A 281,718-nucleotide genomic window follows, 5' to 3' on the forward strand; every position below is an offset into this window, starting at 1 on the left:
CGTCTGCAGATAGATCGCAGGCAGAAAGAGTTAGCCCGGAAAGCTGTTGCTCAGCCTCATCTGCCCATGGCACTGCTCGCACAGAGGCACAGAGACTGGGGCTGCTTGCTTTTCTTGCCACCTCAAAATTCAAACGTATATTAGGTGGACCGTGCCGTGCGGCTCTGGCAGCCCTGCTCCGAAAATTAGAACGTCTGCAGATAGCTCGCAGCCAGAAAGAGCTAGCCTGGAAAGCTGTTGCTCAGCCTCATCTGCCCATGGCACTTCTCGCACAGAGGCACAGAGACTGGGGCTGCTTGCTTGTCTTGCCCCCTCAAACTTGAAACGTACCTCAGATGGTTCGTGACGTGCGCCTCTGGCAGCCCTGCTCTGAAAATGCGAACGTCTGCAGATAGCTCGCAGCCAGAAAGAGCTAGCCTGGAAAGCTGTTGCTCAGCCTCATCTGCACATGGCACTGCTCGCACAGAGGCACAGAGACTGGGGCTGCTTACTTGTCTTGCCATCTCAAAATTCAAACGTAAATTGGGATTCCGTGGAGGGTGCCTCTGGCAGCCCTGCTCTGAAAATGCGAACGTCTGCAGATAGCTCGCAAGCAGAAAGAGCTAGCCTGGAAAGCTGTTGCTCAGCCTCATCTGCCCATGGCACTGCTCGCACAGAGGCACAGAGACTGGGGCTGCTTGCTTGTCTTGCCACCTCAAACTTCAAACGTATCTTTAAGTGTTCGTGCAGGGAGCTTCCGGAAGCCCTGCTCCGTAAATGCGAACATCTGCAGATAGCTCGCAGCCAGAAGAGGCTAGCCTGGAAAGCTGTTGCTCAGCCTCATCTGCCCAAGGCACTGCTCGCACAGAGGCACAGAGACTGGGGCTGCTTGCTTGTCTTGCCACCTCAAACTTCAAATGTATCTTATGGGGTCCGTGTAGAGGGGTCTCCGGCAGCTCTCCTCTGGAAATACGAATGTCTGCATATAGATCGCAGGCAGAAAAAGCTAGCCTGGAAAGCTGTTGGTCAGCCTCATCTGCCCACGGCACTGCTCGCACAGAGGCACAGAGACTGGGGCTGCTTGCTTGTCTTGCCACCTCAAACTTCAAACTTAAGTTTGGGATTCCGTGGAGGGTGCCTCTGGCAGCCCTGCTCTGAAAATGCGAACGTCTGCAGATAGCTCGCAGCCAGAAAGAGCTAGCCTGGAAAACTGTTGCTCAGCCTCATCTGCCCATGGCACTGCTCACACAGAGGCACAGAGACTGGGGCTGCTTGCTTGTCTTGCCACCTCAAACTTCAAACTTAAGTTTGGTATTCCGTGTAGGGTGCCTCTGGCAGCCCTGCTCCGAAAACACGAACGTCTGCAGATAGATCGCAGGCAGAAAGAGCTAGCCTGGAAAGCTGTTGCTCAGCCTCATCTGCCCATGGCACTGCTCACACAGAGGCACAGAGACAGGGGCTGCTTGCTTGTCCTGCCCCCTGAAACTTCAAAGGTATTTTTTTCGTCCGTGCCGGGCACATTCAGCAGTCCTGATCCGAAAATGCGAACGTCTGCAGATAGCTCGCAGCCAGAAAGAGCTAGCCTGGAAAGCTGTTGCTCAGCCTCATCTGCCCATGGCACTGCTCGCACAGAGGCACAGAGACTGGGGCAGCTTGCTTGTCTTGCCCCCTTCAACATCAAACGTATATTTGGGTGTCCATGCAAGGGCCTACGCAGCCCTGCTCCGTAAATGCGAACGTCTGCAGATAGCTCGCAGCCAGAAAGAGCTATCCTGGAAAGCTGTTGCTCAGCCTCATCTGCCCATGGCACTGCTCACACAGAGGCAGAGAGACTGGGGCTGCTTGCTTGTCTTGCCATCTCAAAATTCAAACGTAAATTGGGATTCCGTGAAGGGTGCCTCTGGCAGCCCTGCTCTGAAAGTGAGAACATCTGCAGATAGCTCGCAGCCAGAAAGAGCTAGCCTGGAAAGCTGTTGCTCAGCCTCATCTGCCCATGGCACTGCTCGCACAGAGGCACAGAGACTGGGGCTGCTTGCTTGTCTTGCCACCTCAAACTTCAAACGTAGCATTAGGGTTCCGTTCCTGGCGCCTCTGGCAGCCCTTGTCCCATAATGCAAACGTCTGCAGATATCTCGCAGCCACAGAGAGCTAGCCCAGAAAGCTGTTTCTCGAACTCATCTTACCAATTGCACTGCTCGCACAGAGGCCCAGAGACTGGGGCTGCTTGCTTGTCTTGCCACCTCAAACTTCAAACGTAGCATTAGGGTTCCGTTCCTGGCGCCTCTGGCAGCCCTTGTCCCATAATGCAAACGTCTGCAGATATCTCGCAGCCACAGAGAGCTAGCCCAGAAAGCTGTTTCTCGAACTCATCTTACCAATTGCACTGCTCGCACAGAGGCCCAGAGACTGGGGCTGCTTGCTTGTCTTGCCCCCTCAAACTTCAAACGTAAATGAGGTGGTCGATGCCGGGCGCCTCCGGCAGCCGTGCTCTGAAAATGCTAACGTTTGCAGATAGCTCACAGCCAGAATGAGCTAGCCTGGAAAGCTGTTGCTCAGCCTCATCTGCTCATGGCACTGCTCGCACAGACGCACAGAGTCTCGGGCTGCTTGCTTGTCTTGCCATCTCAAACTTCAAACGTAAGTTTGGGATTCAGTGGAGGGTGCTTCCGGCAGCCCTGCTCCGAAAATGCGAACGTCTGCAGATAGCTCGCAGGCAGAAAGAGCTAGCCTGGAAAGCTCTTGCTCAGCCTCATCTGCCCATGGCACTGCTCGCACAGAGGCACAGAGACTGGGGCTGCTTGCTTGTCTTGCCCCCTCAAATTTCAAAAGTGTCTTTAAGGGTCCGTGCCGGGCACATTCAGCACTCCTGCTCCGAACATGCGAACGTCTGCAGATAGCTCGCAGCCAGAAAGAGCTAGCCTGGAAAGCTGTTGCTCAGCCTCCTCTGCCCATGGCACTGCTCGCACAGAGGCACAGAGACTGGGGCTGCTTGCTTGTCTTCCCTCTCAAAATTCAAACGTAAATTGCGATTCCGTGGAGGGTGCCTCTGGCAGCCCTGCTCTGAAAATGCGAACGTCTGCAGATAGCTCGCAAGCAGAAAGAGCTAGCATGGAAAGCTGTTGCTCAGCCTCATCTGCCCATGGCACTGCTCGCACCAAGGCAAAGAGACTGGGGCTGCTTGCTTGTCTTGCCACCTCAAACTTCAAACGTATCTTTAAGTGTCCGTGCAGTGAGCTTCCGGAAGCCCTGCTGCGTTAATGCGAACATCTGCAGATACCTCTCAGCCAGAAGAGGCTAGCCTGGAAAGCTGTTGCTCAGCCTCATCTGCCCATGGCACTGCTCGCACAGAGGCACAGAGACTGGGGCTGCTTGCTTGTCTTGCCACCTCAAACTTCAAATGTAACTTTTGGGGTCCGTGCAGAGGGGCTTCCGGCTGCTCTGCTCTGGAAGTGCGAATGTCTGCATATAGATCGCAGGCAGAAAGAGCTAGCCTGGAAAGCTGTTGCTCAGCCTCATCTGCCCATGGCACTGCTTGCACAGAGGCACAGAGACTGGGGCTGCTTGCTTGTCTTGCCACCTCAAACTTCAAACTTAAGTTTGGGATTCCGTGGAGGGTGCCTCCGGCAGCACTGCTCCGAAAATGCGAACGTCTGCAGATAGCTCGCAGCCAGAAAGAGCTAGCCTGGAAAACTGTTGCTCAGCCTCATCTGCCCACGGCACTGCTCGCACAGAGGCACAGAGACTGGGGCTGCTTGCTTGTCTTGCCACCTCAAACTTCAAACTTATGTTTGGTATTCCGTGGAGGGTGCCTCCGGCTGCCCTGCTCCGAAAATACGAACGTCTGCAGATAGGTCCCAGGCAGAAAGAGCTAGCTAGGAAAGCTGTTGCTCAGCCTCATCTGCCCATGGCACTGCTCGCACAGAGGCACAGAGACTGGGGCTGCTTGCTTGTCTTGCCACCTCAAACTTCAAACGTAGCTTGGGTGGTCCGTGCATGGGGCTTCTAGCACCCCTGCTCTGAAAATGCGAACGTCTGCAGATAGCTCGCAGCCAGAAAGAGCTAGCCTGGAAAGCTGTTGCTCAGCCTCATCTGCACATGGCACTGCTCGCACAGAGGCACAGAGACTGGGGCTGCTTGCTTGTCTTGCCACCTTCAACTTCTAACGTATCTTTCGGTGTCCATGCAGGGGCTTACGCAGCCCTGCTCCGTAAATGCGAACGTCTGCAGATAGCTCGCAGCCAGAAAGAGCTAGCCTGGAAAGCTGTTGCTCAGCCTCATCTGCCCATGGCACTGCTTGCACAGAGGCACAGAGACTGGGGCTGCTTGCTTGTCTTGCCACCTCAAACTTCAAACTTAAGTTTGGGATTCCGTGGAGGGTGCCTCCGGCAGCCCTGCTGCGAAAATGCGAACGTCTGCAAATAGCTCGCAGCCAGAAAGAGCTAGCCTGGAAAACTGTTGCTCAGCCTCATCTGCCCATGGCACTGCTCGCACAGAGGCACAGAGACTGGGGCTGCTTGCTTTTCCTGCCCCCTCAAACTTCAAACGTATTTTTAGGGGTCCGTGCCGGGCACATTCAGCAGTCCTGCTCCGAAAATGCGAACCTCTGCAGATAGCTCGCAGCCAGAAAGAGCTAGCCTGGAAAGCTGTTTCTCCGCCTCATCTCTTCATGGCACTGCTCGCATAGAGGCACAGAGACTGGGGCTGCTTGCTTGTCTTGAAACCTCAAACTTCAAAGGTATCTTTGGGTGTGCATGCGGGGGCCTAAGCAGCCCTGCTCTGAAAATGCGAACGTCTGCAGATTGCTCGCAGCCAGAAAGAGCTAGCCTGGAAAGCTGTTGCTCAGCCTCATCTGCCCATGGCACTGCTCGCACAGAGGCACAGAGACTGGTGACTGCTTGCTTGTCTTGCCACCTCGAACTTCAAAACTGTATGTGGAGGTCCGTGCCGGGCGACTCTCTCAGCCCTGCTCCGAAAATGCGAAAGTCTGCAGATAGCTCGCAGCCAGAAAGAGCTAGCCTGGAAAGCTGTTGCTCAGCCTCATCTGCCCATGGCACTGCTCACACAGAGGCACAGAGACTGGGGCTGCTTGCTTGTCTTGCCACCTCAAACTTCAAACTTAAGTTTGGTATTCCGTGGAGGGTGCCTACGGCAGCCCTGCTCCGAAAATGCAAACGTCTGCAGATAGATCGCAGGCAGAAAGAGCTAGCCCGGAAAGCTGTTGCTCAGCCTCATCTGCCCATGGCACTGCTCGCACAGAGGCACAGAGACTGGGGCTGCTTGCTTGTCTTGTCCCCTCAAACTTCAAACGTATTTTTAGGGGTCCGTGCCGGGCACATTCAGCAGTCCTGCTCTGAAAATGCGAACCTCTGCAGATAGCTCGCAGCCAGACAGAGCTAGCCTGGAAAGCTGTTTCTCAGCCTCATCTGCGAATATCACTGCTCGCACAGAGGCACAGAGACTGGGGCTGCTTGCTTGTCTTGCCACCTCAAACTTGAAACGTACCTCAGATGGTTCATGACGTGCGCCTCTGGCAGCCCTGCTCCGAAAATGCGAACGTCTGCAGATAGCTCGCAGCCAGAAAGAGCTAGCATGGAAAGCTGTTGCTCAGCCTCATCTGCCCATGGCACTGCTCGCACAGAGGCACAGAGACTGGGGCTGCTTGCTTGTCTTGCCCACTCAAACATCAAAGGTATCTTTGGGTGTCCATGCAGGGGCCTACGCAGCCCTGCTCTGAAAATGCGAACGTCTGCAGATAGCTCGCAGCCAGAAAGAGCTAGCCTGGAAAGCTGTTGCTCAGCCTCATCTGGCCATGGCACTGCTCGCACAGAGGCACAGGGACTGGGGCTGCTTGCTTGTACTGCCACCTTAAACTTCAAAAGTATCTTAGGTGGACCGTGCTGGAAGATTCCGGCAGCCCTGCTCCGAAAATGCGAACGTCTGCAGATAGCTCGCAGGCACAAAGAGCTAGCCTGGGAAGCTCTTGCTCAGCCTCATCTGCCCATGGCACTGCTCGCACAGAGGCACAGAGACTGGGGCTGCTTGCTTGTCTTGCCCCCGCAAACTTCAAACGTATCTTTGGGTGTCCATGCAGGGGCCTACGCAGCCCTGCTCAGAAAATGCGAATGTCTGCAGATAGCTCGCAGCCAGAAAGAGCTATCCTGGAAAGCTGTTGCTCAGCCTCATCTGCCCATGGCACTGCTTGCATAGAGGCACAGAGACTGGTGACTGCTTGCTTGTCTTGCCACCTCAAACTTCAAAAATTCTATGTGCAGGTCCGTGCCTTGCGACTCTGGCAGCCCTGCTCCGAAAATGAGAACGTCTGCAGATAGCTCGCAGCCAGAAATAGCTAGCCTGGAAAGCTGTTGGAAAGCCTCATCTGCCCATGGCACTGCTCGCACAGAGGCACAGAGACTGGGGCTGCTTGCTTGTCTTGCCACCTCAAACTTGAAACGTACCTCAGATGGTTCGTGACGTGCACCTCTGGCAGCCCTGCTCTGAAAATGAGAACGTCTGCAGATAGCTCGCAGGCAGAAAGAGCTAGCCTGGAAAGCTGTTGCTCAGCCTCATCTGCCCATGGCACTGCTCGCACAGAGGCACAGAGACTGGGGCTGCTCGCTTGTCTTGCCCCCGCAAACTTCAAACGTATCTTTGGGTGTCCATGCAGGGGCCTACGCAGCCCTGCTCAGAAAATGTGAATGTCTGCAGATAGCTCGCAGCTATAAAGAGCTAGCCTGGAAAGCTGTTGCTCAGCCTCATCTGCCCATGGCACTGCTTGCACAGAGGCACAGAGACTGGTGACTGCTTCCTTGTCTTGTCACCTCAAACTTCAAAACTGTATGTGGAGGTCCGTGCCCGGCGACTCTGGCAGCCCTGCTCTGAAAATGTGAACGTCTGCAGATAGCTCGCAGCCAGAAATAGCTAGCCTGGAAAGCTGTTGCTCAGCCTCATCTGCCCATGGCACTGCTCGCACAGAGGCACAGAGACTGGGGCTGCTTGCTTGTCTTGCCCCCTCACACTTCAAACGTACCTCAGATGGTTGGTGACGTGCGCCTCTGGCAGACCTGCTCTGAAACTGCGAACGTCTGCAGATAGATCGCAGCCAGAAAGAGCTAGCCTGGAAAGCTGTTGCTCAGCCTCATCTGCCCATGGCACTGCTCGCACAGAGGCACAGAGACTGGGGCTGCTTGCTTGTCTTGCCCCCGCAAACTTCAAACGTATCTTTGGGTGTTCATGCAGGGGCCTACGCAGCCCTGCTCAGAAAATGCGAATGTCTGCAGATAGCTCGCAGCCAGAAAGAGCTAGCCTGGAAAGCTTTTGCTCAGCCTCATCTGCCCATGGCACTGCTTGCACAGAGGCACAGAGACTGGTGACTGCTTGCTTGTCTTGCCACCTCAAACTTCAAAAATCTATGTGGAGGTCCGTGCCTTGCGACTCTGGCAGCCCTGCTCCGAAAATGCAAACGTCTGCAGATAGCTCGCAGCCAGAAAGAGCTAGCCTGGAAAGCTGTTGGAAAGCCTCATCTGCCCATGGCACTGCTCGCACAGAGGCACAGAGACTGGGGCTGCTCGCTTGTCTTGCCCCCTCAAACTTCAAACGTATCTTTGGGTGTCCATGCAGGGGCCTACGCAGCCCTGCTCAGAAAATGTGAATGTCTGCAGATAGCTCGCAGCTAGAAAGAGCTAGCCTGGAAAGCTGTTGCTCAGCCTCATCTGCCCATGGCACTGCTTGCACAGAGGCACAGAGACTGGTGACTGCTTGCTTGTCTTGCCACCTCGAACTTCAAAACTGTATGTGGAGGTCCGTGCCTGGCGACTCTGGCAGCCCTGCTCCGAAAATGCGAACGTCTGCAGATAGCTCGCAGCCAGAAAGAGCTAGCCTGGAAAGCTTTTGCTCAGCCTCATCTGCCCATGGCACTGCTCGCACAGAGGCACAGAGACTGGGGCTGCTTGCTGGTACTGCCACCTTAAACTTCAAAAGTATCTTAGGTGGACCGTGCCGTAAGCTTCCAGGAGCACTACTCCGAAAATGCGAACGTCTGCAGATAGCTCGCAGCCAGAAACAGCTAGCCTGGAAAGCTGTTGCTCAGCCTCATCTGCCCATGGCACTGCTCGCACAGAGGCACAGAGACTGGGGATGCTTGTATGTCTCGCGACCTCAAACTTCAAACTTAAGTTTGGGATTCCGTGGAGGGTGCCTCCGGCAGCCCTGCTCCGAAAATGCAAACGTCTGTAGATAGCTCGCAGCCAGAAAGATCTAGCCTGGAAAGCTGTTTCTCAGCCTCATCTGCCCATGGCACTGCTCGCACAGAGGCACAGAGACTGGGGCTGCTTGCTTGTCTTGAAACCTCAAACTTCAAACGTATCTTTGGGTGTCCATGCGGGGGACTACACAGCCCTGCTCTGAAAATCCGAACGTCTGCAGATAGCTCGCAGCCAGAAAGAGCTAGCCTGGAAAGCTTTTGCTCAGCCTCATCTGCCCATGGCACTGCTCGCACAGAGGCACAGAGACTGGGGCTGCTTGCTGGTACTGCCACCTCAAACTTCAAAAGTATCTTAGGTGGACCGTGCCGTAAGCTTCCAGGAGCACTACTCCGAAAATGCGAACGTCTGCAGATAGCTCGCAGCCAGAAAGAGCTAGCCTGGAAAGCTGTTGCTCAGCCTCATCTGCCCATGGCACTGCTCGCACAGAGGCACAGAGACTGCGGCTGCTTGCTTGTCTTGCCACCTCAAACTTCAAACGTACCTCAGATGGTTCGTGACGGGCGCCTCTGCCAGCCCTGCTCCGAAAATGCGAATGTCTGCAGATAGCTCGCAGCCAGAAGGGGCTAGCCTGGAAAGCTGTTGGTCAGCCTCATCTGCCCATGGCACTGCTTCCACAGAGGCACAGAGACTGGGGCTGCTTGCTTGTTTTGCCCCCTCAAACTCCAAACGAATCTTTGGGTGTCCATGTGGGGGCCTACACAGCCCTGCTCCGTAAATGCGAACGTCTGCAGATACCAGGCAGCCAGAAAGAGCTAGCCTGGAAAGCTGTTGCTCAGCCTCATCTGTCCATGGCACTGCTGGCACAGAGGTACAGAGACTGGGGCTGCTTGCTTGTCTTGCCTCCTCACACTTCAAACGTAGTTTTCGGGTGTCCACGCAGGGGCCTACGCAGTTCTGCTCTGAAAATGCGAACGCCTGCAGATAGCTCGCAGCCAGAAAGAGCTAGCCTGGAAAGCTGTTGCTCAGCCTCATCTGCCCATGGCACTGCTCGCACAGAGGCACAGAGACTGGTGACTGCTTGCTTGTCTTGCCACCTCAAACTTCAAAACTGTATGTGGAGGTCCGTGCCCGGCGTCTCTGGCACCCCTGCTCTGAAAATGCGAACGTCTGCAGATAGCTCGCAGGCAGAAAGAGCTAGCCTGGAAAGCTTTTGCTCAGCCTCATCTGCCCATGGCACTGCTCGCACAGAGGCACAGAGACTGGGGCTGCTTGCTGGTACTGCCACCTCAAACTTCAAAACTATCTTAGGTGGACCGTGCCGTAAGCTTCCAGGAGCACTACTCCGAAAATGCGAACGTCTGCAGATAGCTCGCAGGCAGAAACAGCTAGCCTGGAAAGCTGTTGCTCAGCCTCATCTGCCCATGGCACTGCTCGCACAGAGGCACAGAGTCTGCGGCTGCTTGCTTGTCTTGCCACCTCAAACTTCAAACGTACCTCAGATGGTTCGTGACGGGCGCCTCTGCCAGCCCTGCTCCGAAAATGCGAATGTCTGCAGATAGCTCGCAGCCAGAAGGGGCTAGCCTGGAAAGCTGTTGGTCAGCCTCATCTGCCCATGGCACTGCTCGCACAGAGGCACAGAGACTGGGGCTGCTTGCTTGTTTTGCCCCCTCAAACTCCAAACGAATCTTTGGGTGTCCATGCGGGGGCCTACACAGCCCTGCTCCGTAAAAGCGAACGTCTGCAGATACCAGGCAGCCAGAAAGAGCTAGCCTGGAAAGCTGTTGCTCAGCCTCATCTGTCCATGGCACTGCTGGCACAGAGGTACAGAGACTGGGGCTGCTTGCTTGTCTTGCCTCCTCACACTTCAAACGTAGTTTTCGGGTGTCCATGCAGGGGCCTACGCAGTTCTGCTCTGAAAATGCGAACGCCTGCAGATAGCTCGCAGCCAGAAAGAGCTAGCCTGGAAAGCTGTTGCTCAGCCTCATCTGCCCATGGCACTGCTCGCACAGAGGCACAGAGACTGGTGACTGCTTGCTTGTCTTGCCACCTCAAACTTCAAAACTGTATGTGGAGGTCCGTGCCCGGCGTCTCTGGCACCCCTGCTCTGAAAATGCGAACGTCTGCAGATAGCTCGCAGGCAGAAAGAGCTAGCCTGGAAAGCTTTTGCTCAGCCTCATCTGCCCATGGCACTGCTCGCACAGAGGCACAGAGACTGGGGCTGCTTGCTGGTACTGCCACCTCAAACTTCAAAAGTATCTTAGGTGGACCGTGCCGTAAGCTTCCAGGAGCACTACTCCGAAAATGCGAACGTCTGCAGATAGCTCGCAGGCAGAAACAGCTAGCCTGGAAAGCTGTTGCTCAGCCTCATCTGCCCATGGCACTGCTCGCACAGAGGCACAGAGACTGGGGCTGCTTGTATGTCTCGCGACCTCAAACTTCAAACTTAAGTTTGGGATTCCGTGGAGGGTGCCTCCGGCAGCCCTGCTCCGAAAATGCAAACGTCTGTAGATAGCTCGCAGCCAGAAAGATCTAGCCTGGAAAGCTGTTGCTCAGCCTCATCTGCCCATGGCACTGCTCGCACAGAGGCACAGAGACTGGGGCTGCTTGCTTGTCTTGAAACCTCAAACTTCAAACGTATCTTTGGGTGTCCATGCGGGGGACTACACAGCCCTGCTCTGAAAATGCGAACGTCTGCAGATAGCTTGCAGCCAGAAAGAGCTAGCCTGGAAAGCTGTTCTCTGTCTCATCTGCCCATGGCACTGCTCGCACAGAGGCACAGAGACTGGGGCTGCTTGCTTGTACTGCCACCTCGAACTTCAAAACTGTATGTGGAGGTCCGTGCCGGGCGACTCTGTCAGCCCTGCTCTGAAAATGCGATCGTCTGCAGATAGCTCGCAGCCAGAAAGAGCTAGCCTGGAAAGCTGTTGCTCAGCCTCATCTGCCCATGGCACTGCTCGCACAGAGGCACACAGACTGCGGCTGCTTGCTTGTCTTGCCCCCCCAAATTTCAAAAGTGTCTTTAGGAGTCCGTGCCGGGCACATTCAGCACTCCTGCTCCGAACATGCAAACGTCTGCAGATAGCTGGCAGCCAGATAGAGCTAGCCTGGAAAGCTGTTGCTCAGCCTCATCTGCCATGGCAGTGCTCGCACAGAGGCACAGAGACTGGGGCTACTTGCTTGTCTTGCCACCTCGAACTTCAAAACTGTATGTGGAGGTCCGTGACGTGCGCCTCTGGCAGCGCTTCTCTGAAAATGCGAACGTCTGCAGATAGCTCGCAGCCAGAAAGAGCTAGCCTGGAAAGCTGTTGCTCAGCCTCATCTGCCCATGGCACTGCTTGCACAGACGCACAGAGACTGGTGACTGCTTGCTTGTCTTGCCCCCGCAAACTTCAAACGTATCTTTGGGTGTCCATGCAGGGGCCTACGCAGCCCTGCTCAGAAAATGCAAATGTATGCAGATAGCTCGCAGCCAGAAAGAGCTAGCCTGGAAAGCTGTTGCTCAGCCTCATCTGCCCATGGCACTGCTTGCACAGAGGCACAGAGACTGGTGACTGCTTGCTTGTCTTGACACCTCGAACTTCAAAACTGTATGTGGAGGTCTGTGCCGGGCGACTCTGGCAGCCCTGCTCTGAAAATGCGAAAGTCTGCAGATAGCTCGCAGCCAGAAAAAGCTAGCCTGGAAAGCTGTTGCTCAGCCTCATCTGCCCATGGCACTGCTCGCACAGAGGCACAGAGACTGGGGCTGCTTGCTTGTCTTGCCAACTCAAACTTCAAACGTATCTTTGGGTGTCCATGCGGGGGCCTACACAGTCCTGCTCCGAACATGCGAACGTCTGCAGATAGCTCGCAGCCAGAAAGAGCGAGCTTGGAAAGCTGTTGCTCAGCCTCATCTGCCCATGGCACTGCTCGCACAGAGGCACAGAGACTGGGGCTGCTTGCTTGTCTTGCCACCTCAAAATTCAAAGGAATCTTAGGTGGACCGTGCAGGGAGCTTCCAGCAGCCCTGCTTCGAATATGCGAATGTCTGCAGATAGCTCGCAGCCAGAAAGAGCTAGCCTGGAAAGCTGTTGCTCAGCCTCATCTGCCCATGGCACTGCTCGCACAGAGGCACAGAGACTGGGGCTGCTTGCTTGTCTTGCCACCTCAAACTTCAAACGTAGCTTGGGTGGTCCGTGCATGGGGCCTCTAGCACCCCTGCTCTGAAAATGCGAACGTCTGCAGATAGCTCGCAGGCAGAAAGAGCTAGCCTGGAAAGCTGTTGCTCAGCCTCATCTGCCCATGGCACTGCTCGCACAGAGGCACAGAGACTGGTTACTGCTTGCTTGTCTTGCCCCTCAAACTTCAAAACTGTATCTGGTGGTCCGTGCCGAGCGACTCTGGCAGCCCTGCTCTGAAAATTTGAATGTCTGCAGATAGCTCGCAGCCAGAAATAGCTAGCCTGGAAAGCTGTTGCTCAGCCTCATCTGCCCATGGCACTGCTCGCACAGAGGCACAGAGACTGGGGATGCTTGCTTGTCTTGCCAACTCAAACTTCAAACGTATCTTTGGGTGTCCATGTGGGGGCCTACACAGTCCTGCTCCTAACATGCGAACGTCTGCAGATAGCTCGCAGCCAGAAAGAGCGAGCTTGGAAAGCTGTTGCTCAGCCTCATCTGCCCATGGCACTGCTCGCACAGAGGCACAGAGACTGGGGCTGCTTGCTTGTCTTGCCACCTCAAAATTCAAAGGAATCTTAGGTGGACCGTGCAGGGAGCTTCCGGCAGCCCTGCTCCGAATATGCGAATGTCTGCAGATAGCTCGTAGCCAGAAAGAGCTAGCCTGGAAAGCTGTTGCTCAGCCTCATCTGCCCATGGCACTGCTCGCACAGAGGCACAGAGACTGGGGCTGCTTGCTTGTCTTGCCACCTCAAACTTCAAACGTAGCTTGGGTGGTCCGTGCATGGGGCCTCTAGCACCCCTGCTCTGAAAATGCGAACGTCTGCAGATAGCTCGCAGGCAGAAAGAGCTAGCCTGGAAAGCTGTTGCTCAGACTCATCTGCCCATGGCACTGCTCGCACAGAGGCACAGAGACTGGTTACTGCTTGCTTGTCTTGCCCCTCAAACTTCAAAACTGTATCTGGTGGTCCGTGCCGAGCGACTCTGGCAGCCCTGCTCTGAAAATTTGAATGTCTGCAGATAGCTCGCAGCCAGAAATAGCTAGCCTGGAAAGCTGTTGCTCAGCCTCATATGCCCATGGCACTGCTCGCACAGAGGCACAGAGACTGGGGCTGCTTGCTTTTCTTGCCTTCTCAAAATTCAAACGTATATTAGGTGGACCGTGCCGTGCGCCTCTGGCAGCCCTGCTCCGAAAATGCGAACGTCTGCAGATAGATCGCAGGCAGAAAGAGCTAGCCCGGAAAACTGTTACTCAGCCTCATCTGCCCATGGCACTGCTCACACAGAGGCACAGAGACTGGGGCTGCTTGCTTGTACTGCCCCCTCAAACTTCAAACGTATTTTTAGGGGTCCGTGCCGGGCACATTCAGCAGTCCTGCTCCGAAAATGCGAACGTCTGCAGATAGCTCGCAGCCAGAAAGAGCTAGCCCGGAAAACTGTTGCTCAGCCTCATCTGCCCATGGCACTGCTCACACAGAGGCACAGAGACTGGGGCTGCTTGCTTTTCTTGCCCCCTCAAAATTCAAACGTATATTAGGTGGACCGTGCCGTGCGCCTCTGGCAGCCCTGCTCCGAAAATGCGAACATCTGCAGATAGCTCGCAGACAGAAACAGCTAGCCTGGAAAGCTGTTGCTCAGCCTCATCTGCGAATATCACTGCTCGCACAGAGGCACAGAGACTGGGGCTGCTTGCTTTTCTTGCCACCTCAAACTTCAAACGTACCTCAGATGGTTCGTGACGTGCGCCTCTGGCAGCCCTGCTCTGAAAATGCGAACGTCTGCAGATAGCTCGCAGGCAGAAAGAGCTAGCCTGGAAAGCTGTTGCTCAACCTCATCTGCCCATGGCACTGCTCGCACAGAGGCACAGAGACTGGTGACTGCTTGCTTGTCTTGCCCCCGCAAACTTCAAACGTATATTTGGGTGTCCATGCAGGGGCCTACGCAGCCCTGCTCAGAAAATGCGAATGTCTGCAGATAGCTCGCAGCCAGAAAGAGCTAGCCTGGAAAGCTGTTGCTCAGCCGCATCTGCCCATGGCACTGCTTGCACAGAGGCACAGAGACTGGTGACTGCTTGCTTGTCTTGCCACCTCGAACTTCAAAACTGTATGTGGAGGTCCGTGCCGGGCGACTCTGTCAGCCCTGCTCTGAAAATGCGAACGTCTGCACATAGCTCGCAGCCAGAAAGAGCTAGCCTGGAAAGCTGTTGCTCAGCCTCATCTGCCCATGGCACTGCTCGCACAGAGGCACAGAGACTGGTTACTGCTTGCTTGTCTTGCCCCTCAAACTTCAAAAATGTATCTTGTGGTCCGTGTCGGGCGACTCTGGCAGCCCTGCTCTGAAAATGCGAATGTCTGCAGATAGCTCGCAGCCAGAAAGAGCTAGCCTGGAAAGCTGTTGCTCAGCCTCATCTGCCCATGGCACTGCTCGCACAGAGGCACAGAGACTGGGGCTCCTTGCTTGTCTTGCCACCTCAAACTTGAAACGTACCTCAGATTGTTCGTGACGTGCGCCTCTGGCAGCCCTGCTCTGAAAATGCGAACGTCTGCAGATAGCTCGCAGCCAGAAAGAGCTAGCCTGGAAAGCTGTTGCTCAGCCTCATCTGCCCATGGCACTGCTTGCACAGAGGCACAGAGACTGGTGACTGCTTGCTTGTCTTGCCCCCGCAAACTTCAAACGTATCTTTGGGTGTCCATGCAGGGGCCTACGCAGCCCTGCTCAGAAAATGCAAATGTCTGCAGATAGCTCGCAGCCAGAAAGAGCTAGCCTGGAAAGCTGTTGCTCAGCCTCAGCTGCCCATGGCACTGCTTGCACAGAGGCACAGAGACTGGTGACTGCTTGCTTGTCTTGCCACCTCGAACTTCAAAACTGTATGTGGAGGTCTGTGCCGGGCGACTCTGGCAGCCCTGCTCTGAAAATGCGAAAGTCTGCAGATAGCTCGCAGCCAGAAAGAGCTAGCCTGGAAAGCTGTTGCTCAGCCTCATCTGCCCATGGCACTGCTCGCACAGAGGCACAGAGACTGGGGCTGCTTGCTTGTCTTGCCACCTCAAACTTCAAACGTATCTTTGGGTGTCCATGCGGGGGCCTACACAGTCCTGCTCCGAATATGCGAATGTCTGCAGATAGCTCGCAGCCAGAAAGAGCTAGCCTGGAAAGCTGTTGCTCAGCCGCATCTGCCCATGGCACTGCTTGCACAGAGGCACAGAGACTGGTGACTGCTTGCTTGTCTTGCCACCTCGAACTTCAAAACTGTATGTGGAGGTCCGTGCCGGGCGACTCTGTCAGCCCTGCTCTGAAAATGCGAACGTCTGCAGATAGCTCGCAGCCAGAAAGAGCTAGCCTGGAAAGCTGTTGCTCAGCCTCATCTGCCCATGGCACTGCTCGCACAGAGGCACAGAGACTGGTTACTGCTTGCTTGTCTTGCCCCTCAAACTTCAAAAATGTATCTTGTGGTCCGTGTCGGGCGACTCTGGCAGCCCTGCTCTGAAAATGCGAATGTCTGCAGATAGCTCGCAGCCAGAAAGAGCTAGCCTGGAAAGCTGTTGCTCAGCCTCATCTGCCCATGGCACTGCTCGCACAGAGGCACAGAGACTGGGGCTCCTTGCTTGTCTTGCCACCTCAAACTTGAAACGTACCTCAGATTGTTCGTGACGTGCGCCTCTGGCAGCCCTGCTCTGAAAATGCGAACGTCTGCAGATAGCTCGCAGCCAGAAAGAGCTAGCCTGGAAAGCTGTTGCTCAGCCTCATCTGCCCATGGCACTGCTTGCACAGAGGCACAGAGACTGGTGACTGCTTGCTTGTCTTGCCCCCGCAAACTTCAAACGTATCTTTGGGTGTCCATGCAGGGGCCTACGCAGCCCTGCTCAGAAAATGCAAATGTCTGCAGATAGCTCGCAGCCAGAAAGAGCTAGCCTGGAAAGCTGTTGCTCAGCCTCAGCTGCCCATGGCACTGCTTGCACAGAGGCACAGAGACTGGTGACTGCTTGCTTGTCTTGCCACCTCGAACTTCAAAACTGTATGTGGAGGTCTGTGCCGGGCGACTCTGGCAGCCCTGCTCTGAAAATGCGAAAGTCTGCAGATAGCTCGCAGCCAGAAAGAGCTAGCCTGGAAAGCTGTTGCTCAGCCTCATCTGCCCATGGCACTGCTCGCACAGAGGCACAGAGACTGGGGCTGCTTGCTTGTCTTGCCACCTCAAACTTCAAACGTATCTTTGGGTGTCCATGCGGGGGCCTACACAGTCCTGCTCCGAACATGCGAACGTCTGCAGATAGCTCGCAGCCAGAAAGAGCGAGCTTGGAAAGCTGTTGCTCAGCCTCATCTGCCCATGGCACTGCTCGCACAGAGGCACAGAGACTGGGGCTACTTGCTTGTCTTGCCACCTCAAAATTCAAAGGAAACTTAGGTGGACCGTGCAGGGAGCTTCCGGCAGCCCTGCTCCGAATATGCGAATGTCTGCAGATAGCTCGCAGCCAGAAAGAGCTAGCCTGGAAAGCTGTTGCTCAGCCTCATCTGCCCATGGCACTGCTCGCACAGAGGCACAGAGACTGGGGCTGCTTGCTTGTCTTGCCACCTCAAACTTCAAACGTAGCTTGGGTGGTCCGTGCATGGGGCCTCTAGCACCCCTGCTCTGAAAATGCGAACGTCTGCAGATAGCTCGCAGGCAGAAAGAGCTAGCCTGGAAAGCTGTTGCTCAGACTCATCTGCCCATGGCACTGCTCGCACAGAGGCACAGAGACTGGTTACTGCTTGCTTGTCTTGCCCCTCAAACTTCAAAACTGTATCTGGTGGTATGTGCCGAGCGACTCTGGCAGCCCTGCTCTGAAAATTTGAATGTCTGCAGATAGCTCGCAGCCAGAAATAGCTAGCCTGGAAAGCTGTTGCTCAGCCTCATATGCCCATGGCACTGCTCGCACAGAGGCACAGAGACTGGGGCTGCTTGCTTTTCTTGCCTTCTCAAAATTCAAACGTATATTAGGTGGACCGTGCCGTGCGCCTCTGGCAGCCCTGCTCCGAAAATGCGAACGTCTGCAGATAGATCGCAGGCAGAAAGAGCTAGCCTGGAAAACTGTTACTCAGCCTCATCTGCCCTGGCACTTCTCACACAGAGGCACAGAGACTGGGGCTGCTTGCTTGTACTGCCCCCTCAAACTTCAAACGTATTTTTAGGGGTCCGTGCCGGGCACATTCAGCAGGCCTGCTCCGAAAATGCGAACGTCTGCAGATAGCTCGCAGCCAGAAAAAGCTAGCCCGGAAAACTGTTGCTCAGCCTCATCTGCCCATGGCACTGGTCACACAGAGGCACAGAGACTGGGGCTGCTTGCTTTTCTTGCCCCCTCAAAATTCAAACGTATATTAGGTGGACCGTGCCTTGCGCCTCTGGCAGGCCTGCTCCGAAAATGCGAACATCTGCAGATAGCTCGCAGCCAGAAAGAGCTAGCCTGGAAAGCTGTTGCTCAGCCTCATCTGCCCATGGCACTGCTCGCACAGAGGCACAGAGACTGGGGCTCCTTGCTTGTCTTGCCACCTCAAACTTGAAACGTACCTCAGATGGTTCGTGACGTGCGCCTCTGGCAGCCCTGCTCTGAAAATGCAAACGTCTGCAGATAGCTCGCAGCCAGAAAGAGCTAGCCTGGAAAGCTGTTGCTCAGCCTCATCTGCCCATGGCACTGCTTGCACAGAGGCACAGAGACTGGTGACTGCTTGCTTGTCTTGCCCCCGCAAACTTCAAACGTATCTTTGGGTGTCCATGCAGGGGCCTACGCAGCCCTGCTCAGAAAATGCAAATGTCTGCAGATAGCTCGCAGCCAGAAAGAGCTAGCCTGGAAAGCTGTTGCTCAGCCTCATCTGCCCATGGCACTGCTCGCACAGAGGCACAGAGACTGGGGCTGCTTGCTTGTCTTGCCAACTCAAACTTCAAACGTATCTTTGGGTGTCCATGCGGGGGCCTACACAGTCCTGCTCCGAACATGCGAACGTCTGCAGATAGCTCGCAGCCAGAAAGAGCGAGCTTGGAAAGCTGTTGCTCAGCCTCATCTGCCCATGGCACTGCTCGCACAGAGGCACAGAGACTGGGGCTGCTTGCTTGTCTTGCCACCTCAAAATTCAAAGGAAACTTAGGTGGACCGTGCAGGGAGCTTCCGGCAGCCCTGCTCCGAATATGCGAATGTCTGCAGATAGCTCGCAGCCAGAAAGAGCTAGCCTGGAAAGCTGTTGCTCAGCCTCATCTGCCCATGGCACTGCTCGCAGAGAGGCACAGAGACTGGGGCTGCTTGGTTGTCTTGCCACCTCAAACTTCAAACGTAGCTTGGGTGGTCCGTGCATGGGGCCTCTAGCACCCCTGCTCTGAAAATGCGAACGTCTGCAGATAGCTCGCAGGCAGAAAGAGCTAGCCTGGAAAGCTGTTGCTCAGCCTCATCTGCCCATGGCACTGCTCGCACAGAGGCACAGAGACTGGTTACTGCTTGCTTGTCTTGCCCCTCAAACTTCAAAACTCTATCTGGTGGTCCGTGCCGAGCGACTCTGGCAGCCGTGCTCTGAAAATTTAAATGTCTGCAGATAGCTCGCAGCCAGAAATAGCTAGCCTGGAAAGCTGTTGCTCAGCCTCATATGCCCATGGCACTGCTCGCACAGAGGCACAGAGACTGGGGCTGCTTGCTTTTCTTGCCTTCTCAAAATTCAAAAGTATATTAGGTGGACCGTGCCGTGCGCCTCTGGCAGCCCTGCTCCGAAAATGCGAACGTCTGCAGATAGATCGCAGGCAGAAAGAGCTAGCCCGGAAAACTGTTACTCAGCCTCATCTGCCCATGGCACTGCTCACACAGAGGCACAGAGACTGGGGCTGCTTGCTTGTACTGCCCCCTCAAACTTCAAATGTATTTTTAGGGGTCCGTGCCGGGCGCATTCAGCAGTCCTGCTCCGAAAATGCGAACGTCTGCAGATAGCTCGCAGCCAGAAAGAGCTAGCCCGGAAAACAGTTGCTCAGCCTCATCTGCCCATGGCACTGCTCACACAGAGGCACAGAGACTGGGGCTGCTCGCTTGTCTTGCCCCCTCAAAATTCAAACGTATATTAGGTGGACCGTGCCGTGCGCCTCTGGCAGCCCTGCTCCGAAAATGCGAACATCTGCAGATAGCTCGCAGCCAGAAAGAGCTAGCCTGGAAAGCTGTTGCTCAGCCTCATCTGCGAATATCACTGCTCGCACAGAGGCACAGAGACTGGGGCTGCTTGCTTGTCTTGCCACCTCAAACTTCAAACGTACCTCAGATGGTTCGTGACGTGCGCCTCTGGCAGCCCTGCTCTGAAAATGCGAACGTCTGCAGATAGCTCGCAGCCAGAAAGAGCTAGCCTGGAAAGTTGTTGCTCAGACTCATCTGCCCATGGCACTGCTCGCACAGAGGCACAGAGACTGGGGCTGCTTGCTTGTCTTGCCACCTCAAAATTCAAAGGAAACTTAGGTGGACCGTGCAGGGAGCTTCCGGCAGCCCTGCTCCGAATATGCGAATGTCTGCAGATAGCTCGCAGCCAGAAAGAGCTAGCCTGGAAAGCTGTTGCTCAGCCTCATCTGCCCATGGCACTGCTCGCACAGAGGCACAGAGACTGGGGCTGCTTGCTTGTCTTGCCACCTCAAACTTCAAACGTAGCTTGGGTGGTCCGTGCATGGGGCCTCTAGCACCCCTGCTCTGAAAATGCGAACGTCTGCAGATAGCTCGCAGGCAGAAAGAGCTAGCCTGGAAAGCTGTTGCTCAGCCTCATCTGCCCATGGCACTGCTCGCACAGAGGCACAGAGACTGGTTACTGCTTGCTTGTCTTGCCCCTCAAACTTCAAAACTCTATCTGGTGGTCCGTGCCGAGCGACTCTGGCAGCCCTGCTCTGAAAATTTGAATGTCTGCAGATAGCTCGCAGCCAGAAATAGCTAGCCTGGAAAGCTGTTGCTCAGCCTCATCTGCCCATGGCACTGCTTGCACAGAGGCACAGAGACTGGTGACTGCTTGCTTGTCTTGCCACCTCGAACTTCAAAACTGTATGTGGAGGTCTGTGCCGGGCGACTCTGGCAGCCCTGCTCTGAAAATGCGAAAGTCTGCAGATAGCTCGCAGCCAGAAAGAGCTAGCCTGGAAAGCTGTTGCTCAGCCTCATCTGCCCATGGCACTGCTCGCACAGAGGCACAGAGACTGGGGCTGCTTGCTTTTCTTGCCTTCTCAAAATTCAAACGTATCTTTGGGTGTCCATGCGGGGGCCTACACAGTCCTGCTCCGAACATGCGAACGTCTGCAGATAGCTCGCAGCCAGAAAGAGCGAGCTTGGAAAGCTGTTGCTCAGCCTCATCTGCCCATGGCACTACTCGCACAGAGGCACAGAGACTGGGGCTGCTTGCTTGTCTTGCCACCTCAAACTTCAAACGTAGCTTGGGTGGTCCGTGCATGGGGCCTCTAGCACCCCTGCTCTGAAAATGTGAACGTCTGCAGATAGCTTGCAGCCAGAAAGAGCTAGCCTGGAAAGCTATTGCTCAGCCTCATCTGCCCATGGCACTGCTCGCACAGAGGCACAGAGACTGGTGACTGCTTGCTTGTCTTGCCCCTCAAACTTCAAAACTGTATCTGGTGGTCCGTGCCGAGCGACTCTGGCAGCCCTGCTCTGAAAATTTGAATGTCTGCAGATAGCTCGCAGCCTGAAATAGCTAGCCTGGAAAGCTGTTGCTCAGCCTCATATGCCCATGGCACTGCTCGCACAGAGGCACAGAGACTGGGGCTGCTTGCTTTTCTTGCCTTCTCAAAATTCAAACGTATATTAGGTGGACCGTGCCGTGCGCCTCTGGCAGCCCTGCTCCGAAAATGCGAACGTCTGCAGATAGATCGCAGGCAGAAAGAGCTAGCCTGGAAAACTGTTACTCAGCCTCATCTGCCCATGGCACTGCTCGCACAGAGGCACAGAGACTGGGGCTGCTTGCTTGTACTGCCCCCTCAAACTTCAAACGTATTTTTAGGGGTCCGTGCCGGGCACATTCAGCAGCCCTGCTCCGAAAATGCGAACATCTGCAGATAGCTCGCAGACAGAAACAGCTAGCCTGGAAAGCTGTTGCTCAGCCTCATCTGCCCATGGCACTGCTCGCACAGAGGCACAGAGACTGGGGCTGCTTGCTTGTCTTGCCACCTCAAACTTCAAACGTACCTCAGATGGTTCGTGACGTGCGCATCTGGCAGCCCTGCTCTGAAAATGCGAACGTCTGCAGATAGCTCGCAGCCAGAAAGAGCTAGCCTGGAAAGCTGTTGCTCAGCCGCATCTGCCCATGGCACTGCTTGCACAGAGGCACAGAGACTGGTGACTGCTTGCTTGTCTTGCCACCTCAAACTTCAAAACTGTATGTGGAGGTCCGTGTCGGGCGACTCTGTCAGCCCTGCTCTGAAAATGCGAACGTCTGCAGATAGCTCGCAGCCAGAAAGAGCTAGCCTGGAAAGCTGTTGCTCAGCCTCATCTGCCCATGGCACTGCTCGCACAGAGGCACAGAGACTGGTTACTGCTTGCTTGTCTTGCCCCTCAAACTTCAAAACTGTATCTGGTGGTCCGTGTCGGGCGACTCTGGCAGCCCTGCTCTGAAAATGCGAACGTCTGCAGATAGCTCTCAGCCAGAAAGAGCTAGCCTGGAAAGCTGTTGCTCAGCCTCAGCTGCATATGGCACTGCTTGCACAGAGGCACAGAGACTGGTGACTGCTTGCTTGTCTTGCCCCCGCAAACTTCAAACGTATCTTTGGGTGTCCATGCAGGGGCCTACGCAGCCCTGCTCAGAAAATGCAAATGTATGCAGATAGCTCGCAGCCAGAAAGAGCTAGCCTGGAAAGCTGTTGCTCAGCCTCAGCTGCCCATGGCACTGCTCACACAGAGGCACAGAGACTGGTGACTGCTTGCTTGTCTTGCCACCTCGAACTTCAAAACTGTATGTGGAGCTCTGTGCCGGGCGACTCTGGCAGCCCTGCTCTGAAAATGCGAAAGTCTGCACATAGCTGGCAGCCAGAAAGAGCTAGCCTGGAAAGCTGTTGCTCAGCCTCATCTGCCCATGGCACTGCTCGCACAGAGGCACAGAGACTGGGGCTGCTTGCTTGTCTTGCCCCCTCAAACTTCAAACGTATCTTTGGGTGTTCATGCGGGGGCCTACACAGTCCTGCTCCGAACATGCGAACGTCTGCAGATAGCTCGCAGCCAGAAAGAGCGAGCTTGGAAAGCTGTTGCTCAGCCTCATCTGCCCATGGCACTGCTCGCACAGAGGCACAGAGACTGGGGCTGCTTGCTTGTCTTGCCACCTCAAAATTCAAAGGAAACTTAGGTGGACCGTGCAGGGAGCTTCCGGCAGCCCTGCTCCGATTATGCGAATGTCTGCAGATAGCTCGCAGCCAGAAAGAGCTAGCCTGGAAAGCTGTTGCTCAGCCTCATCTGCCCATGGCACTGCTCGCACAGAGGCACAGAGACTGGGGCTGCTTGCTTGTCTTGCCACCTCAAACTTCAAACGTAGCTTGGGTGGTCCGTGCATGGGGCCTCTAGCACCCCTGCTCTGAAAATGCGAACGTCTGCAGATAGCTCGCAGGCAGAAAGAGCTAGCCTGGAAAGCTGTTGCTCAGCCTCATCTGCCCATGGCACTGCTCGCACAGAGGCACAGAGACTGGTTACTGCTTGCTTGTCTTGCCCCTCAAACTTCAAAACTGTATCTGGTGGTCCGTGCCGAGCGACTCTGGCAGCCCTGCTCTGAAAATTTAAATGTCTGCAGATAGCTCGCAGCCAGAAATAGCTAGCCTGGAAAGCTGTTGCTCAGCCTCATATGCCCATGGCACTGCTCGCACAGAGGCACAGAGACTGGGGCTGCTTGCTTTTCTTGCCTTCTCAAAATTCAAACGTATATTAGGTGGACCGTGCCGTGCGCCTCTGGCAGCCCTGCTCCGAAAATGCGAACGTCTGCAGATAGATCGCAGGCAGAAAGAGCTAGCCCGGAAAACTGTTACTCAGCCTCATCTGCCCATGGCACTGCTCACACAGAGGCACAGAGACTGGGGCTGCTTGCTTGTACTGCCCCCTCAAACTTCAAATGTATTTTTAGGGGTCCGTGCCGGGCGCATTCAGCAGTCCTGCTCCGAAAATGGGAACGTCTGCAGATAGCTCGCAGCCAGAAAGAGCTAGCCCGGAAAACAGTTGCTCAGCCTCATCTGCCCATGGCACTGCTCACACAGAGGCACAGAGACTGGGGCTGCTCGCTTATCTTGCCCCCTCAAAATTCAAACGTATATTAGGTGGACCGTGCCGTGCGCCTCTGGCAGCCCTGCTCCGAAAATGCGAACATCTGCAGACAGCTCGCAGCCAGAAAGAGCTAGCCTGGAAAGCTGTTGCTCAGCCTCATCTGCGAATATCACTGCTCGCACAGAGGCACAGAGACTGGGGCTGCTTGCTTGTCTTGCCACCTCAAACTTCAAACGTACCTCAGATGGTTCGTGACGGGCGCCTCTGCCAGCCCTGCTCTGAAAATGCGAACGTCTGCAGATAGCTCGCAGGCAGAAAGAGCTAGCCTGGAAAGTTGTTGCTCAGACTCATCTGCCCATGGCACTGCTTGCACAGAGGCACAGAGACTGGGGCTGCTTGCTTGTCTTGCCCCCGCAAACTTCAAACGTATCTTTGGGTGTCCATGCAGGGGCCTACGCAGCCCTGCTCAGAAAATGCAAATGTCTGCAGATAGCTCGCAGCCAGAAAGAGCTAGCCTGGAAAGCTGTTGCTCAGCCGCATCTGCCCATGGCACTGCTTGCACAGAGGCACAGAGACTGGTGACTGCTTGCTTGTCTTGCCACCTCGAACTTCAAAACTGTATGTGGAGGTCCGTGCCGGGCGACTCTGTCAGCCCTGCTCTGAAAATGCGAACGTCTGCAGATAGCTCGCAGCCAGAAAGAGCTAGCCTGGAAAGCTGTTGCTCAGCCTCATCTGCCCATGGCACTGCTCGCACAGAGGCACAGAGACTGGGGCTGCTTGCTTGTCTTGCCACCTCAAACTTGAAACGTACCTCAGATGGTTCGTGACGTGCGCCTCTGGCAGCCCTGCTCTGAAAATGCGAACGTCTGCAGATAGCTCGCAGCCAGAAAGAGCTAGCCTGGAAAGCTGTTGCTCAGCCTCATCTGCCCATGGCACTGCTTGCACAGAGGCACAGAGACTGGGGCTGCTTGCTTGTCTTGCCCCCGCAAACTTCAAACGTATCTTTGGGTGTCCATGCAGGGGCCTACGCAGCCCTGCTCAGAAAATGCAAATGTCTGCAGATAGCTCGCAGCCAGAAAGAGCTAGCCTGGAAAGCTGTTGCTCAGCCTCATCTGCCCATGGCACTGCTCGCACAGAGGCACAGAGACTGGGGCTGCTTGCTTGTCTTGCCACCTCAAACTTCAAACGTAGCTTGGGTGGTCCGTGCATGGGGCCTCTAGCACCCCTGCTCTGAAAATGCAAACGTCTGCAGATAGCTCGCAGGCAGATAAAGCTAGCCTGGAAAGCTGTTGCTCAGCCTCATCTGCCCATGGCACTGCTCGCACAGAGGCACAGAGACTGGTTACTGCTTGCTTGTCTTGCCCCTCAAACTTCAAAACTGTATCTGGTGGTCCGTGCTGGGCGACTCTGGCAGCCCTGCTCTGAAAATTTGAATGTCTGCAGATAGCTCGCAGCCAGAAATAGCTAGCCTGAAAAGCTGCTGCTCAGCCTCATATGTCCATGGCACTGCTCGCACAGAGGCACAGAGACTGGGGCTGCTTGCTTTTCTTGCCCCCTCAAAATTCAAACGTATATTAGGTGGACCGTGCCGTGCGCCTCTGGCAGCCCTACTCCAAAATTGCGAACGTCTGCAGATAGATCGCAGGCAGAAAGAGCTAGCCCGGAAAACTGTTATTCAGCCTCATCTGCCCATGGCACTGCTCACACAGAGGCACAGAGACTGGGGCTGATTGCTTGTACTGCCCCCTCAAACTTCAAATGTATTTTTAGGGGTCCGTGCCGGGCACATTCAGCAGTCCTGCTCCGAAAATGCGAACGTCTGCAGATAGCCCGCAGCCAGAAACAGCTAGCCCGGAAAACTGTTGCTCAGCCTCATCTGCCCATGGCACTGCTCACACAGAGGCACAGAGACTGGGGCTGCTTGCTTGTCTTGCCACCTCAAACTTCAAACGTACCTCAGATGATTCGTGACGTGCGCCTCTGGCAGCCCTGCTCTGAAAATGCGGACGTCTGCAGATAGCTCGCAGCCAGAAAGAGCTAGCCTGGAAAGCTGTTGCTCAGACTCATCTGCCCATGGCACTGCTCGCACAGAGGCACAGAGACTGGGGCTGCTTGCTTGTCTTGCCCCCGCAAACTTCAAACGTATATTTGGGTGTCCATGCAGGGGCCTACGCAGCCCTGCTCAGAAAATGCGAATGTCTGCAGATAGCTCGCAGCCAGAAAGAGCTAGCCTGGAAAGCTGTTGCTCAACCGCATCTGCCCATGGCACTGCTTGCACAGAGGCACAGAGACTGGTGACTACTTGCTTGTCTTGCCACCTCGAACTTCAAAACAGTATGTGGAGGTCCGTGCCGGGCGCCTCTGGCAGCCCTGCTCTGAAAATGCGAACGTCTGCAGATAGCTCGCAGCCAGAAAGAGCTAGCCTGGAAAGCTGTTGCTCAGCCTCATCTGCGAATATCACTGCTCGCACAGAGGCACAGAGACTGAGGCTGCTTGCTTGTCTTGCCACCTCAAACTTCAAACGTACCTCAGATGATTTGTGACGTGCGCCTCTGGCAGCCCTGCTCTGAAAATGCGGACGTCTGCAGATAGCTCGCAGCCAGAAAGAGCTAGCCTGGAAAGCTGTTGCTCAGACTCATCTGCCCACGGCACTGCTCGCACAGAGGCACAGAGACTGGGGCTGCTTGCTTGTCTTGCCCCCGCAAACTTCAAACGTATCTTTGGGTGTCCATGCAGGGGCCTACGCAGCCCTGCTCAGAAAATGCAAATGTCTGCAGATAGCTCGCAGCCAGAAAGAGCTAGCCTGGAAAGCTGTTGCTCAACCGCATCTGCCCATGGCACTGCTTGCACAGAGGCACAGAGACTGGTGACTACTTGCTTGTCTTGCCACCTCGAACTTCAAAACAGTATGTGGAGGTCCGTGCCGGGCGACTCTGTCAGCCCTGCTCTGAAAATGCGAACGTCTGCAGATAGCTCGCAGCCAGAAAGAGCTAGCCTGGAAAGCTGTTGCTCAGCCTCATCTGCCCATGGCACTGCTCGCACAGAGGCACAGAGACTGGGGCTGCTTGCTTGTCTTGCCACCTCAAACTTGAAACGTACCTCAGATGGTTCGTGACGTGCGCCTCTGGCAGCCCTGCTCTGAAAATGCGAACGTCTGCAGATAGCTCGCAGCCAGAAAGAGCTAGCCTGGAAAGCTGTTGCTCAGCCTCATCTGCCCATGGCACTGCTTGCACAGAGGCACAGAGACTGGTGACTACTTGCTTGTCTTGCCACCTCAAACTTTAAAAGTATCATAGGTGGACCGTGCCGTAAGATTCCGGCAGTACTGCTCCGAAAATGCGAACGTCTGCAGATAGCTGGCAGCCAGAAAGAGCTAACCTGGAAAGCTCTTGCTCAGCCTCATCTGCCCATGGCACTGCTCGCACAGAGGCACAGAGACTGGGGCTGCTTGCTTGTCTTGCCCCCTCACACTTCAAACGTAGTTTTGGGTGTCCATGCAGGGGCCTACACAGCCCTGCTCTGAAAATGCGAACGTCTGTAGATAGCTCGCAGCCAGAAAGAGCTAGCCTGGAAAGCTGTTGCTCAGCCTCATCTGCCCACAGCACTGCTCGCACAGAGGCACAGAGACTGGGGCTGCTTGCTTGTCTTGCCACCTTAAACTTCAAACGTAGCTTAGGTGGTCCGTGCATGGGGACTCTGGAACTCCTGCTCCGAAAATGCGAACGTCTGCAGATAGCTGGCAGCCAGAAAGAGCTAGCCTGGAAAGCTGTTGCTCAGCCTCATCTGCCCATGGCACTGCTCGCACAGAGGCACAGAGACTGGGGCTGCTTGCTTGTCTTGCCACCTCAAACTTCAAAAGTATCTTAGGTGGACCGTCGCGGAAGCTTCCGGCAGCCCTGCTCCGAAAATGCGAACGTCTGCAGATAGCTCGCAGGCAGAAAGAGCTAGCCTGGAAAGCTGTTGCTCAGCCTCATCTGCCCATGGCACTGCTCGCACAGAGGCACAGAGACTGGTTACTGCTTGCTTGTCTTGCCCCTCAAACTTCAAAACTGTATCTGGTGGTCCGTGCCGGGCGACTCTGGCAGCCCTGCTCTGAAAATTTCAATGTCTGCAGATAGCTCGCAGCCAGAAATAGCTAGCCTGGAAAGCTGTTGGTCAGCCTCATATGCCCATGGCACTGCTCGCACAGAGGCACAGAGACTGGGGCTGCTTGCTTTTCTTGCCCCCTCAAAATTCAAACGTGTATTAGGTGGACCGTGCCGTGCGCCTCTGGCAGCCCTACTCCGAAAATGCGAACGTCTGCAGATACATCGGAGGCAGAAAAAGCTAGCCCGGAAAACTGTTGCTCAGCCTCATCTGCCCATGGCACTGCTCACACAGAGGCACAGAGACTGGGGCTGCTTGCTTGTACTGCAACCTCAAACTTCAAAAGTATTTTTAGGGGTCCGTGCCGAGCACATTCAGCAGTCCTGCTCCGAAAATGCGAACGTCTGCAGATAGCTGGCAGCCAGAAAGAGCTAGCCCGGAAAACTGTTGCTCAGCCTCATCTGCGAATATCACTGCTCACACAGAGGCACAGAGACTGGGGCTGCTCGCTTTTCTTGCCCCCTCAAAATTCAAAAGTATATTAGGTGGACCGTGCCGTGCGCCTCTGGCAGCCCTGCTCCGAAAATGCGAACATCTGCAGATAGCTCGCAGCCAGAAACAGCTAGCCTGGAAAGCTGTTGCTCAGCCTCATCTGCGAATATCACTGCTCGCACAGAGGCACAGAGACTGGGGCTGCTTGCTTGTCTTGCCACCTCAAACTTCAAACGTACCTCAGATGGTTCGTGACGTGCACCTCTGGCAGCCCTGCTCTGAAAATGCGAACGTCTGCAGATAGCTCGCAGCCAGAAAGAGCTAGCCTGGAAAGCTGTTGCTCAGCCTCATCTGCCCATGGCACTGCTCACACAGAGGCACAGAGACTTGTTACTGCTTGCTTGTCTTGCCCCTCAAACTTCAAAACTGTATCTGGTGGTCCGTGTCGGGCAACTCTGGCAGCCCTGCTCTGAAAATGCGAACGTCTGCAGATAGCTCGCAGCCAGAAAGAGCTAGCCTGGAAAGCTGTTGCTCAGCCTCATCTGCCCATGGCACTGCTCGCACAGAGGCACAGAGACTGGGGCTCCTTGCTTGTCTTGCCACCTCAAACTTGAAACGTACCTCAGATGGTTCGTGACGTGCGCCTCTGGCAGCCCTGCTCTGAAAATGCGAACGTCTGCAGATAGCTGGCAGCCAGAAAGAGCTAGCCTGGAAAGCTGTTGCTCAGCCTCATCTGCCCATGGCACTGCTTGCACAGAGGCACAGAGACTGGTGACTGCTTGCTTGTCTTGCCCCCGCAAACTTCAAACGTATCTTTGGGTGTCCATGCAGGGGCCTACGCAGCCCTGCTCAGAAAATGCAAATGTCTGCAGATAGCTCGCAGCCAGAAAGAGCTAGCCTGGAAAGCTGTTGCTCAGCCTCAGCTGCCCATGGCACTGCTTGCACAGAGGCACAGAGACTGGTGACTGCTTGCTTGTCTTGCCACCTCGAACTTCAAAACTGTATGTGGAGGTCTGTGCCGGGCGACTCTGGCAGCCCTGCTCTGAAAATGCGAAAGTCTGCAGATAGCTCGCAGCCAGAAAGAGCTAGCCTGGAAAGCTGTTGCTCAGCCTCATCTGCCCATGGCACTGCTCGCACAGAGGCACAGAGACTGGGGCTGCTTGCTTGTCTTGCCACCTCAAACTTCAAACGTATCTTTGGGTGTCCATGCGGGGGCCTACACAGTCCTGCTCCGAATATGCGAATGTCTGCAGATAGCTCGCAGCCAGAAAGAGCGAGCTTGGAAAGCTGTTGCTCAGCCTCATCTGCCCATGGCACTGCTCGCACAGAGGCACAGAGACTGGGGCTGCTTGCTTGTCTTGCCACCTCAAAATTCAAAGGAAACTTAGGTGGACCGTGCAGGGAGCTTCCGGCAGCCCTGCTCCGAATATGCGAATGTCTGCAGATAGCTCGCAGCCAGAAAGAGCTAGCCTGGAAAGCTGTTGCTCAGCCTCATCTGCCCATGGCACTGCTCGCACAGAGGCACAGAGACTGGGGCTGCTTGCTTGTCTTGCCACCTCAAACTTCAAAAGTATCTTAGGTGGATCGTGGCGGAAGCTTCCGGCAGCTCTGCTCCGAAAATGCGAACGTCTGCAGATAGCTCGCAGGCAGAAAGAGCTAGCCTGGAAAGCTGTTGCTCAGCCTCATCTGCCCATGGCACTGCTCGCACAGAGGCACAGAGACTGGTGACTGCTTGCTTGTCTTGCCCCTCAAACTTCAAAACTGTATCTGGTGGTCCGTGCCGGGCGACTCTGGCAGCCCTGCTCTGAAAATTTAAATGTCTGCAGATAGCTCGCAGCCAGAAATAGCTAGCCTGGAAAGCTGTTGGTCAGCCTCATATGCCCATGGCACTGCTCGCACAGAGGCACAGAGACTGTTGCTGCTTGCTTTTCTTGCCCCCGCAAACTTCAAACGTATCTTTGGGTGTCCATGCAGGGGCCTACGCAGCCCTGCTCAGAAAATGCAAATGTATGCAGATAGCTCGCAGCCAGAAAGAGCTAGCCTGGAAAGCTGTTGCTCAGCCTCATCTGCCCATGGCACTGCTTGCACAGAGGCACAGATACTGGGGCTGCTTGCTTGTCTTGCCAACTCAAACTTGAAACGTATCTTTGGGTGTCCATGCGGGGGCCTACACAGTCCTGCTCCGAACATGCGAACGTCTGCAGATAGCTCGCAGCCAGAAAGAGCGAGCTTGGAAAGCTGTTGCTCAGCCTCATCTGCCCATGGCACTGCTCGCACAGAGGCACAGAGACTGGGGCTGCTTGCTTGTCTTGCCCCCGCAAACTTCAAACGTATCTTTGGGTGTCCATGCATGGGCCTACGCAGCCCTGCTCAGAAAATGCAAATGTCTGCAGATAGCTCGCAGCCAGAAAGAGCTAGCCTGGAAAGCTGTTGCTCAGCCTCAGCTGCCCATGGCACTGCTTGCACAGAGGCACAGAGACTGGTGACTGCTTGCTTGTCTTGCCACCTCGAACTTCAAAACTGTATGTGGAGGTCCGTGTGGGCGACTCTGGCAGCCCTGCTCTGAAAATGCGAACGTCTGCAGATAGCTCGCAGCCAGAAAGAGCTAGCCTGGAAAGCTGTTGCTCAGCCTCATCTGCCCATGGCACTGCTCGCACAGAGGCACAGAGACTTGTTACTGCTTGCTTGTCTTGCCCCTCAAACTTCAAAACTGTATCTGGTGGTCCGTGTCGGGCAACTCTGGCAGCCCTGCTCTGAAAATGCGAACGTCTGCAGATAGCTCGCAGCCAGAAAGAGCTAGCCTGGAAAGCTGTTGCTCAGCCTCATCTGCCCATGGCACTGCTCGCACAGAGGCACAGAGACTGGGGCTCCTTGCTTGTCTTGCCACCTCAAACTTGAAACGTACCTCAGATGGTTCGTGACGTGCGCCTCTGGCAGCCCTGCTCTGAAAATGCGAACGTCTGCAGATAGCTGGCAGCCAGAAAGAGCTAGCCTGGAAAGCTGTTGCTCAGCCTCATCTGCCCATGGCACTGCTTGCACAGAGGCACAGAGACTGGTGACTGCTTGCTTGTCTTGCCCCCGCAAACTTCAAACGTATCTTTGGGTGTCCATGCAGGGGCCTACGCAGCCCTGCTCAGAAAATGCAAATGTCTGCAGATAGCTCGCAGCCAGAAAGAGCTAGCCTGGAAAGCTGTTGCTCAGCCTCATCTGCCCATGGCACTGCTTGCACAGAGGCACAGAGACTGGTGACTGCTTGCTTGTCTTGCCACCTCGAACTTCAAAACTGTATGTGGAGGTCTGTGCCGGGCGACTCTGGCAGCCCTGCTCTGAAAATGCGAAAGTCTGCAGATAGCTCGCAGCCAGAAAGAGCTAGCCTGGAAAGCTGTTGCTCAGCCTCATCTGCCCATGGCACTGCTCGCACAGAGGCACAGAGACTGGGGCTGCTTGCTTGTCTTGCCACCTCAAACTTCAAACGTATCTTTGGGTGTCCATGCGGGGGCCTACACAGTCCTGCTCCGAATATGCGAATGTCTGCAGATAGCTCGCAGCCAGAAAGAGCGAGCTTGGAAAGCTGTTGCTCAGCCTCATCTGCCCATGGCACTGCTCGCACAGAGGCACAGAGACTGGGGCTGCTTGCTTGTCTTGCCACCTCAAAATTCAAAGGAAACTTAGGTGGACCGTGCAGGGAGCTTCCGGCAGCCCTGCTCCGAATATGCGAATGTCTGCAGATAGCTCGCAGCCAGAAAGAGCTAGCCTGGAAAGCTGTTGCTCAGCCTCATCTGCCCATGGCACTGCTCGCACAGAGGCACAGAGACTGGGGCTGCTTGCTTGTCTTGCCACCTCAAACTTCAAAAGTATCTTAGGTGGATCGTGGCGGAAGCTTCCGGCAGCTCTGCTCCGAAAATGCGAACGTCTGCAGATAGCTCGCAGGCAGAAAGAGCTAGCCTGGAAAGCTGTTGCTCAGCCTCATCTGCCCATGGCACTGCTCGCACAGAGGCACAGACACTGGGGCTGCTTGCTTGTCTTGCCACCTCAAACTTCAAAAGTATCTTAGGTGGATCGTGGCGGAAGCTTCCGGCAGCTCTGCTCCGAAAATGCGAACGTCTGCAGATAGCTCGCAGGCAGAAAGAGCTAGCCTGGAAAGCTGTTGCTCAGCCTCATCTGCCCATGGCACTGCTCGCACAGAGGCACAGAGACTGGTTACTGCTTGCTTGTCTTGCCCCTCAAACTTCAAAACTGTATCTGGTGGTCCGTGCCGGGCGACTCTGGCAGCCCTGCTCTGAAAATTTCAATGTCTGCAGATAGCTCGCAGCCAGAAATAGCTAGCCTGGAAAGCTCTTGGTCAGCCTCATATGCCCATGGCACTGCTCGCACAGAGGCACAGAGACTGGTGCTGCTTGCTTTTCTTGCCCCCGCAAACTTCAAACGTATCTTTGGGTGTCCATGCAGGGGCCTACGCAGCCCTGCTCAGAAAATGCAAATGTATGCAGATAGCTCGCAGCCAGAAAGAGCTAGCCTGGAAAGCTGTTGCTCAGCCTCATCTGCCCATGGCACTGCTTGCACAGAGGCACAGATACTGGGGCTGCTTGCTTGTCTTGCCAACTCAAACTTCAAACGTATCTTTGGGTGTCCATGCGGGGGCCTACACAGTCCTGCTCCGAACATGCGAACGTCTGCAGATAGCTCGCAGCCAGAAAGAGCGAGCTTGGAAAGCTGTTGCTCAGCCTCATCTGCCCATGGCACTGCTCGCACAGAGGCACAGAGACTGGGGCTGCTTGCATGTCTTGCCACCTCAAAATTCAAAGGAATCTTAGGTGGACCGTGCAGGGAAATTCCGGCAGCCCTGCTCTGAAAATGCGAAAGTCTGCAGATAGCTCGCAGCCAGAAAGAGCTAGCCTGGAAAGCTGTTGCTCAGCCTCATCTGCCCATGGCACTGCTCGCACAGAGACACAGAGACTGGGGTTGCTTGCTTGTCTTGCCAACTCAAACTTCAAACGTATCTTTGAGTGTCCATGCGGGGGCCTACACAGTCGTGCTCCGAACATGCGAACGTCTGCAGATAGCTCGCAGCCACAAAGAGCGAGCTTGGAAAGCTGTTGCTCAGCCTCATCTGCCCATGGCACTGCTCGCACAGAGGCACAGAGACTGGGGCTGCTTGCTTGTACTGCCCCCTCAAACTTCAAACGTATTTTTAGGGGTCCGTGCCGGGCACATTCAGCAGTCCTGCTCCGAAAATGCGAACGTCTGCAGATAGCTCGCAGCCAGAAAGAGCAAGCCCGGAAAACTGTTGCTCAGCCTCCTCTGCCCATGGCACTGCTCACACAGAGGCACAGAGACTGGGGCTGCTTGCTTTTCTTGCCCCCTCAAAATTCAAACGTATATTAGGTAGACCGTGCCGTGCGCCTCTGGCAGCCCTGCTCCGAAAATGCGAACATCTGCAGATAGCTCGCAGCCAGAAACAGCTAGCCTGGAAAGCTGTTGCTCATCCTCATCTGCGAATATCACTGCTCGCACAGAGGCACAGAGACTGGGGCTGCTTGCTTGTCTTGCCACCTCAAACTTCAAACGTACCTCAGATGGTTCGTGACGTGCACCTCTGGCAGCCCTGCTCTGAAAATGCGAACGTCTGCAGATAGCTCGCAGCCAGAAAGAGCTAGCCTGGAAAGCTGTTGCTCAGCCTCATCTGCCCATGGCACTGCTCGCACAGAGGCACAGAGACTGGGGCTGCTTGCTTGTCTTGCCCCCGCAAACTTCAAACGTATCTTTGGGTGTCCATGCAGGGGCCTACGCAGCCCTGCTCAGAAAATGCGAATGTCTGCAGATAGCTCGCAGCCAGAAAGAGCTAGCCTGGAAAGCTGTTGCTCAGCCTCATCTGCCCATGGCACTGCTCACACAGAGGCACAGAGACTGGTGACTGCTTGCTTGTCTTGCCACCTCGAACTTCAAAACTGTATGTGGAGGTCCGTGCCGGGCGACTCTGTCAGCCCTGCTCTGAAAATGCGAACGTCTGCAGATAGCTCGCAGCCAGAAAGAGCTAGCCTGGAAAGCTGTTGCTCAGCCTCATCTGCCCATGGCACTGCTCGCACAGAGGCACAGAGACTGGTTACTGCTTGCTTGTCTTGCCCCTCAAACTTCAAAACTGTATCTGGTGGTCCGTGCCGTGCGCCTCTGGCAGCCCTGCTCTGAAAAAGCGAACATCTGCAGATAGCTCGCAGCCAGAAAGAGCTAGCCTGGAAAGCTGTTGCTCACCCTCATCTGCGAATATCACTGCTCGCACAGAGGCACAGAGACTGGGGCTGCTTGCTTGTACTGCAACCTCAAACTTCAAAAGAATTTTTAGGGGTCCGTGCCGAGCACATTCAGCAGTCCTGCTCCGAAAATGCGAACGTCTGCAGATAGCTCGCAGCCAGAAAGAGCTAGCCCGGAAAACTGTTGCTCAGCCTCATCTGCCCATGGCACTGCTCGCACAGAGGCACAGAGACTGGGGCTCCTTGCTTGTCTTGCCACCTCAAACTTGAAACGTACCTCAGATGGTTCGTGACGTGCGCCTCTGGCAGCCCTGCTCTGAAAATGCGAACGTCTGCAGATAGCTCGCAGCCAGAAAGAGCTAGCCTGGAAAGCTGTTGCTCAGCCTCATCTGCCCATGGCACTGCTTGCACAGAGGCACAGAGACTGGTGACTGCTTGCTTGTCTTGCCCCCGCAAACTTCAAAAGTATCTTTGGGTGTCCATGCAGGGGCCTACGCAGCCCTGCTCAGAAAATGCAAATGTCTGCAGATAGCTCGCAGCCAGAAAGAGCTAGCCTGGAAAGCTGTTGCTCAGCCTCATCTGCCCATGGCACTGCTTGCACAGAGGCACAGAGACTGGTGACTGCTTGCTTGTCTTGACACCTCGAACTTCAAAACTGTATGTGGAGGTCTGTGCCGCGCGACTCTGGCAGCCCTGCTCCGAAAATGCGAACATCTGCAGATAGCTCGCAGCCAGAAACAGCTAGCCTGGAAAGCTGTTGCTCTGCCTCATCTGCAAATATCACTGCTCGCACAGAGGCACAGAGACTGGGGCTGCTTGCTTGTCTTGCCACCTCAAACTTCAAACGTACCTCAGATGGTTCGTGACGTGCGCCTCTGGCAGCCCTGCTCTGAAAATGCGAACGTCTGCAGATAGCTCGCAGCCAGAAAGAGCTAGCCTGGAAAGCTGTTGCTCAGCCTCATCTGCCCATGGCACTGCTCGCACAGAGGCACAGAGACTGGGGCTGCTTGCTTGTCTTGCCCCCGCAAACTTCAAACGTATCTTTGGGTGTCCATGCAGGGGCCTACGCAGCCCTGCTCAGAAAATGCAAATGTCTGCAGATAGCTCGCAGCCAGAAAGAGCTAGCCTGGAAAGCTGTTGCTCAGCCTCATCTGCCCATGGCACTGCTTGCACAGAGGCACAGAGACTGGTGACTACTTGCTTCTCTTGCCACCTCAAACTTCAAAAGTATCTTAGGTGGACCGTGCCGTAAGATTCCGGCAGCACTGCTCCGAAAATGCGAACGTCTGCAGATAGCTCGCAGCCAGAAAGAGCTAGCCTGGAAAGCTCTTGCTCAGCCTCATCTGCCCATGGCACTGCTCGCACAGAGGCACAGAGACTGGGGCTGCTTGCTTGTCTTGCCCCCTCACACTTCAAACGTAGTTTTGAGTGTCCATGCAGGGGCCTACACAGCCCTGCTCTGAAAATGCGAACGTCTGTAGATAGCTCGCAGCCAGAAAGAGCTAGCCTGGAAAGCTGTTGCTCAGCCTCATCTGCCCACGGCACTGATCGCACAGAGGCACAGAGACTGGGGCTGCTTGCTTGTCTTGCCACCTTAAACTTCAAACGTAGCTTAGGTGGTCCGTGCATGGGGACTCTGGCACCCCTGCTCTGAAAATGCGAACATCTGCAGATAGCTCGCAGCCAGAAACAGCTAGCCTGGAAAGCTGTTGCTCAGACTCATCTGCCCATGGCACTGCTCGCACAGAGGCACAGAGACTGGGGCTGCTTGCTTGTCTTGCCACCTCAAAATTCAAACGTAAATTGGGATTTCGTGGAGGGTGCCTCCGGCAGCCCTGCTCCGAAAATGCGAACGTCTGCAGATAGCTCGCAGCCAGAAAGAGCTAGCCTGGAAAGCTGTTGCTCAGCCTCATCTGCCCATGGCACTGCTTGCACAGAGGCACAGAGACTGGGGCTTCTTGCTTGTCTTGCCACCTCAAACTTGAAACGTACCTCAGATGGTTCGTGACGTGCGCCTCTGGCAGCCCTGCTCTGAAAATGCGAACGTCTGCAGATAGCTGGCAGCCAGAACGAGCTAGCCTGGAAAGCTGTTGCTCAGCCTCATCTGCCCATGGCACTGCTTGCACAGAGGCACAGAGACTGGTGACTGCTTGCTTGTCTTGCCCCCGCAAACTTCAAACGTATCTTTGGGTGTCCATGCAGGGGCCTACGCAGCCCTGCTCAGAAAATGCAAATGTCTGCAGATAGCTCGCAGCCAGAAAGAGCTAGCCTGGAAAGCTGTTGCTCAGCCTCATCTGCCCATGGCACTGCTTGCACAGAGGCACAGAGACTGGTGACTGCTTGCTTGTCTTGCCCCTCAAACTTCAAAACTGTATCTGGTGGTTCGTGCTGGGCGACTCTGGCAGCCCTGCTCTGAAAATTTCAATGTCTGCAGATAGCTCGCAGCCAGAAATAGCTAGCCTGGAAAGCTGTTGCTCAGCCTCATCTGCCCATGGCACTGCTCGCACAGAGGCACAGAGACTGGGGCTGCTTGCTTTTCTTGCCCCCTCAAAATTCAAACGTATATTAGGTGGACCGTGCCGTGCGCTTCTGGCAGCCCTGCTCCGAAAATGCGAACGTCTGCAGATAGATCGGAGGCAGAAAGAGCTAGCCTGGAAAACTGTTGCTCAGCCTCATCTGCCCATGGCACTGCTCACACAGAGGCACAGAGACTGGGGCTGCTTGCTTGTACTGCAACCTCAAACTTCAAAAGAATTTTTAGGGGTCCGTGCCGAGCACATTCAGCAGTCCTGCTCCGAAAATGCGAACGTCTGCAGATAGCTCGCAGCCAGAAAGAGCTAGCCCGGAAAACTGTTGCTCAGCCTCATCTGCCCATGGCACTGCTCACACAGAGGCACAGAGACTGGGGCTGCTTGCTTGTCTTGCCCCCTCAAAATTCAAACGTATATTAGGTGTACCGTGCCGTGCGCCTCTGGCAGCCCTGCTCCGAAAATGCGAACATCTGCAGATAGCTCGCAGCCAGAAACAGCTAGCCTGGAAAGCTGTTGCTCAGCCTCATCTGCGAATATCATGCTCGCACAGAGGCACAGAGACTGGGGCTGCTTGCTTGTCTTGCCCCCGCAAACTTCAAACGTATCTTTGGGTGTCCATGCAGGGGCCTACGCAGCCCTGCTCAGAAAATGCGAATGTCTGCAGATAGCTCGCAGCCAGAAAGAGCTAGCCTGGAAAGCTGTTGCTCAGCCTCATCTGCCCATGGCACTGCTCGCACAGAGGCACAGAGACTGGTTACTGCTTGCTTGTCTTGCCACCTCGAACTTCAAAACTGTATGTGGAGGTCCGTGTCGGGCGACTCTGGCAGCCCTGCTCTGAAAATGCGAACGTCTGCAGATAGCTCGCAGCCAGAAAGAGCTAGCCTGGAAAGCTGTTTTCAGCCTCATCTGCCCATGGCACTGCTTGCACAGAGGCACAGAGACTGGGGCTCCTTGCTTGTCTTGCCACCTCAAACTTGAAACGTACCTCAGATGGTTCGTGACGTGCGCCTCTGGCAGCCCTGCTCTGAAAATGCGAACGTCTGCAGATAGCTCGCAGCCAGAAAGAGCTAGCCTGGAAAGCTGTTGCTCAGCCTCATCTGCCCATGGCACTGCTTCCACAGAGGCACAGAGACTGGGGCTGCTTGCTTGTCTTGCCCCCGCAAACTTCGAACGTATCTTTGGGTGTCCATGCAGGGGCCTACGCAGCCCTGCTCAGAAAATGCAAATGTCTGCAGATAGCTCGCAGCCAGAAAGAGGTAGCCTGGAAAGCTGTTGCTCAGCCTCATCTGCCCATGGCACTGCTTGCACAGAGGCACAGAGACTGGTGACTACTTGCTTGTCTTGCCACCTCAAACTTCAAACGTAGCTTTGGGGGTACCTGCCGGGCGCCTCCAGCAGCCCTATTCCGAAAATGTGAACGTCTGCAGATAGCTCGCAGCCAGAAAGAGCTAGCCTGGAAAGCTCTTGCTCAGCCTCATCTGCCCATGGCACTGCTCGCACAGAGGCACAGAGACTGTGACTGCTTGCTTGTCTTGCCACCTCAAACTTCAAAAGTATCTTAGGTGGACCGTGGCGGAAGCTTCCGGCAGCCCTGCTCCGAAAATGCGAACGTCTGCAGATAGATCGCAGCCAGAAAGAGCTAGCCTGGAAAGCTGTTGCTCAGCCTCATCTGCCCATGGCACTGCTCGCACAGAGGCACAGAGACTGGTGACTGCTTGCTTCTCTTGCCCCTCAAACTTCAAAACTGTATCTGGTGGTCCGTGCCGGGCGACTCTGGCAGCCCTGCTCTGAAAATTTCAATGTCTGCAGATAGCTCGCAGCCAGAAAGAGCTAGCCTGGAAAGCTGTTGGTCAGCCTCATATGCCCATGGCACTGCTCGCACAGAGGCACAGAGACTGGGGCTGCTTGCTTTTCTTGCCCTCTCAAAATTCAAACGTATATTAGGTGGACCGTGCCGTGCGCCTCTGGCAGCCCTACTCCGAAAATGCGAACGTCTGCAGATAGATCGGAGGCAGAAAGAGCTAGCCCGGAAAACTGTTACTCAGCCTCATCTGCCCATGGCACTGCTCACACAGAGGCACAGAGACTGGGGCTGCTTCCTTGTACTGCAACCTCAAACTTCAAAAGTATTTTTAGGGGTCCCTGCCGGGCACATTCAGCAGTCCTGCTCTGAAAATGCGAACGTCTGCAGATAGCTCACAGCCAGAAAGAGCTAGCCCGGAAAAGTGTTGCTCAGCCTCATCTGCCCATGGCACTGCTCACACAGAGGCACAGAGACTGGGGCTGCTTGCTTTTCTTCCCCCCTCAAAATTCAAACGTATATTAGGTGGACCGTGCCGTGCGCCTCTGGCAGCCCTGCTCCGAAAATGCGAACATCTGCAGATAGCTCGCAGCCAGAAACAGCTAGCCTGGAAAGCTGTTGCTCTGCCTCATCTGCAAATATCACTGCTCGCACAGAGGCACAGAGACTGGGGCTGCTTGCTTGTCTTGCCACCTCAAACTTCAAACGTACCTCAGATGGTTCGTGACGTGCGCCTCTGGCAGCCCTGCTCTGAAAATGCGAACGTCTGCAGATAGCTCGCAGCCAGAAAGAGCTAGCCTGGAAAGCTGTTGCTCAGCCTCATCTGCCCATGGCACTGCTCGCACAGAGGCACAGAGACTGGGGCTGCTTGCTTGTCTTGCCCCCGCAAACTTCAAACGTATCTTTGGGTGTCCATGCAGGGGCCTACGCAGCCCTGCTCAGAAAATGCAAATGTCTGCAGATAGCTCGCAGCCAGAAAGAGCTAGCCTGGAAAGCTGTTGCTCAGCCTCATCTGCCCATGGCACTGCTTGCACAGAGGCACAGAGACTGGTGACTACTTGCTTCTCTTGCCACCTCAAACTTCAAAAGTATCTTAGGTGGACCGTGCCGTAAGATTCCGGCAGCACTGCTCCGAAAATGCGAACGTCTGCAGATAGCTCGCAGCCAGAAAGAGCTAGCCTGGAAAGCTCTTGCTCAGCCTCATCTGCCCATGGCACTGCTCGCACAGAGGCACAGAGACTGGGGCTGCTTGCTTGTCTTGCCCCCTCACACTTCAAACGTAGTTTTGAGTGTCCATGCAGGGGCCTACACAGCCCTGCTCTGAAAATGCGAACGTCTGTAGATAGCTCGCAGCCAGAAAGAGCTAGCCTGGAAAGCTGTTGCTCAGCCTCATCTGCCCACGGCACTGATCGCACAGAGGCACAGAGACTGGGGCTGCTTGCTTGTCTTGCCACCTTAAACTTCAAACGTACCTTAGGTGGTCCGTGCATGGGGACTCTGGCACCCCTGCTCTGAAAATGCGAACATCTGCAGATAGCTCGCAGCCAGAAACAGCTAGCCTGGAAAGCTGTTGCTCAGACTCATCTGCCCATGGCACTGCTCGCACAGAGGCACAGAGACTGGGGCTGCTTGCTTGTCTTGCCACCTCAAAATTCAAACGTAAATTGGGATTTCGTGGAGGGTGCCTCCGGCAGCCCTGCTCCGAAAATGCGAACGTCTGCAGATAGCTCGCAGCCAGAAAGAGCTAGCCTGGAAAGCTGTTGCTCAGCCTCATCTGCCCATGGCACTGCTTGCACAGAGGCACAGAGACTGGGGCTTCTTGCTTGTCTTGCCACCTCAAACTTGAAACGTACCTCAGATGGTTCCTGACGTGCGCCTCTGGCAGCCCTGCTCTGAAAATGCGAACGTCTGCAGATAGCTGGCAGCCAGAAAGAGCTAGCCTGGAAAGCTGTTGCTCAGCCTCATCTGCCCATGGCACTGCTTGCACAGAGGCACAGAGACTGGTGACTGCTTGCTTGTCTTGCCCCCGCAAACTTCAAACGTATCTTTGGGTGTCCATGCAGGGGCCTACGCAGCCCTGCTCAGAAAATGCAAATGTCTGCAGATAGCTCGCAGCCAGAAAGAGCTAGCCTGGAAAGCTGTTGCTCAGCCTCATCTGCCCATGGCACTGCTTGCACAGAGGCACAGAGACTGGTGACTGCTTGCTTGTCTTGACACCTCGAACTTCAAAACTGTATGTGGAGGTCTGTGCCGCGCGACTCTGGCAGCCCTGCTCTGAAAATGCGAAAGTCTGCAGATAGCTCGCAGCCAGAAAGAGCTAGCCTGGAAAGCTGTTGCTCAGCCTCATCTGCCCATGGCACTGCTCGCACAGAGGCACAGAGACTGGGGCTGCTTGCTTGTCTTGCCACCTCAAACTTGAAACGTACCTCAGATGGTTCGTGACGTGCGCCTCTGGCAGCCCTGCTCTGAAAATGCGAACGTCTGCAGATAGCTCGCAGCCAGAAAGAGCTAGCCTGGAAAGCTGTTGCTCAGCCTCATCTGCCCATGGCACTGCTTCCACAGAGGCACAGAGACTGGGGCTGCTTGCTTGTCTTGCCCCCGCAAACTTCAAACGTATCTTTGGGTGTCCATGCAGGGGCCTACGCAGCCCTGCTCAGAAAATGCAAATGTCTGCAGATAGCTCGCAGCCAGAAAGAGGTAGCCTGGAAAGCTGTTGCTCAGCCTCACCTGCCCATGGCACTGCTTGCACAGAGGCACAGAGACTGGTGACTACTTGCTTGTCTTGCCACCTCAAACTTCAAACGTAGCTTTGGGGGTACCTGCCGGGCGCCTCCAGCAGCCCTATTCCGAAAATGCGAACGTCTGCAGATAGCTCGCAGCCAGAAAGAGCTAGCCTGGAAAGCTCTTGCTCAGCCTCATCTGCCCATGGCACTGCTCGCACAGAGGCACAGAGACTGTGACTGCTTGCTTGTCTTGCCACCTCAAACTTCAAAAGTATCTTAGGTGGACCGTGGCGGAAGCTTCCGGCAGCCCTGCTCCGAAAATGCGAACGTCTGCAGATAGCTCGCAGGCAGAAAGAGCTAGCCTGGAAAGCTGTTGCTCAGCCTCATCTGCCCATGGCACTGCTCGCACAGAGGCACAGAGACTGGTGACTGCGTGCTTCTCTTGCCCCTCAAACTTCAAAACTGTATCTGGTGGTCCGTGCCGGGCGACTCTGGCAGCCCTGCTCTGAAAATTTCAATGTCTGCAGATAGCTCGCAGCCAGAAAGAGCTAGCCTGGAAAGCTGTTGGTCAGCCTCATATGCCCATGGCACTGCTCGCACAGAGGCACAGAGACTGGGGCTGCTTGCTTTTCTTGCCCTCTCAAAATTCAAACGTATATTAAGTGGACCGTGCCGTGCGCCTCTGGCAGCCCTACTCCGAAAATGCGAACGTCTGCAGATAGATCGGAGGCAGAAAGAGCTAGCCCGGAAAACTGTTACTCAGCCTCATCTGCCCATGGCACTGCTCACACAGAGGCACAGAGACTGGGGCTGCTTGCTTGTACTGCAACCTCAAACTTCAAAAGTATTTTTAGGGGTCCCTGCCAGGCACATTCAGCAGTCCTGCTCCGAAAATGCGAACGTCTGCAGATAGCTCGCAGCCAGAAAGAGCTAGCCCGGAAAACTGTTGCTCAGCCTCATCTGCCCATGGCACTGCTCACACAGAGGCACAGAGACTGGGGCTGCTTGCTTTTCTTGCCCCCTCAAAATTCAAACGTATATTAGGTGGACCGTGCCGTGCGCCTCTGGCAGCCCTGCTCCGAAAATGCGAACATCTGCAGATAGCTCGCAGCCAGAAACAGCTAGCCTGGAAAGCTGTTGCTCTGCCTCATCTGCAAATATCACTGCTCGCACAGAGGCACAGAGACTGGGGCTGCTTGCTTGTCTTGCCACCTCAAACTTCAAACGTACCTCAGATGGTTCGTGACGTGCGCCTCTGGCAGCCCTGCTCTGAAAATGCGAACGTCTGCAGATAGCTCGCAGCCAGAAAGAGCTAGCCTGGAAAGCTGTTGCTCAGCCTCATCTGCCCATGGCACTGCTCGCACAGAGGCACAGAGACTGGGGCTGCTTGCTTGTCTTGCCCCCGCAAACTTTAAACGTATCTTTGGGTGTCCATGCAGGGGCCTACGCAGCCCTGCTCAGAAAATGCAAATGTCTGCAGATAGCTCGCAGCCAGAAAGAGCTAGCCTGGAAAGCTGTTGCTCAGCCTCATCTGCCCATGGCACTGCTTGCACAGAGGCACAGAGACTGGTGACTACTTGCTTCTCTTGCCACCTCAAACTTCAAAAGTATCTTAGGTGGACCGTGCCGTAAGATTCCGGCAGCACTGCTCCGAAAATGCGAACGTCTGCAGATAGCTGGCAGCCAGAAAGAGCTAGCCTGGAAAGCTCTTGCTCAGCCTCATCTGCCCATCGCACTGCTCGCACAGAGGCACAGAGACTGGGGCTGCTTGCTTGTCTTGCCCCCGCAAACTTCAAACGTAGTTTTGAGTGTCCATGCAGGGGCCTACACAGCCCTGCTCTGAAAATGCGAACGTCTGTAGATAGCTCGCAGCCAGAAAGAGCTAGCCTGGAAAGCTGTTGCTCAGCCTCATCTGCCCACGGCACTGATCGCACAGAGGCACAGAGACTGGGGCTGCTTGCTTGTCTTGCCACCTTAAACTTCAAACGTAGCTTAGGTGGTCCGTGCATGGGGACTCTGGCACCCCTGCTCTGAAAATGCGAACATCTGCAGATAGCTCGCAGCCAGAAACAGCTAGCCTGGAAAGCTGTTGCTCAGACTCATCTGCCCATGGCACTGCTCGCACAGAGGCACAGAGACTGGGGCTGCTTGCTTGTCTTGCCACCTCAAAATTCAAACGTAAATTGGGATTTCGTGGAGGGTGCCTCCGGCAGCCCTGCTCCGAAAATGCGAACGTCTGCAGATAGCTCGCAGCCAGAAAGAGCTAGCCTGGAAAGCTGTTGCTCAGCCTCATCTGCCCATGGCACTGCTCGCACAGAGGCACAGAGACTGTGGCTGCTTGCTTGTCTTGCCACCTCAAACTTCAAAAGTATCTTAGGTGGATCGTGGCGGAAGCTTCCGGCAGCCCTGCTCCGAAAATGCGAACGTCTGCAGATAGCTCGCAGGCAGAAAGAGCTAGCCTGGAAAGCTGTTGCTCAGCCTCATCTGCCCATGGCACTGCTCGCACAGAGGCACAGAGACTGGTTACTGCTTGCTTGTCTTGCCCCTCAAACTTCAAAACTGTATATGGTGGTCCGTGCCGGGCGACTCTGGCAGCCCTGCTCTGAAAATTTCAATGTCTGCAGATAGCTCGCAGCCAGAAATAGCTAGCCTGGAAAGCTGTTGGTCAGCCTCATATGCCCATGGCACTGCTCGCACAGAGGCACAGAGACTGGGGCTGCTAGCTTTTCTTGCCCCCTCAAAATTCAAACGTATATTAGGTGGACCGTGCCGTGCGCCTCTGGCAGCCCTGCTCCGAAAATGCGAACGTCTGCAGATAGATCGGAGGCAGAAAGAGCTAGCCCGGAAAACTGTTGCTCAGCCTCATCTGCCCATGGCACTGCTCACACAGAGGCACAGAGACTGGGGCTGCTTGCTTGTACTGCAACCTCAAACTTCAAAAGTATTTTTAGGGGTCCGTGCCGGGCACATTCAGCAGTCCTGCTCCGAAAATGCGAACGTCTGCAGATAGCTCGCAGCCAGAAAGAGCTAGCCCGGAAAACTGTTGCTCAGCCTCATCTGCCCATGGCACTGCTCACACAGAGGCACAGAGACTGGGGCTGCTTGCTTTTCTTGCCCCCTCAAAATTCAAACGTATATTAGGTGGACCGTGCCGTGCGCCTCTGGCAGCCCTGCTCCGAAAATGCGAACATCTGCAGATAGCTCGCAGCCAGAAACAGCTAGCCTGGAAAGCTGTTGCTCAGCCTCATCTGCGAATATCACTGCTCGCACAGAGGCACAGAGACTGGGGCTGCTTGCTTGTCTTGCCACCTCGAACTTCAAACGTATCTTTGGGTGTCCATGCAGGGGCCTACGCAGCCCTGCTCAGAAAATGCGAATGTCTGCAGATAGCTCGCAGCCAGAAAGAGGTAGCCTGGAAAGCTGTTGCTCAGCCTCATCTGCCCATGGCACTGCTCGCACAGAGGCACAGAGACTGGTGACTGCTTGCTTGTCTTGCCACCTCGAACTTCAAAACTGTATGTGGAGGTCCGTGTCGGGCGACTCTGGCAGCCCTGCTCTGAAAATGCGAACGTCTGCAGATAGCTCACAGCCAGAAAGAGCTAGCCTGGAAAGCTGTTGCTCAGCCTCATCTGCCCATGGCACTGCTCGCACAGAGGCACAGAGACTGGGGCTCCTTGCTTGTCTTGCCACCTCAAACGTGAAATGTACCTCAGATGGTTCGTGACGTGCGCCTCTGGCAGCCCTGCTCTGAAAATGCGAACGTCTGCAGATAGCTCGCAGCCAGAAAGAGCTAGCCTGGAAAGCTGTTGCTCAGCCTCATCTGCCCATGGCACTGCTTGCACAGAGGCACAGAGACTGGTGACTGCTTGCTTGTCTTGCCCCCGCAAACTTCAAACGTATCTTTGGGTGTCCATGCAGGGGCCTACGCAGCCCTGCTCAGAAAATGCAAATGTCTGCAGATAGCTCGCAGCCAGAAAGAGCTAGCCTGGAAAGCTGTTGCTCAGCCTCATCTGCCCATGGCACTGCTCGCACAGAGGCACAGAGACTGGTTACTGCTTGCTTGTCTTGCCCCTCAAACTTCAAAACTGTATCTGGTGGTCCGTGCTGGGCGACTCTGGCAGCCCTGCTGTGAAAATTTGAATGTCTGCAGATAGCTCGCAGCCAGAAATAGCTAGCCTGGAAAGCTGTTGCTCAGCCTCATATGCCCATGGCACTGCTCGCACAGAGGCACAGAGACTGGGGCTGCTTGCTTTTCTTGCCTTCTCAAAATTCAAATGTATATTAGGTGGACCGTGCAGTGCGCCTCTGGCAGCCCTGCTCCGAAAATGCGAAAGTCTGCAGATAGTTCGCAGGCAGAAAGAGCTAGCCGGGAAAACTGTTACTCAGCCTCATCTGCCCATGGCACTGCTCGCACAGAGGCACAGAGACTGGGGCTGCTTGCTTGTCTTGCCACCTCAAACTTCAAACGTACCTCAGATGGTTCGTGACGTGCGCCTCTGGCAGCCCTGCTCTGAAAATGCGAACGTCTGCAGATAGCTCGCAGCCAGAAAGAGCTAGCCTGGAAAGCTGTTGCTCAGCCTCATCTGCCCATGGCACTGCTCGCACAGAGGCACAGAGACTGGGGCTGCTTGCTTGTCTTGCCCCCGCAAACTTCAAACGTATCTTTGGGTGTCCATGCAGGGGCCTACGCAGCCCTGCTCAGAAAATGCAAATGTCTGCAGATAGCTCGCAGCCAGAAAGAGCTAGCCTGGAAAGCTGTTGCTCAGCCTCATCTGCCCATGGCACTGCTTGCACAGAGGCACAGAGACTGGTGACTACTTGCTTCTCTTGCCACCTCAAACTTCAAAAGTATCTTAGGTGGACCGTGCCGTAAGATTCCGGCAGCACTGCTCCGAAAATGCGAACGTCTGCAGATAGCTGGCAGCCAGAAAGAGCTAGCCTGGAAAGCTCTTGCTCAGCCTCATCTGCCCATCGCACTGCTCGCACAGAGGCACAGAGACTGGGGCTGCTTGCTTGTCTTGCCCCCGCAAACTTCAAACGTAGTTTTGAGTGTCCATGCAGGGGCCTACACAGCCCTGCTCTGAAAATGCGAACGTCTGTAGATAGCTCGCAGCCAGAAAGAGCTAGCCTGGAAAGCTGTTGCTCAGCCTCATCTGCCCACGGCACTGATCGCACAGAGGCACAGAGACTGGGGCTGCTTGCTTGTCTTGCCACCTTAAACTTCAAACGTAGCTTAGGTGGTCCGTGCATGGGGACTCTGGCACCCCTGCTCTGAAAATGCGAACATCTGCAGATAGCTCGCAGCCAGAAACAGCTAGCCTGGAAAGCTGTTGCTCAGACTCATCTGCCCATGGCACTGCTCGCACAGAGGCACAGAGACTGGGGCTGCTTGCTTGTCTTGCCACCTCAAAATTCAAACGTAAATTGGGATTTCGTGGAGGGTGCCTCCGGCAGCCCTGCTCCGAAAATGCGAACGTCTGCAGATAGCTCGCAGCCAGAAAGAGCTAGCCTGGAAAGCTGTTGCTCAGCCTCATCTGCCCATGGCACTGCTCGCACAGAGGCACAGAGACTGTGGCTGCTTGCTTGTCTTGCCACCTCAAACTTCAAAAGTATCTTAGGTGGACCGTGGCGGAAGCTTCCGGCAGCCCTGCTCCGAAAATGCGAACGTCTGCAGATAGCTCGCAGGCAGAAAGAGCTAGCCTGGAAAGCTGTTGCTCAGCCTCATCTGCCCATGGCACTGCTCGCACAGAGGCACAGAGACTGGTTACTGCTTGCTTGTCTTGCCCCTCAAACTTCAAAACTGTATCTGGTGGTCCGTGCCGGGCGACTCTGGCAGCCCTGCTCTGAAAATTTCAATGTCTGCAGATAGCTCGCAGCCAGAAATAGCTAGCCTGGAAAGCTGTTGGTCAGCCTCATATGCCCATGGCACTGCTCGCACAGAGGCACAGAGACTGGGGCTGCTAGCTTTTCTTGCCCCCTCAAAATTCAAACGTATATTAGGTGGACCGTGCCGTGCGCCTCTGGCAGCCCTGCTCCGAAAATGCGAACGTCTGCAGATAGATCGGAGGCAGAAAGAGCTAGCCCGGAAAACTGTTGCTCAGCCTCATCTGCCCATGGCACTGCTCACACAGAGGCACAGAGACTGGGGCTGCTTGCTTGTACTGCAACCTCAAACTTCAAAAGTATTTTTAGGGGTCCGTGCCGGGCACATTCAGCAGTCCTGCTCCGAAAATGCGAACGTCTGCAGATAGCTCGCAGCCAGAAAGAGCTAGCCCGGAAAACTGTTGCTCAGCCTCATCTGCCCATGGCACTGCTCACACAGAGGCACAGAGACTGGGGCTGCTTGCTTTTCTTGCCCCCTCAAAATTCAAACGTATATTAGGTGGACCGTGCCGTGCGCCTCTGGCAGCCCTGCTCCGAAAATGCGAACATCTGCAGATAGCTCGCAGCCAGAAACAGCTAGCCTGGAAAGCTGTTGCTCAGCCTCATCTGCGAATATCACTGCTCGCACAGAGGCACAGAGACTGGGGCTGCTTGCTTGTCTTGCCCCCGCAAACTTCAAACGTATCTTTGGGTGTCCATGCAGGGGCCTACGCAGCCCTGCTCAGAAAATGCGAATGTCTGCAGATAGCTCGCAGCCAGAAAGAGCTAGCCTGGAAAGCTGTTGCTCAGCCTCATCTGCCCATGGCACTGCTCGCACAGAGGCACAGAGACTGGTGACTGCTTGCTTGTCTTGCCACCTCGAACTTCAAAACTGTATGTGGAGGTCCGTGTCGGGCGACTCTGGCAGCCCTGCTCTGAAAATGCGAACGTCTGCAGATAGCTCACAGCCAGAAAGAGCTAGCCTGGAAAGCTGTTGCTCAGCCTCATCTGCCCATGGCACTGCTCGCACAGAGGCACAGAGACTGGGGCTCCTTGCTTGTCTTGCCACCTCAAACGTGAAATGTACCTCAGATGGTTCGTGACGTGCGCCTCTGGCAGCCCTGCTCTGAAAATGCGAACGTCTGCAGATAGCTCGCAGCCAGAAAGAGCTAGCCTGGAAAGCTGTTGCTCAGCCTCATCTGCCCATGGCACTGCTTGCACAGAGGCACAGAGACTGGTGACTGCTTGCTTGTCTTGCCCCCGCAAACTTCAAACGTATCTTTGGGTGTCCATGCAGGGGCCTACGCAGCCCTGCTCAGAAAATGCAAATGTCTGCAGATAGCTCGCAGCCAGAAAGAGCTAGCCTGGAAAGCTGTTGCTCAGCCTCATCTGCCCATGGCACTGCTCGCACAGAGGCACAGAGACTGGTTACTGCTTGCTTGTCTTGCCCCTCAAACTTCAAAACTGTATCTGGTGGTCCGTGCTGGGCGACTCTAGCAGCCCTGCTGTGAAAATTTGAATGTCTGCAGATAGCTCGCAGCCAGAAATAGCTAGCCTGGAAAGCTGTTGCTCAGCCTCATATGCCCATGGCACTGCTCGCACAGAGGCACAGAGACTGGGGCTGCTTGCTTTTCTTGCCTTCTCAAAATTCAAATGTATATTAGGTGGACCGTGCAGTGCGCCTCTGGCAGCCCTGCTCCGAAAATGCGAACGTCTGCAGATAGTTCGCAGGCAGAAAGAGCTAGCCGGGAAAACTGTTACTCAGCCTCATCTGCCCATGGCACTGCTCGCACAGAGGCACAGAGACTGGGGCTGCTTGCTTGTACTGCCCTCTCAAACTTCAAACGTATTTTTAGGGGTCCGTGCCGGGCACATTCAGCAGTCCTGCTCCGAAAATGCGAACGTCTGCAGATAGCTCGCAGCCAGAAACAGCTAGCCCGGAAAACTGTTGCTCAGCCTCATCTGCCCATGGCACTGCTCACACAGAGGCACAGAGACTGGGGCTGCTTGCTTTTCTTGCCCCCTCAAAATTCAAACGTATATTAGGTGGACCGTGCCGTGCGCCTCTGGCAGCCCTGCTCCGAAAATGCGAACATCTGCAGATAGCTCGCAGCCAGAAACAGCTAGCCTGGAAAGCTGTTGCTCAGCCTCATCTGCGAATATCACTGCTCGCACAGAGGCACAGAGACTGGGGCTGCTTGCTTGTCTTGCCCCCTCACACTTCAAACGTAGTTTTGGGTGTCCATGCAGGGGCCTACGCAGCCCTGCTCAGAAAATGCGAATGTCTGCAGATAGCTCGCAGCCAGAAAGAGCTAGCCTGGAAAGCTGTTGCTCAGCCTCATCTGCCCATGGCACTGCTTGCACAGAGGCACAGAGACTGGTGACTGCTTGCTTGTCTTGCCACCTCGAACTTCAAAACTGTATGTGGAGGTCCGTGTCGGGCGACTCTGGCAGCCCTGCTCTGAAAATGCGAACGTCTGCAGATAGCTCGCAGCCAGAAAGAGCTAGCCTGGAAAGCTGTTGCTCAGCCTCATCTGCCCATGGCACTGCTTGCACAGAGGCACAGAGACTGGGGCTCCTTGCTTGTCTTGCCACCTCAAACTTGAAAGGTACCTCAGATGGTTCGTGACGTGCGCCTCTGGCAGCCCTGCTCTGAAAATGCGAACGTCTGCAGATAGCTCGCAGCCAGAAAGAGCTAGCCTGGAAAGCTGTTGCTCAGCCTCATCTGCCCATGGCACTGCTTGCACAGAGGCACAGAGACTGGTGACTGCTTGCTTGTCTTGCCCCCGCAAACTTCAAACGTATCTTTGGGTGTCCATGCAGGGGCCTACGCAGCCCTGCTCAGAAAATGCAAATGTCTGCAGATAGCTCGCAGCCAGAAAGAGCTAGCCTGGAAAGCTGTTGCTCAGCCTCATCTGCCCACGGCACTGATCGCACAGAGGCACAGAGACTGGGGCTGCTTGCTTGTCTTGCCACCTTAAACTTCAAACGTAGCTTAGGTGGTCCGTGCATGGGGACTCTGGCACCCCTGCTCTGAAAATGAGAACATCTGCAGATAGCTCGCAGCCAGAAACAGCTAGCCTGGAAAGCTGTTGCTCAGAATCATCTGCCCATGGCACTGCTCGCACAGAGGCACAGAGACTGGGGCTGCTTGCTTGTCTTGCCACCTCAAAATTCAAACGTAAATTGGGATTTCGTGGAGGGTGCCTCCGGCAGCCCTGCTCCGAAAATGCGAACGTCTGCAGATAGCTCGCAGCCAGAAAGAGCTAGCCTGGAAAGCTGTTGCTCAGCCTCATCTGCCCATGGCACTGCTCGCACAGAGGCACAGAGACTGTGGCTGCTTGCTTGTCTTGCCACCTCAAACTTCAAAAGTATCTTAGGTGGATCGTGGCGGAAGCTTCCGGCAGCCCTGCTCTGAAAATGCGAACGTCTGCAGATAGCTCGCAGGCAGAAAGAGCTAGCCTGGAAAGCTGTTGCTCAGCCTCATCTGCCCATGGCACTGCTCGCACAGAGGCACAGAGACTGGGGCTGCTTGCTTTTCTTGCCCCCTCAAAATTCAAACGTATATTAGGTGGACCGTGCCGTGCGCCTCTGGCAGCCCTGCTCCGAAAATGCGAACGTCTGCAGATAGATCGGAGGCAGAAAGAGCTAGCCCGGAAAACTGTTGCTCAGCCTCATCTGCCCATGGCACTGCTCACACAGAGGCACAGAGACTGGGGCTGCTTGCTTGTACTGCAACCTCAAACTTCAAAAGTATTTTTAGGGGTCCGTGCCGGGCACATTCAGCAGTCCTGCTCCGAAAATGCGAACGCCTGCAGATAGCTCGCAGCCAGAAAGAGCTAGCCCGGAAAACTGTTGCTCAGCCTCATCTGCCCATGGCACTGCTCACACAGAGGCACAGAGACTGGGGCTGCTTGCTTTTCTTGCCCCCTCAAAATTCAAACGTATATTAGGTGGACCGTGCCGTGCGCCTCTGGCAGCCCTGCTCCGAAAATGCGAACATCTGCAGATAGCTCGCAGCCAGAAACAGCTAGCCTGGAAAGCTGTTGCTCAGCCTCATCTGCGAATATCACTGCTCGCACAGAGGCACAGAGACTGGGGCTGCTTGCTTGTCTTGCCCCCGCAAACTTCAAACGTATCTTTGGGTGTCCATGCAGGGGCCTACGCAGCCCTGCTCAGAAAATGCGAATGTCTGCAGATAGCTCGCAGCCAGAAAGAGCTAGCCTGGAAAGCTGTTGCTCAGCCTCATCTGCCCATGGCACTGCTCGCACAGAGGCACAGAGACTGGTGACTGCTTGCTTGTCTTGCCACCTCGAACTTCAAAACTGTATGTGGAGGTCCGTGTCGGGCGACTCTGGCAGCCCTGCTCTGAAAATGCGAACGTCTGCAGATAGCTCGCAGCCAGAAAGAGCTAGCCTGGAAAGCTGTTGCTCAGCCTCATCTGCCCATGGCACTGCTCGCACAGAGTCACAGAGACTGGGGCTCCTTGCTTGTCTTGCCACCTCAAACGTGAAATGTACCTCAGATGGTTCGTGACGTGCGCCTCTGGCAGCCCTGCTCTGAAAATGCGAACGTCTGCAGATAGCTCGCAGCCAGAAAGAGCTAGCCTGGAAAGCTGTTGCTCAGCCTCATCTGCCCATGGCACTGCTTGCACAGAGGCACAGAGACTGGTGACTGCTTGCTTGTCTTGCCCCCGCAAACTTCAAACGTATCTTTGGGTGTCCATGCAGGGGCCTACACAGCCCTGCTCAGAAAATGCAAATGTCTGCAGATAGCTCGCAGCCAGAAAGAGCTAGCCTGGAAAGCTGTTGCTCAGCCTCATCTGCCCATGGCACTGCTCGCACAGAGGCACAGAGACTGGTTACTGCTTGCTTGTCTTGCCCCTCAAACTTCAAAACTGTATCTGGTGGTCCGTGCTGGGCGACTCTGGCAGCCCTGCTGTGAAAATTTGAATGTCTGCAGATAGCTCGCAGCCAGAAATAGCTAGCCTGGAAAGCTGTTGCTCAGCCTCATATGCCCATGGCACTGCTCGCACAGAGGCACAGAGACTGGGGCTGCTTGCTTTTCTTGCCTTCTCAAAATTCAAATGTATATTAGGTGGACCGTGCAGTGCGCCTCTGGCAGCCCTGCTCCGAAAATGCGAAAGTCTGCAGATAGTTCGCAGGCAGAAAGAGCTAGCCGGCAAAACTGTTACTCAGCCTCATCTGCCCATGGCACTGCTCACACAGAGGCACAGAGACTGGGGCTGCTTGCTTGTACTGCCCTCTCAAACTTCAAACGTATTTTTAGGGGTCCGTGCCGGGCACATTCAGCAGTCCTGCTCCGAAAATGCGAACGTCTGCAGATAGCTCGCAGCCAGAAACAGCTAGCCCGGAAAACTGTTGCTCAGCCTCATCTGCCCATGGCACTGCTCACACAGAGGCACAGAGACTGGGGCTGCTTGCTTTTCTTGCCCCCTCAAAATTCAAACGTATATTAGGTGGACCGTGCCGTGCGCCTCTGGCAGCCCTGCTCTGAAAATGCGAACGTCTGCAGATAGCTCGCAGCCAGAAAGAGCTAGCCTGGAAAGCTGTTGCTCAGCCTCATCTGCGAATATCACTGCTCGCACAGAGGCACAGAGACTGGGCTGCTTGCTTGTCTTGCCCCCTCACACTTCAAACGTAGTTTTGGGTGTCCATGCAGGGGCCTACGCAGCCCTGCTCAGAAAATGCGAATGTCTGCAGATAGCTCGCAGCCAGAAAGAGCTAGCCTGGAAAGCTGTTGCTCAGCCTCATCTGCCCATGGCACTGCTTGCACAGAGGCACAGAGACTGGTGACTGCTTGCTTGTCTTGCCACCTCGAACTTCAAAACTGTATGTGGAGGTCCGTGTCGGGCGACTCTGGCAGCCCTGCTCTGAAAATGCGAACGTCTGCAGATAGCTCGCAGCCAGAAAGAGCTAGCCTGGAAAGCTGTTGCTCAGCCTCATCTGCCCATGGCACTGCTCGCACAGAGGCACAGAGACTGGGGCTCCTTGCTTGTCTTGCCACCTCAAACTTCAAAACTGTATCTGGTGGTCCGTGCTGGGCGACTCTGGCAGCCCTGCTGTGAAAATTTGAATGTCTGCAGATAGCTCGCAGCCAGAAATAGCTAGCCTGGAAAGCTGTTGCTCAGCCTCATATGCCCATGGCACTGCTCACACAGAGGCACAGAGACTGGGGCTGCTTGCTTGTCTTGCCACCTCAAAATTCAAAGGAAACTTAGGTGGACCGTGCAGGGAGCTTCCGGCAGCCCTGCTCCGAATATGCGAATGTCTGCAGATAGCTCGCAGCCAGAAAGAGCTAGCCTGGAAAGCTGTTGCTCAGCCTCATCTGCCCATGGCACTGCTCACACAGAGGCACAGAGACTGGGGCTGCTTGCTTGTCTTGCCACCTCAAACTTCAAACGTAGCTTGGGTGATCCGTGCATGGGGCCTCTAGCACCCCTGCTCTGAAAATGCGAACGTCTGCAGATAGCTCGCAGGCAGAAAGAGCTAGCCTGGAAAGCTGTTGCTCAGCCTCATCTGCCCATGGCACTGCTCACACAGAGGCACAGAGACTGGTTACTGCTTGCTTGTCTTGCCCCTCAAACTTCAAAACTGTATCTGGTGGTCCGTGTCGGGCAACTCTGGCAGCCCTGCTCTGAAAATGCGAACGTCTGCAGATAGCTCGCAGCCAGAAAGAGCTAGCCTGGAAAGCTGTTGCTCAGCCTCATCTGCCCATGGCACTGCTCGCACAGAGGCACAGAGACTGGGGCTCCTTGCTTGTCTTGCCACCTCAAACTTGAAACGTACCTCAGATGGTTCGTGACGTGCGCCTCTGGCAGCCCTGCTCTGAAAATGCGAACGTCTGCAGATAGCTGGCAGCCAGAAAGAGCTAGCCTGGAAAGCTGTTGCTCAGCCTCATCTGCCCATGGCACTGCTTGCACAGAGGCACAGAGACTGGTGACTGCTTGCTTGTCTTGCCCCCGCAAACTTCAAACGTATCTTTGGGTGTCCATGCAGGGGCCTACGCAGCCCTGCTCAGAAAATGCAAATGTCTGCAGATAGCTCGCAGCCAGAAAGAGCTAGCCTGGAAAGCTGTTGCTCAGCCTCATCTGCCCATGGCACTGCTTGCACAGAGGCACAGAGACTGGTGACTGCTTGCTTGTCTTGCCACCTCGAACTTCAAAACTGTATGTGGAGGTCTGTGCCGGGCGACTCTGGCAGCCCTGCTCTGAAAATGCGAAAGTCTGCAGATAGCTCGCAGCCAGAAAGAGCTAGCCTGGAAAGCTGTTGCTCAGCCTCATCTGCCCATGGCACTGCTCGCACAGAGGCACAGAGACTGGGGCTGCTTGCTTGTCTTGCCACCTCAAACTTCAAACGTATCTTTGGGTGTCCATGCGGGGGCCTACACAGTCCTGCTCCGAATATGCGAATGTCTGCAGATAGCTCGCAGCCAGAAAGAGCGAGCTTGGAAAGCTGTTGCTCAGCCTCATCTGCCCATGGCACTGCTCACACAGAGGCACAGAGACTGGGGCTGCTTGCTTGTACTGCAACCTCAAACTTCAAAAGTATTTTTAGGGGTCCGTGCCGAGCACATTCAGCAGTCCTGCTCCGAAAATGCGAACGTCTGCAGATAGCTGGCAGCCAGAAAGAGCTAGCCCGGAAAACTGTTGCTCAGCCTCATCTGCGAATATCACTGCTCACACAGAGGCACAGAGACTGGGGCTGCTCGCTTTTCTTGCCCCCTCAAAATTCAAAAGTATATTAGGTGGACCGTGCCGTGCGCCTCTGGCAGCCCTGCTCCGAAAATGCGAACATCTGCAGATAGCTCGCAGCCAGAAACAGCTAGCCTGGAAAGCTGTTGCTCAGCCTCATCTGCGAATATCACTGCTCGCACAGAGGCACAGAGACTGGGGCTGCTTGCTTGTCTTGCCACCTCAAACTTCAAACGTACCTCAGATGGTTCGTGACGTGCACCTCTGGCAGCCCTGCTCTGAAAATGCGAACGTCTGCAGATAGCTCGCAGCCAGAAAGAGCTAGCCTGGAAAGCTGTTGGTCAGCCTCATCTGCCCATGGCACTGCTCGCACAGAGGCACAGAGACTGGGGCTGCTTGCTTGTCTTGCCCCCGCAAACTTCAAACGTATCTTTGGGTGTCCATGCACGGGCCTACGCAGCCCTGCTCAGAAAATGCAAATGTCTGCAGATAGCTCGCAGCCAGAAAGAGCTAGCCTGGAAAGCTGTTGCTCAGCCGCATCTGCCCATGGCACTGCTTGCACAGAGGCACAGAGACTGGTGACTGCTTGCTTGTCTTGCCACCTCGAACTTCAAAACTGTATGTGGAGGTCCGTGCCGGGCGACTCTGGCAGCCCTGCTCTGAAAATGCGAACGTCTGCAGATAGCTCGCAGCCAGAAAGAGCTAGCCTGGAAAGCTGTTGCTCAGCCTCATCTGCCCATGGCACTGCTCACACAGAGGCACAGAGACTTGTTACTGCTTGCTTGTCTTGCCCCTCAAACTTCAAAACTGTATCTGGTGGTCCGTGTCGGGCAACTCTGGCAGCCCTGCTCTGAAAATGCGAACGTCTGCAGATAGCTCGCAGCCATAAAGAGCTAGCCTGGAAAGCTGTTGCTCAGCCTCATCTGCCCATGGCACTGCTCGCACAGAGGCACAGAGACTGGGGCTCCTTGCTTGTCTTGCCACCTCAAACTTGAAACGTACCTCAGATGGTTCGTGACGTGCGCCTCTGGCAGCCCTGCTCTGAAAATGCGAACGTCTGCAGATAGCTGGCAGCCAGAAAGAGCTAGCCTGGAAAGCTGTTGCTCAGCCTCATCTGCCCATGGCACTGCTTGCACAGAGGCACAGAGACTGGTGACTGCTTGCTTGTCTTGCCCCCGCAAACTTCAAACGTATCTTTGGGTGTCCATGCAGGGGCCTACGCAGCCCTGCTCAGAAAATGCAAATGTCTGCAGATAGCTCGCAGCCAGAAAGAGCTAGCCTGGAAAGCTGTTGCTCAGCCTCAGCTGCCCATGGCACTGCTTGCACAGAGGCACAGAGACTGGTGACTGCTTGCTTGTCTTGCCACCTCGAACTTCAAAACTGTATGTGGAGGTCTGTGCCGGGCGACTCTGGCAGCCCTGCTCTGAAAATGCGAAAGTCTGCAGATAGCTCGCAGCCAGAAAGAGCTAGCCTGGAAAGCTGTTGCTCAGCCTCATCTGCCCATGGCACTGCTCGCACAGAGGCACAGAGACTGGGGCTGCTTGCTTGTCTTGCCACCTCAAACTTCAAACGTATCTTTGGGTGTCCATGCGGGGGCCTACACAGTCCTGCTCCGAATATGCGAATGTCTGCAGATAGCTCGCAGCCAGAAAGAGCGAGCTTGGAAAGCTGTTGCTCAGCCTCATCTGCCCATGGCACTGCTCGCACAGAGGCACAGAGACTGGGGCTGCTTGCTTGTCTTGCCACCTCAAAATTCAAAGGAAACTTAGGTGGACCGTGCAGGGAGCTTCCGGCAGCCCTGCTCCGAATATGCGAATGTCTGCAGATAGCTCGCAGCCAGAAAGAGCTAGCCTGGAAAGCTGTTGCTCAGCCTCATCTGCCCATGGCACTGCTCGCACAGAGGCACAGAGACTGGGGCTGCTTGCTTGTCTTGCCACCTCAAACTTCAAAAGTATCTTAGGTGGATCGTGGCGGAAGCTTCCGGCAGCTCTGCTCCGAAAATGCGAACGTCTGCAGATAGCTCGCAGGCAGAAAGAGCTAGCCTGGGAAGCTGTTGCTCAGCCTCATCTGCCCATGGCACTGCTCGCACAGAGGCACAGAGACTGGGGCTGCTTGCTTGTCTTGCCACCTCAAACTTCAAAAGTATCTTAGGTGGATCGTGGCGGAAGCTTCCGGCAGCTCTGCTCCGAAAATGCGAACGTCTGCAGATAGCTCGCAGGCAGAAAGAGCTAGCCTGGAAAGCTGTTGCTCAGCCTCATCTGCCCATGGCACTGCTCGCACAGAGGCACAGAGACTGGTGACTGCTTGCTTGTCTTGCCCCTCAAACTTCAAAACTGTATCTGGTGGTCCGTGCCGGGCGACTCTGGCAGCCCTGCTCTGAAAATTTAAATGTCTGCAGATAGCTCGCAGCCAGAAATAGCTAGCCTGGAAAGCTGTTGGTCAGCCTCATATGCCCATGGCACTGCTCGCACAGAGGCACAGAGACTGGTGCTGCTTGCTTTTCTTGCCCCCGCAAACTTCAAACGTATCTTTGGGTGTCCATGCAGGGGCCTACGCAGCCCTGCTCAGAAAATGCAAATGTATGCAGATAGCTCGCAGCCAGAAAGAGCTAGCCTGGAAAGCTGTTGCTCAGCCTCATCTGCCCATGGCACTGCTTGCACAGAGGCACAGATACTGGGGCTGCTTGCTTGTCTTGCCAACTCAAACTTGAAACGTATCTTTGGGTGTCCATGCGGGGGCCTACACAGTCCTGCTCCGAACATGCGAACGTCTGCAGATAGCTCGCAGCCAGAAAGAGCGAGCTTGGAAAGCTGTTGCTCAGCCTCATCTGCCCATGGCACTGCTCGCACAGAGGCACAGAGACTGGGGCTGCTTGCTTGTCTTGCCCCCGCAAACTTCAAACGTATCTTTGGGTGTCCATGCATGGGCCTACGCAGCCCTGCTCAGAAAATGCAAATGTCTGCAGATAGCTCGCAGCCAGAAAGAGCTAGCCTGGAAAGCTGTTGCTCAGCCTCAGCTGCCCATGGCACTGCTTGCACAGAGGCACAGAGACTGGTGACTGCTTGCTTGTCTTGCCACCTCGAACTTCAAAACTGTATGTGGAGGTCCGTGTGGGCGACTCTGGCAGCCCTGCTCTGAAAATGCGAACGTCTGCAGATAGCTCGCAGCCAGAAAGAGCTAGCCTGGAAAGCTGTTGCTCAGCCTCATCTGCCCATGGCACTGCTCGCACAGAGGCACAGAGACTTGTTACTGCTTGCTTGTCTTGCCCCTCAAACTTCAAAACTGTATCTGGTGGTCCGTGTCGGGCAACTCTGGCAGCCCTGCTCTGAAAATGCGAACGTCTGCAGATAGCTCGCAGCCAGAAAGAGCTAGCCTGGAAAGCTGTTGCTCAGCCTCATCTGCCCATGGCACTGCTCGCACAGAGGCACAGAGACTGGGGCTCCTTGCTTGTCTTGCCACCTCAAACTTGAAACGTACCTCAGATGGTTCGTGACGTGCGCCTCTGGCAGCCCTGCTCTGAAAATGCGAACGTCTGCAGATAGCTCGCAGCCAGAAAGAGCTAGCCTGGAAAGCTGTTGCTCAGCCTCATCTGCCCATGGCACTGCTTGCACAGAGGCACAGAGACTGGTGACTGCTTGCTTGTCTTGCCCCCGCAAACTTCAAACGTATCTTTGGGTGTCCATGCAGGGGCCTACGCAGCCCTGCTCAGAAAATGCAAATGTCTGCAGATAGCTCGCAGCCAGAAAGAGCTAGCCTGGAAAGCTGTTGCTCAGCCTCATCTGCCCATGGCACTGCTTGCACAGAGGCACAGAGACTGGTGACTGCTTGCTTGTCTTGCCACCTCGAACTTCAAAACTGTATGTGGAGGTCTGTGCCGGGCGACTCTGGCAGCCCTGCTCTGAAAATGCGAAAGTCTGCAGATAGCTCGCAGCCAGAAAGAGCTAGCCTGGAAAGCTGTTGCTCAGCCTCATCTGCCCATGGCACTGCTCGCACAGAGGCACAGAGACTGGGGCTGCTTGCTTGTCTTGCCACCTCAAACTTCAAACGTATCTTTGGGTGTCCATGCGGGGGCCTACACAGTCCTGCTCCGAATATGCGAATGTCTGCAGATAGCTCGCAGCCAGAAAGAGCGAGCTTGGAAAGCTGTTGCTCAGCCTCATCTGCCCATGGCACTGCTCGCACAGAGGCACAGAGACTGGGGCTGCTTGCTTGTCTTGCCACCTCAAAATTCAAAGGAAACTTAGGTGGACCGTGCAGGGAGCTTCCGGCAGCCCTGCTCCGAATATGCGAATGTCTGCAGATAGCTCGCAGCCAGAAAGAGCTAGCCTGGAAAGCTGTTGCTCAGCCTCATCTGCCCATGGCACTGCTCGCACAGAGGCACAGAGACTGGGGCTGCTTGCTTGTCTTGCCACCTCAAACTTCAAAAGTATCTTAGGTGGATCGTGGCGGAAGCTTCCGGCAGCTCTGCTCCGAAAATGCGAACGTCTGCAGATAGCTCGCAGGCAGAAAGAGCTAGCCTGGAAAGCTGTTGCTCAGCCTCATCTGCCCATGGCACTGCTCGCACAGAGGCACAGACACTGGGGCTGCTTGCTTGTCTTGCCACCTCAAACTTCAAAAGTATCTTAGGTGGATCGTGGCGGAAGCTTCCGGCAGCTCTGCTCCGAAAATGCGAACGTCTGCAGATAGCTCGCAGGCAGAAAGAGCTAGCCTGGAAAGCTGTTGCTCAGCCTCATCTGCCCATGGCACTGCTCGCACAGAGGCACAGAGACTGGTTACTGCTTGCTTGTCTTGCCCCTCAAACTTCAAAACTGTATCTGGTGGTCCGTGCCGGGCGACTCTGGCAGCCCTGCTCTGAAAATTTCAATGTCTGCAGATAGCTCGCAGCCAGAAATAGCTAGCCTGGAAAGCTGTTGGTCAGCCTCATATGCCCATGGCACTGCTCGCACAGAGGCACAGAGACTGGTGCTGCTTGCTTTTCTTGCCCCCGCAAACTTCAAACGTATCTTTGGGTGTCCATGCAGGGGCCTACGCAGCCCTGCTCAGAAAATGCAAATGTATGCAGATAGCTCGCAGCCAGAAAGAGCTAGCCTGGAAAGCTGTTGCTCAGCCTCATCTGCCCATGGCACTGCTTGCACAGAGGCACAGATACTGGGGCTGCTTGCTTGTCTTGCCAACTCAAACTTCAAACGTATCTTTGGGTGTCCATGCGGGGGCCTACACAGTCCTGCTCCGAACATGCGAACGTCTGCAGATAGCTCGCAGCCAGAAAGAGCGAGCTTGGAAAGCTGTTGCTCAGCCTCATCTGCCCATGGCACTGCTCGCACAGAGGCACAGAGACTGGGGCTGCTTGCATGTCTTGCCACCTCAAAATTCAAAGGAATCTTAGGTGGACCGTGCAGGGAAATTCCGGCAGCCCTGCTCTGAAAATGCGAAAGTCTGCAGATAGCTCGCAGCCAGAAAGAGCTAGCCTGGAAAGCTGTTGCTCAGCCTCATCTGCCCATGGCACTGCTCGCACAGAGGCACAGAGACTGGGGTTGCTTGCTTGTCTTGCCAACTCAAACTTCAAACGTATCTTTGAGTGTCCATGCGGGGGCCTACACAGTCGTGCTCCGAACATGCGAACGTCTGCAGATAGCTCGCAGCCACAAAGAGCGAGCTTGGAAAGCTGTTGCTCAGCCTCATCTGCCCATGGCACTGCTCGCACAGAGGCACAGAGACTGGGGCTGCTTGCTTGTACTGCCCCCTCAAACTTCAAACGTATTTTTAGGGGTCCGTGCCGGGCACATTCAGCAGTCCTGCTCCGAAAATGCGAACGTCTGCAGATAGCTCGCAGCCAGAAAGAGCAAGCCCGGAAAACTGTTGCTCAGCCTCCTCTGCCCATGGCACTGCTCACACAGAGGCACAGAGACTGGGGCTGCTTGCTTTTCTTGCCCCCTCAAAATTCAAACGTATATTAGGTAGACCGTGCCGTGCGCCTCTGGCAGCCCTGCTCCGAAAATGCGAACATCTGCAGATAGCTCGCAGCCAGAAACAGCTAGCCTGGAAAGCTGTTGCTCATCCTCATCTGCGAATATCACTGCTCGCACAGAGGCACAGAGACTGGGGCTGCTTGCTTGTCTTGCCACCTCAAACTTCAAACGTACCTCAGATGGTTCGTGACGTGCACCTCTGGCAGCCCTGCTCTGAAAATGCGAACGTCTGCAGATAGCTCGCAGCCAGAAAGAGCTAGCCTGGAAAGCTGTTGCTCAGCCTCATCTGCCCATGGCACTGCTCGCACAGAGGCACAGAGACTGGGGCTGCTTGCTTGTCTTGCCCCCGCAAACTTCAAACGTATCTTTGGGTGTCCATGCAGGGGCCTACGCAGCCCTGCTCAGAAAATGCGAATGTCTGCAGATAGCTCGCAGCCAGAAAGAGCTAGCCTGGAAAGCTGTTGCTCAGCATCATCTGCCCATGGCACTGCTCACACAGAGGCACAGAGACTGGTGACTGCTTGCTTGTCTTGCCACCTCGAACTTCAAAACTGTATGTGGAGGTCCGTGCCGGGCGACTCTGTCAGCCCTGCTCTGAAAATGCGAACGTCTGCAGATAGCTCGCAGCCAGAAAGAGCTAGCCTGGAAAGCTGTTGCTCAGCCTCATCTGCCCATGGCACTGCTCGCACAGAGGGACAGAGACTGGTTACTGCTTGCTTGTCTTGCCCCTCAAACTTCAAAACTGTATCTGGTGGTCCGTGCCGTGCGCCTCTGGCAGCCCTGCTCTGAAAAAGCGAACATCTGCAGATAGCTCGCAGCCAGAAAGAGCTAGCCTGGAAAGCTGTTGCTCACCCTCATCTGCGAATATCACTGCTCGCACAGAGGCACAGAGACTGGGGCTGCTTGCTTGTACTGCAACCTCAAACTTCAAAAGAATTTTTAGGGGTCCGTGCCGAGCACATTCAGCAGTCCTGCTCCGAAAATGCGAACGTCTGCAGATAGCTCGCAGCCAGAAAGAGCTAGCCCGGAAAACTGTTGCTCAGCCTCATCTGCCCATGGCACTGCTCACACAGAGGCACAGAGACTGGGGCTGCTTGCTTTTCTTGCCCCCTCAAAATTCAAACGTATATTAGGTGTACCGTGCCGTGCGCCTCTGGCAGCCCTGCTCCGAAAATGCGAACATCTGCAGATAGCTCGCAGCCAGAAACAGCTAGCCTGAAAAGCTGTTGCTCAGCCTCATCTGCGAATATCATGCTCGCACAGAGGCACAGAGACTGGGGCTGCTTGCTTGTCTTGCCCCCTTCAACATCAAACGTATCTTTGGGTGTCCATGCAGGGGCCTACGCAGCCCTGCTCAGAAAATGCGAATGTCTGCAGATAGCTCGCAGCCAGAAAGAGCTAGCCTGGAAAGCTGTTGCTCAGCCTCATCTGCCCATGGCACTGCTCGCACAGAGGCACAGAGACTGGTTACTGCTTGCTTGTCTTGCCACCTCGAACTTCAAAACTGTATGTGGAGGTCCGTGTCGGGCGACTCTGGCAGCCCTGCTCTGAAAATGCGAACGTCTGCAGATAGCTCGCAGCCAGAAAGAGCTAGCCTGGAAAGCTGTTGCTCAGCCTCATCTGCCCATGGCACTGCTTGCACAGAGGCACAGAGACTGGGGCTCCTTGCTTGTCTTGCCACCTCAAACTTGAAACGTACCTCAGATGGTTCGTGACGTGCGCCTCTGGCAGCCCTGCTCTGAAAATGCGAACGTCTGCAGATAGCTCGCAGCCAGAAAGAGCTAGCCTGGAAAGCTGTTGCTCAGCCTCATCTGCCCATGGCACTGCTTGCACAGAGGCACAGAGACTGGTGACTGCTTGCTTGTCTTGCCCCCGCAAACTTCAAAAGTATCTTTGGGTGTCCATGCAGGGGCCTACGCAGCCCTGCTCAGAAAATGCAAATGTCTGCAGATAGCTCGCAGCCAGAAAGAGCTAGCCTGGAAAGCTGTTGCTCAGCCTCATCTGCCCATGGCACTGCTCGCACAGAGGCACAGAGACTGGTGACTGCTTGCTTGTCTTGACACCTCGAACTTCAAAACTGTATGTGGAGGTCTGTGCCGCGCGACTCTGGCAGCCCTGCTCTGAAAATGCGAAAGTCTGCAGATAGCTCGCAGCCAGAAAGAGCTAGCCTGGAAAGCTGTTGCTCAGCCTCATCTGCCCATGGCACTGCTCGCACAGAGGCACAGAGACTGGGGCTGCTTGCTTGTCTTGCCACCTCAAACTTGAAACGTACCTCAGATGGTTCGTGACGTGCGCCTCTGGCAGCCCTGCTCTGAAAATGCGAACGTCTGCAGATAGCTCGCAGCCAGAAAGAGCTAGCCTGGAAAGCTGTTGCTCAGCCTCATCTGCCCATGGCACTGCTTCCACAGAGGCACAGAGACTGGGGCTGCTTGCTTGTCTTGCCCCCGCAAACTTCGAACGTATCTTTGGGTGTCCATGCAGGGGCCTACGCAGCCCTGCTCAGAAAATGCAAATGTCTGCAGATAGCTCGCAGCCAGAAAGAGGTAGCCTGGAAAGCTGTTGCTCAGCCTCATCTGCCCATGGCACTGCTTGCACAGAGGCACAGAGACTGGTGACTACTTGCTTGTCTTGCCACCTCAAACTTCAAACGTAGCTTTGGGGGTACCTGCCGGGCGCCTCCAGCAGCCCTATTCCGAAAATGCGAACGTCTGCAGATAGCTCGCAGCCAGAAAGAGCTAGCCTGGAAAGCTCTTGCTCAGCCTCATCTGCCCATGGCACTGCTCGCACAGAGGCACAGAGACTGTGACTGCTTGCTTGTCTTGCCACCTCAAACTTCAAAAGTATCTTAGGTGGACCGTGGCGGAAGCTTCCGGCAGCCCTGCTCCGAAAATGCGAACGTCTGCAGATAGATCGCAGGCAGAAAGAGCTAGCCTGGAAAGCTGTTGCTCAGCCTCATCTGCCCATGGCACTGCTCGCACAGAGGCACAGAGACTGGTGACTGCTTGCTTCTCTTGCCCCTCAAACTTCAAAAATGTATCTGGTGGTCCGTGCCGGGCGACTCTGGCAGCCCTGCTCTGAAAATTTCAATGTCTGCAGATAGCTCGCAGCCAGAAAGAGCTAGCCTGGAAAGCTGTTGGTCAGCCTCATATGCCCATGGCACTGCTCGCACAGAGGCACAGAGACTGGGGCTGCTTGCTTTTCTTGCCCTCTCAAAATTCAAACGTATATTAGGTGGACCGTGCCGTGCGCCTCTGGCAGCCCTACTCCGAAAATGCGAACGTCTGCAGATAGATCGGAGGCAGAAAGAGCTAGCCCGGAAAACTGTTACTCAGCCTCATCTGCCCATGGCACTGCTCACACAGAGGCACAGAGACTGGGGCTGCTTCCTAGTACTGCAACCTCAAACTTCAAAAGTATTTTTAGGGGTCCCTGCCGGGCACATTCAGCAGTCCTGCTCTGAAAATGCGAACGTCTGCAGATAGCTCACAGCCAGAAAGAGCTAGCCCGGAAAAGTGTTGCTCAGCCTCATCTGCCCATGGCACTGCTCACACAGAGGCACAGAGACTGGGGCTGCTTGCTTTTCTTCCCCCCTCAAAATTCAAACGTATATTAGGTGGACCGTGCCGTGCGCCTCTGGCAGCCCTGCTCCGAAAATGCGAACATCTGCAGATAGCTCGCAGCCAGAAACAGCTAGCCTGGAAAGCTGTTGCTCTGCCTCATCTGCAAATATCACTGCTCGCACAGAGGCACAGAGACTGGGGCTGCTTGCTTGTCTTGCCACCTCAAACTTCAAACGTACCTCAGATGGTTCGTGACGTGCGCCTCTGGCAGCCCTGCTCTGAAAATGCGAACGTCTGCAGATAGCTCGCAGCCAGAAAGAGCTAGCCTGGAAAGCTGTTGCTCAGCCTCATCTGCCCATGGCACTGCTCGCACAGAGGCACAGAGACTGGGGCTGCTTGCTTGTCTTGCCCCCGCAAACTTCAAACGTATCTTTGGGTGTCCATGCAGGGGCCTACGCAGCCCTGCTCAGAAAATGCAAATGTCTGCAGATAGCTCGCAGCCAGAAAGAGCTAGCCTGGAAAGCTGTTGCTCAGCCTCATCTGCCCATGGCACTGCTTGCACAGAGGCACAGAGACTGGTGACTACTTGCTTCTCTTGCCACCTCAAACTTCAAAAGTATCTTAGGTGGACCGTGCCGTAAGATTCCGGCAGCACTGCTCCGAAAATGCGAACGTCTGCAGATAGCTCGCAGCCAGAAAGAGCTAGCCTGGAAAGCTCTTGCTCAGCCTCATCTGCCCATGGCACTGCTCGCACAGAGGCACAGAGACTGGGGCTGCTTGCTTGTCTTGCCCCCTCACACTTCAAACGTAGTTTTGAGTGTCCATGCAGGGGCCTACACAGCCCTGCTCTGAAAATGCGAACGTCTGTAGATAGCTCGCATCCAGAAAGAGCTAGCCTGGAAAGCTGTTGCTCAGCCTCATCTGCCCACGGCACTGATCGCACAGAGGCACAGAGACTGGGGCTGCTTGCTTGTCTTGCCACCTTAAACTTCAAACGTACCTTAGGTGGTCCGTGCATGGGGACTCTGGCACCCCTGCTCTGAAAATGCGAACATCTGCAGATAGCTCGCAGCCAGAAACAGCTAGCCTGGAAAGCTGTTGCTCAGACTCATCTGCCCATGGCACTGCTCGCACAGAGGCACAGAGACTGGGGCTGCTTGCTTGTCTTGCCACCTCAAAATTCAAACGTAAATTGGGATTTCGTGGAGGGTGCCTCCGGCAGCCCTGCTCCGAAAATGCGAACGTCTGCAGATAGCTCGCAGCCAGAAAGAGCTAGCCTGGAAAGCTGTTGCTCAGCCTCATCTGCCCATGGCACTGCTTGCACAGAGGCACAGAGACTGGGGCTTCTTGCTTGTCTTGCCACCTCAAACTTGAAACGTACCTCAGATGGTTCGTGACGTGCGCCTCTGGCAGCCCTGCTCTGAAAATGCGAACGTCTGCAGATAGCTGGCAGCCAGAAAGAGCTAGCCTGGAAAGCTGTTGCTCAGCCTCATCTGCCCATGGCACTGCTTGCACAGAGGCACAGAGACTGGTGACTGCTTGCTTGTCTTGCCCCCGCAAACTTCAAACGTATCTTTGGGTGTCCATGCAGGGGCCTACGCAGCCCTGCTCAGAAAATGCAAATGTCTGCAGATAGCTCGCAGCCAGAAAGAGCTAGCCTGGAAAGCTGTTGCTCAGCCTCATCTGCCCATGGCACTGCTTGCACAGAGGCACAGAGACTGGTGACTGCTTGCTTGTCTTGCCCCTCAAACTTCAAAACTGTATCTGGTGGTCCGTGCTGGGCGACTCTGGCAGCCCTGCTCTGAAAATTTCAATGTCTGCAGATAGCTCGCAGCCAGAAATAGCTAGCCTGGAAAGCTGTTGCTCAGCCTCATCTGCCCATGGCACTGCTCGCACAGAGGCACAGAGACTGGGGCTGCTTGCTTTTCTTGCCCCCTCAAAATTCAAACGTATATTAGGTGGACCGTGCCGTGCGCTTCTGGCAGCCCTGCTCCGAAAATGCGAACGTCTGCAGATAGATCGGAGGCAGAAAGAGCTAGCCCGGAAAACTGTTGCTCAGCCTCATCTGCCCATGGCACTGCTCACACAGAGGCACAGAGACTGGGGCTGCTTGCTTGTACTGCAACCTCAAACTTCAAAAGAATTTTTAGGGGTCCGTGCCGAGCACATTCAGCAGTCCTGCTCCGAAAATGCGAACGTCTGCAGATAGCTCGCAGCCAGAAAGAGCTAGCCCGGAAAACTGTTGCTCAGCCTCATCTGCCCATGGCACTGCTCACACAGAGGCACAGAGACTGGGGCTGCTTGCTTTTCTTGCCCCCTCAAAATTCAAACGTATATTAGGTGTACCGTGCCGTGCGCCTCTGGCAGCCCTGCTCCGAAAATGCGAACATCTGCAGATAGCTCGCAGCCAGAAACAGCTAGCCTGGAAAGCTGTTGCTCAGCCTCATCTGCGAATATCATGCTCGCACAGAGGCACAGAGACTGGGGCTGCTTGCTTGTCTTGCCCCCGCAAACTTCAAACGTATCTTTGGGTGTCCATGCAGGGGCCTACGCAGCCCTGCTCAGAAAATGCGAATGTCTGCAGATAGCTCGCAGCCAGAAAGAGCTAGCCTGGAAAGCTGTTGCTCAGCCTCATCTGCCCATGGCACTGCTCGCACAGAGGCACAGAGACTGGTTACTGCTTGCTTGTCTTGCCACCTCGAACTTCAAAACTGTATGTGGAGGTCCGTGTCGGGCGACTCTGGCAGCCCTGCTCTGAAAATGCGAACGTCTGCAGATAGCTCGCAGCCAGAAAGAGCTAGCCTGGAAAGCTGTTGCTCAGCCTCATCTGCCCATGGCACTGCTTGCACAGAGGCACAGAGACTGGGGCTCCTTGCTTGTCTTGCCACCTCAAACTTGAAACGTACCTCAGATGGTTCGTGACGTGCGCCTCTGGCAGCCCTGCTCTGAAAATGCGAACGTCTGCAGATAGCTCGCAGCCAGAAAGAGCTAGCCTGGAAAGCTGTTGCTCAGCCTCATCTGCCCATGGCACTGCTTCCACAGAGGCACAGAGACTGGGGCTGCTTGCTTGTCTTGCCCCCGCAAACTTCGAACGTATCTTTGGGTGTCCATGCAGGGGCCTACGCAGCCCTGCTCAGAAAATGCAAATGTCTGCAGATAGCTCGCAGCCAGAAAGAGGTAGCCTGGAAAGCTGTTGCTCAGCCTCATCTGCCCATGGCACTGCTTGCACAGAGGCACAGAGACTGGTGACTACTTGCTTGTCTTGCCACCTCAAACTTCAAACGTAGCTTTGGGGGTACCTGCCGGGCGCCTCCAGCAGCCCTATTCCGAAAATGTGAACGTCTGCAGATAGCTCGCAGCCAGAAAGAGCTAGCCTGGAAAGCTCTTGCTCAGCCTCATCTGCCCATGGCACTGCTCGCACAGAGGCACAGAGACTGTGACTGCTTGCTTGTCTTGCCACCTCAAACTTCAAAAGTATCTTAGGTGGACCGTGGCGGAAGCTTCCGGCAGCCCTGCTCCGAAAATGCGAACGTCTGCAGATAGATCGCAGCCAGAAAGAGCTAGCCTGGAAAGCTGTTGCTCAGCCTCATCTGCCCATGGCACTGCTCGCACAGAGGCACAGAGACTGGTGACTGCTTGCTTCTCTTGCCCCTCAAACTTCAAAACTGTATCTGGTGGTCCGTGCCGGGCGACTCTGGCAGCCCTGCTCTGAAAATTTCAATGTCTGCAGATAGCTCGCAGCCAGAAAGAGCTAGCCTGGAAAGCTGTTGGTCAGCCTCATATGCCCATGGCACTGCTCGCACAGAGGCACAGAGACTGGGGCTGCTTGCTTTTCTTGCCCTCTCAAAATTCAAACGTATATTAGGTGGACCGTGCCGTGCGCCTCTGGCAGCCCTACTCCGAAAATGCGAACGTCTGCAGATAGATCGGAGGCAGAAAGAGCTAGCCCGGAAAACTGTTACTCAGCCTCATCTGCCCATGGCACTGCTCACACAGAGGCACAGAGACTGGGGCTGCTTCCTTGTACTGCAACCTCAAACTTCAAAAGTATTTTTAGGGGTCCCTGCCGGGCACATTCAGCAGTCCTGCTCTGAAAATGCGAACGTCTGAAGATAGCTCACAGCCAGAAAGAGCTAGCCCGGAAAAGTGTTGCTCAGCCTCATCTGCCCATGGCACTGCTCACACAGAGGCACAGAGACTGGGGCTGCTTGCTTTTCTTCCCCCCTCAAAATTCAAACGTATATTAGGTGGACCGTGCCGTGCGCCTCTGGCAGCCCTGCTCCGAAAATGCGAACATCTGCAGATAGCTCGCAGCCAGAAACAGCTAGCCTGGAAAGCTGTTGCTCTGCCTCATCTGCAAATATCACTGCTCGCACAGAGGCACAGAGACTGGGGCTGCTTGCTTGTCTTGCCACCTCAAACTTCAAACGTACCTCAGATGGTTCGTGACGTGCGCCTCTGGCAGCCCTGCTCTGAAAATGCGAACGTCTGCAGATAGCTCGCAGCCAGAAAGAGCTAGCCTGGAAAGCTGTTGCTCAGCCTCATCTGCCCATGGCACTGCTCGCACAGAGGCACAGAGACTGGGGCTGCTTGCTTGTCTTGCCCCCGCAAACTTCAAACGTATCTTTGGGTGTCCATGCAGGGGCCTACGCAGCCCTGCTCAGAAAATGCAAATGTCTGCAGATAGCTCGCAGCCAGAAAGAGCTAGCCTGGAAAGCTGTTGCTCAGCCTCATCTGCCCATGGCACTGCTTGCACAGAGGCACAGAGACTGGTGACTACTTGCTTCTCTTGCCACCTCAAACTTCAAAAGTATCTTAGGTGGACCGTGCCGTAAGATTCCGGCAGCACTGCTCCGAAAATGCGAACGTCTGCAGATAGCTCGCAGCCAGAAAGAGCTAGCCTGGAAAGCTCTTGCTCAGCCTCATCTGCCCATGGCACTGCTCGCACAGAGGCACAGAGACTGGGGCTGCTTGCTTGTCTTGCCCCCTCACACTTCAAACGTAGTTTTGAGTGTCCATGCAGGGGCCTACACAGCCCTGCTCTGAATATGCGAACGTCTGTAGATAGCTCGCAGCCAGAAAGAGCTAGCCTGGAAAGCTGTTGCTCAGCCTCATCTGCCCACGGCACTGATCGCACAGAGGCACAGAGACTGGGGCTGCTTGCTTGTCTTGCCACCTTAAACTTCAAACGTACCTTAGGTGGTCCGTGCATGGGGACTCTGGCACCCCTGCTCTGAAAATGCGAACATCTGCAGATAGCTCGCAGCCAGAAACAGCTAGCCTGGAAAGCTGTTGCTCAGCCTCATCTGCCCATGGCACTGCTCGCACAGAGGCACAGAGACTGGTGACTGCTTGCTTGTCTTGCCACCTCGAACTTCAAAACTGTATGTGGAGGTCCGTGTCGGGCGACTCTGGCAGCCCTGCTCTGAAAATGCGAACGTCTGCAGATAGCTCACAGCCAGAAAGAGCTAGCCTGGAAAGCTGTTGCTCAGCCTCATCTGCCCATGGCACTGCTCGCACAGAGGCACAGAGACTGGGGCTCCTTGCTTGTCTTGCCACCTCAAACGTGAAATGTACCTCAGATGGTTCGTGACGTGCGCCTCTGGCAGCCCTGCTCTGAAAATGCGAACGTCTGCAGATAGCTCGCAGCCAGAAAGAGCTAGCCTGGAAAGCTGTTGCTCAGCCTCATCTGCCCATGGCACTGCTTGCACAGAGGCACAGAGACTGGTGACTGCTTGCTTGTCTTGCCCCCGCAAACTTCAAACGTATCTTTGGGTGTCCATGCAGGGGCCTACGCAGCCCTGCTCAGAAAATGCAAATGTCTGCAGATAGCTCGCAGCCAGAAAGAGCTAGCCTGGAAAGCTGTTGCTCAGCCTCATCTGCCCATGGCACTGCTCGCACAGAGGCACAGAGACTGGTTACTGCTTGCTTGTCTTGCCCCTCAAACTTCAAAACTGTATCTGGTGGTCCGTGCTGGGCGACTCTAGCAGCCCTGCTGTGAAAATTTGAATGTCTGCAGATAGCTCGCAGCCAGAAATAGCTAGCCTGGAAAGCTGTTGCTCAGCCTCATATGCCCATGGCACTGCTCGCACAGAGGCACAGAGACTGGGGCTGCTTGCTTTTCTTGCCTTCTCAAAATTCAAATGTATATTAGGTGGACCGTGCAGTGCGCCTCTGGCAGCCCTGCTCCGAAAATGCGAACGTCTGCAGATAGTTCGCAGGCAGAAAGGGCTAGCCGGGAAAACTGTTACTCAGCCTCATCTGCCCATGGCACTGCTCGCACAGAGGCACAGAGACTGGGGCTGCTTGCTTGTACTGCCCTCTCAAACTTCAAACGTATTTTTAGGGGTCCGTGCCGGGCACATTCAGCAGTCCTGCTCCGAAAATGCGAACGTCTGCAGATAGCTCGCAGCCAGAAACAGCTAGCCCGGAAAACTGTTGCTCAGCCTCATCTGCCCATGGCACTGCTCACACAGAGGCACAGAGACTGGGGCTGCTTGCTTTTCTTGCCCCCTCAAAATTCAAACGTATATTAGGTGGACCGTGCCGTGCGCCTCTGGCAGCCCTGCTCCGAAAATGCGAACATCTGCAAATAGCTCGCAGCCAGAAACAGCTAGCCTGGAAAGCTGTTGCTCAGCCTCATCTGCGAATATCACTGCTCGCACAGAGGCACAGAGACTGGGGCTGCTTGCTTGTCTTGCCCCCTCACACTTCAAACGTAGTTTTGGGTGTCCATGCAGGGGCCTACGCAGCCCTGCTCAGAAAATGCGAATGTCTGCAGATAGCTCGCAGCCAGAAAGAGCTAGCCTGGAAAGCTGTTGCTCAGCCTCATCTGCCCATGGCACTGCTTGCACAGAGGCACAGAGACTGGTGACTGCTTGCTTGTCTTGCCACCTCGAACTTCAAAACTGTATGTGGAGGTCCGTGTCGGGCGACTCTGGCAGCCCTGCTCTGAAAATGCGAACGTCTGCAGATAGCTCGCAGCCAGAAAGAGCTAGCCTGGAAAGCTGTTGCTCAGCCTCATCTGCCCATGGCACTGCTTGCACAGAGGCACAGAGACTGGGGCTCCTTGCTTGTCTTGCCACCTCAAACTTGAAAGGTACCTCAGATGGTTCGTGACGTGCGCCTCTGGCAGCCCTGCTCTGAAAATGCGAACGTCTGCAGATAGCTCGCAGCCAGAAAGAGCTAGCCTGGAAAGCTGTTGCTCAGCCTCATCTGCCCATGGCACTGCTTGCACAGAGGCACAGAGACTGGTGACTGCTTGCTTGTCTTGCCCCCGCAAACTTCAAACGTATCTTTGGGTGTCCATGAAGGGGCCTACGCAGCCCTGCTCAGAAAATGCAAATGTCTGCAGATAGCTCGCAGCCAGAAAGAGCTAGCCTGGAAAGCTGTTGCTCAGCCTCATCTGCCCACGGCACTGATCGCACAGAGGCACAGAGACTGGGGCTGCTTGCTTGTCTTGCCACCTTAAACTTCAAACGTAGGTTAGGTGGTCCGTGCATGGGGACTCTGGCACCCCTGCTCTGAAAATGAGAACATCTGCAGATAGCTCGCAGCCAGAAACAGCTAGCCTGGAAAGCTGTTGCTCAGAATCATCTGCCCATGGCACTGCTCGCACAGAGGCACAGAGACTGGGGCTGCTTGCTTGTCTTGCCACCTCAAAATTCAAACGTAAATTGGGATTTCGTGGAGGGTGCCTCCGGCAGCCCTGCTCTGAAAATGCGAACGTCTGCAGATAGCTCGCAGCCAGAAAGAGCTAGCCTGGAAAGCTGTTGCTCAGCCTCATCTGCCCATGGCACTGCTCGCACAGAGGCACAGAGACTGTGGCTGCTTGCTTGTCTTGCCACCTCAAACTTCAAAAGTATCTTAGGTGGATCGTGGCGGAAGCTTCCGGCAGCCCTGCTCTGAAAATGCGAACGTCTGCAGATAGCTCGCAGGCAGAAAGAGCTAGCCTGGAAAGCTGTTGCTCAGCCTCATCTGCCCATGGCACTGCTCGCACAGAGGCACAGAGACTGGGGCTGCTTGCTTTTCTTGCCCCCTCAAAATTCAAACGTATATTAGGTGGACCGTGCCGTGCGCCTCTGGCAGCCCTGCTCCGAAAATGCGAACGTCTGCAGATAGATCGGAGGCAGAAAGAGCTAGCCCGGAAAACTGTTGCTCAGCCTCATCTGCCCATGGCACTGCTCACACAGAGGCACAGAGACTGGGGCTGCTTGCTTGTACTGCAACCTCAAACTTCAAAAGTATTTTTAGGGGTCCGTGCCGGGCACATTCAGCAGTCCTGCTCCGAAAATGCGAACGCCTGCAGATAGCTCGCAGCCAGAAAGAGCTAGCCCGGAAAACTGTTGCTCAGCCTCATCTGCCCATGGCACTGCTCACACAGAGGCACAGAGACTGGGGCTGCTTGCTTTTCTTGCCCCCTCAAAATTCAAACGTATATTAGGTGGACCGTGCCGTGCGCCTCTGGCAGCCCTGCTCCGAAAATGCGAACATCTGCAGATAGCTCGCAGCCAGAAACAGCTAGCCTGGAAAGCTGTTGCTCAGCCTCATCTGCGAATATCACTGCTCGCACAGAGGCACAGAGACTGGGGCTGCTTGCTTGTCTTGCCCCCGCAAACTTCAAACGTATCTTTGGGTGTCCATGCAGGGGCCTACGCAGCCCTGCTCAGAAAATGCGAATGTCTGCAGATAGCTCGCAGCCAGAAAGAGCTAGCCTGGAAAGCTGTTGCTCAGCCTCATCTGCCCATGGCACTGCTCGCACAGAGGCACAGAGACTGGTGACTGCTTGCTTGTCTTGCCACCTCGAACTTCAAAACTGTATGTGGAGGTCCGTGTCGGGCGACTCTGGCAGCCCTGCTCTGAAAATGCGAACGTCTGCAGATAGCTCGCAGCCAGAAAGAGCTAGCCTGGAAAGCTGTTGCTCAGCCTCATCTGCCCATGGCACTGCTCGCACAGAGTCACAGAGACTGGGGCTCCTTGCTTGTCTTGCCACCTCAAACGTGAAATGTACCTCAGATGGTTCGTGACGTGCGCCTCTGGCAGCCCTGCTCTGAAAATGCGAACGTCTGCAGATAGCTCGCAGCCAGAAAGAGCTAGCCTGGAAAGCTGTTGCTCAGCCTCATCTGCCCATGGCACTGCTTGCACAGAGGCACAGAGACTGGTGACTGCTTGCTTGTCTTGCCCCCGCAAACTTCAAACGTATCTTTGGGTGTCCATGCAGGGGCCTACACAGCCCTGCTCAGAAAATGCAAATGTCTGCAGATAGCTCGCAGCCAGAAAGAGCTAGCCTGGAAAGCTGTTGCTCAGCCTCATCTGCCCATGGCACTGCTCGCACAGAGGCACAGAGACTGGTTACTGCTTGCTTGTCTTGCCCCTCAAACTTCAAAACTGTATCTGGTGGTCCGTGCTGGGCGACTCTGGCAGCCCTGCTGTGAAAATTTGAATGTCTGCAGATAGCTCGCAGCCAGAAATAGCTAGCCTGGAAAGCTGTTGCTCAGCCTCATATGCCCATGGCACTGCTCGCACAGAGGCACAGAGACTGGGGCTGCTTGCTTTTCTTGCCTTCTCAAAATTCAAATGTATATTAGGTGGACCGTGCAGTGCGCCTCTGGCAGCCCTGCTCCGAAAATGCGAAAGTCTGCAGATAGTTCGCAGGCAGAAAGAGCTAGCCGGCAAAACTGTTACTCAGCCTCATCTGCCCATGGCACTGCTCACACAGAGGCACAGAGACTGGGGCTGCTTGCTTGTACTGCCCTCTCAAACTTCAAACGTATTTTTAGGGGTCCGTGCCGGGCACATTCAGCAGTCCTGCTCCGAAAATGCGAACGTCTGCAGATAGCTCGCAGCCAGAAACAGCTAGCCCGGAAAACTGTTGCTCAGCCTCATCTGCCCATGGCACTGCTCACACAGAGGCACAGAGACTGGGGCTGCTTGCTTTTCTTGCCCCCTCAAAATTCAAACGTATATTAGGTGGACCGTGCCGTGCGCCTCTGGCAGCCCTGCTCTGAAAATGCGAACGTCTGCAGATAGCTCGCAGCCAGAAAGAGCTAGCCTGGAAAGCTGTTGCTCAGCCTCATCTGCGAATATCACTGCTCGCACAGAGGCACAGAGACTGGGCTGCTTGCTTGTCTTGCCCCCTCACACTTCAAACGTAGTTTTGGGTGTCCATGCAGGGGCCTACGCAGCCCTGCTCAGAAAATGCGAATGTCTGCAGATAGCTCGCAGCCAGAAAGAGCTAGCCTGGAAAGCTGTTGCTCAGCCTCATCTGCCCATGGCACTGCTTGCACAGAGGCACAGAGACTGGTGACTGCTTGCTTGTCTTGCCACCTCGAACTTCAAAACTGTATGTGGAGGTCCGTGTCGGGCGACTCTGGCAGCCCTGCTCTGAAAATGCGAACGTCTGCAGATAGCTCGCAGCCAGAAAGAGCTAGCCTGGAAAGCTGTTGCTCAGCCTCATCTGCCCATGGCACTGCTCGCACAGAGGCACAGAGACTGGGGCTCCTTGCTTGTCTTGCCACCTCAAACTTGAAACGTACCTCAGATGGTTCGTGACGTGCGCCTTTGGCAGCCCTGCTCCGAACATGCGAACGTCTGCAGATAGCTCGCAGCCAGAAAGAGCGAGCTTGGAAAGCTGTTGCTCAGCCTCATCTGCCCATGGCACTGCTCGCACAGAGGCACAGAGACTGGGGCTGCTTGCTTGTCTTGCCACCTCAAAATTCAAAGGAAACTTAGGTGGACCGTGCAGGGAGCTTCCGGCAGCCCTGCTCCGAATATGCGAATGTCTGCAGATAGCTCGCAGCCAGAAAGAGCTAGCCTGGAAAGCTGTTGCTCAGCCTCATCTGCCCATGGCACTGCTCGCACAGAGGCACAGAGACTGGGGCTGCTTGCTTGTCTTGCCACCTCAAACTTCAAACGTAGCTTGGGTGATCCGTGCATGGGGCCTCTAGCACCCCTGCTCTGAAAATGCGAACGTCTGCAGATAGCTCGCAGGCAGAAAGAGCTAGCCTGGAAAGCTGTTGCTCAGCCTCATCTGCCCATGGCACTGCTCACACAGAGGCACAGAGACTGGTTACTGCTTGCTTGTCTTGCCCCTCAAACTTCAAAACTGTATCTGGTGGTCCGTGCTGGGCGACTCTGGCAGCCCTGCTGTGAAAATTTGAATGTCTGCAGATAGCTCGCAGCCAGAAATAGCTAGCCTGGAAAGCTGTTGCTCAGCCTCATATGCCCATGGCACTGCTCACACAGAGGCACAGAGACTGGGGCTGCTTGCTTGTCTTGCCACCTCAAACTTCAAACGTACCTCAGATGGTTCGTGACGTGCGCCTCTGGCAGCCCTGCTCTGAAAATGCGAACGTCTGCAGATAGCTCGCAGCCAGAAAGAGCTAGCCTGGAAAGCTGTTGCTCAGCCTCATCTGCCCATGGCACTGCTCGCACAGAGGCACAGAGACTGGGGCTGCTTGCTTGTCTTGCCCCCGCAAACTTCAAACGTATCTTTGGGTGTCCATGCAGGGGCCTACGCAGCCCTGCTCAGAAAATGCGAATGTCTGCAGATAGCTCGCAGCCAGAAAGAGCTAGCCTGGAAAGCTGTTGCTCAGCCGCATCTGCCCATGGCACTGCTTGCACAGAGGCACAGAGACTGGTGACTGCTTGCTTGTCTTGCCACCTCGAACTTCAAAACTGTATGTGGAGGTCCGTGCCGGGCGACTCTGTCAGCCCTGCTCTGAAAATGCGAACGTCTGCAGATAGCTCGCAGCCAGAAAGAGCTAGCCTGGAAAGCTCTTGGTCAGCCTCATATGCCCATGGCACTGCTCGCACAGAGGCACAAAGACTGGGGCTGCTTGCTTGTCTTGCCACCTCAAACTTCACAAGTATCTTAGGTGGACCGTGCCGTAAGATTCCGGCAGCACTGCTCCGAAAATGCGAACGTCTGCAGATAGCTGGCAGCCAGAAAGAGCTAGCCTGGAAAGCTCTTGCTCAGCCTTATCTGCCCATGGCACTGCTCGCACAGAGGCACAGAGACTGGGGCTGCTTGCTTGTCTTGCCCCCTCACACTTCAAACGTAGTTTTGGGTGTCCATGCAGGGGCCTACACAGCCCTGCTCTGAAAATGCGAACGTCTGTAGATAGATAGCAGCCAGAAAGAGCTAGCCTGGAAAGCTGTTGCTCAGCCTCATCTGCCCACGGCACTGATCGCACAGAGGCACAGAGACTGGGGCTGCTTGCTTGTCTTGCCACCTTAAACTTCAAACGTAGCTTAGGTGGTCCGTGCATGGGGACTCTGGCACTCCTGCTCTGAAAATGCGAACATCTGCAGATAGCTCGCAGCCAGAAACAGCTAGCCTGGAAAGCTGTTGCTCAGACTCATCTGCCCATGGCACTGCTCGCACAGAGGCACAGAGACTGGGGCTGCTTGCTTGTCTTGCCACCTCAAAATTCAAACGTAAATTGGGATTTCGTGGAGGGTGCCTCCGGCAGCCCTGCTCCGAAAATGCGAACGTCTGCAGATAGCTCGCAGCCAGAAAGAGCTAGCCTGGAAAGCTGTTGCTCAGCCTCATCTGCCCATGGCACTGCTCGCACAGAGGCACAGAGACTGGGGCTGCTTGCTTGTCTTGCCACCTCAAACTTCAAAAGTATCTTAGGTGGACCGTTGCGGAAGCTTCCGGCAGCCCTGCTCCGAAAATGCGAACGTCTGCAGATAGCTCGCAGGCAGAAAGAGCTAGCCTGGAAAGCTGTTGCTCAGCCTCATCTGCCCATGGCACTGCTCACACAGAGGCACAGAGACTGGGGCTGCTTGCTTTTCTTGCCACCTCAAAATTCAAACGTATATTAGGTGGACCGTGCCGTGCGCCTCTGGCAGCCCTGCTCCGAAAATGCGAACATCTGCAAATAGCTCGCAGCCAGAAACAGCTAGCCTGGAAAGCTGTTGCTCAGCCTCATCTGCGAATATCACTGCTCGCACAGAGGCACAGAGACTGGGGCTGCTTGCTTGTCTTGCCCCCGCAAACTTCAAACGTATCTTTGGGTGTCCATGCAGGGGCCTACGCAGCCCTGCTCAGAAAATGCGAACGTCTGCAGATAGCTCGCAGCCAGAAAGAGCTAGCCTGGAAAGCTGTTGCTCAGCCTCATCTGCCCATGGCACTGCTCGCACAGAGGCACAGAGACTGGTGACTGCTTGCTTGTCTTGCCACCTCGAACTTCAAAACTGTATGTGGAGGTCCGTGTCGGGCGACTCTGGCAGCCCTGCTCTGAAAATGCGAACGTCTGCAGATAGCTCGCAGCCAGAAAGAGCTAGCCTGGAAAGCTGTTGCTCAGCCTCATCTGCCCATGGCACTGCTCGCACAGAGGCACAGAGACTGGGGCTCCTTGCTTGTCTTGCCACCTCAAACTTGAAACGTACCTCAGATGGTTCGTGACGTGCGCCTCTGGCAGCCCTGCTCTGAAAATGCGAACGTCTGCAGATAGCTCGCAGCCAGAAAGAGCTAGCCTGGAAAGCTGTTGCTCAGCCTCATCTGCCCATGGCACTGCTTGCACAGAGGCACAGAGACTGGTGACTGCTTGCTTGTCTTGCCCCCGCAAACTTCAAACGTATCTTTGGGTGTCCATGCAGGGGCCTACGCAGCCCTGCTCAGAAAATGCAAATGTCTGCAGATAGCTCGCAGCCAGAAAGAGCTAGCCTGGAAAGCTGTTGCTCAGCCTCATCTGCCCATGGCACTGCTTGCACAGAGGCACAGAGACTGGTGACTGCTTGCTTGTCTTGACACCTCGAACTTCAAAACTGTATGTGGAGGTCTGTGCCGGGCGACTCTGGCAGCCCTGCTCTGAAAATGCGAAAGTCTGCAGATAGCTCGCAGCCAGAAATAGCTAGCCTGGAAAGCTGTTGCTCAGCCTCATCTGCCCATGGCACTGCTCGCACAGAGGCACAGAGACTGGGGCTGCTTGCTTGTCTTGCCAACGCAAACTTCAAACGTATATTTGAGTGTCCATGCGGGGGCCTACACAGTCCTGCTCCGAACATGCGAATGTCTGCAGATAGCTCGCAGCCAGAAAGAGCGAGCTTGGAAAGCTGTTGCTCAGCCTCATCTGCCCATGGCACTGCTCGCACAGAGGCACAGAGACTGGGGCTGCTTGCTTGTCTTGCCACCTCAAAATTCAAAGGAAACTTAGGTGGACCGTGCAGGGAGCTTCCGGCAGCCCTGCTCCGAATATGCGAATGTCTGCAGATAGCTCGCAGGCAGAAAGAGCTAGCCTGGAAAGCTGTTGCTCAGCCTCATCTGCCCATGGCACTGCTCGCACAGAGGCACAGAGACTGGGGCTGCTTGCTTGTCTTGCCACCTCAAACTTCAAACGTAGCTTGGGTGATCCGTGCATGGGGCCTCTAGCACCCCTGCTCTGAAAATGCGAACGTCTGCAGATAGCTCGCAGGCAGAAAGAGCTAGCCTGGAAAGCTGTTGCTCAGCCTCATCTGCCCATGGCACTGCTCGCACAGAGGCACAGAGACTGGTTACTGCTTGCTTGTCTTGCCCCTCAAACTTCAAAACTGTAGCTGGTGGTCCGTGCTGGGCGACTCTGGCAGCCCTGCTGTGAAAATTTGAATGTCTGCAGATAGCTCGCAGCCAGAAATAGCTAGCCTGGAAAGCTGTTGCTCAGCCTCATATGCCCATGGCACTGCTCACACAGAGGCACAGAGACTGGGGCTGCTTGCTTGTCTTGCCACCTCAAACTTCAAACGTACCTCAGATGGTTCGTGACGTGCGCCTCTGGCAGCCCTGCTCTGAAAATGCGAACGTCTGCAGATAGCTCGCAGCCAGAAAGAGCTAGCCTGGAAAGCTGTTGCTCAGCCTCATCTGCCCATGGCACTGCTCGCACAGAGGCACAGAGACTGGGGCTGCTTGCTTGTCTTGCCCCCGCAAACTTCAAACGTATCTTTGGGTGTCCATGCAGGGGCCTACGCAGCCCTGCTCAGAAAATGCGAATGTCTGCAGATAGCTCGCAGCCAGAAAGAGCTAGCCTGGAAAGCTGTTGCTCAGCCGCATCTGCCCATGGCACTGCTTGCACAGAGGCACAGAGACTGGTGACTGCTTGCTTGTCTTGCCACCTCGAACTTCAAAACTGTATGTGGAGGTCCGTGCCGGGCGACTCTGTCAGCCCTGCTCTGAAAATGCGAACGTCTGCAGATAGCTCGCAGCCAGAAAGAGCTAGCCTGGAAAGCTGTTGCTCAGCCTCATCTGCCCATGGCACTGCTCGCACAGAGGCACAAAGACTGGGGCTGCTTGCTTGTCTTGCCACCTCAAACTTCAAAAGTATCTTAGGTGGACCGTGCCGTAAGATTCCGGCAGCACTGCTACGAAAATGCGAACGTCTGCAGATAGCTGGCAGCCAGAAAGTGCTAGCCTGGAAAGCTCTTGCTCAGCCTTATCTGCCCATGGCACTGCTCGCACAGATTCACAGAGACTGGGGCTGCTTGCTTGTCTTGCCCCCTCACACTTCAAACGTAGATTTGGGTGTCCATGCAGGGGCCTACACAGCCCTGCTCTGAAAATGCGAACGTCTGTAGATAGCTAGCAGCCAGAAAGAGCTAGCCTGGAAAGCTGTTGCTCAGCCTCATCTGCCCACGGCACTGATCGCACAGAGGCACAGAGACTGGGGCTGCTTGCTTGTCTTGTCACCTTAAACTTCAAACGTAGCTTAGGTGGTCCGTGCATGGGGACTCTGGCACTCCTGCTCTGAAAATGCGAACATCTGCAGATAGCTCGCAGCCAGAAACAGCTAGCCTGGAAAGCTGTTGCTCAGACTCATCTGCCCATGGCACTGCTCGCACAGAGGCACAGAGACTGGGGCTGCTTGCTTGTCTTGCCACCTCAAAATTCAAACTTAAATTGGGATTTCGTGGAGGGTGCCTCCGGCAGCCCTGCTCCGAAAACGCGAACGTCTGCAGATAGCTCGCAGCCAGAAAGAGCTAGCCTGGAAAGCTGTTGCTCAGCCTCATCTGCCCATGGCACTGCTCGCACAGAGGCACAGAGACTGGGGCTGCTTGCTTGTCTTGCCACCTCAAACTTCAAAAGTATCTTAGGTGGACCGTTGCGGAAGCTTCCGGCAGCCCTGCTCCGAAAATGCGAACGTCTGCAGATAGCTCGCAGGCAGAAAGGGCTAGCCTGGAAAGCTGTTGGTCAGCCTCATATGCCCATGGCACTGCTCGCACAGAGGCACAGAGACTGGGGCTGCTTGCTTTTCTTGCCCCCTCAAAATTCAAACGTATATTAGGTGGACCGTGCCGTGCGCCTCTGGCAGCCCTACTCCGAAAATGCGAACATCTGCAGATAGCTCGCAGCCAGAAACAGCTAGCCTGGAAAGCTGTTGCTCAGCCTCATCTGCAAATATCACTGCTCGCACAGAGGCACAGAGACTGGGGCTGCTTGCTTGTCTTGCCACCTCAAACTTCAAAAGTATCTTAGGTGGACCGTGCCGTAAGATTCCGGCAGCACTGCTCCGAAAATGCGAACGTCTGCAGATAGCTGGCAGCCAGAAAGAGCTAGCCTGGAAAGCTCTTGCTCAGCCTCATCTGCCCATGGCACTGCTCGCACAGAGGCACAGAGACTGGGGCTGCTTGCTTGTCTTGCCCCCTCACACTTCAAACGTAGTTTTGAGTGTCCATGCAGGGGCCTACACAGCCCTGCTCTGAAAATGCGAACGTCTGTAGATAGCTCGCAGCCAGAAAGAGCTAGCCTGGAAAGCTGTTGCTCAGCCTCATCTGCCCACGGCACTGATCGCACAGAGGCACAGAGACTGGGGCTGCTTGCTTGTTTTGCCACCTCAAACTTCAAACGTAGCTTAGGTGGTCCGTGCATGGGGACTCTGGCATCCCTGCTCTGAAAATGCGAACATCTGCAGATAGCTCGCAGCCAGAAACAGCTACCCTGGAAAGCTGTTGCTCAGACTCATCTGCCCATGGCACTGCTCGCACAGAGGCACAGAGACTGGGGCTGCTTGCTTGTCTTGCCACCTCAAAATTCAAACGTAAATTGGGATTTCGTGGAGGGTGCCTCCGGCAGCCCTGCTCCGAAAATGCAAACGCCTGCAGATAGCTCGCAGCCAGAAAGAGCTAGCCTGGAAAGCTGTTGGTCAGCCTCATATGCCCATGGCACTGCTCGCACAGAGGCACAGAGACTGGGGCTGCTTGCTTTTCTTGCCCCCTCAAAATTCAAACGTATATTAGGTGGACCGTGCCGTGCGCCTCTGGCAGCCCTGCTCCGAAAATGCGAACGTCTGCAGATAGATCGGAGGCAGAAAGAGCTAGCCCGGAAAACTGTTGCTCAGCCTCATCTGCCCATGGCACTGCTCGCACAGAGGCACAGAGACTGGGGCTGCTTGCTTGTACTGCAACCTCAAACTTCAAAAGTATTTTTAGGGGTCCGTGCCGGGCACATTCAGCAGTCCTGCTCCGAAAATGCGAACGTCTGCAGATAGCTCGCAGCCAGAAAGAGCTAGCCCGGAAAACTGTTGCTCAGCCTCATCTGCCCATGGCACTGCTCACACAGAGGCACAGAGACTGGGGCTGCTTGCTTTTCTTGCCCCCTCAAAATTCAAACGTATATTAGGTGGACCGTGCCGTGCACCTCTGGCAGCCCTGCTCCGAAAATGCGAAAGTCTGCAGATGGCTCGCAGCCAGAAACAGCTAGCCTGGAAAGCTGTTGCTCAGCCTCATCTGCGAATATCACTGCTCGCACAGAGGCACAGAGACTGGGGCTGCTTGCTTGTCTTGCCCCCGCAAACTTCAAACGTATCATTGGGTGTCCATGCAGGGGCCTACGCAGCCCTGCTCAGAAAATGCGAATGTCTGCAGATAGCTCGCAGCCAGAAAGAGCTAGCCTGGAAAGCTGTTGCTCAGCCTCATCTGCCCATGGCACTGCTCGCACAGAGGCACAGAGACTGGTGACTGCTTTCTTGTCTTGCCACCTCGAACTTCAAAACTGTATGTGGAGGTCCGTGTCGGGCGACTCTGTCAGCCCTGCTCTGAAAATGCGAACGTCTGCAGATAGCTCGCAGCCAGAAAGAGCTAGCCTGGAAAGCTGTTGCTCAGCCTCATCTGCCCATGGCACTGCTCGCACAGAGGCACAGAGACTGGGGCTCCTTGCTTGTCTTGCCACCTCAAACTTGAAAGGTACCTCAGATGGTTCGTGACGTGCGCCTCTGGCAGCCCTGCTCTGAAAATGCGAACGTCTGCAGATAGCTCGCAGCCAGAAAGAGCTAGCCTGGAAAGCTCTTGCTCAGCCTCATCTGCCCATGGCACTACTTGCACAGAGGCACAGAGACTGGTGACTGCTTGCTTGTCTTGCCCCCGCAAACTTCAAACGTATCTTTGGGTGTCCATGCAGGGGCCTACGCAGCCCTGCTCTGAAAATGCGAAAGTCTGCAGATAGCTCGCAGCCAGAAAGAGCTAGCCTGGAAAGCTGTTGCTCAGCCTCATCTGCCCATGGCACTGCTTGCACAGAGGCACAGAGACTGGTGACTGCTTGCTTGTCTTGCCACCTCGAACTTCAAAACTGTATGTGGAGGTCTGTGCCGGGCGACTCTGGCAGCCCTGCTCTGAAAATGCGAAAGTCTGCAGATAGCTCGCAGCCAGAAAGAGCTAGCCTGGAAAGCTGTTGCTCAGCCTCATCTGCCCATGGCACTGCTCGCACAGAGGCACAGAGACTGGGGCTGCTTGCTTGTCTTGCCAACTCAAACTTCAAACGTATCTTTGGGTGTCCATGCGGGGGCCTACACAGTCCTGCTCCGAACATACGAACGTCTGCAGATAGCTCGCAGCCAGAAAGAGCTAGCTTGGAAAGCTGTTGCTCAGCCTCATCTGCCCATGGCACTGCTCGCACAGAGGCACAGAGACTGGGGCTGCTTGCTTGTCTTGCCACCTCAAAATTCAAAGGAATCTTAGGTGGACCGTGCAGGGAGGTTCCGGCAGCCCTGCTCCGAATATGCGAATGTCTGCAGATAGCTCGCAGCCAGAAATAGCTAGCCTGGAAAGCTGTTGCTCAGCCTCATCTGCCCATGGCACTGCTCGCACAGAGGCACAGGGACTGGGGCTGCTTGCTTGTACTGCCCCCTCAAACTTCAAAAGTATTTTTAGGGGTCCGTGCCGGGCAAATTCAGCAGTCCTGCTCCGAAAATGCGAACGTCTGCAGATAGCTCGCAGCCAGAAAGAGCTAGCCCGGAAAACTGTTGCTCAGCCTCATCTGCCCATGGCACTGCTCACACAGAGGCACAGAGACTGGGGCTGCTTGCTTTTCTTGCCCCCTCAAAATTCAAACGTATATTAGGTGGACCGTGCCGTGCGCCTCTGGCAGCCCTGCTCCGAAAATGCGAACATCTGCAGATAGCTCGCAGCCAGAAACAGCTAGCCTGGAAAGCTGTTGCTCAGCCTCATCTGCGAATATCACTGCTCGCACAGAGGCACAGAGACTGGGGCTGCTTGCTTGTCTTGCCACCTCAAACTTGAAACGTACCTCAGATGGTTCGTGACGTGCGCCTCTGGCAGCCCTGCTCTGAAAATGCTAACGTCTGCAGATAGCTCGCAGCCAGAAAGAGCTAGCCTGGAAAGCTGTTGCTCAGCCTCATCTGCCCATGGCACTGCTCGCACAGAGGCACAGAGACTGGTGACTGCTTGCTTGTCTTGCCACCTCGAACTTCAAAACTGTATGTGGAGGTCCGTGTCGGGCGACTCTGGCAGCCCTGCTCTGAAAATGCGAACGTCTGCAGATAGCTCGCAGCCAGAAAGAGCTAGCCTGGAAAGCTGTTGCTCAGCCTCATCTGCCCATGGCAGTACTTGCACAGAGGCACAGAGACTGGTGAATGCTTGCTTGTCTTGCCCCCGCAAACTTCAAACGTATCTTTGGGTGTCCATGCAGGGGCCTACGCAGCCCTGCTCAGAAAATGCAAATGTCTGCAGATAGCTCGCAGCCAGAAAGAGCTAGCCTGGAAAGCTGTTGCTCAGCCTCATCTGCCCATGGCACTGCTTGCACAGAGGCACAGAGACTGGGGCTGCTTGCTTGTCTTGCCACCTCGAACTTCAAAACTGTATGTGGAGGTCTGTGCCGGGCGACTCTGGCAGCCCTGCTCTGAAAATGCGAAAGTCTGCAGATAGCTCGCAGCCAGGAAGAGCGAGCTTGGAAAGCTGTTGCTCAGCCTCATCTGCCCATGGCACTGCTCGCACAGAGGCACAGAGACTGGGGCTGCTTGCTTGTCTTGCCACCTCAAAATTCAAAGGAATCATAGGTGGACCGTGCAGGGAGCTTCCGGCAGCCCTACTCCGAATATGCGAATGTCTGCAGATAGCTCGCAGCCAGAAAGAGCTAGCCTGGAAAGCTGTTGCTCAGCCTCATCTGCCCATGGCACTGCTCGCACAGAGGCACAGAGACTGGGGCTGCTTGCTTGTCTTGCCACCTCAAACTTCAAACGTAGCTTGGGTGGTCCGTGCATGGGGCCTCTAGCACCCCTGCTCTGAAAATGCGAACGTCTGCAGATAGCTCGCAGGCAGAAAGAGCTAGCCTGGAAAGCTGTTGCTCAGACTCATCTGCCCATGGCACTGCTCGCACAGAGGCACAGAGACTGGTTACTGCTTGCTTGTCTTGCCCCCGCAAACTTCAAACGTATATTTGGGTGTCCATGCAGGGGCCTACGCAGCCCTGCTCAGAAAATGCGAATGTCTGCAGATAGCTCGCAGCCAGAAAAAGCTAGCCTGGAAAGCTGTTGCTCAGCCGCATCTGCCCATGGCACTGCTTGCACAGAGGCACAGAGACTGGTGACTGCTTGCTTGTCTTGCCACCTCGAACTTCAAAACTGTATGTGGAGGTCCGTGCCGGGCGACTCTGTCAGCCCTGCTCAGAAAATGCGAACGTCTGCAGATAGCTCGCAGGCAGAAAGAGCTAGCCTGGAAAGCTGTTGCTCAGCCTCATCTGCCCATGGCACTGCTCGCACAGAGGCACAGAGACTGGGGCTGCTTGCTTGTCTTGCCACCTCAAACTTGAAACGTACCTCAGATGGTTCGTGACGTGCGCCTCTGGCAGCCCTGCTCTGAAAATGCGAACGTCTGCAGATAGCTCGCACTCAGAAAGAGCTAGCCTGGAAAGCTGTTGCTCAGCCTCATCTGCCCATGGCACTGCTCGCACAGAGGCACAGAGACTGGGGCTGCTTGCTTGTCTTGCCCCCGCAAACTTCAAACGTATCTTTGGATGTCCATGCAGGGGCCTACGCAGCCCTGCTCAGAAAATGCAAATGTCTGCAGATAGCTCGCAGCCAGAAAGAGCTAGCCTGGAAAGCTGTTGCTCAGCCTCATCTGCCCATGGCACTGCTTGCACAGAGGCACAGAGACTGGTGACTACTTGCTTGTCTTGCCACCTCAAAATTCAAAAGTATCTTAGGTGGACCGTGCCGTAAGATTCCGGCAGCACTGCTCCGAAAATGCGAACGTCTGCAGATAGCTCGCAGCCAGAAAGAGCTAGCCTGGAAAGCTGTTGGTCAGCCTCATATGCCCATGGCACTGCTCGCACAGAGGCACAGAGACTGGGGCTGCTTGCTTTTCTTGCCCCCTCAAAATTCAAACGTATATTAGGTGGACCGTGCCGTGCGCCTCTGGCAGCCCTGCTCCGAAAATGCGAACGTCTGCAGATAGATCGGAGGCAGAAAGAGCTAGCCCGGAAAACTGTTGCTCAGCCTCATCTGCCCATGGCACTGCTCGCACAGAGGCACAGAGACTGGGGCTGCTTGCTTGTACTGCAACCTCAAACTTCAAAAGTATTTTTAGGGGTCCGTGCCGGGCACATTCAGCAGTCCTGCTCCGAAAATGCGAACGTCTGCAGATAGCTCGCAGCCAGAAAGAGCTAGCCCGGAAAACTGTTGCTCAGCCTCATCTGCCCATGGCACTGCTCACACAGAGGCACAGAGACTGGGGCTGCTTGCTTTTCTTGCCCCCTCAAAATTCAAACGTATATTAGGTGGACCGTGCCGTGCGCCTCTGGCAGCCCTGCTCCGAAAATGCGAAAGTCTGCAGATGGCTCGCAGCCAGAAACAGCTAGCCTGGAAAGCTGTTGCTCAGCCTCATCTGCGAATATCACTGCTCGCACAGAGGCACAGAGACTGGGGCTGCTTGCTTGTCTTGCCCCCGCAAACTTCAAACGTATCATTGGGTGTCCATGCAGGGGCCTACGCAGCCCTGCTCAGAAAATGCGAATGTCTGCAGATAGCTCGCAGCCAGAAAGAGCTAGCCTGGAAAGCTGTTGCTCAGCCTCATCTGCCCATGGCACTGCTCGCACAGAGGCACAGAGACTGGTGACTGCTTTCTTGTCTTGCCACCTCGAACTTCAAAACTGTATGTGGAGGTCCGTGTCGGGCGACTCTGTCAGCCCTGCTCTGAAAATGCGAACGTCTGCAGATAGCTCGCAGCCAGAAAGAGCTAGCCTGGAAAGCTGTTGCTCAGCCTCATCTGCCCATGGCACTGCTCGCACAGAGGCACAGAGACTGGGGCTCCTTGCTTGTCTTGCCACCTCAAACTTGAAAGGTACCTCAGATGGTTCGTGACGTGCGCCTCTGGCAGCCCTGCTCTGAAAATGCGAACGTCTGCAGATAGCTCGCAGCCAGAAAGAGCTAGCCTGGAAAGCTCTTGCTCAGCCTCATCTGCCCATGGCACTACTTGCACAGAGGCACAGAGACTGGTGACTGCTTGCTTGTCTTGCCCCCGCAAACTTCAAACGTATCTTTGGGTGTCCATGCAGGGGCCTACGCAGCCCTGCTCTGAAAATGCGAAAGTCTGCAGATAGCTCGCAGCCAGAAAGAGCTAGCCTGGAAAGCTGTTGCTCAGCCTCATCTGCCCATGGCACTGCTTGCACAGAGGCACAGAGACTGGTGACTGCTTGCTTGTCTTGCCACCTCGAACTTCAAAACTGTATGTGGAGGTCTGTGCCGGGCGACTCTGGCAGCCCTGCTCTGAAAATGCGAAAGTCTGCAGATAGCTCGCAGCCAGAAAGAGCTAGCCTGGAAAGCTGTTGCTCAGCCTCATCTGCCCATGGCACTGCTCGCACAGAGGCACAGAGACTGGGGCTGCTTGCTTGTCTTGCCAACTCAAACTTCAAACGTATCTTTGGGTGTCCATGCGGGGGCCTACACAGTCCTGCTCCGAACATACGAACGTCTGCAGATAGCTCGCAGCCAGAAAGAGCTAGCTTGGAAAGCTGTTGCTCAGCCTCATCTGCCCATGGCACTGCTCGCACAGAGGCACAGAGACTGGGGCTGCTTGCTTGTCTTGCCACCTCAAAATTCAAAGGAATCTTAGGTGGACCGTGCAGGGAGGTTCCGGCAGCCCTGCTCCGAATATGCGAATGTCTGCAGATAGCTCGCAGCCAGAAATAGCTAGCCTGGAAAGCTGTTGCTCAGCCTCATCTGCCCATGGCACTGCTCGCACAGAGGCACAGGGACTGGGGCTGCTTGCTTGTACTGCCCCCTCAAACTTCAAAAGTATTTTTAGGGGTCCGTGCCGGGCAAATTCAGCAGTCCTGCTCCGAAAATGCGAACGTCTGCAGATAGCTCGCAGCCAGAAAGAGCTAGCCCGGAAAACTGTTGCTCAGCCTCATCTGCCCATGGCACTGCTCACACAGAGGCACAGAGACTGGGGCTGCTTGCTTTTCTTGCCCCCTCAAAATTCAAACGTATATTAGGTGGACCGTGCCGTGCGCCTCTGGCAGCCCTGCTCCGAAAATGCGAACATCTGCAGATAGCTCGCAGCCAGAAACAGCTAGCCTGGAAAGCTGTTGCTCAGCCTCATCTGCGAATATCACTGCTCGCACAGAGGCACAGAGACTGGGGCTGCTTGCTTGTCTTGCCACCTCAAACTTGAAACGTACCTCAGATGGTTCGTGACGTGCGCCTCTGGCAGCCCTGCTCTGAAAATGCTAACGTCTGCAGATAGCTCGCAGCCAGAAAGAGCTAGCCTGGAAAGCTGTTGCTCAGCCTCATCTGCCCATGGCACTGCTCGCACAGAGGCACAGAGACTGGTGACTGCTTGCTTGTCTTGCCACCTCGAACTTCAAAACTGTATGTGGAGGTCCGTGTCGGGCGACTCTGGCAGCCCTGCTCTGAAAATGCGAACGTCTGCAGATAGCTCGCAGCCAGAAAGAGCTAGCCTGGAAAGCTGTTGCTCAGCCTCATCTGCCCATGGCAGTACTTGCACAGAGGCACAGAGACTGGTGAATGCTTGCTTGTCTTGCCCCCGCAAACTTCAAACGTATCTTTGGGTGTCCATGCAGGGGCCTACGCAGCCCTGCTCAGAAAATGCAAATGTCTGCAGATAGCTCGCAGCCAGAAAGAGCTAGCCTGGAAAGCTGTTGCTCAGCCTCATCTGCCCATGGCACTGCTTGCACAGAGGCACAGAGACTGGGGCTGCTTGCTTGTCTTGCCACCTCGAACTTCAAAACTGTATGTGGAGGTCTGTGCCGGGCGACTCTGGCAGCCCTGCTCTGAAAATGCGAAAGTCTGCAGATAGCTCGCAGCCAGGAAGAGCGAGCTTGGAAAGCTGTTGCTCAGCCTCATCTGCCCATGGCACTGCTCGCACAGAGGCACAGAGACTGGGGCTGCTTGCTTGTCTTGCCACCTCAAAATTCAAAGGAATCATAGGTGGACCGTGCAGGGAGCTTCCGGCAGCCCTACTCCGAATATGCGAATGTCTGCAGATAGCTCGCAGCCAGAAAGAGCTAGCCTGGAAAGCTGTTGCTCAGCCTCATCTGCCCATGGCACTGCTCGCACAGAGGCACAGAGACTGGGGCTGCTTGCTTGTCTTGCCACCTCAAACTTCAAACGTAGCTTGGGTGGTCCGTGCATGGGGCCTCTAGCACCCCTGCTCTGAAAATGCGAACGTCTGCAGATAGCTCGCAGGCAGAAAGAGCTAGCCTGGAAAGCTGTTGCTCAGACTCATCTGCCCATGGCACTGCTCGCACAGAGGCACAGAGACTGGTTACTGCTTGCTTGTCTTGCCCCCGCAAACTTCAAACGTATATTTGGGTGTCCATGCAGGGGCCTACGCAGCCCTGCTCAGAAAATGCGAATGTCTGCAGATAGCTCGCAGCCAGAAAAAGCTAGCCTGGAAAGCTGTTGCTCAGCCGCATCTGCCCATGGCACTGCTTGCACAGAGGCACAGAGACTGGTGACTGCTTGCTTGTCTTGCCACCTCGAACTTCAAAACTGTATGTGGAGGTCCGTGCCGGGCGACTCTGTCAGCCCTGCTCAGAAAATGCGAACGTCTGCAGATAGCTCGCAGGCAGAAAGAGCTAGCCTGGAAAGCTGTTGCTCAGCCTCATCTGCCCATGGCACTGCTCGCACAGAGGCACAGAGACTGGGGCTGCTTGCTTGTCTTGCCACCTCAAACTTGAAACGTACCTCAGATGGTTCGTGACGTGCGCCTCTGGCAGCCCTGCTCTGAAAATGCGAACGTCTGCAGATAGCTCGCACTCAGAAAGAGCTAGCCTGGAAAGCTGTTGCTCAGCCTCATCTGCCCATGGCACTGCTCGCACAGAGGCACAGAGACTGGGGCTGCTTGCTTGTCTTGCCCCCGCAAACTTCAAACGTATCTTTGGATGTCCATGCAGGGGCCTACGCAGCCCTGCTCAGAAAATGCAAATGTCTGCAGATAGCTCGCAGCCAGAAAGAGCTAGCCTGGAAAGCTGTTGCTCAGCCTCATCTGCCCATGGCACTGCTTGCACAGAGGCACAGAGACTGGTGACTACTTGCTTGTCTTGCCACCTCAAAATTCAAAAGTATCTTAGGTGGACCGTGCCGTAAGATTCCGGCAGCACTGCTCCGAAAATGCGAACGTCTGCAGATAGCTCGCAGCCAGAAAGAGCTAGCCTGGAAAGCCCTTGCTCAGCCTCATCTGCCCATGGCACTGCTCGCACAGAGGCACAGGGACTGGGGCTGCTTGCTTGTCTTGCCACCTCAAACTTCAAACGTAGCTTGGGTGGTCCGTGCATGGGGCCTCTAGCACCCCTGCTCTGAAAATGCGAACGTCTGCAGATAGCTCGCAGGCAGAAAGAGCTAGCCTGGAAAGCTGTTGCTCAGCCTCATCTGCCCATGGCACTGCTCGCACAGAGGCACAGAGACTGGTTACTGCTTGCTTGTCTTGCCCCACAAACTTCAAAACTGTATCTGGTGGTCCGTGCCGAGCGACTCTGGCAGCCCTGCTCTGAAAATTTGAATGTCTGCAGATAGCTCGCAGCCAGAAATAGCTAGCCTGGAAAGCTGTTGGTCAGCCTCATATGCCCATGGCACTGCTCGCACAGAGGCACAGAGACTGGGGATGCTTGCTTTTCTTGCCTCCTCAAAATTCAAACGTATATTAGGTGGACCGTGCCGTGCGCCTCTGGCAGCCCTGCTCCGAAAATGCGAACGTCTGCAGATAGATCGCAGGCAGAAAGAGCTAGCCCGGAAAACTGCTACTCAGCCTCATCTGCCCATGGCACTGCTCACACAGAGGCACAGAGACTGGGGCTGCTTGCTTGTACTGCCCCCTCAAACTTCAAACGTATTTTTAGGGGTCCGTGCCGGGCACATTCAGCAGTCCTGCTCCGAAAATGCGAACGTCTGCAGATAGCTCGCAGCCAGAAAGAGCTAGCCTGGAAAACTATTGCTCAGCCTCATCTGCCCATGGTACTGCTCACACAGAGGCACAGAGACTGGGGCTGCTTGCTTTTCTTGCCCCCTCAAAATTCAAACGTATATTAGGTGGACCGTGCCGTGCACCTCTGGCAGCCCTGCTCCGAAAATGCGAACATCTGCAGATAGCTCGCAGCCAGAAACAGCTAGCCTGGAAAGCTGTTGCTCAGCCTCATCTGCGAATATCACTGCTCGCACAGAGGCACAGAGACTGGGGCTGCTTGCTTGTCTTGCCACCTCAAACTTCAAACGTACCTCAGATGGTTCGTGACGTGCGCCTCTGGCAGCCCTGCTCTGAAAATGCGAACGTCTGCAGATAGCTCGCAGCCAGAAAGAGCTAGCCTGGAAAGCTGTTGGTCAGCCTCATCTGCCCATGGCACTGCTCGCACAGAGGCACAGAGACTGGGGCTGCTTGCTTGTCTTGCCCCCGCAAACTTCAAACGTATATTTGGGTGTCCATGCAGGGGCCTACGCAGCCCTGCTCAGAAAATGCGAATGTCTGCAGATAGCTCGCAGCCAGAAAGAGCTAGCCTGGAAAGCTGTTGCTCAGCCGCATCTGCCCATGGCACTGCTTGCACAGAGGCACAGAGACTGGTGACTGCTTGCTTGTCTTGCCACCTCGAACTTCAAAACTGTATGTGGAGGTCCGTGCCGGGCGACTCTGGCAGCCCTGCTCTGAAAATGAGAACGTCTGCAGATAGCTCGCAGCCAGAAAGAGCTAGCCTGGAAAGCTGTTGCTCAGCCTCATCTGCCCATGGCACTGCTCGCACAGAGGCACAGAGACTGGGGCTGCTTGCTTGTCTTGCCACCTCAAACTTGAAACGTACCTCAGATGGTTCGTGACGTGCGCCTCTGGCAGCCCTGCTCTGAAAATGCGAACGTCTGCAGATAGCTCGCAGCCAGAAAGAGCTAGCCTGGAAAGCTGTTGCTCAGCCTCATCTGCCCATGGCACTGCTCGCACAGAGGCACAGAGACTGGGGCTGCTTGCTTGTCTTGCCCCCTCAAACTTCAAAGGTAACTTTGGGTGTCCATGCAGGGGCCTACGCAGCCCTGCTCCGTAAATGCGAACGTCTGCAGATAGCTCGCAGCCAGAAAGAGCTAGCCTGGAAAGCTGTTGCTCAGCCGCATCTGCCCACGGCACTGCTTGCACAGAGGCACAGAGACTGGTGACTGCTTGCTTGTCTTGCCACCTCGAACTTCAAAACTGTATGTGGAGGTCCGTGCCGGGCGACTCTGTCAGCCCTGCTCAGAAAATGCGAACGTCTGCAGATAGCTCGCAGCCAGAAAGAGCTAGCCTGGAAAGCTGTTGCTCAGCCTCATCTGCCCATGGCACTGCTCGCACAGAGGCACAGAGACTGTGGCTGCTTGCTTGTCTTGCCACCTCAAACTTGAAACGTACCTCAGATGGTTCGTAACGTGCGCCTCTGGCAGACCTGCTCTGAAAATGCGAACGTCTGCAGATAGCTCGCACTCAGAAAGAGCTAGCCTGGAAAGCTGTTGCTCAGCCTCATCTGCCCATGGCACTGCTCGCACAGAGGCACAGAGACTGGGGCTGCTTGCTTGTCTTGCCCCCGCAAACTTCAAACGTATCTTTGGATGTCCATGCAGGGGTCTACGCAGCCCTGCTCAGAAAATGCAAATGTCTGCAGATAGCTCGCAGCCAGAAAGAGCTAGGCTGGAAAGCTGTTGCTCAGCCTCATCTGCCCATAGCACTGCTTGCACAGAGGCACAGAGACTGGTGACTACTTGCTTGTCTTGCCACCTCAAAATTCAGAAGTATCTTAGGTGGACCGTGCCGTAAGATTCCGGCAGCACTGCTCCGAAAATGCGAACGTCTGCAGATAGCTGGCAGCCAGAAAGAGCTAGCCTGGAAAGCCCTTCCTCAACCTCATCTGCCCATGGCACTGCTCGCACAGAGGCACAGGGACTGGGGCTGCTTGCTTGTCTTGCCACCTCAAACTTCAAACGTAGCTTGGGTGGTCCGTGCATGGGGCCTCTAGCACCCCTGCTCTGAAAATGCGAATGTCTGCAGATAGCTCGCAGCCAGAAAGAGCTAGCCTGGAAAGCTGTTGCTCAGCCTCATCTGCCCATGGTACTGCTCGCACAGAGGCACAGAGACTGGTTACTGCTTGCTTGTCTTGCCCCACAAACTTCAAAACTGTATCTGGTGGTCCGTGCCGAGCGACTCTGGCAGCCCTGCTCTGAAAATTTGAATGTCTGCAGATAGCTCGCAGCCAGAAATAGCTAGCCTGGAAAGCTGTTGGTCAGCCTCATATGCCCATGGCACTGCTCGCACAGAGGCACAGAGACTGGGGATGCTTGCTTTTCTTGCCCCCTCAAAATTCAAACGTATATTAGATGGACCGTGCCGTGCGCCTCTGGCAGCCCTGCTCCGAAAATGCGAACGTCTGCAGATAGATCGCAGGTAGAAAGAGCTAGCCCGGAAAACTGCTACTCAGCCTCATCTGCCCATGGCACTGCTCACACAGAGGCACAGAGACTGGGGCTGCTTGCTTGTACTGCCCCCTCAAACTTCAAACGTATTTTTAGGGGTCCGTGCCGGGCACATTCAGCAGTCCTGCTCCGAAAATGCGAACGTCTGCAGATAGCTCGCAGCCAGAAAGAGCTAGCCCGGAAAACTATTGCTCAGCCTCATCTGCCCATGGTACTGCTCACACAGAGGCACAGAGACTGGGGCTGCTTGCTTTTCTTGCCCCCTCAAAATTCAAACGTATATTAGGTGGACCGTGCCGTGCACCTCTGGCAGCCCTGCTCCGAAAATGCGAACATCTGCAGATAGCTCGCAGCCAGAAACAGCTAGCCTGGAAAGCTGTTGCTCAGCCTCATCTGCGAATATCACTGCTCGCACAGAGGCACAGAGACTGGGGCTGCTTGCTTGTCTTGCCACCTCAAACTTCAAACGTACCTCAGATGGTTCGTGACGTGCGCCTCTGGCAGCCCTGCTCTGAAAATGCGAACGTCTGCAGATAGCTCGCAGCCAGAAAGAGCTAGCCTGGAAAGCTGTTGCTCAGCCTCATCTGCCCATGGCACTGCTCGCACAGAGGCACAGAGACTGGGGCTGCTTGCTTGTCTTGCCCCCGCAAACTTCAAACGTATATTTGGGTGTCCATGCAGGGGCCTACGCAGCCCTGCTCAGAAAATGCGAATGTCTGCAGATAGCTCGCAGCCAGAAAAAGCTAGCCTGGAAAGCTGTTGCTCAGCCGCATCTGCCCATGGCACTGCTTGCACAGAGGCACAGAGACTGGTGACTGCTTGCTTGTCTTGCCACCTCGAACTTCAAAACTGTATGTGGAGGTCCGTGCCGGGCGACTCTGTCAGCCCTGCTCAGAAAATGCGAACGTCTGCAGATAGCTCGCAGGCAGAAAGAGCTAGCCTGGAAAGCTGTTGCTCAGCCTCATCTGCCCATGGCACTGCTCGCACAGAGGCACAGAGACTGGGGCTGCTTGCTTGTCTTGCCACCTCAAACTTGAAACGTACCTCAGATGGTTCGTGACGTGCGCCTCTGGCAGCCCTGCTCTGAAAATGCGAACGTCTGCAGATAGCTCGCACTCAGAAAGAGCTAGCCTGGAAAGCTGTTGCTCAGCCTCATCTGCCCATGGCACTGCTCGCACAGAGGCACAGAGACTGGGGCTGCTTGCTTGTCTTGCCCCCGCAAACTTCAAACGTATCTTTGGATGTCCATGCAGGGGCCTACGCAGCCCTGCTCAGAAAATGCAAATGTCTGCAGATAGCTCGCAGCCAGAAAGAGCTAGCCTGGAAAGCTGTTGCTCAGCCTCATCTGCCCATGGCACTGCTTGCACAGAGGCACAGAGACTGGTGACTACTTGCTTGTCTTGCCACCTCAAAATTCAAAAGTATCTTAGGTGGACCGTGCCGTAAGATTCCGGCAGCACTGCTCCGAAAATGCGAACGTCTGCAGATAGCTCGCAGCCAGAAAGAGCTAGCCTGGAAAGCCCTTGCTCAGCCTCATCTGCCCATGGCACTGCTCGCACAGAGGCACAGGGACTGGGGCTGCTTGCTTGTCTTGCCACCTCAAACTTCAAACGTAGCTTGGGTGGTCCGTGCATGGGGCCTCTAGCACCCCTGCTCTGAAAATGCGAACGTCTGCAGATAGCTCGCAGGCAGAAAGAGCTAGCCTGGAAAGCTGTTGCTCAGCCTCATCTGCCCATGGCACTGCTCGCACAGAGGCACAGAGACTGGTTACTGCTTGCTTGTCTTGCCCCACAAACTTCAAAACTGTATCTGGTGGTCCGTGCCGAGCGACTCTGGCAGCCCTGCTCTGAAAATTTGAATGTCTGCAGATAGCTCGCAGCCAGAAATAGCTAGCCTGGAAAGCTGTTGGTCAGCCTCATATGCCCATGGCACTGCTCGCACAGAGGCACAGAGACTGGGGATGCTTGCTTTTCTTGCCTCCTCAAAATTCAAACGTATATTAGGTGGACCGTGCCGTGCGCCTCTGGCAGCCCTGCTCCGAAAATGCGAACGTCTGCAGATAGATCGCAGGCAGAAAGAGCTAGCCCGGAAAACTGCTACTCAGCCTCATCTGCCCATGGCACTGCTCACACAGAGGCACAGAGACTGGGGCTGCTTGCTTGTACTGCCCCCTCAAACTTCAAACGTATTTTTAGGGGTCCGTGCCGGGCACATTCAGCAGTCCTGCTCCGAAAATGCGAACGTCTGCAGATAGCTCGCAGCCAGAAAGAGCTAGCCTGGAAAACTATTGCTCAGCCTCATCTGCCCATGGTACTGCTCACACAGAGGCACAGAGACTGGGGCTGCTTGCTTTTCTTGCCCCCTCAAAATTCAAACGTATATTAGGTGGACCGTGCCGTGCACCTCTGGCAGCCCTGCTCCGAAAATGCGAACATCTGCAGATAGCTCGCAGCCAGAAACAGCTAGCCTGGAAAGCTGTTGCTCAGCCTCATCTGCGAATATCACTGCTCGCACAGAGGCACAGAGACTGGGGCTGCTTGCTTGTCTTGCCACCTCAAACTTCAAACGTACCTCAGATGGTTCGTGACGTGCGCCTCTGGCAGCCCTGCTCTGAAAATGCGAACGTCTGCAGATAGCTCGCAGCCAGAAAGAGCTAGCCTGGAAAGCTGTTGGTCAGCCTCATCTGCCCATGGCACTGCTCGCACAGAGGCACAGAGACTGGGGCTGCTTGCTTGTCTTGCCCCCGCAAACTTCAAACGTATATTTGGGTGTCCATGCAGGGACCTACGCAGCCCTGCTCAGAAAATGCGAATGTCTGCAGATAGCTCGCAGCCAGAAAGAGCTAGCCTGGAAAGCTGTTGCTCAGCCGCATCTGCCCATGGCACTGCTTGCACAGAGGCACAGAGACTGGTGACTGCTTGCTTGTCTTGCCACCTCGAACTTCAAAACTGTATGTGGAGGTCCGTGCCGGGCGACTCTGGCAGCCCTGCTCTGAAAATGAGAACGTCTGCAGATAGCTCGCAGCCAGAAAGAGCTAGCCTGGAAAGCTGTTGCTCAGCCTCATCTGCCCATGGCACTGCTCGCACAGAGGCACAGAGACTGGGGCTGCTTGCTTGTCTTGCCACCTCAAACTTGAAACGTACCTCAGATGGTTCGTGACGTGCGCCTCTGGCAGCCCTGCTCTGAAAATGCGAACGTCTGCAGATAGCTCGCAGCCAGAAAGAGCTAGCCTGGAAAGCTGTTGCTCAGCCTCATCTGCCCATGGCACTGCTCGCACAGAGGCACAGAGACTGGGGCTGCTTGCTTGTCTTGCCCCCTCAAACTTCAAAGGTAACTTTGGGTGTCCATGCAGGGGCCTACGCAGCCCTGCTCCGTAAATGCGAACGTCTGCAGATAACTCGCAGCCAGAAAGATCTAGCCTGGAAAGCTGTTGCTCAGCCTCATCTGCCCATGGCACTGCTCGCACAGAGGCATAGAGACTGGGACTGCTTGCTTGTCTTGCCACCTCAAACTTCAAATGTATCTTAGGTGGACCGTGGCGGAAGCTTCCGGCAGCCCTGCTCCGAAAATGCGAACGTCTGCAGATAGCTCACAGCCAGAAAGAGCTGGCATGGAAAGCTGTTGGAGAGCCTCATCTGCCCATGGCACTGCTCGCACAGAGGCATGGAGACTGGGGCTGCTTGCTTGTCTTGCCCACTGAAACTTCAAACGTATCTTTGGGTGTCCATGCAGCGGCCTACGCAGCCCTGCTCTGAAAATGCGAACGTCTGCAGATAGCTCGCAGCCAGAAAGAGCTAGCCTGGAAAGCTGTTGCTCAGCCTCATCTGCCCATGGCACTGCTCGCACAGAGGCACAGAGACTGGTGACTGCTTGCTTGTCTTGCCACCTCGAACTTCAAAACTGTATGTGGAGGTCCGTGCCGGGCGACTCTGGCAGCCCTGCTCTGAAAATGCGAACGTCTGCAGATAGCTCGCAGCCAGAAAGAGCTAGCCTGGAAAGCTGTTGCTCAGCCTCATCTGCCCATGGCACTGCTCGCACAGAGGCACAGAGACTGGGGCTGCTTGCTTGTCTTGCCCCCTCACACTTCAAATGTATCTTAGGTGGTCCGTACCGGGCGTCTCCGGTAGCACTGCTCTGAAAATGTGAACGTCTGCAGATAGCTCGCAGCCAGAAATAGCTAGCCTGGAAAGCTGTTGCTCAGCCTCATCTGCCCATGGCACTGCTCGCACAGAGGCACAGAGACTGGGGCTGCTTGCTTGTCTTGCCACCTCAAAATTCAAACGAATCCTAGGTGGACCGTGCAGGGAGCTTCCGGCAGCCCTGCTCCGAATATGCGAACGTCTGCAGACAGCTCGCAGCCAGAAAAAGCTAGCCTGGAAAGCTGTTGCTCAGCCTCATCTGCCCACGGCACTGCTCGCACAGAGGCACAGAGACTGGGGCTGCTTGCTTGTCTTGCCCCCTCAAACTTCAAAGGTATATTTGGGTGTCCATGCATGGGCCTACGCAGCCCTGCTCCGTAAATGCGAACGTCTGTAGATGGCTCGCAGCCAGAAAGAGCTAGCCTGGAAAGCTGTTGCTCAGCCTCATCTGCCCATGGCACTGCTCGCACAGAGGCACAGAGACTGTGGCTGCTTGCTTGTCTTGCCACCTCAAACTTCAAAAGTATCTTAGGTGGACCGTGGCGGAAGCTTCCGGCAGCTCTGCTCCGAAAATGCGAACGTCTGCAGATAGCTCGCAGCCAGAAAGAGCTGGCATGGAAAGCTGTGGGAGAGCCTCATCTGCCCATGGCACTGCTCGCACAGAGGCACAGAGACTGGGGCTGCTTGCTTGTCTTGCCCACTCACACTTCAAATGTATCTTTGGGTGTCCATGCGGGGGCCTACACAGCCCTGCTCTGAAAATGCGAACGTCTGCAGATTGCTCGCAGCCAGAAAGAGCTAGCCTGGAAAGCTGTTGCTCAGCCTCATCTGCCCATGGCAATGCTCGCACAGAGGCACAGAGACTGGTGACTGCTTGCTTGTCTTGCCACCTCGAACTTCAAAACTGTATGTGGAGGTCCGTGCCGGGCGACTCTGGCAGCCCTGCTCTGAAAATGCGAACGTCTGCAGATACATCGCAGCCAGAAAGAGCTAGCCTGGAAAGATGTTGCTCAGCCTCCTCTGCCCATGGCACTGCTCGCACAGAGGCACAAAGACTGGGGCTGCTTGCTTGTCTTGCCACCTCAAACTTCAAAAGTATCTTAGGTGGACCGTGCCGTAAGATTCCGGCAGCACTGCTCCGAAAATGCGAACGTCTGCAGATAGCTGGCAGCCAGAAAGAGCTAGCCTGGAAAGCTCTTGCTCAGCCTCATCTGCCCATGGCACTGCTCGCACAGAGGCACAGAGACTGGGGCTGCTTGCTTGTCTTGCCCCCTCACACTTCAAACGTAGTTTTGGGTGTCCATGCAGGGGCCTACACAGCCCTGCTCTGAAAATGCGAACGTCTGTAGATAGCTCGCAGCCAGAAAGAGCTAGCCTGGAAAGCTGTTGCTCAGCCTCATCTGCCCACGGCACTGCTCACACAGAGGCACAGAGACTGGGGCTGCTTGCTTGTCTTGCCACCTTAAACTTCAAACGTAGCTTAGGTGGTCCGTGCATGGGGACTCTGGCACTCCTGCTCTGAAAATGCGAACATCTGCAGATAGCTCGCAGCCAGAAACAGCTAGCCTGGAAAGCTGTTGCTCAGACTCATCTGCCCATGGCACTGCTCGCACAGAGGCACAGAGACTGGGGCTGCTTGCTTGTCTTGCCACCTCAAAATTCAAACGTAAATTGGGATTTCGTGGAGGGTGCCTCCGGCAGCCCTGCTCCGAAAATGCGAACGTCTGCAGATAGCTCGCAGCCAGAAAGAGCTAGCCTGGAAAGCTGTTGCTCAGCCTCATCTGCCCATGGCACTGCTCGCACAGAGGCACAGAGACTGTGGCTGCTTGCTTGTCTTGCCACCTCAAACTTCAAATGTATCTTAGGTGGACCGTTGCGGAAGCTTCCGGCAGCCCTGCTCCGAAAATGCGAACGTCTGCAGATAGCTCGCAGGCAGAAAGAGCTAGCCTGGAAAGCTGTTGCTCAGCCTCATCTGCCCATGGCACTGCTCGCACAGAGGCACAGAGACTGGTTACTGCTTGCTTGTCTTGCACCTCAAACTTCAAAACTGTATCTGGTGGTCCGTGCCGGGCGACTCTGGCAGCCCTGCTCTGAAAATTTCAATGTCTGCAGATAGCTCGCAGCCAGAAATAGCTAGCCTGGAAAGCTGTTGGTCAGCCTCATATGCCCATGGCACTGCTCGCACAGAGGCACAGAGACTGGGGCTGCTTGCTTTTCTTGCCCCCTCAAAATTCAAACGTATATTAGGTGGACCGTGCCGTGCGCCTCTGGCAGCCCTACTCCGAAAATGCGAACATCTGCAGATAGCTCGCAGGCAGAAAGAGCTAGCCTGGAAAGCTGTTGCTCAGCCTCATCTACAAATATCACTGCTCGCACAGAGGCACAGAGACTGGGGCTGCTTGCTTGTCTTGCCCCCTCACACTTCAAACGTAGTTTTGAGTGTCCATGCAGGGGCCTACACAGCCCTGCTCTGAAAATGCGAACATCTGCAGATAGCTCGCAGCCAGAAACAGCTAGCCTGGAAAGCTGTTTCTCAGACTCATCTGCCCATGGCACTGCTCGCGCAGAGGCACAGAGACTGGGGCTGCTTGCTTGTCTTGCCACCTCAAAATTCAAACGTAAATTGGGATTTCGTGGAGGGTGCCTCCGGCAGCCCTGCTCCGAAAATGCGAACGTCTGCAGATAGCTCGCAGCCAGAAAGAGCTAGCCTGGAAAGCTGTTGGTCAGCCTCATATGCCCATGGCACTGCTCGCACAGAGGCACAGAGACTGGGGCTGCTTGCTTTTCTTGCCCCCTCAAAATTCAAACGTATATTAGGTGGACCGTGCCGTGCGCCTCTGGCAGCCCTACTCCGAAAATGCGAACATCTGCAGATAGCTCGCAGGCAGAAAGAGCTAGCCTGGAAAGCTGTTGCTCAGCCTCATCTACAAATATCACTGCTCGCACAGAGGCACAGAGACTGGGGCTGCTTGCTTGTCTTGCCCCCTCACACTTCAAACGTAGTTTTGAGTGTCCATGCAGGGGCCTACACAGCCCTGCTCTGAAAATGCGAACATCTGCAGATAGCTCGCAGCCAGAAACAGCTAGCCTGGAAAGCTGTTTCTCAGACTCATCTGCCCATGGCACTGCTCGCGCAGAGGCACAGAGACTGGGGCTGCTTGCTTGTCTTGCCACCTCAAAATTCAAACGTAAATTGGGATTTCGTGGAGGGTGCCTCCGGCAGCCCTGCTCCGAAAATGCGAACGTCTGCAGATAGCTCGCAGCCAGAAAGAGCTAGCCTGGAAAGCTGTTGGTCAGCCTCATATGCCCATGGCACTGCTCGCACAGAGGCACAGAGACTGGGGCTGCTTGCTTTTCTTGCCCCCTCAAAATTCAAACGTATATTAGGTGGACCGTGCCGTGCGCCTCTGGCAGCCCTGCTCCGAAAATGCGAACGTCTGCAGATAGATCGGAGGCAGAAAGAGCTAGCCCGGAAAACTGTTGCTCAGCCTCATCTGCCCATGGCACTGCTTGCACAGAGGCACAGAGACTGGGGCTGCTTGCTTGTACTGCAACCTCAAACTTCAAAAGTATTTTTAGGGGTCCGTGCCGGGCACATTCAGCAGTCCTGCTCCGAAAATGCGAACGTCTGCAGATAGCTCGCAGCCAGAAAGAGCTAGCCCGGAAAACTGTTGCTCAGCCTCATCTGCCCATGGCACTGCTCGCACAGAGGCACAGAGACTGGGGCTGCTTGCTTTTCTTGCCCCTCAAAATTCAAACGTATATTAGGTGGACCGTGCCGTGCACCTCTGGCAGCCCTGCTCCGAAAATGCGAACGTCTGCAGATGGCTCGCAGCCAGAAACAGCTAGCCTGGAAAGCTGTTGCTCAGCCTCATCTGCGAATATCACTGCTCGCACAGAGGCACAGAGACTGGGGCTGCTTGCTTGTCTTGCCCCCGCAAACTTCAAACGTATCATTGGGTGTCCATGCAGGGGCCTACGCAGCCCTGCTCAGAAAATGCGAATGTCTGCAGATAGCTCGCAGCCAGAAAGAGCTAGCCTGGAAAGCTGTTGCTCAGCATCATCTGCCCATGGCACTGCTCGCACAGAGGCACAGAGACTGGTGACTGCTTTCTTGTCTTGCCACCTCGAACTTCAAAACTGTATGTGGAGGTCCGTGTCGGGCGACTCTGGCAGCCCTGCTCTGAAAATGCGAACGTCTGCAGATAGCTCGCAGCCAGAAAGAGCTAGCCTGGAAAGCTGTTGCTCAGCCTCATCTGCCCATGGCACTGCTCGCACAGAGGCACAGAGACTGGGGCTCCTTGCTTGTCTTGCCACCTCAAACTTGAAACGTACCTCAGATGGTTCGTGACGTGCGCCTCTGGCAGCCCTGCTCTGAAAATGCGAACGTCTGCAGATAGCTCGCAGCCAGAAAGAGCTAGCCTGGATAGCTCTTGCTCAGCCTCATCTGCCCATGGCACTACTTGCACAGAGGCAGAGAGACTGGTGACTGCTTGCTTGTCTTGCCCCCGCAAACTTCAAACGTATCTTTGGGTGTCCATGCAGGGGCCTACGCAGCCCTGCTCTGAAAATGCGAAAGTCTGCAGATAGCTCGCAGGCAGAAAGAGCTAGCCTGGAAAGCTGTTGCTCAGCCTCATCTGCCCATGGCACTGCTTGCACAGAGGCACAGAGACTGGTGACTGCTTGCTTGTCTTGCCACCTCGAACTTCAAAACTGTATGTGGAGGTCTGTGCCGGGCGACTCTGGCAGCCCTGCTCTGAAAATGCGAAAGTCTGCAGATAGCTCGCAGCCAGAAAGAGCTAGCCTGGAAAGCTGTTCCTCAGCCTCATCTGTCCATGGCACTGCTCGCACAGAGGCACAGAGACTGGGGCTGCTTGCTTGTCTTGCCAACTTAAACTTCAAACGTATCTTTGGGTGTCCATGCGGGGGCCTACACAGTCCTGCTCCGAACATACGAACGTCTGCAGATAGCTCGCAGCCAGAAAGAGCTAGCTTGGAAAGCTGTTGCTCAGCCTCATCTGCCCATGGCACTGCTCGCACAGAGGCACAGAGACTGGGGCTGCTTGCTTGTCTTGCCACCTCAAAATTCAAAGGAATCTTAGGTGGACCGTGCAGGGAGGTTCCGGCAGCCCTGCTCCGAATATGCGAATGTCTGCAGATAGCTCGCAGCCAGAAAGAGCTAGCCTGGAAAGCTGTTGCTCAGCCTCATCTGCCCATGGCACTGCTCGCACAGAGGCACAGGGACTGGGGCTGCTTGCTTGTACTGCCCCCTCAAACTTCAAAAGTATTTTTAGGGGTCCGTGCCGGGCACATTCAGCAGTCCTGCTCCGAAAATGCGAACGTCTGCAGATAGCTCGCAGCCAGAAAGAGCTAGCCCGGAAAACTGTTGCTCAGCCTCATCTGCCCATGGCACTGCTCACACAGAGGCACAGAGACTGGGGCTGCTTGCTTTTCTTGCCCCCTCAAAATTCAAACGTATATTAGGTGGACCGTGCCGTGCGCCTCTGGCAGCCCTGCTCCGAAAATGCGTACATCTGCAGATAGCTCGCAGCCAGAAACAGCTAGCCTGGAAAGCTGTTGCTCAGCCTCATCTGCGAATATCACTGCTCGCACAGAGGCACAGAGACTGGGGCTGCTTGCTTGTCTTGCCACCTCAAACTTGAAACGTACCTCAGATGGTTCGTGACGTGCGCCTCTGGCAGCCCTGCTCTGAAAATGCGAACGTCTGCAGATAGCTCGCAGCCAGAAAGAGCTACCCTGGAAACCTGTTGCTCAGCCTCATCTGCCCATGGCACTGCTCGCACAGAGGCACAGAGACTGGTGACTGCTTGCTTGTCTTGCCACCTCGAACTTCAAAACTGTATGTGGAGGTCCGTGTCGGGCGACTCTGGCAGCCCTGCTCTGAAAATGCGAACGTCTGCAGATAGCTCGCAGCCAGAAAGAGCTAGCCTGGAAAGCTGTTGCTCAGCCTCATCTGCCCATGGCAGTACTTGCACAGAGGCACAGAGACTGGTGACTGCTTTCTTGTCTTGCCCCCGCAAACTTCAAACGTATCTTTGGGTGTCCATGCAGGGGCCTACGCAGCCCTGCTCAGAAAATGCAAATGTCTGCAGATAGCTCGCAGCCAGAAAGAGCTAGCCTGGAAAGCTGTTGCTCTGCCTCATCTGCCCATGGCACTGCTTGCACAGAGGCACAGAGACTGGTGACTACTTGCTTGTCTTGCCACCTCGAACTTCAAAACTGTATGTGGAGGTCTGTGCCGGGCGACTCTGGCAGCCCTGCTCTGAAAATGCGAAAGTCTGCAGATAGCTCGCAGCCAGAAAGAGCTAGCCTGGAAAGCTGTTGCTCAGCCTCATCTGCCCATGGCACTGCTCGCACAGAGGCACAGAGACTGTGGCTGCTTGCTTCTCTTGCCAACTCAAACTTCAAACGTATCTTTGGGTGTCCATGCGGGGGCCTACACAGTCCTGCTCCGAACATGCGAACGTCTGCAGATAGCTCGCAGCCAGAAAGAGCGAGCTTGGAAAGCTGTTGCTCAGCCTCATCTGCCCATGGCACTGCTCGCACAGAGGCACAGAGACTGGGGCTGCTTGCTTGTCTTGCCACCTCAAAATTCAAAGGAATCATAGGTGGACCGTGCAGGGAGCTTCCGGCAGCCCTGCTCCGAATATGCGAATGTCTGCAGATAGCTCGCAGCCAGAAAGAGCTAGCCTGGAAAGCTGTTGCTCAGCCTCATCTGCCCATGGCACTGCTCGCACAGAGGCACAGAGACTGGGGCTGCTTGCTTGTCTTGCCACCTCAAACTTCAAACGTAGCTTGGGTGGTCCGTGCATGGCGCCTCTAGCACCCCTGCTCTGAAAATGCGAACGTCTGCAGATAGCTCGCAGGCAGAAAGAGCTAGCCTGGAAAGCTGTTGCTCAGACTCATCTGCCCATGGCACTGCTCGCACAGAGGCACAGAGACTGGTTACTGCTTGCTTGTCTTGCCCCTCAAACTTCAAAACTGTATCTGGTGGTCCGTGCCGAGCGACTCTGGCAGCCCTGCTCTGAAAATTTGAATGTCTGCAGATAGCTCGCAGCCAGAAATAGCTAGCCTGGAAAGCTGTTGGTCAGCCTCATATGCCCATGGCACTGCTCGCACAGAGGCACAGAGACTGGGGCTGCTTGCTTTTCTTGCCTCCTCAAAATTCAAATGTATATTAGGTGGACCGTGCCGTGCGCCTCTGACAGCCCTGCTCCGAAAATGCGAACGTCTGCAGATAGATCGGAGGCAGAAAGAGCTAGCCCGGAAAACTGTTACTCAGCCTCATCTGCCCATGGCACTGCTCACACAGAGGCACAGAGACTGGGGCTGCTTGCTTGTACTGCCCCCTCAAACTTCAAACGTATATTTGGGTGTCCATGCAGGGGCCTACGCAGCCCTGCTCTAAAAATGCGAATGTCTGCAGATAGCTCGCAGCCAGAAAGAGCTAGCCTGGAAAGCTGTTGCTCAGCCGCATCTGCCCATGGCATTGCTTGCACAGAGGCACAGAGACTGGTGACTGCTTGCTTGTCTTGCCACCTCGAACTTCAAAACTGTATGTGGAGGTCCGTGCCGGGCGACTCTGTCAGCCCTGCTCAGAAAATGCGAACGTCTGCAGATAGCTCGCAGGCAGAAAGAGCTAGCCTGGAAAGCTGTTGCTCAGCCTCATCTGCCCATGGCACTGCTCTCACAGAGGCACAGAGACTGGGGCTGCTTGCTTGTCTTGCCACCTCAAACTTGAAACGTACCTCAGATGGTTCGTGACGTGCGCCTCTGGCAGCCCTGCTCTGAAAATGCGAACGTCTGCAGATAGCTCGCACTCAGAAAGAGCTAGCCTGGAAAGCTGTTGCTCAGCCTCATCTGCCCATGGCACTGCTCGCACAGAGGCACAGAGACTGGGGCTGCTTGCTTGTCTTGCCCCCGCAAACTTCAAACGTATCTTTGGATGTCCATGCAGGGGCCTACGCAGCCCTGCTCAGAAAATGCAAATGTCTGCAGATAGCTCGCAGCCAGAAAGAGCTAGCCTGGAAAGCTGTTGCTCAGCCTCATCTGCCCATGGCACTGCTTGCACAGAGGCACAGAGACTGGTGACTACTTGCTTGTCTTGCCACCTCAAAATTCAAAAGTATCTTAGGTGGACCGTGCCGTAAGATTCCGGCAGCACTGCTCCGAAAATGCGAACGTCTGCAGATAGCTGGCAGCCAGAAAGAGCTAGCCTGGAAAGCCCTTGCTCAGCCTCATCTGCCCATGGCACTGCTCGCACAGAGGCACAGGGACTGGGGCTGCTTGCTTGTCTTGCCACCTCAAACTTCAAACGTAGCTTGGGTGGTCCGTGCATGGGGCCTCTAGCACCCCTGCTCTGAAAATGCGAACGTCTGCAGATAGCTCGCAGCCAGAAAGAGCTAGCCTGGAAAGCTGTTGCTCAGCCTCATCTGCCCATGGCACTGCTCGCACAGAGGCACAGAGACTGGTTACTGCTTGCTTGTCTTGCCCCACAAACTTCAAAACTGTATCTGGTGGTCCGTGCCGAGCGACTCTGGCAGCCCTGCTCTGAAAATTTGAATGTCTGCAGATAGCTCGCAGCCAGAAATAGCTAGCCTGGAAAGCTGTTGGTCAGCCTCATATGCCCATGGCACTGCTCGCACAGAGGCACAGAGACTGGGGATGCTTGCTTTTCTTGCCTCCTCAAAATTCAAACGTATATTAGGTGGACCGTGCCGTGCGCCTCTGGCAGCCCTGCTCCGAAAATGCGAACGTCTGCAGATAGCTCGCAGCCAGAAAGAGCTAGCCCGGAAAACTGCTACTCAACCTCATCTGCCCATGGCACTGCTCACACAGAGGCACAGAGACTGGGGCTGCTTGCTTGTACTGCAACCTCAAACTTCAAAAGTATTTTTAGGGGTCCGTGCCGGGCACATTCAGCAGTCCTGCTCCGAAAATGCGAACGTCTGCAGATAGCTCGCAGTCAGAAAGAGCTAGCCCGGAAAACTATTGCTCAGCCTCATCTGCCCATGGCACTGCTCACACAGAGGCACAGAGACTGGGGCTGCTTGCTTTTCTTGCCCCCTCAAAATTCAAACGTATATTAGGTGGACCGTGCCGTGCACCTCTGGCAGCCCTGCTCCGAAAATGCGAACATCTGCAGATAGCTCGCAGCCAGAAACAGCTAGCCTGGAAAGCTGTTGCTCAGCCTCATCTGCGAATATCACTGCTCGCACAGAGGCACAGAGACTGGGGCTGCTTGCTTGTCTTGCCTCCTCAAACTTCAAACGTACCTCAGATGGTTCGTGACGTGCGCCTCTGGCAGCCCTGCTCTGAAAATGCGAACGTCTGCAGATAGCTCGCAGCCAGAAAGAGCTAGCCTGGAAAGCTGTTGCTCAGCCTCATCTGCCCATGGCACTGCTCGCACAGAGGCACAGAGACTGGTGACTGCTTGCTTGTCTTGCCCCCGCAAACTTCAAACGTATATTTGGGTGTCCATGCAGGGGCCTACGCAGCCCTGCTCCGTAAATGCGAACGTCTGCAGATAACTCGCAGCCAGAAAGATCTAGCCTGGAAAGCTGTTGCTCAGCCTCATCTGCCCAAGGCACTGCTCGCACAGAGGCATAGAGACTGTGGCTGCTTGCTTGTCTTGCCACCTCAAACTTCAAATGTATCTTAGGTGGACCGTGGCGGAAGCTTCCGGCAGCCCTGCTCCGAAAATGCGAACGTCTGCAGATAGCTCGCAGCCAGAAAGAGCTGGCATGGAAAGCTGTTGGAGAGCCTCATCTGCCCATGGCACTGCTCGCACAGAGGCATGGAGACTGGGGCTGCTTGCTTGTCTTGCCCACTGAAACTTCAAACGTATCTTTGGGTGTCCATGCAGCGGCCTACGCAGCCCTGCTCTGAAAATGCGAACGTCTGCAGATAGCTCGCAGCCAGAAAGAGCTAGCCTGGAAAGCTGTTGCTCAGCCTCATCTGCCCATGGCACTGCTCGCACAGAGGCACAGAGACTGGTGACTGCTTGCTTGTCTTGCCACCTCGAACTTCAAAACTGTATGTGGAGGTCCGTGCCGGGCGACTCTGTCAGCCCTGCTCTGAAAATGCGAACGTCTGCAGATACATCGCAGCCAGAAAGAGCTAGCCTGGAAAGCTGTTGGTCAGCCTCATCTGCCCATGGCACTGCTCGCACAGAGGCACAGAGACTGGGGCTGCTTGCTTGTCTTGCCCCCTCACACTTCAAATGTATCTTAGGTGGTCCGTACCGGGCGTCTCCGGTAGCCCTGCTCTGAAAATGTGAACGTCTGCAGATAGCTCGCAGCCAGAAATAGCTAGCCTGGAAAGCTGTTGCTCAGCCTCATCTGCCCACGGCACTGCTCGCACAGAGGCACAGAGACTGGGGCTGCTTGCTTGTCTTGCCCCCTCAAACTTCAAAGGTATATTTGGGTGTCCATGCAGGGGCCTACGCAGCCCTGCTCCGTAAATGCGAACGTCTGCAGATAGCTCGCAGCCAGAAAGATCTAGCCTGGAAAGCTGTTGGTCAGCCTCATCTGCCCATCGCACTGCTCGCACAGAGGCACAGAGACTGTGGCTGCTTGCTTGTCTTGCCACCTCAAACTTCAAAAGTATCTTAGGTGGACCGTGGCGGAAGCTTCCGGCAGCTCTGCTCCGAAAATGCAAACGTCTGCAGATAGCTCGCAGCCAGAAAGAGCTGGCATGGAAAGCTGTGGGAGAGCCTCATCTGCCCATGGCACTGCTCGCACAGAGGCACAGAGACTGGGGCTGCTTGCTTGTCTTGCCCACTCACACTTCAAATGTATCTTTGGGTGTCCATGCGGGGGCCTACACAGCCCTGCTCTGAAAATGCGAACGTCTGCAGATTGCTCGCAGCCAGAAAGAGCTAGCCTGGAAAGCTGTTGCTCAGCCTCATCTGCCCATGGCAATGCTCGCACAGAGGCACAGAGACTGGTGACTGCTTGCTTGTCTTGCCACCTCGAACTTCAAAACTGTATGTGGAGGTCCGTGCCGGGCGACTCTGGCAGCCCTGCTCTGAAAATGCGAACGTCTGCAGATACATCGCAGCCAGAAAGAGCTAGCCTGGAAAGATGTTGCTCAGCCTCATCTGCCCATGGCACTGCTCGCACAGAGGCACAGAGACTGGGGCTGCTTGCTTGTCTTGCCACGTCAAAATTCAAACGAATCCTAGGTGGTCCGTGCAGGGAGCTTCCGGCAGCCCTGCTCCGAATATGCGAAAGTCTGCAGATAGCTCGCAGCCAGAAAGAGCTAGCCTGGAAAGCTGTTGCTCAGCCTCATCTGCCCATGGCACTGCTCGCACAGAGGCACAGAGACTGGGGCTGCTTGCTTGTCTTGCCACCTCAAACTTCAAACGTAGCTTGGGTGGTCCGTGCATGGGGCCTCTAGCACCCCTGCTCTGAAAATGCGAACGTCTGCAGATAGCTCGCAGGCAGAAAGAGCTAGCCTGGAAAGCTGTTGCTCAGTCTCATCTGCCCATGGCACTGCTCGCACAGAGGCACAGAGACTGGTGACTGCTTGCTTGTCTTGCCCCTCAAACTTCAAAACTGTATCTGGTGGTCCGTGCTGGGCGACTCTGGCAGCCCTGCTCTGAAAATTTGAATGTCTGCAGATAGCTCGCAGCCAGAAATAGCTAGCATGGAAAGCTGTTGCTCAACCTCATCTGCCCATGGCACTGCTCGCACAGAGGCAGAGAGACTGGGGCTGCTTGCTTGTCTTGCCCCCTCACACTTCAAACGTAGTTTTGGGTGTCCATGCAGGGGCCTACGCAGCCCTGCTCTGAAAATGTGAACGTCTGCAGATAGCTCGCAGCCAGAAAGAGCGAGCTTGTAAAGCTGTTGCTCAGCCTCATCTGCCATGGCAGTGCTCGCACAGAGGCACAGAGACTGAGGCTGCTTGAATGTCTTGCCATTACAAAATTCAAACGTAAATTGGCATTCCTTGGAGGGTGCCTCTGGCAGCCCTGCTCTGAAAATGCGAACGTCTGCAGATAGCTCGCAAGCAGAAATAGCTAGCCTGGAAAGCTGTTGCTCAGCCTCATCTGCCCATGGCACTGCTCGCACAGAGGCACAGAGACTGGGGCTGCTTGCTTGTCTTGCCACCTCAAACTTCAAACGTATCTTTAAGGGTCCGTGCAGGGAGCTTCCGGAATCCCTGCTCCGTAAATGCGAACGTCTGCAGATAGCTCGCAGCCAGAAGAGGCTAGCCTGGAAAGCTGTTGCTCAGCCTCATCTGCCCAAGGCACTGCTCGCACAGAGACACAGAGACTGGGCTGCTTGCTTGTCTTGCAACCTCAAACTTCAAATGTAACTTTTGGGGTCCGCGCAGAGGGCCTTCTGGCAGCTCTGCTCTGGAAATGCGAATGTCTGCATATAGCTCGCAGCCAGAAAGAGCTAGCCTGGAAAACTGTTGCTCAGCCTCATCTGCCCATGGCACTGCTCGCACAGAGGCACAGAGACTGGGGCTGCTTGCTTGTCTTGCCACCTCAAACTTCAAACTTCAGTTTGGTATTCCGTGGAGGGTGCCTCCGGCAGCCCTGCTGCGAAAATGCGAACGTCTGCAGATAGATCGCAGGCAGAAAGAGCTAGCCCGGAAAAATGTTGCTCAGTCTCATCTGCCCATGGCATTGCTCACACAGAGGCACAGAGACTGGGGCTGCTTGCTTGTACTGCCACCTAAAACTTCAAATGTATTTTTAGGGGTCCGTGCCGGGCACATTCAGCAGTCCTGCTCCGAAAATGCGAACGTCTGCAGATAGCTCGCAGCCAGAAAGAGCTAGCCTGGAAAGCTGTTGCTCAGCCTCATCTACCCATGGCACTGCTCGCACAGAGGCACAGAGACTGGGGCTGCTTGCTTTTCTTGCCCGCTCAAAATTCAAACGTATATTAGGTGGAACGTGCCGTGTGCCTCTGGCAGCCCTGCTCTGAAAATGAGAACGTCCGCAGATAGCTCGCAGCCAGAAAGAGCTAGCCTGGAAAGCTCTTGCTCAGCCTCATCTGCCCATGGCACTGCTCGCACAGAGGCAGAGAGACTGGGGCTGCTTGCTTGTCTTGCCCCCTCACACTTCAAACGTAGTTTTGGGTGTCCATGCAGGGGCCTACGCAGCCCTGCTCTGAAAATGTGAACGTCTGCAGATAGCTCGCAGCCAGAAAGAGCTAGCCTGGAAAGCTGTTGGTCAGCCTCATCTGCCCATGGCACTGCTCGCACAGAGGCACAGAGACTGGTGACTGCTTGCTTGTCTTGCCACCTCGAACTTCAAAACTGTATGTGGAGGTCCGTGCCGGGCGACTCTGGCAGCCCTGCTCTAAAAATGCGAAAGTCTGCAGATACATCGCAGCCAGAAAGAGCTAGCCTGGAAAGCTGTTGGTCAGCCTCATCTGCCCATGGCACTGCTCGCACAGAGGCACAGAGACTGGGGCTGCTTGCTTGTCTTGCCACGTCAAAATTCAAACGAATCCTAGGTGGTCCGTGCAGGGAGCTTCCGGCAGCCCTGCTCCGAATATGCGAAAGTCTGCAGATAGCTCGCAGCCAGAAAGAGCTAGCCTGGAAAGCTGTTGCTCAGCCTCATCTGCCCATGGCACTGCTCGCACAGAGGCACAGAGACTGGGGCTGCTTGCTTGTCTTGCCACCTCAAACTTCAAACGTAGCTTGGGTGGTCCGTGCATGGGGCCTCTAGCACCCCTGCTCTGAAAATGCGAACGTCTGCAGATAGCTCGCAGGCAGAAAGAGCTAGCCTGGAAAGCTGTTGCTCAGTCTCATCTGCCCATGGCACTGCTCGCACAGAGGCACAGAGACTGGTGACTGCTTGCTTGTCTTGCCCCTCAAACTTCAAAACTGTATCTGGTGGTCCGTGCTGGGCGACTCTGGCAGCCCTGCTCTGAAAATTTGAATGTCTGCAGATAGCTCGCAGCCAGAAATAGCTAGCATGGAAAGCTGTTGCTCAACCTCATCTGCCCATGGCACTGCTCGCACAGAGGCAGAGAGACTGGGGCTGCTTGCTTGTCTTGCCCCCTCACACTTCAAACGTAGTTTTGGGTGTCCATGCAGGGGCCTACGCAGCCCTGCTCTGAAAATGTGAACGTCTGCAGATAGCTCGCAGCCAGAAAGAGCGAGCTTGTAAAGCTGTTGCTCAGCCTCATCTGCCATGGCAGTGCTCGCACAGAGGCACAGAGACTGAGGCTGCTTGAATGTCTTGCCATTACAAAATTCAAACGTAAATTGGCATTCCTTGGAGGGTGCCTCTGGCAGCCCTGCTCTGAAAATGCGAACGTCTGCAGATAGCTCGCAAGCAGAAATAGCTAGCCTGGAAAGCTGTTGCTCAGCCTCATCTGCCCATGGCACTGCTCGCACAGAGGCACAGAGACTGGGGCTGCTTGCTTGTCTTGCCACCTCAAACTTCAAACGTATCTTTAAGGGTCCGTGCAGGGAGCTTCCGGAATCCCTGCTCCGTAAATGCGAACGTCTGCAGATAGCTCGCAGCCAGAAGAGGCTAGCCTGGAAAGCTGTTGCTCAGCCTCATCTGCCCAAGGCACTGCTCGCACAGAGACACAGAGACTGGGCTGCTTGCTTGTCTTGCAACCTCAAACTTCAAATGTAACTTTTGGGGTCCGCGCAGAGGGCCTTCTGGCAGCTCTGCTCTGGAAATGCGAATGTCTGCATATAGCTCGCAGCCAGAAAGAGCTAGCCTGGAAAACTGTTGCTCAGCCTCATCTGCCCATGGCACTGCTCGCACAGAGGCACAGAGACTGGGGCTGCTTGCTTGTCTTGCCACCTCAAACTTCAAACTTCAGTTTGGTATTCCGTGGAGGGTGCCTCCGGCAGCCCTGCTGCGAAAATGCGAACGTCTGCAGATAGATCGCAGGCAGAAAGAGCTAGCCCGGAAAAATGTTGCTCAGTCTCATCTGCCCATGGCATTGCTCACACAGAGGCACAGAGACTGGGGCTGCTTGCTTGTACTGCCACCTAAAACTTCAAATGTATTTTTAGGGGTCCGTGCCGGGCACATTCAGCAGTCCTGCTCCGAAAATGCGAACGTCTGCAGATAGCTCGCAGCCAGAAAGAGCTAGCCTGGAAAGCTGTTGCTCAGCCTCATCTACCCATGGCACTGCTCGCACAGAGGCACAGAGACTGGGGCTGCTTGCTTTTCTTGCCCGCTCAAAATTCAAACGTATATTAGGTGGAACGTGCCGTGTGCCTCTGGCAGCCCTGCTCTGAAAATGAGAACGTCCGCAGATAGCTCGCAGCCAGAAAGAGCTAGCCTGGAAAGCTCTTGCTCAGCCTCATCTGCCCATGGCACTGCTCGCACAGAGGCAGAGAGACTGGGGCTGCTTGCTTGTCTTGCCCCCTCACACTTCAAACGTAGTTTTGGGTGTCCATGCAGGGGCCTACGCAGCCCTGCTCTGAAAATGTGAACGTCTGCAGATAGCTCGCAGCCAGAAAGAGCTAGCCTGGAAAGCTGTTGGTCAGCCTCATCTGCCCATGGCACTGCTCGCACAGAGGCACAGAGACTGGTGACTGCTTGCTTGTCTTGCCACCTCGAACTTCAAAACTGTATGTGGAGGTCCGTGCCGGGCGACTCTGGCAGCCCTGCTCTAAAAATGCGAAAGTCTGCAGATACATCGCAGCCAGAAAGAGCTAGCCTGGAAAGCTGTTGGTCAGCCTCATCTGCCCATGGCACTGCTCGCACAGAGGCACAGAGACTGGGGCTGCTTGCTTGTCTTGCCACCTCAAAATTCAAACGAATCCTAGGTGGTCCGTGCAGGGAGCTTCCGGCAGCCCTGCTCCGAATATGCGAAAGTCTGCAGATAGCTCGCAGCCAGAAAGAGCTAGCCTGGAAAGCTGTTGCTCAGCCTCATCTGCCCATGGCACTGCTCGCACAGAGGCACAGAGACTGGGGCTGCTTGCTTGTCTTGCCACCTCAAACTTCAAACGTAGCTTGGGTGGTCCGTGCATGGGGCCTCTAGCACCCCTGCTCTGAAAATGCGAACGTCTGCAGATAGCTCGCAGGCAGAAAGAGCTAGCCTGGAAAGCTGTTGCTCAGTCTCATCTGCCCATGGCACTGCTCGCACAGAGGCACAGAGACTGGTGACTGCTTGCTTGTCTTGCCCCTCAAACTTCAAAACTGTATCTGGTGGTCCGTGCTGGGCGACTCTGGCAGCCCTGCTCTGAAAATTTGAATGTCTGCAGATAGCTCGCAGCCAGAAATAGCTAGCATGGAAAGCTGTTGCTCAACCTCATCTGCCCATGGCACTGCTCGCACAGAGGCACAGAGACTGGGGCTGCTTGCTTTTCCTGCCCCCTCAAAATTCAAACGTATATTAGGTGGACCGTGCCGTGCGCCTCTGGCAGCCCTGCTCCGAAAATGCGAACGTCTGCAGATAGATCGCAGGCAGAAAGAGCTAGCCCGGAAAACTGTTGCTCAGCCTCATCTGCCCATGGCACTGCTCACACAGAGGCACACAGACTGGGGCTGCTTGCTTGTACTGCCACCTCAAACTTCAAACGTATTTTTAGGGGTCCGTGCCGGGCACATTCAGCAGTCCTGCTCCGAAAATGCGAACGTCTGCAGATAGCTCGCAGCCAGAAAGAGCTAGCCTGGAAAGCTGTTGCTCAGCCTCATCTGCGAATATCACTGCTCGCACAGAGGCACAGAGACTGGGGCTGCTTGCTTGTCTTGCCACCTCAAACTTGAAACGTACCTCAGATGGTTTGTGACGTGCGCATCTGGCAGCCCTGTTCTGAAAATGCGAACGTCTGCAGATAGCTCGCAGCCAGAAAGAGCTAGCCTGGAAAGCTGTTGCTCAGCCTCATCTGCCCATGGCACTGCTCGCACAGAGGCACAGAGACTGGGGCTGCTTGCTTGTCTTGCCCCCGCAAACTTCAAACGTATCTTTGGGTGTCCATGCAGGGGCCTACGCAGCCCTGCTCAGAAAATGCGAATGTCTGCAGATAGCTCGCAGCCAGAAAGAGCGAGCTTGTAAAGCTGTTGCTCAGCCTCATCTGCCATGGCAGTGCTCGCACAGAGGCACAGAGACTGAGGCTGCTTGAATGTCTTGCCATTACAAAATTCAAACGTAAATTGGCATTCCTTGGAGGGTGCCTCTGGCAGCCCTGCTCTGAAAATGCGAACGTCTGCAGATAGCTCGCAAGCAGAAATAGCTAGCCTGGAAAGCTGTTGCTCAGCCTCATCTGCCCATGGCACTGCTCGCACAGAGGCACAGAGACTGGGGCTGCTTGCTTGTCTTGCCACCTCAAACTTCAAACGTATCTTTAAGGGTCCGTGCAGGGAGCTTCCGGAATCCCTGCTCCGTAAATGCGAACGTCTGCAGATAGCTCGCAGCCAGAAGAGGCTAGCCTGGAAAGCTGTTGCTCAGCCTCATCTGCCCAAGGCACTGCTCGCACAGAGACACAGAGACTGGGCTGCTTGCTTGTCTTGCAACCTCAAACTTCAAATGTAACTTTTGGGGTCCGCGCAGAGGGCCTTCTGGCAGCTCTGCTCTGGAAATGCGAATGTCTGCATATAGATCGCAGGCAGAAAGAGCTAGCCTGGAAAGCTGTTGCTCAGCCTCATCTGCCCATGGCACTGCTCGCACAGAGGCACAGAGACTGGGGCTGCTTGTTTATCTCGCGACCTCAAACTTCAAACTTATGTTTGGGATTCCGTGGAGGGTGCCTCCGGCAGCCCTGCTCCGTAAATGCGAACGTCTGTAGATAGCTCGCAGCCAGAAAGAGCTAGCCTGGAAAACTGTTGCTCAGCCTCATCTGCCCATGGCACTGCTCGCACAGAGGCACAGAGACTGGGGCTGCTTGCTTGTCTTGCCACCTCAAACTTCAAACTTAAGTTTGGTATTCCGTGGAGGGTGCCTCCGGCAGCCCTGCTGCGAAAATGCGAACGTCTGCAGATAGATCGCAGGCAGAAAGAGCTAGCCCGGAAAAATGTTGCTCAGTCTCATCTGCCCATGGCATTGCTCACACAGAGGCACAGAGACTGGGGCTGCTTGCTTGTACTGCCACCTAAAACTTCAAATGTATTTTTAGGGGTCCGTGCCGGGCACATTCAGCAGTCCTGCTCCGAAAATGCGAACGTCTGCAGATAGCTCGCAGCCAGAAAGAGCTAGCCTGGAAAGCTGTTGCTCAGCCTCATCTGCCCATGGCACTGCTCGCACAGAGGCACAGAGACTGGGGCTGCTTGCTTTTCTTGCCCGCTCAAAATTCAAACGTATATTAGGTGGAACGTGCCGTGTGCCTCTGGCAGCCCTGCTCTGAAAATGAGAACGTCCGCAGATAGCTCGCAGCCAGAAAGAGCTAGCCTGGAAAGCTGTTGCTCAGCCTCATCTGCCCATGGCACTGCTCGCACAGAGGCACAGAGACTGGGGCTGCTTGCTTTTCTTGCCCGCTCAAAATTCAAACGTATATTAGGTGGAACGTGCCGTGTGCCTCTGGCAGCCCTGCTCTGAAAATGAGAACGTCCGCAGATAGCTCGCAGCCAGAAAGAGCTAGCCTGGAAAGCTCTTGCTCAGCCTCATCTGCCCATGGCACTGCTCGCACAGAGGCAGAGAGACTGGGGCTGCTTGCTTGTCTTGCCCCCTCACACTTCAAACGTAGTTTTGGGTGTCCATGCAGGGGCCTACGCAGCCCTGCTCTGAAAATGTGAACGTCTGCAGATAGCTCGCAGCCAGAAAGAGCTAGCCTGGAAAGCTGTTGGTCAGCCTCATCTGCCCATGGCACTGCTCGCACAGAGGCACAGAGACTGGTGACTGCTTGCTTGTCTTGCCACCTCGAACTTCAAAACTGTATGTGGAGGTCCGTGCCGGGCGACTCTGGCAGCCCTGCTCTAAAAATGCGAAAGTCTGCAGATACATCGCAGCCAGAAAGAGCTAGCCTGGAAAGCTGTTGGTCAGCCTCATCTGCCCATGGCACTGCTCGCACAGAGGCACAGAGACTGGGGCTGCTTGCTTGTCTTGCCACCTCAAAATTCAAACGAATCCTAGGTGGTCCGTGCAGGGAGCTTCCGGCAGCCCTGCTCCGAATATGCGAAAGTCTGCAGATAGCTCGCAGCCAGAAAGAGCTAGCCTGGAAAGCTGTTGCTCAGCCTCATCTGCCCATGGCACTGCTCGCACAGAGGCACAGAGACTGGGGCTGCTTGCTTGTCTTGCCACCTCAAACTTCAAACGTAGCTTGGGTGGTCCGTGCATGGGGCCTCTAGCACCCCTGCTCTGAAAATGCGAACGTCTGCAGATAGCTCGCAGGCAGAAAGAGCTAGCCTGGAAAGCTGTTGCTCAGTCTCATCTGCCCATGGCACTGCTCGCACAGAGGCACAGAGACTGGTGACTGCTTGCTTGTCTTGCCCCTCAAACTTCAAAACTGTATCTGGTGGTCCGTGCTGGGCGACTCTGGCAGCCCTGCTCTGAAAATTTGAATGTCTGCAGATAGCTCGCAGCCAGAAATAGCTAGCATGGAAAGCTGTTGCTCAACCTCATCTGCCCATGGCACTGCTCGCACAGAGGCACAGAGACTGGGGCTGCTTGCTTTTCCTGCCCCCTCAAAATTCAAACGTATATTAGGTGGACCGTGCCGTGCGCCTCTGGCAGCCCTGCTCCGAAAATGCGAACATCTGCAGATAGATCGCAGGCAGAAAGAGCTAGCCCGGAAAACTGTTGCTCAGCCTCATCTGCCCATGGCACTGCTCACACAGAGGCACACAGACTGGGGCTGCTTGCTTGTACTGCCACCTCAAACTTCAAACGTATTTTTAGGGGTCCGTGCCGGGCACATTCAGCAGTCCTGCTCCGAAAATGCGAACGTCTGCAGATAGCTCGCAGCCAGAAAGAGCTAGCCTGGAAAGCTGTTGCTCAGCCTCATCTGCGAATATCACTGCTCGCACAGAGGCACAGAGACTGGGGCTGCTTGCTTGTCTTGCCACCTCAAACTTGAAACGTACCTCAGATGGTTTGTGACGTGCGCATCTGGCAGCCCTGTTCTGAAAATGCGAACGTCTGCAGATAGCTCGCAGCCAGAAAGAGCTAGCCTGGAAAGCTGTTGCTCAGCCTCATCTGCCCATGGCACTGCTCGCACAGAGGCACAGAGACTGGGGCTGCTTGCTTGTCTTGCCCCCGCAAACTTCAAACGTATCTTTGGGTGTCCATGCAGGGGCCTACGCAGCCCTGCTCAGAAAATGCGAATGTCTGCAGATAGCTCGCAGCCAGAAAGAGCGAGCTTGTAAAGCTGTTGCTCAGCCTCATCTGCCATGGCAGTGCTCGCACAGAGGCACAGAGACTGAGGCTGCTTGAATGTCTTGCCATTACAAAATTCAAACGTAAATTGGCATTCCTTGGAGGGTGCCTCTGGCAGCCCTGCTCTGAAAATGCGAACGTCTGCAGATAGCTCGCAAGCAGAAATAGCTAGCCTGGAAAGCTGTTGCTCAGCCTCATCTGCCCATGGCACTGCTCGCACAGAGGCACAGAGACTGGGGCTGCTTGCTTGTCTTGCCACCTCAAACTTCAAACGTATCTTTAAGGGTCCGTGCAGGGAGCTTCCGGAATCCCTGCTCCGTAAATGCGAACGTCTGCAGATAGCTCGCAGCCAGAAGAGGCTAGCCTGGAAAGCTGTTGCTCAGCCTCATCTGCCCAAGGCACTGCTCGCACAGAGACACAGAGACTGGGCTGCTTGCTTGTCTTGCAACCTCAAACTTCAAATGTAACTTTTGGGGTCCGCGCAGAGGGCCTTCTGGCAGCTCTGCTCTGGAAATGCGAATGTCTGCATATAGATCGCAGGCAGAAAGAGCTAGCCTGGAAAGCTGTTGCTCAGCCTCATCTGCCCATGGCACTGCTCGCACAGAGGCACAGAGACTGGGGCTGCTTGTTTATCTCGCGACCTCAAACTTCAAACTTATGTTTGGGATTCCGTGGAGGGTGCCTCCGGCAGCCCTGCTCCGTAAATGCGAACGTCTGTAGATAGCTCGCAGCCAGAAAGAGCTAGCCTGGAAAACTGTTGCTCAGCCTCATCTGCCCATGGCACTGCTCGCACAGAGGCACAGAGACTGGGGCTGCTTGCTTGTCTTGCCACCTCAAACTTCAAACTTAAGTTTGGTATTCCGTGGAGGGTGCCTCCGGCAGCCCTGCTGCGAAAATGCGAACGTCTGCAGATAGATCGCAGGCAGAAAGAGCTAGCCCGGAAAAATGTTGCTCAGTCTCATCTGCCCATGGCATTGCTCACACAGAGGCACAGAGACTGGGGCTGCTTGCTTGTACTGCCACCTAAAACTTCAAATGTATTTTTAGGGGTCCGTGCCGGGCACATTCAGCAGTCCTGCTCCGAAAATGCGAACGTCTGCAGATAGCTCGCAGCCAGAAAGAGCTAGCCTGGAAAGCTGTTGCTCAGCCTCATCTGCCCATGGCACTGCTCGCACAGAGGCACAGAGACTGGGGCTGCTTGCTTTTCTTGCCCGCTCAAAATTCAAACGTATATTAGGTGGAACGTGCCGTGTGCCTCTGGCAGCCCTGCTCTGAAAATGAGAACGTACGCAGATAGCTCGCAGCCAGAAAGAGCTAGCCTGGAAAGCTGTTGCTCAGCCTCATCTGCCCATGGCACTGCTCGCACAGAGGCACAGAGACTGGGGCTGCTTGCTTTTCTTGCCCGCTCAAAATTCAAACGTATATTAGGTGGAACGTGCCGTGTGCCTCTGGCAGCCCTGCTCTGAAAATGAGAACGTCCGCAGATAGCTCGCAGCCAGAAAGAGCTAGCCTGGAAAGCTCTTGCTCAGCCTCATCTGCCCATGGCACTGCTCGCACAGAGGCAGAGAGACTGGGGCTGCTTGCTTGTCTTGCCCCCTCACACTTCAAACGTAGTTTTGGGTGTCCATGCAGGGGCCTACGCAGCCCTGCTCTGAAAATGTGAACGTCTGCAGATAGCTCGCAGCCAGAAAGAGCTAGCCTGGAAAGCTGTTGCTCAGCCTCATCTGCCCATGGCACTGCTCGCACAGAGGCACAGAGACTGGTGACTGCTTGCTTGTCTTGCCACCTCGAACTTCAAAACTGTATGTGGAGGTCCGTGCCGGGCGACTCTGGCAGCCCTGCTCTGAAAATGCGAAAGTCTGCAGATACATCGCAGCCAGAAAGAGCTAGCCTGGAAAGCTGTTGGTCAGCCTCATCTGCCCATCGCACTGCTCGCACAGAGGCACAGAGACTGGGGCTGCTTGCTTGTCTTGCCACCTCAAACTTCAAATGTATCTTAGGTGGTCCGTACCAGGCGTCCCCGGTAGCCCTGCTCTGAACATGTGAACGTCTGCAGATAGCTCGCAGCCAGAAAGAGCTAGCCTGGAAAGCTGTTGCTCAGCCTCATCTGCCCATGGCACTGCTCGCGCAGAGGCACAGAGACTGGGGCTGCTTGCTTGTCTTGCCACCTCAAACTTCAAACGTAGCTTGGGTGGTCCGTGCATGGGGCCTCTAGCACCCCTGCTCTGAAAATGCGAACGTCTGCAAATAGCTCGCAGGCAGAAAGAGCTAGCCTGGAAAGCTGTTGCTCAGCCTCATCTGCCCATGGCACTGCTCGCACAGAGGCACAGAGACTGGTGACTGCTTGCTTGTCTTGCCCCTCAAACTTCAAAACTGTATCTGGTGGTCCGTGCTGGGCGACTCTGGCAGCCCTGCTCTGAAAATTTGAATGTCTGCAGATAGCTCGCAGCCAGAAATAGCTAGCCTGGAAAGCTGTTGCTCAACCTCATCTGCCCATGGCACTGCTCGCACAGAGGCACAGAGAATGGGGCTGCTTGCTTTTCTTGCCCCCTCAAAATTCAAACGTATATTAGGTGGACCGTGCCGTGCGCCTCTGGCAGCCCTGCTCCGAAAATGCGAACGTCTGCAGATAGATCGCAGCCAGAAACAGCTAGCCCGGAAAACTGTTGCTCAGCCTCATCTGCCCATGGCACTGCTCACACAGAGGCACAGAGACTGGGGCTGCTTGCTTGTACTGCCACCTCAAACTTCAAACGTATTTTTAGGGGTCCGTGCCAGGCACATTCAGCAGTCCTGCTCCGAAAATGCGAACGTCTGCAGATAGCTCGCAGCCAGAAAGAGCTAGCAAGAAAGCTGTTGCTCAGCCTCATCTGCCCATGGCACTGCTCGCACAGAGGCACAGAGACTGGGGCTGCTTGCTTGTCTTGCCACCTCGAACTTGAAACGTACCTCTGATGGTTCGTGACGTGCGCCTCTGGCAGCCCTGCTCTGAAAATGCGAACGTCTGCAGATAGCTCGCAAGCAGAAAGAGCTAGCCTGGAAAGCTGTTGCTCATCCTCATCTGCCCATGGCACTGCTCGCACAGAGGCACAGAGACTGGGGCTGCTTGCTTGTCTTGCCACCTCAAACTTCAAACGTATCTTTAAGGGTCCGTGCAGGGAGCTTCCGGAACCCCTGCTCCGTAAATGCGAACGTCTGCAGATAGCTCGCAGCCAGAAGAGGCTAGCCTGGAAAGCTGTTGCTCAGCCTCATCTGCCCAAGACACTGCTTGCACAGAGGCACAGAGACTGGGCTGCTTGCTTGTCTTGCAACCTCAAACTTCAAATGTAACTTTTGGGGTCCGCGCAGAGGGCCTTCCGGCAGCCCTGCTCTGGAAATGCGAATGTCTGCATATAGATCGCAGGCAGAAAGAGCTAGCCTGGAAAGCTGTTGCTCAGCCTCATCTGCCCATGGCACTGCTCGCACAGAGGCACAGAGACTGGGGCTGCTTGTTTATCTCGCGACCTCAAACTTCAAACTTATGTTTGGGATTCCGTGGAGGGTGCCTCCGGCAGCCCTGCTCCGTAAATGCGAACGTCTGTAGATAGCTCGCAGCCAGAAAGAGCTAGCCTGGAAAACTGTTGCTCAGCCTCATCTGCCCATGGCACTGCTCACACAGAGGCACAGAGACTGGGGCTGCTTGCTTGTCTTGCCACCTCAAACTTCAAACTTAAGTTTGGTATTCCGTGGAGGGTGCCTCCGGCAGCCCTGCTGCGAAAATGCGAACGTCTGCAGATAGATCGCAGGCAGAAAGAGCTAGCCCGGAAAAATGTTGCTCAGCCTCATCTGCCCATGGCATTGCTCACACAGAGGCACAGAGACTGGGGCTGCTTGCTTGTCCTGCCCCCTCAAACTTCAAACGTATTTTTAGGGGTCCGTGCCGGGCACATTCAGCAGTCCTGCTCCGAAAATGCGAACGTCTGCAGACAGCTCGCAGCCAGAAAGAGCTAGCCTGGAAAGCTGTTGCTCAGCCTCATCTGCCCATGGCACTGCTCGCACAGAGGCACAGAGACTGGGGCTGCTTGCTTGTCTTGCAACCTCAAAATTCAAACGTATATTAGGTGGACCTTGCCGTGTGCCTCTGGCAGCCCTGCTCTGAAAATGAGAACGTCCGCAGATAGCTCGCAGCCAGAAAGAGCTAGCCTGGAAAGCTCTTGCTCAACCTCATCTGCCCATGGCACTGCTCGCACAGAGGCAGAGAGACTGGGGCTGCTTGCTTGTCTTGCCAACTCACACTTCAAACGTAGTTTTGGGTGTCCATGCAGGGGCCTACGCAGCCCTGCTCTGAAAATGCGAACGTCTGCAGATAGCTCGCAGCCAGAAAGAGCTACCCTGGAAAGCTGTTGCTCAGCCTCATCTGCCCATGGCACTGCTCGCACAGAGGCACAGAGACTGGTGACTGCTTGCTTGTCTTGCCACCTCGAACTTCAAAACTGTATGTGGAGGTCCGTGCCGGGTGACTCTGGCAGCCCTGCTCTGAAAATGCGAACGTCTGCAGATACATCGCAGCCAGAAAGAGCTAGCCTGGAAAGCTGTTGGTCAGTCTCATCTGCCCATCGCACTGCTCGCACAGAGGCACAGAGACTGGGGCTGCTTGCTTGTCTTGCCACCTCAAACTTCAAATGTATCTTAGGTGGTCCGTACCGGGCGTCTCCGGTAGCCCTGCTCTGAACATGTGAACGTCTGCAGATAGCTCGCAGCCAGAAATAGCTAGCCTGGAAAGCTGTTGCTCAGCCTCATCTGCCCATGGCACTGCTCGCACAGAGGCACAGAGACTGGGGCTGCTTGCTTGTCTTGCCACCTCAAAATTCAAACGAATCCTAGGTGGACCGTGCAGGGAGCTTCCGGCAGCCCTGCTCCGAATATGCGAAAGTCTGCAGATAGCTCGCAGCCAGAAAGAGCTAGCCTGGAAAGCTGTTGCTCAGCCTCATCTGCCCATGGCACTGCTCGCACAGAGGCACAGAGACTGGGGCTGCTTGCTTGTCTTGCCACCTGAAACTTCAAACGTAGCTTGGGTGGTCCGTGCATGGGGCCTCTAGCACCCCTGCTCTGAAAATGCGAACGTCTGCAAATAGCTTGCAGGCAGAAAGAGCTAGCCTGGAAAGCTGTTGCTCAGCCTCATCTGCCCATGGCACTGCTCGCACAGAGGCACAGAGAATGGGGCTGCTTGCTTTTCTTGCCCCCTCAAAATTCAAACGTATATTAGGTGGACCGTGCCGTGCGCCTCTGGCAGCCCTGCTCCGAAAATGCGAACGTCTGCAGATAGATCGCAGCCAGAAAGAGCTAGCCCGGAAAACTGTTGCTCAGCCTCATCTGCCCATGGCACTGCTCTCACAGAGGCACAGTGACTGGGGCTGCTTGCTTGTACTGCCACCTCAAACTTCAAACGTATTTTTAGGGGTCCGTGCCAGGCACATTCAGCAGTCCTGCTCCGAAAATGCGAACGTCTGCAGATAGCTCGCAGCCAGAAAGAGCTAGCAAGAAAGCTGTTGCTCAGCCTCATCTGCCCATGGCACTGCTCGCACAGAGGCACAGAGACTGGGGCTGCTTGCTTGTCTTGCCACCTCGAACTTGAAACGTACCTCTGATGGTTCGTGACGTGCGCCTCTGGCAGCCCTGCTCTGAAAATGCGAACGTCTGCAGATAGCTCGCAAGCAGAAAGAGCTAGCCTGGAAAGCTGTTGCTCAGCCTCATCTGCCCATGGCACTGCTCGCACAGAGGCACAGAGACTGGGGCTGCTTGCTTGTCTTGCCACCTCAAACTTCAAACGTATCTTTAAGGGTCCGTGCAGGGAGCTTCCGGAACCCCTGCTCCAAAAATGCGAACGTCTGCAGATAGCTCGCAGCCAGAAGAGGCTAGCCTGGAAAGCTGTTGCTCAGCCTCATCTGCCCAAGACACTGCTCGCACAGAGACACAGAGACTGGGCTGCTTGCTTGTCTTGCAACCTCAAACTTCAAATGTAACTTTTGGGGTCCGCGCAGAGGGCCTTCCGGCAGCCCTGCTCTGGAAATGCGAATGTCTGCATATAGATCGCAGGCAGAAAGAGCTAGCCTGGAAAGCTGTTGCTCAGCCTCATCTGCCCATGGCACTGCTCGCACAGAGGCACAGAGACTGGGGCTGCTTGTTTATCTCGCGACCTCAAACTTCAAACTTATGTTTGGGATTCCGTGGAGGGTGCCTCCGGCAGCCCTGCTCCGTAAATGCGAACGTCTGTAGATAGCTCGCAGCCAGAAAGAGCTAGCCTGGAAAACTGTTGCTCAGCCTCATCTGCCCATGGCACTGCTCACACAGAGGCACAGAGACTGGGGCTGCTTGCTTGTCTTGCCACCTCAAACTTCAAACTTAAGTTTGGTATTCCGTGGAGGGTGCCTCCGGCAGCCCTGCTGCGAAAATGCGAACGTCTGCAGATAGATCGCAGGCAGAAAGAGCTAGCCCGGAAAAATGTTGCTCAGCCTCATCTGCCCATGGCATTGCTCACACAGAGGCACAGAGACTGGGGCTGCTTGCTTGTCCTGCCCCCTCAAACTTCAAACGTATTTTTAGGGGTCCGTGCCGGGCACATTCAGCAGTCCTGCTCCGAAAATGCGAACGTCTGCAGATAGCTCGCAGCCAGAAAGAGCTAGCCTGGAAAGCTGTTGCTCAGCCTCATCTGCCCATGGCACTGCTCGCACAGAGGCACAGAGACTGGGGCTGCTTGCTTGTCTTGCAACCTCAAAATTCAAACGTATATTAGGTGGACCGTGCCGTGTGCCTCTGGCAGCCCTGCTCTGAAAATGAGAACGTCCGCAGATAGCTCGCAGCCAGAAAGAGCTAGCCTGGAAAGCTGTTGCTCAACCTCATCTGCCCATGGCACTGCTCGCACAGAGGCACAGAGAATGGGGCTGCTTGCTTGTCTTGCCCCCTCACACTTCAAACGTAGTTTTGGGTGTCCATGCAGGGGCCTACGCAGCCCTGCTCTGAAAATGCGAACGTCTGCAGATAGCTCGCAGCCAGAAAGAGCTACCCTGGAAAGCTGTTGCTCAGCCTCATCTGCCCATGGCACTGCTCGCACAGAGGCACAGAGACTGGTGACTGCTTGCTTGTCTTGCCACCTCGAACTTCAAAACTGTATGTGGAGGTCCGTGCCGGGTGACTCTGGCAGCCCTGCTCTGAAAATGCGAACGTCTGCAGATACATCGCAGCCAGAAAGAGCTAGCCTGGAAAGCTGTTGGTCAGTCTCATCTGCCCATCGCACTGCTCGCACAGAGGCACAGAGACTGGGGCTGCTTGCTTGTCTTGCCACCTCAAACTTCAAATGTATCTTAGGTGGTCCGTACCGGGCGTCTCCGGTAGCCCTGCTCTGAACATGTGAACGTCTGCAGATAGCTCGCAGCCAGAAATAGCTAGCCTGGAAAGCTGTTGCTCAGCCTCATCTGCCCATGGCACTGCTCGCACAGAGGCACAGAGACTGGGGCTGCTTGCTTGTCTTGCCACCTCAAACTTCAAACGTAGCTTGGGTGGTCCGTGCATGGGGCCTCTAGCACCCCTGCTCTGAAAATGCGAACGTCTGCAGATAGCTCGCAGCCAGAAAGAGCTAGCCTGGAAAGCTGTTGCTCAGCCTCATCTGCCCATGGCACTGCTCGCACAGAGGCACAGAGACTGGTGACTGCTTGCTTGTCTTGCCCCTCAAACTTCAAAACTGTATCTGGTGGTCCGTGCTGGGCGACTCTGGCAGCCATGCTCTGAAAATTTGAATGTCTGCAGATAGCTCGCAGCCAGAAATAGCTAGCCTGCAAAGCTGTTGCTCAGCCTCATCTGCCCATGGCACTGCTCGCACAGAGGCACAGAGACTGGGGCTGCTTGTTTGTCTCGCGACCTCAAACTTCAAACTTAAGTTTGGGATTCCGTGGAGGGTGCCTCCGGCAGCCCTGCTTCGAAAATGCAAACGTCTGTAGATAGCTCGCAGCCAGAAAGAGCTAGCCTGGAAAACTGTTGCTCAGCCTCATCTGCCCATGGCACTGCTAACACAGAGGCACAGAGACTGGGGCTGCTTGCTTGTCTTGCCACCTCAAACTTCAAACTTAAGTTTGGTATTTCGTGGAGGGTGCCTCCGGCAGCCCTGCTTCGAAAATGCGAACGTCTGCAGATAGATCGCAGGCAGAAAGAGCTAGCCCGGAAAAATGTTGCTCAGCCTCATCTGCCCATGGCATTGCTCACACAGAGGCACAGAGACTGGGGCTGCTTGCTTGTCCTGCCCCCTCAAACTTCAAACGTATTTTTAGGGGTCCGTGCCGGGCACATTCAGCAGTCCTGCTCCGAAAATGCGAACGTCTGCAGATAGCTCGCAGCCAGAAAGAGCTAGCCTGGAAAGCTGTTGCTCAGCCTCATCTGCCCATGGCACTGCTCGCACAGAGGCACAGAGACTGGGGCTGCTTGCTTGTCTTGCCACCTGAAACTTCAAACGTAGCTTGGGTGGTCCGTGCATGGGGCCTCTAGCACCCCTGCTCTGAAAATGCGAACGTCTGCAGATAGCTCGCAGGCAGAAAGAGCTAGCCTGGAAAGCTGTTGCTCAGCCTCATCTGCCCATGGCACTGCTCGCACAGAGGCACAGAGACTGGTGACTGCTTGCTTGTCTTGCCCCTCAAACTTCAAAACTGTATCTGGTGGTCCGTGCTGGGCGACTCTGGCAGCCCTGCTCTGAAAATTTGAATGTCTGCAGATAGCTCGCAGCCAGAAATAGCTAGCCTGGAAAGCTGTTGCTCAACCTCATCTGCCCATGGCACTGCTCGCACAGAGGCACAGAGAATGGGGCTGCTTGCTTTTCTTGCCCCCTCAAAATTCAAACGTATATTAGGTGGACCGTGCCGTGCGCCTCTGGCAGCCCTGCTCCGAAAATGCGAACGTCTGCAGATAGATCGCAGCCAGAAACAGCTAGCCCGGAAAACTGTTGCTCAGCCTCATCTGCCCATGGCACTGCTCGCACAGAGGCACAGAGACTGGGGCTGCTTGCTTGTACTGCCACCTCAAACTTCAAACGTATTTTTAGGGGTCCGTGCCAGGCACATTCAGCAGTCCTGCTCCGAAAATGCGAACGTCTGCAGATAGCTCGCAGCCAGAAAGAGCTAGCAAGAAAGCTGTTGCTCAGCCTCATCTGCCCATGGCACTGCTCGCACAGAGGCACAGAGACTGGGGCTGCTTGCTTGTCTTGCCACCTCGAACTTGAAACGTACCTCTGATGGTTCGTGACGTGCGCCTCTGGCAGCCCTGCTCTGAAAATGCGAACGTCTGCAGATAGCTCGCAAGCAGAAAGAGCTAGCCTGGAAAGCTGTTGCTCAGCCTCATCTGCCCATGGCACTGCTCGCACAGAGGCACAGAGACTGGGGCTGCTTGCTTGTCTTGCCACCTCAAACTTCAAACGTATCTTTAAGGGTCCGTGCAGGGAGCTTCCGGAACCCCTGCTCCGTAAATGCGAACGTCTGCAGATAGCTCGCAGCCAGAAGAGGCTAGCCTGGAAAGCTGTTGCTCAGCCTCATCTGCCCAAGACACTGCTCGCACAGAAACACAGAGACTGGGCTGCTTGCTTGTCTTGCAACCTCAAACTTCAAATGTAACTTTTGGGGTCCGCGCAGAGGGCCTTCCGGCAGCCCTGCTCTGGAAATGCGAATGTCTGCATATAGATCGCAGGCAGAAAGAGCTAGCCTGGAAAGCTGTTGCTCAGCCTCATCTGCCCATGGCACTGCTCGCACAGAGGCACAGAGACTGGGGCTGCTTGTTTATCTCGCGACCTCAAACTTCAAACTTATGTTTGGGATTCCGTGGAGGGTGCCTCCGGCAGCCCTGCTCCGTAAATGCGAAAGTCTGTAGATAGCTCGCAGCCAGAAAGAGCTAGCCTGGAAAACTGTTGCTCAGCCTCATCTGCCCATGGCACTGCTCACACAGAGGCACAGAGACTGGGGCTGCTTGCTTGTCTTGCCACCTCAAACTTCAAACTTAAGTTTGGTATTCCGTGGAGGGTGCCTCCGGCAGCCCTGCTGCGAAAATGCGAACGTCTGCAGATAGATCGCAGGCAGAAAGAGCTAGCCCGGAAAAATGTTGCTCAGCCTCATCTGCCCATGGCATTGCTCACACAGAGGCACACAGACTGGGGCTGCTTGCTTGTCCTGCCCCCTCAAACTTCAAACGTATTTTTAGGGGTCCGTGCCGGGCACATTCAGCAGTCCTGCTCCGAAAATGCGAACGTCTGCAGATAGCTCGCAGCCAGAAAGAGCTAGCCTGGAAAGCTGTTGCTCAGCCTCATCTGCCCATGGCACTGCTCGCACAGAGGCACAGAGACTGGGGCTGCTTGCTTGTCTTGCAACCTCAAAATTCAAACGTATATTAGGTGGACCGTGCCGTGTGCCTCTGGCAGCCCTGCTCTGAAAATGCGAACGTCCGCAGATAGCTCGCAGCCAGAAAGAGCTAGCCTGGAAAGCTCTTGCTCAACCTCATCTGCTCATGGCACTGCTCGCACAGAGGCAGAGAGACTGGGGCTGCTTGCTTGTCTTGCCCCCTCACACTTCAAACGTAGTTTTGGGTGTCCATGCAGGGGCCTACGCAGCCCTGCTCTGAAAATGCGAACGTCTGCAGATAGCTCGCAGCCAGAAAGAGCTACCCTGGAAAGCTGTTGCTCAGCCTCATCTGCCCATGGCACTGCTCGCACAGAGGCACAGAGACTGGTGACTGCTTGCTTGTCTTGCCACCTCGAACTTCAAAACTGTATGTGGAGGTCCGTGCCGGGTGACTCTGGCAGCCCTGCTCTGAAAATGCGAACGTCTGCAGATACATCGCAGCCAGAAAGAGCTAGCCTGGAAAGCTGTTGGTCAGCCTCATATGCCCATCGCACTGCTCGCACAGAGGCACAGAGACTGGGGCTGCTTGCTTGTCTTGCCACCTCAAACTTCAAATGTATCTTAGGTGGTCCGTACCGGGCGTCTCCGGTAGCCCTGCTCTGAACATGTGAACGTCTGCAGATAGCTCGCAGCCAGAAATAGCTAGCCTTGAAAGCTGTTGCTCAGCCTCATCTGCCCATGGCACTGCTCGCACAGAGGCACAGAGACTGGGGCTGCTTGCTTGTCTTGCCACCTCAAAATTCAAACGAATCCTAGGTGGACCGTGCAGGGAGCTTCCGGCAGCCCTGCTCCGAATATGCGAAAGTCTGCAGATAGCTCGCAGCCAGAAAGAGCTAGCCTGGAAAGCTGTTGCTCAGCCTCATCTGCCCATGGCACTGCTCGCACAGAGGCACAGAGACTGGGGCTGCTTGCTTGTCTTGCCACCTCAAACTTCAAACGTAGCTTGGGTGGTCCGTGCATGGGGCCTCTAGCACCCCTGCTCTGAAAATGCGAACGTCTGCAGATAGCTCGCAGCCAGAAAGAGCTAGCCTGGAAAGCTGTTGCTCAGCCTCATCTGCCCATGGCACTGCTCGCACAGAGGCACAGAGACTGGTGACTGCTTGCTTGTCTTGCCCCTCAAACTTCAAAACTGTATCTGGTGGTCCGTGCTGGGCGACTCTGGCAGCCATGCTCTGAAAATTTGAATGTCTGCAGATAGCTCGCAGCCAGAAATAGCTAGCCTGGAAAGCTGTTGCTCAGCCTCATCTGCCCATGGCACTGCTCGCACAGAGGCACAGAGACTGGGGCTGCTTGTTTGTCTCGCGACCTCAAACTTCAAACTTAAGTTTGGGATTCCGTGGAGGGTGCCTCCGGCAGCCCTGCTTCGAAAATGCAAACGTCTGTAGATAGCTCGCAGCCAGAAAGAGCTAGCCTGGAAAACTGTTGCTCAGCCTCATCTGCCCATGGCACTGCTCACACAGAGGCACAGAGACTGGGGCTGCTTGCTTGTCTTGCCACCTCAAACTTCAAACTTAAGTTTGGTATTTCGTGGAGGGTGCCTCCGGCAGCCCTGCTGCGAAAATGCGAACGTCTGCAGATAGATCGCAGGCAGAAAGAGCTAGCCCGGAAAAATGTTGCTCAGCCTCATCTGCCCATGGCATTGCTCACACAGAGGCACAGAGACTGCGGCTGCTTGCTTGTCCTGCCCCCTCAAACTTCAAACGTATTTTTAGGGGTCCGTGCCGGGCACATTCAGCAGTCCTGCTCCGAAAATGCGAACGTCTGCAGATAGCTGGCAGCCAGAAAGAGCTAGCCTGGAAAGCTGTTGCTCAGCCTCATCTGCCCATGGCACTGCTCGCACAGAGGCACAGAGACTGGGGCTGCTTGCTTGTCTTGCCACCTCAAACTTCAAACGTAGCTTGGGTGGTCCGTGCATGGGGCCTCTAGCACCCCTGCTCTGAAAATGCGAACGTCTGCAAATAGCTCGCAGGCAGAAAGAGCTAGCCTGGAAAGCTGTTGCTCAGCCTCATCTGCCCATGGCACTGCTCGCACAGAGGCACAGAGACTGGTGACTGCTTGCTTGTCTTGCCCCTCAAACTTCAAAACTGTATCTGGTGGTCCGTGCTGGGCGACTCTGGCAGCCCTGCTCTGAAAATTTGAATGTCTGCAGATAGCTCGCAGCCAGAAATAGCTAGCCTGGAAAGCTGTTGCTCAACCTCATCTGCCCATGGCACTGCTCGCACAGAGGCACAGAGAATGGGGCTGCTTGCTTTTCTTGCCCCCTCAAAATTCAAACGTATATTAGGTGCACCGTGCCGTGCGCCTCTGGCAGCCCTACTCCGAAAATGCGAACGTCTGCAGATAGATCGCAGCCAGAAACAGCTAGCCCGGAAAACTGTTGCTCAGCCTCATCTGTCCATGGCATTGCTCACACAGAGGCACAGAGACTGGGACTGCTTGCTTGTACTGCCACCTCAAACTTCAAACGTATTTTTAGCGGTCCGTGACAGGCACATTCAGCAGTCCTGCTCCGAAAATGCGAACGTCTGCAGATAGCTCGCAGCCAGAAAGAGCTAGCAAGAAAGCTGTTGCTCAGCCTCATCTGCCCATGGCACTGCTCGCACAGAGGCACAGAGACTGGGGCTGCTTGCTTGTCTTGCCACCTCGAACTTGAAACGTACCTCTGATGGTTCGTGACGTGCGCCTCTGGCAGCCCTGCTCTGAAAATGCGAACGTCTGCAGATAGCTCGCAAGCAGAAAGAGCTAGCCTGGAAAGCTGTTGCTCATCCTCATCTGCCCATGGCACTGCTCGCACAGAGGCACAGAGACTGGGGCTGCTTGCTTGTCTTGCCACCTCAAACTTCAAACGTATCTTTAAGGGTCCGTGCAGGGAGCTTCCGGAACCCCTGCTCCGTAAATGTGAACGTCTGCAGATAGCTCGCAGCCAGAAGAGGCTAGCCTGGAAAGCTGTTGCTCAGCCTCATCTGCCCACGACACTGCTCGCACAGAGACACAGAGACTGGGCTGCTTGCTTGTCTTGCAACCTCAAACTTCAAATGTAACTTTTGGGGTCCGCGCAGAGGGCCTTCCGGCAGCCCTGCTCTGGAAATGCGAATGTCTGCATATAGATCGCAGGCAGAAAGAGCTAGCCTGGAAAGCTGTTGCTCAGCCTCATCTGCCCATGGCACTGCTCGCACAGAGGCACAGAGACTGGGGCTGCTTGTTTATCTCGCGACCTCAAACTTCAAACTTAAGTTTGGTATTCCGTGGAGGGTGCCTCCGGCAGCCCTGCTGCGAAAATGCGAACGTCTGCAGATAGATCGCAGGCAGAAAGAGCTAGCCCGGAAAAATGTTGCTCAGCCTCATCTGCCATGACATTGCTCACACAGAGGCACAGAGACTGGGGCTGCTTGCTTGTCCTGCCCCCTCAAACTTCAAACGTATTTTTAGGGGTCCGTGCCGGGCACATTCAGCAGTCCTGCTCCGAAAATGCGAACGTCTGCAGATAGCTCGCAGCCAGAAAGAGCTAGCCTGGGAAAGCTGTTGCTCAGCCTCATCTGCCCATGGCACTGCTCGCACAGAGGCACAGAGACTGGGGCTGCTTGCTTGTCTTGCAACCTCAAATTCAAACGTATATTAGGTGGACCGTGCCGTGTGCCTCTGGCAGCCCTGCTCTGAAAATGAGAACGTCCGCAGATAGCTCGCAGCCAGAAAGAGCTAGCCTGGAAAGCTCTTGCTCAACCTCATCTGCTCATGGCACTGCTCGCACAGAGGCAGAGAGACTGGGGCTGCTTGCTTGTCTTGCCCCCTCACACTTCAAACGTAGTTTTGGGTGTCCATGCAGGGGCCTACGCAGCCCTGCTCTGAAAATGCGAACGTCTGCAGATAGCTCGCAGCCAGAAAGAGCTACCCTGGAAAGCTGTTGCTCAGCCTCATCTGCCCATGGCACTGCTCGCACAGAGGCACAGAGACTGGTGACTGCTTGCTTGTCTTGCCACCTCGAACTTCAAAACTGTATGTGGAGGTCCGTGCCGGGTGACTCTGGCAGCCCTGCTCTGAAAATGCGAACGTCTGCAGATACATCGCAGCCAGAAAGAGCTAGCCTGGAAAGCTGTTGGTCAGCCTCATCTGCCCATCGCACTGCTCGCACAGAGGCACAGAGACTGGGGCTGCTTGCTTGTCTTGCCACCTCAAACTTCAAATGTATCTTAGGTGGTCCGTACCGGGCGTCTCCGGTAGCCCTGCTCTGAACATGTGAACGTCTGCAGATAGCTCGCAGCCAGAAATAGCTAGCCTGGAAAGCTGTTGCTCAGCCTCATCTGCCCATGGCACTGCTCGCACAGAGGCACAGAGACTGGGGCTGCTTGCTTGTCTTGCCACCTCAAAATTCAAACGAATCCTAGGTGGACCGTGCAGGGAGCTTCCGGCAGCCCTGCTCCGAATATGCGAAAGTCTGCAGATAGCTCGCAGCCAGAAAGAGCTAGCCTGGAAAGCTGTTGCTCAGCCTCATCTGCCCATGGCACTGCTCGCACAGAGGCACAGAGACTGGGGCTGCTTGCTTGTCTTGCCACCTCAAACTTCAAGCGTAGCTTGGGTGGTCCGTGCATGGGGCCTCTAGCACCCCTGCTCTGAAAATGCGAACGTCTGCAGATAGCTCGCAGCCAGAAAGAGCTAGCCTGGAAAGCTGTTGCTCAGCCTCATCTGCCCATGGCACTGCTCGCACAGAGGCACAGAGACTGGTGACTGCTTGCTTGTCTTGCCCCTCAAACTTCAAAACTGTATCTGGTGGTCCGTGCTGGGCGACTCTGGCAGCCATGCTCTGAAATTTGAATGTCTGCAGATAGCTCGCAGCCAGAAATAGCTAGCCTGGAAAGCTGTTGCTCAGCCTCATCTGCCCATGGCACTGCTCCCACAGAGGCACAGAGACTGGGGCTGCTTGTTTGGTCTCGCGACCTCAAACTTCAAACTTAAGTTTGGGATTCCGTGGAGGGTGCCTCCGGCAGCCCTGCTTCGAAAATGCAAACGTCTGTAGATAGCTCGCAGCCAGAAAGAGCTAGCCTGGAAAACTGTTGCTCAGCCTCATCTGCCCATGGCACTGCTCACACAGAGGCACAGAGACTGGGGCTGCTTGCTTGTCTTGCCACCTCGAACTTCAAAACTGTATGTGGAGGTCCGTGCCGGGCGACTCTGCAGCCCTGCTCTGAAAATGCAAACGTCTGCAGATACATCGCAGCCAGAAAGAGCTAGCCTGGAAAGCTGTTGGTCAGCCTCATCTGCCCATCGCACTGCTCGCACAGAGGCACAGAGACTGGGGCTGCTTGCTTGTCTTGCCACCTCAAACTTCAAATGTATCTTAGGTGGTCCGTACCGGGCGTCTCCGGTAGCCCTGCTCTGAAAATGTGAACGTCTGCAGATAGCTCGCAGCCAGAAATAGCTAGCCTGGAAAGCTGTTGCTCAGCCTCATCTGCCCATGGCACTGCTCGCACAGAGGCACAGAGACTGGGGCTGCTTGCTTGTCTTGCCCACTCAAACTTCAAACGTATCTTTGGGGTCCGTGAAAGAAGCCCCCGGCAGCCCTGCTCTGAAAATGCGAACGTCTGCAGATAGCTCGCAGGCAGAAAGAGCTAGCCTGCAAAGCTGTTGCTCAGCCTCATCTGCCCATGGCACTGCTCGCACAGAGGCACAGAGACCGGGCTGCTTGCTTGTCTTGCCCCCTCAAACTTCAAACGTGGCTTTGGGGTTCCGTGCAGGAGTCCTCCAGCAGTCCTGCTCCGAAAATGCGAACGTCTGCAGATAGCTCACAGGCAGAAAGAGCTAGCCTGGAAAGCTGTTGCTCAGCCTCATCTGCCCATTGCACTGCTCGCACAGAGGCACAGAGACTGGGGCTGCTTGCTTGTCTTGCCCCCTCAAACTTGAAACGTAGCTTAGGTGTTACGTGCCGTTCGCCTCCGGCAGCCCTGGTCTGAAAATGCGAACGTCTGCAGATAGCTCGCAGGCAGAAACAGCTAGCCTGGAAAGCTGTTGCTCAGCGTCATTTGCCCATGGCACTGCTCGCACAGAGGGCACAGAGACTGGGGCTGCTTGCTTGTCTTGCCCCTCAAACTTCAAAAGTAGCTTTGGGTGCCCGTGAAGGAGGCCTCCGGCAGACCTGGTCTGAAAATGCGAACGTCTGCAGATAGCTCGCAGGCAGAAAGAGCTAGCCTGGAAAGCTGTTGCTCAGCCTCATCTGCCCATGGCACTGCTCGCACAGAGGCACAGAGAGTGGGGCTGCTTGCTTGTCTTGCCCCCTCAAACTTCAGATGTATCATTCTGGGTCCGTGCACGTGTCATCCGGCAGCCCTGCTCTGAAAATGCGAACGTCTGCAGATAGCTCGCAGCCAGAAAGAGCTAGACTGGAAAGCTGTTGCTCAGCCTCATCTGCCCATGGCACTGCTCGCACAGAGGCACAGAGACTGTGGCTGCTTGCTTGTCTTGCCACCTCAAACTTCAAACGTAGGATTTGGGCGTTTGTGCATGGGGCCTCCAGCAGCTCTGCTCTGAAATGCGAACGTCTGCAGAAAGCTCGCAGGCAAAAGAGCTAGCCTGGAAAGCTGTTGCTCAGCCTCATCTGCCCATGGCACTGCTCGCACAGAGGCACAGAGACTGGGGCTGCTTGCTTGTCTTGCCACCTCAAACTTCAAACGTAGCTTAGGTTGTCCGTGCTGGGCGCCTCGAGCAGCCCTGCTCTGAAAAGGCGAAAGTCTGCACATAGCTCACAGCCAAAAAGAGCTAGACTGGGGAAGCTGTTGCTCAGCCTCATCTGCCCATGGCACTGCTCACACAGAGGCACAGAGACTGGGGCTTCTTGCTTGTCTTGCCACCTCAAACTTTAGATGTATCATTGTGGGTCCATGCATGGGTCCTCCGGAGCAGCCCTGCTCTGAAAATGCGAACGTCTGCAGATACATCGCAGCCAGAAAGAGCTAGCCTAGAAAGCTGTTGGTCAGCCTCATCTGCCCATCGCACTGCTCGCACAGAGGCACAGAGACTGGGGCTGCTTGCTTGTCTTGCCACCTCAAACTTCAAATGTATCTTAGGTGGTCCGTACCGGGCGTCTCCGGTAGCCCTGCTCTGAAAATGTGAACGTCTGCAGATAGCTCGCAGCCAGAAATAGCTAGCCTGGAAAGCTGTTGCTCAGCCTCATCTGCCCATGGCACTGCTCGCACAGAGGCACAGAGACTGGGGCTGCTTGCTTGTCTTGAAACCTCAAAATTCAAACGAATCCTAGGTGGACCGTGCAGGGAGCTTCCGGCAGCCCTGCTCTGAATATGCGAAAGTCTGCAGATAGCTCGCAGCCAGAAAGAGCTAGCCTGGAAAGCTGTTGCTCAGCCTCATCTGCCCATGGCACTGCTCGCACAGAGGCACAGAGACTGGGGATGCTTGCTTGTCTTGCCACCTCAAACTTCAAACGTAGCTTGGGTGGTCCGTGCATGGGGCCTCTAGCACCCCTGCTCTGAAAATGCGAACGTCTGCAGATAGCTCGCAGCCAGAAAGAGCTAGCCTGGAAAGCTGTTGCTCAGCCTCATCTGCCCATGGCACTGCTCGCACAGAGGCACAGAGACTGGTGACTGCTTGCTTGTCTTGCCCCTCAAACTTCAAAACTGTATCTGGTGGTCCGTGCTGGGCGACTCTGGCAGCCATGCTCTGAAAATTTGAATGTCTGCAGATAGCTCGCAGCCAGAAATAGCTAGCCTGGAAAGCTGTTGCTCAGCCTCATCTGCCCATGGCACTGCTCGCACAGAGGCACAGAGACTGGGGCTGCTTGTTTGTCTCGCGACCTCAAACTTCAAACTTAAGTTTGGGATTCCGTGGAGGGTGCCTCCGGCAGCCCTGCTTCGAAAATGCAAACGTCTGTAGATAGCTCGCAGCCAGAAAGAGCTAGCCTGGAAAACTGTTGCTCAGCCTCATCTGCCCATGGCACTGCTCACACAGAGGCACAGAGACTGGGGCTGCTTGCTTGTCTTGCCACCTCAAACTTCAAACTTAAGTTTGGTATTTCGTGGAGGGTGCCTCCGGCAGCCCTGCTGCGAAAATACGAACGTCTGCAGATAGATCGCAGGCAGAAAGAGCTAGCCCGGAAAAATGTTGCTCAGCCTCATCTGCCCATGGCATTGCTCACACAGAGGCACAGAGACTGGGGCTGCTTGCTTGTCCTGCCCCCTCAAACTTCAAACGTATTTTTAGGGGTCCGTGCCGGGCACATTCAGCAGTCCTGCTCCGAAAATGCGAACGTCTGCAGATAGCTCGCAGCCAGAAAGAGCTAGCCTGGAAAGCTGTTGCTCAGCCTCATCTGCCCATGGCACTGCTCGCACAGAGGCAGAGAGACTGGGGCTGCTTGCTTGTCTTGCCCCCTCACACTTCAAACGTAGTTTTGGGTGTCCATGCAGGGGCCTACGCAGCCCTGCTCTGAAAATGCGAACGTCTGCAGATAGCTCGCAGCCAGAAAGAGCTAGCCTGGAAAGCTGTTGCTCAGCCTCATCTGCCCATGGCACTGCTCGCACAGAGGCACAGAGACTGGTGACTGCTTGCTTGTCTTGCCACCTCGAACTTCAAAACTGTATGTGGAGGTCCGTGCCGGGCGACTCTGGCAGCCCTGCTCTGAAAATGCAAACGTCTGCAGATACATCGCAGCCAGAAAGAGCTAGCCTGGAAAGCTGTTGGTCAGCCTCATCTGCCCATCGCACTGCTCGCACAGAGGCACAGAGACTGGGGCTGCTTGCTTGTCTTGCCACCTCAAACTTCAAATGTATCTTAGGTGGTCCGTACCGGGCGTCTCCGGTAGCCCTGCTCTGAAAATGTGAACGTCTGCAGATAGCTCGCAGCCAGAAATAGCTAGCCTGGAAAGCTGTTGCTCAGCCTCATCTGCCCATGGCACTGCTCGCACAGAGGCACAGAGACTGGGGCTGCTTGCTTGTCTTGCCACCTCAAAATTCAAACGAATCCTAGGTGGACCGTGCAGGGAGCTTCCGGCAGCCCTGCTCCGAATATGCGAAAGTCTGCAGATAGCTCGCAGCCAGAAAGAGCTAGCCTGGAAAGCTGTTGCTCAGCCTCATCTGCCCATGGCACTGCTCGCACAGAGGCACAGAGACTGGGGCTGCTTGCTTGTCTTGCCACCTCAAACTTCAAACGTAGCTTGGGTGGTCCGTGCATGGGGCCTCTAGCACCCCTGCTCTGAAAATGCGAACGTCTGCAGATAGCTCGCAGCCAGAAAGAGCTAGCCTGGAAAGCTGTTGCTCAGCCTCATCTGCCCATGGCACTGCTCGCACAGAGGCACAGAGACTGGTGACTGCTTGCTTGTCTTGCCCCTCAAACTTCAAAACTGTATCTGGTGGTCCGTGCTGGGCGACTCTGGCAGCCATGCTCTGAAAATTTGAATGTCTGCAGATAGCTCGCAGCCAGAAATAGCTAGCCTGGAAAGCTGTTGCTCAGCCTCATCTGCCCATGGCACTGCTCGCACAGAGGCACAGAGACTGGGGCTGCTTGTTTGTCTCGCGACCTCAAACTTCAAACTTAAGTTTGGGATTCCGTGGAGGGTGCCTCCGGCAGCCCTGCTTCGAAAATGCAAACGTCTGTAGATAGCTCGCAGCCAGAAAGAGCTAGCCTGGAAAACTGTTGCTCAGCCTCATCTGCCCATGGCACTGCTCACACAGAGGCACAGAGACTGGGGCTGCTTGCTTGTCTTGCCACCTCAAACTTCAAACTTAAGTTTGGTATTTCGTGGAGGGTGCCTCCGGCAGCCCTGCTGCGAAAATGCGAACGTCTGCAGATAGATCGCAGGCAGAAAGAGCTAGCCCGGAAAAATGTTGCTCAGCCTCATCTGCCCATGGCATTGCTCACACAGAGGCACAGAGACTGGGGCTGCTTGCTTGTCCTGCCCCCTCAAACTTCAAACGTATTTTTAGGGGTCCGTGCCGGGCACATTCAGCAGTCCTGCTCCGAAAATGCGAACGTCTGCAGATAGCTGGCAGCCAGAAAGAGCTAGCCTGGAAAGCTGTTGCTCAGCCTCATCTGCCCATGGCACTGCTCGCACAGAGGCAGAGAGACTGGGGCTGCTTGCTTGTCTTGCCCCCTCACACTTCAAACGTAGTTTTGGGTGTCCATGCAGGGGCCTACGCAGCCCTGCTCTGAAAATGCGAACGTCTGCAGATAGCTCGCAGCCAGAAAGAGCTACCCTGGAAAGCTGTTGCTCAGCCTCATCTGCCCATGGCACTGCTCGCACAGAGGCACAGAGACTGGTGACTGCTTGCTTGTCTTGCCACCTCGAACTTCAAAACTGTATGTGGAGGTCCGTGCCGGGCGACTCTGGCAGCCCTGCTCTGAAAATGCGAACGTCTGCAGATACATCGCAGCCAGAAAGAGCTAGCCTGGAAAGCTGTTGATCAGCCTCATCTGCCCATCGCACTGCTCGCACAGAGGCACAGAGACTGGGGCTGCTTGCTTGTCTTGCCACCTCAAACTTCAAATGTATCTTAGGTGGTCCGTACCGGGCGTCTCCGGTAGCCCTGCTCTGAAAATGTGAACGTCTGCAGATAGCTCGCAGCCAGAAATAGCTAGCCTGGAAAGCTGTTGCTCAGCCTCATCTGCCCATGGCACTGCTCGCACAGAGGCACAGAGACTGGGGCTGCTTGCTTGTCTTGAAACCTCAAAATTCAAACGAATCCTAGGTGGACCGTGCAGGGAGCTTCCGGCAGCCCTGCTCCGAATATGCGAAAGTCTGCAGATAGCTCGCAGCCAGAAAGAGCTAGCCTGGAAAGCTGTTGCTCAGCCTCATCTGACCATGGCACTGCTCGCACAGAGGCACAGAGACTGGGGCTGCTTGCTTGTCTTGCCACCTCAAACTTCAAACGTAGCTTGGGTGGTCCGTGCATGGGGCCTCTAGCACCCCTGCTCTGAAAATGGGAACGTCTGCAGATAGCTCGCAGCCAGAAAGAGCTAGCCTGGAAAGCTGTTGCTCAGCCTCATCTGCCCATGGCACTGCTCGCACAGAGGCACAGAGACTGGTGACTGCTTGCTTGTCTTGCCCCTCAAACTTCAAAACTGTATCTGGTGGTCCGTCCTGGGCGACTCTGGCAGCCATGCTCTGAAAATTTGAATGTCTGCAGATAGCTCGCAGCCAGAAATAGCTAGCCTGGAAAGCTGTTGCTCAGCCTCATCTGCCCATGGCACTGCTCGCACAGAGGCACAGAGACTGGGGCTGCTTGTTTGTCTCGCGACCTCAAACTTCAAACTTAAGTTTGGGATTCCGTGGAGGGTGCCTCCGGCAGCCCTGCTTCGAAAATGCAAACGTCTGTAGATAGCTCGCAGCCAGAAAGAGCTAGCCTGGAAAACTGTTGCTCAGCCTCATCTGCCCATGGCACTGCTCACACAGAGGCACAGAGACTGGGGCTGCTTGCTTGTCTTGCCACCTCAAACTTCAAACTTAAGTTTGGTATTTCGTGGAGGGTGCCTCCGGCAGCCCTGCTGCGAAAATGCGAACGTCTGCAGATAGATCGCAGGCAGAAAGAGCTAGCCCGGAAAACTGTTGCTCAGCCTCATCTGCCCATGGCATTGCTCACACAGAGGCACAGAGACTGGGGCTGCTTGCTTGTCCTGCCCCCTCAAACTTCAAACATATTTTTAGGGGTCCGTGCCGGGCACATTCAGCAGTCCTGCTCCGAAAATGCGAACGTCGCAGATAGCTCGCAGCCAGAAAGAGCTAGCCTGGAAAGCTGTTGCTCAGCCTCATCTGCCCATGGCACTGCTCGCACAGAGGCAGAGAGACTGGGGCTGCTTGCTTGTCTTGCCCCCTCACACTTCAAACGTAGTTTTGGGTGTCCATGCAGGGGCCTACGCAGCCCTGCTCTGAAAATGCGAACGTCTGCAGATAGCTCGCAGCCAGAAAGAGCTACCCTGGAAAGCTGTTGCTCAGCCTCATCTGCCCATGGCACTGCTCGCACAGAGGCACAGAGACTGGTGACTGCTTGCTTGTCTTGCCACCTCGAACTTCAAAACTGTATGTGGAGGTCCGTGCCGGGCGACTCTGGCAGCCCTGCTCTGAAAATGCGAACGTCTGCAGATACATCGCAGCCAGAAAGAGCTAGCCTGGAAAGCTGTTGGTCAGCCTCATCTGCCCATCGCACTGCTCGCACAGAGGCACAGAGACTGGGGCTGCTTGCTTGTCTTGCCCCCTCACACTTCAAATGTATCTTAGGTGGTCCGTACCGGGCGTCTCCGGTAGCCCTGCTCTGAAAATGTGAACGTCTGCAGATAGCTCGCAGCCAGAAATAGCTAGCCTGGAAAGCTGTTGCTCAGCCTCATCTGCCCATGGCACTGCTCGCACAGAGGCACAGAGACTGGGGCTGCTTGCTTGTCTTGCCACCTCAAAATTCAAACGAATCCTAGGTGGACCGTGCAGGGAGCTTCCGGCAGCCCTGCTCCGAATATGCGAAAGTCTGCAGATAGCTCGCAGCCAGAAAGAGCTAGCCTGGAAAGCTGTTGCTCAGCCTCATCTGCCCATGGCACTGCTCGCACAGAGGCACAGAGACTGGTGACTGCTTGCTTGTCTTGCCCCTCAAACTTCAAAACTGTATCTGGTGGTTCATGCTGGGCGACTCTGGTAGCCCTGCTCTGAAAATTTGAATGTCTGCAGATAGCTCGCAGCCAGAAATAGCTAGCCTGGAAAGCTGTTGCTCAACCTCATCTGCCCATGGCACTGCTCGCACAGAGGCACAGAGACTGGGGCTGCTTGCTTTTCTTGCCCCCTCAAAATTCAAACGTATATTAGGTGGACCGTGCCGTGCGCCTCTGGCAGCCCTGCTCCGAAAATGCGAACGTCTGCAGATAGATCGGAGGCAGAAAGAGCTAGCCCGGAAAACTGTTGCTCAGCCTCATCTGCCCATGGCACTGCTCGCACAGAGGCACAGAGACTGGGGCTTCTTGCTTGTACTGCCACCTCAAACTTCAAAAGTATTTTTAGGGGTCCGTGCCGGGCACATTCAACAGTCCTGCTCCGAAAATGCGAACGTCTGCAGATAGCTCGCAGCCAGAAAGAGCTAGCAAGAAAGCTGTTGCTCAGCCTCATCTGCCCATGGCACTGCTCGCACAGAGGCACAGAGACTGGGGCTGCTTGCTTGTCTTGCCACCTAAAACTTCAAACGTATCTTTAAGGGTCCATGCAGGGAGCTTCCGGAATCCCTGCTCCGTAAATGCGAACGTCTGCAGATAGCTCGCAGCCAGAAGAGGCTAGCCTGGAAAGCTGTTGCTCAGCCTCATCTGCCCAAGGCACTGCTCGCACATAGACACAGAGACTGTGCTGCTTGCATGTCTTGCAACCTCAAACTTCAAATGTAACTTTTGGGGTCCGCGCAGAGGGCCTTCGGGCAGCCCTGCTCTGGAAATGCGAATGTCTGCATATAGATCGCAGGCAGAAAGAGCTAGCCTGGAAAGCTGTTGCTCAGCCTCATCTGCCCATGGCACTGCTCGCACAGAGGCACAGAGACTGGGGCTGCTTGCTTTTCTTGCTCGCTCAAAATTCAAACGTATATTAGGTGGACCGTGCCGTGTGCCTCTGGCAGCCCTGCTCTGAAAATGAGAACGTCCGCAGATAGCTCGCAGCCAGAAAGAGCTAGCCTGGAAAGCTCTTGCTCAGCCTCATCTGCCCATGGCACTGCTCGCACAGAGGCAGAGAGACTGGGGCTGCTTGCTTGTCTTGCCCCCTCACACTTCAAACGTAGTTTTGGGTGTCCATGCAGGGGCCTACGCAGCCCTGCTCTGAAAATGCGAACGTCTGCAGATACATCGCAGCCAGAAAGAGCTAGCCTGGAAAGCTGTTGGTCAGCCTCATCTGCCCGTCGCACTGCTCGCACAGAGGCACAGAGACTGGGGCTGCTTGCTTGTCTTGCCACCTCAAACTTCAAATGTATCTTAGGTGGTCCGTACCAGGCGTCCCCGGTAGCCCTGCTCTGAAAATGTGAACGTCTGCAGATAGCTCGCAGCCAGAAATAGCTAGCCTGGAAAGCTGTTGCTCAGCCTCATCTGCCCATGGCACTGCTCGCACAGAGGCACAGAGACTGGGGCTGCTTGCTTGTCTTGCCACCTCAAACTTCAAACGTAGCTTGGGTGGTCCATGCATGGGGCCTCTAGCACCCCTGCTCTGAAAATGCGAACGTCTGCAAATAGCTCGCAGGCAGAAAGAGCTAGCCTGGAAAGCTGTTGCTCAGCCTCATCTGCCCATGGCACTGCTCGCACAGAGGCACAGAGACTGGTGACTGCTTGCTTGTCTTGCCCCTCAAACTTCAAAACTGTATCTGGTGGTCCGTGCTGGGCGACTCTGGCAGCCCTGCTCTGAAAATTTGAATGTCTGCAGATAGCTCGCAGCCAGAAATAGCTAGCCTGGAAAGCTGTTGCTCAACCTCATCTGCCCATGGCACTGCTCGCACAGAGGCACAGAGAATGGGGCTGCTTGCTTTTCTTGCCCCCTCAAAATTCAAACGTATATTAGGTGGACCGTGCCGTGCGCCTCTGGCAGCCCTGCTCCGAAAATGCGAACGTCTGCAGATAGATCGCAGGCAGAAAGAGCTAGCCCGGAAAACTGTTGCTCAGCCTCATCTGCCCATGGCACTGCTCACACAGAGGCACAGAGACTGGGGCTGCTTGCTTGTACTGCCACCTCAAACTTCAAACGTATTTTTAGGGGTCCGTGCCAGGCACATTCAGCAGTCCTGCTCCGAAAATGCGAACGTCTGCAGATAGCTCGCAGCCAGAAAGAGCTAGCAAGAAAGCTGTTGCTCAGCCTCATCTGCCCATGGCACTGCTCGCACAGAGGCACAGAGACTGGGGCTGCTTGCTTGTCTTGCCACCTCGAACTTGAAACGTACCTCTGATGGTTCGTGACGTGCGCCTCTGGCAGCCCTGCTCTGAAAATGCGAACGTCTGCAGATAGCTCGCAAGCAGAAAGAGCTAGCCTGGAAAGCTGTTGCTCATCCTCATCTGCCCATGGCACTGCTCGCACAGAGGCACAGAGACTGGGGCTGCTTGCTTGTCTTGCCACCTCAAACTTCAAACGTATCTTTAAGGGTCCGTGCAGGGAGCTTCCGGAACCCCTGCTCCGTAAATGCGAACGTCTGCAGATAGCTCGCAGCCAGAAGAGGCTAGCCTGGAAAGCTGTTGCTCAGCCTCATCTGCCCAAGACACTGCTCGCACAGAGACACAGAGACTGTGCTGCTTGCTTGTCTTGCAACCTCAAACTTCAAATGTAACTTTTGGGGTCCGCGCAGAGGGCCTTCCGGCAGCCCTGCTCTGGAAATGCGAATGTCTGCATATAGATCGCAGGCAGAAAGAGCTAGCCTGGAAAGCTGTTGCTCAGCCTCATCTGCCCATGGCACTGCTCGCACAGAGGCACAGAGACTGGGGCTGCTTGTTTATCTCGCGACCTCAAACTTCAAACTTATGTTTGGGATTCCGTGGAGGGTGCCTCCGGCAGCCCTGCTCCGTAAATGCGAACGTCTGTAGATAGCTCGCAGCCAGAAAGAGCTAGCCTGGAAAACTGTTGCTCAGCCTCATCTGCCCATGGCACTGCTCACACAGAGGCACAGAGACTGGGGCTGCTTGCTTGTCTTGCCACCTCAAACTTCAAACTTAAGTTTGGTATTCCGTGGAGGGTGCCTCCGGCAGCCCTGCTGCGAAAATGCGAACGTCTGCAGATAGATCGCAGGCAGAAAGAGCTAGCCCGGAAAAATGTTGCTCAGCCTCATCTGCCCATGGCATTGCTCACACAGAGGCACAGAGACTGGGGCTGCTTGCTTGTCCTGCCCCCTCAAACTTCAAACGTATTTTTAGGGGTCCGTGCAGAGGGCACATTCAGCAGTCCTGCTCCGAAAATGCGAACGTCTGCAGATAGCTCGCAGCCAGAAAGAGCTAGCCTGGAAAGCTGTTGCTCAGCCTCATCTGCCCATGGCACTGCTCGCACAGAGGCACAGAGACTGGGGCTGCTTGCTTGTCTTGCAACCTCAAAATTCAAACGTATATTAGGTGGACCGTGCCGTGTGCCTCTGGCAGCCCTGCTCTGAAAATGAGAACGTCCGCAGATAGCTCGCAGCCAGAAAGAGCTAGCCAGGAAAGCTCTTGCTCAGCCTCATCTGCCCATGGCACTGCTCGCACAGAGGCAGAGAGACTGGGGCTGCTTGCTTGTCTTGCCCCCTCACACTTCAAACGTAGTTTTGGGTGTCCATGCAGGGGCCTACGCAGCCCTGCTCTGAAAATGCGAACGTCTGCAGATAGCTCGCAGCCAGAAAGAGCTACCCTGGAAAGCTCTTGCTCAGCCTCATCTGCCCATGGCACTGCTCGCACAGAGGCACAGAGACTGGTGACTGCTTGCTTGTCTTGCCACCTCGAACTTCAAAACTGTATGTGGAGGTCCGTGCCGGGCGACTCTGGCAGCCCTGCTCTGAAAATGCGAACGTCTGCAGATACATCGCAGCCAGAAAGAGCTAGCCTGGAAAGCTGTTGGTCAGTCTCATCTGCCCATCGCACTGCTCGCACAGAGGCACAGAGACTGGGGCTGCTTGCTTGTCTTGCCACCTCAAACTTCAAACGTAGCTTGGGTGGTCCGTGCATGGGGCCTCTAGCACCCCTGCTCTGAAAATGCGAACGTCTGCAGATAGCTCGCAGGCAGAAAGAGCTAGCCTGGAAAGCTGTTGCTCAGCCTCATCTGCCCATGGCACTGCTCGCACAGAGGCACAGAGACTGGTGACTGCTTGCTTGTCTTGCCACCTCAAAATTCAAAACTCTATGTGGAGGTCCGTGCCGGGCGACTCTGGCAGCCCTGCTCTGAAAATGCGAACGTCTGCAGATACATCGCAGCCAGAAAGGGCTAGCCTGGAAAGCTGTTGGTCAGCCTCATCTGCCCATCGCACTGCTCGCACAGAGGCACAGAGACTGGGGCTGCTTGCTTGTCTTGCCACCTCATACTTCAAATGTATCTTAGGTGGTCCGTACCGGGCGTCTCCGGTAGCCCTGCTCTGAACATGTGAACGTCTGCAGATAGCTCGCAGCCAGAAATAGCTAGCCTGGAAAGCTGTTGCTCAGCCTCATCTGCCCATGGCACTGCTCGCACAGAGGCACAGAGACTGGGGCTGCTTGCTTGTCTTGCCACCTCAAAATTCAAACGAATCCTAGGTGGACCGTGCAGGGAGCTTCCGGCAGCCCTGCTCCGAATATGCGAAAGTCTGCAGAAAGCTCGCAGCCAGAAAGAGCTAGCCTGGAAAGCTGTTGCTCAGCCTCATCTGCCCATGGCACTGCTCGCACAGAGGCACAGAGACTGGGGCTGCTTGTTTATCTCGCGACCTCAAACTTCAAACTTATGTTTGGGATTCCGTGGAGGGTGCCTCCGGCAGCCCTGCTCCTTAAATGCGAACGTCTGTAGATAGCTCGCAGCCAGAAAGAGCTAGCCTGGAAAACTGTTGCTCAGCCTCATCTGCCCATGGCACTGCTCGCACAGAGGCACAGAGACTGGGGCTGCTTGCTTGTCTTGCCACCTCGAATTTGAAACGTAGCTCTGATGGTTCGTGACGTGCGCCTCTGGCAGCCCTGCTCTGAAAATGCGAACGTCTGCAGATAGCTCGCAAGCAGAAAAAGCTAGCCTGGAAAGCTGTTGCTCATCCTCATCTGCCCATGGCACTGCTCGCACAGAGGCACAGAGACTGGGGCTGCTTGCTTGTCTTGCCACCTCAAACTTCAAACGTATCTTTAAGGGTCCGTGCAGGGAGCTTCCGGAATCCCTGCTCCGTAAATGCGAACGTCTGCAGATAGCTCGCAGCCAGAAGAGGCTAGCCTGGAAAGCTGTTGCTCAGCCTCATCTGCCCATGGCACTGCTCGCACAGAGGCACAGAGACTGGTGACTGCTTGCTTGTCTTGCCCCTCAAACTTCAAAACCGTATCTGGTGGTTCATGCTGGGCGACTCTGGCAGCCCTGCTCTGAAAATTTGAATGTCTGCAGATAGCTCGCAGCCAGAAATAGCTAGCCTGGAAAGCTGTTGCTCAACCTCATCTGCCCATGGCACTGCTCGCACAGAGGCACAGAGACTGGGGCTGCTTGCTTTTCTTGCCCCCTCAAAATTCAAACGTATATTAGGTGGACCGTGCCGTGCGCCTCTGGCAGCCCTGCTCCGAAAATGCGAACGTCTGCAGATAGATCGCAGGCAGAAAGAGCTAGCCCGGAAAACTGTTGCTCAGCCTCATCTGCCCATGGCACTGCTCACACAGAGGCACAGAGACTGGGGCTGCTTGCTTGTACTGCCACCTCAAACTTCAAACGTATTTTTAGGGGTCCGTGCCGGGCACATTCAGCAGTCCTGCTCCGAAAATGCGAACGTCTGCAGATAGCTCGCAGCCAGAAAGAGCTAGCAAGAAAGCTGTTGCTCAGCCTCATCTGCCCATGGCACTGCTCGCACAGAGGCACAGAGACTGGGGCTGCTTGCTTGTCTTGCCACCTCGAACTTGAAACGTAGCTCTGATGGTTCGTGACGTGCGCCTCTGGCAGCCCTGCTCTGAAAATGCGAACGTCTGCAGATAGCTCGCAAGCAGAAAAAGCTAGCCTGGAAAGCTGTTGCTCATCCTCATCTGCCCATGGCACTGCTCGCACAGAGGCACAGAGACTGGGGCTGCTTGCTTGTCTTGCCACCTCAAACTTCAAACGTATCTTTAAGGGTCCGTGCAGGGAGCTTCCGGAATCCCTGCTCCGTAAATGCGAACGTCTGCAGATAGCTCGCAGCCAGAAGAGGCTAGCCTGGAAAGCTGTTGCTCAGCCTCATCTGCCCAAGGCACTGCTCGCACATAGACACAGAGACTGGGCTGCTTGCTTGTCTTGCCACCTCAAACTTCAAATGTAACTTTTGGGGTCCGCGCAGAGGGCCTTCGGGCAGCCCTGCTCTGGAAATGCGAATGTCTGCATATAGATCGCAGGCAGAAAGAGCTAGCCTGGAAAGCTGTTGCTCAGCCTCATCTGCCCATGGCACTGCTCGCACAGAGGCACAGAGACTGGGGCTGCTTGTTTATCTCGCGACCTCAAACTTCAAACTTATGTTTGGGATTCCGTGGAGGGTGCCTCCGGCAGCCCTGCTCCGTAAATGCGAACGTCTGTAGATAGCTCGCAGCCAGAAAGAGCTAGCCTGGAAAACTGTTGCTCAGCCTCATCTGCCCATGGCACTGCTCGCACAGAGGCACAGAGACTGGTGACTGCTTGCTTGTCTTGCCCCTCAAACTTCAAACTTAAGTTTGGTATTCCGTGGAGGGTGCCTCCGGCAGCCCTGCTGCGAAAATGCGTACGTCTGCAGATAGATCGCAGGCAGAAAGAGCTAGCCCGGAAAAATGTTGCTCATCCTCATCTGCCCATGGCATTGCTCACACAGAGGCACAGAGACTGGGGCTGCTTGCTTGTCCTGCCCCCTCAAACTTCAGACGTAGCTTGGGTGGTCCGTGCATGGGGCCTCTAGCACCCCTGCTCTGAAAATGCGAACGTCTGCAGATAGCTCGCAGCCAGAAAGAGCTAGCCTGGAAAGCTGTTGCTCAGCCTCATCTGCCCATGGCACTGCTCGCACAGAGGCACAGAGACTGGTGACTGCTTGCTTGTCTTGCCCCTCAAACTTCAAAACTGTATCTGGTGGTCCGTGCTGGGCCACTCTGGCAGCCATGCTCTGAAAATTTGAATGTCTGCAGATAGCTCGCAGCCAGAAATAGCTAGCCTGGAAAGCTGTTGCTCAGCCTCATCTGCCCATGGCACTGCTCGCACAGAGGCAGAGAGACTGGGGCTGCTTGTTTGTCTCGCGACCTCAAACTTCAAACGTAGTTTTCGGTGTCCATGCAGGGGCCTACGCAGCCCTGCTCTGAAAATGCGAACGTCTGCAGATAGCTCGCAGCCAGAAAGAGCTACCCTGGAAAGCTGTTGCTCAGCCTCATCTGCCCATGGCACTGCTCGCACAGAGGCACAGAGACTGGTGACTGCTTGCTTGTCTTGCCACCTCGAACTTCAAAACTGTATGTGGAGGTCCGTGCCGGGCGACTCTGGCAGCCCTGCTCTGAAAATGCGAACGTCTGCAGATACATCGCAGCCAGAAAGAGCTAGCCTGGAAAGCTGTTGGTCAGCCTCATCTGCCCATCGCACTGCTCGCACAGAGGCACAGAGACTGGGGCTGCTTGCTTGTCTTGCCACCTCAAACTTCAAATGTATCTTAGGTGGTCCGTAGCGGGCGTCTCCGGTAGCCCTGCTCTGAAAATGTGAACGTCTGCAGATAGCTCGCAGCCAGAAATAGCTAGCCTGGAAAGCTGTTGCTCAGCCTCATCTGCCCATGGCACTGCTCGCACAGAGGCACAGAGACTGGGGCTGCTTGCTTGTCTTGCCACCTCAAAATTCAAACGAATCCTAGGTGGACCGTGCAGGGAGCTTCCGGCAGCCCTGCTCCGAATATGCGAAAGTCTGCAGATAGCTCGCAGCCAGAAAGAGCTAGCCTGGAAAGCTGCTGCTCAGCCTCATCTGCCCATGGCACTGCTCGCACAGAGGCACAGAGACTGGGGCTGCTTGCTTGTCTTGCCACCTCAAACTTCAAACGTAGCTTGGGTCGTCCGTGCATGGGGCCTACGCAGCCCTGCTCTGAAAATGCGAACGTCTGCAGATAGCTCGCAGGCAGAAAGAGCTAGCCTGGAAAGCTGTTGCTCAGCCTCATCTGCCCATGGCACTGCTCGCACAGAGGCACAGAGACTGGTGACTGCTTGCTTGTCTTGCCACCTCAAACTTCAAAACTGTATCTGGTGGTCCGTGCTGGGCGACTCTGGCAGCCATGCTCTGAAAATTTGAATGTCTGCAGATAGCTCGCAGCCAGAAATAGCTAGCCTGGAAAGCTGTTGCTCAGCCTCATCTGCCCATGGCACTGCTCGCACAGAGGCACAGAGACTGGGGCTGCTTGTTTGTCTCGCGACCTCAAACTTCAAACTTCAGTTTGGGATTCCGTGGAGGGTGCCTCCGGCAGCCCTGCTTCGAAAATGCAAACGTCTGTAGATAGCTCGCAGCCAGAAAGAGCTAGCCTGGAAAACTGTTGCTCAGCCTCATCTGCCCATGGCACTGCTCACACAGAGGCACAGAGACTGGGGCTGCTTGCTTGTCTTGCCACCTCAAACTTCAAACTTAAGTTTGGTATTTCGTGGAGGGTGCCTCCGGCAGCCCTGCTGCGAAAATGCGAACGTCTGCAGATAGATCGCAGCCAGAAAGAGCTAGCCCGAAAAACTGTTGCTCAGCCTCATCTGCCCATGGCATTGCTCACACAGAGGCACAGAGACTGGGGCTGCTTGCTTGTCCTGCCCCCTCAAACTTCAAACGTATTTTTAGGGGTCCGTGCCGGGCACATTCAGCAGTCCTGCTCCGAAAATGCGAACGTCTGCAGATAGCTCGCAGCCAGAAAGAGCTAGCCTGGAAAGCTGTTGCTCAGCCTCATCTGCCCATGGCACTGCTCGCACAGAGGCAGAGAGACTGGGGCTGCTTGCTTGTCTTGCCCCCTCACACTTCAAACGTAGTTTTGGGTGTCCATGCAGGGGCCTACGCAGCCCTGCTCTGAAAATGCGAACGTCTGCAGATAGCTCGCAGCCAGAAAGAGCTAGCCTGGAAAGCTGTTGCTCAGCCTCATCTGCGAATATCACTGCTCGCACAGAGGCACAGAGACTGGTGACTGCTTGCTTGTCTTGCCACCTCGAACTTCAAAACTGTATGTGGAGGTCCGTGCCGGGCGACTCTGGCAGCCCTGCTCTGAAAATGCGAACGTCTGCAGATACATCGCAGCCAGAAAGAGCTAGCCTGGAAAGCTGTTGGTCAGCCTCATCTGCCCATCGCACTGCTCGCACAGAGGCACAGAGACTGGGGCTGCTTGCTTGTCTTGCCCCCTCACACTTCAAATGTATCTTAGGTGGTCCGTACCGGGCGTCTCCGGTAGCCCTGCTCTGAAAATGTGAACGTCTGCAGATAGCTCGCAGCCAGAAATAGCTAGCCTGGAAAGCTGTTGCTCAGCCTCATCTGCCCATGGCACTGCTCGCACAGAGGCACAGAGACTGGGGCTGCTTGCTTGTCTTGCCACCTCAAAATTCAAACGAATCCTAGGTGGACCGTGCAGGGAGCTTCCGGCAGCCCTGCTCCGAATATGCGAAAGTCTGCAGATAGCTCGCAGCCAGAAAGAGCTAGCCTGGAAAGCTGTTGCTCAGCCTCATCTGCCCATGGCACTGCTCGCACAGAGGCACAGAGACTGGGGCTGCTTACTTGTCTTGCCACCTCAAACTTCAAACGTAGCTTGGGTGGTCCGTGCATGGGGCCTCTAGCACCCCTGCTCTGAAAATGCGAACGTCTGCAGATAGCTCGCAGCCAGAAAGAGCTAGCCTGGAAAGCTGTTGCTCAGCCTCATCTGCCCATGGCACTGCTCGCACAGAGGCACAGAGACTGGTGACTGCTTGCTTGTCTTGCCCCTCAAACTTCAAAACCGTATCTGGTGGTCCATGCTGGGCGACTCTGGCAGCCCTGCTCTGAAAATTTGAATGTCTGCAGATAGCTCGCAGCCAGAAATAGCTAGCCTGGAAAGCTGTTGCTCAACCTCATCTGCCCATGGCACTGCTCGCACAGAGGCACAGAGACTGGGGCTGCTTGCTTTTCTTGCCACCTCAAAATTCAAACGTATATTAGGTGGACCGTGCCGTGCGCCTCTGGCAGCCCTGCTCCGAAAATGCGAACGTCTGCAGATAGATCGGAGGCAGAAAGAGCTAGCCCGGAAAACTGTTGCTCAGCCTCATCTGCCCATGGCACTGCTCACACAGAGGCACAGAGACTGGGGCTGCTTGCTTGTACTGCCACCTCAAACTTCAAAAGTATTTTTAGGGGTCCGTGCCGGGCACATTCAGCAGTCCTGCTCCGAAAATGCGAACGTCTGCAGATAGCTCGCAGCCAGAAAGAGCTAGCAAGAAAGCTGTTGCTCAGCCTCATCTGCCCATGGCACTGCTCGCACAGAGGCACAGAGACTGGGGCTGCTTGCTTGTCTTGCCACCTCGAACTTGAAACGTACCTCTGATGGTTCGTGACGTGCGCCTCTGGCAGCCCTGCTCTGAAAATGCGAACGTCTGCAGATAGCTCGCAAGCAGAAAGAGCTAGCCTGGAAAGCTGTTGCTCATCCTCATCTGCCCATGGCACTGCTCGCACAGAGGCACAGAGACTGGGGCTGCTTGCTTGTCTTGCCACCTAAAACTTCAAACGTATCTTTAAGGGTCCGTGCAGGGAGCTTCCGGAATCCCTGCTCCGTAAATGCGAACGTCTGCAGATAGCTCACAGCCAGAAGAGGCTAGCCTGGAAAGCTGTTGCTCAGCCTCATCTGCCCAAGGCACTGCTCGCACATAGACACAGAGACTGTGCTGCTTGCTTGTCTTGCAACCTCAAAATTCAAATGTACCTTTTGGGGTCCGCGCAGAGGGCCTTCGGGCAGCCCTGCTCTGGAAATGCGAATGTCTGCATATAGATCGCAGGCAGAAAGAGCTAGCCTGGAAAGCTGTTGCTCAGCCTCATCTGCCCATGGCACTGCTCGCACAGAGGCACAGAGACTGGTGACTGCTTGCTTGTCTTGCCACCTCAAAATTCAAAACTCTATGTGGAGGTCCGTGCCGGGCGACTCTGGCAGCCCTGCTCTGAAAATGCGAACGTCTGCAGATACATCGCAGCCAGAAAGGGCTAGCCTGGAAAGCTGTTGGTCAGCCTCATCTGCGAATATCACTGCTCGCACAGAGGCACAGAGACTGGTGACTGCTTGCTTGTCTTGCCACCTCGAACTTCAAAACTGTATGTGGAGGTCCGTGCCGGGCGACTCTGGCAGCCCTGCTCTGAAAATGCGAACGTCTGCAGATACATCGCATCCAGAAAGAGCTAGCCTGGAAAGCTGTTGGTCAGCCTCATCTGCCCATCGCACTGCTCGCACAGAGGCACAGAGACTGGGGCTGCTTGCTTGTCTTGCCCCCTCACACTTCAAATGTATCTTAGGTGGTCCGTACCGGGCGTCTCCGGTAGCCCTGCTCTGAAAATGTGAACGTCTGCAGATAGCTCGCAGCCAGAAATAGCTAGCCTGGAAAGCTGTTGCTCAGCCTCATCTGCCCATGGCACTGCTCGCACAGAGGCACAGAGACTGGGGCTGCTTGCTTGTCTTGCCACCTCAAAATTCAAACGAATCCTAGGTGGACCGTGCAGGGAGCTTCCGGCAGCCCTGCTCCGAATATGCGAAAGTCTGCAGATAGCTCGCAGCCAGAAAGAGCTAGCCTGGAAAGCTGTTGCTCAGCCTCATCTGCCCATGGCACTGCTCGCACAGAGGCACAGAGACTGGGGCTGCTTACTTGTCTTGCCACCTCAAACTTCAAACGTAGCTTGGGTGGTCCGTGCATGGGGCGTCTAGCACCCCTGCTCTGAAAATGCGAACGTCTGCAGATAGCTCGCAGCCAGAAAGAGCTAGCCTGGAAAGCTGTTGCTCAGCCTCATCTGCCCATGGCACTGCTCGCACAGAGGCACAGAGACTGGTGACTGCTTGCTTGTCTTGCCCCTCAAACTTCAAAACCGTATCTGGTGGTCCATGCTGGGCGACTCTGGCAGCCCTGCTCTGAAAATTTGAATGTCTGCAGATAGCTCGCAGCCAGAAATAGCTAGCCTGGAAAGCTGTTGCTCAACCTCATCTGCCCATGGCACTGCTCGCACAGAGGCACAGAGACTGGGGCTGCTTGCTTTTCTTGCCACCTCAAAATTCAAACGTATATTAGGTGGACCGTGCCGTGCGCCTCTGGCAGCCCTGCTCCGAAAATGCGAACGTCTGCAGATAGATCGGAGGCAGAAAGAGCTAGCCCGGAAAACTGTTGCTCAGCCTCATCTGCCCATGGCACTGCTCACACAGAGGCACAGAGACTGGGGCTGCTTGCTTGTACTGCCACCTCAAACTTCAAAAGTATTTTTAGGGGTCCGTGCCGGGCACATTCAGCAGTCCTGCTCCGAAAATGCGAACGTCTGCAGATAGCTCGCAGCCAGAAAGAGCTAGCAAGAAAGCTGTTGCTCAGCCTCATCTGCCCATGGCACTGCTCGCACAGAGGCACAGAGACTGGGGCTGCTTGCTTGTCTTGCCACCTCGAACTTGAAACGTACCTCTGATGGTTCGTGACGTGCGCCTCTGGCAGCCCTGCTCTGAAAATGCGAACGTCTGCAGATAGCTCGCAAGCAGAAAGAGCTAGCCTGGAAAGCTGTTGCTCATCCTCATCTGCCCATGGCACTGCTCGCACAGAGGCACAGAGACTGGGGCTGCTTGCTTGTCTTGCCACCTAAAACTTCAAACGTATCTTTAAGGGTCCGTGCAGGGAGCTTCCGGAATCCCTGCTCCGTAAATGCGAACGTCTGCAGATAGCTCGCAGCCAGAAGAGGCTAGCCTGGAAAGCTGTTGCTCAGCCTCATCTGCCCAAGGCACTGCTCGCACATAGACACAGAGACTGTGCTGCTTGCTTGTCTTGCAACCTCAAAATTCAAATGTACCTTTTGGGGTCCGCGCAGAGGGACTTCGGGCAGCCCTGCTCTGGAAATGCGAATGTCTGCATATAGATCGCAGGCAGAAAGAGCTAGCCTGGAAAGCTGTTGCTCAGCCTCATCTGCCCATGGCACTGCTCGCACAGAGGCACAGAGACTGGTGACTGCTTGCTTGTCTTGCCACCTCAAAATTCAAAACTCTATGTGGAGGTCCGTGCCGGGCGACTCTGGCAGCCCTGCTCTGAAAATGCGAACGTCTGCAGATACATCGCAGCCAGAAAGGGCTAGCCTGGAAAGCTGTTGGTCAGCCTCATCTGCCCATCGCACTGCTCGCACAGAGGCACAGAGACTGGGGCTGCTTGCTTGTCTTGCCACCTCAAACTTCAAATGTATCTTAGGTGGTCCGTACCGGGCGTCTCCGGTAGCCCTGCTCTGAACATGTGAACGTCTGCAGATAGCTCGCAGCCAGAAATAGCTAGCCTGGAAAGCTGTTGCTCAGCCTCATCTGCCCATGGCACTGCTCGCACAGAGGCACAGAGACTGGGGCTGCTTGCTTGTATTGCCACCTCAAAATTCAAACGAATCCTAGGTGGACCGTGCAGGGAGCTTGCGGCAGCCCTGCTCCGAATATGCGAAAGTCTGCAGATAGCTCGCAGCCAGAAAGAGCTAGCCTGGAAAGCTGTTGCTCAGCCTCATCTGCCCATGGCACTGCTCACACAGAGGCACAGAGACTGGGGCTGCTTGTTTATCTCGCGACCTCAAACTTCAAACTTATGTTTGGGATTCCGTGGAGGGTGCCTCCGGCAGCCCAGCTCCGTAAATGCGAACGTCGGTAGATAGCTCGCAGCCAGAAAGAGCTAGCCTGGAAAACTGTTGCTCAGCCTCATCTGCCCATGGCACTGCTCGCACAGAGGCACAGAGACTGGGGCTGCTTGCTTGTCTTGCCACCTCAAACTTCAAACGTAGCTTGGGTGGTCCGTGCATGGGGCCTCTAGCACCCCTGCTCCGAAAATGCGAACGTCTGCAGATAGCTCGCAGGCAGAAAGAGCTAGCCTGGAAAGCTGTTGCTCAGCCTCATCTGCCCATGGCACTGCTCGCACAGAGGCACAGAGACTGGTGACTGCTTGCTTGTCTTGCCACCTCAAACTTCAAACGTATCTTTAAGGGTCCGTGCAGGGAGCTTCCGGAATCCCTGCTCCGTAAATGCGAACGTCTGCAGATAGCTCGCAGCCAGAAGAGGCTAGCCTGGAAAGCTCTTGCTCAGCCTCATCTGCCCATGGCACTGCTCGCACAGAGGCACAGAGACTGGTGACTGCTTGCTTGTCTTGCCCCTCAAACTTCAAAACTGTATCTGGTGGTTCATGCTGGGCGACTCTGGCAGCCCTGCTCTGAAAATTTGAATGTCTGCAGATAGCTCGCAGCCAGAAATAGCTAGCCTGGAAAGCTGTTGCTCAACCTCATCTGCCCATGGCACTGCTCACACAGAGGCACAGAGACTGGGGCTGCTTGCTTTTCTTGCCCCCTCAAAATTCAAACGTATATTAGGTGGACCGTGCCGTGCGCCTCTGGCAGCCCTGCTCCGAAAATGCGAACGTCTGCAGATAGATTGCAGACAGAAAGAGCTAGCCCGGAAAACTGTTGCTCAGCCTCATCTGCCCATGGCACTGCTCACACAGAGGCACAGAGACTGGGGTTGCTTGCTTGTACTGCCCCCTCAAACTTCAAACGTATTTTTAGGGGTCCGTGCCGGGCACATTTAGCAGTCCTGCTCCGAAAATGCGAACGTCTGCAGATAGCTCGCAGCCAGAAAGAGCTAGCAAGAAAGCTGTTGCTCAGCCTCATCTGCCCATGGCACTGCTCGCACAGAGGCACAGAGACTGGGGCTGCTTGCTTGTCTTGCCACCTCAAACTTCAAACGTATCTTTAAGGGTCCGTGCAGGGAGCTTCCGGAATCCCTTCTCCGTAAATGCGAACGTCTGCAGATAGCTCGCAGCCAGAAGAGGCTAGCCTGGAAAGCTGTTGCTCAGCCTCATCTGCCCATGGCACTGCTCGCACAGAGGCACAGAGACTGGTGACTGCTTGCTTGTCTTGCCCCTCAAACTTCAAAACTGTATCTGGTGGTTCATGCTGGGCGACTCTGGCAGCCCTGCTCTGAAAATTTGAATGTCTGCAGATAGCTCGCAGCCAGAAATAGCTAGCCTGGAAAGCTGTTGCTCAACCTCATCTGCCCATGGCACTGCTCGCACAGAGGCACAGAGACTGGGGCTGCTTGCTTTTCTTGCCCCCTCAAAATTCAAACGTATATTAGGTGGACCGTGCCGTGCGCCTCTGGCAGCCCTGCTCCGAAAATGCGAACGTCTGCAGATAGATCGCAGGCAGAAAGAGCTAGCCCGGAAAACTGTTGCTCAGCCTCATCTGCCCATGGCACTGCTCACACAGAGGCACAGAGACTGGGGCTGCTTGCTTGTACTGCCACCTCAAACTTCAAACGTATTTTTAGGGGTCCGTGCCGGGCACATTTAGCAGTCCTGCTCCGAAAATGCGAACGTCTGCAGATAGCTCGCAGCCAGAAAGAGCTAGCAAGAAAGCTGTTGCTCAGCCTCATCTGCCCATGGCACTGCTCGCACAGAGGCACAGAGACTGGGGCTGCTTGCTTGTCTTGCCACCTCGAACTTGAAACGTAGCTCTGATGGTTCGTGACGTGCGCCTCTGGCAGCCCTGCTCTGAAAATGCGAACGTCTGCAGATAGCTCGCAAGCAGAAAAAGCTAGCCTGGAAAGCTGTTGCTCATCCTCATCTGCCCATGGCACTGCTCGCACAGAGGCACAGAGACTGGGGCTGCTTGCTTGTCTTGCCACCTCAAACTTCAAACGTATCTTTAAGGGTCCGTGCAGGGAGCTTCCGGAATCCCTGCTCCGTAAATGCGAACGTCTGCAGATAGCTCGCAGCCAGAAGAGGCTAGCCTGGAAAGCTGTTGCTCAGCCTCATCTGCCCAAGGCACTGCTCGCACATAGACACAGAGACTGGGCTGCTTGCTTGTCTTGCAACCTCAAACTTCAAATGTAACTTTTGGGGTCCGCGCAGAGGGCCTTCGGGCAGCCCTGCTCTGGAAATGCGAATGTCTGCATATATATCGCAGGCAGAAAGAGCTAGCCTGGAAAGCTGTTGCTCAGCCTCATCTGCCCATGGCACTGCTCGCACAGAGGCACAGAGACTGGGGCTGCTTGCTTGTCTTGCCACCTCAAACTTCAAACGTATTTTTAGGGGTCCGTGCCGGGCACATTCAGCAGTCCTGCTCCGAAAATGCGAACGTCTGCAGATAGCTCGCAGCCAGAAAGAGCTAGCCTGGAAAGCTGTTGCTCAGCCTCATCTGCCCATGGCACTGCTCGCACAGAGGCACAGAGACTGGGGCTGCTTGTTTATCTCGCGACCTCAAACTTCAAACTTATGTTTGAGATTCCGTGGAGGGTGCCTCCGGCAGCCCTGCTCCGTAAATGCGAACGTCTGTAGATTGCTCGCAGCCAGAAAGAGCTAGCCTGGAAAAATGTTGCTCAGCCTCATCTGCCCATGGCATTGCTCACACAGAGGCACAGAGACTGGGGCTGCTTGCTTGTCCTGCCCCCTCAAACTTCAAACGTATTTTTAGGGGTCCGTGCCGGGCACATTCAGCAGTCCTGCTCCGAAAATGCGAACGTCTGCAGATAGCTCGCAGCCAGAAAGAGCTAGCCTGGAAAGCTGTTGCTCAGCCTCATCTGCCCATGGCACTGCTCGCACAGAGGCACAGAGACTGGGGCTGCTTGCTTTTCTTGCCCCCTCAAAATTCAAACATATATTAGGTGGACCGTGCCGTGTGCCTCTGGCAGCCCTGCTCTGAAAATGAGAACGTCCGCAGATAGCTCGCAGCCAGAAAGAGCTAGCCTGGAAAGCTCTTGCTCAGCCTCATCTGCCCATGGCACTGCTCGCACAGAGGCAGAGAGACTGGGGCTGCTTGCTTGTCTTGCCCCCTCACACTTCAAACGTAGTTTTGGGTGTCCATGCAGGGGCCTACGCAGCCCTGCTCTGAAAATGTGAACGTCTGCAGATAGCTCGCAGCCAGAAAGAGCTACCCTGGAAAGCTGTTGCTCAGCCTCATCTGCCCATGGCACTGCTCGCACAGAGGCACAGAGACTGGTGACTGCTTGCTTGTCTTGCCACCTCGAACTTCAAAACTGTATGTGGATGTCCGTGCCGGGCGACTCTGGCAGCCCGGCTCTGAAAATGCGAACGTCTGCAGATAAATCGCAGCCAGAAAGAGCTAGCCTGGAAAGCGGTTGGTCAGCCTCATCTGCCCATCGCACTGCTCGCACAGAGGCACAGAGACTGGGGCTGCTTGCTTGTCTTGCCACCTCAAACTTCAAATGTATCTTAGGTGGTCCGTACCCGGAGTCTCCGGTAGCCCTGCTCTGAAAATGTGAACGTCTGCAGATAGCTCGCAGCCAGAAATAGCTAGCCTGGAAAGCTGTTGCTCAGCTTCATCTGCCCATGGCACTGCTCGCACAGAGGCACAGAGACTGGGGCTGCTTGCTTGTCTTGCCCCCTCAAAATTCAAACGAATCCTAGGTGGACCGTGCAGGGAGCTTCCGGCAGCCCTTCTCCGAATATGCGAAAGTCTGCAGATAGCTCACAGCCAGAAAGAGCTAGCCTGGAAAGCTGTTGCTCAGCCTCATCTGCCCATGGCACTGCTCGCACAGAGGCACAGAGACTGGGGCTGCTTGCTTGTCTTGCCACCTCAAACTTCAAACGTAGCTTGGGTGGTCCGTGCATGGGGCCTCTAGCACCCCTGCTCTGAAAATGCGAACGTCTGCAGATAGCTCGCAGGCAGAAAGAGCTACGCTGGAAAGCTGTTGCTCAGCCTCATCTGCCCATGGCACTGCTCGCACAGAGGCACAGAGACTGGTGACTGCTTGCTTGTCTTGCCCCTCAAACTTCAAAACTGTATCTGGTGGTCCGTGCTGGGCGACTCTGGCAGCCCTGCTCTGAAAATTTGAATATCTGCAGATAGCTCGCAGCCAGAAATAGCTAGCCTGGAAAGCTGTTGCTCAGCCTCATCTGCCCATGGCACTGCTCGCACAGAGGCACAGAGACTGGGGCTGCTTGCTTTTCTTGCCCCCTAAAAATTCAAACGTATATTAGGTGGACCGTGCCGTGCGACTCTGTCAGCCCTGCTCCGAAAATGCGAAAGTCTGCAGATAGATCGCAGGCAGAAAGAGCTAGCCCGGAAAACTGTTGCTCAGCCTCATCTGCCCATGGCACTGCTCACACAGAGGCACAGAGACTGGGGCTGCTTGCTTGTACTGCCACCTCAAACTTCAAACGTATTTTTAGGGGTCCGTGCCGGGCACATTCAGCAGTCCTGCTCCGAAAATGCGAACGTCTGCAGATAGCTCGCAGCCAGAAAGAGCTAGCAAGAAAGCTGTTGCTCAGCCTCATCTGCCCATGGCACTGCTCACACAGAGGCACAGAGACTGGGGCTGCTTGCTTGTACTGCCACCTCAAACTTCAAACGTATATTTAGGGGTCCGTGCCGGGCACATTCAGCAGTCCTGCTCCGAAAATGCGAATGTCTGCAGATAGATCGCAGGCAGAAAGAGCTAGCCTGGAAAGCTGTTGCTCAGCCTCATCTGCCCATGGCACTGCTCACACAGAGGCACAGAGACTGGGGCTGCTTGCTTGTACTGCCACCTCAAACTTCAAACGTATCTTTAGGGGTCCGTGCCGGGCACATTCAGCAGTCCTGCTCCGAAAATGCGAACGTCTGCAGATAGCTCGCAGCCAGAAAGAGCTAGCCTGGAAAGCTGTTGCTCAGCCTCATCTGCCCATGGCACTGCTCGCACAGAGGCACAGAGACTGGGGCTGCTTGCTTGTCTTGCCACCTCGAACTTGAAACGTACATCTGATGGTTCGTGACGTGCGCCTCTGGCAGCCCTGCTCTGAAAATGCGAACGTCTGCAGATAGCTCGCAGCCAGAAAGAGCTAGCCTGGAAAGCTGTTGCTCAGCCTCATCTGCCCATGGCACTGCTTGCACAGAGGCACAGAGACTGGTGACTGCTTGATTGTCTTGCCACCTCGAACTTCAAAACTGTATGTGGAGGTCCGTGCTGGGCGACTCTGGCAGCCCTGCTCTGAAAATGCGAACGTCTGCAGATAGCTCGCAGCCAGAAAGAGCTAGCCTGGAAAGCTGTTGCTCAGCCTCATCTGCCCATGGCACTGCTCGCACAGAGGCACAGAGACTGGGGCTGCTTGCTTGTCTTGCCACCTCAAACTTCAAACGTAGCTTGGGTGGTCCGTGCATGGGGCCTCTAGCACCCCTGCTCTGAAAATGCGAACGTCTGCAGATAGCTCGCAGCCAGAAAGAGCTATCCTGGAAAGCTGTTGCTCAGCCTCATCTGCCCATGGCACTGCTCGCACAGAGTCACAGAGACTGGTGACTGCTTGCTTGTCTTGCCCCTCAAACTTCAAAACTGTATCTGGTGGTCCGTGCTGGGTGACTCTGGCAGCCCTGCTCTGAAAATTTGAATGTCTGCAGATAGCTCGCAGCCAGAAATAGCTAGCCTGGAAAGCTGTTGCTCAACCTCATCTGCCCATGGCACTGCTCGCACAGAGGCACAGAGACTGGGGCTGCTTGCTTTTCTTGCCCCCTCAAAATTCAAACGTATATTAGGTGGACCGTGCCGTGCGCCTCTGGCAGCCCTGCTCCGAAAATGCGAACGTCTGCAGATAGATCGCAGGCAGAAAGAGCTAGCCCGGAAAACTGTTGCTCAGCCTCATCTGCCCATGGCACTGCTCACACAGAGGCACAGAGACTGGGGCTGTTGCTTGTCTTGCCACCTCAAAATTCAAACGAATCTTAGGTGGACCGTGCAGGGAGCTTCCGGCAGCCCTGATTCGAATATGCGAATGTCTGCAGATAGCTCGCAGACAGAAAGAGCTAGCCCGGAAAACTGTTGCTCAGCCTCATCTGCCCATGGCATTGCTCACACAGAGGCACAGAGACTGGGGCTGCTTGCTTGTCCTGCCCCCTCAAACTTCAAACATATTTTTAGGGGTCCGTGCCGGGCACATTCAGCAGTCCTGCTCCGAAATTGCGAACGTCTGCAGATAGCTCGCAGCCAGAAAGAGCTAGCCTGGAAAGCTGTTGCTCAGCCTCATCTGCCCATGGCACTGCTCGCACAGAGGCACAGAGACTGGGGCTGCTTGCTTTTCTTGCCCCCTCAAAATTCAAACGTATATTAGGTGGACCGTGCCGTGTGCCTCTGGCAGCCCTGCTCTGAAAATGAGAAAGTCTGCAGATAGCTCGCAGCCAGAAAGAGCTAGCCTGGAAAGCTGTTGCTCAGCCTCATCTGCGAATATCACTGCTCGCACAGAGGCACAGAGACTGGGGCTGCTTGCTTGTCTTGCCACCTCAAACTTGAAACGTACCTCAGATGGTTTGTGACGTGCGCATCTGGCAGCCCTGTTCTGAAAATGCGAACGTCTGCAGATAGCTCGCAGCCAGAAAGAGCTAGCCTGGAAAGCTGTTGCTCAGCCTCATCTGCCCATGGACCTGCTCGCACAGAGGCACAGAGACTGGGGCTGCTTGCTTGTCTTGCCCCCGCAAACTTCAAACGTATCTTTGGGTGTCCATGCAGGGGCCTACGCAGCACTGCTCTGAAAATGCGAACGTCTGCAGATAGCTCGCAGCCAGAAAGAGCTAGCCTGGAAAGCTGTTGCTCAGCCTCATCTGCCCATGGTACTGCTCGCACAGAGGCACAGAGACTGGGGCTGCTTGCTTGTCTTGCCACCTCAAACTTCAAAAGTATCTTAGGTGGACCGTGATGTAAGCTTCCGGCAGCACTGCTCTGAAAATGCGAACGTCTGCAGATAGCTCGCAGCCAGAAAGAGCGAGCTTGGAAAGCTGTTGCTCAGCCTCATCTGCCCATGGCACTGCTCGCACAGAGGCACAGAGACTGGGGCTGCTTGCTTGTCTTGCCCTCTCACACTTCAAACGTAGTTTTGGGTGTCCATGCAGGGCCTACGCAGCCCTGCTCTGAAAATGCGAACGTCTGCAGATAGCTCGCAGCCAGAAAGAGCTAACCTGGAAAGCTGTTGCTCAGCCTCATCTGCCCATGGCACTGCTCGCACAGAGGCACAGAGACTGGGGCTGCTTGCTTGTCTTGCCACCTTAAACTTCAAACGTAGCTTAGGTGGTCCGTGCATGGGGCCTCTAGCACCCCTGCTCTGAAAATGCGAACATCTGCAGATAGCTCGCAGCCAGAAACAGCTAGCCTGGAAAGCTGTTGCTCAGCCTCATCTGCCCATGGCACTGCTCGCACAGAGGCACAGAGACTGGGGCTGTTTGCTTGTCTTGCCCCCTCACACTTCAAACTTAAGTTTGGTATTCCGTGGAGGGTGCCTCCGGCAGCCCTGCTCTGAAAATGCGAACGTCTGCAGATAGCTCGCAGCCAGAAAGAGCTAGCCTGGAAAGCTGTTGCTCAGCCTCATCTGCCCATGGCACTGCTCACACAGAGGCACAGAGACTGGGGCTGCTTGCTTGTCTTGCCACCTCAAACTTCAAACTTAAGTTTGGTATTCCGTGGAGGGTGCCTCCGGCAGCCCTGCTCTGAAAATGCGAACGTCTGCAGATAGCTCGCAGCCAGAAAGAGCTAGCCTGGAAAGCTGTTGCTCAGCCTCATCTGCCCATGTCACTGCTCACACAGAGGCACAGAGACTGGGGCTGCTTGCTTGTCTTGCCACCTCAAACTTCAAACTTAAGTTTGGTATTCCGTGGAGGGTGCCTCCGGCAGCCCTGCTCTGAAAATGCGAACGTCTGCAGATAGCTCGCAGCCAGAAAGAGCTAGCCTGGAAAGCTGTTGGTCAGCCTCATCTGCCCATGGCACTGCTCGCACAGAGGCACAGAGACTGGTGACTGCTTGCTTGTCTTGCCCCTCAAACTTCAAAACTGTATCTGGTGGTCCGTGGTGGGCGACTCTGGCAGCCCTGCTCTGAAAATTTGAATGTCTGCAGATAGCTCGCAGCCAGAAATAGCTAGCCTGGAAAGCTGTTGCTCAGCCTCATCTGCCCATGGCACTGCTCGCACAGAGGCACAGAGACTGGGGCTGCTTGCTTTTCTTGCCCCCTCAAAATTCAAAGGTATATTAGGTGGACCGTGCCGTGCGCCTCTGGCAGCCCTGCTCCGAAAATGCGAACGTCTGCAGATAGATCGCAGGCGGAAAGAGCTATCCCGGAAAACTGTTGCTCAGCCTCATCTGCCCATGGCACTGCTCGCACAGAGGCACAGAGACTGGGCTGCTTGCTTGTCTTGCCCCCGCAAACTTCAAACGTATTTTTAGGGGTCCGTGCCGGGCACATTCAGCAGTCCTGCTCCGAAAATGCGAACGTCTGCAGATAGCTCGCAGCCAGAAAGAGCTAACCTGGAAAGCTGTTGCTCAGCCTCATCTGCCCATGGCACTGCTCGCACAGAGGCACAGAGACTGGGGCTACTTGCTTGTCTTGCCACCTCGAACTTGAAACGTACCTCTGATGGTTCGTGACGTGCGCCTCCTGCAGCCCTGCTCTGAAAATGCGAACGTCTGCAGATAGCTCGCAGCCAGAAAGAGCTAGCCTGGAAAGCTGTTGCTCAGCCTCATCTGCGAATATCACTGCTCGCACAGAGGCACAGAGACTGGGGCTGCTTGCTTGTCTTGCCCCCGCAAACTTCAAACGTATCTTTGGGTGTCCATGCAGGGGTCTACGCAGCCCTGCTCAGAAAATGCGAATGTCTGCAGATAGTTCGCAGCCAGAAAGAGCTAGCCTGGAAAGCTGTTGCTCAGCCTCATCTGCCCATGGCACTGCTTGCACAGAGGCACAGAGACTGGTGACTGCTTGATTGTCTTGCCACCTCGAACTTCAAAACTGTATGTGGAGGTCCGTGCCGGGCGACTCTGGCAGCCCTGCTCTGAAAATGCGAACGTCTGTAGATAGCTCGCAGCCAGAAAGAGCTAGCCTGGAAAGCTGTTGCTCAGCCTCATCTGCCCATGGCACTGCTCGCACAGAGGCACAGAGACTGGGGCTGTTTGCTTGTCTTGCCCACTCAAACTTCAAACGTACCTCAGAGGGTTCGTGACGTGCGCCTCTGGCAGCCCTGCTCCGAAAATGCGAACGTCTGCAGATAGTTCTCAGCCAGAAAGAGCTAGCCTGGAAAGCTGTTGCTCAGCCTCATCTGCCCATGGCACTGCTCGCACAGAGGCACAGAGACTGGGGCTGCTTGCTTGTCTTGCCCCCAAAAATTTCAAAAGTGTCTTTAGGGGTCCGTGTCGGGCACATTCAGCACTCCTTCTCCGAACATGCGAACGTCTGCAGATAGCTCGCAGCCAGAAAGAGCGAGCTTGGAAAGCTGTTGCTCAGCCTCATCTGCCATGGCAGTGCTCGCACAGAGGCACAGAGACTGGGGCTACTTGCTTGTCTTGCCACCTCAAAATTCAAACGAATCTTAGGTGGACCGTGCAGGGAGCTTCCGGCAGCCCTGATTCGAATATGCGAATGTCTGCAGATAGCTCGCAGACAGAAAGAGCTAGCCTGGAAAGCTGTTGCTCAGCCTCATCTGCCCATGGCACTGCTCGCACAGAGGCACAGAGACTGGGGCTGCTTGCTTGTCTTGCCACCTCAAACTTCAAACGTAGCTTGGGTGGTCCGTGCATGGGGCCTCTAGCACCCCTGCTCTGAAAATGCGAACGTCTGCAGATAGCTCGCAGGCAGAAAGAGCTACCCCGGAAAGCTGTTGCTGAGCCTCATCTGCCCATGGCACTGCTCGCACAGAGGCACAGAGACTGAGGTTGCTTGAATGTCTTGCCATTACAAAATTCAAACGTAAATTGGCATTCCGTGGAGGGTGCCTCTGGCAGCCCTTCTCTGAAAATGCGAACGTCTCCAGATAGCTCGCAAGCAGAAAGAGCTAGCCTGGAAAGCTGTTGCTCATCCTCATCTGCCCATGGCACTGATCACACAGAGGCACAGAGACTGGGGCTGCTTGCTTGTCTTGCCACCTCAAACTTCAAACGTATCTTTAAGGGTCCGTGCAGGGAGCTTCCGGAATCCCTGCTCCATAAATGCGAACGTCTGCAGATAGCTCGCAGCAAGAAGAGGCTAGCCTGGAAAGCTGTTGCTCAGCCTCATCTGCCCAAGGCACTGCTCGCACAGAGGCACAGAGACTGGGCTGCTTGCTTGTCTTGCCACCTCAAACTTCAAATGTAACTTTTGGGGTCCGCGCAGAGGGCCTTCCGGCAGCTCTGCTCTGGAAATGCGAATGTCTGCATATAGATCGCAGGAAGAAAGAGCTAGCCTGGAAAGCTGTTGCTCAGCCTCATCTGCCCATGGCACTGCTCGCACAGAGGCACAGAGACTGGTGACTGCTTGATTGTCTTGCCACCTCGAACTTTAAAACTGTATGTGGAGGTCCGTGCCGGGCGACTCTGGCAGCCCTGCTCTGAAAATGCGAACGTCTGCAGATAGCTCGCAGCCAGAAAGAGCTAGCCTGGAAAGCTGTTGCTCAATCTCATCTGCCCACGGCACTGCTCGCACAGAGGCACAGAGACTGGGGCTGCTTGCTTTTCTTGCCCCCTAAAAATTCAAACGTATATTAGGTGGACCGTGCCGTGCGCCTCTGTCAGCCCTGCTCCGAAAATGCGAATGTCTGCAGATAGATCGCAGGCAGAAAGAGCTAGCCCGGAAAACTGTTGCTCAGCCTCATCTGCCCATGGCACTGCTCACACAGAGGCACAGAGACTGGGGCTGCTTGCTTGTACTGCCACCTCAAACTTCAAACGTATTTTTAGGGGTCCGTGCCGGGCACATTCAGCAGTCCTGCTCCGAAAATGCGAACGTCTGCAGATAGCTCGCAGCCAGAAAGAGCTAGCCTGGAAAGCTGTTGCTCAGCCTCATCTGCCCATGGCACTGCTCGCACAGAGGCACAGAGACTGGGGCTGCTTGCTTGTCTTGCCACCTCGAACTTGAAACGTACATCTGATGGTTCGTGACGTGCGCCTCTGGCAGCCCTGCTCTGAAAATGCGAACGTCTGCAGATAGCTCGCAGCCAGAAAGAGCTAGCCTGGAAAGCTGTTGCTCAGCCTCATCTCCCCATGGCACTGCTTGCACAGAGGCACAGAGACTGGTGACTGCTTGATTGTCTTGCCACCTCGAACTTTAAAACTGTATGTAGAGGTCCGTGCCGGGCGACTCTGGCAGCCCTGCTCTGAAAATGCGAACGTCTGCAGATAGCTCGCAGCCAGAAAGAGCTAGCCTGGAAAGCTGTTGCTCAGCCTCATCTGCCCATGGCACTGCTCGCACAGAGGCACAGAGACTGGGGCTGCTTGCTTGTCTTGCCACCTCAAACTTCAAACGTAGCTTGGGTGGTCCGTGCATGGGGCCTCTAGCACCCCTGCTCTGAAAATGCGAACGTCTGCAGATAGCTCGCAGCCAGAAAGAGCTATCCTGGAAAGCTGTTGCTCAGCCTCATCTGCCCATGGCACTGCTAGCACAGAGGCACAGAGACTGGTGACTGCTTGCTTGTCTTGCCCCTCAAACTTCAAAACTGTATCTGGTGGTCCGTGCTGGGTGACTCTGGCAGCCCTGCTCTGAAAATTTGAATGTCTGCAGATAGCTCGCAGCCAGAAATAGCTAGCCTGGAAAGCTGTTGCTCAACCTCATCTGCACATGGCACTGCTCGCACAGAGGCACAGAGACTGGGGCTGCTTGCTTTTCTTGCCCCCTCAAAATTCAAACGTATATTAGGTGGACCGTGCCGTGCGCCTCTGGCAGCCCTGCTCCGAAAATGCGAACGTCTGCAGATAGATCGCAGGCAGAAAGAGCTAGCCCGGAAAACTGTTGCTCAGCCTCATCTGCCCATGGCACTGCTCACACAGAGGCACAGAGACTGGGGCTGTTGCTTGTCTTGCCACCTCAAAATTCAAACGAATCTTAGCTGGACCGTGCAGGGAGCTTCCGGCAGCCCTGATTCGAATATGCGAATGTCTGCAGATAGCTCGCAGACAGAAAGAGCTAGCCCGGAAAACTGTTGCTCAGCCTCATCTGCCCATGGCATTGCTCACACAGAGGCACAGAGACTGGGGCTGCTTGCTTGTCCTGCCCCCTCAAACTTCAAACATATTTTTAGGGGTCCGTGCCGGGCACATTCAGCAGTCCTGCTCCGAAAATGCGAACGTCTGCAGATAGCTCGCAGCCAGAAAGAGCTAGCCTGGAAAGCTGTTGCTCAGCCTCATCTGCCCATGGCACTGCTCGCACAGAGGCACAGAGACTGGGGCTGCTTGCTTTTCTTGCCCCCTCAAAATTCAAACGTATATTAGGTGGACCGTGCCGTGTGCCTCTGGCAGCCCTGCTCTGAAAATGAGAAAGTCTGCAGATAGCTCGCAGCCAGAAAGAGCTAGCCTGGAAAGCTGTTGCTCAGCCTCATCTGCGAATATCACTGCTCGCACAGAGGCACAGAGACTGGGGCTGCTTGCTTGTCTTGCCACCTCAAACTTGAAACGTACCTCAGATGGTTTGTGACGTGCGCATCTGGCAGCCCTGTTCTGAAAATGCGAACGTCTGCAGATAGCTCGCAGCCAGAATGAGCTAGCCTGGAAAGCTGTTGCTCAGCCTCATCTGCCCATGGACCTGCTCGCACAGAGGCACAGAGACTGGGGCTGCTTGCTTGTCTTGCCCCCGCAAACTTCAAACGTATCTTTGGGTGTCCATGCAGGGGCCTACGCAGCACTGCTCAGAAAATGCGAATGTCTGCAGATAGTTCGCAGCCACAAAGAGCTAGCCTGGAAAGCTGTTGCTCAGCCTCATCTGCCCATGGCACTGCTTGCACAGAGGCACAGAGACTGGTGACTGCTTGCTTGTCTTGCCACCTCGAACTTCAAAACTGTATGTGGAGGTCCGTGCCGGGCGACTCTGGCAGCCCTGCTCTGAAAATGCGAACGTCTGCAGATAGCTCGCAGCCAGAAAGAGCTAGCCTGGAAAGCTGTTGCTCAGCCTCATCTGCCCATGGTACTGCTCGCACAGAGGCACAGAGACTGGGGCTGCTTGCTTTTCTTGCCCCCTCAAAATTCAAAGGTATATTAGGTGGACCGTGCCGTGCGCCTCTGGCAGCCCTGCTCCAAAAATGCGAACGTCTGCAGATAGATCGCAGGCGGAAAGAGCTATCCCGGAAAACTGTTGCTCAGCCTCATCTGCCCATGGCACTGCTCGCACAGAGGCACAGAGACTGGGGCTGCTTGCTTGTCTTGCCACCTCGAACTTGAAACGTACCTCTGATGGTTCGTGACGTGCGCCTCCTGCAGCCCTGCTCTGAAAATGCGAACGTCTGCAGATAGCTCGCAGCCAGAAAGAGCTAGCCTGGAAAGCTGTTGCTCAGCCTCATCTGCGAATATCACTGCTCGCACAGAGGCACAGAGACTGGGGCTGCTTGCTTGTCTTGCCCCCAAAAATTTCAAAAGTGTCTTTAGGGGTCCGTGTCGGGCACATTCAGCACTCCTGCTCCGAACATGCGAACGTCTGCAGATAGCTCGCAGCCAGAAAGAGCGAGCTTGGAAAGCTGTTGCTCAGCCTCATCTGCCATGGCAGTGCTCGCACAGAGGCACAGAGACTGGGGCTACTTGCTTGTCTTGCCACCTCAAAATTCAAACGAATCTTAGGTGGACCGTGCAGGGAGCTTCCGGCAGCCCTGATTCGAATATGCGAATGTCTGCAGATAGCTCGCAGACAGAAAGAGCTAGCCTGGAAAGCTGTTGCTCAGCCTCATCTGCCCATGGCACTGCTCGCACAGAGGCACAGAGACTGGGGCTGCTTGCTTGTCTTGCCACCTCAAACTTCAAACGTAGCTTGGGTGGTCCGTGCATGGGGCCTCTAGCACCCCTGCTCTGAAAATGCGAACGTCTGCAGATAGCTCGCAGGCAGAAAGAGCTACCCCGGAAAGCTGTTGCTGAGCCTCATCTGCCCATGGCACTGCTCGCACAGAGGCACAGAGACTGAGGTTGCTTGAATGTCTTGCCATTACAAAATTCAAACGTAAATTGGCATTCCGTGGAGGGTGCCTCTGGCAGCCCTTCTCTGAAAATGCGAACGTCTGCAGATAGCTCGCAAGCAGAAAGAGCTAGCCTGGAAAGCTGTTGCTCATCCTCATCTGCCCATGGCACTGCTCACACAGAGGCACAGAGACTGGGCTGCTTGCTTGTCTTGCCACCTCAAACTTCAAATGTAACTTTTGGGGTCCGCGCAGAGGGCCTTCCGGCAGCTCTGCTCTGGAAATGCGAATGTCTGCATATAGATCGCAGGAAGAAAGAGCTAGATTGGAAAGCTGTTGCTCAGACTCATCTGCCCATGGCACTGCTCGCACAGAGGCACAGAGACTGGGGCTACTTGTTTGTCTTGCGACCTCAAACTTCAAACTTAAGTTTGGGATTCCGTGGAGGGTGCCTCCGGCAGCCCTGCTGCAAAAATGCAAACGTCTGTAGATAGCTCGCAGCCAGAAAGAGCTAGCCTGGAAAACTGTTGCTCAGCCTCATCTGCCCATGGCACTGCTCCCACAGAGGCACAGAGACTGGGGCTGCTTGCTTGTCTTGCCACCTCAAACTTCAAACTTATGTTTGGTATTCCGTGGAGGGTGCCTCCGGCAGCCCTGCTGCGAAAATGCGAACGTCTGCAGATAGATCGCAGGCAGAAAGAGCTAGCCCGGAAAACTGTTGCTCAGCCTCATCTGCCCATGGCATTGCTCACACAGAGGCACAGAGACTGGGGCTGCTTGCTTGTCCTGCCCCCTCAAACTTCAAACGTATTTTTAGGGGTCCGTGCCGGGCACATTCAGCAGTCCTGCTCCGAAAATGCGAACGTCTGCAGATAGCTCGCAGCCAGAAAGAGCTAGCCTGGAAAGCTGTTGCTCAGCCTCATCTGCCCATGGCACTGCTCGCACAGAGGCACAGAGACTGGGGCTGCTTGCTTTTCTTGCCCCCTTAAAATTCAAACGTATATTAGGTGAACCGTGCCGTGTGCCTCTGGCAGCCCTGCTCCGTAAATGCGAACGTCTGCAGATAGCTCGCAGCCAGAAAGAGCTAGCCTGGAAAGCTGTTGCTCAGCCTCATCTGCGAATATCACTGCTCGCACAGAGGCACAGAGACTGGGGCTGCTTGCTTGTCTTGCCACCTCAAACTTGAAACGTACCTCAGATGGTTTGTGACGTGCGCATCTGGCAGCCCTGCTCTGAAAATGCGAACGTCTGCAGATAGCTCGCAGCCAGAAAGAGCTAGCCTGGAAAGCTGTTGCTCATCCTCATCTGCCCATGGCACTGCTCGCACAGAGGCACAGAGAATGGGGCTGCTTGCTTGTCTTGCCCCCGCAAACTTCAAACGTATCTTTGGGTGTCCATGCAGGGGCCTACGCAGCCCTGCTCAGAAAATGTGAATGTCTGCAGATAGCTCGCAGCCAGAAAGAGCTAGCCTGGAAAGCTGTTGCTCAGCCTCATCTGCCCATGGCACTGCTTGCACAGAGGCACAGAGACTGGTGACTGCTTGCTTGTCTTGCCACCTCGAACTTCAAAACTGTATGTGGAGGTCCATGCCGGGCGACTCTGGCAGCCCTGCTCTGAAAATGCGAACGTCTGCAGATAGCTCGCAGCCAGAAAGAGCTAGCCTGGAAAGCTGTTGCTCAGCCTCATCTGCCCATGGCACTGCTCGCACAGAGGCACAGAGACTGGGGCTGCTTGCTTGTCTTGCCACCTCAAACTTCAAAAGTATCTTAGGTGGACCGTGATGTAAGATTCCGGCAGCCCTGCTCTGAAAATGCGAACGTCTGCAGATAGCTGGCAGCCAGAAAGTGCTAGCCTGGAAAGCTCTTGCTCAGCCTCATCTGCTCATGGCACTGCTCGCACAGAGGAACAGAGACTGGGGCTGCTTGCTTGTCTTGCCTCCTCACACTTCAAACGTAGTTTTGGGTGTCCATGCAGGGGCCTACGCAGCCCTGCTCTGAAAATGCGAACGTCTGTAGATAGCTCGCAGCCAGAAAGAGCTAGCCTGGAAAGCTGTTGCTCAGCCTCATCTGCCCACGGCACTGCTCGCACAGAGGCACAGAGACTGGGGCTGCTTGCTTGTCTTGCCACCTTAAACTTCAAACGTAGCTTAGGTGGTCCGTGCATGGGGCCTCTAGCACCCCTACTCTGAAAATGCGAACATCTGCAGATTGCTCGCAGCCAGAAAGAGCTAGCCTGGAAAGCTGTTCCTCAGCCTCATCTGCCCATGGCACTGCTCGCACAGAGGCACAGAGACTGGGGCTGCTTGCTTTTCTTGCTCCCTCAAAATTCAAACGTATATTAGGTGGACCGTGCCGTGCGCCTCTGGCAGCCCTGCTCCGAATATGCGAACGTCTGCAGATAGATCGCAGGCAGAAAGAGTTAGCCCTGAAAACTGTTGCTCAGCCTCATCTGCCCATGGCACTGCTCACACAGAGGCACAGAGACTGGGGCTGCTTGCTTGTCTTGCCACCTTAAACTTCAAACTTAGCTTAGGTGGTCCGTGCATGGGGCCTCTAGCCAACCTGCTCTGAAAATGCGAACATCTGCAGATTGCTCGCAGCCAGAAACAGCTAGCCTGGAAAGCTGTTGCTCAGACTCATCTGCCCATGGCACTGCTTGCACAGAGGCACAGAGACTGGGGCTGCTTGCTTGTCTTGCCACCTCAAAATTCAAACGTAAATTGGGATTCCGTGGAGTGTGCCTCCGGAAGCCCTGCTCCGAAAATGCGAAAATCTGCAGATATTTCGCAGCCAGAAAGAGCTAGCCTGGAAAGCTGTTGCTCAGCCTCATCTGCCCATGGCACTGCTCGCACAGAGGCACAGAGACTGGGGCTGCTTGCTTGTCTTGCCCCCTCACACTTCAAACGTAGCTTAGGTGGTCCGTGCCTGGCGCCTCCTGCAGCACTGCTTCCAAAACGCGAACGTCTGCAGATAACTGGCAGCCAGAAAGAGCTAGCCTGGAAAGCTGTTGCTCAGCCTCATCTGCCCATGGCACTGCTCGCACAGAGGCACAGAGACTGGGGCGGCTTGCTTGTCTTGCCCACTCAAACTTCAAACGTAACTTTGGGTGTCCATGCGGGGGCTTACACAGCCCTGCTCTGAAAAAGCGAACGTCTGCAGATTGCTCGCAGCCAGAAAGAGCTAGCCTGGAAAGCTGTTGCTCAGCCTCATCTGCCCATGGCACTGCTCGCACAGAGGCACAGAGACTGGTGACTGCTTGCTTGTCTTGCCACCTCGAACTTCAAAACTGTATGTGGAGGTCCGTGCCGGGCGACTCTGGCAGCCCTGCTCTGAAAATGCGAACGTCTGCAGATAGCTCGCAGGCAGAAAGAGCTAGCCTGGAAAGCTGTTGCTCAGCCTCATCTGCCCATGGCACTGCTCGCACAGAGGCACAGAGACTGGGGCTGCTTGCTTGTCTTGCAACCTCAAACTTCAAATGTATCTTAGGTGGTCCGTACCGCGCGTCTCCGGTAGCCCTGCTCTGAAAATGTGAACGTCTGCAGATTGCTCACAGCCAGAAATAGCTAGCCTGGAAAGCTGTTGCTCAGCCTCATCTGCCCAGGGCACTGCTCACACAGAGGCACAGAGATTGGGGCTCCTTGCTTGTCTTGCCCCCCCAAATTTCAAAAGTGTCTTTAGGGGTCCGTATCGGGCACATTCAGCACTCCTGCTCCGAACATGCGAACGTCTGCAGATAGCTCGCAGCCAGAAAGAGCGAGCTTGGAAAGCTGTTGCTCAGCCTCATCTGCCATGGCACTGCTCACACAGAGGCACAGAGACTGGTGACTGCTTGCTTGTCTTGCCACCTCGAACTTCAAAACTGTATGTGGAGGTCCGTGCCGGGCGACTCTGGCAGCCCTGCTCTGAAAATGCGAACGTATGCAGATAGCTCGCAGCCAGAAAGAACTAGCCGGAAAGCTCTTGCTCAGCCTCATCTGCCATGGCACTGCTCACACAGAGGCACAGAGACTGGGGCTACTTGCTTGTCTTGCCACCTCAAAATTCAAACGAATCTTAGGTGGACCGTGCAGGGAGCTTCCGGCATCCCTGATTCGAATATGCGAAAGTCTGCAGATAGCCCGCAGCCAGAAAGAGCTAGCCTGGAAAGCTGTTGCTCAGCCTCATCTGCCCATGGCACTGCTCGCACAGAGGCACAGAGACTGGGGCTGCTTGCTTTTCTTGCTCCCTCAAAATTCAAACGTATATTAGGTGGACCGTGCCGTGCGCCTCTGGCAGCCCTGCTCCTAATATGCGAACGTCTGCAGATAGATCGCAGGCAGAAAGAGTTAGCCCTGAAAACTGTTGCTCAGCCTCATCTGCCCATGGCACTGCTCACACAGAGGCACAGAGACTGGGGCTGCTTGCTTGTCTTGCCACCTTAAACTTCAAACGTAGCTTAGGTGGTCCGTGCATGGGGCCTCTAGCCAACCTGCTCTGAAAATGCGAACATCTGCAGATTGCTCGCAGCCAGAAACAGCTAGCCTGGAAAGCTGTTGCTCAGACTCATCTGCCCATGGCACTGCTTGCACAGAGGCACAGAGACTGGGGCTGCTTGCTTGTCTTGCCACCTCAAAATTCAAACGTAAATTGGGATTCCGTGGAGTGTGCCTCCGGCAGCCCTGCTCCGAAAATGCGAAAATCTGCAGATATTTCGCAGCCAGAAAGAGCTAGCCTGGAAAGCTGTTGCTCAGCCTCATCTGCCCATGGCACTGCTCGCACAGAGGCACAGAGACTGGGGCTGCTTGCTTGTCTTGCCCCCTCACACTTCAAACGTAGCTTAGGTGGTCCGTGCCTGGCGCCTCCTGCAGCACTGCTTCCAAAACGCGAACGTCTGCAGATAACTGGCAGCCAGAAAGAGCTAGCCTGGAAAGCTGTTGCTCAGCCTCATCTGCCCATGGCACTGCTCGCACAGAGGCACAGAGACTGGGGCGGCTTGCTTGTCTTGCCCACTCAAACTTCAAACGTAACTTTGGGTGTCCATGCGGGGGCCTACACAGCCCTGCTCTGAAAAAGCGAACGTCTGCAGATTGCTCGCAGCCAGAAAGAGCTAGCCTGGAAAGCTGTTGCTCAGCCTCATCTGCCCATGGCACTGCTCGCACAGAGGCACAGAGACTGGTGACTGCTTGCTTGTCTTGCCACCTCGAACTTCAAAACTGTATGTGGAGGTCCGTGCCGGGCGACTCTGGCAGCCCTGCTCTGAAAATGCGAACGTCTGCAGATAGCTCGCAGGCAGAAAGAGCTAGCCTGGAAAGCTGTTGCTCAGCCTCATCTGCCCATGGTACTGCTCGCACAGAGGCACAGAGACTGGGGCTGCTTGCTTGTCTTGCAACCTCAAACTTCAAATGTATCTTAGGTGGTCCGTACCGCGCGTCTCCGGTAGCCCTGCTCTGAAAATGTGAACGTCTGCAGATTGCTCGCAGCCAGAAATAGCTAGCCTGGAAAGCTGTTGCTCAGCCTCATCTGCCCATGGCACTGCTCACACAGAGGCACAGAGACTGGGGCTGCTTGCTTGTCTTGCCCCCCCAAATTTCAAAAGTGTCTTTAGGGGTCCGTATCGGGCACATTCAGCACTCCTGCTCCGAACATGCGAACGTCTGCAGATAGCTCGCAGCCAGAAAGAGCGAGCTTGGAAAACTGTTGCTCAGCCTCATCTGCCATGGCACTGCTCACACAGAGGCACAGAGACTGGTGACTGCTTGCTTGTCTTGCCACCTCGAACTTCAAAACTGTATGTGGAGGTCCGTGCCGGGCGACTCTGGCAGCCCTGCTCTGAAAATGCGAACGTCTGCAGATAGCTCGCAGCCAGAAAGAGCTAGCCTGGAAAGCTGTTGCTCAGCCTCATCTGCCCATGGCACTGCTCGCACAGAGGCACAGAGACTGGGGCTGCTTGCTTGTCTTGCCCCCTCACACTTCAAACGTAGCTTAGGTGGTCCGTGCATGGGGCCTCTAGCACCCCTGCTCTGAAAATGCGAACATCTGCAGATAGCTCGCAGCCGGAAAGAGCTAGCCTGGAAAGCTGTTGCTCAGCCTCACCTGCCCATGGTACTGCTCGCACAGAGGCACAGAGACTGGGGCTGCTTGCTTGTCTTGCCCCCTCAAACTTCAAAGGTATCTTGGGGTGTCCATGCAGGGGCCTACGCAGCCCTGCTCCGTAAATGCGAACGTCTGCAGATAGCTCGCAGCCAGTAAGATCTAGCCTGGAAAGCTGTTGCTCAGCCTCATCTGCCCATGGCACTGCTCGCACAGAGGCACAGAGACTGGGGCTGCTTGCTTGTACTGCCACCTAAAACTTCAAAAGTATCTTAGGTGGACCGTGGCGGAAGCTTCCGGCAGCCCTGCTCCGAAAATGCGAACGTCTGCAGATAGCTCTCAGCCAGAAAGAGCTGGCATGGAAAGCTGTTGGTCAGCCTCATCTGCCCATGACACTGCTCGCACAGAGGCACAGAGACTGGGGCTGCTTTCTTGTCTTACCCACTCAAACTTCAAACGTATCTTTGGGTGTCCATGCGGGGGCCTACACAGCCCTGCTCTGAAAATGCGAACGTCTGCAGATAGCTCGCAGGCAGAAAGAGCTAGCCTGGAAAGCTGTTGGTCAGCCTCATCTGCTCATGGCACTGCTCGCACAGAGGCACAGAGACTGGGGCTGCTTGCTTGTCTTGCCACCTTAAACTTCAAACGTATCTTTGGGTGTCCATGCAGGGGCCTACGCAGCCCTGCTCTGAAAATGCGAACGTCTGTAGATAGCTCGCAGCCAGAAAGAGCTAGCCTGGAAAGCTGTTGCTCAGCCTCATCTGCCCACGGCACTGCTCGCACAGAGGCACAGAGACTGGGGCTGCTTGCTTGTCTTGCCACCTTAAACTTCAAACGTAGCTTAGGTGGTCCGTGCATGGGGCCTCTAGCACCCCTGCTCTGAAAATGCGAACATCTGCAGATTGCTCGCAGCCAGAAATAGCTAGCCTGGAAAGCTGTTGCTCAGCCTCATCTGCCCATGGCACTTCTCGCACACAGGCACAGAGACTGGGGCTGCTTGCTTGTCTTGCCCCCACAAATTTCAAAAGTGTCTTTAGGGATCTGTGCCGGGCACATTCAGCACTCCTGCTCCGAACATGCGAACGTCTGCAGATAGCTCGCAGCCAGAAAGAGCGAGCTTGGAAAGCTGTTGCTCAGCCTCATCTGCCATGGCACTGCTCACACAGAGGCACAGAGACTGGGGCTACTTGCTTGTCTTGCCACCTCAAAATTCAAACGAATCTTAGGTGGACCGTGCAGGGAGCTTCCGGCATCCCTGATTCGAATATGCGAAAGTCTGCAGATAGCCCGCAGCCAGAAAGAGCTAGCCTGGAAAGCTGTTGCTCAGCCTCATCTGCCCATGGCACTGCTCGCACAGAGGCACAGAGACTGGGGCTGCTTGCTTTTCTTGCTCCCTCAAAATTCAAACGTATATTAGGTGGACCGTGCCGTGCGCCTCTGGCAGCCCTGCTCCGAATATGCGAACGTCTGCAGATAGATCGCAGGCAGAAAGAGTTAGCCCTGAAAACTGTTGCTCAGCCTCATCTGCCCATGGCACTGCTCACACAGAGGCACAGAGACTGGGGCTGCTTGCTTGTCTTGCCACCTTAAACTTCAAACGTAGCTTAGGTGGTCCGTGCATGGGGCCTCTAGCCAACCTGCTCTGAAAATGCGAACATCTGCAGATTGCTCGCAGCCAGAAACAGCTAGCCTGGAAAGCTGTTGCTCAGCCTCATCTGCCCATGGCACTGCTTGCACAGAGGCACAGAGACTGGGGCTGCTTGCTTGTCTTGCCACCTCAAAATTCAAACGTAAATTGGGATTCCGTGGAGTGTGCCTCCGGCAGCCCTGCTCCGAAAATGCGAAAATCTGCAGATATTTCGCAGCCAGAAAGAGCTAGCCTGGAAAGCTGTTGCTCAGCCTCATCTGCCCATGGCACTGCTCGCACAGAGGCACAGAGACTGGGGCTGCTTGCTTGTCTTGCCCCCTCACACTTCAAACGTAGCTTAGGTGGTCCGTGCCTGGCGCCTCCTGCAGCACTGCTTCCAAAACGCGAACGTCTGCAGATAACTGGCAGCCAGAAAGAGCTAGCCTGGAAAGCTGTTGCTCAGCCTCATCTGCCCATGGCACTGCTCGCACAGAGGCACAGAGACTGGGGCGGCTTGCTTGTCTTGCCCACTCAAACTTCAAACGTAACTTTGGGTGTCCATGCGGGGGCCTACACAGCCCTGCTCTGAAAAAGCGAACGTCTGCAGATTGCTCGCAGCCAGAAAGAGCTAGCCTGGAAAGCTGTTGCTCAGCCTCATCTGCCCATGGCACTGCTCGCACAGAGGCACAGAGACTGGTGACTGCTTGCTTGTCTTGCCACCTCGAACTTCAAAACTGTATGTGGAGGTCCGTGCCGGGCGACTCTGGCAGCCCTGCTCTGAAAATGCGAACGTCTGCAGATAGCTCGCAGGCAGAAAGAGCTAGCCTGGAAAGCTGTTGCTCAGCCTCATCTGCCCATGGCACTGCTCGCACAGAGGCACAGAGACTGGGGCTGCTTGCTTGTCTTGCAACCTCAAACTTCAAATGTATCTTAGGTGGTCCGTACCGCGCGTCTCCGGTAGCCCTGCTCTGAAAATGTGAACGTCTGCAGATTGCTCGCAGCCAGAAATAGCTAGCCTGGAAAGCTGTTGCTCAGCCTCATCTGCCCATGGCACTGCTCACACAGAGGCACAGAGACTGGGGCTGCTTGCTTGTATTGCCCCCCCAAATTTCAAAAGTGTCTTTAGGGGTCCGTATCGGGCACATTCAGCACTCCTGCTCCGAACATGCGAACGTCTGCAGATAGCTCGCAGCCAGAAAGAGCGAGCTTGGAAAACTGTTGCTCAGCCTCATCTGCCATGGCACTGCTCACACAGAGGCACAGAGACTGGTGACTGCTTGCTTGTCTTGCCACCTCGAACTTCAAAACTGTATGTGGAGGTCCGTGCCGGGCGACTCTGGCAGCCCTGCTCTGAAAATGCGAACGTCTGCAGATAGCTCGCAGCCAGAAAGAGCTAGCCTGGAAAGCTGTTGCTCAGCCTCATCTGCCCATGGCACTGCTCGCACAGAGGCACAGAGACTGGGGCTGCTTGCTTGTCTTGCCCCCTCACACTTCAAACGTAGTTTTGGGTATCCATGCAGGGGCCTACGCAGCCCTGCTCTGAAAATGCGGACGTCTGTAGATAGCTCGCAGCCAGAAAGAGCTAGCCTGGAAAGCTGTTGCTCAGCCTCATCTGCCCATGGCACTGCTCGCACAGAGGCACAGAGACTGGGGCTGCTTGCTTGTACTGCCACCTAAAACTTCAAAAGTATCTTAGGTGGACCGTGGCGGAAGCTTCCGGCAGCCCTGCTCCGAAAATGCGAACGTCTGCAGATAGCTCTCAGCCAGAAAGAGCTGGCATGGAAAGCTGTTGGTCAGCCTCATCTGCCCATGACACTGCTCGCACAGAGGCACAGAGACTGGGGCTGCTTTCTTCTCTTACCCACTCAAACTTCAAACGTATCTTTGGGTGTTCATGCGGGGGCCTACACAGCCCTGCTCTGAAAATGCGAACGTCTGCAGATAGCTCGCAGGCAGAAAGAGCTAGCCTGGAAAGCTGTTGGTCAGCCTCATCTGCTCATGGCACTGCTCGCACAGAGGCACAGAGACTGGGGCTGCTTGCTTGTCTTGCCACCTTAAACTTCAAACGTATCTTTGGGTGTCCATGCAGGGGCCTACGCAGCCCTGCTCTGAAAATGCGAACGTCTGTAGATAGCTCGCAGCCAGAAAGAGCTAGCCTGGAAAGCTGTTGCTCAGCCTCATCTGCCCACGGCACTGCTCGCACAGAGGCACAGAGACTGGGGCTGCTTGCTTGTCTTGCCACCTTAAACTTCAAACGTAGCTTAGGTGGTCCGTGCATGGGGCCTCTAGCACCCCTGCTCTGAAAATGCGAACATCTGCAGATTGCTCGCAGCCAGAAATAGCTAGCCTGGAAAGCTGTTGCTCAGCCTCATCTGCCCATGGCACTTCTCGCACACAGGCACAGAGACTGGGGCTGCTTGCTTGTCTTGCCCCCACAAATTTCAAAAGTGTCTTTAGGGATCTGTGCCGGGCACATTCAGCACTCCTGCTCCGAACATGCGAACGTCTGCAGATAGCTCGCAGCCAGAAAGAGCGAGCTTGGAAAGCTGTTGCTCAGCCTCATCTGCCATGGCACTGCTCACACAGAGGCACAGAGACTGGGGCTACTTGCTTGTCTTGCCACCTCAAAATTCAAACGAATATTAGGTGGACCGTGCAGGGAGCTTCCGGCATCCCTGATTCGAATATGCGAAAGTCTGCAGATAGCCCGCAGCCAGAAAGAGCTAGCCTGGAAAGCTGTTGCTCAGCCTCATCTGCCCATGGCACTGCTCGCACAGAGGCACAGAGACTGGGGCTGCTTGCTTTTCTTGCTCCCTCAAAATTCAAACGTATATTAGGTGGACCGTGCCGTGCGCCTCTGGCAGCCCTGCTCCGAATATGCGAACGTCTGCAGATAGATCGCAGGCAGAAAGAGTTAGCCCTGAAAACTGTTGCTCAGCCTCATCTGCCCATGGCACTGCTCACACAGAGGCACAGAGACTGGGGCTGCTTGCTTGTCTTGCCACCTTAAACTTCAAACTTAGCTTAGGTGGTCCGTGCATGGGGCCTCTAGCCAACCTGCTCTGAAAATGCGAACATCTGCAGATTGCTCGCAGCCAGAAACAGCTAGCCTGGAAAGCTGTTGCTCAGACTCATCTGCCCATGGCACTGCTTGCACAGAGGCACAGAGACTGGGGCTGCTTGCTTGTCTTGCCACCTCAAAATTCAAACGTAAATTGGGATTCCGTGGAGTGTGCCTCCGGCAGCCCTGCTCCGAAAATGCGAAAATCTGCAGATATTTCGCAGCCAGAAAGAGCTAGCCTGGAAAGCTGTTGCTCAGCCTCATCTGCCCATGGCACTGCTCGCACAGAGGCACAGAGACTGGGGCTGCTTGCTTGTCTTGCACCCTCAAAATTCAAACGTAGCTTAGGTGGTCCGTGCCTGGCGCCTCCTGCAGCACTGCTTCCAAAACGCGAACGTCTGCAGATAACTGGCAGCCAGAAAGAGCTAGCCTGGAAAGCTGTTGCTCAGCCTCATCTGCCCATGGCACTGCTCGCACAGAGGCACAGAGACTGGGGCGGCTTGCTTGTCTTGCCCACTCAAACTTCAAACGTAACTTTGGGTGTCCATGCGGGGGCCTACACAGCCCTGCTCTGAAAAAGCGAACGTCTGCAGATTGCTCGCAGCCAGAAAGAGCTAGCCTGGAAAGCTGTTGCTCAGCCTCATCTGCCCATGGCACTGCTTGCACAGAGGCACAGAGACTGGTGACTGCTTGCTTGTCTTGCCACCTCGAACTTCAAAACTGTATGTGGAGGTCTGTGCCGGGCGACTCTGGCAGCCCTGCTCTGAAAATGCGAACGTCTGCAGATAGCTCGCAGGCAGAAAGAGCTAGCCTGGAAAGCTGTTGCTCAGCCTCATCTGCCCATGGCACTGCTCGCACAGAGGCACAGAGACTGGGGCTGCTTGCTTGTCTTGCAACCTCAAACTTCAAATGTATCTTAGGTGGTCCGTACCGCGCATCTCCGGTAGCCCTGCTCTGAAAATGTGAACGTCTGCAGATTGCTCGCAGCCAGAAAGAGCTATCCTGGAAAGCTGTTGCTCAGCCTCATCTGCCCATGGCACTGCTCACACAGAGGCACAGAGACTGGGGCTGCTTGCTTGTCTTGCCCCCCCAAATTTCAAAAGTGTCTTTAGGGGTCCGTGTCGGGCACATTCAGCACTCCTGCTCCGAACATGCGAACGTCTGCAGATAGCTCGCAGCCAGAAAGAGCGAGCTTGGAAAGCTGTTGCTCAGCCTCTTCTGCCATGGCACTGCTCACACAGAGGCACAGAGACTGGTGACTGCTTGCTTGTCTTGCCACCTCGAACTTCAAAACTGTATGTGGAGGTCCGTGCCGGGCGACTCTGGCAGCCCTGCTCTGAAAATGCGAACGTCTGCAGATAGCTCGCAGCCAGAAAGAGCTAGCCTGGAAAGCTCTTGCTCAGCCTCATCTGCCCATGGCACTGCTCGCACAGAGGCACAGAGACTGGGGCTGCTTGCTTGTCTTGCCCCCTCACACTTCAAACGTAGTTTTGGGTATCCATGCAGGGGCCTACGCAGCCCTGCTCTGAAAATGCGGACGTCTGTAGATAGCTCGCAGCCAGAAACAGCTAGCCTGGAAAGCTGTTGCTCAGACTCATCTGCCCACGGCACTGCTCGCACAGAGGCACAGAGATTGGGGCTGCTCGCTTGTCTTGCCACCTTAAACTTCAAACGTAGCTTAGGTGGTCCGTGCATGGGGCCTCTAGCACCCCTGCTCTGAAAATGCGAACATCTGCAGATAGCTCGCAGCCGGAAAGAGCTAGCCTGGAAAGCTGTTGCTCAGCCTCATCTGCCCATGGTACTGCTCGCACAGAGGCACAGAGACTGGGGCTGCTTGCTTGTCTTGCCCCCTCAAACTTCAAAGGTATCTTGGGGTGTCCATGCAGGGGCCTACGCAGCCCTGCTCCGTAAATGCGAACGTCTGCAGATAGCTCGCAGCCAGAAAGATCTAGCCAGGAAAGCTGTTGCTCAGCCTCATCTGCCCATGGCACTGCTCGCACAGAGGCACAGAGACTGGGGCTGCTTGCTTGTACTGCCACCTAAAACTTCAAAAGTATCTTAGGTGGACCGTGGCGGAAGCTTCCGGCAGCCCTGCTCCGAAAATGTGAACGTCTGCAGATAGCTCTCAGCCAGAAAGAGCTGGCATGGAAAGCTGTTGGTCAGCCTCATCTGCCCATGACACTGCTCGCACAGAGGCACAGAGACTGGGGCTGCTTGCTTGTCTTGCAACCTCAAACTTCAAATGTATCTTAGGTGGTCCGTACCGGGCGTCTCCGGTAGCCCTGCTCTGAAAATGTGAACGTCTGCAGATAGCTCGCAGGCAGAAAGAGCTAGCCTGGAAAGCTGTTGCTCAGCCTCATCTGCACATGGCACTGCTCGCACAGAGGCACAGAGACTGGGGCTGCTTTCTTGTCTTGCCCACTCAAACTTCAAACGTATCTTTGAGTGTCCATGCAGGGGCCTACACAGTCCTGCTCCGAACATGCGAACGTCTGCAGATAGCTAGCAGCCAGAAAGAGCGAGCTTGGAAAGCTGTTGCTCAGCCTCATCTGCCCATGGCACTGCTCGCACAGAGGCACAGAGACTGAGGCTGCTTGCTTTTCTTGCCCCCTCAAAATTCAAACGTATATTAGGTGGACCGTGCCGTGCGCCTCTGGCAGCCCTGCTCCGAAAATGCGAACGTCTGCAGATAGATCGCAGGCAGAAAGAGCTAGCCCGGAAAACTGTTGCTCAGCCTCATCTGCCCATGGCACTGCTCACACAGAGGCACAGACACTGGCGCTGCTTGCTTGTACTGCCCTCTCAAACTTCAAACGTATTTTTAGGGGTCCGTGCCGGGCACATTCAGCAGTCCTGCCCGAAAATCCGAACGTCTGCAGATAGCTCGCAGCCAGACAGATCTAGCCGGGAAAGCTGTTGCTCAGCCTCATCTGCGAATATCACTGCTCACACAGAGGCACAGAGACTGGGGCTGCTTGCTTGTCTTGCACCCTCAAAATTCAAACGTATATTAGGTGGACCGTCCCGTGCGCCTCTGGCAGCCCTGCTCCGAAAATGAGAACGTCTGCAGATAGATCGCAGCCAGAAAGAGCTAGCCTGGAAAGCTGTTGCTCAGCCTCATCTGCCCATGGCACTGCTCGCACAGAGGCACAGAGACTGGGGCTGCTTGCTTGTCTTGCCACCTTAAACTTCAAACGTAGCTTAGGTGGTCCCTGCATGGGGCCTCTAGCACCCCTGCTCTGAAAATGCGAACATCAGCAGATTGCTCACAGCCAGAAACAGCTAGCCTGGAAAGCTGTTGCTCAGACTCATCTGCCCATGGCACTGCTTGCACAGAGGCACAGAGACTGGGGCTGCTTGCTTGTTTTGCCCCCTCAAACTCCAAACGTATCTTTGTGTATCCATGCGGGGGCCTACACAGCCGTGCTCTGAAAAGGCGAACGTCTGCAGATAGCTCGCAGCCAGAAAGAGCTAGCCTGGAAAGCTCTTGCTCAGCCTCATCTGCCCATGGCACTGCTCGCACAGAGGCACAGAGACTGGGGCTGCTTGCTTGTCTTGCCCCCTCACACTTCAAACGTAGTTTTGGGTATCCATGCAGGGGCCTACGCAGCCCTGCTCTGAAAATGCGGACGTCTGTAGATAGCTCGCAGCCAGAAACAGCTAGCCTGGAAAGCTGTTGCTCAGACTCATCTGCCCACGGCACTGCTCGCACAGAGGCACAGAGATTGGGGCTGCTCGCTTGTCTTGCCACCTTAAACTTCAAACGTAGCTTAGGTGGTCCGTGCATGGGGCCTCTAGCACCCCTGCGCTGAAAATGCGAACATCTGCAGATAGCTCGCAGCCGGAAAGAGCTAGCCTGGAAAGCTGTTGCTCAGCCTCATCTGCCCATGGTACTGCTCGCACAGAGGCACAGAGACTGGGGCTGCTTGCTTGTCTTGCCCCCTCAAACTTCAAAGGTATCTTGGGGTGTCCATGCAGGGGCCTACGCAGCCCTGCTCCGTAAATGCGAACGTCTGCAGATAGCTCGCAGCCAGAAAGATCTAGCCTGGAAAGCTGTTGCTCAGCCTCATCTGCCCATGGCACTGCTCGCACAGAGGCACAGAGACTGGGGCTGCTTGCTTGTACTGCCACCTAAAACTTCAAAAGTATCTTAGGTGGACCGTGGCGGAAGCTTCCGGCAGCCCTGCTCCGAAAATGTGAACGTCTGCAGATAGCTCTCAGCCAGAAAGAGCTGGCATGGAAAGCTGTTGGTCAGCCTCATCTGCCCATGACACTGCTCGCACAGAGGCACAGAGACTGGGGCTGCTTGCTTGTCTTGCAACCTCAAACTTCAAATGTATCTTAGGTGGTCCGTACCGGGCGTCTCCGGTAGCCCTGCTCTGAAAATGTGAACGTCTGCAGATAGCTCGCAGGCAGAAAGAGCTAGCCTGGAAAGCTGTTGCTCAGCCTCATCTGCACATGGCACTGCTCGCACAGAGGCACAGAGACTGGGGCTGCTTTCTTGTCTTGCCCACTCAAACTTCAAACGTATCTTTGAGTGTCCATGCGGGGGCCTACACAGTCCTGCTCCGAACATGCGAACGTCTGCAGATAGCTAGCAGCCAGAAAGAGCGAGCTTGGAAAGCTGTTGCTCAGCCTCATCTGCCCATGGCACTGCTCGCACAGAGGCACAGAGACTGAGGCTGCTTGCTTTTCTTGCCCCCTCAAAATTAAAACGTATATTAGGTGGACCGTGCCGTGCGCCTCTGGCAGCCCTGCTCCGAATATGCGAACGTCTGCAGATAGATCGCAGGCAGAAAGAGCTAGCCCGGAAAACTGTTGCTCAGCCTCATCTGCCCATGGCACTGCTCACACAGAGGCACAGACACTGGCGCTGCTTGCTTGTACTGCCCTCTCAAACTTCAAACGTATTTTTAGGGGTCCGTGCCGGGCACATTCAGCAGTCCTGCCCGAAAATCCGAACGTCTGCAGATAGCTCGCAGCCAGACAGATCTAGCCGGGAAAGCTGTTGCTCAGCCTCATCTGCGAATATCACTGCTCGCACAGAGGCACAGAGACTGGGGCTGCTTGCTTGTCTTGCCACCTTAAACTTCAAACGTAGCTTAGGTGGTCCGTGCATGGGGCCTCTAGCACCCCTGCTCTGAAAATGCGAACATCAGCAGATTGCTCACAGCCAGAAACAGCTAGCCTGGAAAGCTGTTGCTCAGACTCATCTGCCCATGGCACTGCTTGCACAGAGGCACAGAGACTGGGGCTGCTTGCTTGTTTTGCCCCCTCAAACTCCAAACGTATCTTTGTGTATCCATGCGGGGGCCTACACAGCCGTGCTCTGAAAAGGCGAACGTCTGCAGATAACTGGCAGCCAGAAAGATCTAGCCTGGAAAGCTGTTGCTCAGCCTCATCTGCCCATGGCACTGCTCGCACAGAGGCACACAGACTGGTGACTGCTTGCTTGTCTTGCCCCTCAAACTTCAAAACTGTATCTGGTGGTCCGTGCCGGGCGACTCTCGCAGCCCTGCTCTGAAAATTTGAATGTCTGCAGATAGCTCGCAGCCAGAAATAGCTAGCCTGGAAAGCTGTTGCTCAGCCTCATCTGCCCATGGCACTGCTCGCACAGAGGCACAGAGACTGGGGCTGCTTGCTTTTCTTGCCCCCTCAAAATTACAAACGTATATTAGGTGGACCGTGCCGTGCGCCTCTGGCAGCCCTGCTCCGAAAATGCGAACGTCTGCAGATAGATCGCAGGCAGAAAGAGCTAGCCTGGAAAACTGTTGCTCAGCCTCATCTGCCCATGGCACTGCTCAAACAGAGGCACAGAGACTGGCGCTGCTTGCTTGTACTGCCCCCTCAAACTTCAAACGTATTTTTAGGGGTACGTGCTGGGCATATTCAGCAGTCCTGCTCCGAAAATGCGAACGTCTGCAGATAGCTCGCAGCCAGAAAGAGCTAGCCTGGAAAGCTGTTGCTCAGACTCATCTGCGAATATCACTGGTCGCACAGAGGCACAGAGAATGGGGCTGCTTGCTTGTCTTGCCCCCGCAAACTTCAAACGTATCTTTGGGTGTCCATGCAGGGCCTACACAGACCTGCTCAGAAAATGCGAATGTCTGCAGATAGCTCGCAGGCAGAAAGAGCTAGCCTGGAAAGCTGTTGCTCAGCCTCATCTGCCCATGGCACTGCTTGCACAGAGGCACAGAGACTGGTGACTGCTTGCTTGTCTTGCCACCTCGAACTTCAAAACTGTATGTGGAGGTCCGTGCCGGGCGACTCTGGCAGCCCTGCTCTGAAAATGCGAACGTCTGCAGATAGCTCGCAGCCAGAAAAAGCTAGCCTGGAAAGCTGTTGCTCAGCCTCATCTGCCCATGGCACTGCTCGCACAGAGGCACAGAGACTGGGGCTGCTTGCTTGTCTTGCCCCCTCACACTTCAAACGTAGTTTTGGGTGTCCATGCAGGGGCCTACGCAGCCCTGCTCTGAAAATGCGAACGTCTGCAGATAGCTCGCAGGCAGAAAGAGCTAGCCTGGAAAGCTGTTGCTCAGCCTCATCTGCCCATGGCACTGCTTGCACAGAGGCACAGAGACTGGTGACTGCTTGCTTGTCTTGCCACCTCGAACTTCAAAACTGTATGTGGAGGTCCGTGCCGGGCGACTCTGGCAGCCCTGCTCTGAAAATGCGAACGTCTGCAGATAGCTCGCAGCCGGAAAGAGCTAGCCTGGAAAGCTGTTGCTCAGCCTCATCTGCCCATGGCACTGCTCGCACAGAGGCACAGGGACTGGGGCTGCTTGCTTGTCTTGCAACCTCAAACTTCAAATGTATCTTACGTGGTCCGTACCGGGCTTCTCCGGTAGCCCTGCTCTGAAAATGTGAACGTCTGCAGATTGCTCGCAGCCAGAAATAGCTAGCCTGGAAAGCTGTTGCTCAGCCTCATCTGCCCATGGCACTGATCGCACACAGGCACAGAGACTGGGGCTGCTTGCTTGTCTTGCCCCCCCAAATTTCAAAAGTGTCTTTAGGTGTCCGTGCCGGGCACATTCAGCACTCCTGCTCCGAACATGCGAACGTCTGCAGATAGCTCGCAGCCAGAAAGAGCGAGCTTGGAAAGCTGTTGCTCAGCCTCATCTGCCATGGCACTGCTCACACAGAGGCACAGAGACTGGTGACCGCTTGCTTGTCTTGCCCCTCAAACTTCAAAAATGTATCTGGTGGTCCGTGCCGGGCGACTCTGGCAGCCCTGCTCTGAAAATTTGAATGTCTGCAGATAGCTCGCAGCCAGAAATAGCTAGCCTGGAAAGCTGTTGCTCAGCCTCATCTGCCCATGGCACTGCTCGCACAGAGGCACAGAGACTGGGGCTGCTTGCTTGTCTTGCCACCTTAAACTTCAAACTTAGCTTAGGTGGTCCGTGGATGGGGCCTCTAGCACCCCTGCTCTGAAAATGCGAACATCTGCAGATTGCTCGCAGCCAGAAACAGCTAGCCTGGAAAGCTGTTGCTCAGACTCATCTGCCCATGGCACTGCTCGCACAGAGGCACAGAGACTGGGGCTGCTTGCTTGTCTTGCCACCTCAAAATTCAAACGTAAATTGGGATTCCGTGGAGTGTGCCTCCGGCAGCCCTGCTCCGAAAATGCGAAAATCTGCAGATATTTCGCAGCCAGAAAGAGCTAGCCTGGAAAGTTGTTGCTCAGCCTCATCTGCCCATGGCACTGCTCGCACAAAGGCACAGAGACTGGGGCTGCTTGCTTGTCTTGCCCACTCAAACTTCAAACGTAGCTTAGGTGGTCCGTGCCTGGCGCCTCCTGCAGCACTGCTCCCAAAATGCGAACGTCTGCAGATAACTGGCAGCCAGAAAGAGCTAGCCTGGAAAGCTGTTGCTCAGCCTCATCTGCCCATGGCACTGCTCGCACAGAGGCACAGAGACTGGGGCTGCTTGCTTGTCTTGCCCACTCAATCTCCAAACGTATCTTTGGGTGTCCATGCGGGGGCCTACACAGCCCTGCTCCGAAAATGCGAACGTCTGCAGATTGCTCGCAGCCAGAAAGAACTAGCCTGGAAAGCTGTTGCTCAGCCTCATCTGCCCATGGCACTGCTCGCACAGAGGCACAGAGACTGGTGACTGCTTGCTTGTCTTGCCACCTCGAACTTCAAAACTGTATGTGGAGGTCCGTGTCGGGCGACTCTGGCAGCCCTGCTCTGAAAATTTGAATGTCTGCAGATAGCTCGCAGCCAGAAATAGCTAGCCTGGAAAGCTGTTGCTCAACCTCATCTGCCCATGGCACTGCTCGCACAGAGGCACAGAGACTGGGGCTGCTTGCTTTTCTTGCCCCCTCAAAATTCAAACGTATATTAGGTGGACCGTGCCGTGCGCCTCTGGCAGCCCTGCTCCGAAAATGCGAACGTCTGCAGATAGATCGCAGGCAGAAAGAGCTAGCCCGGAAAACTGTTGCTCAGCCTCATCTGCCCATGGCACTGCTCACACAGAGGCACAGAGACTGGGGCTGTTGCTTGTCTTGCCACCTCAAAATTCAAACGAATCTTAGGTGGACCGTGCAGGGAGCTTCCGGCAGCCCTGATTCGAATATGCGAATGTCTGCAGATAGCTCGCAGACAGAAAGAGCTAGCCCGGAAAACTGTTGCTCAGCCTCATCTGCCCATGGCATTGCTCACACAGAGGCACAGAGACTGGGGCTGCTTGCTTGTCCTGCCCCCTCAAACTTCAAACATATTTTTAGGGGTCCGTGCCGGGCACATTCAGCAGTCCTGCTCCGAAATTGCGAACGTCTGCAGATAGCTCGCAGCCAGAAAGAGCTAGCCTGGAAAGCTGTTGCTCAGCCTCATCTGCCCATGGCACTGCTCGCACAGAGGCACAGAGACTGGGGCTGCTTGCTTTTCTTGCCCCCTCAAAATTCAAACGTATATTAGGTGGACCGTGCCGTGTGCCTCTGGCAGCCCTGCTCTGAAAATGAGAAAGTCTGCAGATAGCTCGCAGCCAGAAAGAGCTAGCCTGGAAAGCTGTTGCTCAGCCTCATCTGCGAATATCACTGCTCGCACAGAGGCACAGAGACTGGGGCTGCTTGCTTGTCTTGCCACCTCAAACTTGAAACGTACCTCAGATGGTTTGTGACGTGCGCATCTGGCAGCCCTGTTCTGAAAATGCGAACGTCTGCAGATAGCTCGCAGCCAGAAAGAGCTAGCCTGGAAAGCTGTTGCTCAGCCTCATCTGCCCATGGACCTGCTCGCACAGAGGCACAGAGACTGGGGCTGCTTGCTTGTCTTGCCCCCGCAAACTTCAAACGTATCTTTGGGTGTCCATGCAGGGGCCTACGCAGCACTGCTCTGAAAATGCGAACGTCTGCAGATAGCTCGCAGCCAGAAAGAGCTAGCCTGGAAAGCTGTTGCTCAGCCTCATCTGCCCATGGTACTGCTCGCACAGAGGCACAGAGACTGGGGCTGCTTGCTTGTCTTGCCACCTCAAACTTCAAAAGTATCTTAGGTGGACCGTGATGTAAGCTTCCGGCAGCACTGCTCTGAAAATGCGAACGTCTGCAGATAGCTCGCAGCCAGAAAGAGCGAGCTTGGAAAGCTGTTGCTCAGCCTCATCTGCCCATGGCACTGCTCGCACAGAGGCACAGAGACTGGGGCTGCTTGCTTGTCTTGCCCTCTCACACTTCAAACGTAGTTTTGGGTGTCCATGCAGGGCCTACGCAGCCCTGCTCTGAAAATGCGAACGTCTGCAGATAGCTCGCAGCCAGAAAGAGCTAACCTGGAAAGCTGTTGCTCAGCCTCATCTGCCCATGGCACTGCTCGCACAGAGGCACAGAGACTGGGGCTGCTTGCTTGTCTTGCCACCTTAAACTTCAAACGTAGCTTAGGTGGTCCATGCATGGGGCCTCTAGCACCCCTGCTCTGAAAATGCGAACATCTGCAGATAGCTCGCAGCCAGAAACAGCTAGCCTGGAAAGCTGTTGCTCAGCCTCATCTGCCCATGGCACTGCTCGCACAGAGGCACAGAGACTGGGGCTGTTTGCTTGTCTTGCCCCCTCACACTTCAAACTTAAGTTTGGTATTCCGTGGAGGGTGCCTCCGGCAGCCCTGCTCTGAAAATGCGAACGTCTGCAGATAGCTCGCAGCCAGAAAGAGCTAGCCTGGAAAGCTGTTGCTCAGCCTCATCTGCCCATGGCACTGCTCACACAGAGGCACAGAGACTGGGGCTGCTTGCTTGTCTTGCCACCTCAAACTTCAAACTTAAGTTTGGTATTCCGTGGAGGGTGCCTCCGGCAGCCCTGCTCTGAAAATGCGAACGTCTGCAGATAGCTCGCAGCCAGAAAGAGCTAGCCTGGAAAGCTGTTGCTCAGCCTCATCTGCCCATGTCACTGCTCACACAGAGGCACAGAGACTGGGGCTGCTTGCTTGTCTTGCCACCTCAAACTTCAAACTTAAGTTTGGTATTCCGTGGAGGGTGCCTCCGGCAGCCCTGCTCTGAAAATGCGAACGTCTGCAGATAGCTCGCAGCCAGAAAGAGCTAGCCTGGAAAGCTGTTGCTCAGCCTCATCTGCCCATGGCACTGCTCGCACAGAGGCACAGAGACTGGTGACTGCTTGCTTGTCTTGCCCCTCAAACTTCAAAACTGTATCTGGTGGTCCGTGGTGGGCGACTCTGGCAGCCCTGCTCTGAAAATTTGAATGTCTGCAGATAGCTCGCAGCCAGAAATAGCTAGCCTGGAAAGCTGTTGCTCAGCCTCATCTGCCCATGGCACTGCTCGCACAGAGGCACAGAGACTGGGGCTGCTTGCTTTTCTTGCCCCCTCAAAATTCAAAGGTATATTAGGTGGACCGTGCCGTGCGCCTCTGGCAGCCCTGCTCCGAAAATGCGAACGTCTGCAGATAGATCGCAGGCGGAAAGAGCTATCCCGGAAAACTGTTGCTCAGCCTCATCTGCCCATGGCACTGCTCGCACAGAGGCACAGAGACTGGGCTGCTTGCTTGTCTTGCCCCCGCAAACTTCAAACGTATTTTTAGGGGTCCGTGCCGGGCACATTCAGCAGTCCTGCTCCGAAAATGCGAACGTCTGCAGATAGCTCGCAGCCAGAAAGAGCTAACCTGGAAAGCTGTTGCTCAGCCTCATCTGCCCATGGCACTGCTCGCACAGAGGCACAGAGACTGGGGCTGCTTGCTTGTCTTGCCACCTCGAACTTGAAACGTACCTCTGATGGTTCGTGACGTGCGCCTCCTGCAGCCCTGCTCTGAAAATGCGAACGTCTGCAGATAGCTCGCAGCCAGAAAGAGCTAGCCTGGAAAGCTGTTGCTCAGCCTCATCTGCGAATATCACTGCTCGCACAGAGGCACAGAGACTGGGGCTGCTTGCTTGTCTTGCCCCCGCAAACTTCAAACGTATCTTTGGGTGTCCATGCAGGGGTCTACGCAGCCCTGCTCAGAAAATGCGAATGTCTGCAGATAGTTCGCAGCCAGAAAGAGCTAGCCTGGAAAGCTGTTGCTCAGCCTCATCTGCCCATGGCACTGCTTGCACAGAGGCACAGAGACTGGTGACTGCTTGATTGTCTTGCCACCTCGAACTTCAAAACTGTATGTGGAGGTCCGTGCCGGGCGACTCTGGCAGCCCTGCTCTGAAAATGCGAACGTCTGTAGATAGCTCGCAGCCAGAAAGAGCTGGCATGGAAAGCTGTTGCTCAGCCTCATCTGCCCATGGCACTGCTCGCACAGAGGCACAGAGACTGGGGCTGTTTGCTTGTCTTGCCCACTCAAACTTCAAACGTACCTCAGAGGGTTCGTGACGTGCGCCTCTGGCAGCCCTGCTCCGAAAATGCGAACGTCTGCAGATAGTTCTCAGCCAGAAAGAGCTAGCCTGGAAAGCTGTTGCTCAGCCTCATCTGCCCATGGCACTGCTCGCACAGAGGCACAGAGACTGGGGCTGCTTGCTTGTCTTGCCCCCAAAAATTTCAAAAGTGTCTTTAGGGGTCCGTGTCGGGCACATTCAGCACTCCTTCTCCGAACATGCGAACGTCTGCAGATAGCTCGCAGCCAGAAAGAGCGAGCTTGGAAAGCTGTTGCTCAGCCTCATCTGCCATGGCAGTGCTCGCACAGAGGCACAGAGACTGGGGCTACTTGCTTGTCTTGCCACCTCAAAATTCAAACGAATCTTAGGTGGACCGTGCAGGGAGCTTCCGGCAGCCCTGATTCGAATATGCGAATGTCTGCAGATAGCTCGCAGACAGAAAGAGCTAGCCTGGAAAGCTGTTGCTCAGCCTCATCTGCCCATGGCACTGCTCGCACAGAGGCACAGAGACTGGGGCTGCTTGCTTGTCTTGCCACCTCAAACTTCAAACGTAGCTTGGGTGGTCCGTGCATGGGGCCTCTAGCACCCCTGCTCTGAAAATGCGAACGTCTGCAGATAGCTCGCAGGCAGAAAGAGCTACCCCGGAAAGCTGTTGCTGAGCCTCATCTGCCCATGGCACTGCTCGCACAGAGGCACAGAGACTGAGGTTGCTTGAATGTCTTGCCATTACAAAATTCAAACGTAAATTGGCATTCCGTGGAGGGTGCCTCTGGCAGCCCTTCTCTGAAAATGCGAACGTCTCCAGATAGCTCGCAAGCAGAAAGAGCTAGCCTGGAAAGCTGTTGCTCATCCTCATCTGCCCATGGCACTGATCACACAGAGGCACAGAGACTGGGGCTGCTTGCTTGTCTTGCCACCTCAAACTTCAAACGTATCTTTAAGGGTCCGTGCAGGGAGCTTCCGGAATCCCTGCTCCATAAATGCGAACGTCTGCAGATAGCTCGCAGCAAGAAGAGGCTAGCCTGGAAAGCTGTTGCTCAGCCTCATCTGCCCAAGGCACTGCTCGCACAGAGGCACAGAGACTGGGCTGCTTGCTTGTCTTGCCACCTCAAACTTCAAATGTAACTTTTGGGGTCCGCGCAGAGGGCCTTCCGGCAGCTCTGCTCTGGAAATGCGAATGTCTGCATATAGATCGCAGGAAGAAAGAGCTAGCCTGGAAAGCTGTTGCTCAGCCTCATCTGCCCATGGCACTGCTCGCACAGAGGCACAGAGACTGGGGCTGCTTGTTTGTCTTGCGACCTCAAACTTCAAACTTAAGTTTGGGATTCCGTGGAGGGTGCCTCCGGCAGCCCTGCTGCAAAAATGCAAACGTCTGTAGATAGCTCGCAGCCAGAAAGAGCTAGCCTGGAAAACTGTTGCTCAGCCTCATCTGCCCATGGCACTGCTCACACAGAGGCACAGAGACTGGGGCTGCTTGCTTGTCTTGCCACCTCAAACTTCAAACTTAAGTTTGGTATTCCGTGGAGGGTGCCTCCGGCAGCCCTGCTGCGAAAATGCGAACGTCTGCAGATACATCGCAGGCAGAAAGAGCTAGCCTGGAAAGCTGTTGCTCAGCCTCATCTGCCCATGGCACTGCTCGCACAGAGGCACAGAGACTGGTGACTGCTTGATTGTCTTGCCACCTCGAACTTTAAAACTGTATGTGGAGGTCCGTGCCGGGCGACTCTGGCAGCCCTGCTCTGAAAATGCGAACGTCTGCAGATAGCTCGCAGCCAGAAAGAGCTAGCCTGGAAAGCTGTTGCTCAATCTCATCTGCCCACGGCACTGCTCGCACAGAGGCACAGAGACTGGGGCTGCTTGCTTTTCTTGCCCCCTAAAAATTCAAACGTATATTAGGTGGACCGTGCCGTGCGCCTCTGTCAGCCCTGCTCCGAAAATGCGAATGTCTGCAGATAGATCGCAGGCAGAAAGAGCTAGCCCGGAAAACTGTTGCTCAGCCTCATCTGCCCATGGCACTGCTCACACAGAGGCACAGAGACTGGGGCTGCTTGCTTGTACTGCCACCTCAAACTTCAAACGTATTTTTAGGGGTCCGTGCCGGGCACATTCAGCAGTCCTGCTCCGAAAATGCGAACGTCTGCAGATAGCTCGCAGCCAGAAAGAGCTAGCCTGGAAAGCTGTTGCTCAGCCTCATCTGCCCATGGCACTGCTCGCACAGAGGCACAGAGACTGGGGCTGCTTGCTTGTCTTGCCACCTCGAACTTGAAACGTACATCTGATGGTTCGTGACGTGCGCCTCTGGCAGCCCTGCTCTGAAAATGCGAACGTCTGCAGATAGCTCGCAGCCAGAAAGAGCTAGCCTGGAAAGCTGTTGCTCAGCCTCATCTGCCCATGGCACTGCTTGCACAGAGGCACAGAGACTGGTGACTGCTTGATTGTCTTGCCACCTCGAACTTTAAAACTGTATGTAGAGGTCCGTGCCGGGCGACTCTGGCAGCCCTGCTCTGAAAATGCGAACGTCTGCAGATAGCTCGCAGCCAGAAAGAGCTAGCCTGGAAAGCTGTTGCTCAGCCTCATCTGCCCATGGCACTGCTCGCACAGAGGCACAGAGACTGGGGCTGCTTGCTTGTCTTGCCACCTCAAACTTCAAACGTAGCTTGGGTGGTCCGTGCATGGGGCCTCTAGCACCCCTGCTCTGAAAATGCGAACGTCTGCAGATAGCTCGCAGCCAGAAAGAGCTATCCTGGAAAGCTGTTGCTCAGCCTCATCTGCCCATGGCACTGCTAGCACAGAGGCACAGAGACTGGTGACTGCTTGCTTGTCTTGCCCCTCAAACTTCAAAACTGTATCTGGTGGTCCGTGCTGGGTGACTCTGGCAGCCCTGCTCTGAAAATTTGAATGTCTGCAGATAGCTCGCAGCCAGAAATAGCTAGCCTGGAAAGCTGTTGCTCAACCTCATCTGCCCATGGCACTGCTCGCACAGAGGCACAGAGACTGGGGCTGCTTGCTTTTCTTGCCCCCTCAAAATTCAAACGTATATTAGGTGGACCGTGCCGTGCGCCTCTGGCAGCCCTGCTCCGAAAATGCGAACGTCTGCAGATAGATCGCAGGCAGAAAGAGCTAGCCCGGAAAACTGTTGCTCAGCCTCATCTGCCCATGGCACTGCTCACACAGAGGCACAGAGACTGGGGATGTTGCTTGTCTTGCCACCTCAAAATTCAAACGAATCTTAGCTGGACCGTGCAGGGAGCTTCCGGCAGCCCTGATTCGAATATGCGAATGTCTGCAGATAGCTCGCAGACAGAAAGAGCTAGCCCGGAAAACTGTTGCTCAGCCTCATCTGCCCATGGCATTGCTCACACAGAGGCACAGAGACTGGGGCTGCTTGCTTGTCCTGCCCCCTCAAACTTCAAACATATTTTTAGGGGTCCGTGCCGGGCACATTCAGCAGTCCTGCTCCGAAAATGCGAACGTCTGCAGATAGCTCGCAGCCAGAAAGAGCTAGCCTGGAAAGCTGTTGCTCAGCCTCATCTGCCCATGGCACTGCTCGCACAGAGGCACAGAGACTGGGGCTGCTTGCTTTTCTTGCCCCCTCAAAATTCAAACGTATATTAGGTGGACCGTGCCGTGTGCCTCTGGCAGCCCTGCTCTGAAAATGAGAAAGTCTGCAGATAGCTCGCAGCCAGAAAGAGCTAGCCTGGAAAGCTGTTGCTCAGCCTCATCTGCGAATATCACTGCTCGCACAGAGGCACAGAGACTGGGGCTGCTTGCTTGTCTTGCCACCTCAAACTTGAAACGTACCTCAGATGGTTTGTGACGTGCGCATCTGGCAGCCCTGTTCTGAAAATGCGAACGTCTGCAGATAGCTCGCAGCCAGAATGAGCTAGCCTGGAAAACTGTTGCTCAGCCTCATCTGCCCATGGACCTGCTCGCACAGAGGCACAGAGACTGGGGCTGCTTGCTTGTCTTGCCCCCGCAAACTTCAAACGTATCTTTGGGTGTCCATGCAGGGGCCTACGCAGCACTGCTCAGAAAATGCGAATGTCTGCAGATAGTTCGCAGCCACAAAGAGCTAGCCTGGAAAGCTGTTGCTCAGCCTCATCTGCCCATGGCACTGCTTGCACAGAGGCACAGAGACTGGTGACTGCTTGCTTGTCTTGCCACCTCGAACTTCAAAACTGTATGTGGAGGTCCGTGCCGGGCGACTCTGGCAGCCCTGCTCTGAAAATGCGAACGTCTGCAGATAGCTCGCAGCCAGAAAGAGCTAGCCTGGAAAGCTGTTGCTCAGCCTCATCTGCCCATGGTACTGCTCGCACAGAGGCACAGAGACTGGGGCTGCTTGCTTTTCTTGCCCCCTCAAAATTCAAAGGTATATTAGGTGGACCGTGCCGTGCGCCTCTGGCAGCCCTGCTCCGAAAATGCGAACGTCTGCAGATAGATCGCAGGCGGAAAGAGCTATCCCGGAAAACTGTTGCTCAGCCTCATCTGCCCATGGCACTGCTCGCACAGAGGCACAGAGACTGGGCTGCTTGCTTGTCTTGCCCCCTCAAATTTCAAACGTATTTTTAGGGGTCCGTGCCGGGCACATTCAGCAGTCCTGCTCCGAAAATGCGAACGTCTGCAGATAGCTCGCAGCCAGAAAGAGCTAACCTGGAAAGCTGTTGCTCAGCCTCATCTGCCCATGGCACTGCTCGCACAGAGGCACAGAGACTGGGGCTGCTTGCTTGTCTTGCCACCTCGAACTTGAAACGTACCTCTGATGGTTCGTGACGTGCGCCTCCTGCAGCCCTGCTCTGAAAATGCGAACGTCTGCAGATAGCTCGCAGCCAGAAAGAGCTAGCCTGGAAAGCTGTTGCTCAGCCTCATCTGCGAATATCACTGCTCGCACAGAGGCACAGAGACTGGGGCTGCTTGCTTGTCTTGCCCCCAAAAATTTCAAAAGTGTCTTTAGGGGTCCGTGTCGGGCACATTCAGCACTCCTGCTCCGAACATGCGAACGTCTGCAGATAGCTCGCAGCCAGAAAGAGCGAGCTTGGAAAGCTGTTGCTCAGCCTCATCTGCCATGGCAGTGCTCGCACAGAGGCACAGAGACTGGGGCTACTTGCTTGTCTTGCCACCTCAAAATTCAAACGAATCTTAGGTGGACCGTGCAGGGAGCTTCCGGCAGCCCTGATTCGAATATGCGAATGTCTGCAGATAGCTCGCAGCCAGAAAGAGCTAGCCTGGAAAGCTGTTGCTCAGCCTCATCTGCGAATATCACTGCTCGCACAGAGGCACAGAGACTGGGGCTGCTTGCTTGTCTTGCCACCTCAAACTTGAAACGTACCTCAGATGGTTTGTGACGTGCGCATCTGGCAGCCCTGCTCTGAAAATGCGAACGTCTGCAGATAGCTCGCAGCCAGAAAGAGCTAGCCTGGAAAGCTGTTGCTCATCCTCATCTGCCCATGGCACTGCTCGCACAGAGGCACAGAGAATGGGGCTGCTTGCTTGTCTTGCCCCCGCAAACTTCAAACGTATCTTTGGGTGTCCATGCAGGGGCCTACGCAGCCCTGCTCAGAAAATGTGAATGTCTGCAGATAGCTCGCAGCCAGAAAGAGCTAGCCTGGAAAGCTGTTGCTCAGCCTCATCTGCCCATGGCACTGCTTGCACAGAGGCACAGAGACTGGTGACTGCTTGCTTGTCTTGCCACCTCGAACTTCAAAACTGTATGTGGAGGTCCATGCCGGGCGACTCTGGCAGCCCTGCTCTGAAAATGCGAACGTCTGCAGATAGCTCGCAGCCAGAAAGAGCTAGCCTGGAAAGCTGTTGCTCAGCCTCATCTGCCCATGGCACTGCTCGCACAGAGGCACAGAGACTGGGGCTGCTTGCTTGTCTTGCCACCTCAAACTTCAAAAGTATCTTAGGTGGACCGTGATGTAAGATTCCGGCAGCCCTGCTCTGAAAATGCGAACGTCTGCAGATAGCTGGCAGCCAGAAAGTGCTAGCCTGGAAAGCTCTTGCTCAGCCTCATCTGCTCATGGCACTGCTCGCACAGAGGAACAGAGACTGGGGCTGCTTGCTTGTCTTGCCTCCTCACACTTCAAACGTAGTTTTGGGTGTCCATGCAGGGGCCTACGCAGCCCTGCTCTGAAAATGCGAACGTCTGTAGATAGCTCGCAGCCAGAAAGAGCTAGCCTGGAAAGCTGTTGCTCAGCCTCATCTGCCCACGGCACTGCTCGCACAGAGGCTCAGAGACTGGGGCTGCTTGCTTGTCTTGCCACCTTAAACTTCAAACGTAGCTTAGGTGGTCCGTGCATGGGGCCTCTAGCACCCCTACTCTGAAAATGCGAACATCTGCAGATTGCTCGCAGCCAGAAAGAGCTAGCCTGGAAAGCTGTTCCTCAGCCTCATCTGCCCATGGCACTGCTCGCACAGAGGCACAGAGACTGGGGCTGCTTGCTTTTCTTGCTCCCTCAAAATTCAAACGTATATTAGGTGGACCGTGCCGTGCGCCTCTGGCAGCCCTGCTCCGAATATGCGAACGTCTGCAGATAGATCGCAGGCAGAAAGAGTTAGCCCTGAAAACTGTTGCTCAGCCTCATCTGCCCATGGCACTGCTCACACAGAGGCACAGAGACTGGGGCTGCTTGCTTGTCTTGCCACCTTAAACTTCAAACTTAGCTTAGGTGGTCCGTGCATGGGGCCTCTAGCCAACCTGCTCTGAAAATGCGAACATCTGCAGATTGCTCGCAGCCAGAAACAGCTAGCCTGGAAAGCTGTTGCTCAGACTCATCTGCCCATGGCACTGCTTGCACAGAGGCACAGAGACTGGGGCTGCTTGCTTGTCTTGCCACCTCAAAATTCAAACGTAAATTGGGATTCCGTGGAGTGTGCCTCCGGAAGCCCTGCTCCGAAAATGCGAAAATCTGCAGATATTTCGCAGCCAGAAAGAGCTAGCCTGGAAAGCTGTTGCTCAGCCTCATCTGCCCATGGCACTGCTCGCACAGAGGCACAGAGACTGGGGCTGCTTGCTTGTCTTGCCCCCTCACACTTCAAACGTAGCTTAGGTGGTCCGTGCCTGGCGCCTCCTGCAGCACTGCTTCCAAAACGCGAACGTCTGCAGATAACTGGCAGCCAGAAAGAGCTAGCCTGGAAAGCTGTTGCTCAGCCTCATCTGCCCATGGCACTGCTCGCACAGAGGCACAGAGACTGGGGCGGCTTGCTTGTCTTGCCCACTCAAACTTCAAACGTAACTTTGGGTGTCCATGCGGGGGCCTACACAGCCCTGCTCTGAAAAAGCGAACGTCTGCAGATTGCTCGCAGCCAGAAAGAGCTAGCCTGGAAAGCTGTTGCTCAGCCTCATCTGCCCATGGCACTGCTCGCACAGAGGCACAGAGACTGGTGACTGCTTGCTTGTCTTGCCACCTCGAACTTCAAAACTGTATGTGGAGGTCCGTGCCGGGCGACTCTGGCAGCCCTGCTCTGAAAATGCGAACGTCTGCAGATAGCTCGCAGGCAGAAAGAGCTAGCCTGGAAAGCTGTTGCTCAGCCTCATCTGCCCATGGCACTGCTCACACAGAGGCACAGAGACTGGGGCTGCTTGCTTGTCTTGCCCCCCCAAATTTCAAAAGTGTCTTTAGGGGTCCGTATCGGGCACATTCAGCACTCCTGCTCCGAACATGCGAACGTCTGCAGATAGCTCGCAGCCAGAAAGAGCGAGCTTGGAAAACTGTTGCTCAGCCTCATCTGCCATGGCACTGCTCACACAGAGGCACAGAGACTGGTGACTGCTTGCTTGTCTTGCCACCTCGAACTTCAAAACTGTATGTGGAGGTCCGTGCCGGGCGACTCTGGCAGCCCTGCTCTGAAAATGCGAACGTCTGCAGATAGCTCGCAGCCAGAAAGAGCTAGCCTGGAAAGCTGTTGCTCAGCCTCATCTGCCCATGGCACTGCTCGCACAGAGGCACAGAGACTGGGGCTGCTTGCTTGTCTTGCCCCCTCACACTTCAAACGTAGTTTTGGGTATCCATGCAGGGGCCTACGCAGCCCTGCTCTGAAAATGCGGACGTCTGTATATAGCTCGCAGCCAGAAAGAGCTAGCCTGGAAAGCTGTTGCTCAGCCTCATCTGCCCACGGCACTGCTCGCACAGAGGCACAGAGATTGGGGCTGCTCGCTTGTCTTGCCACCTTAAACTTCAAACGTAGCTTAGGTGGTCCGTGCATGGGGCCTCTAGCACCCCTGCTCTGAAAATGCGAACATCTGCAGATAGCTCGCAGCCGGAAAGAGCTAGCCTGGAAAGCTGTTGCTCAGCCTCACCTGCCCATGGTACTGCTCGCACAGAGGCACAGAGACTGGGGCTGCTTGCTTGTCTTGCCCCCTCAAACTTCAAAGGTATCTTGGGGTGTCCATGCAGGGGCCTACGCAGCCCTGCTCCGTAAATGCGAACGTCTGCAGATAGCTCGCAGCCAGTAAGATCTAGCCTGGAAAGCTGTTGCTCAGCCTCATCTGCCCATGGCACTGCTCGCACAGAGGCACAGAGACTGGGGCTGCTTGCTTGTACTGCCACCTAAAACTTCAAAAGTATCTTAGGTGGACCGTGGCGGAAGCTTCCGGCAGCCCTGCTCCGAAAATGCGAACGTCTGCAGATAGCTCTCAGCCAGAAAGAGCTGGCATGGAAAGCTGTTGGTCAGCCTCATCTGCCCATGACACTGCTCGCACAGAGGCACAGAGACTGGGGCTGCTTTCTTGTCTTACCCACTCAAACTTCAAACGTATCTTTGGGTGTCCATGCGGGGGCCTACACAGCCCTGCTCTGAAAATGCGAACGTCTGCAGATAGCTCGCAGGCAGAAAGAGCTAGCCTGGAAAGCTGTTGGTCAGCCTCATCTGCTCATGGCACTGCTCGCACAGAGGCACAGAGACTGGGGCTGCTTGCTTGTCTTGCCACCTTAAACTTCAAACGTATCTTTGGGTGTCCATGCAGGGGCCTACGCAGCCCTGCTCTGAAAATGCGAACGTCTGTAGATAGCTCGCAGCCAGAAAGAGCTAGCCTGGAAAGCTGTTGCTCAGCCTCATCTGCCCACGGCACTGCTCGCACAGAGGCACAGAGACTGGGGCTGCTTGCTTGTCTTGCCACCTTAAACTTCAAACGTAGCTTAGGTGGTCCGTGCATGGGGCCTCTAGCACCCCTGCTCTGAAAATGCGAACATCTGCAGATTGCTCGCAGCCAGAAATAGCTAGCCTGGAAAGCTGTTGCTCAGCCTCATCTGCCCATGGCACTTCTCGCACACAGGCACAGAGACTGGGGCTGCTTGCTTGTCTTGCCCCCACAAATTTCAAAAGTGTCTTTAGGGATCTGTGCCGGGCACATTCAGCACTCCTGCTCCGAACATGCGAACGTCTGCAGATAGCTCGCAGCCAGAAAGAGCGAGCTTGGAAAGCTGTTGCTCAGCCTCATCTGCCATGGCACTGCTCACACAGAGGCACAGAGACTGGGGCTACTTGCTTGTCTTGCCACCTCAAAATTCAAACGAATCTTAGGTGGACCGTGCAGGGAGCTTCCGGCATCCCTGATTCGAATATGCGAAAGTCTGCAGATAGCCCGCAGCCAGAAAGAGCTAGCCTGGAAAGCTGTTGCTCAGCCTCATCTGCCCATGGCACTGCTCGCACAGAGGCACAGAGACTGGGGCTGCTTGCTTTTCTTGCTCCCTCAAAATTCAAACGTATATTAGGTGGACCGTGCCGTGCGCCTCTGGCAGCCCTGCTCCGAATATGCGAACGTCTGCAGATAGATCGCAGGCAGAAAGAGTTAGCCCTGAAAACTGTTGCTCAGCCTCATCTGCCCATGGCACTGCTCACACAGAGGCACAGAGACTGGGGCTGCTTGCTTGTCTTGCCACCTTAAACTTCAAACGTAGCTTAGGTGGTCCGTGCATGGGGCCTCTAGCCAACCTGCTCTGAAAATGCGAACGTCTGCACATAGCTCGCAGCCAGAAACAGCTAGCCTGGAAAGCTGTTGCTCAGCCTCATCTGCCCATGGCACTGCTTGCACAGAGGCACAGAGACTGGGGCTGCTTGCTTGTCTTGCCACCTCAAAATTCAAACGTAAATTGGGATTCCGTGGAGTGTGCCTCCGGCAGCCCTGCTCCGAAAATGCGAAAATCTGCAGATATTTCGCAGCCAGAAAGAGCTAGCCTGGAAAGCTGTTGCTCAGCCTCATCTGCCCATGGCACTGCTCGCACAGAGGCACAGAGACTGGGGCTGCTTGCTTGTCTTGCCCCCTCACACTTCAAACGTAGCTTAGGTGGTCCGTGCCTGGCGCCTCCTGCAGCACTGCTTCCAAAACGCGAACGTCTGCAGATAACTGGCAGCCAGAAAGAGCTAGCCTGGAAAGCTGTTGCTCAGCCTCATCTGCCCATGGCACTGCTCGCACAGAGGCACAGAGACTGGGGCGGCTTGCTTGTCTTGCCCACTCAAACTTCAAACGTAACTTTGGGTGTCCATGCGGGGGCCTACACAGCCCTGCTCTGAAAAAGCGAACGTCTGCAGATTGCTCGCAGCCAGAAAGAGCTAGCCTGGAAAGCTGTTGCTCAGCCTCATCTTCCCATGGCACTGCTCGCACAGAGGCACAGAGACTGGTGACTGCTTGCTTGTCTTGCCACCTCGAACTTCAAAACTGTATGTGGAGGTCCGTGCCGGGCGACTCTGGCAGCCCTGCTCTGAAAATGCGAACGTCTGCAGATAGCTCGCAGGCAGAAAGAGCTAGCCTGGAAAGCTGTTGCTCAGCCTCATCTGCCCATGGCACTGCTCGCACAGAGGCACAGAGACTGGGGCTGCTTGCTTGTCTTGCAACCTCAAACTTCAAATGTATCTTAGGTGGTCCGTACCGCGCGTCTCCGGTAGCCCTGCTCTGAAAATGTGAACGTCTGCAGATTGCTCGCAGCCAGAAATAGCTAGCCTGGAAAGCTGTTGCTCAGCCTCATCTGCCCATGGCACTGCTCACACAGAGGCACAGAGACTGGGGCTGCTTGCTTGTATTGCCCCCCCAAATTTCAAAAGTGTCTTTAGGGGTCCGTATCGGGCACATTCAGCACTCCTGCTCCGAACATGCGAACGTCTGCAGATAGCTCGCAGCCAGAAAGAGCGAGCTTGGAAAACTGTTGCTCAGCCTCATCTGCCATGGCACTGCTCACACAGAGGCACAGAGACTGGTGACTGCTTGCTTGTCTTGCCACCTCGAACTTCAAAACTGTATGTGGAGGTCCGTGCCGGGCGACTCTGGCAGCCCTGCTCTGAAAATGCGAACGTCTGCAGATAGCTCGCAGCCAGAAAGAGCTAGCCTGGAAAGCTGTTGCTCAGCCTCATCTGCCCATGGCACTGCTCGCACAGAGGCACAGAGACTGGGGCTGCTTGCTTGTCTTGCCCCCTCACACTTCAAACGTAGTTTTGGGTATCCATGCAGGGGCCTACGCAGCCCTGCTCTGAAAATGCGGACGTCTGTAGATAGCTCGCAGCCAGAAAGAGCTAGCCTGGAAAGCTGTTGCTCAGCCTCATCTGCCCACGGCACTGCTCGCACAGAGGCACAGAGATTGGGGCTGCTCGCTTGTCTTGCCACCTTAAACTTCAAACGTAGCTTAGGTGGTCCGTGCATGGGGCCTCTAGCACCCCTGCTCTGAAAATGCGAACATCTGCAGATAGCTCGCAGCCGGAAAGAGCTAGCCTGGAAAGCTGTTGCTCAGCCTCACCTGCCCATGGTACTGCTCGCACAGAGGCACAGAGACTGGGGCTGCTTGCTTGTCTTGCCCCCTCAAACTTCAAAGGTATCTTGGGGTGTCCATGCAGGGGCCTACGCAGCCCTGCTCCGTAAATGCGAACGTCTGCAGATAGCTCGCAGCCAGAAAGATCTAGCCTGGAAAGCTGTTGCTCAGCCTCATCTGCCCATGGCACTGCTCGCACAGAGGCACAGAGACTGGGGCTGCTTGCTTGTACTGCCACCTAAAACTTCAAAAGTATCTTAGGTGGACCGTGGCGGAAGCTTCCGGCAGCCCTGCTCCGAAAATGCGAACGTCTGCAGATAGCTCTCAGCCAGAAAGAGCTGGCATGGAAAGCTGTTGGTCAGCCTCATCTGCCCATGACACTGCTCGCACAGAGGCACAGAGACTGGGGCTGCTTTCTTGTCTTACCCACTCAAACTTCAAATGTATCTTTGGGTGTTCATGCGGGGGCCTACACAGCCCTGCTCTGAAAATGCGAACGTCTGCAGATAGCTCGCAGGCAGAAAGAGCTAGCCTGGAAAGCTGTTGGTCAGCCTCATCTGCTCATGGCACTGCTCGCACAGAGGCACAGAGACTGGGGCTGCTTGCTTGTCTTGCCACCTTAAACTTCAAACGTATCTTTGGGTGTCCATGCAGGGGCCTACGCAGCCCTGCTCTGAAAATGCGAACGTCTGTAGATAGCTCGCAGCCAGAAAGAGCTAGCCTGGAAAGCTGTTGCTCAGCCTCATCTGCCCACGGCACTGCTCGCACAGAGGCACAGAGACTGGGGCTGCTTGCTTGTCTTGCCACCTTAAACTTCAAACGTAGCTTAGGTGGTCCGTGCATGGGGCCTCTAGCACCCCTGCTCTGAAAATGCGAACATCTGCAGATTGCTCGCAGCCAGAAATAGCTAGCCTGGAAAGCTGTTGCTCAGCCTCATCTGCCCATGGCACTTCTCGCACACAGGCACAGAGACTGGGGCTGCTTGCTTGTCTTGCCCCCACAAATTTCAAAAGTGTCTTTAGGGATCTGTGCCGGGCACATTCAGCACTCCTGCTCCGAACATGCGAACGTCTGCAGATAGCTCGCAGCCAGAAAGAGCGAGCTTGGAAAGCTGTTGCTCAGCCTCATCTGCCATGGCACTGCTCACACAGAGGCACAGAGACTGGGGCTACTTGCTTGTCTTGCCACCTCAAAATTAAAACGAATCTTAGGTGGACCGTGCAGGGAGCTTCCGGCATCCCTGATTCGAATATGCGAAAGTCTGCAGATAGCCCGCAGCCAGAAAGAGCTAGCCTGGAAAGCTGTTGCTCAGCCTCATCTGCCCATGGCACTGCTCGCACAGAGGCACAGAGACTGGGGCTGCTTGCTTTTCTTGCTCCCTCAAAATTCAAACGTATATTAGGTGGACCGTGCCGTGCGCCTCTGGCAGCCCTGCTCCGAATATGCGAACGTCTGCAGATAGATCGCAGGCAGAAAGAGTTAGCCCTGAAAACTGTTGCTCAGCCTCATCTGCCCATGGCACTGCTCACACAGAGGCACAGAGACTGGGGCTGCTTGCTTGTCTTGCCACCTTAAACTTCAAACTTAGCTTAGGTGGTCCGTGCATGGGGCCTCTAGCCAACCTGCTCTGAAAATGCGAACATCTGCAGATTGCTCGCAGCCAGAAACAGCTAGCCTGGAAAGCTGTTGCTCAGACTCATCTGCCCATGGCACTGCTTGCACAGAGGCACAGAGACTGGGGCTGCTTGCTTGTCTTGCCACCTCAAAATTCAAACGTAAATTGGGATTCCGTGGAGTGTGCCTCCGGCAGCCCTGCTCCGAAAATGCGAAAATCTGCAGATATTTCGCAGCCAGAAAGAGCTAGCCTGGAAAGCTGTTGCTCAGCCTCATCTGCCCATGGCACTGCTCGCACAGAGGCACAGAGACTGGGGCTGCTTGCTTGTCTTGCACCCTCAAAATTCAAACGTAGCTTAGGTGGTCCGTGCCTGGCGCCTCCTGCAGCACTGCTTCCAAAACGCGAACGTCTGCAGATAACTGGCAGCCAGAAAGAGCTAGCCTGGAAAGCTGTTGCTCAGCCTCATCTGCCCATGGCACTGCTCGCACAGAGGCACAGAGACTGGGGCGGCTTGCTTGTCTTGCCCACTCAAACTTCAAACGTAACTTTGGGTGTCCATGCGGGGGCCTACACAGCCCTGCTCTGAAAAAGCGAACGTCTGCAGATTGCTCGCAGCCAGAAAGAGCTAGCCTGGAAAGCTGTTGCTCAGCCTCATCTGCCCATGGCACTGCTTGCACAGAGGCACAGAGACTGGTGACTGCTTGCTTGTCTTGCCACCTCGAACTTCAAAACTGTATGTGGAGGTCTGTGCCGGGCGACTCTGGCAGCCCTGCTCTGAAAATGCGAACGTCTGCAGATAGCTCGCAGGCAGAAAGAGCTAGCCTGGAAAGCTGTTGCTCAGCCTCATCTGCCCATGGCACTGCTCGCACAGAGGCACAGAGACTGGGGCTGCTTGCTTGTCTTGCAACCTCAAACTTCAAATGTATCTTAGGTGGTCCGTACCGCGCATCTCCGGTAGCCCTGCTCTGAAAATGTGAACGTCTGCAGATTGCTCGCAGCCAGAAAGAGCTATCCTGGAAAGCTGTTGCTCAGCCTCATCTGCCCATGGCACTGCTCACACAGAGGCACAGAGACTGGGGCTGCTTGCTTGTCTTGCCCCCCCAAATTTCAAAAGTGTCTTTAGGGGTCCGTGTCGGGCACATTCAGCACTCCTGCTCCGAACATGCGAACGTCTGCAGATAGCTCGCAGCCAGAAAGAGCGAGCTTGGAAAGCTGTTGCTCAGCCTCATCTGCCATGGCACTGCTCACACAGAGGCACAGAGACTGGTGACTGCTTGCTTGTCTTGCCACCTCGAACTTCAAAACTGTATGTGGAGGTCCGTGCCGGGCGACTCTGGCAGCCCTGCTCTGAAAATGCGAACGTCTGCAGATAGCTCGCAGCCAGAAAGAGCTAGCCTGGAAAGCTCTTGCTCAGCCTCATCTGCCCATGGCACTGCTCGCACAGAGGCACAGAGACTGGGGCTGCTTGCTTGTCTTGCCCCCTCACACTTCAAACGTAGTTTTGGGTATCCATGCAGGGGCCTACGCAGCCCTGCTCTGAAAATGCGGACGTCTGTAGATAGCTCGCAGCCAGAAACAGCTAGCCTGGAAAGCTGTTGCTCAGACTCATCTGCCCACGGCACTGCTCGCACAGAGGCACAGAGATTGGGGCTGCTCGCTTGTCTTGCCACCTTAAACTTCAAACGTAGCTTAGGTGGTCCGTGCATGGGGCCTCTAGCACCCCTGCTCTGAAAATGCGAACATCTGCAGATAGCTCGCAGCCAGAAAGAGCTAGCCTGGAAAGCTGTTGCTCAGCCTCATCTGCCCATGGTACTGCTCGCACAGAGGCACAGAGACTGGGGCTGCTTGCTTGTCTTGCCCCCTCAAACTTCAAAGGTATCTTGGGGTGTCCATGCAGGGGCCTACGCAGCCCTGCTCCGTAAATGCGAACGTCTGCAGATAGCTCGCAGCCAGAAAGATCTAGCCTGGAAAGCTGTTGCTCAGCCTCATCTGCCCATGGCACTGCTCGCACAGAGGCACAGAGACTGGGTCTGCTTGCTTGTACTGCCACCTAAAACTTCAAAAGTATCTTAGGTGGACCGTGGCGGAAGCTTCCGGCAGCCCTGCTCCGAAAATGTGAACGTCTGCAGATAGCTCTCAGCCAGAAAGAGCTGGCATGGAAAGCTGTTGGTCAGCCTCATCTGCCCATGACACTGCTCGCACAGAGGCACAGAGACTGGGGCTGCTTGCTTGTCTTGCAACCTCAAACTTCAAATGTATCTTAGGTGGTCCGTACCGGGCGTCTCCGGTAGCCCTGCTCTGAAAATGTGAACGTCTGCAGATAGCTCGCAGGCAGAAAGAGCTAGCCTGGAAAGCTGTTGCTCAGCCTCATCTGCACATGGCACTGCTCGCACAGAGGCACAGAGACTGGGGCTGCTTTCTTGTCTTGCCCACTCAAACTTCAAACGTATCTTTGAGTGTCCATGCGGGGGCCTACACAGTCCTGCTCCGAACATGCGAACGTCTGCAGATAGCTAGCAGCCAGAAAGAGCGAGCTTGGAAAGCTGTTGCTCAGCCTCATCTGCCCATGGCACTGCTCGCACAGAGGCACAGAGACTGAGGCTGCTTGCTTTTCTTGCCCCCTCAAAATTAAAACGTATATTAGGTGGACCGTGCCGTGCGCCTCTGGCAGCCCTGCTCCGAAAATGCGAACGTCTGCAGATAGATCGCAGGCAGAAAGAGCTAGCCCGGAAAACTGTTGCTCAGCCTCATCTGCCCATGGCACTGCTCACACAGAGGCACAGACACTGGCGCTGCTTGCTTGTACTGCCCTCTCAAACTTCAAACGTATTTTTAGGGGTCCGTGCCGGGCACATTCAGCAGTCCTGCCCGAAAATCCGAACGTCTGCAGATAGCTCGCAGCCAGACAGATCTAGCCGGGAAAGCTGTTGCTCAGCCTCATCTGCGAATATCACTGCTCGCACAGAGGCACAGAGACTGGGGCTGCTTGCTTGTCTTGCCACCTTAAACTTCAAACGTAGCTTAGGTGGTCCGTGCATGGGGCCTCTAGCACCCCTGCTCTGAAAATGCGAACATCAGCAGATTGCTCACAGCCAGAAACAGCTAGCCTGGAAAGCTGTTGCTCAGACTCATCTGCCCATGGCACTGCTTGCACAGAGGCACAGAGACTGGGGCTGCTTGCTTGTTTTGCCCCCTCAAACTCCAAACGTATCTTTGTGTATCCATGCGGGGGCCTACACAGCCGTGCTCTGAAAAGGCGAACGTCTGCAGATAACTGGCAGCCAGAAAGATCTAGCCTGGAAAGCTGTTGCTCAGCCTCATCTGCGAATATCACTGCTCGCACAGAGGCACACAGACTGGTGACTGCTTGCTTGTCTTGCCCCTCAAACTTCAAAACTGTATCTGGTGGTCCGTGCCGGGCGACTCTCGCAGCCCTGCTCTGAAAATTTGAATGTCTGCAGATAGCTCGCAGCCAGAAATAGCTAGCCTGGAAAGCTGTTGCTCAGCCTCATCTGCCCATGGCACTGCTCGCACAGAGGCACAGAGACTGGGGCTGCTTGCTTTTCTTGCCCCCTCAAAATTACAAACGTATATTAGGTGGACCGTGCCGTGCGCCTCTGGCAGCCCTGCTCCGAAAATGCGAACGTCTGCAGATAGATCGCAGGCAGAAAGAGCTAGCCTGGAAAACTGTTGCTCAGCCTCATCTGCCCATGGCACTGCTCGCACAGAGGCACAGAGACTGGCGCTGCTTGCTTGTACTGCCCCCTCAAACTTCAAACGTATTTTTAGGGGTACGTGCTGGGCATATTCAGCAGTCCTGCTCCGAAAATGCGAACGTCTGCAGATAGCTCGCAGCCAGAAAGAGCTAGCCTGGAAAGCTGTTGCTCAGACTCATCTGCGAATATCACTGGTCGCACAGAGGCACAGAGAATGGGGCTGCTTGCTTGTCTTGCCCCCGCAAACTTCAAACGTATCTTTGGGTGTCCATGCAGGGCCTACACAGACCTGCTCAGAAAATGCGAATGTCTGCAGATAGCTCGCAGGCAGAAAGAGCTAGCCTGGAAAGCTGTTGCTCAGCCTCATCTGCCCATGGCACTGCTTGCACAGAGGCACAGAGACTGGTGACTGCTTGCTTGTCTTGCCACCTCGAACTTCAAAACTGTATGTGGAGGTCCGTGCCGGGCGACTCTGGCAGCCCTGCTCTGAAAATGCGAACGTCTGCAGATAGCTCGCAGCCAGAAAAAGCTAGCCTGGAAAGCTGTTGCTCAGCCTCATCTGCCCATGGCACTGCTCGCACAGAGGCACAGAGACTGGGGCTGCTTGCTTGTCTTGCCCCCTCACACTTCAAACGTAGTTTTGGGTGTCCATGCAGGGGCCTACGCAGCCCTGCTCTGAAAATGCGAACGTCTGCAGATAGCTCGCAGCCAGAAAGAGCTAGCATGGAAAGCTGTTGCTCAGCCTCATCTGCCCATGGCACTGCTTGCACAGAGGCACAGAGACTGGTGACTGCTTGCTTGTCTTGCCACCTCGAACTTCAAAACTGTATGTGGAGGTCCGTGCCGGGCGACTCTGGCAGCCCTGCTCTGAAAATGCGAACGTCTGCAGATAGCTCGCAGCCGGAAAGAGCTAGCCTGGAAAGCTGTTGCTCAGCCTCATCTGCCCATGGCACTGCTCGCACAGAGGCACAGGGACTGGGGCTGCTTGCTTGTCTTGCAACCTCAAACTTCAAATGTATCTTACGTGGTCCGTACCGGGCTTCTCCGGTAGCCCTGCTCTGAAAATGTGAACGTCTGCAGATTGCTCGCAGCCAGAAATAGCTAGCCTGGAAAGCTGTTGCTCAGCCTCATCTGCCCATGGCACTGATCGCACACAGGCACAGAGACTGGGGCTGCTTGCTTGTCTTGCCCCCCCAAATTTCAAAAGTGTCTTTAGGTGTCCGTGCCGGGCACATTCAGCACTCCTGCTCCGAACATGCGAACGTCTGCAGATAGCTCGCAGCCAGAAAGAGCGAGCTTGGAAAGCTGTTGCTCAGCCTCATCTGCCATGGCACTGCTCACACAGAGGCACAGAGACTGGTGACCGCTTGCTTGTCTTGCCCCTCAAACTTCAAAAATGTATCTGGTGGTCCGTGCCGGGCGACTCTGGCAGCCCTGCTCTGAAAATTTGAATGTCTGCAGATAGCTCGCAGCCAGAAATAGCTAGCCTGGAAAGCTGTTGCTCAGCCTCATCTGCCCATGGCACTGCTCGCACAGAGGCACAGAGACTGGGGCTGCTTGCTTGTCTTGCCACCTCAAAATTCAAACTTAGCTTAGGTGGTCCGTGGATGGGGCCTCTAGCACCCCTGCTCTGAAAATGCGAACATCTGCAGATTGCTCGCAGCCAGAAACAGCTAGCCTGGAAAGCTGTTGCTCAGACTCATCTGCCCATGGCACTGCTCGCACAGAGGCACAGAGACTGGGGCTGCTTGCTTGTCTTGCCACCTCAAAATTCAAACGTAAATTGGGATTCCGTGGAGTGTGCCTTCGGCAGCCCTGCTCCGAAAATGCGAAAATCTGCAGATATTTCGCAGCCAGAAAGAGCTAGCCTGGAAAGTTGTTGCTCAGCCTCATCTGCCCATGGCACTGCTCGCACAAAGGCACAGAGACTGGGGCTGCTTGCTTGTCTTGCCCACTCAAACTTCAAACGTAGCTTAGGTGGTCCGTGCCTGGCGCCTCCTGCAGCACTGCTCCCAAAATGCGAACGTCTGCAGATAACTGGCAGCCAGAAAGAGCTAGCCTGGAAAGCTGTTGCTCAGCCTCATCTGCCCATGGCACTGCTCGCACAGAGGCACAGAGACTGGGGCTGCTTGCTTGTCTTGCCCACTCAATCTCCAAACGTATCTTTGGGTGTCCATGCGGGGGCCTACACAGCCCTGCTCCGAAAATGCGAACGTCTGCAGATTGCTCGCAGCCAGAAAGAACTAGCCTGGAAAGCTGTTGCTCAGCCTCATCTGCCCATGGCACTGCTCGCACAGAGGCACAGAGACTGGTGACTGCTTGCTTGTCTTGCCACCTCGAACTTCAAAACTGTATGTGGAGGTCCGTGTCGGGCGACTCTGGCAGCCCTGCTCTGAAAATGCGAACGTCTGCAGATAGCTCGCAGCCGGAAAGAGCTAGCCTGGAAAGCTGTTGCTCAGCCTCATCTGCCCATGGCACTGCTCGCACAGAGGCACAGAGACTGGGGCTGCTTGCTTGTCTTGCAACCTCAAACTTCAAATGTATCTTAGGTGGTCCGTACCGGGCGTCTCCGGTAGCCCTGCTCTGAAAATGTGAACGTCTGCAGATTGCTCGCAGCCAGAAATAGCTAGCCTGGAAAGCTGTTGCTCAGCCTCATCTGCCCATGGCACTGCTCACACAGAGGCACAGAGACTGGGGCTGCTTGCTTGTCTTGCCCCCCCAAATTTCAAAAGTGTCTTTAGGTGTCCGTGCCGGGCACATTCAGCACTCCTGCTCCGAACATGCGAACGTCTGCAGATAGCTCGCAGCCAGAAAGAGCGAGCTTGGAAAGCTGTTGCTCAGCCTCATCTGCCATGGCACTGCTCACACAGAGGCACAGAGACTGGTGACCGCTTGCTTGTCTTGCCCCTCAAACTTCAAAAATGTATCTGGTGGTCCGTGCCGGGCGACTCTGGCAGCCCTGCTCTGAAAATTTGAATGTCTGCAGATAGCTCGCAGCCAGAAATAGCTAGCCTGGAAAGCTGTTGCTCAGCCTCATCTGCCCATGGCACTGCTCGCACAGAGGCACAGAGACTGGGGCTGCTTGCTTGTCTTGCCACCTTAAACTTCAAACTTAGCTTAGGTGGTCCGTGGATGGGGCCTCTAGCACCCCTGCTCTGAAAATGCGAACATCTGCAGATTGCTCGCAGCCAGAAACAGCTAGCCTGGAAAGCTGTTGCTCAGACTCATCTGCCCATGGCACTGCTCGCACAGAGGCACAGAGACTGGGGCTGCTTGCTTGTCTTGCCACCTCAAAATTCAAACGTAAATTGGGATTCCGTGGAGTGTGCCTCCGGCAGCCCTGCTCCCAAAATGCGAAAATCTGCAGATATTTCGCAGCCAGAAAGAGCTAGCCTGGAAAGTTGTTGCTCAGCCTCATCTGCCCATGGCACTGCTCGCACAAAGGCACAGAGACTGGGGCTGCTTGCTTGTCTTGCCCACTCAAACTTCAAACGTAGCTTAGGTGGTCCGTGCCTGGCGCCTCCTGCAGCACTGCTCCCAAAATGCGAACGTCTGCAGATAACTGGCAGCCAGAAAGAGCTAGCCTGGAAAGCTGTTGCTCAGCCTCATCTGCCCATGGCACTGCTCGCACAGAGGCACAGAGACTGGGGCTGCTTGCTTGTCTTGCTCACTCAATCTCCAAACGTATCTTTGGGTGTCCATGCGGGGGCCTACACAGCCCTGCTCCGAAAATGCGAACGTCTGCAGATTGCTCGCAGCCAGAAAGAACTAGCCTGGAAAGCTGTTGCTCAGCCTCATCTGCCCATGGCACTGCTCGCACAGAGGCACAGAGACTGGTGACTGCTTGCTTGTCTTGCCACCTCGAACTTCAAAACTGTATGTGGAGGTCCGTGTCGGGCGACTCTGGCAGCCCTGCTCTGAAAATGCGAACGTCTGCAGATAGCTCGCAGCCGGAAAGAGCTAGCCTGGAAAGCTGTTGCTCAGCCTCATCTGCCCATGGCACTGCTCGCACAGAGGCAAAGAGACTGGGGCTGCTTGCTTGTCTTGCAACCTCAAACTTCAAATGTATCTTAGGTGGTCCGTACCGGGCGTCTCCGGTAGCCCTGCTCTGAAAATGTGAACGTCTGCAGATTGCTCGCAGCCAGAAATAGCTAGCCTGGAAAGCTGTTGCTCAGCCTCATCTGCCCATGGCACTGCTCACACAGAGGCACAGAGACTGGGGCTGCTTGCTTGTCTTGCCCCCCCAAATTTCAAAAGTGTCTTTCGGTGTCCGTGCCGGGCACATTCAGCACTCCTGCTCCGAACATGCGAACGTCTGCAGATAGCTCGCAGCCAGAAAGAGCGAGCTTGGAAAGCTCTTGCTCAGCCTCATCTGCCATGGCACTGCTCACACAGAGGCACAGAGACTGGGGCTATTTGCTTGTCTTGCCACCTCAAAATTCAAACGAATCTTAGGTGGACCGTGCAGGGAGTTTCCGGCAGTCCTGCTCCGAAAATGCGAACGTCTGCAGATAGCTCGCAGCCAGAAACAGCTAGCCTGGAAAGCTGTTGCTCAGCCTCATCTGCCCATGGCACTGCTCGCACAGAGGCACAGAGACTGGGGATGCTTGCTTGTTTTCCCCCTCACACTTCAAACGTAGCTTAGGTGGTCCGTGCCTGGCGCCTCCTGCAGCACTGCTCCCAAAACGCGAACGTCTGCAGATAGCTCGCAGCGAGAAAGAGCTAGCCTGGAAAGCTGTTGCTCAGCCTCATCTGCCCATGGCACTGCTCGCACAGAGGCACAGAGACTGGGGCTGCTTGCTTGTCTTGCCACCTCAAACTTCAAACGTAGCTTGGGTGGTCCGTGCATGGGGCCTCTAGCACCCCTGCTCTGAAAATTTGAATGTCTGCAGATAGCTCGCAGCCAGAAAGAGCTAGCCTGGAAAGCTGTTGCTCAGCCTCATCTGCCCATGGCACTGCTTGCACAGAGGCACAGAGACTGGGGACTGCTTGCTTGTCTTGCCATCTCGAACTTCAAAACTGTATGTGGAGGTCCGTGCCGGGCGACTCTGGCAGCCCTGCTCTGAAAATGCGAACGTCTGCAGATAGCTCGCAGGCAGAAAGAGCTAGCCTGGAAAGCTGTTGCTCAGCCTCATCTGCCCATGGCACTGCTCGCACAGAGGCACAGAGACTGGGGCTGTTTGCTTGTCTTGCCACCTCAAACTTCAAACGTACCTCAGAGGGTTCGTGACGGGCGCCTCTGGCAGCCCTGCTCTGAAAATGCGAACGTCTGCAGATAGCTCGCAGCCAGAAAGAGCTAGCCTGGAAAGCTGTTGCTCAGCCTCATCTGCCCATGGCACTGCTTGCACAGAGGCACAGAGACTGTGGCTGCTTGCTTGTTTTGCCAAATCAAACTCCAAACGTATCTTTGGGTGTCCATGCAGGGGCCTACGCAGCCCTGCTCTGAAAATGCGAACGTCTGCAGATAGCTCGCAGCCAGAAAGAGCTAGCCTGGAAAGCTGTTGCTCAGCCTCATCTGCCCATGGCACTGCTCGCACAGAGGCACAGAGACTGGGGCTGCTTGCTTGTACTGCCAACTAAAACTTCAAACTTATCTTTTGGTGTCCATGCAGGGTCCTACACAGCCCTGCTCTGAAAATGCGAACGTCTGCAGATAGCTCGCAGCCAGAAAGAGCTAGCCTGGAAAGCTGTTGCTGAGCCTCATCTGCCCATGGCACTGCTCGCACAGAGGCACAGAGACTGGGGCTGCTTGCTTGTTTTGCCCCCACAAACTTCAAACTTATCTTTTGGTGTCCATGCAGGGTCCTACGCAGCCCTGCTCTGAAAATGCGAACGTCTGCAGATAGCTCGCAGCCAGAAAGAGCTAGCCTGGAAAGCTGTTGCTCAGCCTCATCTGCCCATGGCACTGCTTGCACAGAGGCACAGAGACTGGTGACTGCTTGCTTGTCTTGCCACCTCGAACTTCAAAACTGTATGTAGAGGTCCGTGCCGGGCGACTCTGGCAGCCCTGCTCTAAAAATGCGAACGTCTGTAGATAGCTCGCATCCAGAAAGAGCTAGCCTGGAAAGCTGTTGCTCAGCCTCATCTGCCCATGGCACTGCTCGCACAGAGGCACAGAGACTGGGGCTGCTTGCTTGTCTTGAAACCTCAAACTTCAAACGTATCTTTGGGTGTCCATGCGGGGGCCTACACAGCCCTGCTCCGTAAATGCGAACGTCTGCAGATAGCTCGCAGCCAGAAAGAGCTAGCCTGGAAAGCTCTTGCTCAGCCTCATCTGCCCATGGCACTGCTCGCACAGAGGCACAGAGACTGGGGCTGCTTGCTTGTCTTGCAACCTCAAACTTCAAATGTATCTTAGGTGGTCCGTACCGGGCGTCTCCGGTAGCCCTGCTCTGAAAATGTGAACGTCTGCAGATTGCTCGCAGCCAGAAATAGCTAGCCTGGAAAGCTGTTGCTCAGCCTCATCTGCCCATGGCACTGCTCACACAGAGGCACAGAGACTGGGGCTGCTTGCTTGTCTTGCCCCCCCAAATTTCAAAAGTGTCTTTAGGTGTCCGTGCCGGGCACATTCAGCACTCCTGCTCCGAACATGCGAACGTCTGCAGATAGCTCGCAGCCAGAAACAGCTAGCCTGGAAAGCTGTTGCTCAGCCTCATCTGCCCATGGCACTGCTCGCACAGAGGCACAGAGACTGGAGATGCTTGCTTTTTTTCCCCCTCACACTTCAAACGTAGCTTAGGTGGTCCGTGCCTGGCGCCTCCTGCAGCACTGCTCCCAAAACGCGAACGTCTGCAGATAGCTCGCAGCGAGAAAGAGCTAGCCTGGAAAGCTGTTGCTCAGCCTCATCTGCCCATGGCACTGCTCGCACAGAGGCACAGAGACTGGGGCTGCTTGCTTGTCTTGCCACCTTAAACTTCAAACGTAGCTTGGGTGGTCCGTGCATGGGGCCTCTAGCACCCCTGCTCTGAAAATGCGAACGTCTGCAGATAGCTCGCAGGCAGAAAGAGCTAGCCTGGAAAGCTGTTGCTCAGCCTCATCTGCCCATGGCACTGCTCGCACAGAGGCACAGAGACTGGTGACTGCTTGCTTGTCTTGCCATCTCGAACTTCAAAACTGTATGTGGAGGTCCGTGCCGGGCGACTCTGGCAGCCCTGCTCTGAAAATGCGAACGTCTGCAGATAGCTCGCAGGCAGAAAGAGCTAGCCTGGAAAGCTGTTGCTCAGCCTCATCTGCCCATGGCACTGCTCGCACAGAGGCACAGAGACTGGGGCTGTTTGCTTGTCTTGCCACCTCAAACTTCAAACGTACCTCAGAGGGTTCGTGACGGGCGCCTCTGGCAGCCCTGCTCTGAAAATGCGAACGTCTGCAGATAGCTCGCAGCCAGAAAGAGCTAGCCTGGAAAGCTGTTGCTCAGCCTCATCTGCCCATGGCACTGCTTGCACAGAGGCACAGAGACTGTGGCTGCTTGCTTGTTTTGCCACCTCAAACTCCAAACGAATCTTTGGGTGTCCATGCAGGGGCCTATGCAGCCCTGCTCTGAAAATGCGAACGTCTGCAGATAGCTCGCAGCCAGAAAGAGCTAGCCTGGAAAGCTGTTGCTCAGCCTCATCTGCCCATGGCACTGCTCGCACAGAGGCACAGAGACTGGGGCTGCTTGCTTGTACTGCCAACTAAAACTTCAAAATATCTTAGGTGGACCGTGCCGTAAGCTTCCGGCAGCACTGCTCCGAAAATGCGAACGTCTGCAGATAGCTGGCAGCCAGAAAGAGCTAGCCTGGAAAGCTGTTGCTGAGCCTCATCTGCCCATGGCACTGCTCGCACAGAGGCACAGAGACTGGGGCTGCTTGCTTGTCTTGCCCCCGCAAACTTCAAACTTATCTTTTGGTGTCCATGCAGGGTCCTACGCAGCCCTGCTCTTAAAATGCGAACGTCTGCAGATAGCTCGCAGCCAGAAAGAGCTAGCCTGGAAAGCTGTTGCTCAGCCTCATCTGCCCATGGCACTGCTTGCACAGAGGCACAGAGACTGGTGACTGCTTGCTTGTCTTGCCACCTCGAACTTCAAAACTGTATGTGGAGGTCCGTGCTGGGCGACTCTGGCAGCCCTGCTCTGAAAATGCGAACGTCTGTAGATAGCTCGCATCCAGAAAGAGCTAGCCTGGAAAGCTGTTGCTCAGCCTCATCTGCCCACGGCACTTCTCGCACAGAGGCACAGAGACTGGGGCTGCTTGCTTGTCTTGCCACCTTAAACTTCAAACGTAGCTTAGGTGGTCCGTGCATGGGGCCTCTAGCAGCCCTGCTCTGAAAATGCGAACATCTGCAGATAGCTCGCAGCCAGAAACAGCTAGCCTGGAAAGCTGTTGCTCAGACTCATCTGCCCATGGCACTGCTCGCACAGAGGCACAGAGACTGGGGCTGCTTGCTTGTCTTGAAACCTCAAACTTCAAACGTATCTTTGGGTGTCCATGCGGGGGCCTACACAGCCCTGCTCTGAAAATGCGAACGTCTGCAGATTGCTCGCAGCCAGAAAGAGCTAGCCTGGAAAGCTGTTGCTCAGCCTCATCTGCCCATGGCACTGCTCGCACAGAGGCACAGAGACTGGGGCTGCTTGCTTGTACTGCCACCTAAAACTTCAAAAGTATCTTAGGTGAACCGTGGCGGAAGCTTCCGGCAGCCCTGCTCCGTAAATGCGAACGTCTGCAGATAGCTCGCAGCCAGAAACAGCTAGCCTGGAAAGCTCTTGCTCAGCCTCATCTGCCCATGGCACTGCTCGCACAGAGGCACAGAGACTGGGGCTGCTTGCTTGTCTTGAAACCTCAAACTTCAAACGTATCTTTGGGTGTCCATGCGGGGGCCTACACAGCCCTGCTCTGAAAATGCGAACGTCTGCACATAGCTCGCAGCCAGAAAGAGCTAGCCTGGAAAGCTGTTGCTCAGCCTCATCTGCCCATGGCACTGCTCGCACAGAGGCACAGAGACTGGGGCTGCTTGCTTGTCTTCCCACCTCAAACTTCAAATGTATCTTAGGTGGTCCGTACTGGGCGTCTCCGGTAGCCCTGCTCTGAAAATGTGAACGTCTGCAGATAGCTCGCAGCCAGAAATAGCTAGCCTGGAAAGCTGTTGCTGAGCCTCATCTGCCCATGGCACTGCTCACACAGAGGCACAGAGACTGGGGCTGCTTGCTTGTCTTGCCCCCCCAAATTTCAAAAGTGTCTTTAGGGGTCCGTGCCGGGCACATTCAGCACTCCTGCTCCGAACATGCGAACGTCTGCAGATAGCTCGCAGCCAGAAAGAGCGAGCTTGGAAAGCTGTTGCTCAGCCTCATCTGCCATGGCACTGCTCGCACAGAGGCACAGAGACTGGGGCTACTTGCTTGTCTTGCCACCTCAAAATTCAAACGAATCTTAGGTGGACCGTGCAGGGAGCTTCCGGCAGCCCTGCTCTGAAAATGCGAACGTCTGCAGATAGCTCGCAGCCAGAAAGAGCTAGCCTGGAAAGCTGTTGCTCAGCCTCATCTGCCCATGGCACTGCTCGCACAGAGGCACAGAGACTGGTGACTGCTTGCTTGTCTTGCCCCTCAAACTTCAAAACTGTATCTGGTGGTCCGTGCCGGGCGACTCTGGCAGCCCTGCTCTGAAAATTTGAATGTCTGCAGATAGCTCGCAGCCAGAAAGAGCTAGCCTGGAAAGCTGTTGCTCAGCCTCATCTGCCCACGGCACTGCTCGCACAGAGGCACAGAGACTGGGGCTGCTTGCTTGTCTTGCCCCCTTCAACATTAAACGTATCTTTGGGTGTCCATGCAGGGGCCTACGCAGCCCTGCTCCGTAAATGCGAACGTCTGCAGATAGCTCGCAGGCAGAAAGAACTAGCCTGGAAAGCTGTTGCTCAGCCTCATCTGCCCATGGCACTGCTCGCACAGAGGCACAGAGACTGGGGCTGCTTGCTTGTCTTGCCACCTCAAACTTCAAACGTATCTTTAAGGGTCCGTGCAGGGAGCTTCCGGAATCCCTGCTCCGAAAATGCGAACGTCTGCAGATAGCTCGCAGCCAGAAGAGGCTAGCCTGGAAAGCTGTTGCTCAGCCTCATCTGCCCAAGGCACTGCTAGCACAGAGGCACAGAGACTGGGCTGCTTGCTTGTCTTGCCACCTCAAACTTCAAATGTAACTTTTGGGGTCCGTGCAGAGGGCCTTCCGTCAGCTCTGCCCAGGAAATGCGAATGTCTGCATATAGATCGCAGGCAGAAAGAGCTAGCCTGGAAAGCTGTTGCTCAGCCTCATCTGCCCACGGCACTGATCGCACAGAGGCACAGAGACTGGGGCTGCTTGCTTGTCTCGCTACCTCAAACTTCAAAATTATGTTTGTGATTCCGTGGAGGGTGCCTCCGGCAGCCCTGCTCTGAAAATGCGAACGTCTGCAGATAGCTCGCAGCCAGAAAGAGCTAGCCTGGAAAACTGTTGCTCAGCCTCATCTGCCCATGGCACTGCTCACACAGAGGCACAGAGACTGGGGCTGCTTGCTTGTCTTGCAACATCAAACTTCAAACTTAAGATTGGTATTCCGTGGAGGGTGCCTCCGGCAGCCCTATTCCGAAAATGCGAACGTCTGCAGATAGATCGCAGGCAGAAAGAGCTAGCCCGGAAAGCTGTTGCTCAGCCTCATCTGCGAATATCACTGCTCGCACAGAGGCACAGAGACTGGGGCTGCTTGCTTGTCTTGCCAGCTCAAACTTCAGACGTACCTCAGATGGTTCGTGACGTGCGACTCCGGCAGCCCTGCTCTGAAAATGCGAACGTCTGCAGATAGCTCGCAGCCATAAAGAGCTAGCCTGGAAAGCTCTTGCTCAGCCTCATCTGCCCATGGCACTGCTCGCACAGAGGCACAGAGACTGGGGCTACTTGCTTGTCTTGCCCCCGCAAACTTCAAACGTATCTTTGGGTGTCCATGCAGGGGCCTACGCAGCCCTGCTCAGAAAATGCGAATGTCTGCAGATAGCTCGCAGCTAGAAATAGCTAGCCTGGAAAGCTGTTGCTCAGCCTCATCTGCCCATGGCACTGCTTGCACAGAGGCACAGAGACTGGTGACTGCTTGCTTGTCTTGCCACCTCGAACTTCAAAACTGTATGTGGAGGTCCGTGCCAGGCGACTCTGGCAGCCCTGCTCTGAAAATACGAACGTCTGCAGATAGCTCGCAGCCAGAAAGAGCAAGCCTGGAAAGCTGTTGCTCAGCCTCATCTGCCCATGGCACTGCTCGCACAGAGGCACAGAGACTGGGGCTGCTTGCTTGTCTTGCCACCTCAAACTTCAAACGTATCTTTGGGTGTCCATGCGGGGGCCTACGCAGCCCTGCTCTGAAAATGTGAACGTCTGCAGATAGCTCGCAGCCAGAAATAGCTAGCCCAGAAAGCTGTTGCTCAGCCTCATCTGCCCATGGCACTGCTCGCACAGAGGCACAGAGACTGGGGCTGCTTGCTTGTCTTGCCCCCACAAATTTCAAAAGTGTCTTTAGGGATCTGTGCCGGGCACATTCAGCACTCCTGCTCCGAACATGCGAACGTCTGCAGATAGCTCGCAGCCAGAAAGAGCGAGCTTGGAAAGCTGTTGCTCAGCCTCATCTGCCATGGCACTGCTCACACAGAGGCACAGAGACTGGGGCTACTTGCTTGTCTTGCCACCTCAAAATTCAAACGAATCTTAGGTGGACCGTGCAGGGAGCTTCCGGCATCCCTGATTCGAATATGCGAAAGTCTGCAGATAGCCCGCAGCCAGAAAGAGCTAGCCTGGAAAGCTGTTGCTCAGCCTCATCTGCCCATGGCACTGCTCGCACAGAGGCACAGAGACTGGGGCTGCTTGCTTTTCTTGCTCCCTCAAAATTCAAACGTATATTAGGTGGACCGTGCCGTGCGCCTCTGGCAGCCCTGCTCCGAATATGCGAACGTCTGCAGATAGATCGCAGGCAGAAAGAGTTAGCCCTGAAAACTGTTGCTCAGCCTCATCTGCCCATGGCACTGCTCACACAGAGGCACAGAGACTGGGGCTACTTGCTTGTCTTGCCACCTTAAACTTCAAACGTAGCTTAGGTGGTCCGTGCATGGGGCCTCTAGCCAACCTGCTCTGAAAATGCGAACATCTGCAGATTGCTCGCAGCCAGAAACAGCTAGCCTGGAAAGCTGTTGCTCAGACTCATCTGCCCATGGCACTGCTTGCACAGAGGCACAGAGACTGGGGCTGCTTGCTTGTCTTGCCACCTCAAAATTCAAACGTAAATTGGGATTCCGTGGAGTGTGCCTCCGGCAGCCCTGCTCCGAAAATGCGAAAATCTGCAGATATTTCGCAGCCAGAAAGAGCTAGCCTGGAAAGCTGTTGCTCAGCCTCATCTGCCCATGGCACTGCTCGCACAGAGGCACAGAGACTGGGGCTGCTTGCTTATCTTGCCCCCTCACACTTCAAACGTAGCTTAGGTGGTCCGTGCCTGGCGCCTCCTGCAGCACTGCTTCCAAAACGCGAACGTCTGCAGATAACTGGCAGCCAGAAAGAGCTAGCCTGGAAAGCTGTTGCTCAGCCTCATCTGCCCATGGCACTGCTCGCACAGAGGCACAGAGACTGGGGCGGCTTGCTTGTCTTGCCCACTCAAACTTCAAACGTAACTTTGGGTGTCCATGCGGGGGCCTACACAGCCCTGCTCTGAAAAAGCGAACGTCTGCAGATTGCTCGCAGCCAGAAATAGCTAGCCTGGAAAGCTGTTGCTCAGCCTCATCTGCCCATGGCACTGCTCACACAGAGGCACAGAGACTGGGGCTGCTTGCTTGTATTGCCCCCCCAAATTTCAAAAGTGTCTTTAGGGGTCCGTATCGGGCACATTCAGCACTCCTGCTCCGAACATGCGAACGTCTGCAGATAGCTCGCAGCCAGAAAGAGCGAGCTTGGAAAACTGTTGCTCAGCCTCATCTGCCATGGCACTGCTCACACAGAGGCACAGAGACTGGTGACTGCTTGCTTGTCTTGCCACCTCGAACTTCAAAACTGTATGTGGAGGTCCGTGCCGGGCGACTCTGGCAGCCCTGCTCTGAAAATGCGAACGTCTGCAGATAGCTCGCAGGCAGAAAGAGCTAGCCTGGAAAGCTGTTGCTCAGCCTCATCTGCCCATGGCACTGCTCGCACAGAGGCACAGAGACTGGGGCTGCTTGCTTGTCTTGCAACCTCAAACTTCAAATGTATCTTAGGTGGTCCGTACCGCGCGTCTCCGGTAGCCCTGCTCTGAAAATGTGAACGTCTGCAGATTGCTCGCAGCCAGAAATAGCTAGCCTGGAAAGCTGTTGCTCAGCCTCATCTGCCCATGGCACTGCTCACACAGAGGCACAGAGACTGGGGCTGCTTGCTTGTATTGCCCCCCCAAATTTCAAAAGTGTCTTTAGGGGTCCGTATCGGGCACATTCAGCACTCCTGCTCCGAACATGCGAACGTCTGCAGATAGCTCGCAGCCAGAAAGAGCGAGCTTGGAAAACTGTTGCTCAGCCTCATCTGCCATGGCACTGCTCACACAGAGGCACAGAGACTGGTGACTGCTTGCTTGTCTTGCCACCTCGAACTTCAAAACTGTATGTGGAGGTCCGTGCCGGGCGACTCTGGCAGCCCTGCTCTGAAAATGCGAACGTCTGCAGATAGCTCGCAGCCAGAAAGAGCTAGCCTGGAAAGCTGTTGCTCAGCCTCATCTGCCCATGGCACTGCTCGCACAGAGGCACAGAGACTGGGGCTGCTTGCTTGTCTTGCCCCCTCACACTTCAAACGTAGTTTTGGGTATCCATGCAGGGGCCTACGCAGCCCTGCTCTGAAAATGCGGACGTCTGTAGATAGCTCGCAGCCAGAAAGAGCTAGCCTGGAAAGCTGTTGCTCAGCCTCATCTGCCCACGGCACTGCTCGCACAGAGGCACAGAGATTGGGGCTGCTCGCTTGTCTTGCCACCTTAAACTTCAAACGTAGCTTAGGTGGTCCGTGCATGGGGCCTCTAGCACCCCTGCTCTGAAAATGCGAACATCTGCAGATAGCTCGCAGCCGGAAAGAGCTAGCCTGGAAAGCTGTTGCTCAGCCTCACCTGCCCATGGTACTGCTCGCACAGAGGCACAGAGACTGGGGCTGCTTGCTTGTCTTGCCCCCTCAAACTTCAAAGGTATCTTGGGGTGTCCATGCAGGGGCCTACGCAGCCCTGCTCCGTAAATGCGAACGTCTGCAGATAGCTCGCAGCCAGAAAGATCTAGCCTGGAAAGCTCTTGCTCAGCCTCATCTGCCCATGGCACTGCTCGCACAGAGGCACAGAGACTGGGGCTGCTTGCTTGTACTGCCACCTAAAACTTCAAAAGTATCTTAGGTGGACCGTGGCGGAAGCTTCCGGCAGCCCTGCTCCGAAAATGCGAACGTCTGCAGATAGCTCTCAGCCAGAAAGAGCTGGCATGGAAAGCTGTTGGTCAGCCTCATCTGCCCATGACACTGCTCGCACAGAGGCACAGAGACTGGGGCTGCTTTCTTGTCTTACCCACTCAAACTTCAAACGTATCCTTGGGTGTTCATGCGGGGGCCTACACAGCCCTGCTCTGAAAATGCGAACGTCTGCAGATAGCTCGCAGGCAGAAAGAGCTAGCCTGGAAAGCTGTTGGTCAGCCTCATCTGCTCATGGCACTGCTCGCACAGAGGCACAGAGACTGGGGCTGCTTGCTTGTCTTGCCACCTTAAACTTCAAACGTATCTTTGGGTGTCCATGCAGGGGCCTACGCAGCCCTGCTCTGAAAATGCGAACGTCTGTAGATAGCTCGCAGCCAGAAAGAGCTAGCCTGGAAAGCTGTTGCTCAGCCTCATCTGCCCACGGCACTGCTCGCACAGAGGCACAGAGACTGGGGCTGCTTGCTTGTCTTGCCACCTTAAACTTCAAACGTAGCTTAGGTGGTCCGTGCATGGGGCCTCTAGCACCCCTGCTCTGAAAATGCGAACATCTGCAGATTGCTCGCAGCCAGAAATAGCTAGCCTGGAAAGCTGTTGCTCAGCCTCATCTGCCCATGGCACTTCTCGCACACAGGCACAGAGACTGGGGCTGCTTGCTTGTCTTGCCCCCACAAATTTCAAAAGTGTCTTTAGGGATCTGTGCCGGGCACATTCAGCACTCCTGCTCCGAACATGCGAACGTCTGCAGATAGCTCGCAGCCAGAAAGAGCGAGCATGGAAAGCTGTTGCTCAGCCTCATCTGCCATGGCACTGCTCACACAGAGGCACAGAGACTGGGGCTACTTGCTTGTCTTGCCACCTCAAAATTCAAACGAATCTTAGGTGGACCGTGCAGGGAGCTTCCGGCATCCCTGATTCGAATATGCGAACGTCTGCAGATAGCCCGCAGCCAGAAAGAGCTAGCCTGGAAAGCTGTTGCTCAGCCTCATCTGCCCATGGCACTGCTCGCACAGAGGCACAGAGACTGGGGCTGCTTGCTTTTCTTGCTCCCTCAAAATTCAAACGTATATTAGGTGGACCGTGCCGTGCGCCTCTGGCAGCCCTGCTCCGAATATGCGAACGTCTGCAGATAGATCGCAGGCAGAAAGAGTTAGCCCTGAAAACTGTTGCTCAGCCTCATCTGCCCATGGCACTGCTCACACAGAGGCACAGAGACTGGGGCTGCTTGCTTGTCTTGCCACCTTAAACTTCAAACTTAGCTTAGGTGGTACGTGCATGGGGCCTCTAGCCAACCTGCTCTGAAAATGCGAACATCTGCAGATTGCTCGCAGCCAGAAACAGCTAGCCTGGAAAGCCCTTGCTCAGACTCATCTGCCCATGGCACTGCTTGCACAGAGGCACAGAGACTGGGGCTGCTTGCTTGTCTTGCCACCTCAAAATTCAAACGTAAATTGGGATTCCGTGGAGTGTGCCTCCGGCAGCCCTGCTCCGAAAATGCGAAAATCTGCAGATATTTCGCAGCCAGAAAGAGCTAGCCTGGAAAGCTGTTGCTCAGCCTCATCTGCCCATGGCACTGCTCGCACAGAGGCACAGAGACTGGGGCTGCTTGCTTGTCTTGCACCCTCAAAATTCAAACGTAGCTTAGGTGGTCCGTGCCTGGCGCCTCCTGCAGCACTGCTTCCAAAACGCGAACGTCTGCAGATAACTGGCAGCCAGAAAGAGCTAGCCTGGAAAGCTGTTGCTCAGCCTCATCTGCCCATGGCACTGCTCGCACAGAGGCACAGAGACTGGGGCGGCTTGCTTGTCTTGCCCACTCAAACTTCAAACGTAACTTTGGGTGTCCATGCGGGGGCCTACACAGCCCTGCTCTGAAAAAGCGAACGTCTGCAGATTGCTCGCAGCCAGAAAGAGCTAGCCTGGAAAGCTGTTGCTCAGCCTCATCTGCCCATGGCACTGCTTGCACAGAGGCACAGAGACTGGTGACTGCTTGCTTGTCTTGCCACCTCGAACTTCAAAACTGTATGTGGAGGTCTGTGCCGGGCGACTCCGGCAGCCCTGCTCTGAAAATGCGAACGTCTGCAGATAGCTCGCAGGCAGAAAGAGCTAGCCTGGAAAGCTGTTGCTCAGCCTCATCTGCCCATGGCACTGCTCGCACAGAGGCACAGAGACTGGGGCTGCTTGCTTGTCTTGCAACCTCAAACTTCAAATGTATCTTAGGTGGTCCGTACCGCGCATCTCCGGTAGCCCTGCTCTGAAAATGTGAACGTCTGCAGATTGCTCGCAGCCAGAAAGAGCTATCCTGGAAAGCTGTTGCTCAGCCTCATCTGCCCATGGCACTGCTCACACAGAGGCACAGAGACTGGGGCTGCTTGCTTGTCTTGCCCTCCCAAATTTCAAAAGTGTCTTTAGGGGTCCGTGTCGGGCACATTCAGCACTCCTGCTCCGAACATGCGAACGTCTGCAGATAGCTCGCAGCCAGAAAGAGCGAGCTTGGAAAGCTGTTGCTCAGCCTCATCTGCCATGGCACTGCTCACACAGAGGCACAGAGACTGGTGACTGCTTGCTTGTCTTGCCACCTCGAACTTCAAAACTGTATGTGGAGGTCCGTGCCGGGCGACTCTGGCAGCCCTGCTCTGAAAATGCGAACGTCTGTAGATAGCTCGCAGCCAGAAACAGCTAGCCTGGAAAGCTGTTGCTCAGACTCATCTGCCCACGGCACTGCTCGCACAGAGGCACAGAGATTGGGGCTGCTCGCTTGTCTTGCCACCTTAAACTTCAAACGTAGCTTAGGTGGTCCGTGCATGGGGCCTCTAGCACCCCTGCTCTGAAAATGCGAACATCTGCAGATAGCTCGCAGCCGGAAAGAGCTAGCCTGGAAAGCTGTTGCTCAGCCTCATCTGCCCATGGTACTGCTCGCACAGAGGCACAGAGACTGGGGCTGCTTGCTTGTCTTGCCCCCTCAAACTTCAAAGGTATCTTGGGGTGTCCATGCAGGGGCCTACGCAGCCCTGCTCCGTAAATGCGAACGTCTGCAGATAGCTCGCAGCCAGAAAGATCTAGCCTGGAAAGCTGTTGCTCAGCCTCATCTGCCCATGGCACTGCTCGCACAGAGGCACAGAGACTGGGGCTGCTTGCTTGTACTGCCACCTAAAACTTCAAAAGTATCTTAGGTGGACCGTGGCGGAAGCTTCCGGCAGCCCTGCTCCGAAAATGTGAACGTCTGCAGATAGCTCTCAGCCAGAAAGAGCTGGCATGGAAAGCTGTTGGTCAGCCTCATCTGCCCATGACACTGCTCGCACAGAGGCACAGAGACTGGGGCTGCTTGCTTGTCTTGCAACCTCAAACTTCAAATGTATCTTAGGTGGTCCGTACCGGGCGTCTCCGGTAGCCCTGCTCTGAAAATGTGAACGTCTGCAGATAGCTCGCAGGCAGAAAGAGCTAGCCTGGAAAGCTGTTGCTCAGCCTCATCTGCACATGGCACTGCTCGCACAGAGGCACAGAGACTGGGGCTGCTTTCTTGTCTTGCCCACTCAAACTTCAAACGTATCTTTGAGTGTCCATGCGGGGGCCTACACAGTCCTGCTCCGAACATGCGAACGTCTGCAGATAGCTAGCAGCCAGAAAGAGCGAGCTTGGAAAGCTGTTGCTCAGCCTCATCTGCCCATGGCACTGCTCGCACAGAGGCACAGAGACTGAGGCTGCTTGCTTTTCTTGCCCCCTCAAAATTAAAACGTATATTAGGTGGACCGTGCCGTGCGCCTCTGGCAGCCCTGCTCCGAAAATGCGAACGTCTGCAGATAGATCGCAGGCAGAAAGAGCTAGCCCGGAAAACTGTTGCTCAGCCTCATCTGCCCATGGCACTGCTCACACAGAGGCACAGACACTGGCGCTGCTTGCTTGTACTGCCCTCTCAAACTTCAAACGTATTTTTAGGGGTCCGTGCCGGGCACATTCAGCAGTCCTGCCCGAAAATCCGAACGTCTGCAGATAGCTCGCAGCCAGACAGATCTAGCCGGGAAAGCTGTTGCTCAGCCTCATCTGCGAATATCACTGCTCACACAGAGGCACAGAGACTGGGGCTGCTTGCTTGTCTTGCACCCTCAAAATTCAAACGTATATTAGGTGGACCGTCCCGTGCGCCTCTGGCAGCCCTGCTCCGAAAATGAGAACGTCTGCAGATAGATCGCAGCCAGAAAGAGCTAGCCTGGAAAGCTGTTGCTCAGCCTCATCTGCCCATGGCACTGCTCGCACAGAGGCACAGAGACTGGGGCTGCTTGCTTGTCTTGCCACCTTAAACTTCAAACGTAGCTTAGGTGGTCCCTGCATGGGGCCTCTAGCACCCCTGCTCTGAAAATGCGAACATCAGCAGATTGCTCACAGCCAGAAACAGCTAGCCTGGAAAGCTGTTGCTCAGACTCATCTGCCCATGGCACTGCTTGCACAGAGGCACAGAGACTGGGGCTGCTTGCTTGTTTTGCCCCCTCAAACTCCAAACGTATCTTTGTGTATCCATGCGGGGGCCTACACAGCCGTGCTCTGAAAAGGCGAACGTCTGCAGATAGCTCGCAGCCAGAAAGAGCTAGCCTGGAAAGCTCTTGCTCAGCCTCATCTGCCCATGGCACTGCTCGCACAGAGGCACAGAGACTGGGGCTGCTTGCTTGTCTTGCCCCCTCACACTTCAAACGTAGTTTCGGGTATCCATGCAGGGGCCTACGCAGCCCTGCTCTGAAAATGCGGACGTCTGTAGATAGCTCGCAGCCAGAAACAGCTAGCCTGGAAAGCTGTTGCTCAGACTCATCTGCCCACGGCACTGCTCGCACAGAGGCACAGAGATTGGGGCTGCTCGCTTGTCTTGCCACCTTAAACTTCAAACGTAGCTTAGGTGGTCCGTGCATGGGGCCTCTAGCACCCCTGCTCTGAAAATGCGAACATCTGCAGATAGCTCGCAGCCGGAAAGAGCTAGCCTGGAAAGCTGTTGCTCAGCCTCATCTGCCCATGGTACTGCTCGCACAGAGGCACAGAGACTGGGGCTGCTTGCTTGTCTTGCCCCCTCAAACTTCAAAGGTATCTTGGGGTGTCCATGCAGGGGCCTACGCAGCCCTGCTCCGTAAATGCGAACGTCTGCAGATAGCTCGCAGCCAGAAAGATCTAGCCTGGAAAGCTGTTGCTCAGCCTCATCTGCCCATGGCACTGCTCGCACAGAGGCACAGAGACTGGGGCTGCTTGCTTGTACTGCCACCTAAAACTTCAAAAGTATCTTAGGTGGACCGTGGCGGAAGCTTCCGGCAGCCCTGCTCCGAAAATGTGAACGTCTGCAGATAGCTCTCAGCCAGAAAGAGCTGGCATGGAAAGCTGTTGGTCAGCCTCATCTGCCCATGACACTGCTCGCACAGAGGCACAGAGACTGGGGCTGCTTGCTTGTCTTGCAACCTCAAACTTCAAATGTATCTTAGGTGGTCCGTACCGGGCGTCTCCGGTAGCCCTGCTCTGAAAATGTGAACGTCTGCAGATAGCTCGCAGGCAGAAAGAGCTAGCCTGGAAAGCTGTTGCTCAGCCTCATCTGCACATGGCACTGCTCGCACAGAGGCACAGAGACTGGGGCTGCTTTCTTGTCTTGCCCACTCAAACTTCAAACGTATCTTTGAGTGTCCATGCGGGGGCTACACAGTCCTGCTCCGAACATGCGAACGTCTGCAGATAGCTAGCAGCCAGAAAGAGCGAGCTTGGAAAGCTGTTGCTCAGCCTCATCTGCCCATGGCACTGCTCGCACAGAGGCACAGAGACTGAGGCTGCTTGCTTTTCTTGCCCCCTCAAAATTAAAACGTATATTAGGTGGACCGTGCCGTGCGCCTCTGGCAGCCCTGCTCCGAAAATGCGAACGTCTGCAGATAGATCGCAGGCAGAAAGAGCTAGCCCGGAAAACTGTTGCTCAGCCTCATCTGCCCATGGCACTGCTCACACAGAGGCACAGACACTGGCGCTGCTTGCTTGTACTGCCCTCTCAAACTTCAAACGTATTTTTAGGGGTCCGTGCCGGGCACATTCAGCAGTCCTGCCCGAAAATCCGAACGTCTGCAGATAGCTCGCAGCCAGACAGATCTAGCCGGGAAAGCTGTTGCTCAGCCTCATCTGCGAATATCACTGCTCGCACAGAGGCACAGAGACTGGGGCTGCTTGCTTGTCTTGCCACCTTAAACTTCAAACGTAGCTTAGGTGGTCCGTGCATGGGGCCTCTAGCACCCCTGCTCTGAAAATGCGAACATCAGCAGATTGCTCACAGCCAGAAACAGCTAGCCTGGAAAGCTGTTGCTCAGACTCATCTGCCCATGGCACTGCTTGCACAGAGGCACAGAGACTGGGGCTGCTTGCTTGTTTTGCCCCCTCAAACTCCAAACGTATCTTTGTGTATCCATGCGGGGGCCTACACAGCCGTGCTCTGAAAAGGCGAACGTCTGCAGATAACTGGCAGCCAGAAAGATCTAGCCTGGAAAGCTGTTGCTCAGCCTCATCTGCCCATGGCACTGCTCGCACAGAGGCACACAGACTGGTGACTGCTTGCTTGTCTTGCCCCTCAAACTTCAAAACTGTATCTGGTGGTCCGTGCCGGGCGACTCTCGCAGCCCTGCTCTGAAAATTTGAATGTCTGCAGATAGCTCGCAGCCAGAAATAGCTAGCCTGGAAAGCTGTTGCTCAGCCTCATCTGCCCATGGCACTGCTCGCACAGAGGCACAGAGACTGGGGCTGCTTGCTTTTCTTGCCCCCTCAAAATTACAAACGTATATTAGGTGGACCGTGCCGTGCGCCTCTGGCAGCCCTGCTCCGAAAATGCGAACGTCTGCAGATAGATCGCAGGCAGAAAGAGCTAGCCTGGAAAACTGTTGCTCAGCCTCATCTGCCCATGGCACTGCTCAAACAGAGGCACAGAGACTGGCGCTGCTTGCTTGTACTGCCCCCTCAAACTTCAAACGTATTTTTAGGGGTACGTGCTGGGCATATTCAGCAGTCCTGCTCCGAAAATGCGAACGTCTGCAGATAGCTCGCAGCCAGAAAGAGCTAGCCTGGAAAGCTGTTGCTCAGACTCATCTGCGAATATCACTGGTCGCACAGAGGCACAGAGAATGGGGCTGCTTGCTTGTCTTGCCCCCGCAAACTTCAAACGTATCTTTGGGTGTCCATGCAGGGCCTACACAGACCTGCTCAGAAAATGCGAATGTCTGCAGATAGCTCGCAGGCAGAAAGAGCTAGCCTGGAAAGCTGTTGCTCAGCCTCATCTGCCCATGGCACTGCTTGCACAGAGGCACAGAGACTGGTGACTGCTTGCTTGTCTTGCCACCTCGAACTTCAAAACTGTATGTGGAGGTCCGTGCCGGGCGACTCTGGCAGCCCTGCTCTGAAAATGCGAACGTCTGCAGATAGCTCGCAGCCAGAAAAAGCTAGCCTGGAAAGCTGTTGCTCAGCCTCATCTGCCCATGGCACTGCTCGCACAGAGGCACAGAGACTGGGGCTGCTTGCTTGTCTTGCCCCCTCACACTTCAAACGTAGTTTTGGGTGTCCATGCAGGGGCCTACGCAGCCCTGCTCTGAAAATGCGAACGTCTGCAGATAGCTCGCAGCCAGAAAGAGCTAGCATGGAAAGCTGTTGCTCAGCCTCATCTGCCCATGGCACTGCTTGCACAGAGGCACAGAGACTGGTGACTGCTTGCTTGTCTTGCCACCTCGAACTTCAAAACTGTATGTGGAGGTCCGTGCCGGGCGACTCTGGCAGCCCTGCTCTGAAAATGCGAACGTCTGCAGATAGCTCGCAGACGGAAAGAGCTAGCCTGGAAAGCTGTTGCTCAGCCTCATCTGCCCATGGCACTGCTCGCACAGAGGCACAGGGACTGGGGCTGCTTGCTTGTCTTGCAACCTCAAACTTCAAATGTATCTTACGTGGTCCGTACCGGGCTTCTCCGGTAGCCCTGCTCTGAAAATGTGAACGTCTGCAGATTGCTCGCAGCCAGAAATAGCTAGCCTGGAAAGCTGTTGCTCAGCCTCATCTGCCCATGGCACTGATCGCACACAGGCACAGAGACTGGGGCTGCTTGCTTGTCTTGCCCCCCCAAATTTCAAAAGTGTCTTTAGGTGTCCGTGCCGGGCACATTCAGCACTCCTGCTCCGAACATGCGAACGTCTGCAGATAGCTCGCAGCCAGAAAGAGCGAGCTTGGAAAGCTGTTGCTCAGCCTCATCTGCCATGGCACTGCTCACACAGAGGCACAGAGACTGGTGACCGCTTGCTTGTCTTGCCCCTCAAACTTCAAAAATGTATCTGGTGGTCCGTGCCGGGCGACTCTGGCAGCCCTGCTCTGAAAATTTGAATGTCTGCAGATAGCTCGCAGCCAGAAATAGCTAGCCTGGAAAGCTGTTGCTCAGCCTCATCTGCCCATGGCACTGCTCGCACAGAGGCACAGAGACTGGGGCTGCTTGCTTGTCTTGCCACCTTAAACTTCAAACTTAGCTTAGGTGGTCCGTGGATGGGGCCTCTAGCACCCCTGCTCTGAAAATGCGAACATCTGCAGATTGCTCGCAGCCAGAAACAGCTAGCCTGGAAAGCTGTTGCTCAGACTCATCTGCCCATGGCACTGCTCGCACAGAGGCACAGAGACTGGGGCTGCTTGCTTGTCTTGCCACCTCAAAATTCAAACGTAAATTGGGATTCCGTGGAGTGTGCCTCCGGCAGCCCTGCTCCGAAAATGCGAAAATCTGCAGATATTTCGCAGCCAGAAAGAGCTAGCCTGGAAAGTTGTTGCTCAGCCTCATCTGCCCATGGCACTGCTCGCACAAAGGCACAGAGACTGGGGCTGCTTGCTTGTCTTGCCCACTCAAACTTCAAACGTAGCTTAGGTGGTCCGTGCCTGGCGCCTCCTGCAGCACTGCTCCCAAAATGCGAACGTCTGCAGATAACTGGCAGCCAGAAAGAGCTAGCCTGGAAAGCTGTTGCTCAGCCTCATCTGCCCATGGCACTGCTCGCACAGAGGCACAGAGACTGGGGCTGCTTGCTTGTCTTGCCCACTCAATCTCCAAACGTATCTTTGGGTGTCCATGCGGGGGCCTACACAGCCCTGCTCCGAAAATGCGAACGTCTGCAGATTGCTCGCAGCCAGAAAGAACTAGCCTGGAAAGCTGTTGCTCAGCCTCATCTGCCCATGGCACTGCTCGCACAGAGGCACAGAGACTGGGGCTGCTTGCTTGTCTTGCAACCTCAAACTTCAAATGTATCTTAGGTGGTCCGTACCGGGCGTCTCCGGTAGCCCTGCTCTGAAAATGTGAACGTCTGCAGATTGCTCGCAGCCAGAAATAGCTAGCCTGGAAAGCTGTTGCTCAGCCTCATCTGCCCATGGCACTGCTCACACAGAGGCACAGAGACTGGGGCTGCTTGCTTGTCTTGCCCCCCCAAATTTCAAAAGTGTCTTTAGGTGTCCGTGCCGGGCACATTCAGCACTCCTGCTCCGAACATGCGAACGTCTGCAGATAGCTCGCAGCCAGAAAGAGCGAGCTTGGAAAGCTGTTGCTCAGCCTCATCTGCCATGGCACTGCTCACACAGAGGCACAGAGACTGGTGACCGCTTGCTTGTCTTGCCCCTCAAACTTCAAAAATGTATCTGGTGGTCCGTGCCGGGCGACTCTGGCAGCCCTGCTCTGAAAATTTGAATGTCTGCAGATAGCTCGCAGCCGGAAATAGCTAGCCTGGAAAGCTGTTGCTCAGCCTCATCTGCCCATGGCACTGCTCGCACAGAGGCACAGAGACTGGGGCTGCTTGCTTGTCTTGCCACCTTAAACTTCAAACTTAGCTTAGGTGGTCCGTGGATGGGGCCTCTAGCACCCCTGCTCTGAAAATGCGAACATCTGCAGATTGCTCGCAGCCAGAAACAGCTAGCCTGGAAAGCTGTTGCTCAGACTCATCTGCCCATGGCACTGCTCGCACAGAGGCACAGAGACTGGGGCTGCTTGCTTGTCTTGCCACCTCAAAATTCAAACGTAAATTGGGATTCCGTGGAGTGTGCCTCCGGCAGCCCTGCTCCGAAAATGCGAAAATCTGCAGATATTTCGCAGCCAGAAAGAGCTAGCCTGGAAAGTTGTTGCTCAGCCTCATCTGCCCATGGCACTTCTCGCACAAAGGCACAGAGACTGGGGCTGCTTGCTTGTCTTGCCCACTCAAACTTCAAACGTAGCTTAGGTGGTCCGTGCCTGGCGCCTCCTGCAGCACTGCTCCCAAAATGCGAACGTCTGCAGATAACTGGCAGCCAGAAAGAGCTAGCCTGGAAAGCTGTTGCTCAGCCTCATCTGCCCATGGCACTGCTCGCACAGAGGCACAGAGACTGGGGCTGCTTGCTTGTCTTGCCCACTCAATCTCCAAACGTATCTTTGGGTGTCCATGCGGGGGCCTACACAGCCCTGCTCCGAAAATGCGAACGTCTGCAGATTGCTCGCAGCCAGAAAGAACTAGCCTGGAAAGCTGTTGCTCAGCCTCATCTGCCCATGGCACTGCTCGCACAGAGGCACAGAGACTGGTGACTGCTTGCTTGTCTTGCCACCTCGAACTTCAAAACTGTATGTGGAGGTCCGTGTCGGGCGACTCTGGCAGCCCTGCTCTGAAAATGCGAACGTCTGCAGATAGCTCGCAGCCGGAAAGAGCTAGCCTGGAAAGCTGTTGCTCAGCCTCATCTGCCCATGGCACTGCTCGCACAGAGGCACAGAGACTGGGGCTGCTTGCTTGTCTTGCAACCTCAAACTTCAAATGTATCTTAGGTGGTCCGTACCGGGCGTCTCCGGTAGCCCTGCTCTGAAAATGTGAACGTCTGCAGATTGCTCGCAGCCAGAAATAGCTAGCCTGGAAAGCTGTTGCTCAGCCTCATCTGCCCATGGCACTGCTCGCACAGAGGCACAGAGACTGGGGCTGCTTGCTTGTCTTGCCCCCCCAAATTTCAAAAGTGTCTTTCGGTGTCCGTGCCGGGCACATTCAGCACTCCTGCTCCGAACATGCGAACGTCTGCAGATAGCTCGCAGCCAGAAAGAGCGAGCTTGGAAAGCTCTTGCTCAGCCTCATCTGCCATGGCACTGCTCACACAGAGGCACAGAGACTGGGGCTATTTGCTTGTCTTGCCACCTCAAAATTCAAACGAATCTTAGGTGGACCGTGCAGGGAGTTTCCGGCAGTCCTGCTCCGAAAATGCGAACGTCTGCAGATAGCTCGCAGCCAGAAACAGCTAGCCTGGAAAGCTGTTGCTCAGCCTCATCTGCCCATGGCACTGCTCGCACAGAGGCACAGAGACTGGGGATGCTTGCTTGTTTTCCCCCTCACACTTCAAACGTAGCTTAGGTGGTCCGTGCCTGGCGCCTCCTGCAGCACTGCTCCCAAAACGCGAACGTCTGCAGATAGCTCGCAGCGAGAAAGAGCTAGCCTGGAAAGCTGTTGCTCAGCCTCATCTGCCCATGGCACTGCTCGCACAGAGGCACAGAGACTGGGGCTGCTTGCTTGTCTTGCCACCTCAAACTTCAAACGTAGCTTGGGTGGTCCGTGCATGGGGCCTCTAGCACCCCTGCTCTGAAAATTTGAATGTCTGCAGATAGCTCGCAGCCAGAAAGAGCTAGCCTGGAAAGCTGTTGCTCAGCCTCATCTGCCCATGGCACTGCTTGCACAGAGGCACAGAGACTGGGGACTGCTTGCTTGTCTTGCCATCTCGAACTTCAAAACTGTATGTGGAGGTCCGTGCCGGGCGACTCTGGCAGCCCTGCTCTGAAAATGCGAACGTCTGCAGATAGCTCGCAGGCAGAAAGAGCTAGCCTGGAAAGCTGTTGCTCAGCCTCATCTGCCCATGGCACTGCTCGCACAGAGGCACAGAGACTGGGGCTGTTTGCTTGTCTTGCCACCTAAAACTTCAAACGTACCTCAGAGGGTTCGTGACGGGCGCCTCTGGCAGCCCTGCTCTGAAAATGCGAACGTCTGCAGATAGCTCGCAGCCAGAAAGAGCTAGCCTGGAAAGCTGTTGCTCAGCCTCATCTGCCCATGGCACTGCTTGCACAGAGGCACAGAGACTGTGGCTGCTTGCTTGTTTTGCCAAATCAAACTCCAAACGTATCTTTGGGTGTCCATGCAGGGGCCTACGCAGCCCTGCTCTGAAAATGCGAACGTCTGCAGATAGCTCGCAGCCAGAAAGAGCTAGCCTGGAAAGCTGTTGCTCAGCCTCATCTGCCCATGGCACTGCTCGCACAGAGGCACAGAGACTGGGGCTGCTTGCTTGTACTGCCAACTAAAACTTCAAACTTATCTTTTGGTGTCCATGCAGGGTCCTACACAGCCCTGCTCTGAAAATGCGAACGTCTGCAGATAGCTCGCAGCCAGAAAGAGCTAGCCTGGAAAGCTGTTGCTGAGCCTCATCTGCCCATGGCACTGCTCGCACAGAGGCACAGAGACTGGGGCTGCTTGCTTGTCTTGCCCCCACAAACTTCAAACTTATCTTTTGGTGTCCATGCAGGGTCCTACGCAGCCCTGCTCTGAAAATGCGAACGTCTGCAGATAGCTCGCAGCCAGAAAGAGCTAGCCTGGAAAGCTGTTGCTCAGCCTCATCTGCCCATGGCACTGCTTGCACAGAGGCACAGAGACTGGTGACTGCTTGCTTGTCTTGCCACCTCGAACTTCAAAACTGTATGTAGAGGTCCGTGCCGGGCGACTCTGGCAGCCCTGCTCTAAAAATGCGAACGTCTGTAGATAGCTCGCATCCAGAAAGAGCTAGCCTGGAAAGCTGTTGCTCAGCCTCATCTGCCCATGGCACTGCTCGCACAGAGGCACAGAGACTGGGGCTGCTTGCTTGTCTTGCCCCCTCACACTTCAAACGTATCTTTGGGTGTCCATGCGGGGGCCTACACAGCCCTGCTCCGTAAATGCGAACGTCTGCAGATAGCTCGCAGCCAGAAAGAGCTAGCCTGGAAAGCTCTTGCTCAGCCTCATCTGCCCATGGCACTGCTCGCACAGAGGCACAGAGACTGGGGCTGCTTGCTTGTCTTGCAACCTCAAACTTCAAATGTATCTTAGGTGGTCCGTACCGGGCGTCTCCGGTAGCCCTGCTCTGAAAATGTGAACGTCTGCAGATTGCTCGCAGCCAGAAATAGCTAGCCTGGAAAGCTGTTGCTCAGCCTCATCTGCCCATGGCACTGCTCACACAGAGGCACAGAGACTGGGGCTGCTTGCTTGTCTTGCCCCCCCAAATTTCAAAAGTGTCTTTAGGTGTCCGTGCCGGGCACATTCAGCACTCCTGCTCCGAACATGCGAACGTCTGCAGATAGCTCGCAGCCAGAAACAGCTAGCCTGGAAAGCTGTTGCTCAGCCTCATCTGCCCATGGCACTGCTCGCACAGAGGCACAGAGACTGGAGATGCTTGCTTTTTTTCCCCCTCACACTTCAAACGTAGCTTAGGTGGTCCGTGCCTGGCGCCTCCTGCAGCACTGCTCCCAAAACGCGAACGTCTGCAGATAGCTCGCAGCAAGAAAGAGCTAGCCTAGAAAGCTGTTGCTCAGCCTCATCTGCCCATGGCACTGCTCGCACAGAGGCACAGAGACTGGGGCTGCTTGCTTGTCTTGCCACCTTAAACTTCAAACGTAGCTTGGGTGGTCCGTGCATGGGGCCTCTAGCACCCCTGCTCTGAAAATGCGAACGTCTGCAGATAGCTCGCAGGCAGAAAGAGCTAGCCTGGAAAGCTGTTGCTCAGCCTCATCTGCCCATGGCACTGCTCGCACAGAGGCACAGAGACTGGTGACTGCTTGCTTGTCTTGCCATCTCGAACTTCAAAACTGTATGTGGAGGTCCGTGCCGGGCGACTCTGGCAGCCCTGCTCTGAAAATGCGAACGTCTGCAGATAGCTCGCAGGCAGAAAGAGCTAGCCTGGAAAGCTGTTGCTCAGCCTCATCTGCCCATGGCACTGCTCGCACAGAGGCACAGAGACTGGGGCTGTTTGCTTGTCTTGCCACCTCAAACTTCAAACGTACCTCAGAGGGTTCGTGACGGGCGCCTCTGGCAGCCCTGCTCTGAAAATGCGAACGTCTGCAGATAGCTCGCAGCCAGAAAGAGCTAGCCTGGAAAGCTGTTGCTCAGCCTCATCTGCCCATGGCACTGCTTGCACAGAGGCACAGAGACTGTGGCTGCTTGCTTGTTTTGCCACCTCAAACTCCAAACGAATCTTTGGGTGTCCATGCAGGGGCCTATGCAGCCCTGCTCTGAAAATGCGAACGTCTGCAGATAGCTCGCAGCCAGAAAGAGCTAGCCTGGAAAGCTGTTGCTCAGCCTCATCTGCCCATGGCACTGCTCGCACAGAGGCACAGAGACTGGGGCTGCTTGCTTGTACTGCCAACTAAAACTTCAAAATATCTTAGGTGGACCGTGCCGTAAGCTTCCGGCAGCACTGCTCCGAAAATGCGAACGTCTGCAGATAGCTGGCAGCCAGAAAGAGCTAGCCTGGAAAGCTGTTGCTGAGCCTCATCTGCCCATGGCACTGCTCGCACAGAGGCACAGAGACTGGGGCTGCTTGCTTGTCTTGCCCCCGCAAACTTCAAACTTATCTTTTGGTGTCCATGCAGGGTCCTACGCAGCCCTGCTCTTAAAATGCGAACGTCTGCAGATAGCTCGCAGCCAGAAAGAGCTAGCCTGGAAAGCTGTTGCTCAGCCTCATCTGCCCATGGCACTGCTTGCACAGAGGCACAGAGACTGGTGACTGCTTGCTTGTCTTGCCACCTCGAACTTCAAAACTGTATGTGGAGGTCCGTGCTGGGCGACTCTGGCAGCCCTGCTCTGAAAATGCGAACGTCTGTAGATAGCTCGCATCCAGAAAGAGCTAGCCTGGAAAGCTGTTGCTCAGCCTCATCTGCCCACGGCACTTCTCGCACAGAGGCACAGAGACTGGGGCTGCTTGCTTGTCTTGCCACCTTAAACTTCAAACGTAGCTTAGGTGGTCCGTGCATGGGGCCTCTAGCACCCCTGCTCTGAAAATGCGAACATCTGCAGATAGCTCGCAGCCAGAAACAGCTAGCCTGGAAAGCTGTTGCTCAGACTCATCTGCCCATGGCACTGCTCGCACAGAGGCACAGAGACTGGGGCTGCTTGCTTGTCTTGAAACCTCAAACTTCAAACGTATCTTTGGGTGTCCATGCGGGGGCCTACACAGCCCTGCTCTGAAAATGCGAACGTCTGCAGATTGCTCGCAGCCAGAAAGAGCTAGCCTGGAAAGCTGTTGCTCAGCCTCATCTGCCCATGGCACTGCTCGCACAGAGGCACAGAGACTGGGGCTGCTTGCTTGTACTGCCACCTAAAACTTCAAAAGTATCTTAGGTGAACCGTGGCGGAAGCTTCCGGCAGCCCTGCTCCGTAAATGCGAACGTCTGCAGATAGCTCGCAGCCAGAAACAGCTAGCCTGGAAAGCTCTTGCTCAGCCTCATCTGCCCATGGCACTGCTCGCACAGAGGCACAGAGACTGGGGCTGCTTGCTTGTCTTGAAACCTCAAACTTCAAACGTATCTTTGGGTGTCCATGCGGGGGCCTACACAGCCCTGCTCTGAAAATGCGAACGTCTGCACATAGCTCGCAGCCAGAAAGAGCTAGCCTGGAAAGCTGTTGCTCAGCCTCATCTGCCCATGGCACTGCTCGCACAGAGGCACAGAGACTGGGGCTGCTTGCTTGTCTTCCCACCTCAAACTTCAAATGTATCTTAGGTGGTCCGTACTGGGCGTCTCCGGTAGCCCTGCTCTGAAAATGTGAACGTCTGCAGATAGCTCGCAGCCAGAAATAGCTAGCCTGGAAAGCTGTTGCTGAGCCTCATCTGCCCATGGCACTGCTCACACAGAGGCACAGAGACTGGGGCTGCTTGCTTGTCTTGCCCCCCCAAATTTCAAAAGTGTCTTTAGGGGTCCGTGCCGGGCACATTCAGCACTCCTGCTCCGAACATGCGAACGTCTGCAGATAGCTCGCAGCCAGAAAGAGCGAGCTTGGAAAGCTGTTGCTCAGCCTCATCTGCCATGGCACTGCTCGCACAGAGGCACAGAGACTGGGGCTACTTGCTTGTCTTGCCACCTCAAAATTCAAACGAATCTTAGGTGGACCGTGCAGGGAGCTTCCGGCAGCCCTGCTCTGAAAATGCGAACGTCTGCAGATAGCTCGCAGCCAGAAAGAGCTAGCCTGGAAAGCTGTTGCTCAGCCTCATCTGCCCATGGCACTGCTCGCACAGAGGCACAGAGACTGGTGACTGCTTGCTTGTCTTGCCCCTCAAACTTCAAAACTGTATCTGGTGGTCCGTGCAGGGCGACTCTGGCAGCCCTGCTCTGAAAATTTGAATGTCTACAGATAGCTCGCAGCCAGAAAGAGCTAGCCTGGAAAGCTGTTGCTCAGCCTCATCTGCCCACGGCACTGCTCGCACAGAGGCACAGAGACTGGGGCTGCTTGCTTGTCTTGCCCCCTTCAACATTAAACGTATCTTTGGGTGTCCATGCAGGGGCCTACGCAGCCCTGCTCCGTAAATGCGAACGTCTGCAGATAGCTCGCAGGCAGAAAGAACTAGCCTGGAAAGCTGTTGCTCAGCCTCATCTGCCCATGGCACTGCTCGCACAGAGGCACAGAGACTGGGGCTGCTTGCTTGTCTTGCCACCTCAAACTTCAAACGTATCTTTAAGGGTCCGTGCAGGGAGCTTCCGGAATCCCTGCTCCGAAAATGCGAACGTCTGCAGATAGCTCGCAGCCAGAAGAGGCTAGCCTGGAAAGCTGTTGCTCAGCCTCATCTGCCCAAGGCACTGCTAGCACAGAGGCACAGAGACTGGGCTGCTTGCTTGTCTTGCCACCTCAAACTTCAAATGTAACTTTTGGGGTCCGTGCAGAGGGCCTTCCGTCAGCTCTGCCCAGGAAATGCGAATGTCTGCATATAGATCGCAGGCAGTAAGAGCTAGCCTGGAAAGCTGTTGCTCAGCCTCATCTGCCCACGGCACTGATCGCACAGAGGCACAGAGACTGGGGCTGCTTGCTTGTCTCGCTACCTCAAACTTCAAAATTATGTTTGTGATTCCGTGGAGGGTGCCTCCGGCAGCCCTGCTCTGAAAATGCGAACGTCTGCAGATAGCTCGCAGCCAGAAAGAGCTAGCCTGGAAAACTGTTGCTCAGCCTCATCTGCCCATGGCACTGCTCACACAGAGGCACAGAGACTGGGGCTGCTTGCTTGTCTTGCCACATCAAACTTCAAACTTAAGATTGGTATTCCGTGGAGGGTGCCTCCGGCAGCCATATTCCGAAAATGCGAACGTCTGCAGATAGAACGCAGGCAGAAAGAGCTAGCCCGGAAAGCTGTTGCTCAGCCTCATCTGCGAATATCACTGCTCGCACAGAGGCACAGAGACTGGGGCTGCTTGCTTGTCTTGCCACCTCAAACTTCAGACGTACCTCAGATGGTTCGTGACGTGCGACTCCGGCAGCCCTGCTCTGAAAATGCGAACGTCTGCAGATAGCTCGCAGCCATAAAGAGCTAGCCTGGAAAGCTCTTGCTCAGCCTCATCTGCCCATGGCACTGCTCGCACAGAGGCACAGAGACTGGGGCTACTTGCTTGTCTTGCCCCCGCAAACTTCAAACGTATCTTTGGGTGTCCATGCAGGGGCCTACGCAGCCCTGCTCAGAAAATGCGAATGTCTGCAGATAGCTCGCAGCTAGAAATAGCTAGCCTGGAAAGCTGTTGCTCAGCCTCATCTGCCCATGGCACTGCTTGCACAGAGGCACAGAGACTGGTGACTGCTTGCTTGTCTTGCCACCTCGAACTTCAAAACTGTATGTGGAGGTCCGTGCCAGGCGACTCTGGCAGCCCTGCTCTGAAAATACGAACGTCTGCAGATAGCTCGCAGCCAGAAAGAGCAAGCCTGGAAAGCTGTTGCTCAGCCTCATCTGCCCATGGCACTGCTCGCACAGAGGCACAGAGACTGGGGCTGCTTGCTTGTCTTGCCACCTCAAACTTCAAACGTATCTTTGGGTGTCCATGCGGGGGCCTACGCAGCCCTGCTCTGAAAATGTGAACGTCTGCAGATAGCTCGCAGCCAGAAATAGCTAGCCCAGAAAGCTGTTGCTCAGCCTCATCTGCCCATGGCACTGCTCGCACAGAGGCACAGAGACTGGGGCTGCTTGCTTGTCTTGCCACCTCAAACTTGAAACGTACCTCAGATGGTTCGTGACGTGCGCCTCTGGCAGCCCTGCTCTGAAAATGCGAAAGTCTGCAGATAGCTCGCAGCCAGAAAGAGCTAGCCTGGAAAGCTGTTGCTCAGCCTCATCTGCCCATGGCACTGCTCGCACAGAGGCACAGAGACTGGGGCTGCTTGCTTGTCTTGCCCCCGCAAACTTCAAACGTATCTTTGGGTGTCCATGCCGGGGTCTACGCAGTCCTGCTCAGAAAATGCGAATGTCTGCAGATAGCTCGCAGCCAGAAAGAGCTAGCCTGGAAAGCTGTTGCTCAGCCTCATCTGCCCATGGCACTGCTTGCACAGAGGCACAGAGACTGGTGACTGCTTGCTTGTCTTGCCACCTCGAACTTCAAAACTGTATGTGGAGGTCCGTGTCGGGCGACTCTGTCAGTCCTGCTCTGAAAATGCGAACGTCTGCAGATACATCGCAGGCAGAAAGAGCTAGCCTGGAAAGCTGTTGCTCAGCCTCATCTGCCCATGGCACTGCTCGCACAGAGGCACAGAGACTGGGGCTGTTTGCTTGTCTTGCCACCTCAAACTTCAAACGTACCTCAGAGGGTTCGTGACGGGCGCCTCTGGCAGCCCTGCTCTGAAAATGCGAACGTCTGCAGATAGCTCGCAGCCAGAAAGAGCTAGCCTGGAAAGCTGTTGCTCAGCCTCATCTGCCCATGGCACTGCTTGCACAGAGGCACAGAGACTGGGGCTGCTTGCTTGTTTTGCCCCCTCAAAATTCAAACGTATCTTTGGGTGTCCATGCGGGGGCCTACGCAGCCCTGCTCTGAAAATGCGAACGTCTGCAGATAACTGGCAGCCGGAAAGAGCTAGCCCGGAAAGCTGTTGCTCAGCCTCATCTGCCCATGGCACTGCTCGCACAGAGGCACAGAGACTGGGGCTGCTTGCTTCTACTGCCACCTAAAACTTCAAAAGTATCTTAGGTGGACCGTGCCGTAAGCTTCCGACAGCACTGCTCCGAAAATGCGAACATCTGCAGATAGCTGGCAGCCAGAAAGAGCTAGCCTGGAAAGCTGTTGCTCATCCTCATCTGCACATGGCACTGCTCGCACAGAGGCACAGAGACTGGGGCTGCTTGCTTGTCTTCCCTCCTCACACTTCAAACGTAGTTTTGGGTGTCCATGCAGGGACCTACGCAGCCCTGCTCTGAAAATGCGAAAGTCTGCAGATAGCTCGCAGCCAGAAAGAGCTAGCCTGGAAAGCTCTTGCTCAGCCTCATCTGCCCATGGCACTGCTTGCACAGAGGCACAGAGACTGGTGACTGCTTGCTTGTCTTGCCACCTCAAACTTCAAAACTGTATGTGGAGGTCCGTGCCGGGCGCCTCTGGCAGCCCTGCTCTGAAAATGCGAACGTCTGCAGATAGCTCGCAGCCAGAAAGAGCTAGCCTGGAAAGCTGTTGCTCAGCCTCATCTGCCCATGGCACTGCTTGCACAGAGGCACAGAGACTGGGGCTGCTTGCTTGTTTTGCCCCCTCAAACTCCAAACGTATCTTTGGGTGTCCATGCGGGGACCTACGCAGCCCTGCTCTGAAAATGCGAACGTCTGCAGATAACTGGCAGCCGGAAAGAGCTAGCCCGGAAAGCTGTTGCTCAGCCTCATCTGCCCATGGCACTGCTCGCACAGAGGCACAGAGACTGGGGCTGCTTGCTTGTACTGCCCCCTCAAACTTCAAAAGTATCTTAGGTGGACCGTGCCGTAAGCTTCCGACAGCACTGCTCCGAAAATGCGAACATCTGCAGATAGCTGGCAGCCAGAAAGAGCTAGCCTGGAAAGCTGTTGCTCATCCTCATCTGCACATGGCACTGCTCGCACAGAGGCACAGAGACTGGGGCTGCTTGCTTGTCTTCCCTCCTCACACTTCAAACGTAGTTTTGAGTGTCCATGCAGGGACCTACGCAGCCCTGCTCTGAAAATGCGAACGTCTGCAGATAGCTCGCAGCCAGAAAGAGCTAGCCTGGAAAGGTCTTGCCCAGCCTCATCTGCCCATGGCACTGCTTGCACAGAGGCACAGAGACTGGTGACTGCTTGCTTGTCTTGCCACCTCGAACTTCAAAACTGTATGTGGAGGTCCGTGCCGGGCGACTCTGGCAGCCCTGCTCTGAAAATGCGAACGTCTGTAGATAGCTCGCAAGCAGAAAGAGTTGGCCTGGAAAGCTGTTGCTCAGCCTCATCTGCCCACGGCACTGGTCGCACAGAGGCACAGAGACTGGGGCTGCTTGCTTGTACTGCCACCTAAAACTTCAAACGTATCTTAGGTGGTCCGTGCATGGGGCCTCTAGCACCCCTGCTCTGAAAATGCGAACATCTGCAGATAGCTCGCAGCCAGAAACAGCTAGCCTGGAAAGCTGTTGCTCAGACACATCTGCCCATGGCACTGCTCGCACAGAGGCACAGAGACTGGGGCTGCTTGCTTGTCTTGAAACCTCAAACTTCAAACGTATCTTTGGGTGTCCATGCGGAGGCCTACACAGCCCTGCTCTGAAAATGCGAACGTCTGCAGATTGCTCGCAGCCAGAAAGAGCTAGCCTGGAAAGCTGTTGCTCAGACTCATCTGCCCATGGCACTGCTCGCACAGAGGCACAGAGACTGGGGCTGCTTGCTTGTCTTGCCCCCGCAAACTTCAAACGTATCTTTGGGTGTCCATGCCGGGGTCTACGCAGTCCTGCTCAGAAAATGCGAATGTCGGCAGATAGCTCGCAGCCAGAAAGAGCTAGCCTGGAAAGCTGTTGCTCAGCCTCATCTGCCCATGGCACTGCTCGCACAGAGGCACAGAGACTGGTGACTGCTTGCTTGTCTTGCCACCTCGAACTTCAAAACTGTATGTGGAGGTCCGTGTCGGGCGACTCTGTCAGCCCTGCTCTGAAAATGCGAACGTCTGCAGATAGCTCGCAGGCAGAAAGAGCTAGCCTGGAAAGCTGTTGCTCAGCCTCATCTGCCCATGGCACTGCTCGCACAGAGGCACAGAGACTGGGGCTGTTTGCTTGTCTTGCCACCTCAAACTTGAAAGGTACCTCAGATGGTTCGTGACGGGCGCCTCTGGCAGCCCTGCTCTGAAAATGCGAACGTCTGCAGATAGCTCGCAGCCAGAAAGAGCTAGCCTGGAAAGCTGTTGCTCAGCCTCATCTGCCCATGGCACTGCTCGCACAGAGGCACAGAGACTGGGGCTGCTTGCTTGTTTTGCCCCCTCAAACTCCAAACGTATCTTTGGGTGTCCATGCGGGGGCCTACTCAGCCCTGCTCTGAAAATGCGAACGTCTGCAGATAACTGGCAGCCGGAAAGAGCTAGCCCGGAAAGCTGTTGCTCAGCCTCATCTGCCCATGGCACTGCTCGCACAGAGGCACAGAGACTGGTGACTGCTTGCTTGTCTTGCCACCTCGAACTTCAAAACTGTATGTGGAGGTCCGTGTCAGGCGACTCTGGCAGCCCTGCTCTGAAAATGCGAACGTCTGCAGATAGCTCGCAGGCAGAAAGAGCTAGCCTGGAAAGCTGTTGCTCAGCCTCATCTGCCCATGGCACTGCTCGCACAGAGGAACAGAGATTGGGGCTGTTTGCTTGTCTTGCCACCTCAAACTTCAAACGTACCTCAGAGGGTTCGTGACGGGCGCCTCTGGCAGCCCTGTTCTGAAAATGCGAACGTCTGCAGATAGCTCGCAGCCAGAAAGAGCTAGCCTGGAAAGCTGTTGCTCAGCCTCATCTCCCATGGCACTGCTTGCACAGAGGCACAGAGACTGGGGCTGCTTGCTTGTTTTGCCCCCTCAAACTCCAAACGTATCTTTGGGTGTCCATGCGGGGACCTACGCAGCCCTGCTCTGAAAATGCGAACGTCTGCAGATAACTGGCAGCCGGAAAGAGCTAGCCCGGAAAGCTGTTGCTCAGCCTCATCTGCCCATGGCACTGCTCGCACAGAGGCACAGAGACTGGGGCTGCTTGCTTGTACTGCCCCCTCAAACTTCAAAAGTATCTTAGGTGGACCGTGCCGTAAGCTTCCGACAGCACTGCTCCGAAAATGCGAACATCTGCAGATAGCTGGCAGCCAGAAAGAGCTAGCCTGGAAAGCTGTTGCTCATCCTCATCTGCACATGGCACTGCTCGCACAGAGGCACAGAGACTGGGGCTGCTTGCTTGTCTTCCCTCCTCACACTTCAAACGTAGTTTTGAGTGTCCATGCAGGGGCCTACGCAGCCCTGCTCTGAAAATGCGAACGTCTGCAGATAGCTCGCAGCAAGAAAGAGCTAGCCTGGAAAGCTGTTGCTCAGCCTCATCTGCCCATGGCACTGCTTGCACAGAGGCACAGAGACTGGTGACTGCTTGCTTGTCTTGCCACCTCGAACTTCAAAACTGTATGTGGAGGTCCGTGCCGGGCGACTCTGGCAGCCCTGCTCTGAAAATGCGAACGTCTGTAGATAGCTCGCAAGCAGAAAGAGTTGGCCTGGAAAGCTGTTGCTCAGCCTCATCTGCCCACGGCACTGGTCGCACAGAGGCACAGAGACTGGGGCTGCTTGCTTGTACTGCCACCTAAAACTTCAAACGTATCTTAGGTGGTCCGTGCATGGGGCCTCTAGCACCCCTGCTCTGAAAATGCGAACATCTGCAGATAGCTCGCAGCCAGAAACAGCTAGCCTGGAAAGCTGTTGCTCAGACACATCTGCCCATGGCACTGCTCGCACAGAGGCACAGAGACTGGGGCTGCTTGCTTGTCTTGAAACCTCAAACTTCAAACGTATCTTTGGGTGTCCATGCGGAGGCCTACAAAGCCCTGCTCTGAAAATGCGAACGTCTGCAGATTGCTCGCAGCCAGAAAGAGCTAGCCTGGAAAGCTGTTGCTCAGACTCATCTGCCCATGGCACTGCTCGCACAGAGGCACAGAGACTGGGGCTGCTTGCTTGTCTTGCCCCCGCAAACTTCAAACGTATCTTTGGGTGTCCATGCCGGGGTCTACGCAGTCCTGCTCAGAAAATGCGAATGTCTGCAGATAGCTCGCAGCCAGAAAGAGCTAGCCTGGAAAGCTGTTGCTCAGCCTCATCTGCCCATGGCACTGCTTGCACAGAGGCACAGAGACTGGTGACTGCTTGCTTGTCTTGCCACCTCGAACTTCAAAACTGTATGTGGAGGTCCGTGTCGGGCGACTCTGTCAGTCCTGCTCTGAAAATGCGAACGTCTGCAGATAGCTCGCAGGCAGAAAGAGCTAGCCTGGAAAGCTGTTGCTCAGCCTCATCTGCCCATGGCACTGCTCGCACAGAGGCACAGAGACTGGGGCTGTTTGCTTGTCTTGCCACCTCAAACTTCAAACGTACCTCAGAGGGTTCGTGACGGGCGCCTCTGGCAGCCCTGCTCTGAAAATGCGAACGTCTGCAGATAGCTCGCAGCCAGAAAGAGCTAGCCTGGAAAGCTGTTGCTCAGCCTCATCTGCCCATGGCACTGCTTGCACAGAGGCACAGAGACTGGGGCTGCTTGCTTGTTTTGCCCCCTCAAAATTCAAACGTATCTTTGGGTGTCCATGCGGGGGCCTACGCAGCCCTGCTCTGAAAATGCGAACGTCTGCAGATAACTGGCAGCCGGAAAGAGCTAGCCCGGAAAGCTGTTGCTCAGCCTCATCTGCCCATGGCACTGCTCGCACAGAGGCACAGAGACTGGGGCTGCTTGCTTCTACTGCCACCTAAAACTTCAAAAGTATCTTAGGTGGACCGTGCCGTAAGCTTCCGACAGCACTGCTCCGAAAATGCGAACATCTGCAGATAGCTGGCAGCCAGAAAGAGCTAGCGTGGAAAGCTGTTGCTCATCCTCATCTGCACATGGCACTGCTCGCACAGAGGCACAGAGACTGGGGCTGCTTGCTTGTCTTCCCTCCTCACACTTCAAACGTAGTTTTGGGTGTCCATGCAGGGACCTACGCAGCCCTGCTCTGAAAATGCGAAAGTCTGCAGATAGCTCGCAGCCAGAAAGAGCTAGCCTGGAAAGCTCTTGCTCAGCCTCATCTGCCCATGGCACTGCTTGCACAGAGGCACAGAGACTGGTGACTGCTTGCTTGTCTTGCCACCTCAAACTTCAAAACTGTATGTGGAGGTCCGTGCCGGGCGCCTCTGGCAGCCCTGCTCTGAAAATGCGAACGTCTGCAGATAGCTCGCAGCCAGAAAGAGCTAGCCTGGAAAGCTGTTGCTCAGCCTCATCTGCCCATGGCACTGCTTGCACAGAGGCACAGAGACTGGGGCTGCTTGCTTGTTTTGCCCCCTCAAACTCCAAACGTATCTTTGGGTGTCCATGCGGGGACCTACGCAGCCCTGCTCTGAAAATGCGAACGTCTGCAGATAACTGGCAGCCGGAAAGAGCTAGCCCGGAAAGCTGTTGCTCAGCCTCATCTGCCCATGGCACTGCTCGCACAGAGGCACAGAGACTGGGGCTGCTTGCTTGTACTGCCCCCTCAAACTTCAAAAGTATCTTAGGTGGACCGTGCCGTAAGCTTCCGACAGCATTGCTCCGAAAATGCGAACATCTGCAGATAGCTGGCAGCCAGAAAGAGCTAGCCTGGAAAGCTGTTGCTCATCCTCATCTGCACATGGCACTGCTCGCACAGAGGCACAGAGACTGGGGCTGCTTGCTTGTCTTCCCTCCTCACACTTCAAACGTAGTTTTGAGTGTCCATGCAGGGACCTACGCAGCCCTGCTCTGAAAATGCGAACGTCTGCAGATAGCTCGCAGCCAGAAAGAGCTAGCCTGGAAAGTTCTTGCTCAGCCTCATCTGCCCATGGCACTGCTTGCACAGAGGCACAGAGACTGGTGACTGCTTGCTTGTCTTGCCACCTCGAACTTCAAAACTGTATGTGGAGGTCCGTGCCGGGCGACTCTGGCAGCCCTGCTCTGAAAATGCGAACGTCTGTAGATAGCTCGCAAGCAGAAAGAGTTGGCCTGGAAAGCTGTTGCTCAGCCTCATCTGCCCACGGCACTGGTCGCACAGAGGCACAGAGACTGGGGCTGCTTGCTTGTACTGCCACCTAAAACTTCAAACGTATCTTAGGTGGTCCGTGCATGGGGCCTCTAGCACCCCTGCTCTGAAAATGCGAACATCTGCAGATAGCTCGCAGCCAGAAACAGCTAGCCTGGAAAGCTGTTGCTCAGACACATCTGCCCATGGCACTGCTCGCACAGAGGCACAGAGACTGGGGCTGCTTGCTTGTCTTGAAACCTCAAACTTCAAACGTATCTTTGGGTGTCCATGCGGAGGCCTACACAGCCCTGCTCTGAAAATGCGAACGTCTGCAGATTGCTCGCAGCCAGAAAGAGCTAGCCTGGAAAGCTGTTGCTCAGACTCATCTGCCCATGGCACTGCTCGCACAGAGGCACAGAGACTGGGGCTGCTTGCTTGTCTTGCCCCCGCAAACTTCAAACGTATCTTTGGGTGTCCATGCCGGGGTCTACGCAGTCCTGCTCAGAAAATGCGAATGTCTGCAGATAGCTCGCAGCCAGAAAGAGCTAGCCTGGAAAGCTGTTGCTCAGCCTCATCTGCCCATGGCACTGCTCGCACAGAGGCACAGAGACTGGTGACTGCTTGCTTGTCTTGCCACCTCGAACTTCAAAACTGTATGTGGAGGTCCGTGTCGGGCGACTCTGTCAGCCCTGCTCTGAAAATGCGAACGTCTGCAGATAGCTCGCAGCCAGAAAGAGCTAGCCTGGAAAGCTGTTGCTCAGCCTCATCTGCCCATGGCACTGCTCGCACAGAGGCACAGAGACTGGGGCTGTTTGCTTGTCTTGCCACCTCAAACTTGAAAGGTACCTCAGATGGTTCGTGACGGGCGCCTCTGGCAGCCCTGCTCTGAAAATGCGAACGTCTGCAGATAGCTCGCAGCCAGAAAGAGCTAGCCTGGAAAGCTGTTGCTCAGCCTCATCTGCCCATGGCACTGCTCGCACAGAGGCACAGAGACTGGGGCTGCTTGCTTGTTTTGCCCCCTCAAACTCCAAACGTATCTTTGGGTGTCCATGCGGGGGCCTACTCAGCCCTGCTCTGAAAATGCGAACGTCTGCAGATAACTGGCAGCCGGAAAGAGCTAGCCCGGAAAGCTGTTGCTCAGCCTCATCTGCCCATGGCACTGCTCGCACAGAGGCACAGAGACTGGGGCTGCTTGCTTCTACTGCCACCTAAAACTTCAAAAGTATCTTAGGTGGACCGTGCCGTAAGCTTCCGACAGCACTGCTCCGAAAATGCGAACATCTGCAGATAGCTGGCAGCCAGAAAGAGCTAGCCTGGAAAGCTGTTGCTCATCCTCATCTGCACATGGCACTGCTCGCACAGAGGCACAGAGACTGGGGCTGCTTGCTTGTCTTCCCTCCTCACACTTCAAACGTAGTTTTGGGTGTCCATGCAGGGACCTACGCAGCCCTGCTGTGAAAATGCGAAAGTCTGCAGATAGCTCGCAGCCAGAAAGAGCTAGCCTGGAAAGCTCTTGCTCAGCCTCATCTGCCCATGGCACTGCTTGCACAGAGGCACAGAGACTGGTGACTGCTTGCTTCTCTTGCAACCTCAAACTTCAAAACTGTATGTGGAGGTCCGTGCCGGGCGACTCTGGCAGCCCTGCTCTGAAAATGCGAACGTCTGTAGATAGCTCGCAGCCAGAAAGAGTTGGCCTGGAAAGCTGTTGCTCAGCCTCATCTGCCCACGGCACTGCTCGCACAGAGGCACAGAGACTGGGGCTGCTTGCTTGTCTTGCCACCTTAAAATTCAAACGTAGCTTAGGTGGTCCGTGCATGGGACCTCTAGCACCCCTGCTCTGAAAATGCGAACATCTGCAGATAGCTCGCAGCCAGAAAGAGCTAGCCTGGAAAGCTGTTGCTCAGCCTCATCTGCCCATGGCACTGCTCGCACAGAGGCACAGAGACTGGTGACTGCTTGCTTGTCTTGCCACCTCGAACTTCAAAACTGTATGTGGAGGTCCGTGCCGGGCGACTCTGGCAGCCCTGCTCTGAAAATGTGAACGTCTGCAGATAGCTGGCAGCCAGAAAGAGCTAGCCTGGAAAGCTGTTGCTCAGCCTCATCTGCCCATGGCACTGCTCGCACAGAGGCACAGAGACTGGGGCTGCTTGCTTCTCTTGCCACCTCAAACTTCAAACGTATCTTTGGGTGTCCATGCGGGGGCCTACGCAGCCCTGCTCTGAAAATGCGAACGTCTGCAGATTGCTCGCAGCCAGAAAGAGCTAGCCTGGAAAGCTGTTGCTCAGCCTCATCTGCCCATGGCACTGCTCGCACAGAGGCACAGAGACTGGGGCTGCTTGCTTGTCTTGCCACCTCAAACTTCAAATGTATCTTTAAGGGTCCGTGCAGGGAGCTTCCGGAATCACTGCTCCGTAAATGTGAACGTCTGCAGATAGCTCGCAGCCAGAAGAGGCTAGCCTGGAAAGCTGTTGCTCAGCCTCATCTGCCCATGGCACTGCTCGCACAGAGGCACAGAGACTGGGGCTGCTTGCTTGTCTTGCAACCTCAAACTTCAAATGTATCTTAGGTGGTCCGTACCGGGCGTCTGAGGTAGCCCTGCTCTGAAAATGTGAACGTCTGCAGATAGCTCGCAGCCAGAAATAGCTAGCCTGGAAAGCTGTTGCTCAGCCTCATCTGCCCATGGCACTGCTCACACAGAGGCACAGAGACTGGGGCTGCTTGCTTGTCTTGCCCCCTCAAATTTCAAAAGTGTCTTTAGGGGTCCGTGCCGGGCACATTCAGCACTCCTGCTCCGAACATGCGAACGTCTGCAGATAGCTCGCAGCCAGAAAGAGCGAGATTGGAAAGCTGTTGCTCAGCCTCATCTGCCCATGGCACTGCTCGCACAGAGGCACAGAGACTGGGGCTACTTGCTTGTCTTGCCACCTCAAAATTCAAACGAATCTTAGGTGGACCGTACAGGGAGCTTCCGGCAGCCCTGCTCCGAATATGCGAAAGTCTGCAGATAGCTCGCAGCGAGAAAGAGCTAGCCTGGAAAGCTGTTGGTCAGCCTCATCTGCCCATGGCACTGCTCGCACAGAGGCACAGAGACTGGGGCTGCTTGCTTGTCTTGCCACCTCAAACTTCAAACGTATCTTTGGGTGTCCATGCGGGGGCCTACGCAGCCCTGCTCTGAAAATGTGAAAGTCTGCAGATAGCTCGCAGCCAGAAAGAGCTAGCCCGGAAAGCTGTTGCTCAGCCTCATCTGCCCATGGCACTGCTCGCACAGAGGCACAGAGACTGGGGCTGCTTGCTTTTCTTGCCCCCTCAAAATTCAAACGTATATTAGGTGGACCGTGCCGTGCGCCTCTGACAACCCTGCTCCGAAAATGCGAACGTCTGCAGATAGCTCGTAGGCAGAAAGAGCTAGCCTGGAAAGCTGTTGCTCAGCCTCATCTGCCCATGGCACTGCTCGCACAGAGGCACAGAGACTGGGGCTGCTTGCTTGTCTTGCCACCTCAAACTTGAAACGTACCTCAGATGGTTCGTGACGTGCGCCTCTGGCAGCCCTGCTCTGAAAATGCGAACGTCTGCAGATAGCTCGCAGCCAGACAGATCTAGCCTGGAAAGCTGTTGCTCAGCCTCATCTGCCCATGGCACTGCTCGCACAGAGGCACAGAGACTGGGGCTGCTTGCTTGTCTTGCAACCTCAAACTTCAAACGTATCTTTGGGTGTCCATGCCGGGGTCTACGCAGTCCTGCTCAGAAAATGCGAATGTCTGCAGATAGCTCGCAGCCAGAAAGAGCTAGCCTGGAAAGCTGTTGCTCAGCCTCATCTGCCCATGGCACTGCTTGCACAGAGGCACAGAGACTGGTGACTGCTTGCTTGTCTTGCCACCTCGAACTTCAAAACTGTATGTGGAGGTCCGTGTCGGGCGACTCTGGCAGCCCTGCTCTGAAAATGCGAACGTCTGCAGATACATCTCAGCCAGAAAGAGCTAGCCTGGAAAGCTGTTGCTCAGCCTCATCTGCCCATGGCACTGCTCGCACAGAGGCACAGAGACTGGGGCTGTTTGCTTGTCTTGCCACCTCAAACTTCAAACGTACCTCAGAGGGTTCGTGACGGGCGCCTCTGGCAGCCCTGCTCTGAAAATGCGAACGTCTGCAGATAGCTGGCAGCCAGAAAGAGCTAGCCTGGAAAGCTGTTGCTCATCCTCATCTGCCCATGGCACTGCTCGCACAGAGGCACAGAGACTGGGGCTGCTTTCTTGTCTTCCCTCCTCACACTTCAAACGTAGTTTTGGGTGTCCATGCAGGGACGTACGCAGCCCTGCTCTGAAAATGCGAACGTCTGCAGATAGCTCGCAGCCAGAAAGAGCTAGCCTGGAAAGCTCTTGCTCAGCCTCATCTGCCCATGGCACTGCTTGCACAGAGGCACAGAGACTGGTGACTGCTTGCTTCTCTTGCAACCTCAAACTTCAAAACTGTATGTGGAGGTCCGTGCCGGGCGACTCTGGCAGCCCTGCTCTGAAAATGCGAACGTCTGTAGATAGCTCGCAGCCAGAAAGAGTTGGCCTGGAAAGCTGTTGCTCAGCCTCATCTGCCCACGGCACTGCTCGCACAGAGGCACAGAGACTGGGGCTGCTTGCTTGTCTTGCCACCTTAAACTTCAAACGTAGCTTAGGTGGTCCGTGCATGGGGCCTCTAGCACCCCTGCTCTGAAAATGCGAACATCCGCAGATAGGTCGCAGCCAGAAAGAGCTAGCCTGGAAAGCTGTTGCTCAGCCTCATCTGCCCATGGCACTGCTCGCACAGAGGCACAGAGACTGGTGACTGCTTGCTTGTCTTGCCACCTCGAACTTCAAAACTGTATGTGGAGGTCCGTGCCGGGCGACTCTGGAAGCCCTGCTCTGAAAATGCGAACGTCTGCAGATAGCTGACAGCCAGAAATAGCTAGCCTGGAAAGCTGTTGCTCAGCCTCATCTGCCCATGGCACTGCTCGCACAGAGGCACAGAGACTGGGGCTGCTTGCTTGTCTTGCCACCTCAAACTTCAAACGTATCTTTGGGTGTCCATGCGGGGGCCTACGCAGCCCTGCTCTGAAAATGCGAACGTTTGCAGATTGCTCGCAGCCAGAAAGAGCTAGCCTGGACAGCTGTTGCTCAGCCTCATCTGCCCATGGCACTGCTCGCACAGAGGCACAGAGACTGGGGCTGCTTGCTTGTCTTGCCACCTCAAACTTCAAAAATGTATGTGGAGTTCCGTGCCGGGCGACTCTGGCAGCCCTGCTCTGAAAATGCGAACATCTGCAGATAGCTGGCAGCCAGAAAGAGCTAGCCTGGAAAGCTGTTGCTCAGCCTCATCTGCCCATGGCAGTGCTCGCACAGAGGCACAGAGAGTGGGGCTGCTTGCTTGTCTTGCCACCTCAAACTTCAAACGTATCTTTAAGGGTCCGTGCAGGGAGCTTCCGAAATCACTGCTCCGTAAATGCGAACGTCTGCAGATAGCTCGCAGCCAGAAGAGGCTAGCCTGGAAAGCTGTTGCTCAGCCTCATCTGCCCATGGCACTGCTCGCACAGAGGCACAGAGACTGGGGCTGCTTGCTTGTCTTGCAACCTCAAACTTCAAATGTATTTTAGGTGGTCCGTACCGGGCGTCTCCGGTAGCCCTGCTCTGAAAATGTGAACATCTGCAGATAGCTCGCAGCCAGAAATAGCTAGCCTGGAAAGCTGTTGCTCAGCCTCATCTGCCCATGGCACTGCTCACACAGAGGCACAGAGACTGGGGCTGCTTGCTTGTCTTGCCCCCTCAAATTTCAAAAGTGTCTTTAGGGGTCCGTGCCGGGCACATTCAGCACTCCTGCTCCGAACATGCGAACGTCTGCAGATAGCTCGCAGCCAGAAAGAGCGAGATTGGAAAGCTGTTGCTCAGCCTCATCTGCCCATGGCACTGCTCGCACAGAGGCACAGAGACTGGGGCTACTTGCTTGTCTTGCCACCTCAAAATTCAAACGAATCTTAGGTGGACCGTACAGGGAGCTTCCGGCAGCCCTGCTCCGAATATGCGAAAGTCTGCAGATAGCTCGCAGCGAGAAAGAGCTAGCCTGGAAAGCTGTTGGTCAGCCTCATCTGCCCATGGCACTGCTCGCACAGAGGCACAGAGACTGGGGCTGCTTGCTTGTCTTGCCACCTCAAACTTCAAACGTAGCTTGGGTTTTCCGTGCATGGGGCCTCTAGCACCCCTGCTCTGAAAATGCGAACATCTGCAGATAGCTCGCAGCCAGAAAGAGCTAGCCTGGAAAGCTGTTGCTCAGCCTCATCTGCCCATGGCACTGCTTGCACAGAGGCACAGAGACTGGTGACTGCTTGCTTGTCTTGCCATCTCGAACTTCAAAACTGTATGTGGAGGTCCGTGCCGGGCGACTCTGGCAGCCCTGCTCTGAAAATGCGAAAATCTGCAGATATTTCGCAGCCAGAAAGAGCTAGCCTGGAAAGCTGTTGCTCAGCCTCATCTGCCCATGGCACTGCTCGCACAGAGGCACAGAGACTGGGGCTGTTTTCTTGTCTTGCCACATCAAACTTCAAACGTACCTCAGAGGGTTCGTGACGGGCGCCTCTGGCAGCCCTGCTCTGAAAATGCGAATGTCTGCAGATAGCTCGCAGCCAGAAAGCGCTAGCCTGGAAAGCTGTTGCTCAGCCTCATCTGCCCATGGCACTGCTCGCACAGAGGCACAGAGACTGGGGCTGCTTGCTTGTTTTGCCACCTCAAACTCCAAACGTATCTTTGGGTGTCCATGCAGGGGCCTACGCAGCCCTGCTCTGAAAATGCGAAAGTCTGCAGATAGCTCGCAGCCAGAAAGAGCTAGCCTGGAAAGCTGTTGCTCAGCCTCATCTGCCCATGGCACTTCTCGCACAGAGGCACAGAGACTGGGGCTGCTTGCTTGTACTGCCAACTAAAACTTCAAAAGTATCTTAGGTGGACCGTGCCGTAAGCTTCCGGCAGCACTGCTCCGAAAATGCGAACGTCTGCAGATAGCTGGCAGCCAGAAAGAGCTAGCCTGGAAAGCTGTTGCTGAGCCTCATCTGCCCATGGCACTGCTCGCACAGAGGCACAGAGACTGGGGCTGCTTGCTTGTCTTGCCCCCGCAAACTTCAAACTTATCTTTGGGTGTCCATGCAGGGTCCTACGCAGCCCTGCTCTGAAAATGCGAACGTCTGCAGATAGCTCGCAGCCAGAAAGAGCTAGCCTGGAAAGCTGTTGCTCAGCCTCATCTGCCCATGGCACTGCTTCCACAGAGGCACAGAGACTGGTGACTGCTTGCTTGTCTTGCCACCTCGAACTTCAAAACTGTATGTGAAGGTCCGTGCCGGGCGACTCTGGCAGCCCTGCTCTGAAAATGCGAACGTCTGTAGATAGCTCGCAGCCAGAAAGAGCTAGCCTGGAAAGCTGTTGCTCAGCCTCATCTGCCCACGGCACTGCTCGCACAGAGGCACAGAGACTGGGGCTGCTTGCTTGTCTTGCCACCTTAAACTTCAAACGTAGCTTAGGTGGTCCGTGCATGGGGCCTCTAGCACCCCTGCTCTGAAAATGCGAACATCTGCAGATAGCTCGCAGCCAGAAACAGCTAGCCTGGAAAGCTGTTGCTCAGACTCATCTGCCCATGGCACTGCTCGCACAGAGGCACAGAGACTGGGGCTGCTTGCTTGTCTTGAAACCTCAAACTTCAAACGTATCTTTGGGTGTCCATGCGGGGGCCTACACAGCCCTGCTCTGAAAATGCGAACGTCTGCAGATTGCTCGCAGCCAGAAAGAGCTAGCCTGGAAAGCTGTTGCTCAGCCTCATCTGCCCATGGCACTGCTCGCACAGAGGCACAGAGACTGGGGCTGCTTGCTTGTACTGCCACCTAAAACTTCAAAAGTATCTTAGGTGGACCGTGGCGGAAGCTTCCGGCAGCCCTGCTCCGTAAATGCGAACGTCTGCAGATAGCTCGCAGCCAGAAAGAGCTAGCCTGGTAAGCTGTTGCTCAGCCTCATCTGCCCATGGCACTGCTCGCACAGAGGCACAGAGACTGGTGACTGCTTGCTTGTCTTGCCACCTCGAACTTCAAAACTGTATGTGGAGGTCCGTGCTTGGCGACTCTGGAAGCCCTGCTCTGAAAATGCGAACGTCTGCAAATAGCTGGCAGCCAGAAAGAGCTAGCCTGGAAAGCTGTTGCTCAGCCTCATCTGCCCATGGCACTGCTCGCACAGAGGCACAGAGACTGGGGCTGCTTGCTTGTCTTGCCACCTCAAACTTCAAACGTATCTTTGGGTGTCCATGCGGGGGCCTACGCAGCCCTGCTCTGAAAATGCGAACGTTTGCAGATTGCTCGCAGCCAGAAAGAGCTAGCCTGGAAAGCTGTTGCTCAGCCTCATCTGCCCATGGCACTGCTCGCACAGAGGCACAGAGACTGGGGCTGCTTGCTTGTCTTGCCACCTCAAACTTCAAACGTATCTTTAAGGGTCCGTGCAGGGAGCTTCCGGAATCACTGCTCCGTAAATGCGAACGTCTGCAGATAGCTCGCAGCCAGAAGAGGCTAGCCTGGAAAGCTGTTGCTCAGCCTCATCTGCCCATGGCACTGCTCGCACAGAGGCACAGAGACTGGGGCTGCTTGCTTGTCTTGCAACCTCAAACTTCAAATGTATCTTAGGTGGTCCGTACCGGGCGTCTCCGGTAGCCCTGCTCTGAAAATGTGAACGTCTGCAGATAGCTCGCAGCCAGAAATAGCTAGCCTGGAAAGCTGTTGCTCAGCCTCATCTGCCCATGGCACTGCTCACACAGAGGCACAGAGACTGGGGCTGCTTGCTTGTCTTGCCCCCTCAAATTTCAAAAGTGTCTTTAGGGGTCCGTGCCGGGCACATTCAGCACTCCTGGTCCGAACATGCGAACGTCTGCAGATAGCTCGCAGCAAGAAAGAGCTAGCCTGGAAAGCTGTTGCTCAGCCTCATCTGCCCATGGCACTGCTCGCACAGAGGCACAGAGACTGGTGACTGCTTGCTTGTCTTGCCATCTCGAACTTCAAAACTGTATGTGGAGGTCCGTGCCGGGCGACTCTGGCAGCCCTGCTCTGAAAATGCGAACGTCTGCAGATAGCTCGCAGCCAGAAAGCGCTAGCCTGGAAAGCTGTTGCTCAGCCTCATCTGCCCATGGCACTGCTCGCACAGAGGCACAGAGACTGGGGCTGCTTGCTTGTCTTGCAACCTCAAACTTCAAATGTATCTTAGGTGGTCCGTACCGGGCGTCTCCGGTAGCCCTGCTCTGAAAATGTGAACGTCTGCAGATAGCTCGCAGCCAGAAATAGCTAGCCTGGAAAGCTGTTGCTCAGCCTCATCTGCCCATGGCACTGCTCACACAGAGGCACAGAGACTGGGGCTGCTTGCTTGTCTTGACCCCTCAAATTTCAAAAGTGTCTTTAGGGGTCCGTGCCGGGCACATTCAGCACTCCTGCTCCGAACATGCGAACGTCTGCAGATAGCTCGCAGCCAGAAAGAGCGAGATTGGAAAGCTGTTGCTCAGCCTCATCTGCCCATGGCACTGCTCGCACAGAGGCACAGAGACTGGGGCTACTTGCTTGTCTTGCCACCTCAAAATTCAAACGAATCTTAGGTGGACCGTACAGGGAGCTTCCGGCAGCCCTGCTCCGAATATGCGAAAGTCTGCAGATAGCTCGCAGCGAGAAAGAGCTAGCCTGGAAAGCTGTTGGTCAGCCTCATCTGCCCATGGCACTGCTCGCACAGAGGCACAGAGACTGGGGCTGCTTGCTTGTCTTGCCACCTCAAACTTCAAACGTAGCTTGGGTTTTCCGTGCATGGGGCCTCTAGCACCCCTGCTCTGAAAATGCGAACGTCTGCAGATAACTCGCAGCCAGAAAGAGCTAGCCTGGAAAGCTGTTGCTCAGCCTCATCTGCCCATGGCACTGCTTGCACAGAGGCACAGAGACTGGTGACTGCTTGCTTGTCTTGCCATCTCGAACTTCAAAACTGTATGTGGAGGTCCGTGCCGGGCGACTCTGGCAGCCATGCTCTGAAAATGCGAACGTCTGCAGATAGCTCGCAGCCAGAAAGAGCTAGCCTGGAAAGCTGTTGCTGAGCCTCATCTGCCCATGGCACTGCTCGCACAGAGGCACAGAGACTGGTTACTGCTTGCTTGTCTTGCCACCTCGAACTTCAAAACTGTATGTGGAGGTCCGTGCCGGGCGACTCTGGCAGCCCTGCTCTGAAAATGCGAACGTCTGTAGATAGCTCGAAGCCAGAAAGAACTAGTCTGGAAAACTGTTGCTCAGCCTCATCTGCCCATGGCACTGCTCGCACAGAGGCACAGAGACTGGGGCTGCTTGCTTGTCTTGCCACCTCAAACTTCAAACTTAAGTTTGGTATTTCGTGGAGAGTGCCTCCGGCAGCCCTGCTCCGAAAATGCGAACGTCTGCAGATAGATCGCAGGCAGAAAGAGCTAGCCCGGAAAACTGTTGCTCAGCCTCATCTGCCCATGGCACTGCTTGCACAGAGGCACAGAGACTGGGGCTGCTTGCTTGTACTGCCCCCTCAAACTTCAAACGTATTTTTAGGGGTCCGTGCCGGGCACATTCAGCAGTCCTGCTCCAAAAATGCGAACGTCTGCAGATAGCTCGCAGCCAGAAAGAGCTAGCCTGGAAAGCTGTTGCTCAGACTCATCTGCCCATGGCACTGCTCGCACAGAGGCACAGAGACTGGGGCTGCTTGCTTGCCTTGCCCCCTCAAAATTCAAACGTATATTAGGTGGACCGTGCCATGCGCCTCTGGCAGCCCTGCTCCGAAAATGCGAACGTCTGCAGATAGCTCGTAGGCAGAAAGAGCTAGCCTGGAAAGCTGTTGATCAGCCACATCTGCCCATGGCACTGCTCGCACAGAGGCACAGAGACTGGGGCTGCTTGCTTGTCTTGCCACATCAAACCTGAAAAGTACCTCAGATGGTTCGTGACGTGCGCCTCTTGCAGTCCTGCTCTGAAAATGCGAACGTCTGCAGATAGCTCGCAGCCAGAAAGAGCTAGCCTGGAAAGCTGTTGCTCAGCCTCATCTGCCCATGGCACTGCTTGCACAGAGGCACAGAGACTGGGGCTGCTTGATTGTCTTGCCACCTCAAACTTCAAACGTAGCTTAGGTGGTCCATGCATGCGGCCTCTAGCACCCCTGCTCTGAAATGGCGAACGTCTTCAGATAGCTCGCAGGCAGAAAGAACTAGCCTGGAAAGCTGTTGCTCAGCCTCATCTGCCCATGGCACTGCTCGCACAGAGGCACAGAGACTGGGGCTGCTTGCTTGTCTTGCCACCTCAGACTTCAAACGTATCTTAGGTGGTCTGTGCCCGCCGCCTCCGGCAGCCCTGCTCCGAAAATGCGAACGTCTGCAGATAGCTCGCAGCCAGAAAGAGCTAGCCTGGAAAGCTGTTGGTCAGCCTCATCTGCCCATGGCACTGCTTGCACAGAGGCACAGAGACTGGTGACTGCTTGCTTGTTTTGCCACCTCGAACTTCAAAACTGTATGTGGAGGTCCGTGCCGGGCGACTCTGGCAGCCCTGCTCTGAAAATGCGAACGTCTGCAGATAGCTCTCAGGCAGAAAGTGCTAGCCTGGAAAGCTGTTTCTCAGCCTCATCTGCCCACGGCACTGGTCGCACAGAGGCACAGAGAATGGGGCTGCTTGCTTGTCTTGCCACTCCAAACTTCAAACGTACCTCAGATGGTTCGTGACGTGCGCCTCTGGCAGCCCTGCTCTGAAAATGCGAACGTCTGCAGATAGCTCGCAGCCAGAAAGAGCTAGCCTGGAAAGCTGTTGCTCAGCCTCATCTGCCCATGGCACTGCTCGCACAGAGGCACAGAGACTGGGGCTGCTTGCTTGTCTTGCAACCTCAAACTTCAAACGTATCTTTCGGTGTCCATGCCGGGGTCTACGCAGTCCTGCTCAGAAAATGCGAATGTCTGCAGATAGCTCGCAGCCAGAAAGAGCTAGCCTGGAAAGCTGTTGCTCAGCCTCATCTGCCCATGGCACTGCTTGCACAGAGGCACAGAGACTGGTGACTGCTTGCTTGTCTTGCCACCTCGAACTTCAAAACTGTATGTGGAGGTCCGTGTCGGGCGACTCTGGCAGCCCTGCTCTGAAAATGCGAACGTCTGCAGATACATCGCAGCCAGAAAGAGCTAGCCTGGAAAGCTGTTGCTCAGCCTCATCTGCCCATGGCACTGCTCGCACAGAGGCACAGAGACTGGGGCTGTTTGCTTGTCTTGCCACCTCAAACTTCAAACGTACCTCAGAGGGTTCGTGACGGGCGCCTCTGGCAGCCCTGCTCTGAAAATGCGAACGTCTGCAGATAGCTGGCAGCCAGAAAGAGCTGGCCTGGAAAGCTGTTGCTCATCCTCATCTGCCCATGGCACTGCTCGCACAGAGGCACAGAGACTGGGGCTGCTTTCTTGTCTTCCCTCCTCACACTTCAAACGTAGTTTTGGGTGTCCATGCAGGGACGTACGCAGCCCTGCTCTGAAAATGCGAACGTTTGCAGATTGCTCGCAGCCAGAAAGAGCTAGCCTGGACAGCTGTTGCTCAGCCTCATCTGCCCACGGCACTGCTCGCACAGAGGCACAGAGACTGGGGCTGCTTGCTTGTCTTGCCACCTTAAACTTCAAACGTAGCTTAGGTGGTCCGTGCATGGGGCCTCTAGCACCCCTGCTCTGAAAATGTGAACATCTGCAGATAGGTCGCAGCCAGAAAGAGCTAGCCTGGAAAGCTGTTGCTCAGCCTCATCTGCCCATGGCACTGCTCGCACAGAGGCACAGAGACTGGTGACTGCTTGCTTGTCTTGCCACCTCGAACCTCAAAACTGTATGTGGTGGTCCGTGCCGGGCGACTCTGTCAGCCCTGCTCTGAAAATGCGAACGTCTGCAGATAGCTGGCAGCCAGAAATAGCTAGCCTGGAAAGCTGTTGCTCAGCCTCATCTGCCCATGGCACTGCTCGCACAGAGGCACAGAGACTGGGGCTGCTTGCTTGTCTTGCCACCTCAAACTTCAAACGTATCTTTGGGTGTCCATGCGGGGGCCTACGCAGCCCTGCTCTGAAAATGCGAACGTTTGCAGATTGCTCGCAGCCAGAAAGAGCTAGCCTGGACAGCTGTTGCTCAACCTCATCTGCCCATGGCACTGCTCGCACAGAGGCACAGAGACTGGGGCTGCTTGCTTGTCTTGCCCCCTCAAACTTCAAATGTATTTTTAAGGGTCCGTGCAGGGAGCTTCCGAAATCACTGCTCCGTAAATGTGAACGTCTGCAGATAGCTCGCAGCCAGAAGAGGCTAGCCTGGAAAGCTGTTGCTCAGCCTCATCTGCCCATGGCACTGCTCGCACAGAGGCACAGAGACTGGGGCTGCTTGCTTGTCTTGCAACCTCAAACTTCAAATGTATCTTAGGTGGTCCGTACCGGGCGTCTCCGGTAGCCCTGCTCTGAAAATGTGAACGTCTGCAGATAGCTCGCAGCCAGAAATAGCTAGCCTGGAAAGCTGTTGCTCAGCCTCATCTGCCCATGGCACTGCTCACACAGAGGCACAGAGACTGGGGCTGCTTGCTTGTCTTGCCCCCTCAAATTTCAAAAGTGTCTTTAGGGGTCCGTGCCGGGCACATTCAGCACTCCTGCTCCGAACATGCGAACGTCTGCAGATAGCTCGCAGCCAGAAAGAGCGAGATTGGAAAGCTGTTGCTCAGCCTCATCTGCCCATGGCACTGCTCGCACAGAGGCACAGAGACTGGGGCTACTTGCTTGTCTTGCCACCTCAAAATTCAAACGAATCTTAGGTGGACCGTACAGGGAGCTTCCGGCAGCCCTGCTCCGAATATGCGAAAGTCTGCAGATAGCTCGCAGCGAGAAAGAGCTAGCCTGGAAAGCTGTTGGTCAGCCTCATCTGCCCATGGCACTGCTCGCACAGAGGCACAGAGACTGGGGCTGCTTGCTTGTCTTGCCACCTCAAACTTCAAACGTAGCTTGGGTTTTCCGTGCATGGGGCCTCTAGCACCCCTGCTCTGAAAATGCGAACGTCTGCAGATAGCTCGCAGCCAGAAAGAGCTAGCCTGGAAAGCTGTTGCTCAGCCTCATCTGCCCATGGCACTGCTTGCACAGAGGCACAGAGACTGGTGACTGCTTGCTTGTCTTGCCATCTCGAACTTCAAAACTGTATGTGGATGTCCGTGCCGGGCGACTCTGGCAGCCCTGCTCTGAAAATGCGAACGTCTGCAGATAGCTCGCAGCCAGAAAGAGCTAGCCTGGAAAGCTGTTGCTCAGCCTCATCTGCCCATGGCACTGCTCGCACAGAGGCACAGAGACTGGGGCTGCTTGCTTGTCTTGCAACCTCAAACTTCAAACGTATCTTTGGGTGTCCATGCCGGGGTCTACGCAGTCCTGCTCAGAAAATGCGAATGTCTGCAGATAGCTCGCAGCCAGAAAGAGCTAGCCTGGAAAGCTGTTGCTCAGCCTCATCTGCCCATGGCACTGCTTGCACAGAGGCACAGAGACTGGTGACTGCTTGCTTGTCTTGCCACCTCGAACTTCAAAACTGTATGTGGAGGTCCGTGTCGGGCGACTCTGGCAGCCCTGCTCTGAAAATGCGAACGTCTGCAGATACATCGCAGCCAGAAAGAGCTAGCCTGGAAAGCTGTTGCTCAGCCTCATCTGCCCATGGCACTGCTCGCACAGAGGCACAGAGACTGGGGCTGTTTGCTTGTCTTGCCACCTCAAACTTCAAACGTACCTCAGAGGGTTCGTGACGGGCGCCTCTGGCAGCCCTGCTCTGAAAATGCGAACGTCTGCAGATAGCTGGCAGCCAGAAAGAGCTGGCCTGGAAAGCTGTTGCTCATCCTCATCTGCCCATGGCACTGCTCGCACAGAGGCACAGAGACTGGGGCTGCTTGCTTGTCTTCCCTCCTCACACTTCAAACGTAGTTTTGGGTGTCCATGCAGGGACGTACGCAGCCCTGCTCTGAAAATGCGAACGTCTGCAGATAGCTCGCAGCCAGAAAGAGCTAGCCTGGAAAGCTCTTGCTCAGCCTCATCTGCCCATGGCACTGCTTGCACAGAGGCACAGAGACTGGTGACTGCTTGCTTCTCTTGCAACCTCAAACTTCAAAACTGTATTTGGAGGTCCGTGCCGGGCGACTCTGGCAGCCCTGCTCTGAAAATGCGAACGTCTGTAGATAGCTCGCAGCCAGAAAGAGTTGGCCTGGAAAGCTGTTGCTCAGCCTCATCTGCCCACGGCACTGCTCGCACAGAGGCACAGAGACTGGGGCTGCTTGCTTGTCTTGCCACCTTAAACTTCAAACGTAGCTTAGGTGGTCCGTGCATGGGGCCTCTAGCACCCCTGCTCTGAAAATGCGAACATCTGCAGATAGGTCGCAGCCAGAAAGAGCTAGCCTGGAAAGCTGTTGCTCAGCCTCATCTGCCCATGGCACTGCTCGCACAGAGGCACAGAGACTGGTGACTGCTTGCTTGTCTTGCCACCTCGAACCTCAAAACTGTATGTGGTGGTCCGTGCCGGGCGACTCTGGAAGCCCTGCTCTGAAAATGCGAACGTCTGCAGATAGCTGGCAGCCAGAAATAGCTAGCCTGGAAAGCTGTTGCTCAGCCTCATCTGCCCATGGCACTGCTCGCACAGAGGCACAGAGACTGGGGCTGCTTGCTTGTCTTGCCACCTCAAACTTCAAACGTATCTTTGGGTGTCCATGCGGGGGCCTACGCAGCCCTGCTCTGAAAATGCGAACGTTTGTAGATTGCTCGCAGCCAGAAAGAGCTAGCCTGGACAGCTGTTGCTCAACCTCATCTGCCCATGGCACTGCTCGCACAGAGGCACAGAGACTGGGGCTGCTTGCTTGTCTTGCCCCCTCAAACTTCAAATGTATCTTTAAGGGTCCGTGCAGGGAGCTTCCGGAATCACTGCTCCGTAAATGTGAACGTCTGCAGATAGCTCGCAGCCAGAAGAGGCTAGCCTGGAAAGCTGTTGCTCAGCCTCATCTGCCCATGGCACTGCTCGCACAGAGGCACAGAGACTGGGGCTGCTTGCTTGTCTTGCAACCTCAAACTTCAAATGTATCTTAGGTGGTCCGTACCGGGCGTCTCCGGTAGCCCTGCTCTGAAAATGTGAACGTCTGCAGATAGCTCGCAGCCAGAAATAGCTAGCCTGGAAAGCTGTTGCTCAGCCTCATCTGCCCATGGCACTGCTCACACAGAGGCACAGAGACTGGGGCTGCTTGCTTGTCTTGCCCCCTCAAATTTCAAAAGTGTCTTTAGGGGTCCGTGCCGGGCACATTCAGCACTCCTGCTCCGAACATGCGAACGTCTGCAGATAGCTCGCAGCCAGAAAGAGCGAGATTGGAAAGCTGTTGCTCAGCCTCATCTGCCCATGGCACTGCTCGCACAGAGGCACAGAGACTGGGGCTACTTGCTTGTCTTGCCACCTCAAAATTCAAACGAATCTTAGGTGGACCGTACAGGGAGCTTCCGGCAGCCCTGCTCCGAATATGCGAAAGTCTGCAGATAGCTCGCAGCGAGAAAGAGCTAGCCTGGAAAGCTGTTGGTCAGCCTCATCTGCCCATGGCACTGCTCGCACAGAGGCACAGAGACTGGGGCTGCTTGCTTGTCTTGCCACCTCAAACTTCAAACGTAGCTTGGGTTTTCCGTGCATGGGGCCTCTAGCACCCCTGCTCTGAAAATGCGAACGTCTGCAGATAGCTCGCAGCCAGAAAGAGCTAGCCTGGAAAGCTGTTGCTCAGCCTCATCTGCCCATGGCACTGCTTGCACAGAGGCACAGAGACTGGTGACTGCTTGCTTGTCTTGCCATCTCGAACTTCAAAACTGTATGTGGATGTCCGTGCCGGGCGACTCTGGCAGCCCTGCTCTGAAAATGCGAACGTCTGCAGATAGCTCGCAGCCAGAAAGAGCTAGCCTGGAAAGCTGTTGCTCAGCCTCATCTGCCCATGGCACTGCTCGCACAGAGGCACAGAGACTGGGGCTGCTTGCTTGTCTTGCAACCTCAAACTTCAAACGTATCTTTGGGTGTCCATGCCGGGGTCTACGCAGTCCTGCTCAGAAAATGCGAATGTCTGCAGATAGCTCGCAGCCAGAAAGAGCTAGCCTGGAAAGCTGTTGCTCAGCCTCATCTGCCCATGGCACTGCTTGCACAGAGGCACAGAGACTGGTGACTGCTTGCTTGTCTTGCCACCTCGAACTTCAAAACTGTATGTGGAGGTCCGTGTCGGGCGACTCTGGCAGCCCTGCTCTGAAAATGCGAACGTCTGCAGATACATCGCAGCCAGAAAGAGCTAGCCTGGAAAGCTGTTGCTCAGCCTCATCTGCCCATGGCACTGCTCGCACAGAGGCACAGAGACTGGGGCTGTTTGCTTGTCTTGCCACCTCAAACTTCAAACGTACCTCAGAGGGTTCGTGACGGGCGCCTCTGGCAGCCCTGCTCTGAAAATGCGAACGTCTGCAGATAGCTGGCAGCCAGAAAGAGCTGGCCTGGAAAGCTGTTGCTCATCCTCATCTGCCCATGGCACTGCTCGCACAGAGGCACAGAGACTGGGGCTGCTTGCTTGTCTTCCCTCCTCACACTTCAAACGTAGTTTTGGGTGTCCATGCAGGGACGTACGCAGCCCTGCTCTGAAAATGCGAACGTCTGCAGATAGCTCGCAGCCAGAAAGAGCTAGCCTGGAAAGCTCTTGCTCAGCCTCATCTGCCCATGGCACTGCTTGCACAGAGGCACAGAGACTGGTGACTGCTTGCTTCTCTTGCAACCTCAAACTTCAAAACTGTATTTGGAGGTCCGTGCCGGGCGACTCTGGCAGCCCTGCTCTGAAAATGCGAACGTCTGTAGATAGCTCGCAGCCAGAAAGAGTTGGCCTGGAAAGCTGTTGCTCAGCCTCATCTGCCCACGGCACTGCTCGCACAGAGGCACAGAGACTGGGGCTGCTTGCTTGTCTTGCCACCTTAAACTTCAAACGTAGCTTAGGTGGTCCGTGCATGGGGCCTCTAGCACCCCTGCTCTGAAAATGCGAACATCTGCAGATAGGTCGCAGCCAGAAAGAGCTAGCCTGGAAAGCTGTTGCTCAGCCTCATCTGCCCATGGCACTGCTCGCACAGAGGCACAGAGACTGGTGACTGCTTGCTTGTCTTGCCACCTCGAACCTCAAAACTGTATGTGGTGGTCCGTGCCGGGCGACTCTGGAAGCCCTGCTCTGAAAATGCGAACGTCTGCAGATAGCTGGCAGCCAGAAATAGCTAGCCTGGAAAGCTGTTGCTCAGCCTCATCTGCCCATGGCACTGCTCGCACAGAGGCACAGAGACTGGGGCTGCTTGCTTGTCTTGCCACCTCAAACTTCAAACGTATCTTTGGGTGTCCATGCGGGGGCCTACGCAGCCCTGCTCTGAAAATGCGAACGTTTGTAGATTGCTCGCAGCCAGAAAGAGCTAGCCTGGACAGCTGTTGCTCAACCTCATCTGCCCATGGCACTGCTCGCACAGAGGCACAGAGACTGGGGCTGCTTGCTTGTCTTGCCCCCTCAAACTTCAAATGTATCTTTAAGGGTCCGTGCAGGGAGCTTCCGGAATCACTGCTCCGTAAATGTGAACGTCTGCAGATAGCTCGCAGCCAGAAGAGGCTAGCCTGGAAAGCTGTTGCTCAGCCTCATCTGCCCATGGCACTGCTCGCACAGAGGCACAGAGACTGGGGCTGCTTGCTTGTCTTGCAACCTCAAACTTCAAATGTATCTTAGGTGGTCCGTACCGGGCGTCTCCGGTAGCCCTGCTCTGAAAATGTGAACGTCTGCAGATAGCTCGCAGCCAGAAATAGCTAGCCTGGAAAGCTGTTGCTCAGCCTCATCTGCCCATGGCACTGCTCACACAGAGGCACAGAGACTGGGGCTGCTTGCTTGTCTTGCCCCCTCAAATTTCAAAAGTGTCTTTAGGGGTCCGTGCCGGGCACATTCAGCACTCCTGCTCCGAACATGCGAACGTCTGCAGATAGCTCGCAGCCAGAAAGAGCGAGATTGGAAAGCTGTTGCTCAGCCTCATCTGCCCATGGCACTGCTCGCACAGAGGCACAGAGACTGGGGCTGCTTGCTTGTCTTGCCACCTCAAACTTCAAACGTACCTCAGAGGGTTCGTGACGGGCGCCTCTGGCAGCCCTGCTCTGAAAATGCGAACGTCTGCAGATAGCTGGCAGCCAGAAAGAGCTGGCCTGGAAAGCTGTTGCTCATCCTCATCTGCCCATGGCACTGCTCGCACAGAGGCACAGAGACTGGGGCTGCTTGCTTGTCTTCCCTCCTCACACTTCAAACGTAGTTTTGGGTGTCCATGCAGGGACGTACGCAGCCCTGCTCTGAAAATGCGAACGTCTGCAGATAGCTCGCAGCCAGAAAGAGCTAGCCTGGAAAGCTCTTGCTCAGCCTCATCTGCCCATGGCACTGCTTGCACAGAGGCACAGAGACTGGTGACTGCTTGCTTCTCTTGCAACCTCAAACTTCAAAACTGTATGTGGAGGTCCGTGCCGGGCGACTCTGGCAGCCCTGCTCTGAAAATGCGAACGTCTGTAGATAGCTCGCAGCCAGAAAGAGTTGGCCTGGAAAGCTGTTGCTCAGCCTCATCTGCCCACGGCACTGCTCGCACAGAGGCACAGAGACTGGGGCTGCTTGCTTGTCTTGCCACCTTAAACTTCAAACGTAGCTTAGGTGGTCCGTGCATGGGGCCTCTAGCACCCCTGCTCTGAAAATGCGAACATCTGCAGATAGGTCGCAGCCAGAAAGAGCTAGCCTGGAAAGCTGTTGCTCAGCCTCATCTGCCCATGGCACTGCTCGCACAGAGGCACAGAGACTGGTGACTGCTTGCTTGTCTTGCCACCTCGAACCTCAAAACTGTATGTGGTGGTCCGTGCCGGGCGACTCTGGAAGCCCTGCTCTGAAAATGCGAACGTCTGCAGATAGCTGGCAGCCAGAAATAGCTAGCCTGGAAAGCTGTTGCTCAGCCTCATCTGCCCATGGCACTGCTCGCACAGAGGCACAGAGACTGGGGCTGCTTGCTTGTCTTGCCACCTCAAACTTCAAACGTATCTTTGGGTGTCCATGCGGGGGCCTACGCAGCCCTGCTCTGAAAATGCGAACGTTTGTAGATTGCTCGCAGCCAGAAAGAGCTAGCCTGGACAGCTGTTGCTCAACCTCATCTGCCCATGGCACTGCTCGCACAGAGGCACAGAGACTGGGGCTGCTTGCTTGTCTTGCCCCCTCAAACTTCAAATGTATCTTTAAGGGTCCGTGCAGGGAGCTTCCGGAATCACTGCTCCGTAAATGTGAACGTCTGCAGATAGCTCGCAGCCAGAAGAGGCTAGCCTGGAAAGCTGTTGCTCAGCCTCATCTGCCCATGGCACTGCTCGCACAGAGGCACAGAGACTGGGGCTGCTTGCTTGTCTTGCAACCTCAAACTTCAAATGTATCTTAGGTGGTCCGTACCGGGCGTCTCCGGTAGCCCTGCTCTGAAAATGTGAACGTCTGCAGATAGCTCGCAGCCAGAAATAGCTAGCCTGGAAAGCTGTTGCTCAGCCTCATCTGCCCATGGCACTGCTCACACAGAGGCACAGAGACTGGGGCTGCTTGCTTGTCTTGCCCCCTCAAATTTCAAAAGTGTCTTTAGGGGTCCGTGCCGGGCACATTCAGAACTCCTGCTCCGAACATGCGAACGTCTGCAGATAGCTCGCAGCCAGAAAGAGCGAGATTGGAAAGCTGTTGCTCAGCCTCATCTGCCCATGGCACTGCTCGCACAGAGGCACAGAGACTGGGGCTACTTGCTTGTCTTGCCACCTCAAAATTCAAACGAATCTTAGGTGGACCGTACAGGGAGCTTCCGGCAGCCCTGCTCCGAATATGCGAAAGTCTGCAGATAGCTCGCAGCGAGAAAGAGCTAGCCTGGAAAGCTGTTGGTCAGCCTCATCTGCCCATGGCACTGCTCGCACACAGGCACAGAGACTGGGGCTGCTTGCTTGTCTTGCCACCTCAAACTTCAAACGTAGCTTGGGTTTTCCGTGCATGGGGCCTCTAGCACCCCTGCTCTGAAAATGCGAACGTCTGCAGATAGCTCGCAGCCAGAAAGAGCTAGCCTGGAAAGCTGTTGTTCAGCCTCATCTGCCCATGGCACTGCTTGCACAGAGGCACAGAGACTGGTGACTGCTTGCTTGTCTTGCCATCTCGAACTTCAAAACTGTATGTGGATGTCCGTGCCGGGCGACTCTGGCAGCCCTGCTCTGAAAATGCGAACGTCTGCAGATAGCTCGCAGCCAGAAAGAGCTAGCCTGGAAAGCTGTTGCTCAGCCTCATCTGCCCATGGCACTGCTCGCACAGAGGCACAGAGACTGGGGCTGTTTGCTTGTCTTGCCACCTGAAACTTCAAACGTACCTCAGAGGGTTCGTGACGGGCGCCTCTGGCAGCCCTGCTCTGAAAATGCGAACGTCTGCAGATAGCTCGCAGCCAGAAAGCGCTAGCCTGGAAAGCTGTTGCTCAGCCTCATCTGCCCATGGCACTGCTTGCACAGAGGCACAGAGACTGTGGCTGCTTGCTTGTTTTGCCACCTCAAACTCCAAACGTATCTTTGGGTGTCCATGCAGGGGCCTACGCAGCCCTGCTCTGAAAATGCGAAAGTCTGCAGATAGCTCGCAGCCAGAAAGAGCTAGCCTGGAAAGCTGTTGCTCAGCCTCATCTGCCCATGGCACTGCTCGCACAGAGGCACAGAGACTGGGGCTGCTTGCTTGTACTGCCACCTCAAACTTCAAACGTATCTTTGGGTGTCCATGCGGGGGCCTACGCAGCCCTGCTCTGAAAATGCGAACGTTTGCAGATTGCTCGCAGCCAGAAAGAGCTAGCCTGGAAAGCTGTTGCTCAGCCTCATCTGCCCATGGCACTGCTCGCACAGAGGCACAGAGACTGGGGCTGCTTGCTTGTCTTGCCACCTCAAACTTCAAACGTATCTTTAAGGGTCCGTGCAGGGAGCTTCCGGAATCACTGCTCCGTAAATGCGAACGTCTGCAGATAGCTGGCAGGCAGAAGGGGCTAGCCTGGAAAGCTGTTGCTCAGCCTCATCTGCCCATGGCACTGCTCGCACAGAGGCACAGAGACTGGGGCTGCTTGCTTGTCTTGCAACCTCAAACTTCAAATGTATCTTAGGTGGTCCGTACCGGGCGTCTCCGGTAGCCCTGCTCTGAAAATGTGAACGTCTGCAGATAGCTCGCAGCCAGAAATAGCTAGCCTGGAAAGCTGTTGCTCAGCCTCATCTGCCCATGGCACTGCTCACACAGAGGCACAGAGACTGGGGCTGCTTGCTTGTCTTGCCCCCTCAAATTTCAAAAGTGTCTTTAGGGGTCCGTGCCGGGCACATTCAGCACTCCTGCTCCGAACATGCGAACGTCTGCAGATAGCTCGCAGCCAGAAAGAGCGAGATTGGAAAGCTGTTGCTCAGCCTCATCTGCCCATGGCACTGCTCGCACAGAGGCACAGAGACTGGGGCTACTTGCTTGTCTTGCCACCTCAAAATTCAAACGAATCTTAGGTGGACCGTACAGGGAGCTTCCGGCAGCCCTGCTCCGAATATGAGAAAGTCTGCAGATAGCTCGCAGCGAGAAAGAGCTAGCCTGGAAAGCTGTTGCTCAGCCTCATCTGCCCATGGCACTGCTCGCACAGAGGCACAGAGACTGGGGGGTTCTGCTTGCTTGTCTCGCCACCTCAAACTTCAAACTTAAGTTTGGGATTCCGTGGAGTGTGCCTCCGGCAGCCCTGCTCCGAAAATGCGAACGTCTGCAGATAGCTCGAAGCCAGAAAGAACTAGTCTGGAAAACTGTTGCTCAGCCTCATCTGCCCATGGCACTGCTCGCACAGAGGCACAGAGACTGGGGCTGCTTGCTTGTCTTGCCACCTCAAACTTCAAACTTAAGTTTGGTATTTCGTGGAGAGTGCCTCCGGCAGCCCTGCTCCGAAAATGCGAACGTCTGCAGATAGATCGCAGGCAGAAAGAGCTAGCCCGGAAAACTGTTGCTCAGCCTCATCTGCCCATGGCACTGCTTGCACAGAGGCACAGAGACTGGGGCTGCTTGCTTGTACTGCCCCCTCAAACTTCAAACGTATTTTTAGGGGTCCGTGCCGGGCACATTCAGCAGTCCTGCTCCAAAAATGCGAACGTCTGCAGATAGCTCGCAGCCAGAAAGAGCTAGCCTGGAAAGCTGTTGCTCAGACTCATCTGCCCATGGCACTGCTCGCACAGAGGCACAGAGACTGGGGCTGCTTGCTTGCCTTGCCCCCTCAAAATTCAAACGTATATTAGGTGGACCGTGCCGTGCGCCTCTGGCAGCCCTGCTCCGAAAATGCGAACGTCTGCAGATAGCTCGTAGGCAGAAAGAGCTAGCCTGGAAAGCTGTTGATCAGCCACATCTGCCCATGGCACTGCTCGCACAGAGGCACAGAGACTGGGGCTGCTTGCTTGTCTTGCCACATCAAACCTGAAAAGTACCTCAGATGGTTCGTGACGTGCGCCTCTGGCAGTCCTGCTCTGAAAATGCGAACGTCTGCAGATAGCTCACAGCCAGAAAGAGCTAGCCTGGAAAGCTGTTGCTCAGCCTCATCTGCCCATGGCACTGCTCGCACAGAGGCACAGAGACTGGGGCTGCTTGCTTGTCTTGCCACCTTAAACTTCAAACGTAGCTTAGGTGGTCCGTGCATGGGGCCTCTAGCACCCCTGCTCTGAAAATGCGAACATCTGCAGATAGCTCGCAGCCAGAAAGAGCTAGCCTGGAAAGCTGTTGCTCAGCCTCATCTGCCCATGGCACTGCTCGCACAGAGGCACAGAGACTGGTGACTGCTTGCTTGTCTTGCCACCTCGAACTTCAAAACTGTATGTGGAGGTCCGTGCCGGGCGACTCTGGAAGCCCTGCTCTGAAAATGCGAACGTCTGCAGATAGCTCGCAGCCAGAAGAGGCTAGCCTGGAAAGCTGTTGCTCAGCCTCATCTGCCCATGGCACTGCTCGCACAGAGGCACAGAGACTGGGCTGCTTGCTTGTCTCGTCACCTCAAACTTCAAACTTATGTTTGGGATTCCGTGGAGGGTGCCTCTGGCAGCCCTGCTCCGAAAATGCGAACGTCTGCAGACAGCTCGCAGCCAGAAAGAGCTAGCCTAGAGAACTGTTGCTCAGCCTCATCTGCCCATGGCACTGCTCACACAGAGGCACAGAGACTGGGGCTGCTTGCTTGTCTTGCAACCTCAAACTTCAAACCTATCTTTGGGTGTCCATGCAGGGGCCTACGCAGCCCTGCTCAGAAAATGCGAATGTCTGCAGATAGCTCGCAGCCAGAAAGAGCTAGCCTGGAAAGCTGTTGCTCAGCCTCATCTGCCCATGGCACTGCTCGCACAGAGGCACAGAGACTGGGGCTGCTTGCTTGTCTTGCAACCACAAACTTCAAATGTATCTTAGGTGGTCCGTACTGGGCGTCTCTTGTAGCCCTGCTCTGAAAATGTGAACGTCTGCAGATAGCTCGCAGCCAGAAATAGGTAGCCCGGAAAGCTGTTGTTCAGCCTCATCTGCCCATGGCACTGCTCACACAGAGGCACAGAGACTGGGGCTGCTTGATTGTCTTGCCACCTCAAACTTCAAACGTAGCTTAGGTGGTCCATGCATGCGGCCTCTAGCACCCCTGCTCTGAAATGGCGAACGTCTTCAGATAGCTCGCAGGCAGAAAGAACTAGCCTGGAAAGCTGTTGCTCAGCCTCATCTGCCCATGGCACTGCTCGCACAGAGGCACAGAGACTGGGGCTGCTTGCTTGTCTTGCCACCTCAGACTTCAAACGTATCTTAGGTGGTCTGTGCCCGCCGCCTCCGGCAGCCCTGCTCCGAAAATGCGAACGTCTGCAGATAGCTCGCAGCCAGAAAGAGCTAGCCTGGAAAGCTGTTGGTCAGCCTCATCTGCCCATGGCACTGCTTGCACAGAGGCACAGAGACTGGTGACTGCTTGCTTGTTTTGCCACCTCGAACTTCAAAACTGTATGTGGAGGTCCGTGCCGGGCGACTCTGGCAGCCCTGCTCTGAAAATGCGAACGTCTGCAGATAGCTCTCAGGCAGAAAGTGCTAGCCTGGAAAGCTGTTTCTCAGCCTCATCTGCCCACGGCACTGGTCGCACAGAGGCACAGAGACTGGGGCTGCTTGCTTGTCTTGCCACTCCAAACTTCAAACGTACCTCAGATGGTTCGTGACGTGCGCCTCTGGCAGCCCTGCTCTGAAAATGCGAACGTCTGCAGATAGCTCGCAGCCAGAAAGAGCTAGCCTGGAAAGCTGTTGCTCATCCTCATCTGCCCATGGCACTGCTCGCACAGAGGCACAGAGACTGGGGCTGCTTGCTTGTCTTGCAACCTCAAACTTCAAACGTATCTTTGGGTGTCCATGCCGGGGTCTACGCAGTCCTGCTCAGAAAATGCGAATGTCTGCAGATAGGTCGCAGCCAGAAAGAGCTAGCCTGGAAAGCTGTTGCTCAGCCTCATCTGCCCATGGCACTGCTTGCACAGAGGCACAGAGACTGGTGACTGCTTGCTTGTCTTGCCACCTCGAACTTCAAAACTGTATGTGGAGGTCCGTGTCGGGCGACTCTGGCAGCCCTGCTCTGAAAATGCGAACGTCTGCAGATACATCGCAGCCAGAAAGAGCTAGCCTGGAAAGCTGTTGCTCAGCCTCATCTACCCATGGCACTGCTCGCACAGAGGCACAGAGACTGGGGCTGTTTGCTTGTCTTGCCACCTCAAACTTCAAACGTACCTCAGAGAGTTCGTGACGGGCGCCTCTGGCAGCCCTGCTCTGAAAATGCGAACGTCTGCAGATAGCTGGCAGCCAGAAAGAGCTAGCCTGGAAAGCTGTTGCTCATCCTCATCTGCCCATGGCACTGCTCGCACAGAGGCACAGAGACTGGGGCTGCTTTCTTGTCTTCCCTCCTCACACTTCAAACGTAGTTTTGGGTGTCCATGCAGGGACGTACGCAGCCCTGCTCTGAAAATGCGAACGTCTGCAGATAGCTCGCAGCCAGAAAGAGCTAGCCTGGAAAGCTCTTGCTCAGCCTCATCTGCCCATGGCACTGCTTGCACAGAGGCACAGAGACTGGTGACTGCTTGCTTCTCTTGCAACCTCAAACTTCAAAACTGTATGTGGAGGTCCGTGCCGGGCGACTCTGGCAGCCCTGCTCTGAAAATGCGAACGTCTGTAGATAGCTCGCAGCCAGAAAGAGTTGGCCTGGAAAGCTGTTGCTCAGCCTCATCTGCCCACGGCACTGCTCGCACAGAGGCACAGAGACTGGGGCTGCTTGCTTGTCTTGCCACCTTAAACTTCAAACGTAGCTTAGGTGGTCCGTGCATGGGGCCTCTAGCACCCCTGCTCTGAAAATGCGAACATCTGCAGATAGGTCGTAGCCAGAAAGAGCTAGCCTGGAAAGCTGTTGCTCAGCCTCATCTGCCCATGGCACTGCTCGCACAGAGGCACAGAGACTGGTGACTGCTTGCTTGTCTTGCCACCTCGAACTTCAAAACTGTATGTGGTGGTCCGTGCCGGGCGACTCTGGAAGCCCTGCTCTGAAAATGCGAACGTCTGCAGATAGCTGGCAGCCAGAAATAGCTAGCCTGGAAAGCTGTTGCTCAGCCTCATCTGCCCATGGCACTGCTCGCACAGAGGCACAGAGACTGGGGCTGCTTGCTTGTCTTGCCACCTCAAACTTCAAACGTATCTTTGGGTGTCCATGCGGGGGCCTACGCAGCCCTGCTCTGAAAATGCGAACGTTTGCAGATTGCTCGCAGCCAGAAAGAGCTAGCCTGGACAGCTGTTGCTCAGCCTCATCTGCCCATGGCACTGCTCGCACAGAGGCACAGAGACTGGGGCTGCTTGCTTGTCTTGCCACCTCAAACTTCAAATGTATCTTTAAGGGTCCGTGCAGGGAGCTTCCGGAATCACTGCTCCGTAAATGTGAACGTCTGCAGATAGCTCGCAGCCAGAAGAGGCTAGCCTGGAAAGCTGTTGCTCAGCCTCATCTGCCCATGGCACTGCTCGCACAGAGGCACAGAGACTGGGGCTGCTTGCTTGTCTTGCAACCTCAAACTTCAAATGTATCTTAGGTGGTCCGTACCGGGCGTCTCCGGTAGCCCTGCTCTGAAAATGTGAACATCTGCAGATAGCTCGCAGCCAGAAATAGCTAGCCTGGAAAGCTGTTGCTCAGCCTCATCTGCCCATGGCACTGCTCACACAGAGGCACAGAGACTGGGGCTGCTTGCTTGTCTTGCCCCCTCAAATTTCAAAAGTGTCTTTAGGGGTCCGTGCCGGGCACATTCAGCACTCCTGCTCCGAACATGCGAACGTCTGCAGATAGCTCGCAGCCAGAAAGAGCGAGATTGGAAAGCTGTTGCTCAGCCTCATCTGCCCATGGCACTGCTCGCACAGAGGCACAGAGACTGGGGCTACTTGCTTGTCTTGCCACCTCAAAATTCAAACGAATCTTAGGTGGACCGTACAGGGAGCTTCCGGCAGCCCTGCTCCGAATATGCGAAAGTCTGCAGATAGCTCGCAGCGAGAAAGAGCTAGCCTGGAAAGCTGTTGGTCAGCCTCATCTGCCCATGGCACTGCTCGCACAGAGGCACAGAGACTGGGGCTGCTTGCTTGTCTTGCCACCTCAAACTTCAAACGTAGCTTGGGTTTTCCGTGCATGGGGCTTCTAGCACCCCTGCTCTGAAAATGCGAACGTCTGCAGATAGCTCGCAGCCAGAAAGAGCTAGCCTGGAAAGCTGTTGCTCAGCCTCATCTGCCCATGGCACTGCTTGCACAGAGGCACAGAGACTGGTGACTGCTTGCTTGTCTTGCTATCTCGAACTTCAAAACTGTATGTGGATGTCCGTGCCGGGCGACTCTGGCAGCCCTGCTCTGAAAATGCGAACGTCTGCAGATAGCTCGCAGCCAGAAAGAGCTAGCCTGGAAAGCTGTTGCTCAGCCTCATCTGCCCATGGCACTGCTCGCACAGAGGCACAGAGACTGGGGCTGCTTGCTTGTCTTGCCACCTTAAACTTCAAACGTAGCTTAGGTGGTCCGTGCATGGGGCCTCTAGCACCCCTGCTCTGAAAATGCGAACATCTGCAGATAGCTCGCAGCCAGAAAGAGCTAGCCTGGAAAGCTGTTGCTCAGCCTCATCTGCCCATGGCACTGCTCGCACAGAGGCACAGAGACTGGTGACTGCTTGCTTGTCTTGCCACCTCGAACTTCAAAACTGTATGTGGAGGTCCGTGCCGGGCGACTCTGGAAGCCCTGCTCTGAAAATGCGAACGTCTGCAGATAGCTCGCAGCCAGAAGAGGCTAGCCTGGAAAGCTGTTGCTCAGCCTCATCTGCCCATGGCACTGCTCGCACAGAGGCACAGAGACTGGGCTGCTTGCTTGTCTCGTCACCTCAAACTTCAAACTTATGTTTGGGATTCCGTGGAGGGTGCCTCTGGCAGCCCTGCTCCGAAAATGCGAACGTCTGCAGACAGCTCGCAGCCAGAAAGAGCTAGCCTAGAGAACTGTTGCTCAGCCTCATCTGCCCATGGCACTGCTCACACAGAGGCACAGAGACTGGGGCTGCTTGCTTGTCTTGCAACCTCAAACTTCAAACCTATCTTTGGGTGTCCATGCAGGGGCCTACGCAGCCCTGCTCAGAAAATGCGAATGTCTGCAGATAGCTCGTAGCCAGAAAGAGCTAGCCTGGAAAGCTGTTGCTCAGCCTCATCTGCCCATGGCACTGCTCGCACAGAGGCACAGAGACTGGGGCTGCTTGCTTGTCTTGCAACCACAAACTTCAAATGTATCTTAGGTGGTCCGTACCGGGCGTCTCTTGTAGCCCTGCTCTGAAAATGTGAACGTCTGCAGATAGCTCGCAGCCAGAAATAGGTAGCCCGGAAAGCTGTTGTTCAGCCTCATCTGCCCATGGCACTGCTCACACAGAGGCACAGAGACTGGGGCTGCTTGATTGTCTTGCCACCTCAAACTTCAAACGTAGCTTAGGTGGTCCATGCATGCGGCCTCTAGCACCCCTGCTCTGAAATGGCGAACGTCTTCAGATAGCTCGCAGGCAGAAAGAACTAGCCTGGAAAGCTGTTGCTCAGCCTCATCTGCCCATGGCACTGCTCGCACAGAGGCACAGAGACTGGGGCTGCTTGCTTGTCTTGCCACCTCAGACTTCAAACGTATCTTAGGTGGTCTGTGCCCGCCGCCTCCGGCAGCCCTGCTCCGAAAATGCGAACGTCTGCAGATAGCTCGCAGCCAGAAAGAGCTAGCCTGGAAAGCTGTTGGTCAGCCTCATCTGCCCATGGCACTGCTTGCACAGAGGCACAGAGACTGGTGACTGCTTGCTTGTTTTGCCACCTCGAACTTCAAAACTGTATGTGGAGGTCCGTGCCGGGCGACTCTGGCAGCCCTGCTCTGAAAATGCGAACGTCTGCAGATAGCTCTCAGGCAGAAAGTGCTAGCCTGGAAAGCTGTTTCTCAGCCTCATCTGCCCACGGCACTGGTCGCACAGAGGCACAGAGACTGGGGCTGCTTGCTTGTCTTGCCACTCCAAACTTCAAACGTACCTCAGATGGTTCGTGACGTGCGCCTCTGGCAGCCCTGCTCTGAAAATGCGAACGTCTGCAGATAGCTCGCAGCCAGAAAGAGCTAGCCTGGAAAGCTGTTGCTCATCCTCATCTGCCCATGGCACTGCTCGCACAGAGGCACAGAGACTGGGGCTGCTTGCTTGTCTTGCAACCTCAAACTTCAAACGTATCTTTGGGTGTCCATGCCGGGGTCTACGCAGTCCTGCTCAGAAAATGCGAATGTCTGCAGATAGGTCGCAGCCAGAAAGAGCTAGCCTGGAAAGCTGTTGCTCAGCCTCATCTGCCCATGGCACTGCTTGCACAGAGGCACAGAGACTGGTGACTGCTTGCTTGTCTTGCCACCTCGAACTTCAAAACTGTATGTGGAGGTCCGTGTCGGGCGACTCTGGCAGCCCTGCTCTGAAAATGCGAACGTCTGCAGATACATCGCAGCCAGAAAGAGCTAGCCTGGAAAGCTGTTGCTCAGCCTCATCTACCCATGGCACTGCTCGCACAGAGGCACAGAGACTGGGGCTGTTTGCTTGTCTTGCCACCTCAAACTTCAAACGTACCTCAGAGAGTTCGTGACGGGCGCCTCTGGCACCCCTGCTCTGAAAATGCGAACGTCTGCAGATAGCTGGCAGCCAGAAAGAGCTAGCCTGGAAAGCTGTTGCTCATCCTCATCTGCCCATGGCACTGCTCGCACAGAGGCACAGAGACTGGGGCTGCTTTCTTGTCTTCCCTCCTCACACTTCAAACGTAGTTTTGGGTGTCCATGCAGGGACGTACGCAGCCCTGCTCTGAAAATGCGAACGTCTGCAGATAGCTCGCAGCCAGAAAGAGCTAGCCTGGAAAGCTCTTGCTCAGCCTCATCTGCCCATGGCACTGCTTGCACAGAGGCACAGAGACTGGTGACTGCTTGCTTCTCTTGCAACCTCAAACTTCAAAACTGTATGTGGAGGTCCGTGCCGGGCGACTCTGGCAGCCCTGCTCTGAAAATGCGAACGTCTGTAGATAGCTCGCAGCCAGAAAGAGTTGGCCTGGAAAGCTGTTGCTCAGCCTCATCTGCCCACGGCACTGCTCGCACAGAGGCACAGAGACTGGGGCTGCTTGCTTGTCTTGCCACCTTAAACTTCAAACGTAGCTTAGGTGGTCCGTGCATGGGGCCTCTAGCACCCCTGCTCTGAAAATGCGAACATCTGCAGATAGGTCGCAGCCAGAAAGAGCTAGCCTGGAAAGCTGTTGCTCAGCCTCATCTGCCCATGGCACTGCTCGCACAGAGGCACAGAGACTGGTGACTGCTTGCTTGTCTTGCCACCTCGAACTTCAAAACTGTATGTGGTGGTCCGTGCCGGGCGACTCTGGAAGCCCTGCTCTGAAAATGCGAACGTCTGCAGATAGCTGGCAGCCAGAAATAGCTAGCCTGGAAAGCTGTTGCTCAGCCTCATCTGCCCATGGCACTGCTCGCACAGAGGCACAGAGACTGGGGCTGCTTGCTTGTCTTGCCACCTCAAACTTCAAACGTATCTTTGGGTGTCCATGCGGGGGCCTACGCAGCCCTGCTCTGAAAATGCGAACGTTTGCAGATTGCTCGCAGCCAGAAAGAGCTAGCCTGGACAGCTGTTGCTCAGCCTCATCTGCCCATGGCACTGCTCGCACAGAGGCACAGAGACTGGGGCTGCTTGCTTGTCTTGCCACCTCAAACTTCAAATGTATCTTTAAGGGTCCGTGCAGGGAGCTTCCGGAATCACTGCTCCGTAAATGTGAACGTCTGCAGATAGCTCGCAGCCAGAAGAGGCTAGCCTGGAAAGCTGTTGCTCAGCCTCATCTGCCCATGGCACTGCTCGCACAGAGGCACAGAGACTGGGGCTGCTTGCTTGTCTTGCAACCTCAAACTTCAAATGTATCTTAGGTGGTCCGTACCGGGCGTCTCCGGTAGCCCTGCTCTGAAAATGTGAACGTCTGCAGATAGCTCGCAGCCAGAAATAGCTAGCCTGGAAAGCTGTTGCTCAGCCTCATCTGCCCATGGCACTGCTCACACAGAGGCACAGAGACTGGGGCTGCTTGCTTGTCTTGCCCCCTCAAATTTCAAAAGTGTCTTTAGGGGTCCGTGCCGGGCACATTCAGCACTCCTGCTCCGAACATGCGAACGTCTGCAGATAGCTCGCAGCCAGAAAGAGCGAGATTGGAAAGCTGTTGCTCAGCCTCATCTGCCCATGGCACTGCTCGCACAGAGGCACAGAGACTGGGGCTACTTGCTTGTCTTGCCACCTCAAAATTCAAACGAATCTTAGGTGGACCGTACAGGGAGCTTCCGGCAGCCCTGCTCCGAATATGCGAAAGTCTGCAGATAGCTCGCAGCGAGAAAGAGCTAGCCTGGAAAGCTGTTGGTCAGCCTCATCTGCCCATGGCACTGCTCGCACAGAGGCACAGAGACTGGGGCTGCTTGCTTGTCTTGCCACCTCAAACTTCAAACGTAGCTTGGGTTTTCCGTGCATGGGGCTTCTAGCACCCCTGCTCTGAAAATGCGAACGTCTGCAGATAGCTCGCAGCCAGAAAGAGCTAGCCTGGAAAGCTGTTGCTCAGCCTCATCTGCCCATGGCACTGCTTGCACAGAGGCACAGAGACTGGTGACTGCTTGCTTGTCTTGCTATCTCGAACTTCAAAACTGTATGTGGATGTCCGTGCCGGGCGACTCTGGCAGCCCTGCTCTGAAAATGCGAACGTCTGCAGATAGCTCGCAGCCAGAAAGAGCTAGCCTGGAAAGCTGTTGCTCAGCCTCATCTGCCCATGGCACTGCTCGCACAGAGGCACAGAGACTGGGGCTGTTTGCTTGTCTTGCCACCTCAAACTTCAAACGTACCTCAGAGGGTTCGTGACGGGCGCCTCTGGCAGCCCTGCTCTGAAAATGCGAACGTCTGCAGATAGCTCGCAGCCAGAAAGCGCTAGCCTGGAAAGCTGTTGCTCAGCCTCATCTGCCCATGGCACTGCTTGCACAGAGGCACAGAGACTGTGGCTGCTTGCTTGTTTTGCCACCTCAAACTCCAAACGTATCTTTGGGTGTCCATGCAGGGGCCTACGCAGCCCTGCTCTGAAAATGCGAAAGTCTGCAGATAGCTCGCAGCCAGAAAGAGCTAGCCTGGAAAGCTGTTGCTCAGCCTCATCTGCCCATGGCACTGCTCGCACAGAGGCACAGAGACTGGGGCTGCTTGCTTGTACTGCCACCTCAAACTTCAAACGTATCTTTGGGTGTCCATGCGGGGGCCTACGCAGCCCTGCTCTGAAAATGCGAACGTTTGCAGATTGCTCGCAGCCAGAAAGAGCTAGCCTGGAAAGCTGTTGCTCAGCCTCATCTGCCCATGGCACTGCTCGCACAGAGGCACAGAGACTGGGGCTGCTTGCTTGTCTTGCCACCTCAAACTTCAAACGTATCTTTAAGGGTCCGTGCAGGGAGCTTCCGGAATCACTGCTCCGTAAATGCGAACGTCTGCAGATAGCTCGCAGCCAGAAGAGGCTAGCCTGGAAAGCTGTTGCTCAGCCTCATCTGCCCATGGCACTGCTCGCACAGAGGCACAGAGACTGGGGCTGCTTGCTTGTCTTGCAACCTCAAACTTCAAATGTATCTTAGGTGGTCCGTACCGGGCGTCTCCGGTAGCCCTGCTCTGAAAATGTGAACGTCTGCAGATAGCTCGCAGCCAGAAATAGCTAGCCTGGAAAGCTGTTGCTCAGCCTCATCTGCCCATGGCACTGCTCACACAGAGGCACAGAGAC

This window comes from Opisthocomus hoazin, chromosome 15, assembly GCF_030867145.1.
Source record: "Opisthocomus hoazin isolate bOpiHoa1 chromosome 15, bOpiHoa1.hap1, whole genome shotgun sequence".
Taxonomy (NCBI): domain Eukaryota; kingdom Metazoa; phylum Chordata; class Aves; order Opisthocomiformes; family Opisthocomidae; genus Opisthocomus; species Opisthocomus hoazin.